The 268,991-nt window shown below is 49.5% G+C and overlaps 7 protein-coding genes and 1 long non-coding RNA gene across 29 annotated transcripts; 4 read left to right on the top strand and 4 right to left on the bottom strand.

Moving 5' to 3' along the window:
• The first annotated feature begins 652 nt into the window (after positions 1-652).
• Positions 653-67,004, top strand: LRRC56 (leucine rich repeat containing 56). Of its 10 annotated transcripts, XM_033003474.2 has the most exons (15): positions 653-740; positions 1,631-1,785; positions 12,397-12,468; positions 13,735-13,899; positions 23,772-23,859; positions 30,852-30,912; positions 50,822-50,918; positions 51,317-51,514; positions 55,679-55,856; positions 57,963-58,163; positions 59,689-59,753; positions 60,890-61,023; positions 61,783-61,976; positions 64,539-64,905; positions 65,675-67,004. In XM_033003474.2, the coding sequence occupies exons 4-15, from the start codon at positions 13,744-13,746 to the stop codon at positions 65,865-65,867; spliced, it is 1,932 nt and encodes a 643-aa protein (XP_032859365.1). In that variant the 5' UTR covers positions 653-740; positions 1,631-1,785; positions 12,397-12,468; positions 13,735-13,743; the 3' UTR covers positions 65,868-67,004. The 10 variants fall into 10 exon arrangements, 9 of the variants coding, with proteins under 9 accessions (XP_032859365.1, XP_032859362.1, XP_032859364.1 ...); XM_033003471.2 differs by lacking the exon at positions 12,397-12,468; XM_033003473.2 differs by lacking the exon at positions 12,397-12,468 and having other exon boundaries at positions 55,679-55,826.
• Positions 67,005-96,011: 29,007 nt separating this feature from the next.
• LOC116964298 (ras association domain-containing protein 8-like) lies at positions 96,012-131,176 on the top strand. Of its 3 annotated transcripts, none has more exons than XM_033003507.2 (6): positions 96,012-96,096; positions 127,415-127,568; positions 127,781-128,685; positions 129,728-129,896; positions 130,394-130,504; positions 131,092-131,176. In XM_033003507.2, exons 2-6 carry the CDS (start codon positions 127,466-127,468, stop codon positions 131,121-131,123), a joined length of 1,320 nt encoding a protein of 439 aa, XP_032859398.1. In that variant the 5' UTR covers positions 96,012-96,096; positions 127,415-127,465; the 3' UTR covers positions 131,124-131,176. The 3 variants fall into 3 exon arrangements, with proteins under 3 accessions (XP_032859398.1, XP_042640423.1, XP_042640422.1); XM_042784488.1 differs by lacking the exon at positions 96,012-96,096 and adding an exon at positions 114,193-114,304; XM_042784489.1 differs by lacking the exons at positions 96,012-96,096; positions 129,728-129,896 and adding an exon at positions 114,189-114,304.
• LOC116964299 lies at positions 129,775-138,370 on the bottom strand. 4 transcript variants are annotated; one of them, XR_006164589.1, is made up of 5 exons: positions 138,329-138,358; positions 133,196-135,242; positions 132,904-133,087; positions 130,945-131,162; positions 129,775-129,879 (listed from the first exon to the last, which is right to left on the bottom strand). It is a non-coding gene; the product is annotated as an uncharacterized LOC116964299 (long non-coding RNA). The 4 variants fall into 4 exon arrangements; XR_006164590.1 differs by having other exon boundaries at positions 132,904-135,112; positions 135,237-135,242; positions 138,329-138,357; XR_006164591.1 differs by having other exon boundaries at positions 132,904-135,112; positions 138,329-138,370.
• Positions 138,371-141,213: 2,843 nt separating this feature from the next.
• Positions 141,214-173,711, top strand: PHRF1 (PHD and ring finger domains 1). Of its 5 annotated transcripts, none has more exons than XM_033003506.2 (19): positions 141,233-141,302; positions 146,723-146,814; positions 146,900-147,014; positions 147,342-147,464; positions 149,000-149,232; positions 150,284-150,367; positions 151,356-151,477; positions 155,424-155,521; positions 156,088-156,260; positions 160,188-160,317; positions 160,679-160,818; positions 161,631-161,818; positions 162,614-162,733; positions 164,778-164,932; positions 165,791-168,583; positions 169,306-169,382; positions 170,018-170,278; positions 171,388-171,516; positions 172,695-173,711. In XM_033003506.2, the coding sequence occupies exons 2-19, from the start codon at positions 146,785-146,787 to the stop codon at positions 172,827-172,829; spliced, it is 5,106 nt and encodes a 1,701-aa protein (XP_032859397.2). In that variant the 5' UTR covers positions 141,233-141,302; positions 146,723-146,784; the 3' UTR covers positions 172,830-173,711. The 5 variants fall into 5 exon arrangements, with proteins under 5 accessions (XP_032859396.2, XP_032859397.2, XP_032859395.2 ...); XM_033003504.2 differs by having other exon boundaries at positions 147,345-147,464; positions 169,306-169,457; XM_033003503.2 differs by having other exon boundaries at positions 141,241-141,302; positions 169,306-169,457.
• Positions 173,712-175,515: 1,804 nt separating this feature from the next.
• Positions 175,516-183,581, top strand: LOC104361494 (malignant fibrous histiocytoma-amplified sequence 1 homolog). The gene is made up of 11 exons (XM_033003345.2): positions 175,516-175,765; positions 176,771-177,650; positions 178,286-178,577; positions 178,993-179,179; positions 180,215-180,405; positions 180,494-180,981; positions 181,594-181,751; positions 182,270-182,429; positions 182,888-182,958; positions 183,060-183,166; positions 183,427-183,581. Exons 1-11 carry the CDS (start codon positions 175,711-175,713, stop codon positions 183,442-183,444), a joined length of 2,607 nt encoding a protein of 868 aa, XP_032859236.2. The 5' UTR covers positions 175,516-175,710; the 3' UTR covers positions 183,445-183,581.
• Positions 183,582-183,800: 219 nt separating this feature from the next.
• IRF7 (interferon regulatory factor 7) lies at positions 183,801-188,172 on the bottom strand. The gene is made up of 11 exons (XM_042785093.1): positions 188,046-188,172; positions 187,785-187,947; positions 186,998-187,160; positions 186,811-186,893; positions 186,588-186,633; positions 186,332-186,445; positions 186,084-186,242; positions 185,795-185,914; positions 185,259-185,639; positions 185,005-185,123; positions 183,801-184,240 (listed from the first exon to the last, which is right to left on the bottom strand). Exons 1-11 carry the CDS (start codon positions 188,066-188,068, stop codon positions 184,094-184,096), a joined length of 1,518 nt encoding a protein of 505 aa, XP_042641027.1. The 5' UTR covers positions 188,069-188,172; the 3' UTR covers positions 183,801-184,093.
• Positions 188,173-190,995: 2,823 nt separating this feature from the next.
• SLC25A22 (solute carrier family 25 member 22) lies at positions 190,996-242,319 on the bottom strand. 4 transcript variants are annotated; one of them, XM_033003456.2, is made up of 12 exons: positions 242,236-242,319; positions 241,599-241,717; positions 219,763-219,878; positions 217,946-218,193; positions 215,525-215,650; positions 212,226-212,281; positions 206,609-206,699; positions 197,700-197,818; positions 195,878-196,049; positions 194,908-195,062; positions 193,978-194,053; positions 190,996-193,145 (listed from the first exon to the last, which is right to left on the bottom strand). In XM_033003456.2, exons 5-12 carry the CDS (start codon positions 215,536-215,538, stop codon positions 192,992-192,994), a joined length of 837 nt encoding a protein of 278 aa, XP_032859347.1. In that variant the 5' UTR covers positions 215,539-215,650; positions 217,946-218,193; positions 219,763-219,878; positions 241,599-241,717; positions 242,236-242,319; the 3' UTR covers positions 190,996-192,991. The 4 variants fall into 4 exon arrangements, with proteins under 4 accessions (XP_032859347.1, XP_032859344.1, XP_032859345.1 ...); XM_033003453.2 differs by lacking the exon at positions 217,946-218,193; XM_033003454.2 differs by lacking the exons at positions 217,946-218,193; positions 241,599-241,717 and having other exon boundaries at positions 242,236-242,314.
• Positions 242,320-250,437: 8,118 nt separating this feature from the next.
• Positions 250,438-268,063, bottom strand: PIDD1 (p53-induced death domain protein 1). The gene is made up of 16 exons (XM_042785510.1): positions 267,976-268,063; positions 265,918-266,298; positions 263,734-264,147; positions 262,791-262,994; positions 261,871-261,925; positions 261,465-261,666; positions 260,661-260,789; positions 260,174-260,353; positions 259,383-259,530; positions 258,248-258,383; positions 257,866-258,016; positions 256,196-256,319; positions 254,894-255,012; positions 254,356-254,463; positions 253,236-253,426; positions 250,438-252,503 (listed from the first exon to the last, which is right to left on the bottom strand). Exons 2-16 carry the CDS (start codon positions 266,180-266,182, stop codon positions 252,266-252,268), a joined length of 2,664 nt encoding a protein of 887 aa, XP_042641444.1. The 5' UTR covers positions 266,183-266,298; positions 267,976-268,063; the 3' UTR covers positions 250,438-252,265.
• Between the last annotated feature and the right edge of the window lie 928 nt (positions 268,064-268,991).

The raw sequence follows: 268,991 nt of genomic DNA on the forward strand, positions 1-268,991 counted from the left end.
GCTTAATCCCGTACGCCAGCCTGCCTGTGGCCTGGGTGTGCACTTGCACCCCCGGCACTGTGATTTTCTGATGTCCTGGAAAACCCCCGCCCAAAAATCAGTAAGCATTCTTTACTTGTATTGGGGCTGAATAGTGAAGCAGGAATATGAGGATGCCGTGGCGCTCTCCAACCAGGAGACGGTGAATGGCGGGAGAATAGCACATTGCTGCTCAGGGAGCTGCCCCAGCATTGCACTCTTGCACCAACAGAGATGTTTGCCCGTGTCACCAAGAAAAGCTGACAGCCTGCAAAGAAGGGTTCAGCTGCTGTTGGGCACAGAGATGCCCCGAACCCCCTCCTACTGTCGCCCCGACCCCTTCAGCCGTGTGCCACCCAAACCCCACCTGGGGCCCGTTCCTGTCCTTAACGCCGTGCCCACTCTTGCTCTCCCCACTTTGTTCCTTCTGTCCCGCTCTTCCCCCTGCCAGCGTCCTCCTCTGTTCTCTCCAGCCAGGAAGAATCCCCAAACTCTGTTCTTCCTCCTCCTCCTCGCCCAGGCGGCGGGAGGCCACGCCCCCCCGCGGCTGACAGGCAGGCCCTGTGGCGCTGGGCGGGGCTTGGCGATCGGGGGCGGAGCCTCGTGGACGGGGGCGGGGCACCGGGCGCAAGGGGGCGGGGCCGAGGGCGGGCGTGCGGCCGTTGCCAGGTGACGGGCCGTGTCCGCGGGGCCCAGCGCGCCCGGCCCGGCCCGGCCCGCAGGTAGGTGGGTGGGTAGGAAGGAAGGAGTAAATAACGCTGATGAATAAATAGCCCCAGGCACTTGGAAGTTGTAGAAGTATCCTTGGGTGTTTCACGCTGGGGGACGCGGCCGCGTTGCGGGGTGTCTCGAGTGGCCGAGGAGGCTCGGCCGCGCCGGCCCTGCGGGCTGCAAGCTTTGCTCAGCTTCTGGCAGAGGGGGCCCGGGTACGGCCGCTGCCCTGCTCACAGCCCCTCTGTGCAACGGGGAGTGCTTTGGGCATGAGCCCGCTGTCAGCAAGAGGCCGGCGCTCCTCGCCCCTGGGTTTTAGCAGGCAGAAATGAGTTACCAGAGAGCCCGGCTCCTCTGGCCTGGCCGCGGGGCCTGGGCTGTGGCTCTGCACCCCTTTTCTGTGGCCATTGGCCCCTCATATAAATATTCCTGCTCACCTGTTTCTATTCTGACTGCATTTACAAGTCCAAGTTTTCTGATGAGTGTTGTGGTGAAAATACGTTAAATGTTGCCTTCAGCCTTTTACCCTGTGCTAGCCTGATGGCAATGTTTTCTCTAACACAAACTCCTACAGCCTAGGAAATATCTGTTCTTTACGTAAATAGTTGTTCAGTAAATAACTTTTCCTGCAAATATGTAGATGCTTCGGTATCAAATCCTTCACCTTCCCATGATCTCCTTGGGAAACTGTTTTCAGTTACACTTACATTAAGCTGTTCTAGGCTGTACTGATTCATCTCCTGTTACACTTTTAAGACCCATTGAGCATGGACTGCTGCTACAGCGGATAAAGTACTCTTTCATTATTAATTGCAGAATGCACAGTGTCTCTGCATTTTTTTTTTTTGTTTGGTCTGCTTTTTTTTTCCTCTTGAAGATTGTGTTCTTACTGTTCTTTTAGCAGGATATGGAGTAATCAAGTCAGAAATTGCCCTATGAGCATCTGCGTCATTCAAGATAAATGGAGATGAATGGCTGTGACTAGTAAATGAAAATCTCTGTAGGAGAGAGATGGGAAACGAAAGACACAGAACAGCAGTGGCATTGAAAGAAAAGGTAAAATAATTTAAAATGTCCAAATGACTGAAAGTGTTTCAGAACTTTTTTTAAATTACCCTCCCATTTCATTTTATCTCTCTGCTTTGTGTTATTTTGTCTGATGTGAATTTACCTAAAAGAACTTGGATTTAAAATGCAATGTTCAGGCATGTCAGATCTCAGAGCTGCTGTCATTAACAGGTTTTGTTGGGGGTGTGGGGTTTTTTTTCCTGGCCTTTGTGTTCTCTCCCTTGACTTTAACACTGAAAATTACTACGCTCCTATAGGTCTGATGTCTCAGGAGGTTGATACGTGGATATATCCTCCTATGGGCAGTTCAATTTGTTAGTTTAATCATACGCTGCTGTCAGTGGAAGAGAGAATAGGCTCTGCCCATGGCCTGGGATGCCATCAGCCTGTTCTTACACAGCTCAAGGGACCTGATCCTGTATAAAAGCAGGATTCAGATTCAGTGTGAGACCAGATGTGAGTTTAGCATTCGACTGGAGTGATATTATTATTTTTTATGGTGATGATGCATGTGCTTATTGAAGTGAAGCTCCTTAGGGGACATAGTTAAAGAAACCACATTTACTCTTTAAGTTTGAAGTAGTATAAATTTTAGTTGTGCAAAATAATAACATTATATAATATACCATAAATTTGGAATTGCTACGTTTGTCACTAATGGGAATGGCTTAATAATTATTTGGGAGGAATTGTGAAGAGGTTAATTTTTTAAATTAGAAAATTCAAGAGCTTTTCACAGAAATTAGTTTAGTTACATCTGCATAACTTTAATTTGCTAGTAAAATGGTTAGTGTTTTTATACCTTCTGTAGATTTATGTGTTGGTTTGAAAAACAATTTGGAGCAACACCTATTTTATATCAGTAGGGCCATAAGTACTTGCTAAAATACAAATCAGAAAACCAGATTTGCCACAGCAGATGTAATAAAGGCTAATATATCTGTAGTAAAGCAAAAAGGTTGTGGACCCTGTCCACTTCAAAGAAACATTATCTGATATTTAAAAAAAAAAGTAAAATTCAGAAAGTACTTGTTCCTTTGATTGTACTGTCTTGCATCAGGAAGCAGTATTTGAAGTATAGCATAACACTGGCTGTTTATCTTACATTTTTTACATCTTGAGTTTTAATTTAATTTTTTTGGAGTGGAGTTCTAATATTACTTTGGTTTCTCTTTTTTAAAAAGCTTTACTAGCAGAAGTAGTGCTTGAGTATGTTTTTGTTTTATTTTAATAGAATATCCACCCAAGTTCAAAGTGATGAACATGGGAGAAAGAAGCATATATAGAATGAAGAGCTTGAAGTAAATTATTGTTACTTGGGAAAGAGCATTAAGCTACTGTGGTAGTTCTCTGAAGATACCATCTTGCAGCTAGTCAAAAAGACAAACAGTGCTAAAACTTCTAAGAAGAGGAATTGAAAACAAATTCATGTACTGTCTCTGTGGCCATATCTTGAATCTTATGTGCAGTTCTGATCATCCTGAAGGGTAAATGGCAGAACTGAAATTGTTTCCATGAAATACAACAGAGATGATAAATGGAAAACAGACAAAATAAATGAGACTCTTCAGCTAGAAGAGGAGATGAAAAAGGAGATGATGCAAAAGAAAGCTATAAGTTAATGAATGGTATAGACAGATGGATGAATCCTCCATAATTCTGTCTAACTGCTTTTGACCTCATAATTCTAGCCTCTACAACAACCTATGTCAGCGTCTTCCACAATTTAAACAAATACAATGCGAAAATGCACTTTCTCCTGTTTAAAAACTGCTTCCTGATAAAATTCCTGTGGTTTCTTTAGTTGTTGGATGACTATTTGTCATGTCTTGAGACATGACAAGTAATTGCTTCCCTACATATCTCCCCAGCTGTTGAACACAACACACCTTTTGGCTTGGGAAGCTACAGAGCAGCTGATTGCCAGAAATTAAAACAGTATGTCAGGGGAAGGATTGCTTTGGACTACCTCTGCTTCTGATACTGTTTTGTAAGCATCTGTTTCTGACTACAGTAGGAAGCTGGACATCTGCCTTGACCCAGCAGGACAGTTATAATGCAACCTCATTAGTAGCTTAAATTGATTTTGCAAAGGCCTTTTCACTGTTAGTTTTTCACCCTTGCTAGAATTTGGGAGTGTTTGTTACTAAATAAGCTCCTGTGCCATCTTTCACTGCTTAGTATTTTCTTATGAGTTCAGCTAGAATTCATCTCTTTTTACAGAATGTATCCCATGTGAGCAACACATTGGAAGTCAGAAACATCCCAGCATTGAAAATGACTCTTCAAATGTCTTTTCAGGCCATGGAATCTCTTGCTTCTATCAGTTTAATTACCTAATAAAACGGACTGAAAATTGTTTGGGGACAACAGAGCACTTTGAAACTCAGAAATGTCATATATGATGCATTTTCATCCTGCACAGAAGTTTGGATTTCAAAGGGCTCATAAGTGCAGTGCAACAGTAGCTGGAAAAAAAAGTTTGGTTTTATTGTGCTTTCCTTAGCTGGGATCTGGAAATACTTCTAATGGTAGATACTAAAAATGTTTTGAAGACCAAAACCAGAGTTTTTTTCCTCTGCAGCTTTGGACTGTCGCTTAGTCCTGAGTCCATGGGTTAGAATAGCCTGTGAATGAGCAGCACTGCTGTGAGACTGCACTCACCTGTGCAGGGAGACACTGCATCGTTTTGTGTCTCAGAAAACTGAGCCGTAGTGCAGTATTATTAGGTTAATGAGTGGAGAGAGCCTGCAAGGCCTTTGGGCGTGTGGGAGAAATTGGGGAAGGTGCTGGAGAGAGACCAGTATATTGGGTGGGTTACTCAGCTTCTTCATAACAAGGTGGGAGTGTTAACTGATGTGAAAGCCTCTTGCCTTACACCCCAGATAAAGACAGCAAGGCTAGGTTAAAAGCAGTAGTTGTGCAGTGTGAGAAGGTTTTACATGTGACAGGAAAAGATAATGTGTGCAACCTGAAAGCAAAACTAAGTTTGCAGTGAGAGAGGGAACTTTTTTTGTAAAGTCCTGTTGCGGTTTGAGCTCAGAGGGCAACTGAGCTCCACACAGCTGCTCACTGCCCTATCCCCCCCAGCGCTATGAAGGAAAAATAAGCAAAGGCTTGGGATTCGAGGTAGGACAGGGAGGGATAAATCACCCATTATGGTCATGGGCAAAACCAGACTTGTTAGGGGAAGAAAAAAAAAGAACGTAAATTCATTACAGACACTAACAACACTTAACAGAGTGTAGGACAGTGAGAAGCATTGCCACATCTTGAGAACACCTTCCCCCCACCCCTCCCTTCTTCCCGGGCTCAGCTCTGCTCCCGATATCTCTACCTCCTCCCCCAGCGGCGCAGGGGCAGGGAATGGGGGGTGCAGGCAGTGCTGCCGCTTCTGCCATCTTTGGGAGAGGGAAATTCTGGAACTTCTTACCTCTGCTCCAGTGTGGTGCCCCTCTCACAGCAGACAGTCCTCCACAGACTTTCTCTGATGCGAGTCCCTCCCACGGGCTGCAGCCCTTCCCAAGCTGCTTTGGCGTGGGACACCCCCGCACGCTGCAGTCCTCCCAGTGCTGAACTACAACAGCGGGGGCTGCTGCTTCCCACAGGGTCCCAGCCTCCTTTGGACACAGTGACCTGAGATGGCTTGAGGCCCCCCACAGACCGCATGTTGGCATCTGTTCCACCGTAGATCTCCATGGGTGGCAGGGGGGCGCTGCCCTGCCATCTCACCACAGCGTACAGGGGGGTCTCTGCTCCAGCACACCTCCCCTTCCCCTTTCCTCCTCCATTCTTCTACTGACCTCAGTGTTCACACAGATGCCACACAACTCTTCCTCACAAGTCCCACTCCTTCTCCCACATCCCTTCATAGACACGTTATCACAGAGGTGCAGCAGATTGGCTCGGCCTTGGTGCAGAGTTGGGGCTGGCTTGGAGCTGGGGGAGCTTTGAGAAGCTTCTCACAGGGGCCACTGCTGCAGCCCCCTCCTCTGCTACCAAAAACCCCACCACTCACTCAAAGCCAGAACACGTCCCACCTTTGCAACAATTGACACCACCTTTTATATAATATTTTTTTTAAGTGGGTGAAATTTTGAGTCTTCATGGGACATATTAACTTATTCTTTGGTTCTCATCACTTACAGAAGATTAATCTCAAACTTTTTGTGCAGCATGGCCATCCGTGGAATGTAGTGTATTCTATGCAAATCATCTGACAAGTTAGTTTATTCACTTACAAAAGCTTTATTCAGTAAGAAGGTACCTTTACATTGATAACAGAATATGTCCAAAGGCCTCACCCACCAGCACTAACTCATGGAGATTATTGGTTAGGTGATGAATTAGCTCTGAGCCACTTGAATCTTGATTTTTTTTTTTTTTTTTAATTCCTCCCCTAAAATATGATTTCATCATGCTGCTTCTTACTTTTTAAATAAATATATTGCAGGCTATGTGCTAAGACAGTATTGTTTATTTTTCCAGATGTTATATACATCATAAGTGCAGAGCTCCCTGAAGGTAACTTTTCTTTTAACACGCTCAGACTTGCACACAGACTGGTTGTAGGGTGTGAAGTGCCAGCCTTGGGCACTTGGGCTGTCGGGCTGCCTTTCTTCAGCCCAGCTCCAGCATCTCAGAAATAATATGCTGGGATTCATATTTTCAAGTCTTCTCAGTCAAATCAGAAGCTAAAAAGAAACAACTTGGGCAACTTTTACTTCAGTGTGAGCCTCGACCTATGGGACTTGATGTAACGTGGCTGATGAAGAGCAAAGAGATGCTCAACCACTTCCTGCCGAGGTGTTGCAAGGAAAGAATACATATTTGGGGGAGGCTGGTGGGAATGCTTTTGATAATACTGTAAATGATGCTGATGGATGCTTTTATCTTGGGTTAGCCAGGTGATGAACTTTGTACTTGGGTCATCCCCCCTACTCTGTGCGAAGTTGCTCACATGAATGAGTCATCTCAGGATTGGGACCTGGAACTATGGCGCTGAGTTAGATTCCCTCTTTGAGCTTGGAGAGTATTCATAAGTGTCCATGACATCAAGAGGGGCCTGCATGCCCTAAAACATGTCTTGTTTTTCTAGCTATATCTGTTGATCTCAAAAAGATACTGACTCTGCAAAACCTTGCTTTGTTTATGTCCTTCCTCAGTATGTCCAGTAACACACTTAGCATCTGCAACTTAAGTAATTGCTTAATTAGGCCTTCTGAATGCAAGGAGGGTTAATGAATGACCTGGCTGACGTTTTAGAAAAAATAATTGTTTGGGTTCTTGTCCTTTGAAGGTTAACAGAATATCCAATAGATATTAAGATAACCTGTGGAATATTAAACATGAGACCAAATCTTAATTCAGCCTGGCAGGATGCACTTACCTGTACATTCTGTCTTCTGAAATAAGAGTAAGATATCATAGATTAGGCCCCAAAAGTAGGATATTAAGCATTTCCTGACAAGACTTCATTAAGCTGTGTTTTAAATTAATATCTGTACCTTGGGAATAGTTAAAAAGAATAACATTATAGTCAAAGACTTTTTATTTTAACAAAGCTGAAACTGTAATGTTAGAATTGCCTAAAGTAATTATTTTCCCCAGACTTCTGCTCCAGTGACATCTACATTTAAGGCAGGATCTGTGTGTGTGTGACAAGCACAGATGTATTGGTTCCTGTGTACCTTGGCACTAGCTATCCATGACAGGACCACTACGTAAGGGCAGGAGGATTTTAAATAGGGCAGCCTTGTTTCTCCCTTACTTAATATCTGGACACTTGGGTAAAAACTTGTGGCCAAGAAGAGCCAAGTGCAGCTTCCTGAATCCTGGCTACCTTGTTAAAGTTAAAATGGTGAGGGACTTAACCTTATCTCCTTCACTAATTGAAGTGATCGTAAGATCACCTGGCAGCCTGCTGGCAGTGAAGGCGCAGGCACCTTAGAGCTCTGTTTTTCCATAACCCTTGTTGTTCACCAGCTACCACCACATCCTACGCCCTGCTTTGCTTTTCTTAGGCTGATTGTGGGGAGAAGTGGGGACAGCCAGCAGAAGAGCCTCTTGAGACATTTTCTTGCAGCAGGAAGTTCACCTATATAAGAAAATAAAAATCTTGATCTGTAGCATCTTGGAGTTCCAGCTAAGGATTTAGATAATCCATGCCTGTTCGTAGCTGCTGTCTGTAGGCTTGCACTGCAGAGAGTATCACTCAGTGTTTGTAGCCGGATAGAAATTGCTGCTGATCCCCTCCCACCACAGGACTCTAAAAACCAAAGCAATTGATTGGACTTTGGTTTATTGTTTCTTTCACATGTAATAGTACATATAATAGAGAGCGATCTGCTCTTTATCCTGTTATGAGGACAACATTTGACAAGCTAGCTCCAGAATGATTTCAGTTAGAGGCATTTCCAGGACACATGATAAAAAATTTCTCATCACCTTACAACCTCCTCAGCCGGATCTGGGAAAGTATTATGTATCCTGCTTTTTTAATACATGCAATTTATAGATATATAAAGGAGAATGGGTAACATCTAAATGAATTGCCTTTTCATTTATTACATTTTATTATTATCACGGTTTTTAAGAATATGAAACACCTCTTATCTCAAGGGTTTTGGCTCAAACCTAGTGTGGGCTTGTAGAATGTGTTTTTTTTTCCTCTGGGATCACTGCTGCCTTGGACAGTGGCACAGTCTGAGCTCAGCTCTGTGCATGGGGGTAATACAAAGTCCATGAAGCTCCCAAGAACTTTCCCTGAGGACTCTGTGGGACATAGATCCTGAGGTCATGGTCATGGCAACCGTAGAGCAGGGTTTACATGTAACACCAAAGGACTGTCAGGCACTCCTACAGCTTGTAAGACCATAAATAAAGAAGGTGAACAATGAGGAAAATTGGTACATGTGCTTTATGTGCAAATTTGAGTGCTTGAACCAAGACTTCAAACTGGCTGAACGGTTAAACAAAACCATCATTGTGAGCATTCAAGTCATTCAATGTCATTGAAGTCGGTGAATTTTTAATTATGTTAAAGGGGATATTGATACCCTGATATTTCAGCATCCTCATAAAAGCTTTTTTTCTTTAGTGGGACACACAAATGCAATATTTATGAATGCTCTTTATACTGTTTAATGATCCCTTGCTATTAAGGTAGCATTACTGAAGTAGTCGCTACCTCCTTCTGCTTAACAGAAACAGAAGATTAAAGCAAGATCGTTTAGCCATATATGGGAGAGAAACATTCACATTAATACAAAGTCAGATGTTTTATTTTTCATTTTTTTAGAAGTTGCACCTGCTAAAATAAACTGATGTGTTGCAGGATGCTTTATATTACATAAATGTAGCAGGAACTGTTTTTGCCATTAGGGATGGATTATTGTAACAGTAGTTTCCTGATGACATCATAGCAAATTCCAGCTGCCCAAACAGTTATTTTCCAGGAGAGGTTATTTGCAATGCACTTGCACAAAATTATGCTTAAAAGGGCACTCATAGTTCCCTTGAGACTTATAAACCAAACCTTTTGTCAAATCCTTAGTAAACACAGAATTCTTTGTTTTCATTCTGTGGCAGTGGTAACAGTATGGGCACTGCTGTAATTTATGATTCTGGATTAAACAAATAAAATTACATTATGCAGGGCAAGAGAAATGGAAGTCTGCAGTACAAGCTTCCTGTCATGAAGGGATATGGCACAATGGTCCTCCAGTGTTTTTTTCTAGAGAATTTTTAGGCTGGTGACATAGAGATAAGGACATACAGATTGCAGTACCCTACCTGAAATGGCACTCTGCCCTATCCAGTGGAGTTTTTTGAAGGCATGTGTAGCCACAGAGGTGGAGAGGATGCTGGTTGAGGAGCGAGTCCAAGAGAGTAGAGATTCATTTTTGTATGGGATGGTAATATATAGAAGTTTATCTCTTTCTAAATGGTAACCTAATTGCTTGGACAAGCTCTTTAGGTCCTGTCTTGAAGGCTGCATTAGAAATTTTCATGCCTGGTCACACAATTCAGAGGGTCTTTCCCAGACTTAAGAAGATACAATTAATATGGAGTCAAACATTTCTGGCAATTGCTGTATTTGACATGCATATTAATATGTGTTTAATGAAGAATACATCATCCTATCACTGACCCTTCGATAAATCTTATACCAAGAAAATAAAATCTTGGAGTTTTACCAGTTTGTTGGACCCTAGGAACATCAAATAACTATTCTCTGCCAATTTCTTTCTAGCAAATTACAGTATCCTGCAGGAATAGCATGTTGTTCCAAGGATCATTTAATTTTAATAATTATTAGCTGTATTACTCTATATATGTTAAAAATGTCCTGCAGTTGTTAAGGCACTCTCACAACACGCCTGTGAATTGAATAGCTCACTGTCATCACACTAGCTTTGGGAAGGAGAGTGGCAGCAGTGGGGAAAGTTGGCAGATTAACTGTCTGTCGAATTCAAGCTCTTCCATCTCACTGCTCTGGTCATTGATTTCTCCTCATTCACTGATTATCTGCTTCTAGCTATCTGCATGTGGAAGAGCCTGCCAAGTCAAGACCTATGATGCAAATCCTGCAAAAACTAATTCATTGATTTATTATATTCTTTTGTTCTCCTCGGTGTTCACATGCAGGACAAAACCCCATTGTTTTTTCAGCCATTTTCTCTTTCCCTGGCACTCTCATCTACTTACAGTTATTGCTTTGCTTTCCCATTGAATTATTTGAAGGTTTGTGTTAGGTGCAGTTAGCTTCCATCCTTGTTGGTCCCGCAAAGTCTTGCAGGAATGATCTGCATTGCCATTCAACATAAAGATCAAACATATATCCAACGCGAACACCGTCTCTGTGGAGTAAATCTTCAGGTGCATGACTTCTCGGACCTCTTTGATGGCAATGAAGTCTCTCCAGTCCCAATAAGCTGTCCCACCGAGGCTGACACTGGTTCGGGTCAGTGGTTGCTTGTCCCGTGCATTTCACAGAGCCGTGGATTTCTCATTTGCTTTTTAGCATTTTATATGTGCGGACAAGGTGGCTTTACTGGAATGATTTTACCTGTCTCAGGAAGTCAGATGGACCTGATGAAAACGAGCAATCGGACTCCTGTAGCTGTAGGGGGACAAGTGTTGTGCCAGGCCCTCTTCTCACTCCTACACAGTGCCGGAGACTTCTTAGGTTTATGGATTTTTCTGTGAGACTGGGACCTCACCGCTAGGATTCCTGCACCCTTAGCTTTTCTATATTCCTCACTTTGAGGATGTTATTTTGATCCTTGTTTAGAAGATTCTTCTCCGGAGAAAGTTTTGAAGTGATGGAAGCATGTAAACAAAATTTGTTTTGTTTGCTGATGATAACTCAATTTGATCCCAGACAATTTTGTGATGAAAATATTCTCCCTGCTAATCCAATGTTACAATAATTACAAGCAGCAGATCAATAGCGGGAAGTATAGAATTGGAAGTGTTACTTCAGATGTTAAGCCACAAATTGATCTCCCTGTCAAACCTTAAGTAAGTGCTCTATCAACACATATTTCAAAGATTGGAGTAATTTCTGAAATGTAGTAGTGGTGGACTGAAGAAAGGAGAACAATAATTTGTTTTATGCGAGCACGTTAACTCCTTACAACCCGAATCTACACAATCCTGCTATTATCTCATTATGTTTTGCACTCACACGTTACGTCAGTGATTTCTGCCTGTTGATCCACTTGGCTCCGATAACATATGGGATTATCTCTGGATAATAATGATCCTTGCTTGAATTAGAAAGAACGACCACACAATCCAACGCTAGTCGTGTGCGACTGTCAAAGTATTCCAACATTTATATGGCAGATAGTCTGATCTAAGTCAGTTATTGACCAAAATAATTATTTCTTAGGAAAATAAAGGCAACCCCAGAAGGCCTTCATATCATGTAAGATTCTTGAATTTCCTTGGATAATTGATGCTTGTTGCAACTCAGTCGACTGACTAAATCATACTGACCTGCTCTGAAGAAAGTAGTGGAACAAAAATCTGAGAAACTCTAGAATTCTTTGCAAAAAGAAACAGATAATAGAAATGTATGGGTTATAGTTATTCTTTCAAAAACTAAGACACATAGTGTTTTTGAGATCACTTTTGCCTCCTAATGGGCAGAATTATGAAAGTTTTACTGCTGTAGGCATGGTGAGGTTTAAGAAGCTGCAAATGTAACTGCTCAATTCACTTTATGGTATTTCTTTTATAAGCCGTTAAGAAAGATTGAAAGGAGTAATGTGTCTCTGAAGAATTTGTTCTTGAATATGTTTTTTAAGCATTGGACATTGCAGCGGCTCAGATCTAACACATTTGAGAAGTCAGCTTCTCCTCTAGGAATGCTTGCCGGGTATGTGCAGTGATCTGGGAAAAATAGTTTTTGCTTTCTTTGGGTTGCCTCTTCCCTGATGAGCGCATGGAAGGAGCACTTAGGGGGGTGAGGTTTTGGTTTCTCCCTTCCTAGTGGTAGGAAATCCTGCAGGGAGAGATTTGGTGGATCATTAATTTGTTGTTGTTGTTTTTTCTTCAGATAAGGGCTGCTATCTTTTTTTTTTTTGACAGTACTGAGCCTTTTGAATTTCTTCTGCTACTGCAGAGATGAAGACTTTTGACTGGACGTGAGCAGTCAGAGCAGTAAGTCTCTTTGGTGTAAACCTCTCTCACCTTCTAACTAGTCAGTCCTCTTGAGTAGAGATGACGAGCTGAGCAGTCAGAACTACCTCTGGTTTTCCTAACATACATTACTCCTCTGTTTACCTGTTTATTAGTATGAGGAGGAAGGAAGGTTGTAATTCTCAGGTCTTGGCCACCACTGAAGTCTTGTCAGCCAGTTATGATTAGCTTGATTATTTAATTACTTTTCCAGCACTAAGAATAAGTATTGCTTCACAGTGGAGAACAGAGGAAAACTGCAGGTGTCCCTTCAGCGGAGTGAGAAGGCTTTTCTCTAGTCTAGTCTTTTGTTGTTACAGCAATGTTTCCAGCTGTGATACTTCCTTGCTGCCAAGTAGTAGTAAATAGCTGTATAAATCATACTAATGCTTGTACCACTTGGGTACAGATGATTGCCTTTTGACTCTAACGGGTGCACATATGCTTATTCTCATATTTCGCAGCTAATTGTTAATATTAGGAATTGCTTTGGGAATTGAAGGATGAACACTTTTGAAGTGCTTCATCTTCAAACTTCAGATTTCATTCCTCACTTGAAGCATACACAGCTTTGTTTGAATTGTATTTTAATTTTGCTTTTTCCAAGACTCTATCCAGAACTAGAAGTCAGTAGCCATGGCCTGCCTGACCCAGAGGGCAATCAGTAACAGTGCAGGAACGTTTAATTTAAGACAGCAGATACAATTGCTGCTGTCTGTGCTACCTACAGGCAGAGCTCAGAAGGCTGGAGTTAGTGGTGCCATGTCTCGGTGCTGGCACTTGCAGCCTGGAGCCCAGCAGGGTTTTGCTGAGTGCTGTTCACATTTCTCAAGAGGGGATGCATAGGTAGGTGGCCCATGTGGACGGGAAGTTCATTGCCACTGGAGAAGGGTAAGTGCAGTAGTGAGAAGACCAGAAAGGACTAGTGTCCTGAGTTGTTTGTTCCTGACTACCTTCTTTGGACAGAGCCATAGATATGCCTGGCTTTTTGTGTAACTGCAGATGATAGTTTGCTGTAAAAGCTGACACTCAAAGCTGAATGGGGTGTGGACTAGGATAGCTCTTGAGAGTGAAAAAAAGGAGGAATATATGTTTTGTGATGCATTGCTTTGGGTTCTTTCTGATTAAAGAAACCTTTATCTCCATAGGCACTTGCTGACTTGCAATGGGAGTCAAAATAGATTTTGCTGAAAGGAAAATAATAAATATGGAGAAAAATGAGACCGCTTGTTATTCTTTTGTTCAAAGCATATTGAGATGGACCTGAAGTGGAATCCTGGCAGAGTTTCTCATCCAGCCTCAGCTGCAGTCGGGGTGACTGATTTGAGTTGGCGAGGCAACCTAAATCCCAGTCTGCTGATTAAAGATGACGGAGAGCTACTTATGGATGAATACCTTTCCCCCAGGAAGCTGGTGAGTGGATATCCAACTTTTTAATGAAGTAGAAGCAGCAAACTGGCATATACAGAGCTGTTTTAACTTAACTTTCCAGCTGCTCTTGTGATGGCTGCAGATTGTTGCATATCTGACAGTTAGACTTCTGCATAAAGTGGATTTTGTCTTACGGAAATGTATCAAATGTTTGTCCTCCTTTCACCTTGTTTCATGCAAAAAATATTCCCAGCATGAATGCTGCTGTCTTTATTGCTAGGTTTCTTGAAGCAGCATGAAGAAAAGTGTGGGTAGCATAATTATAACTTAAACAGATCTCGTTAATGCCATCTGAAATACCTTGAATCTTAGTATTAGAAAAAGCTTTTTACATTAACCTTGTTCTAGAGATTGGAAATGTAGCTCTAAAATGACAACCTGCTAAGAAGCCAATTAAAATATTCTGCAATTGCTAGAAGTACTTTCTAGATATATCAAAGCGTGTGAGATTTCAAAGCGCTTTTGCAAGCCATGTTCCTTTTTGACTGGGGGAAATGATTTTGGCACGCAGCCTGTTGAAAGAGAGTAGCATGCTGAAATCTTCGTGAAGGAATTCACTTCATGAAATGTTGGTGAAGGAATTCTTGGTTGCATATTATGCTGTATTTGCTCAGGACTAATTAAGGGTGAAATCCTCTGGGAGGTGTCAGAGCTGAGAAAATAACCTCACTGCTCCCCGCTAAAGGAAGGGAGAGCTGAGAGCTGACGTTGAGGGGCAAAGCCGCAGCTTTCTGTGTTGCAGAGCTGGGTAGAAGTTAGTGAGAGAGAGCTGGGGCCAAGGCTGTGGTTGGGATGCTCCCAGCGGGCCGGGTGGCGATGGCAGTGTCCATAATCCTCTCTGCATCCGCGGCACCCGTGCAGGCAGTCCCTTCGGGGGGGGGCACACGCCCGCTGCAGGCTTACACTGCTCCCCAGCTAGGCACCGGTCACAATTCTGAGCGTGTGCCGCAGATTAGACAGCAAATTGTTCTCAGAGCTACTCCTCCCTTAAGAGCTAAGACTCTTAGTGTTTATAAAATGTTCAGAGATGCAAAGATCGCTTTCGGCAGAGCGTGTATTTTAAGCTTTCTTGGGAAAAATCGATATATGGTCTTACGATCTATGCCATTCACTTTCCTTTGGCTCATGTGAGCCACTGACAACTTCTTGGTCTTTTTTTTTTTAAATCTGGCATAGAGTTTGACCAGCCTAGTGTGTTTGTGGCCTACAATACCCTGTATAAAGCCAGTAAGAAGCTCTCAGATTACCCTGTTTTCTTAGAGCATGAACCAAAGCCCATTAGAGTAACCAAAACAGCTGCCCTCTGACTTCAATAAACTGTGAATTAAACCCCTGGGAAGTTCTTTTGTTGGCATGAAATTCTTCTCTTTCTGAAGCTCTGCTGCTTTTGCTTCACATTAAATTGTAAGCAGAAAAGTGTATGTAAGACAATGTTACCTACATCCCATGAAGTTTCAGTTCATTATTTTGTAATACATTTTTAAAATCAGATCAAAAGTTAAATTCCTCCACAATTCTAGGCTATTTTTAAAAATGGGGGAAACCCACTTCATTATTCATATGTACCCTCTTGAACTTAATCGAGTCTTGCCTCTTTGAGACTGTGCGTATTAACAGCTGTAAGGAATTCCATTTCAAAGACCGTTTTAAATAGATGCATACTGTCTTGCTCATTTTTCTGGACACAGTTATTTCCTGACCCTGGAACCTGACATTTTTGCTGGCATAGCTGGGACACTTCCTGCTCAGAGGAAAAATTGTATGACATTGTCAAGGAAACGTTTACAATGTTTATAGCCTGTTTTAATAACATATCAAATCTATCTATTCTTTGACCTTTATGTTGATCAAATGGAAACCACTGCTTCCATAAATTTACTTCCTCTGGATTTTCAAATGTAGAAATAGAGACGCTGTCAGAACATTTAATCTGAAACAAGTTTTAACATGCATGTTTTTTTAAGGAACCACATGTCATTGATAACCACATGGTTTGAAAGATTATTTTGCTTAAATCAATACACTTGCAATATCTACCTGGTTGTCTTTTAGTTGTGAATATTTTAGGAGTTATTGACTGTATTCACTAAAGTGCTCTGAGAAGGAAACTAATAGATTTTTAAAATACATGCTCATTAAAGTAAAATTATTTTATATTCAAATAAGAACATAGGCTCCAGTCCTGCAGTGTTGCGTAGGCAAATTTTTAGACACCTGATGGAAGTTCCCGAGGAAGGTTTTTATTCTGAGATATATACGCAGCTTTATTCCTTGCCTTTGCAGTATTCTGTCTTGTATCAGTTCAGTTTGAGCGTGAGGAGGCTGGAAGGTCAAGTTGTGCAGAATCTGTGAAGATTGGGCACCTTGAATTGCAGCCTGTGGCCTCGTCTCTACCTGTGCATTTTACTCATTTTTCCTTTTTCCAGGGAAATGGCAATCTAGTTAGTAGTGAAAACATCAGCAGTCTCCATTAGCAGTCCTCATTATTAAGGACTCGCTAAGAGTTGATGGATTGTTTTCCTCCAAAGAGAGGAAAGTTGACTTAAACTGATTCTTCTTTTCTTTTTCCTTTTTTTTTTTTTTTTTTTCCTTTCTTTTTTTGCCTTCTTGCACCCCATAGCACCTAAGATAACTTCTACAAAGCCATTGGTTGCTTGCCTGTTCTCTTCCCCTCCGTAGCAGGTCCTCACCTCACTTAAATGTTATGCTCGCTCACTACAGGGTTTGTGGTCTTCTTTGGCCTCATTTCTGCATAATGTTCACTTTAAAATCCCATGTGATTCCATATCCTCGTTAGGTTAATAATGTCTTCTGTAGTTTCTGCTTGCTGCGATGTCACGTAACACCCTTTTATATTTGAATACTCTTCACCCAAGCTACAGGTCGAAAGCTTTTAATGCAAGGGTCTGTATCATTAGATGTTCTTTTTATTCTTTCTGCTAGTATCAATGTCAGTTTTCTGTTGTACTGTTTAATCTTCATCTATATGAATAAGTGTTCTTGCTTCTCCATTTGCTCCTGTCCTATTTCCGGCTCCCTGCTCTGCCTGTACTTCTGTTGTGCTTATGTGTTCTTTTCAGATGTTGTAGAATACCAGGGTGAGCAAATTCCCCATTCTCCCTTCGTTCCGAAAACTGGCTATTAATGGGCAATACATTGCAATTAATTTTTAACATTATTAGGGCTGTGGCACAGATTTCCCATTAAGTGTGGAGGAACTGAAATTAAGGGTTCCACCCATCTAGAATCAGATTTTTATTTTGTTCTCTTAACCCTCATTGCCTCCCTGCTGTTTGCAAAAGATCTTTTCCTGACTTCCACAAAAAGCATTCCACTTCTCAGAATAAACTCGTTTTACAAGGTCAAATGATCTTCCAGATATTGTCACATTATCAAAACTAATAATACTTGTGTGTGATCTTTAGAAAAGAAAGTAAGTATTCTTCTTATTTTGCTATTTATTGATCTTGCTCCAGTGAATCTTGTTTTCTAAACTTAGGAACACATGTTCGGAAGTGGTGTTTAGTTTTGTTGCTCGGGAGGTTAGGGTGTATTTCATATGGTATGCACTCATCCTCATGGGAAGAAGAAAATCCTGGAGGGTCCTGGAACAACAGATTGGATTCTTGCTGAAATGACTCAATCATTTCCTTTTTTCCTTCTCAGAAAGATTTTCCTCTTGCTTGTAAACTAAATGGATTTGAGAAAAAAACTGAAGATCACAGAAGCAAGTGCAAAATCTTGATAAATTAAGTGGAGTGAAGGAGGTGGAAGTAACTGGCCGAATTTGGATCTGCTGAATTCTTCATTAGAATTGTATAATAATTTAAAATATAACAATTTTTAAAAAGGTTTGAAAGGGACCTCTGGAGGTCTTCCAGTTTGATCTGCTCAAAGCACGGCTAGTTTCAAAGTTAGATCAGATTGTCCAAGGTAGCAGATAGTAGTAAACATAATGATGTGAACAGGAAAAAAATTACGGAGCCTCTTTTAGTTTCAGAGCTTTCCCTTCCTATGTTCTTATTCTAACACTAACGCCTTTACTACAGTGCAGGCTTGTAGTTGTTATGTTAGTGTTCATCCTGCTACTGAGGGTTCTGATGGTTTACATTCAGAGTGTCACATCAGGAATCTTTGTATTTATATTCATACACGCACATATGCATGCCTGTATATGAAAAAATCAGATTTTCATTTGCATACAGTCACAGCTGCTTAGCTAACATAAAATGCCAGATTACAGTCTTGAGTTTTGCATGTTCAGTGACACAACACTGAGCAATGATTGTAGCTACTTATTACGCACCTAATTGCTAGATAGGAAAAAGAATTAATAGTGGGGTATGACTTTTTTATATCCATGTGAGGGAAAGTAAATCCTTAAAACAAATTTAAAGCAAGAATCCTGACCTCCATGCTAATTCAGCGCATAGTTAAAACTGAGATTGTTTCCTCCAACAGAAATGAGACAGGCTATTTCTGGGAGATCAGCAAACCTCCCATGTAGTTTCTGGTGCCCCTCGTGCCCTTTGAAGTTTGCGATAGTTAGGAGATCTCCCAGCGCCTTGCTGCATCAGACCCTTAATGCTGATTTAAAAAAAGGTGGTGTCGGTACTGTGACTCCCAGCACGAGTCTGGGGAGCTGAACTGGAGATGGCAGGACTAGGCAGGGGCCTAGCCGTGTAGATCTGTTGGTGTGACCTGGAGACTTCAGCACAAGATTAAAGATGTCTTTACTAATGCATCCACCACCACTTACTTTTCATAATTATTGCCCTCATCTACACATATACAAGGCAAAAAGATCTCTCTTTGTCACAGATTGAACACCTAGCTAATCTCTTCTTCTGAGTTGAGAGAAGAATGTATTTGTATGCATATGCAGAAAGTAGCGAAATACAGCTAAATATTTTAATTATGGGCATCTGCAGCATTTAGCCATTTTGAAAGGCAGCTTGCATATGGGCCCACAGGGAAGTTCCCTCTCATTTAAAATCCCTTGATTTAGGATCACTTGAAACCTTGTTAACATGTTAGTAATTTTCTTAGAAGAAATATTTTGTCATACTTGTAGCAACAATATTTTTTTTTTTTTTTGCGCAGGGAGAGATTACACTTGAGTTGGGAATTTGAAATAAAATCCCTGCAAAAAGCAATGAACACATGAACGGACTTGAATCTAGTATTTGCATACAGGTGTAGTATTAAAAGAAAGTAGGCTCACCACTCAGGAATTCCTGTCTTAGCCAAATTAACCAGCATCAGCAAAATAAACACACAGCTGGAAATGCTTCTCTGACAGCTGCACGCAACATGCTCTTTAGCAACATACCTACTTTTCTTAGAGTAGATGAAAAATCTAGGGAAGAGAGAAGAAATCAGTTGTATACATCAGCTTTAATTGAACTGATATTATTTGGCAATTAAAGAATTTACAGAGAGTTGCAAGTGGGACTTGAACTGGATTTCCCAGCATCCCCAAGTGACTGTTCTGCCAGTTGGGAAGCTCTGCAAGCACAGAAGTGTTTTTCACTTGCAATTTTTTACAGAATACTTATTGGCTCTTCTCGTCAGTCAGGGGAAAAGCCTTCCAAACTAGTGCACTCTCTCCAGTTAGATATTGGCCAGACATTTGGCATGATGGGAATGGTTTGTGAGCCATCATGGAGTCGCTTCTTAAAATACTGTCTAAATTATTTACCAGTAGCTTCTTCATGATCTCATGGAAAATAGTTTTACTTCTATTTTAAAGGTGGTACAAAAATGTAAAGTGAACTTCATCTGTCTTTGTTTTACTTATCATGTATTCATCTTCAAAGAATTGTGCAGTGCTTCACCATGGAAATTTATCCTTTCAAACAAACAAACTTAGGGTGGAGTATAATGCTGGCTGCCCAGAATCAAGCTGTCAGGCCACCTTCTTGAACATCATGTACCAGAAAGATTTTGATGTTTGATTCTTAAGAAAACATCCTCCTCCTCTGTCTAACCAATACCTACCTTGCTGGGCAGTAGGTGGGGGGCAAGCAGAATTCTCTCTGAACACCAACAATCAGCCTGGAATTATAGTTAGTTTTTTCAATGTATCTTGATATAAAATAACTCTGAGTATATCCAACTCTTTGTCTAGAACAGGTCCTTGTTCCCTTTTTGTCTGCTCTACGTTGAGGCTGAGCAGCTGTAAACAGCCAAAGAAACACCTAGATGGCAGAGCACCTTCGTGTCTGTAAGTGTTCCTGGGGCACGAGCAGAGAGACCTTCTGTCCCTGGCTGTTAAAACAGCCCTTTGAGCTGCGGGTGGGCAGACATTACCCGAAGCCAGGCAGGGTCCTAGGCCGCATGACCCTAGAAGCAAAGAGCTGAAGAGCACCTTAGCATCACTTCTGCCCACATAGTGCCAGACATCTCTCTGTCCAAGCTGATGGGCCCTTCAGTGTGTTTGGTCATTTTACATCTCTCTATCCAAGCTTACGGTGCCTTCAGTGTGTTGGTCGTTGTTTTTTTTTTTCTTTTGCTACCCAATAGCGGCAAAATTCTTCCTAAATATCCCTCCTTTCAAATTTTGATGAAGATTCCTGTGCTTTGACATTATACAGCAACATAAAAGGCAGTTCTTAATAAGTATGTGTCATCTTTGTTTAAATGTTTTCATGTCCTTCCCTAAATCTCCCCCATTCCTGGTGCCAGAATTTTAGCTGTGACACACGAGACGTATCACACTTCCAGGCTGCACCAGTATGCCAAGAAAGGTGTCTGGGGAGTAGGGGTGTCCTATCTTCCACAGGAACCATTCACCATGTAACCTCTTGAACTGCCTCCCTGGCCTTTTGCTTGCTAACTAGCTTGCATTTAACACCTGGAGTCTTGGTGCTTCTACTGCCTTTAAATGAGCTCATCTCCCCAGCCTGAGCGCATTTCTCATTTCCTTTATGTAGTATGATAGCTTTTGCATCCCACAGCCTATCAGATCCAAACTCTCCAAGAGGGACCTCGGTATCAGCAGATGGAAGGACAGTGATTTTCACAGAGACACTTGGAAAAGCAGAACAGGGAAGTGGGGACTGAGAACACATGGAGTCTGTCTCATCTGGTTAGCACATGCTTCATGGCAGCTATCTATAGTTCAAAGAGCTGGTGTTGGCAGCCACTAACCCTTTCCAGCACTGAAGCCACAGCTCTGCTTGTTGCAGTGCAAAATATGGATGTGCTAAGCAGCTCACCTCTCAGAAAGAGGCAAAAAGTACAAATGGTGGATCTGGAAGAGGAAAAGGAGGGCAAAGAAACAAGTACACTGTTAAACCCTGGTATGAGGAAAAGGAATAGGGAACCATAGAAGAGGACACTTTATGCAGCTTTTATGCTTGGATTTTGAAAGAGGAGAACAAGGAGCAGAACTGTGAAAGGAGGCTGTCCAGAATGCAGCAGGGAGAAGGACAGCATGCAGGGAACTTGCAGAGAGCAAAGGAGAAAGGCAAAGGCTCCTTGTGATGCCAGGACCTTCTGCTACTCTGCTGGCAAAGTGTATTACCCTAAGCTTATCACTTGTTCTGAGACTTCTTCCTATTCTGTCTCCTAATGATGTCGGCTCTTAAGACTATTTTGATGGGGAGGGGGGTGGTATTTTTCAGAAGAAGCTCCCTTGAATGACAGTAAGCTTGTGTCCAAGTCCAGCAATCCAAGTGCACGGTTGTGTGCCAGGACATCAGCTAGTTCTTGTTTCTCACGTACTCTCATGCTATTTGACAGAGGGTGTCATCTGCTGAAAAGGGTTACTGCAAAATGTGTCTTGCAGTGAAGGATCTTGTGTTTACTTGGGGGAAGAAAGCAGTCTGTAGTTGGTAAGCTTGCTTTCTTTGCAGGAGCAAACCCATTTTTGTGGTGGCTGCATCTGGGGATAGAAAGTCAATTTCTGGGTGCCACTGGGGACTCCCAAGTTTTCACCTTAGACCTTTGTTTCTCATACTCTAGTAGGGAGGCAAGAAAGTCTAGAAGCTTTCTTAGACTCAGCCAGCTTAAAATCACAGTTAAAAAAATAAGATTAAAAATAATTTTAAACACAAGGTTTTAAAGATAATTCAAAAGCAGTTGAATATTTTGGATAATTCTGTTTCTTAGGAGTCCAGGTCAAGACCTTAAAAAGGGATCCAGTTTTTCAAGGAGAGATGCTCAGCCTTTTCAGGAACCCATGCCCTTTTAAACTGTCATCTCGATCACACTCAGACTGTGTTTGGTCCTTTGTTTGTAAGAGGATGTGGAACCATCAGAGGGAATGAAGTTGCAGTTGCCTGTGCACAATACAAATTTTTCATCATGGGCAGGAATGTTGCAACTGCCATTTTCCCTGCAAAAGGAACTGGATGTTCTTGTGGTTATTTTTACTTCCCAAAACTCATAAACAGAGGTGGTCCTACACCTTCCCCTCTAATGAATAATTTCCCCCTTATTAAACAAACTAAAGAATGTTGTAACTTGTTAATAGTAAGAAAACTTGTCTCCTGTACATGGAGGCTGTTGAATGGCTTCCTGCCTTCATCTTAAACAGAGGAGCAAAAGGCAGGTGACAGGACTTCTTTCAACCCATGATGTTGACTGCATCATTGAGGAGACACTGATGACAGTCAGCCATTTCTTTGAAGTGGACTTGTTTAGCCCCACATCCTAACTCTTTTGACACAGAAAGGTGAAAATTTAGCAGTTGTATCACTGTGTATAGCATCAACTCTTTCAGGCAGTTATTGTGACACAAAAGCCTTGTTTTCATCTCTCAGGGAGTGTTTCAGACCCCTCCACGAGCCACTAACCCATCAGGAAGAAAGGATACACAGTTCCATCCTGGTCCATTTTGTTGAATTCATGCATGGAAGGATGCACTAAGCACCCAAAGCTGATGCAAAGGAGGTGGAGGCTGCAAACATGTGGCCTGGATGAGGGAAGCTGTGGAGAGAGGAGCTGGGTGATGGCAGGAAGGAGCAGAGGGTGAGAGCAGTGGTAACATGAGGTTGCTTCAGCTGCTTGTGGAATTGCAGCCTGACGTCTTGGGACTTCACGGCCTTGCTGTAGTTTTCACCAGCTCTCCTGGAGCTTCCCTCTCCTCTGTGTATCGCTTCTGCTTGTTTCTGTCATCCTTCATATCTCTGCCAAAGCAACATCTACATGTATGTATTAGCACAGACTTTAGGATATTAGGAAAGATCCTGTGATAAGATAGGGAAGATCCTGCATTCACACACCCACCCTTGCTTAATGCAGTGGTTGATCCTATTACTAAGATATTTGCAAAAGTAATTAAAGGTTTTGTAGGCTTTTATTTGAAGCGCCTAGATCTTTTCAAAGATCTGTATTTCTTGTAATTAGTGTTATCTTCTTTCAGAAAAGTGAGCTGCTTGAGCTAAAATCATGCTTCCTTTTCATAGTTTTGGGTTAAAAGGCTAAACAGTGTGTTTGGTTGAGTTTTACTACCTAGTGCCTTTTTGATTATGGGTGACACTTAAGGGTAACGCTTCCTGTCTGCTGAGGATTAATACAAGACTTATGCAAATCTTAAAGCTTGGATATACTGTTTAAATGAAGTTAATTAGCATGTAGGTCTGTTGTTGATTCGCAGCTTGAATGTAACCCTCAGGCTTGACTCTTTAAGCAGTGTAGAAATTATGTGAGACTAGAATAATTCAGAGCTACAAGGAAGAAAAATCTGTAAATACTGAATTTATCTAAATGTGATTGCTCATCTAGCCATTTTGACCTGGAGTATATGTTGACAAAGCGCTGGTTGAAATCTTTTCTACACCTTTTTGCTCCTGTGTCATCTGATTTATTACATGAGAGTACACATATATCTCTGCTTATCTTTACAGAAATTTTTGACAGGGGTAGATGATCTGCACCAAGTGAAGGCCCTAGAGATGCGAGTAGATACACGAGAGAACAGCTTGGGGAACTTTGGTAAGAAAGCACTTTATCTTCTGCTCACTGCCTCAAATTTTCCTTTATCGTGTCTTGAAGCAGGACTGGGGACTCGGAAACCAACACCCGGTATAAAGTACTGTCCTGCTCAAGAGCTCTTGAAACATGATCTGCCTGGTACCTCTCACTCCTTGATCTCGGTTTTCTTCTGTGAGGCTCTAAATAGGACTGAAAATTAGTAATGGCACGAGTGACACCACTTCTGTCTAGAGCCAGTTAGTTTGAACAAATCCCTCCGGAATGACATACGCCTCTAGGCCCTCAATGAGCATTTACTGATTACCTTGCCCTCTAGAGTACTTGGTGCTAGTCTAGTGAAACAGTAGCCAAAGGTCCGTTTCTGTCCACTGTAAGATTTCCCAGTGGCTGAGAAATCACTAGTGTTATCAGGCTGTTCACGCTGCCAGCAGCTTGTCTCTGCATCCTGTCCTGCCTCATCGAGCTGTGCTGGATGATGTGCTGATGGAAGGTCCAATAGATAGGTCATTTTGATGAGCCCCAAACAGCCCTAATGCTTGTGATTCCTTTCTATGTCATCATCACTGCACTGGGGAATAGGGAATTACCAAAGGAATTCCCTCTGTAGCAGAGTTAACACTGAGAATATGAAACCTTCTTTTTTTTCCAGTACTGTTAGTCATTTTCTGTCATGTGGACTCCCATCACAACCAAGTCCATCTTCTGCTACGTTGAAGCTGAAGTAACTACTGCAGGGTAATAATTTCTGTGCCAAAATGAGTCACGTCCCCAAAAGTGGGTGCTGGTGTTTTCAGCCAAGCAGGTCATTTTCATGTGCAAGTGACTATAATGTAACTGCCGATTAGCCTTAGTGGGTCTTTTGATGTCCATTTGTCAAGAATGGTTAAGCAAGTACAGTGAAGGGGGATTGTGTTTTGAATTGTACAGCCACTTCCAATTGGTTATTCTGTTTATTTCATAAATAGGTCTCTTTCTGATAGGCACTTGATAGTTTAAGGTAAATTACATCCATTTCTTTCAGAGATCATAATCTATTCGGTCACATTTCCTCCATTTGATAAGAAAATCTCATTATGCCATTTCTACAATGCTCAAAAGTGGTTTTCCCATTCCTATGCCATTTTACATTAGCTGTGACACGCTAGCAAAATGTTTCACTTTTTTTTCACTCTGTACTTCCCTTTCCTTTCCATTACTGGAATAAATCCCTTTCTTTCTGCTCCCCATGTCATGCATTTGCAACTTTTACGGAATACAGAGCACTACTCCCATGTTGCAAACAATTTCCATTTTGTTTATGTCCCACCGTTTGCTCCAAGAGTTGGCCCTTGAGGGCTATAAAAACCAGCAGCTGCAGGTCCCCACTGCTTTTGAGAATGACAAACATCAAGACTGTCCTGAATTTCCTTCTGTCTTTTGCTTTAAAGTGCATTTTCCTCCCTGTGAAAATCTCTTTGCACATGTCAGCAGGTGGCTAGGGTAGAAAGTTTGCCACTTAATGCTTCCAGTGATCATCAGTTCCTCGCAGATTTTTTTCACATGACAACCGATTCTTAAGGCGCATGGAGTAAGACCTAAATTTTTAGGGGTATTTCAGGGCAGTTTGCACGCTCAGTGTGAATGATGTAAGCACGGCTCCTGTTGAAGGTGTCGGGCTCTTTTCATGCTCCTCACTGCCCCTGAAACTGTGCGCTGCCGACCTTGTCTCTGGCCACAGGGATCTGGATCAATAGCTTGAGGGAAGGCGTAGGGTAAGAACCAGACCAACTGGAATGACAGAAGTTCCATCGTGACAGAAGGAAGAGCTTTTCCACTCTTGGGACAGTTGAGCAATAGGGGTATCCAGAGAGGTTTGAAGTCTCCATCCTTGGAGGTTTTCAGGACCCAGCTGGGTGAAGACCTGATCACCCTGGTCTGATCTCACAGAAGACCTGACTCTGAGCAGGCAGCTGGGCTCGCGACCTCTGGCTGTCATGGCCAGGCTGGACTTCTCTGCAGTTTGGTGCTTCTGTTTGCATTCCAGACCCAGCAAATTATCTTCCTTTATAGCCATATTAAATTACTTACCCTTGCTCTCACTGTATTCCTCAGCTGCAGAGGGTAAGAGCATCTTTATCATCAAGGAATTATTTATTCGGATAATCAGTTGGCACTCAGTAAACAATGCTATTTTCACTGTTCTTATGTGTAAAGATAAAGTAGGCTGTGCAAGTTCTTCAATGGCCAGGTAAGAGTTGCAAGACTGCACATAACTCTGGGTCACCTAGAACCTTGCAGCACCCGAATCCCAAATTTACACCACAATTTCCACTTGAGAAACGTTTCAGTGTTCACAATCATACACAGACTAACACAAGTACTGAGGCCCTACATCTCCTTTAGCAAGATTTCCAGAGTGATTTAAAACATGTTGCTTGTGTTTTTCTTATGAGCATTCCACTTTGGGATGTGCTGAACTTTAAAGCACCACCCTGCTAACCTTTCCCAGTTTGTCAGGTCAGCCTCTACGCAATGGCCTGATATAGTGGGGAGGAACAGTTATGTTTCTTAGGGACAGAGTGTGGGATAAACCACAAAAAGACCAATATTAAAATATTTTCATGTGATCAGTTTTCAAATTAAGGAAAGGCTTCATGCCAGAGCTTGAATCTGAGTCTCAGCAGGGCTTGGGATAATTGCTGAAATCTCTAGCTGTTTGTTTTCAGCGCACCTTGCTGAGTGACAGGCGAAACACTGAATCGCCCTGGCAAGTCTCGTATCCAAATTTGCGGATCTTGGACTTGACTTCTGTGCTCTTCAGCCGTATGTAGGCTTCAGTTCACACTCAAACAGATGGACTATTTCCTTTTCATTAGTTTATCCCTTTGGTTTTGATTGCTGACAGATCTGGGACCGCATTCGTGACCGGCTCATAGAAATTCCTGTTGAAAGTAACGGTGGGATAGAGTCATTTAAGACACTACATAGTTCTCCTGTAAATAAGTGATTTTAATAGCTACAAATCAAGTTACCCACAGTGCTGTTCGCCAGTACTTATTGAATTGTTGCCTGCTGGTGGCCAGGCTAAGTTGATTACGTGTCTGGAGACTGCCGCTTCCCTTGCGCGTGTTTTTAGCGAGGAAAAGCTCTGCTCAAGGTTCAGAAGTAGGCATGTGGAGTTTTTTTTTTTCACGCAGGGCCATCATCTCCTTTTCCTCTTGCTCTATTTATTGGCATTCCTGATGCGAAGCAGGGAGACCTTTGTCGGCAGCCACCGTGGCAGCGGCGGGGGCTTGCGTGGCCAGGGAGCCAGTGCCGGGGGCTGGGCGTGGGAGTGCAGCACGTGCGGCCCTGCCCACGCCGGTCACGGTCACGGTCGAGCTGGTGCTGACAAGCCTCGCTGAGGAAGTGCCACAGGACCCGCTGCAGCAGGGCTTGGGCAGGCCCTCCAGGAGCCACGGGGGCACGCTGGGGCAGCGAGTTCGTGTTAAACCCTGCGCTGAAAGGGGATTTTGTGAGATCCTCATTTCCGGTAGCTAGACTGCCGCTAGCTTGGGTTTGCCCGCAAGTGCTGCAGTCTGATCTCCAGTTGGGTTGCCCAGTTCACCCAGAAACGTGCAAAAAATGCCCATTTAGAACATGCATGGGAATAACATCAAGGTGATGTATCTTACTTGATCAAACAGGGCTTAAGTGAATTAAATAGCCTGTTGAATTTGTATATCAGATTGCTCTTGCCAGAAGAGTGCAGCCTGTGTTCACCTGCCTGTTTTGTACTTTAGGATCAACAAAACAGGTAGGTTGCCTGATGCCAACACAAGTATGTCAGTAATTTATTTTGTGTATGTTTTTCACTAGTCTGTATTCCAGAAGGCATAAGAAGTCAAGCCACAGTGACTTTTTGTTAACAATAGAAAAACAAGATACCTGATGCTACCCAAAGAATGCATCATAATGTAAACAACCAGTGTTATGAATATAAGTGGTGTAGCTTGGAGGATATAATAAACTCAGCAGCTTGCCTGTTTTCTCCTTACTCCTAGTCAGTTATGTCACCTAAATGTCACCTGCTGTACCAAGGCAGCTCAGAGAGACATCTGCATCGCTACCCCGCTTGCAAAGTGCAGCACTTCAGGCAATGTTGCCGAGTGTGCACGTATCACTTTTATTCACCCAGCTTACACTTTGATTTCTTTCTGCTCTTCATTTAGTTTTGTTCCACTGGGATAATACAGTAGCAGAGTTTAACACTAACCAGTACATTGTTGGTGATTAGTAATTTCAGAGCCATATACCAATGAGAAGGTATTTAGTGAAAGGGAATCATAGGCAGATGAGATAACATTGCTTGCCATTCTGAATTCTCAGCCTTGTGTTGCAGTCGTCAGTATTTTTCTGGATCATTTTCATTTTTAAAAATAGCATTTATACAGTATGAAGGCAGTTTCAGGATGAGGAATATATTGTTTGTACTTTAAAAATTAATATTAGAAGTTAATGGGTTTGATATTTTAGAGTATTTTTTTGTTAGTTTAAGAATAAATTGCACCCTTGCTCTCAGGAAAGATGCCATGAGAGTTAAAACTAAGAAAATTAGAAGTATGTTTTTACATTCAGATAGAATTATTTTGCCATCTTCGTTTTACAATTTGCTCTTCTTAACTCGGTCTTCCAGTCTCTATATAGAAGGCATTGGGGCTGTAAGAAAGAGCAAAATCAAATGGACAGTGGATTCTTAGCACCAAAGAATACTTACATATTGAATATAAAACTTAAAGGAGGGAAGAACCAGCAGAATTAGAAAAATATATTGCAAAAGTCTTGTTGGCAGAATTTTGCATCACTGCACATAGTATACTTTTATTTCAGTCTAGTAAGCAGTGCATTAGAGCTTAACACTCTGCAAGTTCCCAGGGGTAGATTATGCCAAAATACAATAAAATGTCTGAGATGGAGGATCAGGTTACAATAATGAAATAACCAGATGTGAAAATTGTATCGTCAGCCTGTCACTCTGCCTCTTTGAATCCTTTAATAGTTGGGGTTTTTTACCTGAACCAACCCTAAACGCATTCCCTGGAAAGCTTTTTCCTGAGAAAGTCTCTCCATTTCTCTTGAGCTAGTCTTCTTGACTCCTCAATCAAATCTTCTGCTTAATAGTAGTTTTTAAAACCCATTGGCTTTGTAATGCTTTGCAGTAGCCTTTGCCTGGGAACCCTTTGGCCTCTCGGGTTGAATCCGTGGCAAGGCTATTACCCACCGCTGTGCTGGGACTGAAGAGACTACTGAATCCTTCTTCTTCTTTGTTTTAACACTTTGGGGGAAGTCATTTCATCTCTCTGTGCTTCAGGTTTCTTGTCAGAAGCACGTAAGCGATTTTTTTAAATCTAGTTTTTAATTTTTTTCTGTGGGGGTTTTCTTAGTGCATGGATTATATCTGAGTAAGTCTTTGCTCACCAGCTAGTATAACAGCTGTGAATAATTAACAGAGATCCTAGAATCTTCTCTGTCAGGACTCCAAATTATTTAGCTGCCATACTTTATAAAGCTTGTTTGATGTGAGAAAGTACTCCCTGCAGGATGAGGATGGTGTGTTATAATTTGTACTACAACTTTTATGGATTATGGTGATTATTAAAAAATAAGGCTAACAAATTGCATGATGTGTTTTGAATTTTTAATATTTTCTAAAGAGCTTTGCAAAGACATGAAGTTAAATATTGTCAGTACAGCATGAAGATCAATATGTGTATTATAATCACTCCCAAATAGCATTAGATGTATATAATACTTCTACTAAAGCATGATTTATTAAAAAATGTTTTTGCCATAAACACTCTTGTTCTGTTTGGGGAAATGGCAAGAGCAACATGATGTCCTTTGTTTGCTTTTGTGATCCCACTCCTTTTTTTTATTTTATTTTTTGTTTTTAATGTTGATCCTTTGTGAGGAGCTGGAATGATGTTCTTCTGGACGCTGTTAAATCACCCTTGCCAGAGAGAGATTACTCAGAGGACTCATAAAAATATTTGCTGAGAACAGATTTTAATGTTTTAGCAGTGATCCTGTTTGTCTGAAACTGGTATTACCTCTACATGGTTGCATGTTATACTGGAAGATGCTCGCCAGCCATGAGTAAACTCTGCTAGTGGGAATGGGTAAAAGTTTGCTGTTGTAGCAAATATTTCCTGGAACTTGAGCTTACATACAAATTATTCTGTAGAATAATAGGTTCTAGACATACTTGTAGAAATAACCAAAAAGACACATGTTTAGAAAAAAGCATTAATCAAAGTAATAAAAAGAGAATACTCAAGTTTTCATTAATATAAAACTTGTACAATTGAATAGTAAACAATGGATCACATCCAGAAAATTAAAAGGGGAAGACAATGCTTAGCAAAACGTCTGTAGCATTTCTGGGGACCTCTGAACTCTAAAAGACAATGTTGTGACATGGGAAATTATGCTTTTGTTGTTTGACTCAAAATTACATGTTGAAGAAGTGTTACTTAGTGTGTATCCAATAAATCCATCGCTACTTGCCATTAAATAGGTAGAAAAAGATTTTGGGGGAGAGAAGCAAGAGCATGATGCAGCAATCAAAGGTCATGAATTGCTATACTCAAAATCATCCCTTACCTCTTCTGAATGTCACTCAGTTAATAGTCAATAAAGGTTGGGAATCAGACCAAAGAAAACAGTCACCCATCAAGCCAGTTTCTGTTGTTGTCTGTTTGGAAAGGTGCTCTATCAGAATTGTCAGAGAGGGGTTCCAAAAATTATATTTGGACAGCCATGTAGACAATACATATTTGTTGCAAAAATGCACAGGGCGAAATATTTTTGAAGTGAAATAATCTCATTCATTTCCTTAGAAGAGGTCCAGCATAGAACTGGCAGAAACAGGTAAGAAAAGCATGTAAAATTAGATACTTCGACTGGTAATTGTCAGAAGTTTCCTTTATTCTACTCCCAGGTCTGCAAAGTGATTCTTTATTCTGTTCCCATAGGTGCCTATCTACCTAATCTGAGAGAACTGAAGTTGAACAATAGCTTGCTTGTGTCTGTGAGGTAAGAAATGAATGATAACTGAAACAAACATAAAGAATAACAGCCCTCAATTTTATTTAAGTGATAAAATCTTCATTTGGGCTGCTTTCATTTCTCCCATTTCCCCATGCTGTGATAACGGATTAGGTCATGAATATGTGCTCCGCAACCACGTAAGCTTAAAACAGGACCTGAGCTGGGATAAATCAGTGTACTTGCAGTGGTGCCAGTGAATTAGCCTCAGCCTGCCACCAAGGAAGCTCCTGCCATGCTGAAGTCCATGGAAATTTGTTGTGTATTTGAAAGAAGCTAGAAATTTGCCTTTTACCTGTGTCTGGGCGCTTGGATTTCGGAGTGTTTCAGTCTCTGGGCTTTTACTGTGCACAGTAGCCTGTTCTACACAGGTCAGACCAGTTCCTCAGCTGATGAAAAGCACTTTGGTTTTATTGAAGTCAATGAAGTTGGGTTTATGAGAGCTGCTATGAAGACTGCGTGTCCCCGGCTTGCTGAGCTCCGTGAAATCATCACACGTTTTCTCCCAGAGAACTGGGGAGTCGGCAGGTCGGGAAGGTAGAAGGGAAAACCGTCACAATGTGGAGGCAGAGCTGTCTTCTGTCTCCTGTGCTGATATCTGTGCTACCCTTGGTAATTCATACATCATGAAAAAGTACAGTTCATATCAGTAACGGGCTGTGTAAAAGGCCATCTTTATGTTAAACAGGACAGCTCTCTGGCTTTGTATGATCATCTGCTAAACTTGCGGGGGGGAAAAAAAAATTTTGCTAATTCTTGTTAAAGGGAACATGTTCGCTGCTGGGAAATAGCAATAAGTTTGTCTCGGTCTCCTGAGTCATCACTAAAGCAGCTAATGAACTTCAGTTGTCATGTTTTGGTCTTATTTTCCCCTGTTCTGGTGATGAGATTAAGTATTTGCAGTGTAAATGGCTTTTTTCCACCTTCTGGTCCATAATATGGAAAAGTGGTGATTCTACATTGCTGCAATTATATTAATGGCAATCAACCACTGTCATAAGCATGAAATTGCTTCCTTATTGCAAAGGAGGAGTAAGTAGTCGGTGAAAAAAAATATATTTTTGACAATATCAAAAGGCAATTATATTGAAAAGAAAAAAAATTACAAAGAGTTTTTTTGTTTGGTCAAAAATCCATATTCTCTTCAAATGTGCCAGTGGAAAATGTTTTGACTGTTCAGTTGGTACTGAACACAGGATGCAGTTCAGGAAAACTAAACTGTTTCATTTATTTGACTTATGGCTTTAGTGGGCTTTTGCACATCCCTGTGCATTCTGAGACTCTAACTTCTGTCATGAAGTGTCAGCAAACCATTTTCTGCGACCTGACATCCTCCTGGTCCTTGGTGCAGGTAACGTTTGGTCTCAAGTTTTGATTTGACCAACTATAACATAAATATGTTTTGGCTTGGATATCAAGTCTAACACTGTGACACTTCCCAAGCACATAAACCCCAGGAGAAGCTAGCTACTCCTCCTTTAAGTAAGTGTGCATTCAGTGTGCCAGTTAAATGCACTTGTCAGGGAACAGGTAAAGGAAGAAGACTCTGTTAGCTCTCCGAGACCAGAACTCAGTATAGTGCAGCAGTAGCTTTCCTTTATTAATTCCCATCTTTGACAATCTGCCGTTGATAAACACAGACCACTTAAGGCACAGCCCATGCAAGCACAGCCTGGGCACTTGAACTTTATTTTTGGATGTCTGCATCATGTCAATTTAATGCCCATTAAAGCAACATCGCTGTCACAGCAGTAAGCAATGTCTGCGATAGCTAATGTAACATAGCTGCTTCCATGCTAGCAGGCTACTGCCATTTACTCAAAAATATTTAGAAATCTTATTTCTGATTTAAACTTATTGAATTCTGTCCAAAAAGTGATTATTTTATTGTATGCAACCAAACCCTTGCAACTGCGGTTTTTGAGGATGATAGAAAAAATGTGCTTCCTTCTCACTGAAAGTAATTCCCAGAGACTTTCTGAGCCATAAGGTCAGAATCGTCGCATTTGTAATTTGAAAATGGGCAGCAGATAACAGAAAATGTCTCATAAGGACAGACTGGAAAATTGGTTTGTTTCCTGAAAAGAAGGTAAGGACAGAAAAGCAGGCAAAAGATAGACAGTGTCTCATACATACTTGGGATGTTAAAAGCAGACATTCTTTTCATGCTATATTATGTGAAAAAAATGTATTATGGTGAATCACTACGAACAAGACTGTCAGTGTGTATGCATGAGTGGGTAATAAGATGGGAAACCTGCTTTTTGCCACTTTGTTTTTGTTTCGTTATGTCTTGCAGGGTAGAATTTCCTAGTTATTTTAGGATGAAATTAAATTAAAAACATATTTCTTCAGTTTGAAAATGGGAGAAGAATTCTCTTGATCGTAAACTGCATATAGGGAGATGTCAAAATAAGGATTTATGATCCTGACTTCCATTACTGATTTTTCTGGAAACATTTACTCCTGTCAACCTCACATAGGAACTTAAGTTATGAGGATGCTGAGGTGTATGTTGTTCGCTGTTCAATAGAAATCAAAAGAGGGATGTTCTGGCAGTTGAGGAATCAGGGTACTCATGTATAACAATTTCCTATGGGAGAGCAAGGCTTGCTAGGTTGGTGAGTTTGGATATTGGCTTTTCCTGGTAGTTCCTGAAGGAGTTCTGATTCCTTTGATGGGGAATGTGGTTGAGCTACTTTAGTTGTAAATTCATGGTGCCTCCCCAGGTCTCCGAAAGCTTGCATTACCTTTGAATACTTGAAACTTTTAAAGGCTGTATGTAAGTGCAGGATTTCATTATCAACCAATTAATTTAACTCATAAGGAAATTATGTCCAAGTTTATTTGTAGACAATCCATCTCGGCAGTTGAAAGGGAATTTCTTTTTTGGCTATATCTGGGGTTTAGTTTTCTACTGGCCCTTTGCTAAAGGGGAACAGCTCTGGAAAATCCAGTGCATTGTGGAAAGAAGTTAGTTCAGATTGTTGTTATTTTTCTAAATCACACTAATTTTTATAAGGTCCTTGTTTGGTGACCTTCACCCATCTGCTAGCAGCTAAGGAATTCTAGATTTATGAACTGATAATTGAGGATGAAACGTGGAGCCTATTCTGAAGAGTGCCTGTTAAAAACTGCCTTTTTTTTGTCCTTTGTGATGACACACGGTTCTTGTCTTTGTAATGTTTCTAGTAAAAAAACTATTTCAAGGCCAATGAATTACTACTACTGCTTTGGCATGTACTGTATGTATTTTTTTTTATCAGATTGCTTTTATTCTCAATTCAGGGATGAATGAAAAGATCTGTTTAAAAATGTTACACAGATATCTTTATGAAAGGACTTTTAAATCAGATAGGGGAATCTCAGGAACTGGTTCCCATAAATTTATAGCAGAAGCTGTTTTACCAGCTGAAGTTCATTTCCTCCCATTCATCTCTACCCATTGTAGCCAGCAGAAGACTGGTCTGCTCCCAGGGCTACTTAAGCAACTGCTTGTAACAGAGAGAGGTTATTACATTTTAAGTGAGATGAAATGCCGAAACTGCAGAGTATGGGGGCAAAAGTAAGTATGAGGGATATAGGGAAAGGAAGGCAGATTTCCTTCATCCAGAGAGAGTTAACATTTCTTTGCTGCAGACTGCATTGCATGCAGTTCTCCAATTGCTCTTGCCCTACTGCAAAAGAATCCCCCAGAACAAGAGGACAGTAATCCTGGTCGATTTGGGTCAGTAAAGACATTGTGGGAGAGTGGAAATGAGACCTCTGTCCTGAAGGTTTAAATGGACAAGGTGCAGAGTACATTCAAATTCAACAACTCTCATGCTTTTATGAGTCTTAGGATGGGGCTGGTTGGTTGGTTTTTGTTTTATACACCAGCTCCCGGGGACAAGACTGGATACACGGGAATCCCTGTATTCACTTCTTGAAAAGTTTCAAGCCCTCTTGACTGTGAAATAATAACTGAAAATGTGAGCCAAGTGATTTGAGTAAGGATTTTACTGGTCATTTCATGACTTTAAGAAACCAGAGCCAAACTAATTCTTTCTTAATTGAGGGCGAAGGTTTTAAACCAATGTTTAAAAACATTTTTGAGACTTGATTCAGGATCTGTAGGAATTTGAACTTAGCAATATTACTTCTTGGTACTTTTACAACAAAGAGTTTAATCAAATGCTCACCTCTTAAAGTCACAAGTTTCACTTCAGTGGAATTGCTCGCAAGCTGAAAATTGAACATTAGTCCAAGTGCTTTGCTGGATCTGGGCCAAGTTACACCATCTTGTATAAGACTGAGCTGTGACACGGCTCAGCCCAAAATTTCATGTATTGCTGATAGTGTGTGTCAAGGCACCCACTGTTTTCTGGATAGTTTTCTCTCAAACAGAGGAAATTCAGAAGTTCCCCTAAATTTGTTTTTTCCCTTGTCATTTGTACTTACTCCGTTCCTTGCTCTTTTCTTTTTCTCCAGTCGGCTTTTCCTTTTCCCCGTTGTTTCTAATTTTTTGCAATTACTGCATTACTATGTCTGATGCAGGTAGCGTAGGTACTACATGCAAATACAGTGAGTTTTGTGCAACAAGGATTAGCATAGGTAAAATCCAAACATATTTTCTAAAACCAATTCAGTTACTTAGTTTGCATTAAAGGTGCAAATGTTTGTCAATAGATGAGTTATTTCCATTACAGTACATCAAATCACAGAATGGTTTGGGTTGGAAGGGACCTTAAAGCCCCCCCAGTGGTACCCCCTGCCCCGGGCAGGGCCCCCTTCCCCCAGCCCAGGGGGCTCCCAGCCCCGTCCAACCTGGCCTGGAACCCTTCCAGGGAGGGGGCAGCCACAGCTGCTCTGGGCACCCGGGGCCAGCGCCTCACCCCCTGCACAGGGAACAATTTCTTACAGTAGTTGCTTACAGTGTTTAATTGAGGGATCGGGGTGCTCTCGCTGCAGGTTGTACCTACACATGCAGTCAGGGAACCACTGCTCTGGTTTGGTCTGGGTGAATCTCTTCATGTCCATATTTCAGCACCCAGAGCATCACTGCTTAACATTTGCTTTTCTTGATGGGGAAAGCATTTAATTTCAAATGCAAACAAGTTTCTTTAAGAAGTGTTTCTGTTGTTTCTTTTGTGTAGCCAGCCTGAAAGTCCTTTGGCAGTTACGATTGCTATGAAATCTATCTTAAGAACATGTTCTTTGAGGACTTTGGGTGCTTGCCAGGATCTAGAAAAGCATTTGATTTGAATCTTAATCTCTGTATTAATGAGTCTTTTCTGTATTAATGCCTGCAGATCCCTGGGAATCTTACAAACCTTGGCAAAATTGCTGTGACTTCAGGTTTTATTTAGCATTGACAGCTCTGAGGACACTCATTGATAAAAAGTAATGATCTGGGACAGAAATACATCTACTTTTAGTTGAGTGCATTATTTTCAGTAAAGCACAATCAGCCTGTCTGCCTTAGGCCCTAGGGAAATCTGATTGCTTTGACCATTTATCTGTTCTGGGTGGACCCCTCTGAGATGCCTAGTGCTCCCTTGACTAGGGAGGTAATGTAATGCTTCTGCCTTTTCTTGGTCAGGTCAGGTGCCCAAGGTAGAGAGTGTGAATGTCTTTATGTCCTTAGATATCAGGGAGTCTGATGGGCTGACTCACCAGCAAGGGAAGCTGGATTTGTTTTCTCTACAAATGCACCATTGCAGTTCTGGAGCTCAGGCTCCATTCTGCAGCAAGCACAGAGGACATCAGAACAAGTGTCTTTCCATGGTTCTTGCCTTCAGCACTATTTCTGTGCAGCCTTCCCTAGCTGAAGCTCCCCTGCCACCTATTTCAGGCTGTCAGGTACAGAGCGTATCTGGAAGGAACAGGGTTATGAGACAGATCCTACTGTTGCAGCTCCAAGTTTGCAAGTCTCCTGGTCATGACAGGGTCAGTGGGGAGGGTCTAGAACCGAGAGAATCTGCTCTCGTTGTCACCTGAGCAGTTCCATGGAGGTAGGTTTCTTCCTGCAGGGGCACGGCTATCATGTTTCTATCTTGTGATCCAAGCTGCAGTACAGTGCAGGGCATGGAAGCTGTAAGAGGATCATCGGAGACCACAACACTTTTTGCAGTGTGAACGTGGCTAGTGAAATAGAAAAGTAGATAATGCATGCAGCAAGTCTGCCTGTAATCACCTGCAAGATAAGGTCAGCCCATCTTTTAATAAATAATTATGCCCCTTCTCTGCCCAACATCTGAATAGACACACCACTTTGAATATATTTGGTAAAAAATGGCCTTTCAGGATGTTTTCTCATGCCATGCACCTATCCAAGCTGAGAGTTCAGCTTCTCTTTACTGCTGCCTCAGCCACTACCTTGCTAACGTAGCTCTCTTGAATATTTAAGCAGTAAAAACTTCTGCTGGAGACTGGGCTTGTTGACATGAAGCCTTCAGACCTTTTCCATGTATAATTTTCCCTGGGGTCCAGCTTTTCTGGGCGTTGTTCAGCCAGGAGATGCGGCTCATCTCCAAGGGAGCACTCCCTGAGCTGCAGATGTTCAGACAGCGCAGTGTGTTTCAGGGGGTCAGGGGACTAGAGTGGAGGTGGTGGACGCTTCTCAGCTTTTCCCTTCTTGTGAGAAGGTCTGAGGATAGAGGCATCCTGCCTGCCTTCTCTGGCATCTGAGGGTAGACTGATCCCATGGGAAGAATCCAGCCCTTGCTCTTTTAAGATAAGCGAGCAAAAACAACTGTATGCATCCACACACGCAAAAGCCACATCTCTGTACACCGTTTCTCCTTTACTTCCCTTCATCAAGAAAACCTGTAGATAAAAGTTTTTGTCATTTCCAGAGGGAACCTCCGAAATTCTAAATTAATCAGTGTTTTGGTCTTACAAATCCTGTTCGCGTACAAGTAGTAATTACTTAAGATGCACCAATTGCTTTTAGTGAATGAGGAGCATTTTAGGGGTTCACGAGCTCACCTGATTCCAGTCGCTGGGATTAACGGGGCAGCTTTACTCTTTGAGCCAGCTGGAGATAGCAGTGGCAACGACTGGAGGCTTTGGGGCTGACTAGCTTTTGGCTAGCCTAGGCTGTGGCAAGACTAGGCTTTGTGGCTGAGCCACCGGACCAGGGCTTCAAAAATACAACTCAGTTCCTGGGTTAACTGTTGTTTCTACAGCATCCTGGGTTAGCTGTAGAAATTTGCTATATTTTCAGTCTCAGCTGTTTACTTTATATATTCCTCTGGGGCAGGCACAGTCTTATGAGTGAGTTATGTACAAGGGATATATTTGCCTAATGGGATCATGATCTCACTTATGTGCTCCGGATGGCTACTATAATATGATAAGTAAAAACATTGGTAATAACTAGCTGATTTCTGCCAGCAAATACGTACTTCCATGCCTGGCTATTAGGGTTTGCAGCTGCTCTGTTTCAGCTGTCAATGTCAGAGATCACTTAGGAAAATTTACACCTAAATGTTCATTTTAGTCAGTGATGAGAAAGAATGCTTATAATCATCATCTGAGAAAACCCAAAGAACTGGGTTGGGAAGCAGTAGTAATTAGCCCATTGCCAGTGGAGCTATCCGGCTGTGGAAGGGTTATCTTCATGGAAATAGGTAGGAAAATAATCTTAGCATTAGTTTAATGGGTTGTAGGTTGTTTTGATTCTCTCCTACAAGACACTTGCTTTTCTGCAGCCTGGGTTTTTTTGTTTTTTGTTTTTTTTTTTTTTTTGGTTGGTTGGTTGGGTGGGTTTTTTTATTGAAAATAATTATATTCAGTGGGAAATTATGTTCTTGGAATGCAAGGTAAGTGCTGATTTTAAAAAAGGGAGGGAGTCAAGTTGGAGGGGAAATTAAGCTGTGTGGTTGTATTCATCAGTTGGTAACTGCCAAGCAATGTGAATAAACAATGAAGAAATAAATAGAATTTCAGTGTACAATCAGGTTTTATAATCTAATTTCTATAAAATATTCTCCACGCTCCAACTCCCCAGTTGATTGAGTTGTTCATATTTTCTGCGCACACATGACTGCACACAAAGGATCTATTGCTACTTTTCCCCTAAAATAAATGCACACTTCTTTTTCTCTAGATTTCTTTCTGATTTGCTGTTTGGCAAAGTTTTATCCTTCTGTCCTGACATCTTCACAGGGCGCACCGGGTCTCCCAGGGGTGGATCAATACCTGCAAAAAGAAACACAGAAATGCTGTTGTGTATTAGGAGGTGAGGTCCATGATTCCATCAGCAGGTGTGATGTGTGCGCATTCTTCACCCTTTGCCTTAAGTCACACCGTACGCTCTTCTCCCGGAGGTGAGAACCTGAACACAAAGGTGTGATACCGCAACCTGCCACCCCCTTTTGGTAACAGAAGTTTTATGAAAGGTTGCGTGTTTGAAACACCATTGGTGGCATCTCCTGGTTTGAACTTCATCAGCCTCACAGTCCTACCACTCCACTTTCTACTGCTTCATGTCACCGTAGGCAAGAACTTACAGAGTTTTGGTTTACTCTGCTTATTGTTGTTCAGTTTATCTCGCTCTTGTTTATAATTATAATAATTACCCCTATTCAGTTCCCACAGGCTTTTTTTTTTAAGTTCTTGCTCTCAGCAGCCCAAGGTAAACCCAGTTGTAAAATGTGACATAAGAACATAAGAAAGAAAAAAGAAGTTTTATTGCCACATAATACATTTTGGCCCTATAAATAGTAGGAATAAGTAGCATACATTTTATCCTTTATAAAATAAACACATTAAAATACGGTTGGTAAATCATACTGGAGGATTTTGAAAATATTTGAAAATGTGCTTATTTGTATAATGAGCCTTATTTTCTCACTCTTATGTGTCTAAACAATACAGCCACCATTGTCAAAAGGACCTTCTGTAAGGTTCACCTATGTGAATAAACAAATTCTGTATGTTTTGAGTATTTGCTCTAATCTGCAATATGCAATGATTCTTCCGACTACTTTAAGGTAAAAGTGCAGTTTTTTTCTGAGTGGCTTGGGGTTTTTTGTTTTCAAGAATCTCATTATTTTTTCTTGAATAATTTAGGTTAACTGGTATTTACTTTTAAACTCACAAAGCATTATAATTAGAGAGAGCCATCTCTCTCAACCCTATACACTCATTAATATTACATATCACTCATACCCATCTTCTCTGAGATTTTTCTTTTCCATTCTCAAGCTAACTTAGTGGTGCAGAAGAAACATTAGTCTCAACGTAGTTTGAAAGAAAACTGTATATCTGTCTGTGTCTTGTGAAATAGTTATTTCATTTCCTACCATCTGTACTTAGCAGTAAAACCAGTTTGTCTGTACTATTTATTTAGGTAAGCTTATGTAAAAATTGATAGATATGTCAATTTGGAAACCTTTTTTTTTTTTCACTGGAGAGATACTGACAACCACTGGAATTCATGGTGTGGGCGTCCACTTTTGAATCATGTGGCAGGTCGAGGGTTACATGACTCTTCTGCACCTGTTTTGGGGAATATTTTGCCTTACTTCACAGCCAATAGCCAGCCAGCTCAGTTAATAGAATCACTTTTCTCAAGATCAACGTAGATCATAGCCAATGAAGGGTTTTATTCCAAATCATCAACTAGTTGGAAGTCTACATGGTGTGTGTTTCTCTTGCACAAAGGCTGTGTATCATTTTGGTGAGGCTGTTGGTAGTCTGTAAAGGAACTATTGCCATTCCTGCAATTCCAAAAAGTTATTCCTGCAAAGGAACCACTGCAGGTTAGTCTATGAAGGAACTGTTACTTTTGCATGGCAGCTACCATTGCCTTCAAAGCTAGGTCAAGATGGGTGGGAGAATTCTGTGTGAGCTCCTCTGAAATTGTTTGGGCAGGCCTTTTGAGATGTGTGTTGGCAGGAGGGTGCTGGGGAGCTACAACAATTAGTCTGCTCACATGTCATTAGGTCTCTCCATTGGCCAGTGGAGCTGATCGGTGATATCTCTGGCATCTGAGAGCCCTTGTGAGGGTTTGCACTTCTGCCGTAAAGCTCATCTCCATGACCGAGGACACATTGAAACACCTACTGCTAGATGCCCCTGGGGTGGAAATTTGAAAGAAATCAAGGATGTGGTGTAGAATTTACTAAACATCCAGTTAGCACACCTGCACCAGATTTGGGATGTCTATTGGTGTAATGTGAAATAAATGCTGAGATTCTGTCTTGTAGTAACACCCTGAGTATGAAAATCTATAAGGTCTCATCTGCCTCAGTAGTGAGGTCGATGGGCTCTGAGGTCCCCCAAGCTTCTCTTCTGCATTTTGTTTGCTTGTTGCAAAAGAACGTCTGGAGGCCAGTACAAGCAGAGAAAATCTCCCTTGAAGCTATCATTTAAGGAAAAAGTCTTCACTCGGGACATATGGAGACGAATCTGTCATGCCAAATCTAGGGTGAACATTAGAGGCTGAGAGAGAAAAGAAATTTGGAGAAAAACAACTGGCATTTGCCAGCCATTCACAGGCCCAAGTTGTACCTCTATCTGTTCCTTGCCAGCTTCTGTATTTCTTGTTTTCTTATTGAATATATGCTCAGATTAAAAAAAAAAAAAAAAAAAAAAAAAAAAAAAAGGCAAGGAAGGGAAAGGTACAAAGAAAAATGACCATCAGCCACAGGAGGAAAACATTAGTGTCATACGAATGTGCCAGATATAAAAAATCTCAAGAACCTGCACTCCTGCCACTGTACATTCAGGCTAAATCACTTTAAATTACATTTTCTCTCTAGGTTTTCATATCAACCCATTTCTGCAGTACCTCAAGGATTTTTTTTTTCCAGTGGAAACTCTATAGCCATTACCATGACAAAACTTGAATAGCAACTCACAGCTGATCCAATTGTTTAGTTCTGTGTGGTCAATTAATCTAGAATTCCAGTTTTTCTGGTATTCAGGAGAAGTGGTTTGGGGGCTTTACTTGTGGTGTGTGTCTTAACACCACTGAATCTGTCCGCTGATTTGGATCTTTTACAGAATATTCCTTCTGCTTACCCTGCAGCATTGAAAGTTTCAAGTGTTGATTTTGAAGGATGAGATCTATATTAAATCAAAGTTGCAATATATCTGTCTCACTCTGCCAAAGCTTGGACCCGGAACATACTGTGAAACAGGCACACGACATGTGGGAGACTGAAAAGTTATTCATGCAGGAAATTTTAAAGCACTGTGGGATTCATTCCTTCAATGTAAATAACTCATTCTGTAACCACAGTTTCATTATTCTTTATATTTTAATATGTAAACTTTCAACAATGAGAACAAATGATTGCCAAAGCTATAGGAACTGTCAGTAGCTGTGGGGCTAAATTAAGGGGCAATGGATATGTGGGTGTGAGAGCTTTATTTACTCTGTGTCTCCACTTTATCTTATTTGAAAATTCACTTGCTCTTGTGGAAGATGTAACGCACCCAGTGGGACGCAGCATGACGTGTTGGGTTTCTACAGCATCTCTGGGGCACAGCTTCATGCCGAGGGTGGGAGCTGGAGTGGGGTGGAAAAAAAAAAAAATCAAGGGCAGGGCTGGGCCCCCAGAACCGCACTTTGGCAACCCCTACTCCTTTCAAATTGTGGGAGCTGAGTGAAAGCAACTGATCTTTCATTGTTAAAACACTGCCAGTAACTAAGCTGACAAGCAGTTTTAATGATCGAAAGGCAATTAACACAACCTTACGTTATCCTTCCCACGCACACCGTATATTCATGTGTTAGGGAATTGCTGTTCCTGACTCTTGAGTACATCAGCACTGATCAAGCCTATTATTCTGCTCTAGGTTTTTTGACCGCAACTAAAAATGGGACGACTTGAAACTAAAGCTGCATTTTGTGTGTATTAACTTTAACAGAAATAAGCGTCTGGGTTAACTTAAGCACAATTATGATTAGTTACAGAAGCGTGTGCATCAGCACTCAATTTCATTTGCAAATACCTCTCACCTGTTGGTCTCAGCAAGCACTTTTGGTTTAAATGAGGTATAATCCAACATGGAAAATAAAATGCTTACCAAGTAGCATAGCACTTAGTCTAATATTGCAGTCACTACAGTGAGTTCAATGAGAAGCAACAATGACAAGTGAAAACGGTGTGAGTCAGGAATGGCCCAGGGATGTATCTCATTGGGGTTGGGTTCTTCTGCTGGTATCATCTCCTGTATCCAGACGCTGTCCTTGCCTGCAGGCACTGCAGGGGGAGATCCCGGCCCCCCTGAAGGCAGGGGGAGGTTTGGCACTGGTGTTAGTGAAACAAGGATCCTTATGCAGTGTCTTGGGTTGAAGCATTGGTCACAGACATGCCCGTGGCAGAGCCCAAGTACTCTACCAGGGCCACCAGCATGGTTTCTGGCCAGTCCTGGACGACAACCAAACCGCCTTGATGGTTCATGGTTTTGACTGCTGTAGCCAGGTAGTTTCCTGTCCTTGTTTTCAACCTTTTGCTTTAGAGAAAGTGCTGGCCAAAAGCACGTGGCTCCTTGTTAATTGCAATTTGCTTTAGCAAGCCCATGAAAGCTGTGGCGGCTGGCTCTCACTTTGGCATAATGAAGCTGAGAAGGCAGAGTCATGGGCTGGACAAAGTGTGAAACCCTGAATGCTCTCCCTGATGTCCCCTTGTGCAGAACCTGGGGAGTTGCATTTCCTCCCCAGTGATCTATTTTGCTGTCAGAGAAGTGTGTGGCACAGATCCATAGCTAAAAAAAAACAATATGCCAGACCTTTGCCCCTTTCCAAACTTGAAACATAACACAAAAGCACCCAAGCAACTAAAAAAAAAAAAAAAACCAACCAAAACCCACAAAAAACTAAAAAGGCCTGGAATAAAATAGTGAAATCCTTTTGTTGGGAGAAATATTGCCAGTGGCTGCAGCCCATTTGGAAAACAGCTTCTTATTCCTGCAAAGGTTGTCTCAAAAAAATGGGGCTACAGAGACACCCTACTGCAAAGACCTCTGGCAACAATAACTTTTTGTTCACAAAGAAATTCTTCATTTGCATGTAAAAGGGAGTTACGAAAACAGAATTTCATAGACACGGTTGTTATTTAAAAAGACCTTTGGTAGATGCATGCTTCCTGTTTAGCCTGAAACATGCTTGCCTTCCTCTCATGTGTTTAAACTTGCGAGTTGAGAATTGCCTAGCAAAGTCGCTTTTTGCTTAGTTTTTGAAGTCTCCAACAATGTGTCTCAACAGGGTTAGGAAGCCTTACTGTGAAAAAGCTGCTCAGTTCAGAAGGAAGAATGAGGTCAGGATATCAGGTGTTACATTTCAGCCTAAAAGTGGGCTTCTGGCAGCAACAGGTGGGACATGTTGCTTGTTACCTTGCACCTTGGGCAGTGGTTCACACTTGTGCAAGATGCTAAAGGCAGCCTGCGTGCCATGGGGCTGTGAGGTGCAAGGCAGAGAGAGACCCAAACCAACGGTTTGCAGCACAGTGCTGCTTGAATTTGGAAGAGTATGAACAAAACTAGCCAAGACTGCAATACTGCAAAGCAGGTCAGGTCTTCACATTCCTATGGCACGGGTTGGACTGTGAAGGGACATAAAGATGTGGCCTCAGCGCTGCTGGCAGAGTTGGGGACTGTGTCCTGGCTTTGCTCAAGTACAAGTAGCACATGCATGCAATCAGTTTTACAATTTTGAATACTTTACAGCTATTTGAGAGTACAATGAAACTTCTATGTAAGCCTCCTAATAGAACATATGTTACTGATTTAAATAGCATTCCGGCTTTAAAAGTTTTTGCTTCTGATGTCAGAATTATCTGTACTACCAAACCATTGTTCGCTGACATATGGACTGGATCATTGTTATCACAGCGCAGCTTGATAAATTCAACTTGATTTTTGTAGATCAGAGACGAGATTATTTTTTATTTCCTTTATTTTGTTAAGACTGTAGTTTGGTCACTCCTTCAAAATGTAAATTTCTCCTATTACCAGTGCACTAATTTTCAGAGAGACCTTTACAAATAAATAATATCCACATCAATGGCTATTTTAGATGTATTGCTACTGAAGATTTATTCAACAGATGCATGTATGCTTTGAGATACTGTCTGCAAGTTCAGTGGATTTAGTGCTTTTTTTCTAGGTGAATGATCCAAAACCAGTTTCCAAAAGAAATGATGGTTTTCATGCTGATTAATGTGTGCAGGGTTGTGCTGTTGTGTTTACTGGGTAGCTTGAGCTCAGTGGAGCTATTCAAGATTTATTGTGGTGAAACCAAGAGCAGGATTTGGCGCTCTGTCCAGTAAAATTTTGGCTGGAGTGAATCAATCCCTGTAGAACAAGGATGTTGGATTAATGGAAGAACGCTTTATTTCTCAAACTTGCTATTAGGTGTTGTAAGCCAAATTGTTCCTTGCCCCTGTGCTCTCCCCCGAGTCTGGGGGGGTGATGACAAGATGGGAGCATCGAATTTCATAGGAAAAAGTCCTAAATGGTTGTGTACAAGTGGGGAGGGTATCGCCAAGACCCTCACAGAAACACAGAGCGTTTTAATGGGTTCCCATCCCTGCAGCGGTATCTGGAGATAGCTGGGACCTAGGTTTCAAACCCTTCAGTTTATTAATGTTATTTTTCAGTAATACACTATAAGTGCAAGTTTGGGGATTCCAGGTGAAACTAGGGGAGTCTATGTTGGTTCCTCGTCACTTTTGGGTACTACAAACGTGATCTGGTATTCAGTGTGCGTTCTGCAGGCGAGTGTGTAGGGGGGGTGTGGAGTAATTACTCTGGAGGACACTGGTTTGGCAGCCTCGGAGGCTGTAATCCTCTGTTTATCACAGCCAGAGGTACGATGTGCTCATTCCCGCCCCGTGCTCTTGTCTCCCTGCTTCACACCTGACCTGCATGAACCGTAGCAGAAGTGAGCGGGATATATAATTGTTTTGCCTGTTAAATTCTTGCCCTTTCTGAAAAGTTCCCAGATTCCACATCACTCTGGACAGGACACTTGTCCACTGGAATTGAATTATCCGTTGTGTATATTAATGGGAGTTACGTCCTCTGGTTCCTTCTACGTGCTCTTTGTTTGCACGTCACCGGGGCACTCCTGTGCTCCCTCGTATGACCAGCTGCCACCAGTTTTGTACAATTTCTCATCTTTTTCCTATTCCAGCTGTCACACTCCTCAATCATGTTCTCCACCCTATTTTTGAAATAGGTGCTGTCGTTTTCTGTGCATTTATATCACGCCTAATACGTGGGAGGGTTCTGGTTTCTGACATCTGTCTCATTAATTTTAATCTCAGTCAATGATTATTTGGGGTGGGGGGGATTGTTTTGTATGCTATGTGTATAATTACAGTGGATTTTCTCTCTTACCACCCTGGTACATTGATACTAAGAGTCTATTACTGTATCAAAATAATTTATCCTGAGAAATTATTACTGGTGTGCAGATTCCCATTGACTCCATTTCTTGTTAAAAAGTCACAAGATGCATCTCCCTGGTTTGGGCTGAGCTGACCCTCCTCTGCACTTAACATAAGAGAACACGTAGCTGTGTGCACACTTGCACGCAGACGGCGCTCATGCGTGCTGACACAGCTCCTCTGACCCCCTCCAAGGTGGACACGCCAGATGCAGCAGAGCTGGTCCCAGAGGAGGCACTCCCACCTCTTGCAAGCTCTTAAGTTCTCTTCTCACCAGCCAGAGTCTTTCAGAAGTATTTTCAGAAAGGCAGGTGCATGCGGTTGTGGGGGACAGCTTGCTTTGAGTTACGCTGCCGTTTCACCTTACAGCAGCCATGCTCTCGAAGGGCAATTATCTGTGTCGTAATTAATGAGGGAGTTTTCTCTAAAACTGCAGTGTGGTTCACACAGCTTCCAGAAGATTAGTTTGTTAGTTACTGACTAAAATATTTGCAGATGTACTTTGCTGTGATAACATCTCTGACCGGAGGTGACTCATTACAGACTCAGTAGTGAAGATCTGCAGGGCCAAAATGGGACTGCCTGACCCAGAATTTTAGGCTCCTCCAGCGGCCAGCATGACCCCAGAGTCAGCCAGGGGAACTTTGCTGTTGGCTTTAACTTGCAGCGAAGGTCTGAGGTCAGGGCTGGGCCAAGGAAGAAGTCCTTTTGCCTCTTCTCCTCGCTGCTGCCTGTCTGCGGTGGCAGGGAAGGGGGGGCAGTGGTCACTGGCTCCCCGTACGAGCCGGGGTGCTCTTCTTGAGGGGCGCGGAGCGCAGATGCCTTGGCTTGTGAGCTCCCTTTGTGGAGTACAGAGAGCAAAAGTGGGCCAAGTGATACCAAGCAGTGCAACAAAGCTCATGCTTCCTTAGTACCACATTTCATGGATTAAAGGTGAGCTTTAGCCTCGGAAGAAACCAGGTCCCATTAGCTTTCATGCTTTTTTCCTTTTCTGCAATGTCTGTATAAGCATTTTTTTCATAACAAGACCTTGTTACCAAACACTGGGTTGCATTGCAAACATGCAGCAGTTCTGCCTTTTGCAAGTCCCCAAGACATGGGATATACAACCTAACTCCTTTGTCTGGAATACTCATACTAATCAGCTTTGATTAGTATCAACCTTGAACATGTTACTCCAAATTTAGCTGTAGGAGAGTCAGAGCTACAGCCCGTGAATAAAACTGGAATGGATTTGAGACTATACACTTGGCAGTGTAAATTGTGAAGCATAAGGTAAGTATTTTTTAGAAGGCATTTAAATTAATGTCTTCTGATGGTGTCTGCAGCAGGACAGCGCTTGAAGACTTGTTAGCTAATAATTCATAGTGAATACCTGCTGTGTGTGACTTAGCAGACGGCGTGAGTAGGGACTGAGCCTGTTCACATGCACTGGGTTTAGCCGTACAGCACTGGAACTGAAAACCATAACACACAGAGGGAAATCTGAATTAACTCTGGGACCCTTTGACCTCTGAGTAGGAGCAGGGCACTGCTTCTTCAAAATGCATGAAGTGATCAAGGTTTTAGCAGTAGAGGGTGTAGCTGTTTCTTCTCAGGGCCTTGTGTAAAAACTGCTTGGGAATTAATCCATTGCTTTGTTTTGGCATCCTTTATACTAACAGAGAAATGTTGAGAACAAACATATTACTGAAAGCTCCTTCTGTGGTACCAGACCTTCAGTTAGGAAGTACAAGACAAAGGAAAAATAAAAAGAAAATTCATTAATCATACCTTACCGTATGTAATCAGATTAGAATTGTCTTCAGTTTTACTGGCTTAATAAACAGTGTGTCTATCAGAAGTGCTTGTTTCAATGATGCAAAAATAAGAGTGACTGCTTTCCTTTACATGTGTTAAGTGGTTTACAGAAAAGACAATTCTGCACCAAAATTAGCATGAAATTTGAAAAGCTCATCAATGCTTGAAGTTGGTCATGAAATGAGCAATGTAATTCCTTCACATTGCTCCTAATGCCGTATTTGTGTTTATGGATATGTTGGCCTTGGTTGATGGTAGGTTCTGCTTTTGTAATTTAATTTTATTTCTTTCTTATTATAGGCACGTGGCTTGCAAATATAATAAAAAATTTCTGTGAATATTACTTTGGGAGGCAACTGTTCCTTAAGGAAGCCTTAAAACCCGTGTTTGTTTTGTTTATAAAATATGCACGATGTAAATAGTCCCTGGCAGATCTCCTGCAAGGCTGGGTTTGTGGTGACATACAGGGACATTATGATCCTTCAGGTCAGGCAGATCTGAGTGAGTACTTGGAAAGAAGCGTGACAAACTTCCACCTCTTTAGGGGCTTTTTAGGGACTTATCTGATCCCAGGTACAGTGACAGAACGACAGGCGTTCCCCGTTGCCTTCGTAGCTAAGGGACAAGGTAAAGTAAGTTTGCAACAAGTTTGCAGAAAGAACTATACTGTTTATACGTGAAGGGAGTTTCTGTGTGTGCGTGGCTCGCTTTATCCTTGTGTCTCTGTACTAGACTGTGCTGTCCTGCGGCAGTACAGGCAAGCTGCCTAGGTGCACAAAGTGCGGTGGAGGAGTTGTGGTTTATGTCAGTTGAGGGTTTTCTCCTGTAAGGAGGAGTAGCCTTAGATGGAGAGATGTGTTGTGTGACTGAGATTTTTCTTATTTGCTTTGTTCTGACCATTAGATCAGCTGCACTCTTTGTACTTCAAAGGCTATAAAATGACACATAAACACACTATATGGTGTATCCATCGTGAGCTTACTTAAGTCTGCAGCATCTGGGGAAGAGATGACCAGAGGCACCCAATCCCTGGGGCCCCTGCAATGGTAGAAGATGGATGAAGTGAGGTAGGTCTGAAAGACAGCCGTGGACAAGCCATACCCCAGAAGGCAGAAGGGTGAAAATCCCTGATTCCACCCTAGAAACTCCTATTCAACCCTGTATTGGGCAAATCGCAGGAGAGAGCCATCTGGGGATATTTCTCCATGCATCCATCCTTTATTCAGCCTTATGCAGTCTCCTTTCTCCTGACGTGGCCCTTCCCAAGCGTTCAGATGGTGGGGAAACAAGAAACAGAAGCACAGACAAGAATACATCTATATCCACTTGTAAAAGCACTCCTTCCTGACCTCTCGGCGTGGCTGGCTGTGCAGTACCCCTGAAGCAGGCAAACTGACTGTAGGTTTTGTTGCTGCAAAGCTGCATCAAAGCTGCAAGGGGTTCTTGGAGGGCAATGCAAAGCTGCTCTTTTTCCCCATGGTCCATAAAGAGAAGCCATGAGTAAGGGAACTGTTACCTTTATTCCAAGATCAAAAGGGACCCCATGACCATATTCTTTTATCTTCTGCAATTTTCCCTAGACAGTGCATTGAAGTATTTATTATTTACTATAATGTATATTATAAAAACTGATACTATAAAAGATAGCTAATCCACAGTTTTGAAGTCCAAGAATGTCTATTTAAGAACTACTTTATCTGTTTGGATGTGGTCCTGGGCAACTGGCCCTGCTTGAGCAGGGGGGTTGGTCAAGATGACCTCCAAGGATCCCTTCCAACCTCAACCACCGCTGTGATTCTGTGAGCCCCATGCTCCAGTCCCTACCTTCTCTGATAAACTGTCCTTGTATTTAATTCCTCACTGTTTGGTTATTATTCACATAGTCTGATCTCACAGCTACAGTAGAGAATTCTGAGCTTTTGGTTCATTTGGGTTTGATAAAGTGTTCTATTTTGTTTATGTTTGAGTAGTGACTTTATGCAACTTAATGTTACTAAAGATGGAAGGTGATTAAGCCCCCAATTTGATTTGCCACCATTTTTGCATTTTGCGTTATCTTTGTATTGTGCACTGCTGCAATGTCAGTGGGACATTACACATTCATGAAGTTAAGCAGGTCAGTATGTGCTTTTCTGGGTTAGGACCAGAAGGTTTGGAATTCATATAAATGATCCCTTAGTTATATTTTGCTAGACCTAAAGGATGGGAAAATAGGATAGAAAGGATTATAATTTTCTGCTGATTCAAAAAATGTTATTTGGCAAGAGTGCTATTGCTTTCAACTGCAAAATCAGAAGAAATGTATCTCCATAAGAGAACAGTGAGATGACTCTGCAGTCAGCTCAGATATGTTAATTTGGGTTATGTGTGTAGAGCAAATGATGCCAGCATAAGCAAACCTCACTTAATTCTTAACAATTACCTGCAATTTATGACAGAATTATCATGATGTAGCTCTTGGAAGAATCTTAATCAAACTGAACTGGGTTGACATATTGTCATACAAGAACAAAGATGTCCATGAGAGAGAGAGGTAGAGAGGGGTATAATTCTATTCTCCAACTTTGAAAGTGAACATTTTTAATGTAATTTCTTGTAAACAATGTGACATTTGAAAGAAGTAGAAGTGGCCTAGTCTTAGGAAAAAGAAAGCAAGTCTTGCGTTCCTTCATCCATTCAAATAGAGCTTGAATTGTTTCATTTATAAGGGATCTTGGAACGACATTGTCCCATCTCCATGTCCTGTGGATGGCTCACTGTGGGCTCTCAGATTTAGATGGGATCTCCTCCTGCAGCTCTCTAAAAGTAAGTGTGGATGTGTCCTGCCAAATGACAATCTCAAAACGGTCTTCACTTGATACTCTTTACTTGTAGTCTTTGTTCTCTTCTTACCCTTTGTTTTTTCTAAAGGACTTTGGTCGGATGCCTTGAATTGCATGTGTTAGTTTAAAAGACACTACAGTATTTATTTTTTTAAACGAGGTGTAACATTCAGGACTGATCCTGAAGATGCCTAATGCAGCATAGTGCTCGTTGCCGTATCAGCCCTAGTTATTTAAGGTGGCAACAACCACACTTGAAAAATGCCCACTTGCATGCTAATTCCATGCTGTTCCATGTAATATTTCAAACATTTTGCAAAGATTGGGTGTTACTTAGGCAACCCCATGGTTTACACCTTTATTCTCTTTACTTCTGCTGAGGAACTCTACGTAGCCTATAACAATATCTCTGACCTGAGCCAGCTGACCTGGTTGGATCACCTTGAGGTTTTGGACCTGGAAGGGAACAATATTGAGGACATCGACCAGATGCAATACCTGGGACTCTGTCGCAAGCTGAGCCGCCTGACAGTGGAGGGCAACCTTATATGTCTGAAGCCAAATGCAGAATCTGCAGAGGTGAGGACTTGGTTTGCACATACTGTGTAAATTTTTGGCAGTGCTTTTTTCAGTTTGAGTTGGAAATGAGAAACATTTCTGCACCTTCCTATTGTATCATTCTGAGTGATGACACGGGATGCATTTGCCATCTTTCAGTCCTGTTGATTTTGTCCTCTTGTGGGTATTGTCTCCAAGATGAGCACAAATGAAATACAAGGAGTGCTAGTAAAGACTCAGGCCTGTTTCCTAGCAATGTGTTCCTTCTTACCTGTGAGAATGGGATTGAATTAGAAATCAGCTGTTCTGATCCATAGAGCTGTTCTGTCTTCTCCCAGCTTGAAGTGCAAACAGGCATCTTAAAGGAAGACCAAGGAGAGCATGGACCCCAGCTGTATGGATCCTTCCAGCCTGTAGGGACCTGGCAGTGGGTTAGAAAATAGCCAATATCTTTCTTCCAAGATGTGCTAGCTGCAACATCTCCATTAGATATCTGTCTTTGGGCTTTTTCATTTCTTTTGGATGCTCTTTGGTTCAACAGCAAGTGCTCCAGGACCACCACACTCAAAAGTTGAACCCTTGGAAAAACGATGCTTGAGATAACCCGGAAAAGCTATATTGTAGGAAGTCCTTGTTGTCCTTTCCCCTAAAAGGTTAAAATCAAATGACAAAAAAGACCTTCAGCAAAATCTGAAGTTACAAAATACAGTGATTCACCTCTTATGTACTGAAATGATAAAATAATTTCTGCAGAGGTATTTTGTTGAGAGCACGAGATCTTCTGTCTCTCAAAGATAGAAACACAGTCATACATGCTCTGCTTTGGGTTTCATGGGACTCAACAAGAACCGTAAGGGAGATCTAATTCTACGTGAGCAGTCTCAGAGCTGTATTACTCTCTTTCACTTTTCCCTGCTTCAAAAAAAAAAAAAAAAAAAAGCATTGTTGGGATATAAAAACAAGCATCTTGTCGTGTTCTGAAGAGGTAGCTGGAGGACAATCAGAGTTGAAAAAACTTGGTCAAATAAGACTGTTCCTCATTTTGGTCACGTAGTATCTAAGGCATACCATCAGACGACAGTTTATGGCCAGTGCCCTATATATTGTCATCCAGGTCTTTTGGAAGGCGGCGGTCCTGTGCACGCACCCAGAGGTGTGTGCTGGGCAGGGCAGCACTCGCTGAGGGCGGCGCCGTCCCTGGTGGCGCCGTCAAGAGCTGATGACGCCGGGGTTGGAAAGCGGAGCAGGGCTTGGTGCTGTGGCTCCGCTGGGCCGTGTTCCATAGCTTCACTGGATCCTTCGGAGTGATCGTGACCGTGCCATTAATTTGTGCAACAAGTTGAGTAAAACGTAAAAATATTTGTCCTGGATTTAGACTGGAAAACTGAGGTGCTATCACTAAAACTCAATCGTGTAGTACACATATTTTAAATCCTCGCACTTTTTAGGTATATGAGTTATTAAGATTTTTCAGGTGTGATTGTTGGCTTGATCATATCCCTCAGTAAAAGGAGCCACAGGAGGCAGTGCTTTAGCTATCATACTTTTCCTCTCTAGAATCCAAAAGAAAATATTATACACTTGCCTTTCTGTTTTGAACTGGTAGAAGTATACTTCAGAAACCACACTTGTAACTATTTGTAACCAAAATGATTTCTCCATCAACAGTTCTCCCTTATGGAAGATGCAATCATGAGAGGAAAAAACATACTCCTGCTGTCAGGAAGCACTGCCTGCTTCTGATGGACAAAACATGCCTACTTACTCTTTTCACTCCCACGGAGACCAGTACAACTTCTGACAGTTCCTTATCATAGCTTCCTACCACGGCAATGGTGCAGTATATCCTAACAGCATAGAAAGTCTGTTTCTACTCCCTTGTCATTCCTGCTCAAGGAAAGTGGTGTTTTTGGAGGGCGTAGTTTTCACTTGACGTCTTCAGCCCTTAAATGTAACGGAGAAATACCCAGTAAACGAGCCCTTGCTTTGTTTAGCTGAGGCAATCAGTCCTTGGGATGCTGCTGCATGTTGTCACAGAACGGGAGGTCAGAGAGGAGCCGGGTGTGGTGGTGTGCCCTGCCGCTTCTTCTCCACACTGCCTGGCTGTCTCTGCTCCTGTGCAAGTAGTTGCGTTCGGATGCCAGGGAGAATTTGCCGACGGAGTCTGCGCGGCGGTATGTTTTACACGGAGCTGTAACAGAGGCAGCCTGCCAGTTCCCTGTAGTCTCCCATCCAGTCTCCCTGTTGGGAAGCTGCTCAGCCCTGGGCGGTCACAAAGCCAGCCCTGCCCCCCCCCGCCCTTCTCCGTGGACTTTGTCACTTTCTGGGTTTCAACCGTTGTTTGCATTCCTTCAGGGCATAGCCAAATCAGCTGCAGTATAGAAAAGAATAGATGTGGGCTTACTTTGACGTGCCCTAGATGGCCAGCTCTAATTCCTCAAACTCCTGCTTGTAGTCTGGCCCTTGCTACAGCTCTGTAAAAGCTCTCCTATTTATTTACTTTCAATCTACAGAATGGTGCAGCTAAATTTACCACTCTCTCTTCAGACAGCCTGTTTGCTCTCTGTAATTTGATTTTCAGATGAGCTCATCTCCCCCTTGTTATCTAAACCAAGAGCAGCAACCTGATGATAAATTCTGCAGCCTCTGTTGCAGTAATGTAACATGAGCGTAACACGATGCTTCTCTCCACCAGGACATGGCTGGAAATTGGCTGTAGCCCAGGCACTGTTCAGAGTACATGTAGCATGGCGATTGGTTGACTCATTTTCTAAATTAAGATTAAAGGCTTAGTTAGAGAAATTTAGTGTCTCTGCCTCTTAACAACAACAAACACACACTTTGGTGAGTTCCCTCTGCCAGGCTGGGTGCTGCATCACGCGGAGGGAGGGAGCATACAGGCTGCCAGGTCCCACAGAAAGTTTTCTGTCTGTGACAACTCCATGTTTAATGACAATGTGGCTTTTTGCGGTTTTTTAATATTGCACGCAATGTCTTGAAAAGTGTAACGTTTATCTGGATGAAGCAATTGATTTGTATCTAGCTGGCCATTCATATTTTGCCACCAGCAGTGCACTCTTCCTTTATACTTTAAGAGATTGACATCACCATTTGCTGTCTTTTATAATCTGAGACTACTTTAACCAAAAATATCCCCGTTGCAAATCAGCACAACCCAGTCAGCCCTGAGGTGTTGCTAAGATTTCCCAAAGAGGAAGGTGCCATGTGAAGGTGTCTTTCTACTGCTGGAATTCACCAAGACAGCCCAGTTCTCAGTGTGCTCCAGGCACGTTTGTAGCTGTTCTGGACTGGCCTTGCTGCTCAGAGGTCCCCAGGCATTGGCTTGTGCCCGTGAATCATTTTATACCATGTCAGCTCCACGCAGGCATGCAGAAGGGGGCTGCACCCACGCTTTCCCCCGTGGCTGTCACACGGAGCCCGCGTGCATTGGGAGCATTCGCGTGGGTTTTCCAGCACGCAGAAAAGAAACCAAAGTGCAGTCCAGCTGAGCCTTCTGAGCACCTGCTGTCGGCATGCGACCTCCTGCAGAAAAAAAAAAAAAAAAGTAGTTTGAAGGAAGCCATCGCTTCCAACACTGTAAAATCACACACCGAACCCCTGAAGACTGCCCCAGTTCATTCACTGTAGCTGGTTTATGGGTGTGCCCCAAAGCACGATCCATGGAAATGCTCTTTCTTCTTCCATCAGCAGGTGTAGCAACGCTCATAATGTTTTCAAGTCTTCCCATAACCTGAGTATTGATGCAGCAGTCAGAGGAACTGCAAAAGCAGGGAGAGAGGCTGGCTGAATGCTGAGGGTGCCCACGCTTTCCATGGGCATCAGTGGCTTTCTACGCTTTTGTACCTTATACGTAATATAACACAGACAAATGCCAAAGTCATCAGTGGATAAACAGCAAAGGAGCCTTTGGGCAGGGGGCATGTTTTTGCACGGCTCAGGACGTGTTCACAACCAATTTGAGTAGAAATTATGTGATGAGAAAGCACAGTTAAATGAAATTCTTGGCTGTATTTATTTCTATTGAATGAAGTGAATAGGTTTGCCTCAGAGAAGGCATTTCAAGTTATATAGCAGTCATACAAATTGAACACTGCTGTGCTGCTGGTGGAAGTCCGCAGTCTGTTAAATAAACCATTCAAGTGACCACTTTCTCAATTTCTCCAGGAACCAGATTATAATTATAGAGCTGAAGTAAAAAAACTCATTCCCCACTTGGAGTATTTGGACGAAATACCAACAAGCCAGACTGCTCTCCTTCCTTCCAAGAAGACACATGAGGACTGGCTGATCATCAAGGAATCCATCAAGGAAGGTAGTTTAGCTGGAGACGTTTCATGGTTAGGTATGTCAGGTTTCCTACTGGGGTTCATTTTTCAGGTTATGATGTGTGAAAAAGAAAGATGAAGCACAAGCTGACCTCTTCAAAGATGACATTTAATTATAGTGAAGGGACAAAGGACATTGTCCTCTTCGCTTGGGAAATGAGGAAGCTGGAATTCAGCACAGTGCAAATGAAAGGTGTCCTAAGCTGGGCATCAAGCTCAGAAAAATGCAAGTGACTTCCAGAGCATCAAGTAAATCCAACAGTAGCTGGGAATCTGTACTTATTCGTTCTGCGTGATGGGAGAAAGCAAAGCTCGGATAGGAATGTTCAGCAACAGCTGTTCACAGCCCTTTCCGTGGCAGCAGTCAGTCCCGTGTAGGGTGGATGGTGCGGGATTTCCTGCTCCAATTTAATAGTAGGAAAAGCAATTTGGTCACCGCCCCTCGATGATGGCAGCGTCCTAGCAACTGAGATTGCGTGGTCTCGTAAGAGATCTGCTCCATTTTCTTTACCTCTGTGATTAAGTCCATTACATTCATTCATAGAGAGTAAATGGCTTGAAAATAAATCCGTTGTCCCCTTGCCTGTAGCCTTGGTTATAGTTCAAATGTCCATGCTTTTATGTATCATGCTACATGCACTCTACCACATACCATTAAATATTACAAAGTATTTCCTATAACTGCTCCTGTTGCTTCCCATTAGTGTGGGCAATGCAGTTGGCTTCCCAGCCCCCCCAGTTGTGGTTTGCCTGCCAACTGCACTCCATTAAAAATTTAGTTTGTTTTGGAATAAGTACATACGTTTGTCATTTATTTAATCCCTGTGGGTCCAAATCATTAGTTGTAATAGTAGTTATGGTAGGGAAAAAATCCATTAAGATCTGATCCTTCAGTGATCCTGCTTTGGCAATACCAGCTATGGTTCAGAAAACTAGTTAACAAAGTGAGCTGAGAGAAACAGTAGGGATGGAGCACAAAAGCGGGAATTGGTGTTGTTTCCTAGTGTAACCAGACTTACATTCTTGCCTTCAGCTCTGAACTGATGAGCTCATATGGTCAGGTTCAGACAGAGCCATATTTTTTTTCTTTCCTATAGCAACGTTGACTCTGGTATTTTTCACACGCTATTTCATGGGTTTGTATTAACAACTACGGCCAAGATATTTTAAAGGTTCCTAACGGCTATATTATTACAGAGCTGATTGCTCCACTGTGGAGCTGGTAGGTACTCAACACTTTACAAAGCACACTATTCATCTAGGCACCGAAATGAAATTTGCTCTCCTCTGGTTTGTTGGCTGCACATGCTGCTCTCTCAGCTGTGCCGGGCTCCCAGGACAGCCAGCGGTTGGGCAGGTAAGAGGACAAGGCTCTGTCTGCCTTCGCTAGCTTTTGTATAATCCACCCTGCCCTGTAGCATTACAAAACCTCATTTTTTGCCTTTCTTTCTGTGGTAGAGAAGTAACTGCCTCTGAGGCAGTACTGGAACAATCTGTCACTGCCATTCCCTGATTGCCATAACTCCTGGGATGTGATTTGCCCTGATTGACTAACAGCTCTGGTAAGGTGGCCGTCACCACCTGTGTTGTGCCTGGGCATTTAAGCAATATATTTTGAGACTGGGGGCTTGGACTGTGTCCTGTGGCAAGCCCGCGGTGGTTCCCCCGCAAGCAGGAGGGCAGCAGGTGAAAGGCAGCTTCCTCTTACCCTAGGCATGCAGGCAGGGGAAGTAGCAGAGCCCTGGACACATCCAAGCTCACCCGTGGGGCAGTCAGAGGCGGGTGGTGAGCACAGGGTGGTTCCTGACCCTCTGCCCAGCCAGCAGCCTGGCTCTGGTGCCCAGGAGCAGGAAGAGGGCAGAAAGGGACATTGGTTTATTTGGGGGTCCCCACGTTCTGCCGTCTGCAGAGGACGTCTACGAGGGACTGTGTACAGCACCAGGAAGCCCTCTGTCTCCAGTCTCAACCCATTCCAGCATGTTTCTTGTAGCTGTAATGACATATTTTTTGGTCCCTTGCAGCTCCAAGTGTGCAGCAGCAGTCATCATATTGGCAGTGTATGGTGGTGGTGTGGTTTGGAGCATCGCACGACTGTGCTTACACCAGCAAAACCTCTCTCTTAGGTCCGTATCTTGGGGCAGTAGCAAGGCAGTCTGGATGCAGCCTGGGACCCCTGACAGCTTCCAGACCTGGAACTGCACAGTGGTCTGCTAACGCAGGGAGATCTCGCAGTGCCCACCTCTTGTGCAGTGGCTGTCCTCTTCCAGGTCACGCTGTTTCTGAGGAGCTGTTCACAGAAGATAGCTCCAGTGATTTGACACATGGTAATGTATGTTTTTTAATCCTGTTCTTTCCCACACCTCCACCTCCTTCCGAATGTTATTATTGCTGATGAGGGCCTGGGTGCTTTGAATACCACCCACCCGCGCCGCTGCTAGATCAGGTTCAGAATATGTTTCTTCTGTGGGACTGGCCTTCTTTAGAGTGGGCTTTCCTTTGTTTCCCCCTGCAGCAGAAGGCACGAGTCACCTGGGCTTCCCGCTCCTCTGCTCCTCACCCCCATGCATTATGTGCTGCTGTCCCTTCTTGCCAGCCCCACACTGCGATGGTGCTCCCTTGCTGAAGTTGCCTTTCACACCTCATCAGAAGCTGTCCCCAGTCCTTTCAGCCGCACGCTAGCCCAGCTGGGACTCACTCAGGTCACCTCTGGGCGCATCATTCAGTCACAGGCATGTGGTGTGAGGTGGTCCTCTGGAAAGGCATGGTGGTGCACCTTCACTCCCCGTTGGCTCGTGTGCTCCAACTATGCATACTGCGGGCCCGTACTGCAGCAACACTGCTGCTGTCAGTGAGCACGTTCTTTTGGGTTTCCAGAAGTGGGTCCCTCAGCAAGAGGAGTCAGTTCCTTGACTCCACATACCTGATCTACAGGCTAGCCCAAAACACGGGTGTACCACTGCCCTTCATGCCCTGGCCACCTGGAAGTACCTGCCAAGTTAGCAGCTCCTGGAGCCAGCTGCGTGGAAAAGGAGTTCAATTCTGATGCAATATTTGGCACTTCCCAAGACATCCTTCCCTGGCTCCTGGAAAGACCTTGACGGTGCAACTCCAGCAGCCTGTAGAGTGCAGATTAAATAGGAAGATGTTTGGTGTTTGTTTTCCCAGCACTGTGAGCTGCTTCCCTCAGGTGCCAGTCCCACCTCAGTTCCTTGCTGTAGGTAGGACTCAGGATCATAAGCTAGTTGAAGCAATGCAGTGTCAACAGCTGAGAGCGCATTCACAAAAGTATGTGGAAACAGAGCACAGCTTGCCAGGGAATGAGACCACAATTTCACGTGCACTTTTAGGTAGCTAGCGCTGCTGATAGAGACAGTTTCACCCGGTGGTCACCGCTTCTTCCTGCCCCTTTGCTGCCTTGTCTCTTGTTTTGGCAAGAGCACCTGCACAGCCACACAGGGAACCTGATTCTAGTCAAAATACAGCTGAAAAATAACCCAGCAAAACAAACAAACAAACAAACAGCATATTTAGTTTTAAGCTGGATCTGTTCCCTGATCTGACTTACCATGTGGCCATGCAAATGTTTGCACCAGCGCAGTGGCAGAGGCAGGACAGGAGGAGAAGGAAACAGATTCTGGTAGAAACAGAGAAGCTGCCTCCTCTGAGCAGCAGTGTCAGACCATGCCAGCTGACACTGTGAACTTCTGCCATGAAATATTACATCTTCCTGTCTGTGGGAAATGATGTTGACTGATGTCGTGGCTTGAGCTCAGAGGGCAACTGCTTTCAAAGACAGCACCATTTGTTAAACGCTGGAGTAAAAAGTTTTCTCTTTTCCTTTTTTCTTAGGACTCTGTCAAGTTATATGTGGGAACCCCACCAAAGCCCTTCGTGCAAGGAGGCAAAAGCTAGGTGTATGTTTTTCTTGTACAGTTCGTATTCCTGCCTGTCGACCCCCATAAATCCTGGGATAAACTGAACTGCCACTGTGTCATGAGGCAGCTCACTCTCTTCTGTAGCCCGAAAGCCCCCCAACATGCAATTGGCCTTGAGGAGGACAGAGAGTCTCTTGTCCTGATGCTACAGAGGTGCCCATGTGCTAGCAACAATTAACCATCAGCCGTACAGGAACACATGAATATCATGTATCAGTTGCTGGCGGCGCATTCCTGTCGTCCTGGCTGAGCGAAGCGCAAGGCAGGAATGCAAAATTTGATGGTATTTCTACAACAGCTATTAGGCAAAAGATTATTTCCAGCAGTGTTTCTTTGACGTTGGTGTAAACAGTCAGATTGCTAATGCTACGAGGTCATTCCTGTTGACTAAACAAACACAAAGCCAAAGTTTGTTCCTCTAGGCAGTGGGGTGGCACCCCAGCCCTGCGGCTCAGCCGGCTCATGTCAGCAGAAACGTGGTGAGAGGGTCTTCATATGTGTGAGGGAGCGCAGCCTGGCTCATCGTTGTTGGCTTTCACGGGCCGTGAGTTCAGCACAGCACAGGTGCACGTGTGTGCATTTAAACGGGCTGTGCTAAACCAGGGAGCAGCGTGCACAGGACACCCGTGACGCTGCGCTGCCGGCAGCCTCGTTTAATGCTGACAACGGTCCTTAAAGAACCGCTGGAAAAAATGTGGCCCCCCCCTTTGTCTCCCTGCTGACACTGCCCGAGCACTGGAAGCTTCTCTGAAACAAATTTGAACATCCGAGTGAATTACTGTGTATTATAAACTAGCATGTGGAAGGGGATTGCAGTCATACGCTGAATGATGCAGTTTCTGTGGTACTTGTCTTAATATGCTTATTGGTATAGATGCTACAGGCTTATATGCCAGTGAGACATAAATCAACATTTTTGTTACTGCCACCCTGGGTTTCTTGAGCTGTAACAGTGCACGCAACTGGGGCATGGGGCTTCTTAAAACTGAAGAGCAAGAAAATGGTGAGGGGTGATCTGAAAACTCAGGAGTAACAAGCGGACTTTGGTGCCTTCTAAAATCCATAATCTAGAAACGAATCTGAGGTTATCAAGATAACTTCTGTCATTTTTGCAGCCACCTGCAGTGAGCCCTTTGAAACTGTGCAGTCTGAGGACGGAAAACCTTTGCGGCTCTGGAGGAGGAGGAGGATGTCTGCACCAGGAGGATGTGTTCTCTGAACTGAGAGAGCGGAGAGAGCAGCACAAGCGGTAAGACCACCGGAGAATTCTTGTCATGCAATAAAACGGGCATTCCTTTTCAGCTGTAATAATAAAATAAACTCTCTGGCCACCTGGTGACAGTTTCAGGGAAGAGTCTTGGCCTCCTGCCTTCCCGTCCCTGCAGTGAAAATCCTTCCATCAGTCCTCCCCACTAGAGAACCTGCAGGGTGGGCAAAGGAGAATAAACCTGGGGAAACTCTGAGCTCTCTCTGGAGCAGGCTGAAGACCAGCATAGGCAGGGTGGGCTTGCTTGTTTAGCAAGAGCAAGGAAATGACTTCGTAACTGGGAAAGATGTTCTTGGCCCTGACAGTGTCTACCTTCAGACGGTAGAAGAAGTGAAAGTGGATGAGTTTTTCTTCAAGCATCACCTTGACCTAGCCAGATGAAAGGCTGAATGGAAAAGAACACCATGCCGAGACTCCCCTGTCTCATAGACAGATAATGGTTGTTTTGGGAGTAAAAAATGGCTTTATTTCTCTGAGCTTACTTCACTGTGTAGTATTTTAAATCTGCACCATTTCACTTGATTAACTTTAGGACACTTGCAGATAATCAGGCACGGGCATCTTGGACGGCTAATCCACGTAGAATGTTTTTCTGTATCTCCAGCAAAGTGGGAAATCACAGTGGGTGACTAAGTCCACTGCCTGGGTGCTTGCCTGTGCGGCCGTGCCGAGCTGCGCTTGGCTGGCTGCACAGTCACAGCTCAAAGGCTAATGAAAGGTGTGATACTTGATGCTGTGCAGGTGCCTGCAAACAGGTCAGCAAGAAAAAGCTGCCCGAACACTGAGGGTAACTCTTAGTGATGAGGAAGAGGGTGAGGTCTGCAGCCCGACTCACAGCTGTGAAGATGCATTGAGGGAGACCCGTGATGAGCACCTCATCGAAAGGATTTCACTTGATTCTTCTTGCCACTCCTGTCTCTCCCAGTCTTCCTCAGGTACTGGACCTAAACCTCTGGGAAAGGGTTAGCACTGGGTAGTGACACGTGCTACTAACTGTTTGTAGATAGGTGTATTAGTAACTGCAGTGTTTTATGAGATCTGGCTTCTGTGCTCTAGAGCAGCAATTTGGAAATATCATTGCAGAGCCAGACCCTAAATAATCCATTCCAATTTTTACACAGGACATGGCCAGCTGTGTTGACCATCAGTTGATATATTTCAGCATGGATCTGTAGAATTAAGAGGAATAAAGCTGATTTTACACCAGTTTAGAATCAAGTTTAGAGGAAGGGCATGCCTCTGTCTTTTGCCTTGTGTCATTAATTTATGGCAGTGCCATGTGTGTCTAAAATACTGTCGTTCCAGCTGAGCTATATTTTACCCCATTTGGCACTGATGGAAATAATGGCTGAGCTAATGATTTAACTGGGCAACTGGGAATTCTGGAAAGGTATGCAAGCAAAGGGATGCGTTCAGTAAGGAGTTTAAAAATGAAACATGCTCTTCTATTCAGGAACAAAGCCGAAGGCCTCTCTGGAATTGCATTTACATGAATGAAAACAAAATACACTAGTTGTTGAATATTGTATTTAAGAATATTAGAAATATTAGGTTATTCCAAATACATATTGAGTAGAGGAGCTTACAAAAGTACAACTTTAATCTATTTCTATTTTTTTTTTTCCTCAATAAATATCAGTGAGTTTTTGATTTACATTTCTTTCAAGGGCAAAAATGGACCTATTAAAATTTGGAAAAATACAATACATTTTGGAAAAAACAGAGGTACCATTAAACTATTCAAAGCTTCTGTGTATTAAGAGTAATATAAACAGTATCTCCTTAACAAGAACAGAAACCATTTGGAAAAATCTAAAGGAATGGGCTGTTGTCCAGTGACCACATAAGTCTTAGATTATGATCTCATGGTCTCTTTAGATTTAATCTGATTTTCTTTAGATTTAATCTGATCTTCTTTAGATTTAGCATTATTTCTTTAGATTGAGTATGATTTATTATGATCTCATCTTCTTTGTAGATTGAGTAGACAGTGCCCCAAACATCTCACAGCATCCCAGCGTCATGCCCTATAGGAATATGAAAGTGAATGGTCGGGCACAGCTCTGACCATTGTGTAACCAAATCTGCTGGGATTTGGTTACAAGATTGATGGAGTGGTTTGAAATTTGGTATTACCTAAGGGGGGGGGGGGGAGGGACACAGATGACACATCCCAAATCACAAGCAGATGGCCAACATAACCAAAATGCAAATAATCACAAACCCAGTAGCCTTTGCCCAGTCACTATCAGACAAATGTGTTTAACAACTGATAGGCTATATTCAGCAAAGCAGTTAAAAACACACTTGACCTCTGTGACTCAAGACTGTGTCGAGAGTTGGAGAGGTATTTAAATGCCTCAACACTTGACTTCAGAAGTGTGTCCTACCCAGTGTGGTTTTCTCACAGAAGAGCTTGTTACTGGAAACTATCCTTCTGAGCAAAACCACTCTTATGTAAAAGTGTTTGCAGCATCAAATCCATATAACCTGCACTCTTTGGAAGTTGGTGAGTGTTATTTCAGGCTCTTGAGTCAGGCATACCAGTCTTTCAGAGTGTCTTTACTTAAAAACAAATAAAAAGCCCTATGAAATTTAGATATGCTAAAAGCATATAGTATGACGGAAACTGTTCAGTGAAAAACTTTAATCGGCTTCATGTGGTTACCTAAGCAGTAAAATACATCCCCATCAGTTAGGAGCTATAAAGCTGAACTTTCTGGGCCTGGGTTTTGGTGGCACATTCTTTAGATTGTGTTCCTGCCCCCAACTCTGCACGTCAGGCGCTTAGGTACAGTTGGTTCTTTTAATAGACAAGAGCAATTGGACCCCTGCTACATATAGAATGGTTTTAAGCATATATGCACGCATGTTATATTCATAAGTCAGCAAGAAGATTTTTCTTGCAGAGTATGTTGCCACCTGAGGATCACATGGGCTAAAATATGAACAGCCAGGTAGTAGCCCTGCATGCATGCAGTGCAATATTTTCACTGGCAGTTGGGCACTTTCCGTAATTTTAAAGCTAATCTCAAGATTTTATTCTTACACCTCTGCCTCTGATTAAAAAAAAAAAAAAAGTGGATTCACTCATCTGTGATTATTCCTGTGCCTTGGATTTCAGATCGCTGGCTGCGGTCCTCGAGTATTTAAAAGAAGTCAGTGCAAACACTGGCCAGGAATGATGCAGATATGAACCTGCCTGAGAAGGTGGGGATGAGTGAGCTGATCTGTCCCTGTTGAGCTGTGCGTGGCTCGTGAGCAGTTCCTGTGCTTGGCACATCACCAGCAGTGCTGGCGGGGAGGCTGCCCGGTAACCCAAACCCCCGACGGCCAGGGGAACCGATTCAACGAGGCCGGAGCTGCTGTGTGCCCTGGGACACATCTGCCCACCCAGCTCCGTCACACAGCGGTCTCCGAAACCTTTTGCTCACTGGGTTGGTCATTTAGGAGTAAGATGAGCCGGTGAATCACTGTGCACCCCTGCCCTGTTTCAGGTTCATCACAGGCTCAGGAGGGCGCAGCGTGCTCCAAACCGAAACACTGTCTAATCCCATCCCCTCCAAAAAGCCCTCCACCTGCATCTGTAACGGGCGGTGCAGCAGGACCCTGGAAAATGAGGAACCGCAGGCTAAGATGCCTCAGAACACCCAGGCAAGAGGAGGACAGGCAATGGACACGGCAGTGCCAGCCAAGGGCTCATCGGGAAACTTCAGCCCAGGCTCTGGGCAAGGAAGGTGCTCTCGTGAGCCAGCACGGCGTGCCGGCTGCCTCGGGGTCCCCAGGGCAGAGCCGGCCCGCTGGGAGCACGGGCTGGCAACGGCCCCTGTCAGGACCAGCAGCTGTTGGATCCAGAAGCAGCAGGTATGCACGCTGCCGGCAGCACTGCCCGCAGCCTGGCCGCGGAAAGCAGAAGGGACTTGACGACAGGAAAATGCAGACTTCGGTGCTGTCTCTGGAGTCTCCTGCCTGTTCTGTAAGAAGAACTCCTTTTATTTGTGCTGGCGCTTACCTTTGTGCACCTAATGCTAAATGAAACATTTTCTCATGTTCCTTACAGCTTGAACATTGGAAACCTTGTCTTCTCTTGAATAATAGCCCAGAATTTTCCTGTGTTCTTACTGCTCCATTCTCATATTCCCCATGCAGGGCCGATGCCCATGTCTGTTGCAGGGCTCTTGTACTGGCACTTGTTTAAGACTTTCCCTGGGTAAACCCCAGGACAAGTTCCTGACATCCCACTTACTTTTTTTCTCCCTTGAATCTTACATTAATTAATATGAAAAAGAGCTCTGGAAAATAAAGTAGGCACTAGAGAAGTGTCACATGCACCAAAACATGGTTATTTCTGAACCCACTTACTGCAAGATTAGCACTGTGTTGATTGTTTGAAGAAATAAAACTGAGGAGTTGTGACGTGACATCTTGATTTTGAAGTTAACCTAGTCATTATAGAGCAGTACAGGCAGAGAGTGCGTGCCCCATTTGGGAAGCTGGTGTGCCTTGTGCTGCTCCTGGGCTTGGCACCTTTCAGCTGAGTTTTCAGAACAGGAGATGGCAGAGCTGGTGGGGAGAATGCAGATATCCAGCCCCAGAGTGCAATTTCACTGCAGCGTGTGTCTCTTTTCCTCAGGCCCATGGTGGATGAGAGCCCCCCTGGAGAGATCAACCACCACCAGCCAGCTGTCTGCTCGTCCACAAAAGCCTCGGAGAGGTTTGGGCTGATGCATGCTGCTTGGCCCCTGACTGCCAGGGCCATGCTGCAGTCATTGCCAGACAGACCCGCTGCCTCAGCAACGTCTCAGAACAGAAATCCCCGGTCCTAGAAGATACCCAGGTGGCAGCATGTGTTGGAGCCATGCACACAGCACCATCTTGGAGGACCGATGCTATCTTTCAGCTTCTTCTGCAAGCTAGACACAGAGCTGTACAAGTAGAGCAGTTCAAACAAACGACATGATTTGCCTCAATTAAGGCTACAGCTGCTCCAGAAATACTTGCTTTAAAGAGCACCCACTGATCAACAGAAGAGCTAATTAACCTCTTCTTACGGAAAAACAGGGTTATTTTTGCAGCCTTCATGCACTAAAAGAGAACGAGTCCTAACGTATTTCCTCTCATCCACACCATGTGCTGCTCCGCGGGTCAGGCAGGGACACTGAGCCAAGCCGAGCATGGAGCCTGCGCTTTGTGGAGTGGACTGGAGGAGGTGAGGGACACGGGGCATTCCCTGTCACGCCCAGCCACCTGACCCAGCAGCAGCCCCGTGGTGTATCTTTTGCAGCCCTGGATGTTTAACATGCAAGGGACAAAGCCAGGGGCTGGAGAGGAAGCGCTGACGGGAGCGGGCTGTAAGGGAGGGACGCGCTGCCCGAGGAAGAGCCCAGGAAGGCTGGGTGGCTTCAGACCTTATGTCCCCACAGGAGCTCACCCCATTCACAGGCCCCCGAGGGCCTTGTTCCCTGCATCACTGTGGGAGCGAGTGCTGACCAGGTGGCTCATCCCCATATTAACGTGTTTGTTTGCTTCGTAGCATTTCTGCTGCTTCCTATGGGGAGACGTTGCACGCCGGGACTGCGCTAGCAGGGCTGACCTCTGTGAGCAGGTGCCAGAGCATCCCCTGAGTGTGCCTTTAGAGCCAGGCATCCCACCTCTCGCTTTTTTAGATCAAATAGGCTTTCCAATTTCCTATATCCAAATAATTTTAAGTAGTGCTGCGTCAAAAACAAGGCAGGGAAGAGAGGGAATAATCTCTTGTTTTTCCAGTAGGGCATTTGCTTTATATTCGGGTGAGATTCAAAATATCTGTTTTAGTGACTGCAGACTGTGAGATGCTGATCCAAATGGCTGTGCCTTACAACATTATTGATGTTGCAGTCTGAAGCCAAGCGTCATCACATTTTTTTCCAGTTTAAATTACTATGTTAGCTATATATTTTTAAATCAGTTGATAAAACAGTAATTACGCGATGAGTTAATGAATTGGTTTATGTCTTCTTTCTACTGGTCAGCTTAACATAGAGAAGGAAAATAATAGAGAAAGCCCTAAAACTTCGTCTCATCATGGTGATACTTGCACCACTTTCTCCTACTGTCGTGGTTGGGGCCTGGCTGGCAGCCAACCACCACACAGCAGCTCTCTCTCCCTTCCCCTCCGGCAATGAGAAGGGACAGAGAGCCAGGCTTGGGGTTCGAGATAGGACTGGGGTGGGGAAAAATCCCCCTTTATGGTCACGAGCAAAAGGCAGACTCGTTAGGGGAAGAAAAAAAAGAACATACATTTATTACAGACACTAACAACAACATGTAACAGAGTAGGACAGTGAGAAGCATTGCCACATCTTGAGAACACCTTCCCCCCACCCCTCCCTTCTTCCCGGGCTCAGCTCTGCTCCCGATATCTCTACCTCCTCCCCCAGTGGCGCAGGGGCAGGGAATGGGGGGTGCAGTCAGTGCTGCCACTTCCCTTCTCTTCGGTGAGGGGAGTGTCTGGAACTTGTTCCCCCTGCTCCATCATGGTCCCCCTCTCACAGCAGACAGTCCTCCACAGACTTTCTCCGACATGAGTCCCTCCCACGGGCCGCAGCGTTCCCCACACTGCTCCGTCATGGGTCACTAACTTCCTCTGACTGGATTCCCTCCCACGGCTGCAGCCCTTCCCGAGCTGCTCCGGCGTGGGACACCCCCGCATGCTGCAATCCTCCCAGCACTGAATTACAGCAGCGGGGCTGCCTTTTCCCACGAGACCCCGGCCTTCTTTGGGCACAGAACCCTTGATCATACAAGCAGAAGCCACAGGCCATAAATCAATGTCTGCTCCACCGTAGATCTCCATGGGTGGCGGGGGGGGCCACCCTGCCATCTCCCCACAGGATGCAGGGGGGTCTCTGCCCCGTCACACCTCCCCCCTCCTTTCTTCCTCCGTTCCTCCACTGACCTTGGTGTTCACGCAGCTGCAGCAACTCTTCCTCACCAGCCTCACTGCTCCTCACCACGTCCCTTCTTAAGTATGTTATCGCAAAGGCGCAGCTGATGGGCTCAGTTTCCCAAACAGAAGTGGAGCTGACTTGGAGCTGGGGGAGCTTCGAGAAGCTTCTCACAGGGGGCCGCCCCGATAGCCCCCTCCCCTGCCACCAAAAAACTCCACCACTCACTCAACCCAGGACACTAGGGCAGCTAGGCGGGTCTGCACGTCCACATCCGTGGATGCAGAACACTGGGCACGGATCTGGGAAGTAGTCTCAAAGTGTCCGTGAGCTCGTCTCGCGGCAAACAACTTGGATTTGTATGTGCACGGGGCAAGGAGCTTCTCTGTGGTGGAGAGGACTTGGAGAAAGGGTCAGGAAAAAAGCTCTGCCCTCATGCGTGGGAAGTAAGAGTCACTGAGGGCTGCACGAAAACCACTGAACTCGGGGGTTTCCTGCTGTAACCTGCCCTCAGGTACCCCAGTGGTAACTCTCAGGGGTGCAGGCAGCCTGTGACCTTGAAAACGGCCCCCCCCCCCCCCCCCCCCCGACTAACCAGCTGTGCCCCGCCGATGGCCGCCGTGCCGTGTGGTGGCCTGGCCCGCGTGTGCGGGGACACAGGGGAAGGTGTCCGCTCTGCCCGCTGATCGCTGTGCCGGCCGGTGACCCAGCGCCTTTCCCGGGGGTGCATCGGTAGGGATGGGCGTGCAAGAGGGGCTTCCAGCCGCCCGGCGCCGTGCCCCGGCAGTGCCGCCACGGGGGGGCTCGCCCCCAGAGCCGACGCGAAGGCCCCGAGAGCGAAGCGGTTGGCGTGAGTGCTGGGGCTTCGGTGGCACTGTGCCGCGGCAGCGAGCGGCAGTGGCAGGAGCTGCAGCCCTGGGGGGGGGACACACGACGTTTGCACCGCGGCTTCTTGACATCTGAACCTCCGGGCTACGTGCAGGAGAGCAAAAACCTTTGCTCCCGGATGGACCCTGTGGGCGGGAGGCCCCACGCTTCCCCGGGAGGCGTGCTCGGTCTTGAGCTGCGCTGCTGAGCAGAGCCCGGGGCAGGAGGCCTGAGGAGGATGCTCCCGTGCTCAGCGAAGCCACGACACTTAGCTCTTGGGCGCTGCTTTCCGCAGGTGGATCCCCAGCCGTGTCACCCAGCAGGGCATTCAGAGACCGAAGGCGAAGTGACTTGGCAGCAGAGCAGTGGCACCAGACTTCCCTCTGTCGTGCACGCGTCTTGTAAAGGTGGTTTTGTCACAGGGAGTGGAGGAAGACGAATTAGTTCTCAGCACGTGGAAGCTTAGCACGTAGCAAAGCCAAGCGTCGGTGGACAGCTCTGTCAGAAGCACAAGTTTTTTGCACGCCACCTTCATTGCGTCCTTTCTGGGCGATCTGACCTGCTGAGTGGTATGTGCAAGAGTGTGTGCTCTGAAGCGAAACGCGTAACGAGCCCAAGCACCAGGCTGTCACACGTGGAGCAGCGGGGAGGCTTCTTCGGAGGGCAAGCTTGCGATCAGAGCCTGACCTAACGGGGAGGAAGGGCTGGCAGCCTCTCTACCAGTAGCGGGTGCACCTCAAGGTTTTCCACGCTGTTGTCTGTTGGGAGTTTCCAGGACAAGCAAAATAAATGGGGCTGTTGCAGATCAGATCTACACGGCTATAACAGATCCACAGAGGAAATTGTTGCTCTGGTTTTAACCTCTGCTAATCCACCTTCCACCTTTTTCGTCTAGAAAATGTAAAACCCAGCCAGGGCTTTAATAGGCTAATTAGGATGTCAGGCATGACGGGCTACACATGAATTCGATTCTCTTGGCCCAAAAGGGAAACATGCGGGGAGTTTCATCGTGGGTTTTCTTGTCACTATTTCCTCTGTTAAAATCCTGCATTAGTCCCTTGAATATGGACGAAGTCATTTAATGAACAAGCCATCCCTGCTTTTGCAGACTCTATTAATATTTATCTTGATAGGATCCTTGCTTCCAGTTGGATGCGGCCAGTTTCAGATATACGTTATCAGGGACAATATCCTCGTTCTTGTAATGGGTCGGGAGCTGCTGATGCCTTTAACGATCTCGCTGCCTTAATGGGCGTTGCTGCCAGCTGCTAAATTGATATCTAGTGTGTAAGCAGGAGAGAGGGGCGAGGACTGCTCCCCCCTCACCTATGAATAAATCAGCATCACTGGGAAGAGTTTTCTGCCCGGGGCTAAGACTCATCAGCTCATGCTGCTAAGGGAGGGGGTGCATAGCTGGGGGCAGCTCCCCTAGTCCAGGGAGCAGGGCTGGGAGCAAAGGGATTTGGCCCAAAGCGACGATGCCGCGGCGTTAGCATGAGCACGGTCCATCCAGGAGCCTTCTCAGTATCACTTAGCGAGCGTCCTGCGAGCAGTTCTGCTGGAGAGGCTGTGCTGCCCTGCACACTGAAAGGCTCTGCTCGGCCGGAGCTTTAAAAAAATGGTTGGAGAAAGAAGCAGGGAGCTGTGCCAGCCAGCCGGTTATTTCAGCGTCTAAAAATCCTTCCTCCTGAAGGGAGCGTGTCTGGCACGGCATCCCGCCCAAACGAACGGGCCCTGGCAAGAGAGGGCGGCTCCTGCTCGGGCTCGGATTGCGCTCTGCACTGCCCGGCCTGGTGCAGGGACCTCAGCCCCCCACCTGGGGACAGGCCAGCGGGGCTGCCAGCCCGTGCGGTGTCTCCATCGCACAGCTGTGTGCACCTCCTGCGCAGGGCTGCTGGCTCTCGGGCTTCTTCCCGAGGCCGTTACTCTCGTTGAAGGCTTGGGCTTGCTTTGCACCTGGAATGAATTCTTCTTCATCGCCAGATGAAGAGGAGAGGCTTTGGCTGCCGAGGAGGAGAAATCCTGGGAGACATTCAGGAGGGAAAGACTCATATGCACCTTCCTCTTCAAATACATACGAGTGATAAGTCAGCTCAGGCTCATTTCCTACACGGTTCCTTGGCTTGCCACCATGTTCAGAGCCCAACACGCTGGGGCTCACTGCCACAGGCAGTGTCTGCACCCGTGGACACTTCTGGGGTATGCTTAGTCAGATGGTTCATGCTCCAGCAGTGCCAGTCTCTCCACTGATAAAACAGGGCTTGAGACATCCTAAATGTCTGCTTGTTACCATCCGATGCCAGGTGGGATGCATCCTGCCCTGCAGTGGCTTTCTTGGCATGCCAGAGTATCCTGTCCATGTTCTTCTTGTTGGCAGCATCTTGCTCCTCTGAAGTTCCCTTGGGGGGCTACTGGAAATGTCCCGGCTGAGGCAGAGGGCCAGCCTTGAAGAGTGGAGGTGGCACAGGGGTGTGTGACCACTGGGGCAGGCCTACGAAGCTTTTGGACCTTCCAGGGAGGTGCGGGCAGGTAGGGCAGGGCAGCTGCAGGACGGCAAGGAGGGCTTGTCCTGGGCTGAACCGAAGGTGCCACCGCAGTCTGTGAGCTGGTGCTGCAGGCGGAGAGCTGGCCTGGTGCATCTGGGAGGGCAGATCTGCTGCCTGGTCCCCAAACGAGGGGGATGTCTGTCATCTCTGTCCCCAAAGCAGGAAACGCTGGCCAGACTTGTAGAAACCAGTCCAGCTAGCTGGGAGGTGACCCAGGTGGTGGAGATCCTGCCTGGGAGGTTTCTTGCTGCCACTGGAAGAAAGACAACCTTGTGGTGACAGCCTTGATCAAGCCTCGGGGGAAGTGGAGTCATCTTCCAGCTCTGCACTGGTTTCCTGCAGCCCAAAGACAAATGATGTGGTCTGAGAGGAGGTGTAGCATGGTCTTACACGGGCAACAAGAGCAGGGGCTTGCTCCGACCTTGTCTCTCAAACAAGGCATCTGCCACTGGCGTGTCCACTCCCTGTTGCCATCAGAAGCCTCATTGCACCTGCGCATCCCCAGCTGGAGCCCAGCGTGGTTGTGCTACAATGAAGGGAGCGAGTGAGATAATATTTAAAGCGTGCCAGGGGACGACGGCCCTGCGAGAGGATCCTCCCGCACGGCACGGCGTAAACCAGAAAAACAAAATGTTGGGATTCCTGGGTGGAGAGTTGCAGTATCATTTATAAACATAAAACCTGTGCCTGAGGAAGAGAGTGACTGCACACGCAACCAGGCAAGCCGCCGCTTTGGCTGACGAGCAAGAGGAACATCGTGAAATGGACGCTAGAGGGAAGAAGAGAGTCTCACAAGTGTAACTTTTAAAAGTAAAAAGGCTCAGAAAGCAAACCCAAGCAGCTCCAGAGCGTTTGGGAGGCGTTAAGCACACAGTGGGCTCAACGTTTTCTTTTTTACCTCCTCCAGGATCCAGTGTGCTGGCCTTGTGTGATGCCCCCAAATGCACTACGCTGGTAACGGCTTGCTGTATCACATATGACTTTGATTTATTTGGAAATATTTCCTTACGAAACCTGCAATGCCCACAAAAAGTTAATGGAGAATGTCCCAGACCCCTGCCTCAGCACTGGAAAGCCATGGTGCTATAGGGCATCAGTGGTGCTATAGGGCACCTGATGATGCTACGTGCAATCCCCGCACGTCACGAGGAGATGATCTTTGTCACAGGCCATAGCTGCAGGCTGCAGACTTGAGCTCCAGCTTCTCCCTTGCTGACCTCGTCTCTGGAGCCAGGCAGAGCTTCCCGGGGGCTGCGCTCCCCAGCACCGCTGGGCAAATCCTCGCTGCCAGGTCTACCAGTCTGAAACCAGCCCAAAACCAGTCCTCCCTCAGCCCAGCTGTGTTAAAGCTCTCTGCCACTTCTCTCTCCTTTATCACCACCCTTGTCTCTTCCGTCCCCCTTCCTCTGCCCTGCTCCTGGTTCTCGCCCAGCCCAGCCCACCACCCGCGAGCGGTTGCTGGTGTCCTGGTACCTCCTGGGCAGGACCTCGCTGGAAGAGCGGGGCCAGCTGGGCAGGGTTTGCATTTGTTGCTGCTCTTCTCTCTTCCATGGCTTTCCACCTGCAGGGACCTTGGCCCCCTCCTGATGGCAGGACAGCACCGGGAGGCCCTGCCGGGTTGCAAGCAGCCACGGGGGCTGGTGCCGAGGTCTCGGTGTCTGCCACCACCCAGCCCATGCCGCTTCTGTCCCAGCCCTTTCCCCACGTGGAGCCTGACAAAATCAACGACCAAGTTCTTACCGCTGCTCGGTGGGCAGGATTAGACCCTTCTTCCCCAACGGCGAGTCCCTTCGCCACCCCATGTCCACCGTGCTGCTGCAGGCTCCTGTCACCAGCGTCATCCACACCCCAGGGTACATCTAGAGCCCCCACAGGGGCCCAAGGGTGAGTACCACAGTACCTGCTCTCCCCCCACCAGCCAAAACACAGCAGCCCCGGCCCTGCAGCCTGTGGGGACAGTGCTGAGCGTGTGCTGTCCCCTGGTTGTGCCCGGGGCTGATCAAGCTCACGTAGACCAGGGCTGTGCCGGGGCATGCGCCGGCCAAGAGAACGGGCAACCGTGGTGCCGTGGTTTGGGCCTGGCCGGCAGCCAACCACCACGCAGCAGCTCTCTCTCCCTTCCCCTCCGGCAATGAGAAGGGACAGAGAGCCAGGCTCAGGGTTCGATATAGGACTGGGGTGGGGAAAAATCCCCCTTTATGATCACGAGCAAAAGGCAGACTCGTTAGGGGAAGAAAAAATGAACATACATTTATTACAGACACCAACAACACCTAACAGAGTAGGACAGTGAGAAGCATTGCCACATCTTGAGAACACCTTCCCCCCACCCCTCCCTTCTTCCCGGGCTCAGCTCTGCTCCCGGTATCTCTACCTCCTCCCCCAGTGGCGCAGGGGCAGGGAATGGGGGGTGCAGTCAGCGCTGCCACTTCCTTCATCTTCGGTGAGGGGAGTGTCCGGAACTTGTTACCCCTGCTCCATCGTGGTCCCCCTCTCACAGGAGACAGTCCTCCACAAACTTTCTCCAACTTGAATTCCTCCCATGGGCCGCAGCGTTCCCCACACTGCTCCGTCATGGGTCACCAACTTCCTCCGACTGGATTCCCTCCCACGGCTGCAGCCCTTCCCGAGCTGCTCCGGCGTGGGACTCCCCCGCATGCTGCAATCCTCCCAGCGCTGAATTACAGCAGCGGGGCTGCCTTTTCCCATGAGACCCCGGCCTTCTTCGGGCACAGCACCTTGATCATGCAAGCAGGAGCCACAGGCCATAAATCAATGTCTGCTCCACCGTAGATCTCCATGGGTGGCGGGGGGGGCCGCCCTGCCATCTCCCCACAGGATACAGGGGGGTCTCTGCTCCGGCACACCTCCCCCCTCCTTTCTTCCTCCGTTCCTCCACTGACCTTGGTGTTCACGCAGCTGCAGCAACTCCTCCTCACCAGTCCCCCTGCCCGTCACCACGTCCCTTCTTAAATACGTTATCGCAGAGGTGCAGCCGATTGGCTCAATTTCCCAAACAGAAGTGGAGCTGGCTTGGAGCTGGGGGAGCTTCGAGAAGCTTCTCACAGGGGGCCGCCCCGATAGCCCCCTCCCCTGCCACCAAAAAACTCCACCACTCACTCAACCCAGGACACGTGGCTGAGCCATCTGCCACGTAAAGGGGCCGCATCCTTGTCAGGCTCAGGGAGAGCGAAAGCAAAGGCAAAACAGCCGTGGGAGCAAGAGATGGAAAACTTTGGGTGGTGTTCCCCAGGGGGAATGTGAGAAGAGGGAGAAGCGTGCTGCGGTGGGCAGCACAGGGCGGAGGGACACGCCGGCAGCAGCAGTCGGGTTGGGAGCACCGTGCCATCCTGCCGCAGGAGGAGAAGTATGTTCTGCTGGAGCAGTCGTGGAGCTAGCAACAAGGCAGGGGTGATGGAGCCCCCCTCCAAAGCAACACCCCCTCCAGAGCGAAGGGGTTAGAGCACAGCATGGTGTTTCCAGACCAACCGAACGACTCTGCTAATGTTGCACAGTCTTGCCAAGGTGAGCATCTTCCAGGGGCTGCGTGTGGGGCTGTCAGCCCTTACCAGAAAAGTGCTGCACACCAGGAACAACAGCCAGGATCAGGACAGGGTCGTCTTCCCCAGGAGAAGGGGATTTCCTGGGTTCATCACCAAACCTTCCCCCTTTCAGGAGCTCAGTCCCAAGAGCTTCTGGGACCCTCCAGGGGATGTCTCCTGCTGCCTCTCCAGGTGGGGCTTAACAGGGATAGCAAGGAATTAATAATACTCATAGGTCTTGTAGGGTCAAAGAAATAAATAACTTATTCCCCTGAATGATCACTGACAAATTAACTTTTAAATTGGGAAAAAATGTATCTAAGCTAAAAAAATCTCTTTTCCCCTATTTGCTCTGTCCTTTTTATTTTATCTAGTGTCAGTTTTGGTGGTTTTGAAGAAGAAAAAGAAAGGTATTATGACTGCTATCCCCCAATCCCTATTTTTTGAATGATGAACAGTCCCGGGGAAGCAAGAACCCAAATGCAAACCTTTGGGTTAGATTAGTGGCATGAAAGAACAAATGAGAGGCCGCTGCTGCTGTGGAAAAAGGGATAATTTCACCTTAAGATTGAGTGACTTTGCGAGCGATTTACAGAGGAAGATGCGCAGGAGGAGGGCTCAGCTTTGGGATCAGCTGCAGCTAATTCGTGTTGGCTTTTACAACTGCCTCTTCAGAAGCCACCGCCATCGCTGTGCACCGCACCTCAAGCACCCGGCCGGTGGGCGAGGGCCCTGGATGTGTAGCCCAGCTGGGTGAAGGCCTGCCTGCACCCCCCTCGCCTCCAAGCTGGGGGCAGCCCCCAGAAAACCCCTGTCCTTGGGGGGGGGGGCGCTGAGGTCTAGGGTCAAGGCCTTCTCCCCTGTCTGTCCCCAGCAGAAGGCTTGGCCACTGGTGATGGTGCTGGGGAGGAGTGCGGGCGGGGGAGCAGGGCGGTTGAAAGAATGGGGGTCACTGACTGTCCTGCCCTGCCCCAGCCCCTCCCTCAGGGTCATCCTCGCCTCTTCTGCCTGGTGGAACGCAAGGGGGAAGGAGATAGGTTCAGAGCAGGGATGGGTGATGCTTGAGCTGAGCCCAACATATCTACTCCTTGGCAACTTTCCCCAACGTGATATGCTGGCCCACCCGACCGAGTGTGATGTGGAGGTTGATCACCTCATCTTGGGCCCTTGATACCCTTTCCTCCTCTCTGCCCTCAGCTTCTTGCTCCCCTTGTAGTCCTTCCCCTGCCCTTTTCTCTCAGGTCTCTGATGCTCCCGCTCCTACCTCGAAGCTCTCCCTCAAGCAGCATGACCCCTTCACAGCCTCACAGGCTGGTTGAGGTTGGCAGGGACCTCTGGAGGTCACCCTCCTGCTCAGACAGGGCCACCCAGAGCCAGTTGCTCAGGATCATGTCCCCATGGCTTTCAAATACCTCCAGGGATGGGGATTCCATAACCTTCCTGGGCAACTCACCTGGGTTCAAGGTGTGTTTGCAGGGTCACGCTCCTGGCAGCCGGTAACTCTCAGTGCCTGCCCCTTCAGCGGACGGTCTCATTGCACGGCAGAACGAGCTGTAGCCCCATCCTGCCTTTTGCCGTGCCCAGCTGCACTGAGGCGGTTTGGGGAGGGGAAGGCAGCCCCCTTCCACACAACACCCGGGTGCTCCTACGGTTGCAGCAGGAGCGGGTGTCTCTTGGACCCCCGGCTCAGCAGCCAGCCTGCCAACTTTCAACTCTGCGGCGCCGGCGGCCGATGCTCCAGGTGAGCTGCACGCCGTACCCGGCAGCGTCCCCTCCCGGGGCGATGCCTCCGTGTGTCCTGGGGCACGTGGGACGCCTGCGTGGGAACGCTGCCAGCCCTGGGTGGGACGGGGCTGCGCGGCCAGCTCGGATGGCCAGGGATGGAAAGGGGCTCTGGTGTCGCGCTGGCATGGAGGGAGGTGGCCGAAAGTGCAAGAGGGGGACTCTGCGTGTGTGTGCCTGGGCATGTGTGCCTCTGCCAGGTACTGAGCCCTGCTGGGGACAGCGCTGGCATTGCTGCCACCCTGCCCTGCGACGGGAGCAGAGGCACTGGAGGTTGAGCCAGGACCGCAGGGGTGGTTCAGGCTGCAGTAGGGCTTAGCCAGAAAGACCCTAATCGCTCTGACTCAGCCCCTCTCAATCCAGGGCCAACATGGAAATAGCAAAGAGCTGCAAACACAGTCCTCCACTTGCAGCTCTTGGCAGGATTTCTGTCTCCCGCTGGATGCTTGAGCCAGCACAGTTGTCCAGGGAAGCTCTGGCAGAAAGGCTGTGAGAATTCTTCAATTCGAGACACCCCAAGCTGGGTCGTACCCCAGGGCACAGTCCCCATCTGCCCTGCTGCAGCCCTCCCCTGCCCCTGGGTCACCGCAGACAGAGAAGACAAGGACCAAGCAAACCTCAGCCTCACTGCTTCCCCCTCTTCTGAGGCGTCACTTGAGTGGGGAGCACCTCCACGTTCAGTTGTGTAGTTGGGTCACCCCCACAACTGTCAAGCAGCATTTCAGCCGTGCAGGAGGGCAGCAGAAGTCCTTCTCTCCTGCCTGTGGAGGTGTTACCCAGTCGAGCCCTTGAGCAGCACCCCGGGGTGCAAGGGGCAGGGGGTCAGCCCTCCCGGCAGGGCCAGCGGTTTACAAAGCATCAGTCCAGATTCCCAGCTGGTGCCTCCCTGATTTTCACCCAGGCTAGCTTAGATATGCTGGCTGCAGAGCTGGTCCTTCGCTCTCCAAGCACCGCGCCTGTCTTGGCAAGGAGTCTGGGATGCTGGCAGGGTTTGACTGCTTTATTTAACGGGCGCTGGGGTTGTTGCCTGTCACATGGGATTTATTCCTGCTCTGGATCACAGAGCTTGAACAGTCTTTCCCATTTCCAGTGCTTCTGCTGCACCTTCATTTGCAGCATCATCGCCGTTCAGCAGCTGCCTGTGCTGCCTGTCCGAGTCGGGTACCGGAGCTGAAGGGCATCTCCCAGGCACCCACGGACCTGCAGGTGCTCAGCACCCATCTCCGTCCAGCTCCGGGAGGCATTGCTCAAAGCTCTCGCCTTCAGTCCAGGAGCAGCGTGCTTTGGTCCTGGCACGTCGACCCAGTCGGTCCAGGGTTCCCCGTCTTCTGCTCAGGAAGACGTCGGTGCTTTTCACTGGAGCCACTGGCTTTTTGTGAGGGGATCAGATTGGCTTGGGCTGAGAGCCCCAGGGACACGCTGGTGCTGAGCTGGGTGAGCAGGCAGGTGCCGATTCACCTGCTCGGAGGATATTCCTGGTGCTGTCAGGGAGGAGGCAGCATCAAACAGAAAATAAACACAGCTCCAAGCAGGAGAGAGGTGAATATAAGGGAGCATAAGAATGTCTCTGTGGAGTAAATCCTAACCCCCCTGACCTCCTAACCCCTCACCCCTGCTCCTGCATCCTCTCCAGTTGTAGCCAGTAGCAGATGCCCAGGGAAAAGCCAGCAGAGCACAGGAACAGGACAAGGAATGTCTCCTCCTTGTCTTGCCCCACCTCTGCAGCCATGCGCCTGTTGCACAGGACAAGCAAACACCAGAATGGGCCCAAAATACTCTCCCGGTCTCCAGCAATCTGTAGCTCAGTGGCTGCGAATTTAATCAGTGAATTTAAATGTTTGCATTTGACACACAGCAGCTACGGTTCGATTTTGCTCGATTAAGTCTCTCGGGCGTTTTTGGTGAGGGGAGCATTCCTTCCCTGCTCCCCGTCCCCACGCCACAGCCTGAAAGTGGGATGCCACTGACACGACTGCCAATGGCTCCATGTTTTGAAAGATTTGTCATCATATTTTTTATGGGTTTTCTGTTTGTTTTTTTTTTTTTTTGTTTTGTTTTGTTTTTTTTTAATAGTGAAAGCCCAGAGTAATAACAGCCACGAGGAGATACAATGTTTGTTTTCCCAGTGGTGCAGAAATTAAGAGAGGCTGTCGTTGCTCCTCATTCACAGACCCAGGAGGAGTCACTTCCGAATTTCCCCCCGCGCTGCCGCGCATCACCCTTCCCCTGCTCCGTGGCATCCCTGGAGCAGGCTGGACCATGCAGGGCCCGTCCCCGGGGCTTTTCCTTCAGCTCTGCTTTGGTTTGCTGGGTCTCACTGGCACAGCCCAAAGCCAAGGGTGGGTGCTTGCTCTGGCTCTGCAGGCTCCTGCCCCAGCTTGCGGGGGCCGGCGTGAGCCGCGACGCTTCGTGCTGCGGGTCCCGTCCCCCCATGCAGCACCGGACACGGGCTGCCAGCATCCCTAAACGAGAAACTTGGGTGCTCTCCCTCCAAACTGCGGCGTGCAGGCACTTTGTGCTCCAACGTTATCCCCCGCAGCCCATGGCCCCGCAGCTCACGCGCTGCAGCCGATGGCTCACGGGGGGGAGAAGGGACCGGGGGAGCGGGGGACACACACCGGGCTCCATCCCTCTGTAACACCCCGGCCAGCGGCACCCCCTCCCTGGCATACCCATGCCCCTGAGCAGGCAGCGGGCACCGGGTGAGACAGGTGAGCACCTGGTGCTGCGGGTGTAAATGCCTGCACCCAAATTCCTGCCGGAGCTGCAGAGGGGAAGAGCTGTCCCTGCTGTGTTCCCCGACGCCCTTCCCAGCCGGCGGGGTCCTGCCACCGGTGCTGAGTGCCGCTCTTCCCCGAGGCTCAGCCCTGCAGTAGCCCGCTTTTTCCTTATTTGTTTTTCTCCCCTTGAGAGCTATTCTTTCCCTCCCATATGCCGTAATAATTACAAGCGATAACTTAGCAGCTGCTCTGCTATTCCAGGCTCGGCAGAGCCACGCGCCTCCACCTTCCCTCCCTCCCACGGCTCCGGGTCAGCGCCTTGGCTCCAGCAACCAGGGATTCCTGCAATTTCTGCCACTCGGGAAGATCTGGACCCTTTCCCCTCCATTGCCATCTGTCTCCCGCCCGCCCACCCCAGCATCTCCGAGGGGGATGGGACTGCGACATCCATCTGTTACCATGGCGAAAGCTGAGCCAGCGAAGGGATGCACCCCGTGTCCCGGGTGAAGGCCAGCGGAGAGGAGGCAAAAGGGATTTTCTTGTATATTTGTTTTATTATCGCACATATCCAGTGTCACCTGTGGGGTCTGCTGCAGCTGACAACCACCCCCCCGGCTCAGAACGGACGGTACCTCCGAAGCCCTCTCGCTGGAAGAGGTGGGGGCCTTTGAGCTGCTGTGGCAGATGCCACCACCACAGCTGCTGGACCAGGGCCACATCCCGCAGCGCCGTCCCTCCTCCCACCCGAGCGCGGCACTGCAGGGGCGATTTACATCGAAAAAAGCCTTTTGGCTGCTTTAGTATCAGCCCAGCACCGCAGGCTGCAGTCAGCTGCACTGAAAATGGTGCAGAGATGGAGAGCAGAGCAGAGCCGAGGGCCAAATGCAGCTCGGTGGTGGTAACTGCAAAACCGGACTCGTGTAATTAAAGGTTGCATCTTGTGTTGGCCTGGGCTGACCCCGTACAGGCCTTGGCTAAAGAAATAAGGGAAGAGCAAGGAGGCTGCCCGTGGCCCGGAGGTCTCCTCGCTCTCCGTGCGGCACGCCGCTCCAGCACACCCAGCCCCAAGCCCCCCTGGACATGACGTGCCACCACAGCTCACCCTGCCCTGGCAGGCGCCCAGGGAGCTCACAGCCCCCCACGCAGCATCCCTGGCTTCCAGAGCAGCACCCAGCCCTCCTGCTTTGGGTGTAAAAGGGTGGGGTTTCTCCCTTTACAAGAGATTTCTGCCTACGGTTTCTCCAATTACTGAAAGCCCAGCATGAAAATACAGCAGGGCGAGGTGTTTCTGCCTGCTCCGTCCCGAAGGAAGCATCGTGTCTCTGAGCACCCCAGTCTCTCCCTGGTCAGCAAGGCTGCCAAGGCCCAAAGTGTGTCTCCAGCACAGATGAAGCTTCCCAGAAATGAGTAGTAGCAAGACGTGTGAGTGTCTGTTTTGCGCCGGTTCCTCCAGCCCGTGGAAGGCTGTGCCCCACTTCCCAAGTAGTGCAAATCCAATGCCTGCTCCCGTGCGGTCCCGTACCGGCCGCTTCCCATTTCCCAAAGGCAGCAGCAGGCTCAGGACAGCAACAAAGCCCCACAGCCACCCAAGACAAGTGTCTGCAGCGTGGCCAGCACCCGAATTCATTTTTGGCAAGCTGGGGTGCGGGCAGGCTGCCCTCTCTTCCTCTCTCATGTGTGCTTGGCTTTACTGAGATAGTAAAATGCTGGGGTTTAAAGACAGGATTTTGCTTAAGGATGGGATTTGCCAGAGCCACCAGCCCACAGCGGTCCTGGCTCTTCTCACCCTGCACAAACACGTCGTGTCCGCATGGAGATGTGTACCACAGCTGATGACATCTTCCCCTGCCACCAGCCAGCCTGTCCTCACAGGCAGCGGATCCACGGGGTGCCTGGGGCGGGTCTCTCTAAGGGACGGGGGCAGATGCTCTTTCTCATGGTCCTCCCAAAGCTGTAAGTGGGAATACAAAGCAGGAGCGTGCAAGGAGGAGGGTCTTCCCAGGAATTTCACTTCCCAGCCTGGGAATGCTGCTGCTGGCACTGCTTCAGCGCGGCGGTGGGCAAGGTCAGGGTCCGTGGCCGGGACTTTTGTGCGTGCAGAGGCTTTTCTGACAGCAGGGTGACCACAAAAATCACATCCCTCTGCTTTTAGGTCAGCAGTCAGGATGCTCTGCTTTGGCAGGGTGACCACAAAAACCACATCCCTCTGCTTTTGGGTCAGCAGTCAGGATGCTCTGCTTTGAATTCCTCTTCACCCCGAGGGCATTTGGAGGAGGTGACGGGTTGCGCTTACCTGGGCTGGCTTTGCTGCTTGGTATTTCTGCGGGACGGCCAAGCATGGGCTCCAGTGCCGGTGCTGGTGGCACTGGGACGTGCTGGAGGACCGCTCGCCGGGGGAAGCAACACGTGCCTTGCTCACACCTCCCACGCGGGAGTAGGCAGCCCTGGGAAGAGGCGGCTTGAAAAGCCTGTGCCATCTCGTACGGGCGAGCTGGCAGCTCCATCTGGCTCCGCTTCGGTGGAGCGCTCTGAGGAGCTGCCGAGGGGGCCGGCGGGGGTCTGTGGGTGGTGTGCCAGGAGCGGGCGAGGAGGAAGAGGAGGAGGAGGAGCAGGTTGGATACACGTGCCCCGCGCTGCCAGCTTTCTCTTGGAGGGGGCTAACCCTTCGTTGAAGCAACTGCTCTGTCCCGTGAGGGGGATGGTGGGTTTGGGGGCCCGTTTACAGCGTGCTGCCGGTGCTCAGCTGGAGGGAAAGGTGCTATCGGGGCTGCAGCTGGCCCGTGCACGGTGACCCGGAGACGTGCTGGGCTCTGTGCCCGGGAGCTTCAGCCCACAAGTGCTCTGAGTCGCCACGCACATTTACCATACCGTAAAGCGTCTTTGCGGCTCTGCTCATTTTCACGGGTCTCGCACTTTGCTTTTACTTTCCCGAAAGGTGGGGAAATTTTTTGCTTGAAGCTAGCGATGTGATAGCAGAGTCAGCGTTGAAACAGGGCAGCTGGAGTGTTTGTTAGGATAAAAACACATGGGGTTCGCACTGTATCCCTTGCCTCTACGACCCCAGGCTACTTTTCAGCAAAATTACAGTCCCGATCTCCACCCGAGTTTTGCAGCAGGGTAACTGCAGCCACTTGGTTATTGGTTTCTTCGTTTCAAACTCTTTGATCATGTGCCACGATTAATCTGATCTCTACGAGGCGGGATGAGTAGGAGTCAGAAGCGAAATTGTAATCGTCTGTGCCTTTGGCATACGGGAACGGAATAATTTTGCAGTCTCATCTCCACGCTGGTAGCTCTAGGAAAAGCCTCCATCACTTTAACAGCTAACAGCGCTGTGCAAGGCTAAGGGACGCTAATATAAATAGAAATACTTGGGCCCGGGTACCATCACTGTTCCTTGCTCACTCTTTTTTTGCAGGGTGCAGCACCTCCATGCTACAAACCACCACAGTCATGCCTGCAAACCAGCCGGCACCAGTGAGCGCCAGCATAAGACCAGTCCAGCATAAACTCTCTGCAACCTCATCGGTGTTCGGCCTCACCTGCCACGTCAGGATACCAGGCAGCGATACCCCAGTGTCGTTTTGTTGCCTGAGCCAGAGGAAACTCGAGTTTTTAGTGGGCTGGGAGGAGGAGGGTGAGTGGAAGGGGCGTGGGGAGGTGACACGGTGCTGCCCAGCCCTGCCCAGGCTCTCCGGGCACTTTTTCCTTGCCAGATCCCACCAGTGAAGCGCCAGCGCTGTTTTTTGCTATCCTGACACCTGGGATAGTGGCGTTTTCCCTGCCCCATGTAGCCCGGACTGCCCTAGCCCCCACCGCAGAGCACTGCTTTTTGTTCTGCCTGCACAAACCCTTATCTCCATCCCAGCCCTTTCTGTATTTGAAACATCTCTTCAGCCTTCCCATTCTTTCCTAGAAAAAACAATCCCAATTCCTTTACCAACCCCTCCCTGACCACTCTGCTCCCCATCTGACTGTGTAGCTCTCTTCGAGGGTTTCTTATCTCACTTGAAAACTGTTGCCAGCACAGAGCAGAGATAACCATGCAAGGGACCTGTTTTATACCATCCAACACAGCACGATTGACCCATACCATGGATTATGAGCAAAAGCACCTTGTCTATAGAAATTCTTCATCTCTATCCTCCATTTGTCCAACTCACCCTCACATCTGTTCAATTATGTTCTGGGTTTTTTTTTCCCAGATCCTTTCTCAGATTTTTCAAGACCATTTTGAATCATAATCCCTTTCTCAGGTGTGCTGGCAATTCCTCCCGTTTGCTGTTATCTCCAAACTGAATACCTGAATGGGTTAACAATGTTGGGCCCTCTCTGTTTTGACCTGAGCAACCAGTAAACACTCTCTGTGCACTCCCTGTGTAGTGTTTTTCATCTCTACAGTCATGCCCCAGACTTACCTGTGAGAATGTTTTATCCATAACAATGCCTAAAGCCTTACTGACATCAAAATATGTTGTCTCCTGCTTTTTCCCTCTCCACAAAGCCGGTGGCTCCACTGCAGAAGGTGGTTGGATGGGTGTGACACAGCTGACCCTTGACAAATCCCGGGTGGTGATGGCAGGGATTACACTTGCTCCGTTTGCTGGAGCTAAAGCAAGAACTGGGCCAAAGACATGAGCAGCAGGGGCTGCTCTCCATCCAATGGTCCACTGTATGGTCTTGGTTGCGTTGGAGAGAAGCCCAGTGTGTCATGGCCTTGCTAATGGTGCATGATAATAAGGAGATCTGCAGAGGATTGCATCTCCCTGCAGTCTCCCGTGCGCTTCACTGCAACACCAGCACCACCCTGCCCAGCAAAACTGGTGCGTGGTCTCAAAAATAAGCATATCCCAGGGGAAGAGTTAAGACAAAGGCTATCTTCTGTCTGGCTGTCCCTCTGGATTTGGTGCCCAGTGTAGCACCTCTTGCCAGATGCCAGCCATCACCACTGGTTATCAGTAACCTCTCCCTGCCCCGCCGCCCCCAGAGGCTGGCTCTTTCGGGGAAAAGCCATTACTTTTCATCTCAGTATGGTTTCCAGGTGCTCAACCATGGTTGACAGCCTCCTCAGAGCTTCCCACATGGAGCAGAACCGCTTTGCAATACAGCTTTAGAGGGAAGCCCAGTGAAAAGCAATTTAGGCTGAGAAGCCTAATTGAGCTCTCATTAAAATACCTTCAGAAGAGGGACTGGCAGAAGGACCCTGTCGCTCAGCTGGGACTCCTGTCTGGCACCAGAACTAAAGTGAGAGAAGAGGAAGAGGCTGTTAATGCAGGTTTATGGGCAGAAAGGTGGCTCACAAGTCCCTGCAGCCCCATGCGTGGCCCAGGCTGGGCTCAGCCCTTCTCCTGCCTACCCAAAGGCTCGTTCAAGGAGCTGGGGCTGGTGCTTACTGCTGTTGTGCCCATCTCTGCTGCGGGGCGATGGGCTGGGTCAAGAGCCATGCTCCCTCCTCTCTGGCACTGGGGGACACGGCTGTTGATTGTCCCATTCCTGCTCCTGGCTGGGCTGGGGTGTCCAAATACCCCACACTGACGTGGCTTCAGGGAAGAAGCTTTATTGTGACAATGATTTATGAGTGACAATGGGTGACTAGGTGGCACTTGGCAAGGCACAGTTTTGGGGTCCTGTCGTGGTTTAACCCCGACCGGCAACTCAGCCCCGCGCAGCCGCTCGCTCAGTCCCCTCACGGTGGGGTGGGGGAGAGAATGGGAAGGGTAACAGTGAGAGAAGCCGTGGGTTGGGATTAAGCCAGCTCGACAGGTAAAGCAAAAGCCGTGCACACAAGCAAAGCAGCAGAAGGGATCCCTTCCCCTCTCGCCGTGGCAGGCAGGCTCAGCCCTCCCCAGCCCAGCCGGGCTCCAGCACGCCTAACGGTGACTGGGGCAGACAAACGCCGTCGCTGCGAACGTCCCCCCCTTCCTCCTTCCTCCCCCAGCCCTGGACCCTGAGCACGGCACCGTACGGCCTGGGGTGTCCCCGCCGTGCCCCCCCAGCTCCTCGTGCCCCCCAAACACTCGCTGCTGGGGTGGGGTGAGGAGCAGGAAAGGCCTCGGCGCTGCGTGAGCCGGCTCGGCAGCAACGACACCATCCCGGTGTTCCGGCACAAATCCCAACCACAGCCCCAGTGCCAGCTACGGTGGAGAAAATTAACTCCATCCCGGTGTCATCACCAGTTTCCAGCACAAATCCCAACCACAGCCCCAGTGCTAGCTAGAAAATTAACTCCGTCCCAGCCGAAACCGGCACAGGTCCCTGTGTGCTGTGCGCAGGGCAGGCTACAGCACTGGGCACACGCAAAAACTTCTTACTGCCCACCTACGCCTTTCCGAACGAGCTTTGACAGCCGATCCCCCTGGGTCTGGGTCTCCGTGGGGAGGCAGGGTGGGCTCCCTCCCTCCCCACATGCCTTTGGGAAGTGAGTGGTTCCCCTCCTAAGCCCCACCAGAGGACGACAAGTGCCAGGGGGGTGGGGGGACATTGAGGCTGGACGGGCGAGAGCCCAAAAGGGCCCGTTTCTCTGCTCGAGCGGTTCTGCTTCTGCTTGCAGCAGCAGGGTGGAAGGAAAGGCTTGGCTGGGTAATCGCCGTCCCCAAGTCCCCCTCACAGCCCCTGAGGGCTTCTTGGCTGCCCAGGGAAACCCCCAGGTGTTTCTGTTCTGATGTAATTATGGCAGGGAATATAAAATCAGCTGAGAGCTGTATTGACGGTCTCATTTGGAACATAATGGGGCTAATGGTCCCTTCAGTTTAATTAAGGATTTTTTCGATGAATTATAAATTAACCTGAATTAAGAGTGTTTATTTCAAGTGAGATGCTACACAAAAAAAAGACTTAAAGTGGTTCCACTAATCTAAATTTGCAGTCTTAATTATTTTGGATTCATTTTCCAAAAGCACACACGACGTTTTTATTGGTATAAATACCAGTCAGACATGTGGCAGGTGTTTTGAAAGTGAAACATTTTTGTCTTTTAAGGGGTGCAACACTTGATATAAATACATCTTTTAAGTGTCTTATACCAGTACCTCCTTTCCAGGCAAGAATAAGCTACGCCACTGTAAAGGAGTCTGCTTTAATTTTACAGGAATATATATATATATATATATATATATTTGTGCCAAGAAATGACTGGGAAAGTTGTTCCACTTTAGTTACTCCAACAGCTTTACATCAATGCAACGTCTGAATGCTAACAAGGCTTGAAGCAGTGGCCAGAAGGTGACAGCAGAAGTATCTGTGGTAGTTTATGATCTGGTTTTCCTCCTGTTCCCTCCCCATTTCCTCCTCTCCAAGCTGCTCAGTACTCTCTGACTGCTCAGGATTGATGCACCCATTGGAGTGATGGTGGAAGGGTTGGGGAACCACTTCTCCTCCCCATAGCACACTCAACCGGGTTTAGCTGGGACAGCCTCAGTCCCTTCTGAAGTTCCCCCATTGCCAAGCTGGATCCTGCCAGGAAACAGCCCCCGCAAGTCACATTTCTGCGCAGGGGAATCCACCCCCAGAGCCCCCCATCCAGTGCAGCTGCTGGGTCACCGCTTCAAAAGGTGCGTAGTAATTGTATGCATCAAACTCTGACCTGCAAAAAAAGATCTTTGAGGTTTTGCTCTACTGTCCTTAATGCTGTTGATGAGACTGGGTGGTTTTGGGTGCAGGCCAGGGCAGCCCGCAGCCCTCTGCGCAGCGGGACCAAGGGAAACAACCCTCTTGTTGTGTTCGAGCTGTGGAACCACCCAGATGATCAAACAGAAACCACTGCTCCACCGGGGACGTCACCATCTCAGCACACAGCACGAGGGTGACAAGGGGAAGGGTGATGACCTTTGCTTTGGAGAAGAGACACCAGAGCCCAGACCTCGGTTATGCATCTGCAATACAAGGAAATCCGAGGGCAGCTGAGTCAGCCCGTGAACGACTCGCCTGGCATCACCCAAGAAATCAGCTGTGGAGCTGAAGCCTGCTTCGCTGAGCACTGTTCAGGTGCTTGCACACATTTGCAGGTGTGTAGGAGTGAGCTCGTCCTGGGAAAGAGGGACTGGTGGACTTCAGATGGGAGAAGAGCCATGGCTTGCCATTGCTCCCACGTCCTGCTGACTCCAGGCAAAACAACGTCCAAGCTGGCTTCCAAACCCAAGGCAGCTCCTCAGTAAGAAAGAGAAAGAGGCTGGGAAGAAAGGAGAACCTCCTTTTTAAAAATGTTTGGACTAGGTAACCCCCCGCCTCAGGGTCTCAGGGCAGAGAAAAAGGGCTTGTTGACCTGATGTTAACCTTCAGCTGTCAGCCCTTCAGCTCCCTGGTCCTCACATGCTGTTGCTTAATCCGGGAGGAAAAAAAAAGAACAAAGCCTGCCCAGACCTCGTGCCATCTCATTAACATTTGGCTTAAGTGAGATTTTTATCCCGCACTGCGAGAGCAGTGGCTCCAGTTTAAATAGCGCTTTCCTTCGCCGCTGCCTTCCCGGGATGTCCTGGGGGACGGAGGGGTTTACCACGGCTCTGCAGCACTGTGCTTTGGGGCTGGGGTCCCTGAGGCAATCTGAAATGTAAGTCAGGCAGAGGCATTGGCATTTTTTGCTTCATGAGAGCTTGAAAAGACCTCTCTGTGAGGTTGCATGGGCCTTCTTTTGGCCAAGGTGAGGTCATTCCCAACAGGCACGAGGCATAGACCAAACACTAGTTTCGCTGGTGCCTGGCACCTTTTGTTGGGGTTGGCGATCCCAGTGAGGCCATAAAAACCAGACAACAGTGCCTGGCTTGCCATGACGTCCCTTATTGTGTGTATCCAGAGGAAGGGAAGGTCAGAGGGACAGTCAAAGAAGACATCATACGGAAGGCACAACGAGGAGCACATGGGCATTTTGAGCTCCAGCCAGCCGTCTCCTGCCCCCACGCCTGTGTAGACTTCACTTCATTAAACATTAAAGCGCTGCAGTTGCCTGAGCTAGCAAATATTACATGTGGTTCAGCACACATGAAGTTGGCAGGGGACCCGCTGCCCCGGGGGTTGGCATGGGGCTGGCAAATGTTTCCTCTTCCCAGCTGGGAGCCAGCGCTGGCGAGAGCGCGTTCCCATCTGACAAGCGGGTCAGAGGAGGGAGATGGGTGTCTTTACGTTGTCTAACGTGAGCAGTGTGCCTTTGGTGGTGGAGAAACACAACCACAGGCTGAGTAGGGTTGCGTGAGCTCAGAGATGGAGCTCCAACCCGATAAGAGATGGAGGATCCTTTGTAGGCTTGGCGGGATTCTTCAGTGGAAGAACCTCTGTTTCTGCTGAGTATAACAAATCACCCTTCAGCAATAAGTCGGTTGAGGCTGTGGCTTGGTTTCTTTGATGTAAGGTAGTAGTTGAGGACACGCACTACAGGGAGAAATCACTCGCTGTCAGGCCTTCCTGGTGATAAACTGTAGGACAGCTCTGATCCTAATGGGAGAAGACTGGGATCCACATGGCTGCTTAGTCGTGAGTGAGGAGAAGCTCCTGTACCAGGTCAGACCAAGGGTCTGAATCGTTGAGCATCCTAGGGAGCCTTCGGGGAGCAGTAGGTGCTTCCCAGGGCACGGTGATCAGTACCCTCTCAATTCCCACCCCATGCCATCTCCTCCAGGAGCGGCGTCCACCTGGGCAGAGTGTGGCCCGTATGTCCCCTCACCTTTCTCTACTGCCACAGGTCAAGAGTACAGCCCCACATGCTTCCCAAACAGCATGTGGCTGTATTTACTAATCCAGATTTTTTTTTTTTTCCCAACCAACTTGTCCGGTCTTATCTTGGATCCATGTAAATGCTCACAGCCACCAGCATCCTTGGGCAAGGCTGTCCCCCACCACATGAGGAGGACCTGCGTGCTTGAAACTGGCCCAGTTTTTGCACTAGGAAGAGGCAGCAAGGCCAATCCCTACCCCCTTCTTTAGGCCATGCATGATTTCATAGCCCTCTACCATAACCTCTTCAGTCATGTCTTTTCCAGGCTGAGGAGCCCCAGCATCTACAAGTCCTTGCTTGAAGGGAAGCTCCTCCAGACTTTTGATCCTCTTTCATCCCCTTCTCCGTGTTGCCCTATTATATTTTGGGGTTTGAGGCTGCAAAGAGGTGCCTTTTGGGACGCAGGTCAGCATGGTGGCTTGGCAAGCATGCCTGCCCCGCAGCTCTCGCTCCCTCCAGATGCTGCTGCTTCTTGGCTGCAGGCTGTGCCAGCTCCTGTGATCCCATTTGCTTAAGTAATTGGCACCACATACCATGCATAACCAGCTTGGGGGTTTTTGTGGGTTTTTTTTGTCCATGACTCTTTCTGCTTGGAAGGGTAGAGGTGTTGTATGGGTGTTTTTGTGAGTGTTGGGCTGTCTCCTGACTGCAAAGCTGTCCTCCCAGTGTTATATCTGCTTGATTTTCCTGCAGAGAGCCCATGGTGTGTAAGGGATCATAGGCGAGAGCCTGGTGTTGCCTGAGAGCTGAAGGGAACACATTTAGTGCTGTATCAGCTCCTTCTCTTTGCTTTCATCCCAGGTTAAACATATTTACAAGACAACACAGAAAAGCAAAGCAAGCAAACAAACCTCACTGTGGTCAATTCTCTCCCGGTTTATTTAATGCTGATAAATCAGTGATGGACTCAGACTGGAACCTCAAACTTCTTTGAAGACATTCAGCCTATTATAAAAGCAAGAACCAGCTGCACAGTTTGAGTGCCAAGATGAACTTTGCTGCAGGTGAGGCTGTAACGTGAATCTGTCTTGAGGAAAAACAACTCCTGGTTTTTTATGCGTGCATGTTATTTTGCTACAATTTCTCCTTCCTCTTGGCCATACCACAAATCCGCTGTCACCACTCAGCTCTAATCTTTTCTTTGGCAGCTAAAACTATTATCTTTATTGTTTAAGGGCTTGGCTTCTTCCTGTTAGATCTCCTAATTGGATTTTTACTCTCTGATCCATTTAGTGTCTTCTGTGCATTCAGTAAGGCCCTTTAACCCTTCGGCACCCCTCCATCTCACTAACCAGTTACCCTTGAAGGTGCTCCTCTCCACACACCACTCTGATTTATCTCCTCTCCCTGATTTGTGCAGGTACAGCTTTCCTAAGCAACCGTTGTCATCTCCAGTCTCACTGTCTGTAGATAGCATGCTTCATCACCATCTCCTTTGGCCTTTGCAGACTGCAAAGACTTGTTGGGTTTTAAGCAAGAATAAGCAAAACAACTGACATCATCCTTTAAAAGTAGGTGTGAGGTCACTCTGGGGCCACCAGAAATTATGATATTTTAGCTGTGGCTACTAAAAGGCTGCTGCTTTGTCCAGATTCACCTCCCACTTCAGAGGAGAGAAAGACCAACCCAGCAAGACCAGGTGTCAGTCCCGTATTTCTGGCTGTGTCTTGAGAATATTAGCAGCCACCAGAGAGGTGATAGAGCAGTGAGGGCCGTCTCCACTTCTGGCTCTGCCATGGGCATCTTGGGCTGACCATGGGCAGATTGCTCAACCCTTGTGCTCCTCTACATCCTCTTTGCAAAATGCAAATCGTGAAATGTGCTTTCTTTGACCTCCCATCAATCTTGCCCCTTCTTCTTGCAGGCTCTGCAGGACAGGGTCTTGCCTATGCAGTATTTCATGCAATGGGATCGTGGTGTTCACTGGAGGCTTCAAGCATGCCAAGAATGACCCGATAGCATCGCAGGTGCTTTCTGTACAGCTGCGATGATCTCCATCCTCCAGACCAGCAATGATCTCTGTCCTCTCCATGAGTAAATCAGTGCAAGCCCAGGAAAAACGTGCTTTAGTTTATCCAGGCAGCGGGTATGCTCGAAGCTGTACTATGAGCACAGGTGAGATGGTGATGGGGTCTGGCATGGAGGGGACTTGGGTACCCCATATCCAAAGAAGGGGGTGTTGGGTTTCACAGCCTGAGCCGTGCACCTCATCTCACGGGAGGAGGATGGAGCCAAGCCCAGACAATGGCATCACACCACCGATCTGGTTTTTCCGTCAGACCATGCGGTGATACAGCACCGTGACTTTCAAGCAGCTGGGATCTTCGCTTGTAATGTATATTACATACCTGGGCACAGGGAAGCAAGCTCTACTCCAGGTCAGTCGAGCCCAGCAGAGGCAGAGATGGTGGAATAAGACCTCCGCTTAGCAAGATGCTTGCTGAGATGTAGGTACAAAGGGAAGAAAAAGGGGGAGAAGGGGTGCCAACATCCCTACCACCTGGCTGCTCAACCCAGGTCCAGGTGCCTGGCTCTTGACAGGCCCTAATGGACCCGGTCCTTCTCCTCCTTCTATGTTTTTTTTTCAGCCTTTTTACAACCTCGGTGCCTTTGTGTATGTAATGCTGGAACGTGTTGCCATGGGTAAAGCTGCTATTCACAGCAGGGTTTGCATCTTACCTGTGAGACGGATCGATATGGAGATGGGGATGTGCACGAATACGCATGTTTATCTTCATTCCAGTTCCCATTGGGCACATGGAAAAACAATTTAATGGGAAGGAAAACCCTTCAGGGGGAATGGGGAGGGAGGGAAAGTGCCACCTTGGAGGAGTTTGTCCAAGGAAGACAGGCTAAGCCAAAAGTGTGGGAAAGAAGAGATGATCACCTGAGAGCAGACGGTGTGGGGAGGGCAGAGCTGGACATAGGTTTGTTGGAAGCGTTATTGGACCAAGAAAATACACAACTTCAAGCCAAGTCAGTTCTAAGGGTGAGGTGTCCATGTGCAAAAGGGAGGGGAGTGTCACAGTTCCCTCCTTGTACACCATTCCCGCACCGGCAGTGCCAACACAACCTTCCTCCATACCCCTGGCATTTTGCTGGGCTCTGGCTGCTCCGAGTGTTAAAGGGGTTTGCAGGTTTTCTTTTCTCTTTTTTTAAGATGTGCTTATCAAATATATATATATATATTCTTAGTTTTACTTAATTCTCATCCTTCTTTGACAATATTATTTCTCTGAGGCAAGGGGGAAACAGGGAATTAGGTCTCTGGCATGTTCCCATAGGGTATTCTTGTCCAGAGAAAAGTGGTAGCAAAAACTTTGGCTTTTAGACTTTTAGGTTTTTTGGCCTCGGTGTATCAGGCCAAGCTCGTTTTATTGTTGTTACGTAGAGACTGATTCAGAATAATGGATCTGCTAGGAAAGATGGACCAAGTTCCTGAGTTCTGTGGCTAGTCTTATTACTCAGGTTTTAACTGATGGGACAGTTCTGAATTGCTTCGCTCAAACATGCATTGAATGAAGAATTGAATCAGCAACTGCTGGGCCCTCGTCCCAGTCCCTCCAGAAAGAGCTGATTTACTTTTCTCCTTCCAGGGGCCCACCAGCTCTGGTGGTGGCTGGCTGAGGGCTTGGGGCAGCTCATGGAGGAGTAACCACTTGCAGGGAAGTCACACCGTGCTGCTGCGCCCAGGTACAGTCCCACCCCATCGTGCCACTGCATCGGAGCGTGCGATGCGGTGTGGCTGTGGATGACACCTGCACCGATAACAGGCAGAGCAGATCTTGCTGGGAGAAGCAAGAAGGGGCAAAAACGAGCCACTAGACCCTGGAAAAGACGACCCGCTTGCTGCCCTGGGTGGTTAACTGGTTGAGTCCACCCTGCCCCTCCACTGAGTTATTTTAACACACGTCATTGCTGTCTTTTAGCCCTGTCACACCATGACACTCGTAGTGACATGGTGAAAGAGGGTTCTGCCGGGACCTTCTTCCATTATAATCCTTTCAAAGGGTCGATGGTCAGATGTCTGGTCTGTCTGGACAGACGTCCGTTGTCCGGTGACCGCAGCTTTGCTGACAGCTCAGCTGCAGGAGCGCTGTGCGAAAGGGCATTTTGTGCTCCCTCCCCGTGCCGGCAGCAACAGCATCTTCAGCTCTGGAAGGAGCTGGTGGGTCCTGGAGGAGGGAGCTGAGCTCACTCACCCAATCCACCAGTGCTGCCCAGGCCTGGACAAAGCGCCTGGGGCTGGTCAGCAAAGGCTCCTAGCTAAGGACTGAGGCCCAGGGCCTCTGGAATATTTTGGTATCTCACAGACCTTGATTTTGCCTGGAGACAGGACTCATCTTCCACCTAACATGAGGCATGTGACTATGCCTGGTTATACCTGGCTCCTGCCTACACGGAGGAGGGAGATGGCACCTCCAGGGGCTGAGTCAGCTGCCTAAGACAGAAGTTGCTCTCAAGTGTGTTTTTTTCCATTGACTGAAAATCTCCCCAGGAGACTGGGACCCAAGATTAGCTGCCTATGTTAAAACCTGAGATAAGAGATGGTGAGTCAGGGTGCTAGAAGCTCACTCCTGGCTCGAATGGGGACAGATGAGTAGAGTATAAAGGGGAAGGCTTCTCAATCATGTGCAAGAAGTGAAGAAATGGCTTTTTCTTCACCAGAGAAATCCCAGCTCAGTGTTTCTGACAGCCTCATCCCCAGGCTCCACGGCTGGCCAGGGCTGGCCCTTCGCCTTTTGCATGGGTGCAACGTTGCAGCTCGCTGCCGCGTGTCACCGCACCACCGCGATGCCCAGCCAGCCAACTCTTACTGCGTTGCAATTTTGTTCAGCCCTCACAACCCGCTAGTGAAAGCACTAACAGCACTGGTGGGGACGTCCTTTCATATCCACCTGGCTCCATGCGGATACACACCTGCTCTCTTGCCGTGTTGTCCGTCCCCCTTTTGGGAAGACTCCCAGAAACGTCTTTGTTTTCACCCCCCTGTGCTGTGTGTGCTGGTGGGGCTGCAGCCCTGCCTGACAGCTGCCACCCCCACCCCCCCCCCGATTTGTAATTGGGGTGATGGAGCTAACGAGGGGGTGAAATCCATCCCATCGCTTTCCGCGATCGCCATTCCCATTCCCCTCCTACAGTGAGTCAATGGAGAAATCTGGCCCCTGAGCCAAACGAGGGACGTCTGTAGCCACGGTCCTACCAGCACTGCTGGAGGCTGATGCCAAGGATGAGCACAGCAACCTCAGAGCCACGCAGACGTCTGTCTGTTCCATAAAACCACCACAAACTAACTGTGGCTATGTCCTGAAAATCAGCGAGTTAAAGTCCTTTACAGCCTTGCGTGGACCATCTTCTGCAGAAACAGTGTCCTTGATTCAATCGTACCTCGTTCACGAGGTGCCGTATTGAGCCCAAAGACAAGGCAGGTGCCTGCTACCGCAGAGACGACGCGGGGGTCCTCTGGGAACGGGCTGCTACAGCTCATCCGCGGAGCGGAGCGGGGTGAGCAGCCAGCCTGGGTTCGTCACTTGTTGCCGGCACCGGGTGGCAAGCAAACCAGCCCGAGTGCTGGCCGCGGGAGTGGATTGCACCTCAGCAGCATAGCTAATTAATGGAGTGAAATTAGTGTTTGGGAGGCGGTATAATGAAGAGGTGAGTCAGGCACAGCACCACACGTAGCTGATCCTACGGTTCCTCCCTCCAGCGCGCTCGGACCACGTTTCAGGTCTTCTCTTGGGAGCTGGCAAAACCTCAGGTGTCTTCTGCTGGGGAGAATAAGCCACAGGCAGCGGGGTTAGCAGAAACCAGGTATGCTTATCCCAGAGGCTCAACATCTGCTCTGGGCATGGGGGATGTTATCCTGTGACTTCATCCCACGAGCAGGAAGGAGTTCCACATAGATGCCTGGGCTGGAGGGTCTAAGGGGCTCGAGGAGGAGAGCTCTGCCAGGACACCCAGGTCCCTGTTGTCGTCCCTGTTGCCCATCCCCCTGCGACCACCACCACCAAGGTGACGTGGAGGTCTCTCTTCAGTATCTACCCAGGCTCCTAGACGTACCCCACCTTGGGAAGGAGCCTGGTGGGTCTAACCCTCCCCAGCTGTGGGCAGTCAAAATATACTGGTTCCCACTGCTGGCGCTGAAGGAACAAAGAGGATGGCCACTTCTTCCACTCAGGCGTGCACCTTGGCAGCCGCTGCACGTGTCTGCATGGTGCACCTGAGGCCCCTGGGCTCGCGAGGGGCTTAGGGCTCGGCTCCTGGGCTCTGCAGAAAACACGTTGCAAGTCCTGGCTGGGGGCAAAAAAAAAAAAAAAAATGCCCTTGCGACCGCCACCAAGCCAGAAAGCGTCCCTGAAGCTGTGAGTCGGTGGGTCCATGCCCACGCTGTGTGTGGGGGGCAGAGCCAGGCAGGTGGAAGCGGCTGCGCTGGGGACACGAGGAGCACCCTGCCAGCGGTCCAGCGCTCCCGCAGAGGTGACCCAGGCGCTGGCTCTCCCTGGTGACCACCGGGGTCTGAGCTGGAGCCGGGAGGTGGAGAGAGAGGACGTGCAGAAGAGCCCGGGCTTTCGGACTCAGTTTTAGCAGCTGGGGGAAAGAGCTCTTTTCCCTTCCCTTCTCCGCGGCTCTTTTGTTTTCTGCATCCCGACAGAAGAGGCTTCCAGTAAGCAGCAGGGGTGGGGGCAGAGCCCACCCGCACAAAAGCAGCTCCCCACGGGCTTGTGTGACCACTGTCACGCTTTTTTCGCTCAAATAACCACCAGCGGCGGATGACGTGGGGCTGGTGCTCCCCAGCCCCGGGGCTGATTGGTCCCAGCTCAGGTTTGAACGCCAAGGTGTCCTGGCAACGAGAAGCAGAGGAGCCAGACTTTGCCGTCCCCGCTCTGCTCTGGGAGAGCGGCGGGCGCTGGGGAAAGGCGGGAGGCACGGGACGAGGAGCAGCGTGCGGGGCCACCGGCCCTACTCCAGGTAACCCCCCCTGCGCGGTGCCGGCCCGTACCCCGGCCCCGGCCCTGCGGTTGGGACGAGTTTCGCCCGGTGCCGGTGCCAGGCGGCCGCCGTCCGCATTGACTTTGCGTGTGGCTGAGCCAGCACCCGCGTTCCCGCACGGACACGGCAGCAGAGGAGCTTGTTTCAACCGGGAGGAGGGCAGGGGAAATCACTGGGGGTTTTTTTTGGGGGGGGGGGATGTCTTGAAAGTGACTGTTCAGAGAGGCTTGCGGGAGGGATGCTGGGGGAGAAGCTGCGCGGGGAAAGGGGAGTCGAGGGGCCTTCGGAGAGTTGCGCGGTCAGCTCTCCTGCCCCGAGAGGTGATTTTGGGCAGGTTTGAGTTCGTCTGATTAATCAAACTCCCAAAAGCCCTGCCGTGCACCCAGGGCTGGGAGCCGTGCTAGAAGAAGTGGCTTTAGATGGAGATGAAAGAGCGTTTCCTTCTGTTAGAGAGCTGTTGCCTCAGCGTGACCCGCCTGCATGCCCGTCCCCCTGGAGCCAGGGGGGGGGTGAGGAGGGAAGAGCTCCCCAGGGCTCCGCTGTGTGCAGGGAAGCGGGGGGCATCTGGGGGGACGTGCAGTAAAAAAAAGGGCTTTTTCCTCCCCTTGGGAGAAGGGAGCAGAGATGCAAAGAGCTGGCGGGGGGGAGGATGCTTGCCTGCACGGGGAGGCAGCGCTCAGCGCAGCGCATTTTGCACCCGTCAAAACTGGCAGAGCCACATGTGAGAAACCATGTGCCAGCCGATGACGACGGGGGGGGGGGGGAGGTCCGAGCTCTCCAAGATGAGAAACCCTCTCCACAAGGTAACATCCACCCCGCAGGAGCCTCCTGGCTCAGTGGCAGGTCGCAAGCTTGCCAAAGGGCTGGCAGCCTGCGCAGGTTCAGCGGCACGTGTCGGAAAGCAGCGCCACGACTCAGAGAAGTCTCCGTGCCACAAGTGGGGGACCCAGCGGGCTGGCAATGCCTTTTGGCTCGTGGCTTGTGTTATTTCTCAGAAGGCACTAGGGCTGGGGGCTGCCTGAGCAAGCGTTTCCTATAGACCCGAAGGCACGAGGAGACTTGGAGATCCCTCCTAGCATCATGCTTGTATCTGAAGAGAAATTCCTCGGCGTCCTGGTGGCAGGGAAAGGCAGAGGGACACTGAGCAGAGAGGGGTTTGCCCCATCCCTAACCATGCGGGGCCTTTGTCCAGAGGTCCCGTGGAAGCACACCCGGCACAGAGCACATGCTTTGGCAAAGTGACTGAAGCCTTCCAGCCGTTTTCCTCCACCCCCCAACCAGATCACAGCTGGATCGGTCCCTGGAGCGGCGTGATGGCCATCTTCTGTACGGAGGCACAGGGACTTTGGGAGCAGGATGCGACAAGGGCTCCTCTGCCAGAGCAGTCCCCAGACCAACAGTGCAGTCACCAAGTAGCCTCGTGATGGGAAGCAAACGGCTGGTTAATGCTGGCCTGGGTTTGCACTGGTGGCCTGGGGGTGCGAGGTCAGCACAGACAGCCTGGCCGGGGGGCATTAGAGAGAGAGAAAAGGTCACGCCTGTTGCACAGACCATTTTTCACTGTTTAAATGGGAACACGTAGCACAAGTGGTCAGTTTAAAACAAAATAAACCCTGCAGCATGCAGTGTTGCTGAAGTTTACAGTTTTAGGGGGAGCCTTACAGCAGGACAGGCTTTGCCTAGACGACCCGGTTACCGGATCTGTGAGAGCCAGTGATGCTTTTTGTATCTAAATAAAAGTGAAGGAAAACATCTGTCACATGTAGTTAGAGAAGCTTTGACCTAGATGAATGTGGATATTCAGAATCCTAACGGGGAATTAAATGAATTAGGTATTATAATTATTTTTTTTCAACAATCGTGTTTTTAGAGTCCATTTTTAAAGTTCAACAACTTGGGACTGGGTAATGCTGTTCCTACTTGGACCAACAGCTCTCTTGTTCCAGTTAGTTCAAATGAGTCCTGTTTCTCTGAAGGGTTAAGCCAAGTACATTCTTCAGGCTTTGTTAAACTGATGAGCAGTAACCTGAAAGCCAAGAGAAGGGAAATCATACCCACACCTTGCAGGCCATAAACAGGAATAAATTCAGCTCTCTCTGTATCTCCCCAACAGTTCTGCTGAGGCAGTTTATGTACTGGGAGCGCCAGCCCCAGCAAAGCAGGACTTTCCCAGCTAGTCATTAAATAACTTGTCATTCCTGGTGTTTTATGGAACAGACACTGCCTGTTGCTCGCTAATAACATCTGTTTTTATTTGAGCGGGATCATATTTTATAACAATCCTTCTACTCAGTTTGCATGTTTGCAATGGCCCTAGCAAGTAATCACTCTGTGGCTGGTAGTAAATTCACTCCCAGAGGTTTGATGATGGTATTTACTCTTGACTGTTTGAGCTACCAGTCTCAAGGCTGTAGTGACGATGTAGTGATTAGGGTGGGTTGATGGGACACAAGGCAGTTGGGTAATTGCTAGCGATGAGCTAGTGAACTCCCAGGTAATTGCACCTTACCTGGAGAGGGGTGTTGTCCTGAGCAGTGTTTTAAAGGCAAAGCTTTGTGATATATAAAGGACAGTCATTGACTCCATATGACAGCACTGAATTATGACCAGGAAATTATCCCTTCTCCTTACCAAGAAAAAGAACACTTGATCTGTTTTCTTTCCTCTTGCTCTCTTAAAGAAGAAACACTCACAGTAAGAGTTGTGTGCCTGTCAGTCTGTGCCCCTTCCTTCTCTTCATACACTTTAAACACTGTTGAGAAGTAGAGATGCTGTGCTTCAGGACAACAACAAGTGTCCCAGAAATGGGTCCTGAGGGGAGGAAAGAGAAAGACAGACTCACTCAGTGCCTCTATGAAGACCCGGCATAGACCAACCTCTGTTAGACACCGGGGAGTCCTCGTAGCAGAGGAACCCTGGCAAGGCCCACTCACCAGAAGGCTTCAGCATAAGCTCAGATGTTTTGCACAGACGTGAGCCCCGAGCAATCCTGGTTCCTAGGAAAGCAGACATCATTAACAAGGTTATTAAAGGGAGACATTAATTTTACTTTTAATGAATGTGGGATCTGCAGGAGTTTGCGCGGTCACTTGCTAGAGCCCCGTTGGCCCTTGGGCAAGATTTCCCAAGCCCCGGCCATCTCCACGCGTGTTTGAGCTCCTCAGCCAGGGGAGTATTATATATTATATAGGAGTAATATATATAAGTATATATTACTGAGCCCGAGCGTACGCAGAGCTGGTAGTCCTCACCTAACCCTCGTGTCTGGGGCTGTCTCCAGCTCTGCCTCACCCCAGCGCCTCTGGTCTCCAGCCTTGGTACTTTGTGTTTGTTCTCCCTGCACAGCCATCAGTGGAGAAGCCAAAATTGCTTTGCCCTCCCTGCTCGTGGAGGAGAGGGCTGGAGACTTGAGTTCTGTAATTGCCACCCTCTCCTACCCCAGAAAGTAGTAATGCCCAAAGCAGTGGTGACACTAGAGCCCTCTAATGCTTTCTGGAGTCTTCAGCAGCAGATCCTGGAGGGCTTTGGGAAAGACACTGCGTGCATGACGTCTATTTTGCAGCTGGGAGGATGGAAGCAAAGCATGGGGGCAGGTTTGGGCAAGGGCCCTCCCAGCAGAGCCAAGGGGCTGACAGCATTGCTCCCACCTCACCCCGGGAGCAGCTCATCAGGTGGGTCTGGTACTGGGAATGCTCTGGTTGAGTGGTTCGTTATCTGCTAGAGCCTTTTCATTTCGCCTCGTGATTAAGAGACAAAGACAGCAAGTGTGTGGCTTCTCTACATTTTAATGAGCTTTCCTCTCCCTCTGTAGTAAGACAGAAAAATTGCAGCAAAACCAGCAAAACAATCTTCAGTACAAGATTGTTCCAGTGATGGCGAGAAAATAAGTAGTTTGTGGGCCCAGGACCACCCAGGAGAGGGGCTTCTCTTGGCCCAACAATGATTTAAGTGGTTTAGCAAGTCAGGAGTGCCAACAGTAGAGCTGTGGCAGAGTCATCAATATATTATGAATTTTGGGCGACTGGACCAGATATTTCCAGGTTCAGGCTGATAGAAACAACAGCATTGGTCCAGGTGTCTGTAGCTCCACTGACATGCCTGGAGCTGCTCTACTGCTACAGTTAGCGATGGGAAAAGTGGTTTACACTGTTCTCATCCCCCAGCCTGATCCAAGCACTTGCTCCTCCACCTTCTCCTTTGTTGGCACGAGCATTTCCCCGACTGTCTGATGCAGAGCACTGGTCTGGCAGAAAAAAAATAACCATGTTCTCCCCTGGGGTTTTTCTACAGCTGGATCAGTCCTTGATCCAGTTCTCTGCACCAAGAGTAGTGCTGGCACGGTGGAGCGGGCAGCACAGGCTGTCAGACACCATTGCCTGCTTTAACCAGCTTTTAACCTCTCTTTCCCAGCTGGGAAGTAGAAGTCATGGGTGGATTCTTTCCCTTCTCTTTCCTGTAGTGTTGTTAAGGAAAACGTGCATGGGTTTACTAACCGCTGCCAGATGTTTGAAATTATTTAGTCTAATCATTGGTCCAGGAACTAACTCTTGGTCCAGTGGCTGTGACTACGGGAGTGCTGAGTTGAAGCAATTCCCTTGCCAAGATGAGCACCAGGCCTCACGACACCATTTTTGAACCCGAAGGTAGTGAGGTACAGGCAAAGATCAGAGCACAAGATTCAAAGGCACGAACTGCTGAGTGTTAATCCTGGCTCTACTGATCATTCTTTTTGTCCTGGGGCAAATTATTTGGCTTTCCTTTGCTCCGCTCCCCTTCCATCCCCTTTCCAAAACCTTTGTCACATGAGGGTTATGGAGAAGCTTGCAAAATGCCTGCTGAAGTGCTTTGAAGATGGAAAGCGCTATGCACTAATGATAAGTTGTACAGGCAATATAAACAAACCTGGGTATACATCTCCCACGCTACAGGAGGAAGGAGGAGGGGTTACCCGGTGGGTGGCACCCACCGCCTAATTACAAGGCTTGTCGCCGGATCCCGTCAGTGTGAAGCATCCTCTTGGCTAAAAAACGGCTGACATGGTCACACCTGATCAGAGGTAGGGGAGGAAAAACTTGTCCCACGAGTGAACCGGAGTGGCTGGAAATTTCCTTTGGGAGGAAGGGGGTGAGGTGAGCGGTGGGTGCTGGCAGTGGGAGGGGGTTGGTCTCCTGGACCACCCCCAGACCTACTGGTTCTGCTGTATCTCCTCTTGCTTCTTGTCTGGTGAGATTTTCCAAGTGATTGCTGTATGGTCTTGAGGGTCTCATAGGATCTAGGGAAGTCCTTCGTGTAGCTGCTGTTAGACTCCATTTGTCCTCTCTGACAGCTGATTTGGGGGCGGGGGGAACCCCTGACATTTTAAGTACTCTGTTGGTCCCACATCAGTCTGTCAACTCAAAAAGCAGCACAGCCCCGAAGTGTAAGATTGAAGTAAACTCTGGGTATGCTTTGCTTTCTGAACCTTTGCAGCATTTCTGGGTCACATTTCTGGCATGTCTTTGCAACAGCGAGAGTTAAAACCTGAAGGTGCATGTGTATGTGCTAAGAAAAGTGAGATATCCACATCATCAGCTACTGTTGGGGTGACAAGAAACGTGGCAGGTGCCATGATGGTTGACAGATCTTCTGAGATCAGCCCCAGCCAGGTGTCTTGGTCCTCTTACACAATGCCTGTGGCTCTCTCCTCACTCCTGCTTCTTGCATTTCACATGCATTTATGACCTTGTCCTAAATCTAAGTTATTCTTGCAGATGTAGCACCCTCTAAAGAGCACCTGGGATAGGTTTGCAGGTCTGGCCCCCTGTTTTGGCCGAGTACAGCAGCAGTTTTCTGCATGGGCGTGAAAGTGCAGGTTGAAAAGCCCAGAACCAGGGAAAGCAGTTGTGATTCGTGCCTCTCTGCCTTTGATGCTTTGTAGCTTGGGAAAAAATCAGCTGGAGCCCATTGTGTGCAGACATATAAGCGCCTAAAAATGCAGGTTGATGTCTGCATGCTGTCTGTTTTGCTTTTAAGCTGGCTCTCAGAATTTTGTTCTCTGTTTGGGAAATTCTTTTCTTTCTCCATTTACCAGCCTTTTCCAGTCTGAAAGCTTCTGGGGTAGGAGATGTCCCCATATGTGTGCAAGCGCATGTTGCAGGCCCTCATCTCAGCTGGAGACTTGTACCGAATCACACAAAACCAGCTCTGGAGCTGAGCAGCCCCAGATGCTCTTTAAACCTTGCAGAGCTGCATGTAGGAGAGGGTATTTTTTCCCCAGTGAGCATCTGATTCCAGCAGTGCCGTGGGGAGAGGGGGGATACCTGCACCACCTGGGTGTTCCTCCATCGCTTGCCAGGGCTGTGCAGCACCCGTTCGCAAGCAGTGCTTCACCTTGGAATCCCCTGAGGGGTGCCAAATCTATCTGCTGCCTATTTGCTTTCCTAGTCTGCATGTAACAGCCTGGGAGATTATTGCCCCCACTCATCCCGCTTGCCAGACAGATGTTAGAGACAGTGATGGATATATCTGCTCTCAGATTAAAAAGCTGTTTACAACGCACCCCCAGCCAGCTGTGGCCCTCTGCCCTGACAGCTTTCAAGCGCTCTCTTGAAGAAATCCTCTTTTTTTAACTCAGACCTACCCTTTCCTACAGCCTCCTCCTGCTGTTTTCTGCCTGGCAAAGCCCCAGCAGCAGCCCCCAAGCAACGTGGCACGTGTAGGGGAAACGACTTTGGCTGACTGGGATGCTTTTGCAGGGAGCCCAGGTGCTGTGCACAGTACAGTGGGGAGGAGAAGCCGCCTCCGGATGGAAGTTAGAGATCTCCTCCTCCTCCCTTTTCTCTACTGGATCCAGCAGTTCAGCGGTTGTGTCAGCATAACTCAGCAGCGTGGGGACAGGGAGGAGCTGGAGCCTCCACAGCATCAAGCAAAAGCCTCACTTTGCTCTCAGTTGCCTGTTGCAGGCACTTACTTATGTCACCTGGTTGTAGGGGGAGAAAAGGAGCTGCATGGGACGGACACCACAGACCAGCTCCTTCAGGACGCTTTTTCCTCTGTACCGGACGATTGTGCACCAGCTTTCCCTGTCCCAATGTCTCTGCACAAGCAAGCTCCCCCTTGGCATGGATTTTCCTGCCTTTCTGCAGGGACCCCAAGATCTAGTCGTTCCCTGGGCTGCCTTCCCAGGGCTTTTCATCCTGCCGGAGACTGTAACAGCATGGGCTGCGGCGCAGGTCTCGTTCCTTCCCTGGGTTTGCCCTGCGACGGCAGCAGCAAGGACGTGCTGGTCCCTGCAGTTGGACAAGAGGCCGGTATGCTGCCCTTTGCCTAGGTAGATTTAAAATTCTAAGAGCAGCAGTGCTCAAAAAAGGACCTTCTCCCTTGGTAGGAGATCTGGGTGAGAAATTCTGGCTCAGGGCCGATGTTGTGTCAGGACAGGGATGCCGGGGTGGCAACGTTACTCATGGAGGTGGAGGGGAAATCCTTAACCTGGAAAAGGAACATACAAACTATATGTGTTCAATAGGTAGATAAAGCATTACTTCTACAAGCACTGTAAATTAAGCCATTTCTCCCCACCTCCTCCCAGATTTTATCAGCCTAAACTGGAATTTTCTGTGCTTTTTTTTTTTTTTTTTTTTTTTGCTACTAAGACTTGAAGGAACTATATTTTCAAGCAGCCAGTGACTTTTTTTTTCTAAAAATCTCAATTTTCCCCTGATGTCAGCTCAAAACCAGGCCCCTTTAAGATGTCTCAGGCTGCTTTGAATCACTAATTGCTTCTGAATAGGCAGGCCAAATGTTTTATCACTTCAAACTCCCATAGCAATGCAAATCTATACAGCTGAGAAGCCTCTTTCCATGCATGGGGGTGATGGGTATAGATAAGGATTAAAAATGGAAACAAATTCAGCCCGGGGGGTCCTCTTTGTTCCTCCCTGCCCTCGATGGGGTTGCCAGGGCTACATTTGTTTCCCTGCATCTTTTCTGGACGGGATCCAGCCTCCCCTGAATGCAAAGGCAAGAGGTACAGTGGCTGGAGAGGGCTGGATGAGTTCCTAGGTACGTACATATTTCATTGCCCATGCCAGGCTCTGCACTGTCTTCTCTCTCCAGTTTCACAAAGGTGCTGCTTTCTAAAACCCCCTCGTTGAGGGCGACGTGCCTCAGGCTTCATCCTGTCTAAAGTTTCTGGCTGTTCAGTTGTTTTCCACTTTCTCTGAAAGCCAGCCAGGCACGTTTCCAACGCCTGGTGGGAAAAGGAGGGATGCTTAGTAGGGAAAGCAGGACCTGCCACAGACCCCTTTGGGGAGGGCAGCGTCTGCCATGGCATGTCCTGCTTGGGGTGGTTGCATGTGTTTTGGGGCTATGCGGGTTCACACAAGGTGCAGCACTTTACAGAACCTCTTTGGTGCTGGGCTGCCCCTCGCTTCTTTAACTAACCCACAGCTCAAAGGCATATCTTGACTACGAAGAGGTGAAAAATCTCAGTGAGCAAGGGCAGTCTGAATCCTTCTTTTTGCTTAAATTGCCTGTTATTAGAGCTGCGTGCCATGTGCTGAGTGTGGCTGTGCTCAGAAATTGCCAAGAGCTTGGCAGTATGGAAGCGAAAGCCAAATTACTGACTTTCCAATAGAAACGAAGATGCATGCTGAATGTGCATCTGTTGGATGATACTTCTATTTCAGACGTGCTGCTAACATACAAATGGAAAAGCAACTTCGTTAGCACGATTTATGTAGTTGCTAGAAACCCTTGGGTTAAGAATACAGTGATATTTTGTAGGCATCAGGTACTATTTATTCTTAGCATAGTAGGCAATAAAAATTATTTTCTCTTAGGCTTTCCAAGTGAATTCCAGTTGTCTAAGATACATTACCTGACCTACTCAAAGAGTCTGTACATAGAGAGCAAACAAAGTATCCTGACAAATAATACCTTCATGTAAAAATCAATAGCTAGTAAGAAATGAGTCCCTTGAAGATAGTAACAATTTATCTTTAAACTTGAAAGAAAAACTGCAAAACTTTGTCAAAAAGAAAAAAAAAATATCTGCTCCTCTTTATTTAGGTATTATTCTTTCTGTGTTTCGTGTGCATATAGGACTCACTTAGGACTTGAAATAACTAAGGATAACTATTGTTATTGTCATTGTGCTTCTATCAGAGACAGCTGCCTGAGTGCTTTCTCACCAGACTGGGATTTCCAGGGAGGCACAGATAAACTAGGAGGATGTGCCAACACTCAGCTACCTGAAGGGATTTGGGGCCTCCATTCATCCCTGTTTACTAAAGAACTTTGACTCAACAGAACCAAAAGCCAGGCTTAAATCCTGCAGGGGTTTAAGTCTTCAGTGACGAGTTCCAGACCAGGTGTAACTATCTTGTTGAACTGGGGTCTTCATACATAACCCTGGTCTTCCTAGCTGGGGGGAAAAAAAAAAGAAAAAAAAAAAAAAAGAAAAAAAAAAAAGATGGATTTGAGTATAAAAATAATACAGGACGACTAGAAACTAAAGAACTTGCCTGTCCTTTGCAAGCTTGTCCCTGGAGGTGTCTTGGATGCCCAAGTCAGTACCCAAAGCAATTCAGGCTTGGGACCCTCCTTGTTTCTGCCCAAGGTCCCCATTTGGGGACACCCACCGCTGGCAGCCTCGGCAGGGCGAGGCTGTGGGAGAAGACCTCTGGTTTTGGTGGCGGTGAGGACTGCGAGGCTGGCTGGGTGTAACGTGGGGGGGTTCTGAGAGCGCAGGCTGGCGGGTGGCTTCGGAGGCACGGGGGTGGAAAAACAATTTGGGGCCAAGGGGAATGGCACGGGTAAAGAGCAGGAAAAGGTGTCCCGAAGGGTGGAAGCCATGCTCCTCCCCAGGCTGAGGTGCCTTCCCAGTGCGAAATTGGGAGCCCAGGCAGGGAAGGAGGGGGAAAGGCTGCAGCGAGAACTGGAAAAACCTGCTCACGCCAGCTGGGGATTCACATTACTCACAGTGGTTTAAAACAGGTCAGGTTCCCTTCGGTTTCAAGGCAGAGATGGCCAAACTGCCTAAAGACTGTTTTCAGCCCAGCTTCGAGCAAGCCCGAGCTCCCGCATGCCGGTTTGCTGCGTCACTGCCCCTGTGCTCCCCACTAACCCCCCGCCAGTGCAAGGTCTTACTGGAGTTTTAAGCCTTTCTAAGCAAAGGCTGGGCTAGGAGCCTGCCCGTGGTCACGCTCCCCAGCCCACCCGAGGCGGGGAACCACGGGCGGTGGGATCGCGCCCGGGCGCTCGCGCCCCCTGACCTGCAGCAGGCTTTGAAGGAGCTCGCCCAGCGAGTTGGTTGGTTGAAGCTGGAAGGGAGCGGGCTTTTGGGGGTGCTCCCCACTGCGGAGGAAGGGTGGTCTGCCTCCCCCAGATGCCCTTGCAGGTGGGGAGCTCGTGGCAGTGGTGCAAGTCGAAGCTGCCCTGCTGCAGGTCTCGTCTGCGCTGGCTGCACCACGCTTCTCCTTCCCACCAGAAGATGGGCCAGATGGGTCAGCCCCATACGATTTCTCAGGTTGTTACAGTCAACGGGGTGTGAGCAGGGGTGAAACCGCGCTCTTGTTGGGAAGAAGGAGGAAAAAAGAAGCTAACAGAGTTAGAAATCAGATTGTCCGAGACTAATGGCTGTACCTGCTTATTAAGTAGCAATAACAATAATTTACCTTTGAATTGCAATAATTCATCGTAACGCTTTGCACCTACCTCATGAATCCTTGCTGCTTATCTCACCCCTCTTGTTTGGGGATCTGAAAGCACTTCATAAACATTAATTAGTTATTCCTCCACACCCCTGCAAGCAAAGTAAACATTATCCCCATTTTGCATCTAGGGAAGCTGAGCTCACAAGAGATAATAACTGAGCAGGGCTGGAGGAGCCCAGGGAGCAGGGCCCTAGCACAGGCACCTTTCTGCAGAGGGCTCTGCAGCATGGTCACTGAGGACATAATCCAGGATAATTCAGACCCTCACCCCCCCATGGTTCTGTGTTTACCGCTGTTTTCAGGTGGCAGGAAAGGTGTAAAAAGGGTGAGGAGATGTCTGCAGCACTGAGCTCATCACTATCTCACCACCTTCAAGCCTCCACCACAGGGACCAGGCACCTGCCAGTGTGAAGCACCTGTCATTATTCACAGTAGGACTCTCCCTTTTTTTTTAATGACTAAATTAATGACCCTAATCTGTTGGTGTGAATGTGGTTAATCCCACAGCTCTAGGGACTGGCAGTTCAGAAACTTTTCCTCTCCCGCCTCCTCACGCCTCACTTTGCATCCTAACCTAATGTGCTGGCACCGGGATGAGCTGGTAGGACTGGTGCAAAGCAGAAGGCACCGACCCCTGTGCTAGCTTGGCAATCGGGCTGCTGTGAGTAAATATCCAGCTACAATAGTAACGGAACAGGCCATCCATCCCCAATCTCTCAGCTAGGGGCCGTGCCATGCACAGTGCCACCCTGAAACAAGATGCTTGAAGTTAGCCCTGTGCTCAAGTGCTTTGACGGGTCTTGGTCCTTAAGGAAGATGGAGTCTGGCACCATGGATGCAGCGTGTGACAAAGATGCCAATTAAGGGGAGGATGTCTTCTGAAAATAATGAGCTTCGGCAGTGGCCAGCGGTGGCCCATTGGGCGGGGGTTTATATTCTTTTTTTCAGAAACCAATGGTTGACTTTTGGAAGCCAGCATCAGAGCGGGAGGAGGATCATGTTTCATAGACAAATCACGGTGGATTAAATGTAAATGAATCCGCAGCTTGATGGACAAATGGGATCAGTGCCGGGAACCCCAGCTCCCGGTGGGGGATGGATTAGTAATGGGTACTGGTGCATTTGCATGCAGGGAGGGAATGAATGGCAAGGCAGGGAGGTTTCCAGCACTGCCCTGCCTGTAACATCACAAGAAAGAGACATCTCTGGGCTCAAAGAAGATAGGTCAAGCCTAGATAAACACCAGCTTGGTCCCCCATCAGAGAATTACTGAGGCATGAAGAAAAACTTTAACAGCTGCAATGCTGCTTTTGAACCTCCTAGTAAAAGGGAGGGTCAGGAGGTCAAAACTTTCAATGCTTCTGGGAAGGAGAGGACTTTTCCTGGCAAGCCTTTGAAAAACCCAAACTAAATTAGCACGACCAGACTGCTAAATGCTTGGGAAACCCGGACGGCTCAGGTCACAGGCTCCCCCAGCAGCAGAGCAGCAAAGAGATGTTGCATTCCCATACTCAACAGCCATAATTAATGGAGCAATTTCCTAGGCAAAAGGCAGATCTCGAGAATCCTACCCAGCACCTGGACAGGAAATAAAAGCTTGCAGGATGTGCCCTGGGCATCCCTTCTCCTCCTGACACTGTTGCCCTTTCTCCTTTCTATTTCTCCCGTCCATTTTCTCGCCCTTCACTTCCATCTGCCGTTGTTTTGGCTGTTTCTTCCTCCCCTGTTCCCGGAGTCGCACAGCTCGGCTGGCTGTTGAAGTGGGGAATGGCGATGAAGCTGTACTGACCCAGCCATACGCCCTCCTGGGGATGCCGGATGGGAACACAAGAGCTCAAACTTAATTACATCCCTTTTTTTTTTCTACTTTTTTTTTTTTTTTTTTTTTTTACAAAAAAAAAGATAAGCAAGAGCCCTGCTCCACATTTTGAGTTACTCACTTCCATTTTGAAGGTGGATTTTGCTGGTTTGGACCTTTTGCCAGAGCCATTCCAGCAAAGAGCGGGCAATGCATGTTCCTGGAGGACGTAGGGACCTGAGATTTCTGGCTCTGACCCCAGTGTGGGTTTTTACAGTGCTGCCTTTCCACTTGGCTCCCGTTTGTCTGCACAGTGACTTTCCTGGGCACCACGTTCCACAAGACCCTTTGCAGGTCATCTCCTGGCACAGCTCCCCCCCCCCCCCATCGGTGTGGAAAGCAGAGAGGCACACGCAGACGTTGCAGCTGCTGTTAGTGTTGTCAGAGAAGCGTTGTGTCCTTATTAGATGCAATCCAAATACATAAGCAGACCAAGGTATCAAAAAAGTTCACTGTCTAGGGCTGCAATCCTGCAAGCTGCTGTTGAGCATCCCCATTCCTGTCGCAGCCACACGACACGAGGGCTCAGCAACTTTTGCAGCCTTGCTGCAGAAGCAGAATGAAAACTTCATTGCATAAAGCAGGAGGACAGGAAATCCATCAAGCCTCAGAGGCCAGCAGGCCTGCCCTTGAAGGAGAACAGCTAGTCTTCCCACCGTACCAAGGTCCTGCTACCAGATCAGAGTCTCTCCTTCCCTGCAAGCCCTAACCCAAACGGGGCTGCGAGTGGGAACGGTGGGGTGCGGTCAGCTGCAGTGGCTCTGCGGTGCTGAGCCCAGATTTGGCTTTCCTGTGATGCTGCAGCATCTTTTCCTTCTCGTGTCTCTTGTTGTCCTAGAAACAGAGGAGAAAATTCTTCCAGACAAGCCCTTTTGTTACATTCAAGGCAGCATCTTCTGTCTCTTAGCAAAACAGTGTATGGTTACATAATAAAACCCTTGCCAGAAAAACAACAGTGGGTTCAAAACATTCCAAAGTAACCTGGAAAATCTTCACACCCTCCAAACTTTCCCAAAGTCCTAAGAGTGCTGAAAGGATTAATAGGCACTCCCCAAAACTGCTACAAGTATATGGTGAGTAACAGAAGGCAGTGCTCCTATATATATACACTATATATATGTATGTATTCTACTTACTTTATATATACTAATGTGCTGGCTTTGAGCTGTGGGGTTTTGGTACCAGGGAGGGGGCTACAACAGTGGCCCCCGTGAGAAGCTTCTCAAAGCTCCCCCAGCTCCAAGTCAGCCCCAACTCTGGCCAGGGCTGAGCCAACTAGTGATGGTGATTGTGGCTCTCTGGGAACGTATTTAAGCAGGAGAACCTGAGAGGGGGCTGGGGCTTGTGAGGAGGAGTTACGAGAAGGACACCTATGTGAACAGCGAGGTCAGTGGGGGGAAGGAGGAGGAAGTGGGGGAGGTGTGCTGGAGCAGAGACCCCCAGTATCCCGTGGTGAGACGGCAGGGCCACCCCCCCTGCCACCCATGGAGGTCACGGGTGGAGCAGAGGCCGGCCTGCAGCCTGTGGAGGAGCCCACACCAGGGCAGGTACCCGCGCTTAAAGGAGGCCGGGACTCTGAGGGGAGAAGCAGCCCCCGCTGTTGTGGTTCGGCACTGGGAGGGCTGGAACACGCGGGGGGAACCACAGCGGAGCAGCGTGGGAACGGCTGCAGCCCGTGGGGAGGACTCAGACTGGAGAAGGTTCGTGGAGGACTGTCTGCAGGGAGAGGGGAGCCCCGTGGAGCAGGGGAGGGGTGCACGGCGTTCCCCCCACCTCCCGAGAAGGAAGGAGCGGCGAGCTGGCTGTGACCCCCATCCCCTGCCCCCTGCACTGCTGGGGGAGGAGGGAGAGATGGGGAGCAGAGCTGAGCCCGGGGAGAAGGGAGGGGTGGGGGAGGTGGTTTTGGATGTCGCGGCGCTTCTCAATGTCCCGCCTTGTCTTTTAAGTGTTGTCTTTATTAGTGTCTGAATTAAAGTGATGTTCTTTTTTTTTCTTCCCCTGATGAGTCTGTCTTTTGCTCATGACTGTAATGGGTGAGCCATCCCTCCCTGTCCTTATCTGGATTCCTGAGCCATTTCTGATAGGGAAGGGGTGAGTGAATGGCTGCATGATGCTCAGTTGCCCTCTGTGCTCAAACCATGACAACTATTTATATATAAAAAATTAAAAATCTATATATATTTGTAAGTATATATATTATTTATATATACTCTCTCTATATATATATATATGTCTTCACTTCTGGCTTTGAATTACAGCTCTTAAGGTAGTGGGGGTTCTGCTGGAAGAGAAAGTCAGCCTGCCATATGGTACCAGCCACTTTCCGCTCCAGGTGCCAGAGCTCCCCTGAAAATGCCAGGATTTTGGGGGTGATTGTCTTTATTCGAGAAGGAAGCTCATCTTCTGGGGGGAAACGCACCCTTCTGTGTGCTGAGCCAGGCAAGGGATCTGCTGGGTAATTTCTCGGTGGCACATAAAATGTTGCGGTTGCGTCAGGAAAGGATGGCGGCTGACAAATTTCCTGAGGCTCGTGGGGCCCAGGGGCACATTCCCAAGGTCTCAGGGAGTCCCTGGCAAGGGGAGAAGGAGAGGAAAGCACCACGGGGACGGTGCAGGCCTTGTGCCCCAGGCAGACGGGGACTGCGGCTCCTGCCTCCGGCAGTGCCTGGTGGGAGGTGATGAAATAACAAATGACCTTCAGGGTGACAAGAAGGTTTGGGAGCGCGATGCCGGCCCCATGCATCTCCTGTGGAGACCAGTGGATGTGGGACACCTCTGAAAACCTGACTCCTCTTTCCTTTTGGAGATGGGCCTGAAAAAGAAACTTCCCTCTATTCCCCTCTCCCAACAGCAGCTCTGCAGATCCCGCTGCCCCAAGTACCTATTTTCCCCTCATCCCCCACGCTGACCGTGCGGTGCGGCGTTGCGGCACGGGCTAACACGGCCGGGTTTGAGCCGGCTTGGGTGGAGACCGGGTCTCAGCAGAGATGTGTTCAGCTAAGAGAGACTACAGCCCATCACCAAGTGACGACCTGCTGTTAGCGCACGGTACGTTTGTGCTCATGAGGGGGCTTTTGTGCAAACATATTCTGTATCTTAAGAAGCCTCGGAGCAAGGGGTTTTCTTGTTGCACTCCTGAGCATATCAGCAAGACAGCATCGTCTTCTTTGGGGAAGCTCAGGTAGGGTTACTATCTCATCTGCAGTAGGGAGGCTGCTGGAGAGACCAAAGGACCTACTTGGTTATAATTCAGCTGCTCAAGATGCTGAGATAGCTCCACTCCCCTCCCAAAAGCCGCTTGGCTGCTCAGTGTACATACAATGAGCACGCGACTTTTCAAAACGTTAAGACGCGTCTTTAGAAAACCCAGCCAGGAACCAGCGGGCTCAAACCCAGAAATCAGCTCGGCCGCGATTGCTGGGTCAGTCGCTGAAGATGGCTTCCAGCACCACCGGAACTTCTGAGCTTCCAGAATAAATCTGGAGGTGGGCTGAGACACGGCAAGGGGTGGAGGAGGTGGTCCATGAGTAGCCGGTCTGGAATTGCTCACCGGTATGAAACTATCCCTCGTACACTTTCATCTATCTCAGTGGAGAACTCTCTGTAGGATGAGGGATCAAGGGGTCATGCAGACATGCAGGTGCAGAGTTAGAAGTTCATTTTTCTCAGTAATAGCTTTACCTTTACAGGTGATAAGAGATTTCCAATCTTTTTACAAGGTGCTATAGGTAGAAATATTTAAAACTCAAAATCTTTTTATTAAAAGACAACTGTCCTCACTAGTGGCAAACGAACCTCTGCTCATTTTGTGTCTGATTAGGATCTCAGAAGAGTATCCAAGCTAATAAATAAGATATGTATCTCCTGAGAACAGCTTTTGTTGTTTTCTTATACAGATCTTTGTTCCTCTTGCGCTGTAAGGTCTCCAGGGCACGGCCGGTGTTACAGAGCGCCAGAGGTATTATCTGATTTTAGAAGATCCTAATTACGAGGAATATGTCAGGACAACAGAAAACTTCATTTAAAAACCCAATTAAAACTGCCGAGTGACAGCTACATACTCGTGTGTTGCATCACCTCCTAATCCCAGCAGCTCAGATGCGGAGAAGCGAGTAGTTAAAGGTGTCGTAAACCTGACGTGAGATGGGGATTTTTCTGGCCATAAGTAAAAATTAACGTACATTTCGTGAGGGAGCAGCAGCCCTGAGCTGCGCTGCGGAGGAGCAGCCCCTGGGGAGCCCGGGGGCCTGGGTTGTCCTTTCTCACGAGCAGTAGGCCGTTTCACTAGAGCTTCTAGATAAGGAAACGTGAAGGTGAGCGTGCGTCCGCCCCGCCGCAGGTGCTTGGCACGGGGCAGGGCTGGAGCACCCGCCACCGGGACGGGACGGGACGGGACGGGACGCGGAGGCCGATGCCACCGCAGCTGCCCTCGGTGCTGGGCAGGGCACTGGCGTGCAGGGGGGGGACAGCTTTTGGGGGGGTTTTGGGGGGAGCTAGGATGGGAAAAGCAGGCGGAGGGAGGAGGTGAGGAGTTTCCAAAGCCTCCGGCACGGCAGCGAGCACCTGCTTCTTCCCAAACCGGCTCAACCTGCCGCCCTCCCGTCTTCTCTCAGCGGTTTTGGGGAGTTGGAAGCCCCCGGCCGGCTGAGGGGCGTGGGGGCTGCACCCCCCGGGGCCAGGCCAAGCTCTTCCTTGGCCCAAAGGGGCCGTTTCCCGCCCCCCCCCCGCCGTGGGACCAGCCACCCCGCGTGGGGCTCCCAGGGACAGGCGAGCGCTTCCAGCCGGGGGGAGCCCGTCCCGCCGCACCAGCACCCAGGGGCACGGCATGGCGTGGGGTCCGCGGGGGATTTTTGAAAAAGGGGGAATTCAAGGCCTCTTTGAAAAAGCATGGTAATGATTTAAGACTTCTTTTTTTTAAAAAAAAAAAAAGGAAAGGAAACTTTAAGACCGCGTTTTAAAATAAAAGGAAAATGTAATATTTTTATTTTAAAGGGTTTTTTTAAGAGTGGGGTTTTTTTGAAAAAAGGGGGAATTTAAGAGTTCTTTTAAAAACATGATAATGATTTAAGACTTCTTTTTTAAAAAAAAAAATAATTTAAGACTGCTTTTTAAAATAAAAGGAAAATGTAATACTTTTGTTTTAAATGGGTTTTTTAGGAGTGGGGGTTTTTTAAAAGGAAAATTTAAGAATTTGTTTTTTTAAAAAAAAAAAACAAACAGGAGAATTGAAGACATTTTTAAAGGAAAATTTTAAACTTGTCTTTTTTAAACAGGAATATTTAAGACTTTTAATAAGAAGAATTTAAGGGTGGGGGTTTTAATAAAAATTTAAGACTTTTTTTTTTTTTTAAAAGGAGAATTTGAGACTTTTTTTTTTTTTAAAACCGAGGAGACCGTGAGGCGGGCGCGGGGGGAGGGGCGGGGCTCACCTGGCGGGGGCGGGGCCAGAGGGGGGCGGGGCCGGGGCAGGGGGCGTGGCCGGCGGCAGGTCGCAGCAGCTCCGCGCAGCGGAGCGGCCGTCGGGGAGAGGAGCTGGGGGCCTGATCCTGATCCTGATCCTGATCCTGATCCTGATCCTGATCCTGATCGGGGGCCGGGGCCGGGGCCGGGGCCGGGGCGGCCGGGCCGGCGGCAGGTGAGTGCGCACCGGTGCGTTGGGGCCGGGCCGGGCCGGTCTCGGCTCCCGGCGAGGGGCCGCCGCCGCTTTGCAGCTCCGGGGCGCGGCGCGGCCCTGCCCGCAGCGGGGCCGGCAGCCCCGGGGGGGGGGTGGGGGGGGGGGGGGGTCTGCTGTCCACGGGTGTCCCCGGGGCGAGCCCCCCCCCCCCGGCCAGCCGGCGGCGGGGGGGGAAACCCCGGTATTGTGGGGCCGGCCGCGCGTGGGGAGCGGGGCAGAGCTGGCAGGGAGGTGGCGTGGGGGGCACAGCGCCTGCAGACACCCCCAGTCCCTTGACGAGAGCCCGAGCCGGGGTGACTGGGAGCGGCTTCCTGCGCTGTTGAGACCACGAGCCGCTTCGCCACCTGCCCCACCGGCCGTGTCCCGGTGAGTCAAGCACTGGGGTGGCTTCGCCTCCCGCCTGCCCCGGAGCTGGCACCGCCGTCCCCAGCAGCTCCAGCCACCAGCACGGCCCACCCGAGCCCCGCTCGAAGGAGCAAGCGTCCCAGTCCCGCTTGGCACTGAGAATCCCGGCCAGAGCAGCCGAGGTGGCGTGGGGTCTCAGCCCCGCGTGCTTCCTCCAACCCCCTGCGTCCACAGGGCAAAGCTGTCCCGCCGTCCTTCCTCCCCCCAGAGATGTCTCCGGCTCCCCGAGGAGAGGGGTTAAATTCCTCGATAAGAGCCTGGCTCTCCCTGCATACTTCTGATGCCTTCTGTGAACTCTGCCGGCAGGTTGTTTCGTAACTCCACTTGTGGCCTGCTGTGGGTGGGGGAACAAACTCCTCTCCCCGGTTTTCCCCTGCCCTGCCGCAGCGCTTTGTGATTGCACGCTGAAAACGTGATTGCACGCTAAAAACTCGATTGCAGGTTAAAAACCCCAAGCGTGAGTTTGAGGGTGGTATTGCATGGGGGAAGGGGTCACGGCCACGTACCTCTCGCTCAAATAGAGCGGCTGCCTCCAGCACAACCCGCGGCACTCCCCTCGGGATGGCTGATTTCAGGAGAAACTAGGAAGAGGGCAGGTGAAAACAGCTGAGAAGCGATCTGAAAGAGGTGAGGCAGCAGCTTTGGCTGCTCCTTGCAGTAAGCCAGGGCCGGTTCCTGGGGTGCCGGTGCTAACGGCGCGCTTGCGGGCCCTGGCTCCGTGCTCTGCCGAGACTTGCCGGGCCGGCGCTGGGCCCCGGGAACGTGTGGCAGCACGAACACCGAACACCGGAGCTCTGCTGTCAAATGATGGGGCGCCGGGTCCGGCTGGGATGGGGCAGCGGGGCTACAGCCACCCCTCTGCCCACCTCCCAGGGCAGCTGTTGCGGGGTCGTGCTCCCCGTGCAGCAGGAATCCGCAGCTCATCTCGGGGAGAAGAGATTTGGTGTGCCCGCGCCGTGTCCGCGGTGGTTGTGAGCGGGAAGCGTGTCCGAACACCGCTCGCCGCTCAGGCAGTGCCGGCGGGGTCTGCTCAGCAAGGGGGGGGGGGGGGGGGGGGATGCTCTCCCCTTCTGCTGGTGCCACTGGAATGCCAGGAATCCTCCAGCATCCCGGTTATCTGCTGGGAGAGCCTGAGCGTGGCGCCTGGCCTCCCTCTCGGCAGAGCTCTGCTGGCCCTCTCCAAAAAAATAGCAGGGAAGTCGAGAAGCCCACCCCACACAAGTGCATAAATCTCCCTAAAGCCTTTCTTCCCCCGTGTTGTAGGAAGTTGCGAGCCCAGGAAGCGCGGCTTGCAGCACCTGCGGGTGCCCAGCAGCCCACAGCACAGAGCACTGCAGGTCGGGGGGTCCTGCGCTCTGAAATTCCCTAGCAAGGGCATGGCAGCGGCTCTAGAAAGTAAAACTCTTTGCAAATGAGTGCGAGAGGGAGATGTGGCAGTCAGCTCTACCCAGGGCTTGAAGAGGGGGGACCTGAGCAACAGCTTAAATCTGATGTACTTTAAATTCTTTTTTTTTTTTTTTTTTTTTTCCTTATGCTTAAGAAAAGTGAGTTACAGCTGTGCTCGGGCGCTTGGTATCTTTGGATACCCGCAGGCCCCAGCGAGCATGCTGGGGAGCTTGCCAGGCTTGACCAAACCTTTTGGCAGTGGGTAGTGGCCGGCCGAAGCGGCGTGGTGGTGGCCGCTCTGAATCATCCAAGGGTGCTCCCTTCCCCGCTCCTTGAAATGGGACTTGGCCAAAGCAGGTAGCATGCTGTAGGTGCTGCAGATACAGGGATTTACTGTACCTGGGCAAACAGAGGAGCTTCTGTGCCGAAGTATTTTGGGAACTGGATGTAAAATAGGGTTGGGTGGGAGCTGGCGTGCTCTGGCCATATGTGTGTTGGCTGCTTCCATAGTGGAGACGTGTGTTGCGGTTGCCTTCACCGTCACCATGTGCTGCAGGGACATACTGCTCGAGCTAGGGTCCCCACTGGTTCCCCTCATCCGTGTTTTTCAACATCTGTCTGCCCTGTCCCACTTGTGTCTCTGCTATGGGAAAAATCTCCAGTGGTGGCTTGGAAGTGACCCGCATCCTGCTGTCCCCCCTGTGTGCCAGGGGGGTGATGCTTTGGGACCAAATCCAGATAAGGGGTTGGTCCTCCCTGGCTGGGAGCCCACGAAGTGCATGCCAAGGCTTCAGAGCAGAGTAATTCCTCGAGTCGTGCAATGTCAGGCGCTGCTTGATGATGGGTTACTCTGTGCCCAGGTTTAAATAAAAGCGTGAGGGACATTTTAGGTATTAGCTCTGTGTGTATGTGTTGTTTTTAAGAGCATCTTTTTAAGGGATGTTCCTTGACCTGTCCCAACTTGTCTATGCCCTTGTAAACCTGTGTAGTGAAATTAAGGCATAAGCGTGTCTCCATGGAAGGTTTTTAACAAAATCCTATTATTGTAAATGATTGCTAACAATTTTATGTCCTTCCATTTTTCAGATGCCAAGTTCATGAGCTTCTAAAAGCAGCTGATTATCTGGCTTTTTGTGGACTGGAGTCAGCACTTTCTTGAGGGCTGGGGTGCTTCCAGCTGCCCCAGGCTAGTCATCTAGATTAACTCATTGCTTTAAAAAAATGGGGGGGGGGGGGCAGAAAACAAACCTGCAACACTTCTTACCTGAAGACATGGGCGGATCAGACCTGAGCCTGGAGACTTTAGGGCAGTTTGAGCAGTGCCTGAATTTGAGAAGGCTTCCTCTGCTGCTTCGCATCCCTGCTGCAGCTCAGGACCTGCCGGAGCTCTTGGTCTTGGGAGCCACGTGCTCAGACCTCCCCGTGTCCTCCCAGTGCCCCCCCTGCGCAACTGGGGGAACTGGCAATGGGATGCCACGGTGCTCTCGACAGCATTTTGGGGTCCAGTGTCCCCCCACGGACATCCCCCATGATGTTAGACCTAGCACTTTAGAGGCACCTATAGCGTCCTATAGGAGAGTAGCTGAGTCAGCAGAGAAGCCCGGCGGGCGGCAGCCCCCCCTTTGCTCCCTGCTTTCCCTGCCAGCCTGGGGAAGCTGATGGCAAGGGGTGGGAACACCCAGCTGGTGGTGTGAAGCTGCCCGACCGAGGGATCGCAGGAAGAGTGATTTTTAGGGTTCTTGCTGGTCTGATAATTCCTGCTTGGGAATATTGCTTTCCCAGGGAGGTACGAGTGTGCAGCAGGGAGCTGGCCTCTGCCTCGGGATGCTTATCCGCGGCAGCTGGTGGTATGCAGGGAGTTGGATGAACACCACAGACACCTCTAGATAAGAATAAAGATGGGTTGGGTTGGGTTTTTTGGAGGCTTTGTGGTTACTGTTTTCACTTGCTGATTTTTATTTATTTTCTTTTCCAATTTCTGGCAACGTTTGGAGGTGGCAGTGCCCCTTTCTGCAAAGAGCCAAACATACTCGCGGGAGGAAGGCTGGGTGGACCAGGCGATGGGCTTTTACTTCCTTTGCATGTTGTGGTTGACGCTGGCTGGTTCCTGCAACATGAGCCCCCGCCGCCTTGCTTCTCTGAGGGACAACTTGAGCTTAATTAATTGTCAGAAAGCAGCTCGTGGTTTTCCTGGGCTCTTGACCGGTATGTCCAAGTCTTTGCTTAATGGTTTGTGCCTGTAGAAAGTCAGGGGTTTCCCAGGCTTGCTCTGAGGACGTCTCTCCTGATTCCTCTGGGACAGGGCTTTCTCAGGGCAGCTCGTTGAGTCCTCAGGGTCCCATCCCTAAGGGGTGGCTCTGCGAGGCTTTCTCAGGGCTAACCCAGCCTGGGCACCACATCATACCTGGTCCGAGGTATTTCCACCAGCCCCACCATCGGTGGGGGGAAAAAAAAAGCTGTATCTGCACAGGGATTTGTACCACGGAAAGGATTCACGTAGGGTTCTTGTGGTTGGTTTGTTTGTTTGTTTTAAAAAAGTCCTTTTCTATTGCTCTTTTTAGTCTTTAAAAAAATCTTACCAACCCAGCATCTTATGTTAGAAAGGATGGTTGTTCTCCCACTCCAGCAGGGAAACATCCCAGGGATGGATGCACTAGAAACAACGCTGCTTTGCATCTTGGAGGTGCTGCACGCCGAGGGCTAATTGTGCTGCAAATCGTCTTTGCCTCCAGTAATTTCTTGTTTTAACGTGGTTTGAGGATTGCCTAAGCTGCAGCGTCGGACTTGATGCTGTCCTCTTTGAATTCATTTAGCTTTTTCACGACCTGCTCAGAGTATAAAGAAGTTGGGGTGGGAGGCTCAAAAGGCCAAGTTTCCCACAGGCGACCCCAAGTGAGCACGAGTCGCACGAGGATTAAGTTTCTAAATGCTTGTGAAAAAAAACAAGATATTTTTATTGCATCTCCCTCTCTGTGTGGGTGGGAGGGCTGGCGTGGCCCCCGGCACCGGTTCCCATCCCATCTCGGTCCTTTGGGTGTCACCGGGTGCCGGCGGAGCCCGTCACCCCGGTGTTTAGAAGGAAGAGACCTACGTGTGGAGCGGGAGGCAGAGCCCTTTGCTGCCACCGAAACCCCTTCAGCCAGAGGTTCACCACCTCCCAGCAAGGCAGGTTGGGGGGTTAAAGTTGGTCATGCAGCCACGATCTGCATCACTTGTTGAAGGACAGTGATGGAAGGACCCTTGATGGATGGCCCCTTGCGTTTTGGTGCCAGACAGGGGATTGAGTTGCCTCTCCAGAGATATGCCTCTGTTTTAGTGCTTTAAAGAGCTTATTATCTCTGGGTGGGTTCAGGCAGGGATTGATAGCACCTCTGCCTAATTAATCATACGCCAGGTAGCATGGAAGCAGAGACTTCTAAAATACCCAAGTGTCTTATCAAAGGTTTCAGCCTGGATTAATTCTGTGTCCCTTGTTTATTTGACTCTGTGTGAGAGAGAGAAAGAAAGGAACGATTTTAGCTCTTGGCAAATGGTCATTAAAGGCCTTTTTAGGCCTACAAAGTTATAAATAAATATCCGTGGCAACATGCAACTGCTTATATTCATCAGTGCATCCTCTCTTCCGGAGACCCAGCAGTGCGTCCTTGGTGTGTGGCCGCTTTCCGAAGCAGGGTAGGAAACTGCGAGCTGTTCTGGAAATGGAAAATAAAATCTGGAAGGTTTCTCCCTGGTTTTGCGTTTGCTATTTTGTTAATTACCCTCTCCCTTAGGATGACAACTGCAGTGGAAAGAGAATTACTGGTGGCTGATGCCAACTCCTCTTCTGAAGGAAGCTGGCAGGCAGGTTGAGGGGAGAATATTTGTAGGTCATTTGGCTTTTTCATGTCCGTGGTCCTACTTGGAGGAGAAGTGGAGAGTCGGAATTTTCCTTTAATCCTATGGAAATTAAATCCTTGATCGCTCTGAGATGAGAGAGGGAGAGTGGCAGGTCAGTGCCTGTCTCTGCTTGCCTTGTAGGTGGCCAAGGTGCATCTCGTCCTCTGGGCTGGACTAGGCGAGCATCACAAGGAAGCTGCGCTTTGAGGGTCATTTCTGGCTCTTCTGGAGGCATTGGGAGAAATAGTTTGTTGGTTGGGTTTTCCCCCATTTTGGTCTCACCCTTTGAGGGAGAAAAAAATGGAAATTTGGCGGAAATGGAAACATTTCCCCTCTTTGGCTGGGAAGGAGAAAGCAGCTACTTTGGGTAATTCAGAGTATTTCCAAGACTTGAACAGGCTCTTGCATCTCCAGATTTGCAGCATTCCTCCTTCATCCCGCGTGATGAGAAATTTAAGCTGTTTTCTGACTTGGGGGACGGGCTTCATGTAATAACAGGGGACTATTCACAAATTGTATCATGCTTCTGCCGGTGACTGTTGTGGAAGATGAACGCGGTGGAGATGCTTGACCCGCTGCCAGATGCATGCTGGGGTTGTGCTTGTGTGCAGATGGTCTGGCAAATACCCCTCCGAGCTTGGCTTTCAAGAGCTGGATTAAGGGTCATCCCCTGAAGACGATGGGCATTTGGGTGTCTGGGAGCAGCTGTGCTGGGGCTCACAGCTGCAGGTACAGCAGTGCCTTGACTGCCAAAGAGCAAGCAAATATTTTTGTATTAAAAGCAATAGTTTTAGGGGAAAAATTGGGGGTCAGGCTCAACCCTGAAAGGTTTTCAAGTCCAACCCCTAATCCTCAAGGCTGATCTAGGTCGGCCTAGAGCTCAAAGGTACCTAGACCCAGCCTTGCTGCTGTGCTGGGAGCTGGACACCTAAATACTTCCCCAGCCCCTCCCGGGCTCAGCGTCCAGGCAGTTTCAACTGCCCAAGAAAAAAAAAGGAGTATGGCAGTGCAAGACCCTGTGCTCTTTCCCCTCTGATCTACACGTTGTTGTGAATTTTGCTTCACCCACTTGAGAAGAAACTATGAATTTACTCTCAGCCTCTTTCCTCAAGTTGCTCTCCCCTCGCTCATCCAGGGTTGATGGTGGTGGTTACAGCAGCCAGAAAACTTTCAGTACAGAAAACTTTCATCTTTACAGGATACTTTACTAGCCAGCCTGGCCAGCTCTCCTCCGCCTGCGGATGGTAACCATTAGTGCGGCAAGGGAGAAATAGGATGCATTAAGGTGAGGAAGACGATCCTTCCCCTTCTAGGCTGAAACACTGTAACATGAGTGTGTGCGGTAGGTGGAGGGGTGGTTTTCTTGCTGCCTTTAATTTATAATGAGCTTTTAGTTGGTTGCTCATCTGCAGAGTGGACTGGCTAGTAAGCATCCCTGAAATGTCATCGCTGCCTGTGATCCTTGATGTTTCTCTTAACTCTGGCCTGCCATGGCCACAGTTCTTGGCTTGTTTAAGAGGCGGGGGAAAAAAGTTGCCCAGCTCCTTCCCAGTGCTCTTTCTGAAGCCTTCATGTGGGCCTGATGCTGTAGCAGACCCAAAATCTTGGGTGAAAGAAACTGTGAGAGAAATCCCTGCAGGTGGAGCTGGGATGGAGTGAGCTGCTTCTGCATCGGTGGGGGTGTGAGCCTCCCTCCTCTAAATCCCTGCCGAAGGCCGTCACCCCAAGGCCCATCCCCATCCTGCGTCACAGCCCTGGGCAGGATTTGCCCCTGGCTCTTCCCACCCTGCTTGGCATCGGCCAGCCTTGCCAGTCCCCCCCCCCGGGGCATGTTAGCATGGGTCTGTAATTTTGGGGAGGAAGTGGAGCAGAAAATTCCCAAGCCTCTATTTTGCTCTTAATGGGGGGGTTGCTGGCGTGGCGCTTATGGCTCTCCAGACTTTGGGCAGTTCCTGCAAGACTCTGATGTGTGGGGCACATTCCCCTTGGGGTGCTGGGGGACTTTGGCGGTGGTCAGCAGCTTCAGGCTCAAGTGATGCTCCAGCTCTTGAGCGACGCAAATGCCACGGGACTTAGTTTTCCTGGTCTTGGCCCTTCAGTCTCCTTTGGGTGCGAGAAGCCCTTGAAACACAGATTTAACGTCTGCGGGTGCCAAGTGTGCATTACGCATTGTAAGATGCTATCGAAGCACAACGGAGCCCGGGCATGCACGTGGGCTGGGATCCGCGTCCCCATCCCATGCAGGGTAAAGCTGCACCTTCAGGGTGCATTTGCAGTGGTCATCCCTGTCCCCAGCTAGGGTTTCTCCAGCGGAAGGAAGAGGGAAAAGCCGAGTCCACAAAGCTCTTGTACGGCTTTAGAAATTACTGATTTCAACAATTTGCCGATTTCCAGGGCTTGTTGTCAGGCACGCCGTGGCAGAGCAGGGGGCTGGACAGGGCACGATGGGTGGATGAAGGATGCAGGGGGACTATTATGGCCACCCCTAAATAAGCCACTCGGGTGTGAATTCGAGCCCTGTGCCTGCTGCTTCCTTGCTCCCGGGTGCTTGCAGCCGCCTTGCGTAAGAGCTGGTGACTTCGGTAGGCCTGTGGGGTGAGTAACACTTGCACGCCCTCGCCGTGATGGCAGAAGGGTGAAGAGCTGCCTCTCCGGGCTGCGACCGCTCTGGTAGGACTCGTTTGTCACCTCTTGAGCTTGTTTAACCCCTGTCAGCTCTTTGCGCCGGGATGAAATAACCCGTTTGCTGCCCGGGCTGGAGCCCTGTGCCTGTGTCCTTCCCGCACCCTGATGGCCCCCCCCACGCTTCAGGAGGGAACGGTGGCCTCGTTGGTAAGTGGCCCTCTTGGCTCCTCGGCAGTAGGCCAGGAGATGGTGTCCCTTCAGGACCCCGGGGCCAGCGTCCTCGGGACGAGCGGGGCCCAGTGGCAGGGTCCTGTACCCCGTGGCTGTGGGCAGGGCTTTGCCTGGTGCTCCCGGCAGCAACCAGCGGTGGGTCACCGGAGGCTGCCACACGGACAGCTTGCTTGGAGCCACGGGTGATCATCTCCTGCCAGCCCGGGAAGAGCCACAGCATCAAGCCTCGCCATGGCTGATCTCGGCCCAGCCTCGGACCTGCCCAGCGACATAAACCCTTGGCCAACAGCCTCAACCTTCTGGCCAGGGATGGGCATGGCATGGAAAGCGCAGCGGAGCTGCTCTACCCCCGCAACACCCCAGCTGAGGGCAGGTGATGCTGCTTCAAAAGAGGGACCCGAGGCAGGAGGATGCTGTTGGTGGGCTGGAGGGGAGCCTGGATACCCCCACCTGTCCCCTCCAACCTGCTGCAAGATGAGTGCCATCGGGAGGCTTTGGTCCCCCGTGAATCTTCTCCGTTCTGGGTCACCTCTCCGCACCGGAGCTCCGGGGAGGCTCCTGTCCCACCAGAAGGTTTCAGCACACATGCAAGTACCCTTCTCTTGCTTTCGGGTGCCCGGTGCTTCGGGCAGGGCGGGACCTCAGGAAGCATTAAATAGCTGCTGGATGCGTCACGGCAGCAGCAGCTGATCCGGGGCGGTGAGTCAGGGCCGGCCTCCAGTGCTCCGGCGGGCAGGATGGCAGCATGGGGCCTCTCCTCCCCTCCCCTCACCGCTTGCTGTTTACTCATGTATTGTGGTTTTTTTTACTTTTTTTTTTTTTTTTCTTTTTTACTTTTTACATACCCGGCGCCCAGCCAGGGCTGGGCAAAGCGAGGGAGGCGAATGAACCCCCCAAAAATGGGTAAAGCCTCAGTGCTTGGATGGATGCTTGGCTCAAAGCCTTCCTATTGCCCCAGATGGTGCCAGTTAGGAGCTCTAGTAGAGGTGTTTGGGATGCAGCTGAGAGGCTTTTGGGATGCAGCAAGATTTAGGTTGCAACAGGCCTTGCTGCTGGGTGCAAAATTGATGGGGTTTTTTCCTAATGGGATTTTTTTTTTTGTCCTTATGTGTGTCAAAACGTGGGAGAAAGGCACTTGTGAAGTGTTTGCAATCCTTGGCTGGAAGGTGCTGTCTCAGCTTCTGAGAGTCCCTGTGGGGGACACGGGGTAGGGTGGGGGTCCCCTTCCTTAAGGAGGGTGACTGGCCGGTTTTCTTGGCTGTCTGTGTATTATTTCAGGTCCAGGGAGATCACCAAACCCTTGCGAGTCCCGGCAGCCATCAGGATGGTGGTTTGCAGGAGCTATGCAAAACCTGCATCCTCCTGCACATGCAAAAATGCTCCTTCATCTCCTCTTCCTTTAGCCCAACAGCTTCAGGGAGGCTGGGAGATGGCAGCGCTGGGAAACAAAATAAAGCTACAAGATCTGAGATTGTTAATTTAAAAAAGAAAAAAAAAATTTATTATTTTTTTTTTTAATGTCAGCATTCAAAATTCCAGCTCCCAGTTAGGAAATTTGTCGAAGTTGTCGCATGACTCATCCCTACCCTCAACTTTAGGACCCATTGCATGGGGAAGGGAGCAGAAAATTAGGCACTTTGCTAATCTGCTTCAAATAAAAATGATTTAGAATTTAGAAATCCGCACCAGTGGGAAATACGAATAAAAGGAGAGCGGCTTTTGGGAGCAGCCGTGAGGTGTGATGGGGCCCGCAGCCACCTGCTCCCTTCTCTGGGCTGTTTTCGGGGCAGGTGGCGGGGCCTGGCAGCTACCGGCACTTCTGCTCCGTGATCAAAGTGACCTCCGAGCGAGAATACAAACAGAGGCAGCTGGAAACCAGCCTCCTGCCAAGACACGCATTTTCCCCAAGAAAAGTGGTTCGCACCCCAAAAAAAAAAAAAAAAAAAAAGCCTTTTTTGCTACCTGGTGGTGTAACGGAGGCACACCCTAATTAAAGCAGGGCTTCGGCAGCAAAGCTTGGGGAGAGCGGGGTCATATTTGCAAGTGGAGGGATGAGACCACCCCCGGGCTGCTGATTTTTTTTTTTTTTTTTTTTTTAAGAATGATGGTGAAGGGCTACAGCGGGGGGCGAGGTGGAGGTTTGGGGATTTGTTGCCTGCTGGCTTTCGGGGTGGGTGTTTCTGAGCCGGGGCGATGCCGGCGCGGTGGGATACGTGGGACGAGGCGCTGCGTGCACGTTGTGATGTCCCACCCAGCAGGGAGTGGGGGGTGCGAGGAGCACCCCTGTCCCACCCCCAGCTGAGGGTGAGCATCTTCATCCTCTCAGCTTTGGGGGAAGAGGGGCAGCCGGGCTGGTTTTGGGTGGGCGGGGGGAGCTCATCCTGCCCTGGGAAGGAGTGAGGAGGGCAGGCAGGGGAGGGAGCAGCCCCCAGCCCTATTTACCACCCCTTTGCAAGGGGACGTAACCTCCCGTATCCGGCAGCAAGCTGGGGATGTTGACCCCCCCCCAAAAGCCCCAGGGGTTACGGTGAGCGATGGGTCAGCGGGGACCTCCCTGCGCTTGGCAAGGATTTAAGGAAATCCTATTAAAAATGACTAGATTTTTGAACCCCGGGCGGGTGCCTGGGCCCAGCGTGCTGGCAGCCGCCGGCGTCTGGGGCAAGGTGAGGCTGCGCGACGCCACTCAACCGGCTGGGTGGTTTGGTTTTTTTTTTTGTTTTTTGTTTTTTGTTTTTTTTTTAATTCTGATTTATTTTTAAGCTCCCGGCCTCCCCGCGGGGTCGGGGCAGGGGAAGCCAGGTTCTGTGCGCGCCGGGCCCCTGGCCAGGGTTGGGGTGGTGTTCCCTGGGGTGCTTTGTCACCCCAGATTTGGCGTTGGGGTGCCACGGGGAGATGGGGGGGGGGACACACAGGACGCAGTGGCTTCGGGATGAGCTGGGTGGTGCCACGGCAGCGCCTGGACTTTGTTCCACGCAGGGGCCGGTCGCAGCCTTGAACGCACAAGGCGGGGGGGGGAGCGGTGCCAAAACCCAGCTTTGGAATTGAAATTGGGCTGAACCTTGTGAATTTTAGTGGGTTTGGGCACTCGGGGGTGGGTCGGCGGAGCCTGGGGTGCCCTTCGGCCCCACTGGTTTTCCCCGGCTGCCCAGCCAAGGCAAACATGAGCTCAGCGCTGAGGTATTTGCGGCGGCCGCTCCGTGCCCACGTTTTGGAGGTAGACGGGGGGGTGGCACCAGTGGGACCCAGGACCCACTGGGGAACGTGTCTTCCCCAGCTTCTCCTTGCCTTTCTCCCACCGTGGCTAAAATCCCTCGTCGCTGGAGGCAGGACCCCCTTGAGCCCTGCCTTTGATTACTCAAGCAGGCAACAAAAAATAAGCGAGAAGTGGTGCTGAGCCCGAGGTCAAGCTTTCTCGCAGCCCGGCTGCAAACTTGGAAGAGCTGGAGCTGAGGGATGGCGGGGCTGCGACCGGCCAGGGAAATGGTTTGGGACCCTCTGAACGGAGGGCCTGGGAGTTTTCTGTATACATTCCTCTGCCCGGGGTTTTCAGACAAGCCTAATTCTGGAAAAAGTGGTGTTATAGGGGGGGGGGAAAGATACACCTTTGTTTGCATGGTGTTTGAAAACGCTGTAAGCTCAAATATTTGAGTTCTTTATGGCTTGCGCTTAGTTTCTTTTTTTATTATTATTTTTTTCAAGACTGTCACAGTTGTTGAGCTACTGGAAGAGGCAGGAGTTGGGTGTGCCTGGGCTCATGAGTGTTATTTTAAGGCAGAAGAAGTAACTGATGGGTGGGAGTCAGGTTGGGCCTCGGTCTTAGGTAGAGCATCCCCAGGAGTCTGGGCTTTTCCATGGGCTTTTGTGCCTGGCTCCCCCACCTTTGGTCATGTTTTTGTGCAGGAAGAGGCTTTATTTTAATTTCTTAATCCATCTCTGGTAAATTGAAATGGAAGTAAATAGATTAAAATGTGCGTTATCTGCACCTTTTCTCAATATCCTGTCACGAGGGTGGGCAGCCAGTGGTTTTCTCTGCCTTTTCCAATATTTTTTTGGAAACTCCCCCAGTGCTGCGCCTCCAAATTGTCAGAGAAATCACAGTGAAAGTCCAGCAAGCCTATTAAAAGTCTGCACTCGCAGCAGAAAAAAAACGAGCATCATCTTCCAGGTACCGTGCAGGCACGCGAAGCCCATCATTTCCTACCACAGGAAGATTTGGGCCAGCTGACCAGACATGAGCAAGAAAAAAAAAAAAAAAACAAAAAACAAAAAAACAAACAAACAGTTTTGTGGGGTTTCTTGGGTTTTTTTGTTGGGTTGTTTTTTTTTTTTTGAGATGAACATCAGTGTTTTATTAATATCAACAAAAATGCAATCCGTGCACAAGGAGGAGAGCCACGGAGCTGGATGGAAGGTGGCGGTGAGCTTGGTCTAGGGTGCACCTTACGGGGTGCTGGTATTAAAGATGGTTTAACGACACTGTTCTTGAGGTGTCTCATATTCCTCGTTAGCGGCTCGGGATGGAAACCTGGTTTCTTTTCTCCCTGCAAGGCAGCCTGTGCTGCGATGACCTAGCGTGCCTGAGGCCCAGCAGCCGCGGGGATGGAGCTGAAGGTCTGGGTGGATGGGATCCAGAGGGTCGTCTGCGGCGTCTCGGAGCAAACCACCTGCCAAGAAGTGGTCATCGCCCTGGCACGGGCCATCGGTGAGCCATCCCCATCCCCTGGGGGGGTGCCCCTATTGCAGGCAGAGGCGTCTGCCAGATGGGGTGCCCCGTCTGCGGGGGCTGCTTGGGAAGAGGAGACCTTGTCTGGGTGGGGGTCCTGCTTTGGGGTGGGGGGGGTGGTGGGGGGGGGGGGTGTCAGCGCTGCTGGCCGCGGCTTCCCTCATCTGAGGCACTCGCCTCCCTCCCGGCAGGTCAGACGGGCCGCTACGTGCTGGTGCAGAAGCTGCGGGAGAAGGAGCGGCAGCTCCTGCCGCTGGAGCGTCCCTTGGAGTCGCTGGCCAAGTGCGGGCAGTACGCCAACGACGTGCAGTTCGTCCTGCGGCGGACGGGCCCCAGCGTGGCCGAGCGGCCCTCCTCCGAGGGCGCCCCCCAAGCCCCCGAGAGGACGTTCATCCGGGCCAGCTTGCCCATCAAGCCCAGGCACGCCAGCGCGGATGCACCCCGTTCCCAGGAGCCCAAAAAATCCATGACTTTCAACTTGGGTCCTACAGGCTCGGGTGACCTGTTCGCCGTGAGCCGCTGGAGGCACCAAGCGCGGGAAGGGGTGGACTTGGAGGGCGGCGGGGTGGTCCAGCCCTCCAAGGAGGAGCTGTTTCGGAGGGTGTTGAGGCAGCAGGAGCAGCTGCATTCCTTGGAGGCCCATGGGGACACCCTGGAGACGGACCTGCGGCTCTGGGAGCGCAGCCGGCTCGCCGGCCAGGAGGACGAGATCCTCTACCTGGAGCACCTGGTGCGGAGGAACGAGACGGAGCTGGGAGAGGAGGAGTTCTGGCAGAGCGAGCTCCGGTTGGAGAAGGAGTGCGAGCGGGAGCGGCAGGAGCGGGTTAGGAGCCTGCGGGCCAGCCTGGAGGAGTACACCCAGAGGATCTACGAGCTGAGCGCCCGGACCGAAGCCCTGCAGGAGGAGATCCAGTGGGAGATGGCCGAGAGGGCCAAGAGGGGGAAGGAGACCCCTGCACCCAGCCCCACAGAACTGGAGGACATGGCCACCAAGATGAAAAGGGACCTGGAGGCCAAGGTCAAGCAAGGCACCCAGCTGGAGAGCAACCTGGCCAGCGTGGAGAAGGCCCTGGAGGAAGCTGAAAGGAACCTGCAGGTAGGTAGGACTGGGTCGAGCAGCCCCACGGGTGCTGGAACCTTTGGGAGGGGTTGGGACCGGCTTCCCCCAGCAGCGTGGGGGCCACTGGGTTGAGTGGGGTTGGTCCTGCCCCACCTGACCGGGGGGGTGTGGGGCTGGGTGCACGGGGGTAGCTCGGCAGCAGTGACTGCTGTCGGGGGGACCCCGCGCTGCTCGTACCCGGCCAGCGCAGGGGCCCACACCCGTGGCTCCCTGCGAAGCTGCGTCTGGGCTGGGGCTCCTGCGGGCGATGGGAGCGCAGCGTGACCCTGCTTTGGGCCGGGACGACGGTGTTGGGGCACATTGGTCCGTGTGTGGAGAGGCAGTGGCATCAGCACAGATTGCTGTTGTCTTGGATAAAGGAGTCGTGGAGGGGGGGGGCGGGGGGGTGTAGCGTAGGTCCCCGTGCACGAAGCCTTTTGACCGTGCAAACTGTGCAGGGGCTCAGGCTGATGGCGGGGGACTGTGTGGTGATGGAGCTGGCAGCCGTGGGGCTGAGCCATGATGTCCCCCCCGTGCCCATCCCAGCGTCAGGGGGTCCAGGCAACACCCGCCCTCCCCACACCGGGTCCGAAAGGGAGAAGCTTTTTCCCAGCCGGGCAGCAGCAGCTGCCCTTCCCCAGGCTGGGGGTGGCCGTGCTTCCAGCAGCAGCTCGTCTTGAGCATCTCCTGCGAGCCGGGCATCTCCCAGCACCTCGGCAGCCACCGTTTGACGGGTGCTCGCACCCTCTTGTGGAGACGCAGCAAAGCAGGGCTGTTCCCAAAACCAACGCCCTCCTGGGCCCCGCAGCCCGGGGCACCCCGCTTCCCGCAAGCCTCTGGAGAGGGGTGGCTGAGCCACGGTACCCCCGAGGTGTCCCCCCCCCTCCCCCCGGCTCTGGCCGGGTGAGCCCCAGCTGGGGGAGCAGCCCTGGGGATGGGGGGGGGGGGGGAGATGGGGGGGGATGCCAGCTGGTTTTGGGGCACGGGGCGGGGGGACACGCAGCTCACCCTGTCCCCGCCCTCGGTGTGTGTTTTGCAGGCCCAGACCCAAGAGCTGGAGGAGTTAAATAAGGAGCTGAGGCAGTGTAATTTGCAGCAGTTTATTCAGCAGACGGGGGCCACGGTGACCGTCCTGCAGGCCAGGTCCGAGGAGGACGCCCAGCCGGAGCCGAGCCCCTGTGAGCTGCCAGCCTGCCGGAGAAACGGAGGTCAGCACGCCACCGCCGGCTCAGCCGCAGGGGGGGCTGCTCCGCGGGACCCCTGCCCGCTCCCTGCCTCCCCCTCCAAGGGGGTCGGCACCCCCTCCAAGGGGGTCTGCCCCAAAGCTGGCCGGTTCCACCCCAGGCGCTGAGGTTAGGCAGCAGGGATGGGGTTTCAGCGCTGGCACAGCAGTCGCTCACCACCCCAGCGGGGCGGGGGGGTCTCTGAGGTTTGCCAGCCCCCAGGGCTCCTTCCTCCTCCAGCTGCCCATAAGCTCTTTGTGTTTGGCGAGGGAAGGGCGAGCGTGGTGCCCAGGGCCACATCTGTGTCCTCACAGGGAGGAGAGGAGGTGAGGGGGGGGGGCTGCTTCTCATGGAATGGGACGGAGGAAAATGGGGACCAGGCCGTTTCTCCTCCGGAGCACCCGCAGAGCATTGACGTGGCTGCCCCATGGGAAGCGCGAGCCCCGCCTGAGCCAGGCGTTTTTTTTTTCCTCATCCCACAGGTTTTCCTCCCGCTGCCAGCACAGACTCGCCTCTCCGGGCCAGCACCAAGCAGCTCCTCGGCCATCCCAGGACCCTCCCGGAGCCCCTGGTGCCCAGCCTGAACCCCGAGGGTGCGTACGTCCCGCCGGCCCCCGAGCCGCGCTGGGGGGGAGCGGAAAAGAGGCTTTTGCTGCCCGAAGCGGGCTGCAGAGAGCGAGCGTGCGCGGGGAGCGGGAGGCTGGAGCTATTTATAGATGCCGTGAGGAAGAGCGAAGCTTCCAGCCCGGCAGCCCCTGCGCTGCTGCCAGGGGCTCGCGCGCTGGCGGTCCAGCTCTGCCCGCCCGTGAGCTGCGGAGGATGCTCCTCAGCCCCCCCCCGCCCTGCACCCCCCAGGGCTGAGACCTTGCCGGCGTTAAAACAAGGAGGATTGGGCTTCCACCTTTTACAGGAGTCCCTTTTGCTCCACCTTGGGGACCTGTACCCCCCAAAGCCCTTGCCACCTCCCGTGACCCTTTTTCCAGGGTCCCGTTCCCACTCGTGCCGCCCTCCCCTCAGCAAAACCCATCCCCACCTCGCCGGGTATCTGCGGCATCAGCACGTCCGTCTCCCAGCCCGGGCTTCGCGCTCGCCTGTGTCCTGTTTTCCGTTCCACTTTTCGCAAGCGCTCGCCCACCGGGATGGGGTTGGTTGCTCAGGTTGTTTTCATCTTGTTTTGCAGTCGTATCAGCCAGGCAGAGCATCTGGAGGTAGAAGGGCCTGGCCAGCGGAGGAGCAGCCTTGCAAGAGTAACTGTATAAATAAACCATATTATATATATATATATATATATATATATATATTTTTTTTTTTTTTTTTTTTTTTACTGCTTTATATCGTGAATGGATGTGGACAGCCAGAGTATTTTTACAGACTGTAAAATAAAACCAGAGACTGACAATACAAAGCAACCCTCGTCCCCTGTGGATGGAAGCGACCCCCTTCTATTTTTTTGAAGTGCTTTCCGTATTCAACAGAAAACCACGGCGCTCCTGTTCTGCATGGTCTCCTCAAAAGCCCCGCCGTGCGTTCGGAAGAGACCTCGCTCCTTTGGTTAGTGGAGCGAAGCTGCGGTGGGGACCTGCCTGGAGGCTCGCCGGGATGGAGCAAGTTAACGGCTTTTACAGCATCTCGCCGCAGCCGGCGGGGCCGTGACCAACAGCCTCTTCGCTGGCTGCGGGGGACACACGAGAGCAGCTTTAAGACAAATTCCAGCCCCCTGCTTTTTTTTATGATTATAAGAAACCTGTAGTAGAAACCCCCTTTCCACGGTGCCACAGACCAGGCTTCGAGGGAGCGGGGAACAGGCAGCGGGGGCTTGTTTTTTCTTAAATCCACTTACTTTTTCAACTTGTTTTTAAAATAAAAAAAAAAAATAAATCAGAGAATGAGCTCTTCCCAGGCGGCGGAGCGGGTGGGGAGCAGGACCAAAGCACTCTGGGTGACATTTCACTGATGTTTTACTTGATGGCCAGTAGTTACTCTTGGTTTTTGTTCATCTGTCCCGGTGGGTCGCCTTGTATTTTAACTGCGAAACCAAAGTGGTTTGGGGAGGGGATGGGTTTGTCCAGGAGGTCCCTGAGCCCGTTTTCAATGTGTCATATGCAAAAAATGTGACTCGGGCAAAGCGTTCGCCGTTAAACCCTGCTGTCCCTGTATGAATGTAATCCTGTGTGCCGCAGTTTCAGTTTTCAATAAATCTTTGGGAAAGGATTTGAGCAAAGCGAGCGTGAGCGTGCTGTTGTGGCCCAGGGCGAGCCGTGCCGGCCGGCTTCTGGGCCGGTGCCCGATGGGCACGTCCCAGCCCTTTGCGCACCCCACGGCCGCCTCTTTCATTTCCAAACCATCTCTTTTCACTTGCCAAATTAAAGCTCAAAGTATTTCTTGACTGAATGCATCTTACGCACACGCTGTTCTCTCTTTTTTTTTTTTTAATTTTTTTTTTTTTTTAAATCGCAAAGTGCTTTACAACCAGCCGATGAAGCTTGTCTCTGGTGAGAGGGTGGCTGTCTCTGGGATGAAACGTGGCAGCATTGTAATAATACACAGCAGCAGCTCAGAGCATTTTAGGAGAGAAGGGGATGGTGCTCAGCTGCAGATGGGAAGGAGCAGGTAAGGGGGAAACCTTCCATTTGCTTTCAAGCCCTTCCATCTGCACACGGAGAACCAGGAGCGAGAGGGCTGGCTTCTTGCTCTCCATCAGCATCTCCCCCCCCCCGAGACTTGGCTGTGCTCTGCTCCCCAGGGACGTGCCCCTCTCGGAGCCGATTCTCAAGGTGCCACCGCAGCTCAGCAGGTTGCTCAAGTGGGGCTGAAGGATTCAAATTTGCTTCGGTGGGAGAGTGCTGATGGAGCCGCCGCGCCAGTTACGACTGGAGAGTTGCCACAGTGGGGAGATGCAATTTCGGAGGGGTCTTTTTTTTGAATCAGGGTGGGCATTTTGGGGGCTTTGTTTGGTTGGTTCCCCCCCCCCCCGCCCCCTTAGATCGCATACCTTGGGGAAACTGAGTGAAAAATACATTTGCTCCACGCAGCTGCATGAAGGAGTTTCTCCCATGCTTGCTTTTTGCGCTTCTTGCACTCATGCTTTGGACACTCTTGCTTTTAAAATGAGACTCCACCTTGCTAAGAAGAGAAGCAGAGGGTGATGCAGGCTGTAAGGAGCATTTCACTGGTTCCTGGGAGGAAAAACAGTCAAAAAGCAGGCTCAGAAAACATGCTTGCCTTGGACACCGCCAGATTTTGGGATGTTACGTGAAGTCCCCCACGTGCCCTGAAAAACTGACCTCTGCAGGTTAAAAACTGGATCTTTCAGAAAACTGGATCTTTCAGTTTTGCGGCTGCATTTGTAGCTTTGCCTTCTGCGAAATAAATGGGAATAAAGAGAAGAGAGTCATCGCTTACGGCACCTCCGTCAGGAAAAAAAGGGGCAGAAAATTAATTCGAATCTCCGATTTTGTATGGGATTTTTGCCCTGTGCTTCTGCCTATATGTTATTTATTATTTTTGCAGGTTATTTCTGTTCAGCCGTGATCTGACAGGCCAAACCAGCACCAATCTTTCTGTGGGGTGGGGCAAGGGGGAAAATAAGGGTTTCAAAAACATCCGTCTGGGCAGATTTTGGCCCCGCAGCTGATGCGCCTCGGCTGGGAGGCAGGATTTGGAACCGCTGCGTAGGCTGGGGACAGTGTCCCCGGCGGGGGTCAGGCAATCGGGTGTGGGGCTGGGGAGAGCACCGTGGCCGGGGGCTAACGCTGCTGCTTCAGCTCAGGGCTGTGGCATTTTGCAGAATTTTTTTTTCTTTTTTTTTTTTTTTTTGGCGTTTTGTGTCCTATAAGCCATTAGCCATCACCCAGCTGCTGCCAAGGCAGCGGTGTTTTGTAAGGTAATAAATGACTTTGATTAACACCTCTCCCCCTGCCACGAGGCACACTGCAGCGGGGGAGAAGTGTTAATCAAACTCATTAATTACCTGAGGAAACTCCCCACCCGTGGGTGACCTATATTCCCCCTGGCACGAGGGGCGTGCAATGGCCCCGCAAGCAGGCAGGTCCCCACGCTTTATTTAACCGAGCGAGGCCCGAGACCCGCTCTGGCTCCCCCCCCCGCCTTCCCGCTTTTATCTGCTCTAAAGGCTGTGTCAATAATACATTTCTGCCATTGAATATTTTATTGATGGTTTGACTTTTTTTTGCTGCTCACAATTCCCATTTCAAGGCTGCGTGATTGTTCCTAATTAAAATTTTATGCCCTGGGAGAAGCCTTCTTGCTACAGTGGAGACGACGCTGTCCTTTTCTAGGCCACTACAGAGCAGTAGGAAGGAATTACTCATTGTTATGAGATTAAATCAAAGCAAATAAATTACTGTTTTTCCCTTAAAAAGCAAACCAAACGCCCAGCGTACGGCACCTACTGGAGAGGGCACAACTGCCCGGCGGGCACGGCAGGGATCCGAGCGTGCCGGGCAGCTCGAGGCCGCTGCGCCTGGGCGAGCGGGAGTGGGCTGGGGGGGCTTCTCCCTCCTCCGACGCTCCTCACCATCGGCCCCAGCGCCACCCAAAAACCACGAAGCAGAGGATACCTGTTTTGCACTGGCAAACAGTCCCAGCTTCCTTTTTTTTTTTTTTAAAAAAAAAAAAAAAAATCTGCAAGCTACCTGCGGGCTCTGTCAGCACAAGGCACCATTCAGGAGAGTAATTCAGCCACCTCCAGCCTCCCTGGGGCTTTTCTCCTCGCTGCACTACCTGATTATTTATTTATTTTTTAAATATTGCATAAGAAAAATGGCTCCCAGCTCCTCACCCATCCACCCGGGCCCGCGCTGGCTCGCCAGGCCAGGCATCCTCCGCAGATGGTGGTCAGGGTGCCGGCGCTGCCCCGAGGGCAGTGCAGCCACAGACACCTGGAACAGCCTCGATTCGCAGCTGTGGATTTGTACGGGTCGCTCAGTGTTTGGGTTTGGTTTCTTCCGCCCTCCCCTCCACCTTCCCCGAATTTCATCTAGAGTGCTAGAAGCAGTCGTGCCGCCTCCCAGCCCCTGGATTTGGCAAGCAGCTTTCAAAGCACACGCTTCGGCACCAGTTACATAAGGAAAGGTGTGAATGACTGGAGGAGAAAATGCCTGTTGGTTTTGCTCCCCGAGTGGTGTACAGATGCTCTGCTGCTTTGCTCCTGGGTGCCCAGCTCCTACGAGGGTAGTTCACTGCAGAGGGAGAAGAGAAACTATTTGAACTGGCACGCGCATCCGTGCAGGGAGCATTGTCTGTTCTCCCTCTGATGATTTTCCTTTCTCTGTCTCAGGGTGAAGACTGAGTGAGTGCATCTACCTTGCCCTGGAAAAAAAAAAAAAAAAAAAAAAGAAGAAATCATAAAGCACTAGAGGAGGCCGGGAAATTTTCTTGTTTATGGATGAGCAAGTTTCTCTCCCAACGGAACCTCCTGCCAGCAGAAATCTCTCCCATTTTTTTCCATTTTTTTTTTTTTTTTTTTTAGGATGCATTATGTAAGTCCCTACTCGCATTGGACTAACTGACTTCCTCTTAAACAATTTATGTACTCCTCCTATTCCTCACAGGCCGGCTCGCTCCTCCAGCGAGGCTCACCACGCAGGACCTGCCACTGGCACACAGTACAGACTGAACACGAGCACGGCGCTTGAAGCGTTAGGCCTGCTCGCTTCCCTCTGTGAAGCGCAGAAGCAAGAGAACAAAATCCTTGAGGAGCAGAGAGTCCCTTCAGCTCAACGGGCCTGACATTCAGCATCTTCCCCTCCTGCAAGGCACACTCCTGCCTCTCCCCAAAAACCTTACCACATCAGTCCTGAGTGAGAGCTTTTAGCATCCGACTACTCTTGTTACCAACCTAAGTATCTCCTTACAAATCTGTTTATTAGCTGGTGAAAAACATGAAATTAAGGGGCACCTTAGTCCTGGTTTGTTTTCTCATCGCTCGGGAGCACAGTGAGGCTCTTGGGCTAGGGCAGGGGTGAAGGCACCGATGCTGGGGTTTCTGCTTGAGGGACAACCAGGTAGCACCCTTCCACTCTCCTTTTCAAGCCACCTTCACCGGCTACAGAGGCAAACTAAGAGCTGGGAGGCAAGGGGCATGCAAGGCACACCACACATATCACTGAGAAGGCACAGCCACCTTCTTCAGCTGGTCTGGTGCCCTGGATCACAGCAATAAACACCCAAACACTGGTTTTGAGCTATTTATTGAAGACTTCAGGTGACAGCACAGCAGGTTAGTTTTTTGAATCATGCCACAAGAATGTTAAAAACAGGAATTGAGCTGTATGTTTCCCCCCCTGCCGCTTACTGGAGAGGGACACCAAAAAAAAAGGCAAAACCAAACAAACTTCACTTCAAGCCCTTGCCTTTGCTTACTGGAGCTGAACAGGATGGTGCCGTAGGTAACGGGAACTCAGAAGCGTTCGTACCGTGGTGCTGCTCAAGGCACAAATCTTGCCAGGCAAACCACGGAGCTGATTCTGCCAGTGGCATCTCCGGGGCTTAGTCCCAAACACAGGGCTAGTTCTTCAAAGAGAAACAGAGCACCTTCATTTTCAGCCACGGGTCTGTTAGATGCCCGGTCACCTCTGATATGGGGTGTAGGGAACTGCAGGGCTTCAGTTTCAACTCGCAGAGTCAGTCACACGCCGGTGTATTTTGCACCAGGTTTCCCTCTCCCTGCTCCCCACACGGCTACACCACGCTCCCGCCCGGCAGAGGAAGATGCAGTAGGGAGCAGTTAGGGAGGAGGAAAACATTCTGGGGCTGAGAAAGCTGCGAACTTGTCCGTGTGTGTCATCCCCCCCTCCCCAGCCATCAAATAAAAAAAGACCCATTTGGCTTCCGAACAAGCGTGAAAGCAGCTCTGGTAAATTCGGGCATTCTTCCTTTCTTTCCAGCGTGTCTGGGCACCCTGGACTCACCCAGTCTGTGCGGGGCACAGAGGGGGCTGGTTCTTCTCACGGAAGAGCAGATGCTCCTCCAGGACCCAGAGGGAGAAGTGACAAACGAGCACAGGCAGGAGAGACAGGGACAGGTAAAATTTCTCCGTGAGAGACTTTATCTGTTGCTCTGCCTTCCGTGCAATTAAACTACTTACTGGCCAGAGTGCTGCTGAGTCTTTCCGATCGAGCCTTTACAACGGTCCAGGGCCACGCAGGAGCAGCCCAAGCAGGAGGGAGAACACCTGAGCCCTTTCAGGGGACCTCGACAGGCTGCAGTGAATCCTAGATGGTTATTATGAGCTTAAGCTGCTGATAAAGCTGCGCTTCAAAAAAGACCCTTTCCAACTACCCAGCTTCTTCACCGGCCCCCAAAAAAATCGCAAGAAAGAAGTTTATAGAAGCAATCTGCTTCGTCACTTCCTCCATTTCTAGTGAGGGCCACCCTGGGTGGCCTTCCTGCTCCCTGGGACCACGAAGTCAGAGTCCCCCCGCGTGGCATCACAGCCCGGTCGTGCAAAGCGGCTCTGCCAGCGCCCAGCCGGGGCCAGGGCTCCGACAGAGCCCCGGCACGAGGAGTGGAAAGAGGCGAGCAAAGGTGAGGGGCAGGATGGGAAGCAAAACGACGACGAAGAAGGCAAACGGGGCTCGTTTCTGCTTTTTGTTTAACAGGCTGGAGTCTCTCTTTAAAGGTGACTCATGCAGGGCAATACGAGGCAGAGTTTCTTCTGTTAACACACCCTTGGCAATAGCAGTTCAGTTAGTCACTGACTGGGTATCAAGACGTCACCGGCTGGGATGAAGCGTCTCCTTAACTTGGTACGGAGTCCACCAGCACTTATTTACTTTGGAGAAGAGCGGGAGGAGGAGAGAGGGGGCCCCGCCATCCCCCCGCTGCAACTTCAGCGCCGGCTCTCCGCAGCCCGCTCCCCTCATCTCTGCTCCCGAGGGGCCGGCCGAGGAGCCTTAAATCCCGTGGGGCGCGGGCAATGGCAGGGTGCTCCCGGCTGCCGGGCCGGGGAGCCGTTGTGGGGGGGGTGGGGGGTGACTCCTTCGCGGGCCGGGGCCCCTCACCCGGGTGGCGAGGAGGGGCCGCAGGCGTCGTGGCGTCGAGGCGGCGGCACAGCGATGTCCGAGGAGCAGGTTAGCCGCTGTCACACGCACAGTGGAGTCGCCGAGAGCACAATGTGCGTTAGTCAGTGGCTCACCTGCTCCTGGAGGGTGAGGGGGGGGTACGTGTGTGTGTGGGGGGGGGGGGGGGGGGGGGTTGAGGGGGCGGCGGGGCCCCACCTGCAGCACAAGGAGACACCGGCCAGCGCGGGGAAGGGGTCGCGGCGCTCCCGGGCTCCGCGGCGCCCGGCGGGGGGGGGGGGGGGGGGACGACGGACATCCCGGCGCACCCACCCACCCGTGAGAAAGGCTCCCCCCAGGGCGCTCCGGTCCCGGCCCGGCCCGGCCGCCGCTCACCTGCGCTCCCGCTGCCGCCGCCGCCGCCAACTTCTGCCTCTGCCGCGGACCCGGCCCACGCCGCGCGCCGCGGCCCCCCGCCCCGCCCACCCCCGCCTCGCCCGCCAATAGCGGCGCGGCCCGGCCGCCCGCCGGCCCCGCCCCCGCGCGGAAGCGCCCAATGGCTGGCGGCCCTGGGCGGGGCGGGGCGGGCCGGGGCGCGGGGGGCGGCCCCCCCCGCCGGCCGTGACAGCGGCGGGCGCGGCGCGTTCGCTTCTGCACGTCGCTGCTGCGGGGAGGAACCATTTGTACCTGTTGAACCGCCGCCCGCCTCCCGCTCTGCCCGCCCCGCCGGCCCCGCGCTCCCTTCCCCGCCCTCGCCGCCTCGCCTCACGCCGGCGCCCGCTGCCGGCGCACCCCCTCGCCCTGCCGCCGCCCGCGGGGACCCCCGTCCCGCCGGCAGCCCCGCCGCACACCCCCCCACACTTCTCCCCTCTCCCCTACCCCTCCGCTCCCTGCCCTCCCCGCCGCAGCCCAGCCCGTGGTACGGTCCGCCGGGGCCGTGCCATCAGGGCAGTGTCGGGGCGCACGTAGGCGGGTGCGGCGGGGGGGGGGGGGGGGGGGGGGGCGGGATCCCGCCATTCCCCCCCCCCAGTGTTCTGTGAAATTTCACGTTCTTATATCAGAGTGGGATTCTTTTATATTTGTTTTTTTTTTTGTTGTTGTTGTTTTTTTTGTGGGTTTTTTTTTTGGCTGTTGTGAGTATGGCAAACCCCTGTGGCCCTGTCAGCGCTGGGCGGGTGGGGACGGTCCCAGGGGTCCCTCAGCGTGGAGCACCCCACTGCCCTCTGCCTTCTAGCAGTTTCTTTCTGCCCCCCCCCCCCCCCAAAAAAAAAAAACGGGGGTAGCCTGGATGTTCTCCACAAAACCTTCTCAGCCGGAGAGCTTGCTCTCACCCATCCGCCAAGCCGGCAATTTTAGGGTGCTTCAAGGAGGATTTGGCTAAGCAGCAAAGAGAGCGTGTCCCGGCTGGGCACAGCACCGTGCTGGGGGGCGAGGGGCCGTGTCTGGGGACACGCAGCCCAGCATGGAGCCGGCACGCTGGCGGCCGCCCGCCGCCCTCACGCACAACCAGAGCGGGCCCAGGGGAGCGAGCGCATTCGGTGGGACCCCCGCCTCATCCACGCTGCCGACACTCGGGGGGGAAAAAGAAATGTTTTCAGCGCAAACGTGGCCGCTGACCCAAGAGCGGCCTGACGCCACGCTGAACTGAAAACGCGCGCACGCCTAGCCGGGGCCACCAGCTCCGCATCCCTCCGGAAAACCTCCTTGGCATCAGCTCCCACGGGCGTTTTGCGGCCCGCTGCAAGCTGTGGCGCGAGATGTGGAAGCGGCGCCCAGCACGGGGTCCCAGATAGCTGGTGGCGATTCCCCACCGAAAGGATTTCCCTACGTCTTTTGCCGGAGTGGGTCATCCACGGCTCTGTTCTTCCCTCGCCGGCGGGGAGGGTGGGTGGACAGCCCGCACAATGACCGCCTCTGTGGTCGGTTTGGCGTGCGTGCGTGCTGTGTGGGGTTTTTTTTTTGTTGTTGTTGTTTTCACCCAGCAGCCGTCGAGGAAAAAGTCACGTATTTTACTTCTTCCCCAGCCCAGGGCTCGCGCCGGGGTTGGAGAGCAATCAGCCGTAGCACAGCGCTAGCCCCCGCACCCACCAGGGTGAGCCAACACAGAAATTGAGGCCCAGCTGTGGAAAATAACTCACTTTGTTTAAAAACAGGTGCTTGGTGTGGAGGGATGTGGCTGGGTGCTGCCCCAAACACCTCGCGGGCAGCATGGCTCGCTCCTGCTGGGCAAGTGCCATCAGCAGCTGCCCCTCGTCTCTTCTTCCAGGCGGGGCCTTGAATGTCTGGGTTTATTTAAAATAAATTAAAAATAAAGGTTTCACCGGACAGTAAGCACGCTGGGCAGGAGCGTATTCCAGAGCTGGCCGCTGCAGCGGCTGTTGCGGAGTGGGGCTCCCAGGGTGGGCTGCCATCGCCCTGACAAGACCCTGGGGTTCACGCCCCACGGGTGGGTGCTAGTCGCCCTCAGCCCCCGGGGTTCGCACCCCACGGGTGGGTGCCGCTCGCCCTCAGCCCCCGGGGTTCGCGCCCCACGGGTGGGTGCCGCTCGCCCTCAGCCCCCGGGGTTCGCGCCCCACGGGTGGGTGCCGCTGGCCCTCAGCCCCCTCTCCCGGCGAGCCCACGGCTCACCCCTTCATTTTCCAGCGTGAAATTTGCCGCGGCCCGCGCCGGCGCCGCTCCCCACGGCGTGCGTGGCGAGGGGGACCCGCGCCCCTGGGCGCTGCCAGGCACCCTAGCAATTAATACTCAATTAAAAACGGTGCCCTGAACAGGGCAGATCCTGCCTTTCCACACGCGAGGCGCCTTGTGTTCCCTGGCTTGGGGTTTCGCCCCCACTCTCCCCCTCTCTCCCAAGGTCTTGAGTGGGCAGGCAGCGGCGGGGCTGGTGCAGGTTTTGCTCCGCGTTTCCAGGAAAAAGACCTCGTTTTCTTCTCTCTCCCCCACCCCCCCCCCCCGCCCCTCCCCGATTCCTGACAATGACCCGAGTGTCTACGGGGACGCGCGCGTTAGCTGCGGGTGGCGAAGGGCGGGACACCCCCACCCCCCCCACGGAGGAACGGGCACATCTGGGTTGGGACCAGCCGCGCGTAGCCGCAAGGGTTAAAAAAGAAAAATAAACAAATAGCCACGAACAAATACCCTCCCCCGCCGAAGGTTCAGCCCCGCGGCCGCTCTCCCCCTCCCCCGAATGGTTCGCTCCTTCCCCCCCCCTCCCCCCCCCGCCGCAGGCGCGCGTAGTGGTTCATTCCCGCGGCGGCTCCCGTTGGCGCCGTCGTGACCCGGAAAACGTTCCTGCACCGCTTCCGGGGTCAGGGGCTCCCCGGTGCGGCGGCGGGGCCCGGGGATGTGAGCGCCGGGGCCTGCTCCTCGCGTGAGTGCCGGGGGCGGAGGGGGGGGGGGGGAAAGCCCGTTATCCTCCGCGGGGGCAGCGGGAGATGCGGCGGGGGCGGCTTCCGCCCGTCCGGGGCCGGGTTTCTCGGGGGAGTTGGGGAGGGCCGGGCCCGCCGCCGCCGCCGCCGCACGGGCACCGAATAAACTAAAACACTTCATCGGGGCCCGCTCCCCGCTGTTGGCGGCGCCCGCCCGAGCGCCACCGAGGAAGTTGGGAGCTCGCAGCGCAGCCAGCGCACTTCCCGGCTGGCCGCCGGCGACGGGGCTTCCCGCCGAGCGCTTTGGGTTCGTCGGTAACGCGCTTCAGCTTCTTGCAAAAAAGCGTCTTCGGGCTTCAAAACCTCGGCTTGAGGGCCCCGTGCGCACTGGCCGACCTTTAAGCTGGGTGGCTGGCACCCAGTGTCCGGTAGCAGTGGGGCGGCGGGTGCTTTTTGTAGTTTCAGTGGCCGGTTTTCCAGCTGGCGGTTGTGCGGCTGCATCGCTGGTGTGCTACAGAGGTATCGGCCGTGTGATTCCCTCTCTTGAAGCTCAGTAGGGCTTGCTACCTCTTGTTACGGCTGTGCACAAAATAATTTAAAAAATCATAATGCAGGAGGGTTTCTTTGTTTTTTTGAGGTTTGGTTTTGTTTTTTTCCCTAGCCGTCCCCAGCAGGGAAAGCTGTAGTTAGAGGTGGGACTGGTGTGGAAGCCTGATGGTGGCAGGGAGCTTGCTGGTAAGGGCTCCTCTTCCTGAGAAAAGAAGCCTATTAATACAGAGAACGATGTGCCGAGTTGGAAGGTGTTTGGTTCACAGCTGGAAGTGGAGCCAGTGGCTTTAGGGGATTGCGTAGAGCTCGGCTGCTGCTTGGAATCCAGAGGCACGAAACGCCCCGCTGCTCCCCTGGGGAAGACTCCACGCTTCAAAAGTGTGTTCAAGAAGCCTGGGCCTTGCTGCGTCTGCATTACAGTCTCCCCGAAGAGTGCGGGGTCAGCTCCTGGGGAAGCTTGGGTGGAGGGTTTTGGTCCTGGAATTTAGCGTGGTTCAATTCAGGGCAGGGCCAGGGTGGGGGAAAGATAAGCGCTTCCTTACCTACCCCGGGATTAATTTTCCATGCCTTATCTGTTAGGTTCTTAGGCACTTCCACTATTTAAATTGTTGCATGGGCAGTTCGCATAGCGGTATTTAAGAGTTAATCTTTTTGTAACTTAAACAGGGGAAAGTTGGATCTAAATTTAGATTTAGAGGGCTTTTTTAAAGCTCCCTGTACATGCTGGATTGGCACCGTGAGTCTCCAGGCTGTAGGAGTCTCTTGTTAATCTGAATACTTTCCTGCCTAGTTCCTCTTACTTTTACCTTTGGAATGTGCTGGTGGCAGATACTAGTCACACCATGTCCAGATGTTTTTCAACTGAGTACAACCATGATTTTTACAACTCTCTTTTTTTTTTTTTTCCTCTTTTCTTTCAATGTAGCGTATGAAATTGGAAACAAAGCCAAATGCTGTTGGATGGGTGACATTGGTTTTCCAGAGGGAATTGAATTGTTCGGTTGATTTGGGGGGGACAAAAAAAAAAAAAAAAAACCAAACCAACAAATAAAGCAGGTGTGCCAGCGAGAACTGAAAGCTCACAGATTTGAATACTTAGTAGACTTAAATTTGGTTATAAGTGCTCTTTGGAACGTGACTGCTCAATAATTGCCCATTAAATTAGATCAGCATTCAAAACCACCCTGTGAGAAAATCCAGCTGACTTGTTTTCTTTGCCTGTGTAGAATCCCGAATGTTACCCAAGCAGGTTAAAATAAATGCCCTGTATAGTAGCTCTTCTGTTTCTAAAAACTAGAAACTGCTGTAAGAAGTTGGTGCTGGAGGAAATCAGCTGGTGCTGGAAAGGGAGGTGTGTATGACTGGAAGAGTCGCTGGCTGTTGGCGGCTCCGTCAGCTTCATGTCAGAATGAGATGGAGCTCGAGGGTGTTTTGCAGGTGTCAGATGGTTAGAAACCTGCACTTGCCTTCTAGCTGGAACTTACTCAAACTACTTTAAAATACTGATTTGTGGTAATGTATGAGGATCTTAAAAAAACCTCTTTGTTTACTGAAGTGCTTGTTTGATAAACATTTGCTCTGGAGGAAACCCTTAAATCTTCTCTCTTCTCAAAGCTGACAAAAACCCCGTTACAAATACGGCTCGAAGAAAGTATTTGTAATTGCGATTTGATTGTGCAATTAAAATGACTTAAGGCAGCTCCATGTAAAAGTGTAATCTGTATTAATAACGAAGCCCTGGCTTATGATTTATACTGCAGCAGAGCCTGTGCTGCAGTAGGCACGCGGCACGTGTTGCAAACCTGACTTGGCCCTAGTGAGGTTGTGCCTTTGTGGAGGGAACCCAGGGCTGGGCAGAAAGGGAGTAAAGGGATCAAACACCTGCCATGCCCTCATCGGTTTGGCAGTTTAATGTTTTCTTAAAATGTTGTGAGGCTCTTCTAAATGAGAATTTAAAAACAGGGGGATGTTACGGAGGAGTATGGTGTCTGCCTTTAGCAGACCTAGTGTGCAACCTGTAATTCAAATACCGGGTGTGCCGGGAGTGCTGCGCGTGCCCAGGGAATTGAAATGGGGTTTGCTCTAAGCGGTGTCGAGTCCAAAGGCAAGGGATCTCTGGCCAGGTTACCCCACGTCTGTGTTCGGGAGCTGCCTGCTGGGGATGTGTCCTGAGTGACTGTGAACTGAGCCTTCAGGTGGGGCGCAGAGGAGAGGATCGGCGGCCGGGAGCCTCTGCGGCTGCAGGCAGCCTGCTGCACACCCTGGGGTCTGCTAAGCGAGCAAGGTTGGGTACAGCAGTGAGGGCTGGTCCTTGGCACCCCTAAAACTGCAAGCAGCTGTGGATGCCTCAGTCAAATGGTCTTCAGGGATAACCAGTTGCTTTTTAGCAGTTTGGGCTTTTACGTTACAGAAGCGCATAGTTAAGCTTTGGCTCAGAGGAATGACTACACTCTCCTCCTTAACCAAAATTCTTGGTTCACATAGTAATAATAAAAATGCTTCCTATCAATTTTGTATCTGCCGGTTCCAGCTTGGTGGGGTTAGAAAAATTCTGATGCAGTAAGTTTTGGAATGAAAGCTGGACTTTTGTGCAGGTGGGTGAGCTCTCTGAAGCATATCATGAACGCATTTGTGTTTCACAGTGGTGACTTGTTTGAAATGTCTGCCATAAGAAAAAAAACATGGAAATGACGCTTAGTGTTCTTTAAAAAATAGGTGAACAAGCTCTCACGTTAGGTGTGTTGTCAACTTTGGCTTCCTTCTTTTTTTTCTTAAGACCAGCTGCACAGTTTGGGAAAGGTAGTTTATAAAGTAAGATTTGTGTTGTGCCCAAAATCTCAAACTCAATTCATCTCACTTGTCTTCTCCTTGTCTATTCCCAACTATCCACTAAACAGATTTTTTACTGACAGGATTTGAAGACTTGTTTGTTTGCTGTGATACCAGATTTTCCTTAACTCCGAGTTTTGCCTCCGAGCAAAGTACAAGCTTGCATTTGCAGCATAAATATGTCAGTTTAGATTGTCAAGTCACAAGTGCTGATTTGTTTGCCTCTGTGCTTAAAGGATATCTTTCCATGGGGTAGCGGGCTGAAAATAACACGGGTGGTTGTTTTATTCCACAGCAGCGAAGAAGCGCGTGCCGTTTGGAAACGCAGCTAAGTGTATGTTGGTCAGAACTGCGGTTTCTGGGAATCGCTTTTTAAAATAAAAAGATCCTTTCCTCCCTGTGCTCATCGCTTTGCTGTAAGGGAGCAGGGGAACGAAGGTGGTTGCGGTAGCGAAGTGGAGGCTTCTCCCCGGTTTTGCCCCCGCAGAGGCTTTGGCTGGGCTCCGCTGCCCTCAGCGGCGCGGCCGTGCCGAAGCCGGCGGGATGGGACGGGTCGGGTCGGCAGGGACCGGCGCTGTTCCCACAGCCCGCCGCTGGAGAAGCCACACGGGCAGAGGTTCTGCATAAAATCTAAACACGCCGTGGAAATTCCTGCTCCGTATGTAAGAAAGCCGCCCGCCGCTGCCCTGCCGCGGGGCTGGTGCTGCCAGCTGCTGCCCTCGTGTATCCTGGCTGTAACGCCGCCAGGAATGCTGTGTTGCTGTAGCTAACTTAGCTTTTGAGAAGGTATTATATAATTGAGTTTCAGTTTGAATAATTCATACATATGCACTGCTGAAACTTGAAAAATTCCTAGTGTGTCTTCCTATTTTTTTGCAGTTACATCACAGACTGGCTTTTGATGAGTCTGCTTGTTTTCAGCCAACGTAAATTGTTTTTAAACACAGTCCTATTAACAGCTACGAATTTAGCTAAAAGTTTAAACTGCTATTTAGGTAAGATTCTTACTGAAGTTAGGAGAAATCTTTACCAAGAACTTGGTTGTGTTGAAGCTTGATCTTTTTTTTCCTTTTTTTTTTTGTTTTTTTGGTTTTTTTTGTTTTTGCCCCTCTGAGCATTGAAGACTCCATTTGCAGTTTAGTCTGGTTTGGCGAAGCCTGTAGTTTCAAGGCTCTTGAGTGCAGAGCTGTGCTACGTGGCTCAGAAAGGGAGTGTGCAGGTAAAGATAGGCATCAGGAGCACTTGAATAATACATAATGTTTTGTTCTAAAAATTTTCTTAATATGCAAGGTATGTAGTTCAGAACAGGGAGAGTGGGAGAAGAGCATCCGACTGAAACTTCTTTGCCACACTTGTAGAAGAATTAAATTTCCTTTTTTTTCTTGGGATACGACATCTAGCTTTATAAGTGTCAGTTAATTATATTTCTCCATGACTTGCTTATAGATGCTTGCAGGGATCTGTCTGTCTTAATGCTTTGTAGCATTATATATTAAAAGTTCGTGTTTGATTGCCATTATGAATTTGGTTCATGAGACATCTCAGTATCTGTCAGTTTTATTGCCAGTCTGTGCTAATGCACAGCACTTAATGTGATTGCATTAATATGCACCAAATCAAGTCTCCTTCTTTCTGTGGAATAATGGTTGTGAGGCCTGAGACTTCTCTATTTCTTGACAGAGCTGTGAAAAGGCCTTTTTTTAAAAAGACCTGAAATACGGAATCTTTCTTCTTGTTTCTTTTCGGCTGAGCAAGATAGAGTATTTTGATTTGTAACACACATCATCATCCTGCTAGGCGTTGTTCGAAGAGCCTCTGGCCCCTTTCAATGTTGCCTTTTAGTGCTAGTCCACAGGATGGTTTTGGTGTTTGTGGGTTTGCAATTCCCATTTTCAGTGGGGAGTTCTGCTTATACCTTTTTCTGTCATCCAGGAGCCCAAAATAAAGCTGACTCTTTCACCTAAGCCGAGTTTCACAAGCAGCTGGTCTCATCTACCTTAGTAGGGATGTGAAACTCCGTGTAACGCTAACTTCTTACCTGTAGCCACCTCTGACTTCAAACTGGGAAAACGAATCAGTGGCGTGAGGAGCCTTTGCTGTAGAGCGATGTCCTTTGTACCGCTGACGTCTCCGCAGGTGCGTTGGGTGCTCGCGGCTGGGCTGGCACCTGCTCTGCTCGCAGAGGTGGTGTGCTGCCTGGCTGAAGCCTGCCTTCTCGCAGGGAGCGGGTTCCCGATGTCCTGCCATGGATGATGACAGCCAGGACGAACTGCTGAACAAGAACCCTGCGCTGGGCAAGGGCAAAAGACGGAGTCTCGCGCTCCTCAGTGAAACAGGTAAAAATGCAGCCTCTCCCCACGTGCACATTTCTAGTTCTAGGTTGGAGAACCTGCTGGTTTAACCTCCAAAGAGCAGTAGAGATACATTTGTGACCATTTGTTTCTTTCTGCCTGAGAATTTTTTTGGTTTGCTTTTTCACTCCTGTCCTTCAAAGCGCTGGCATGCTTCCCTCGAGTTTCTCAGAACAGGCAGCTTTGATAGCACCGAGGAAATGCGAGGTTTCACATCATATATAATGTCCTGAGCTGGAATTCTGGTGTGTCCTTCACTGTTCCACCTGTCTGTCTGCATCAAATCGGTATCTCCTCTCTGCTCTTTTTAAGAAGGCAACGGTGGAAATAGCTGCGATTCAGAAGACGACACTGGAAGTGATGAGGAAGAAGATGACACTGAGGAAGAGGGAGGTGAGGAGGGCAAGGAAGAAAGTGAAGATGAAGAATTAGAAGGTAAGTCTCTTAATGTGTGTTAACAGGCATTTTTTTAATACTTGGAGGAAGAGTGGGATGAAAGCTTTTCCTCCAGAAATTAACCATGAAATGTAAAATGAGAGATGCTGCTCTCTCAGGCCGATGCCCAAATCCTACAGTAATAAACAAACAAGTAATATTCTCCAGTTTCTAAGACTTTAAAGCATATGTATGTTTGAAGATTATCCGCTAGCCAAAGTGGTGTAGTTAGAGTCAGTAGGAGCGAACTCTGCCCCAGCATGAGTAGAAAAAAAGTCAGAATTGCAGCAGTGCCTCATGCTATTATTTCAGTTAAGAAAAGCATGTTTGTTTCTTTTGGCGTGGTGCTCTAAAGTGGATGTTGTGATGGGGAGTTTTGGAAATAAGTTGCTGTTAAGGCTAGGGAAGAAGACTAATTTTTCCTTGAAAAAGGAGTGTGGATGTTACTTGGATTTGTTAATTTTACTGAAAACATACTCTGTAGATGTACTTCTGAAACTGCTTCACTCAAGTTATTATTTGGATAGACAAAAATAGAGTTTTTAATGACATCTTAAAGCTTGTTGGGAAGGCAAGAGCACAGTTTTCCAAGGTACTAGTTAGGCTGATTTCAAAACGGACTGAAAAGTTGATGCCAGGTGCCAAAAAGCTTTATTTAATCCATTGTTTAATCCAGGCAGGAGAGGTCAATAGAAAAGACAAAAGACAGGCGCCCCATTTTCATTATTTAAAAAAACAAACAAACAAAAAAATCAACAAAACAACAACAGCCACCCCACCCCCCAAAAAAAATCAACCAACCAGAATCAACCAAAATAAGTGAGAGTGGTTTTTAGACAAATTTTTGCTGCTTCTTGAAAACGTCAGCTTAATTCACAGGTTTTAGTGAAAGACTAATATATGTCTCTCTATTTTGCACTAAAAATAACACCACCATTCAACAATTTATGCTGAGTGTTTAAAAGTAATTTTACTCAAAACCAAGCTTCTTTAAGCAATTTTCAGCGAGGCACCCAGGTCCTTTGACTCTCAAAATCATGATTTACTGGTGATATCTTTAATCTGTTCTTCCGCAGGTGAGTATATCGCTGCTGCTTGTTTTCTGGAGTGTCTATTTGAAAAAAGAGGAAAAAAAAAAAAAAAAGTTGGATACATGATAACTTTATTATAACTCTGTTTTTTAACTTCAGTGATCAGTGGTAGCCTGCCATATCCTACTCTCTTCTTGTTTTGATAATCAGTTGGTTTTCTGCTGTGTCTCCTTTTAATCTCTTGCAAGACTAGTCACATTATCAGGCTTTATTTTTTTTTGCCAGAGTAATCCACTGCTTTTTAGTGAAGGGATTTAGGAGAAAAAGAAAATGACAGAAATTATTGCCTCCAACTGGGGAGGCTGTGCTTCGGCCTTGCAGCCCCTTAAAATAAACTTACTTGGAATTTTCTGTGAACTGGTACCGCATCCTGCCCACCCCCGCTGCCCTTGCTGCTGAAGCTCCGCATGTACAAGAGTTGTTCTTCATCTCTCACTTTTTAAGATTGCGAAGACGATGATGAAGAGGAGGAAGAGGAGGAAGAAGTGGAAGCTGCTGTGGGGGGAATGACTGATTCTCTGAAATTGGAGCCGCACATAAACAGAGCGAGCATTTCCTCTGATGAGGACGGCGAAAACTGTCCCATTTGCCTCAACACATTTAGGGATCAGGCTGTTGGGACTCCTGAGAACTGTTCCCATTACTTCTGCTTGGACTGCATCGTCGAGTGGTCTAAGGTGAGGTGTTTTGTCCCTGATGTCCTGTGGCCTTCTGGTGTGCTCTGCTTTCTCCCCTTCGATCATGCTGTTCTGCTGTAATGAGAACAAAACACTGTAATATTTATATTTGTTTCTTAAGCTTTTCTGCCCAGGCTTGGGTGACTGCTCTGTTTGTCAGGATTCATGTTTGTGAAGCGTGGATCTGTTTTTCTTGTACCCATCCTGATCTGTTCTGTTCTCTGAAAGCTATAATGTCATAAGCAAGTGTGTTTCTAGGCATCTAAAATTTTTTTTTTTCAAGTCAAGCCACCAGTAACACTGGTTTTCTCTGTGTGTGAGTGTATGTGTATATATTTCTCTGTATATGTATCTTTATAATATCTATCTATTTTATAGCTATCTTCATAATAATCTGTCTTGTTGAATTCTGTGTTGTGACCATTGGATGGGGGTCTGTTGCAACACTGAACATTTAAACGTAGAAAAGATGAAAAGGAATACTGACTAAATCAGCAGATTGTTCTGAATTCAGGTTTCAGAGTTCCTTGCCACCTAACTGTAGTTCCCATAATCATAATTCAGGGTGAGAATTACATCAAAACTTACTGTGCGTGCAGCAGTACCAGTGGTAATTTAAAAAAAAAAAAAAAAAAAAAAAAAAGAAACTACTCTTGCTGAATATCTTTGTAAGCTGTTTTCAGATGCTCATTTGTCCAAAAGAAAGAAAATGGCCTAAAACATAAGCGCTGTTTCAAGGCAATGTTTGGAAGAACTTTGATGTTGCTTTGGCAGTTGAATAATACTTAAATGACTTCAGTATAATAAATACTTTTCTAAAAATGCATGTTTTGTCTGATACAATATGTTTGTAAACCAGGTAAGTCAGATGTAAGTACTTAAAATGTCAAGACCAATAGCTGTTAAAATGATCGCTACATTAATGCTTATTCCATTAGTAATTGAAGATGGCCTTTTTAAAAATTGAATCAAGAGATGTGCTTATTAACTGTATGGGGAAAACTTTTTTTATTTCTTTTTTTTTCTTTTTTTTTTTTTTTGTTGTTCCTAGAATGCAAACTCCTGTCCAGTGGATCGAATCCTCTTTAAGTACATTAGCATTCGGGCACATTTTGGTGGCAAAATCTTAAAAAAGGTAAGCTTTCCACTGTAGCAAACAACTAGGCCAGTTGCCACAAAAGAGCTATTCTATTTAAAGGTTTACACTTCTAGCATGTTTATCTGGTATTTGGATTAATTATTTCTTTCCTATTTTGAGACTGCTTTTTAAGGAACTGTTACAATTTTTCTTCCTCCTTAACCCCATTTCCTGCAGTGTTGTGTATGGATGGAAGTGTGGCATCGATTCTGATGGCAAGAAGAGGGGGGCTTTCATAACTGCCTCTTTTGTATAATGGACATTTGACTCTAAGCTGTTCTGCATTGATAAGCTTGTCCACGTGGGGAAAATGCCTTGCATACTGCAAGTGCCATTATAATATGAATAGGAATAATCTAGCTTATACATGATCTCTTCCTTATGTCTTTCTACCAGCTAGACTGTGCAGCAGTTGGGTTTGTAAGGGGAGAGAGACACAAGGCAATAGTAGAGCTCTTAAAAGCAGAGGTTGAGTGTGCTAGTAGTGTCCCACAAAAGAATATTGAAGAGCTGTCACTGCTCTTTATTAATACCAGAACCATGTTGGTTTTCAGGGGACATTTAAGAGTTTGATGCCTTGTTTGCATAAACTGATGGTTTATTATTAAGCATTTGCATTTAACAGAAGTGTGAATTAACATTTAAATCATGGAGGGAGGGGGGAACTAAGCTTGCTTTTTTTGGTCATGTTTTAGGGGGTTTTTTATTTGTTTGACTACTTCTGATCTTTGGGAGTTTTGGTTTTACCCGTTCTTAAAACGCAGTTTTCTGTAGTTGTTGGTATCCAACAGTAGACAAGTTCAGTAGATGTTTTCAAGCATTTGATCGTGTCCTAGATGTGCTGAATGAACTAAATGAAGGTTCTGGTGTGTAACAGCCATTTTGGTTCATTGACTTTTAAATTTTGCTGCAGGTACTGTTAATAGGATAATGGATTTTTCAAGTGCCACGTTCTATATGAAATGTGAATCCCTCTTTTGTTTAGATTCCTGTTGAGAACACGAAAGCTCAGGGTAATGACGGAGAGGATGATCCAACCTTCTGCGAGGTGTGTGGCAGAAGTGACCGCGAGGATCGCCTGCTGCTGTGTGATGGCTGTGATGCAGGGTAAGGCAGGTTGAAGTGAATGCAGCACCCGCATGGCTGCTGCGTTTGGGCCACAGGCACTGTCTGGTCTGTAGGCTGCCCCTTGCTGCTCTCTTCACCGCGTGGCCAGGCCTGTATCCACATACTTATAGTGCAGACACCCCCCTCCCGTGATGGATCCTTTTCTGGTCATGTAGCAGGGTATGCGTGGCAGGTCCTGAGCACACCAGTGCTGCAGACCACCAAAGCAGGTGAACGTACCTTCAAGTGATAGAGGTGTTTGTGCTCATCCATGCAATATCTGGGTGCATGGAAGGTAAATGACATCCTTTATGTTGCCTTGAGAAGGATGCATGACTTGTCCCAACTGACTGAGTATTAGCACTGTGCAAGAGAAGTGCTTAAGAGTCACAGTTTTGTGAAATTTTGAGGTCTTTTCTTTATAGCCACAGCTATTAAATTATTCCCTTACTTCTGTCTCTGCCTAACATTTTCTTTTTTTTTTTCCCCCTCCTTGATTAATAAAATGTTTAAGTAGAGGCATCAAGATACTTGAACACAACTTTGGGCCTACAGCCTTCTGCTAGAATTTAAAGCTCTCATATTGTTTAATCAGTCTTGTAGCATTGTCAGTTTGGTGATGTCAGAAATTACCCATTGAACAAAGAGAGATGCTTGCTTGCTCTGAATATGTAAAATAATCTTTCAAAAATGATTTCTAGCAAGCTAACTAGACACCTGGTAAGTCTGGTTTTGTCTTTGTGTTCTGTAGTGTCCATGTACACTGATTCACCTTCTGGAGAAGAGAAAATCAGGGATGCTGAATATCGTTAAGCATGTCATCAGAACACTGAGTTTAAAATACTTAACCAAAATCAGTGTTTCATAGGCCTTAACTGAAGTCATGTCTTTCAGTTCTTCTGGGAACTTCATAAGCCTTATCCGAACTCAGGGTATTGCTTCAGGTTTTCCTTTGTGGTGTCCCAATAGTTTCACTGATTATTACCCCCCACACCCCCTCCCCAAGTCTGCTACATTTTTTGCTTTTTATCTTGTTTTCCTAAAAAGTTCTGTATAAATGCTTGACTTCTAGAGTTAACATTTCCAGAAACACTTCCTGAAGAAAGAATGTACCGTCTTCAGTGGCTCTTCATGGCTGAGATTAACTCTAGAAAAACGTAGAATAGCTTGCTTCAAATTCTGGTTTTATTCCTCTACATTCTTCCTGACCTGACACTAGACTGAAAATTTCATCAGCTATTTTTGCCAACACTTCTAAAGCCAATGGAGTCATCTTGCCTTTCCATCGCTTTTAGGTAGACGTGGCCTTCCACAATGTTTAAGCTGTGTGGTACAATGCTATTATCTTATGAATTTAAGTTATGGTTTAAGTAATCCAATCTTTTTCCTTTGAAACCATTTTCAGGTAAGACTTGTTGGAATGTGACAACGTAACTTTCTGAACTATGTAACAATAGCGTTAGGATTGATATGAATACAGAAGTGCACATGTTTAGGCACTTGACCAAACAGTCGAAAAAGGGTTAATTGCATTAGTGGTGTGACACATTCATGTGTGACCTCAGGTTACCAAGTAGCAAGAAGAGAGTAACCCTGTTAGAGGTGTCATGAAAATGAACAGCAGGGCTACCTTCATGACCAAAATTCCTTCATTTCTTAGATCTCATTTTTCTTATTTGTTGTGAGGACTGAGACAAAAGAATGGTGCAGAAGGTCCCCAAAAGCATCCACTCGTTCCTTAAAGGTACAAGAAAGAAATCCAAATTTAGTTCTTTGCTGCCAGTCACAGAGCCCAAGAGATGTGTTGAGGACTTGATGGCCAGTGTCTCTTGCAGTCTGCATTGCACACAGTTAATCCTGGCCAGACCACTTGGGCACACAGAGTATTTGTGTTTGTGAGTGGGTAGGTGCAAGAATGCAGGTAAATGAACCTGAGAGAATGAGCGTGAGGAAAATCAATTTACTTCTGAGTCCTTTTGTGAAACAAGTATCACCTTATTCTTCTGTAAGATCTGGCATTGAGTTTTGCTATGGTGATTTTCTCTGATGAGATTCTTTCCCTATCCAAGGAACTCTAGATAGCTGTTGCAATAGGTTCTCCAGTGTCCAACATTTTAGAGCTGAAAGTCTTTGCTTGTCAAGGGGGTCATAAGGTGACTTCGGAATTCCCAGAGATAATTTGAGAAGTATGTAATGAAGTTCTTGCTACGAGTACTGTTGTGACTTTGGCCTGAACCTAACAGTATTACTTGTCAGAATACTGCTTTGGGGAAATGATCTCATTCCTGGTACCTGGCAGTCGGAGAACAAACTCTCCTTTCCCAGAGAAGGAAAATACTTTGCTACTCTAATTTTAAAGCAGGCATTTATTGCAAACCTAAGTTTTCAACTTCATCTTCTTAAGTCTCTGAAAGAGTGTGAAATCTCATCTGCTAAGGTGTACTCTTTCATGCAAGGAGGATGTGATATTCCATTTTGTATTGCCAATTAATATATTTTAGTATAAACATAATACCGGTGTTTTTGACAGTTTAGCTGCAAATTGAGTTTATCACAGTGTGGTTGGGAACAGATTTGAAAGACCCGATCTGAAGTTGGGGTGATGGGTGGAAGGTACATTAACAGCTGTAGTCTCTTTCTAGTTTTTTTATATTGCTATAAAATGGGATTATAGCATCAGATGAATGTTCCTTCCCTTTCCTGCTCTGTGGCCAGGCACTGAGATATGCTATCAGGCAGTGAATTTTGGCATGGGAGGGTGAAACAGAGAAGAGTTTCACTCTTTCTTCTACTTATTTTGGAGTTAAACACTGTACTACATCTGAAATGACAGTGGGGTTTTCTCTTTTAGAAAAAGAACAAAGTTGGTCATAGTAACATTGCTAATTTGAAGCTGAAACTCTTAGGTGTAGGCTGTGGTGTCCCCATGTTCCTTGCCTAGGGAACTTGGTCTAAGCACTTGGTTTTCACGAGAAGCACCTAATTTACTTGGGAAATCTGTTTTAATTCTTTTTAGCAGTGTAACTCGAACACAAGTTGCTGCAAAAATTCTGTGCTACTAACACATGTCGCTTTGGCGGGATTTTAATTGCCAGAACCGGAGTTGAACAAATTACAGAACCCAGACTGGGTAATGTTGAAGAGCTTTCCTGGGTGGCTTCTCTGTAAGTGTCTGGTGAGACTGTCCAGCCTAGCTGCTCAGCCTGTTGGGTAGAGAACATTTCAAAAGACCTACTGAAGGGAGCATCACACTCTCTTCTTTTCCCCTGAGGTTGGATAAGGGTGAGCACGGTTCTCAGCTGGATGGTGTTTGGCGGTCAGTGTGGTTAGCCTCCAGTCCTGCAAGCAGCTGTATGAAGTCAGGGACAGACCCATGCTCTGCAACCAAGTTTGTGCAGTTACGCAGAAATCCTTGTCACCAGGTGTCTTAATCATGTCAGGTGTGTGTGGGAAGCAATGCATTTATTCAACGTAACAAGACACTGCAGTTGGCTTGCGTCTAGTCATGCAAAATAAAATGTTCATGCATACCAGTCACGTTAGTGCTATTTTGGTTTGCAGGAAAGCACTGTTGTTTCCTGATTGCCTGTCTGCCCAGCACCTCAATACTTCTTTCTCTTTGCCACCATCAGTTTTGGCTCTGCGCATTTCTTGCAGCTTGGGTTTGGATGGCAAGCGATACACCACACAGTGAGAGAAAAACGCTCGCTTTTCTGAGCTTTTTTTCAGCCTAAAGTGATCAAAATACCGTCTAGAATTGAAGATCCTTATGTAACTATCAGGTAGCATCGTTTCACTGGAGGATGGTAGAAGCAGATGCGTAGACCGTAGTTTCAAGCTTAAGAAAATGTGTCTGTCTTATGTAGCATCTGGATAGGCTCCCTTCCTGTGGTAAGGAGCACACTGTTGGATTTTTATTTCACTTTTTTTTGTTTGTTTTCTCAAGGTATCACATGGAATGCCTTAATCCACCTCTGAGTGAAGTCCCTGTAGATGAATGGTTCTGTCCAGCCTGTGCCCCCATGGGTATCAGTGCTGCTGCAGGTAAGGGTTACATGATATCCAGTCAAAGTAAATATTTTTTTCCTGACTTAAATGATGTGAAGCATGTGCAGTTTTGAAGAGATGTTTAATCCCTGGTTTTATCTGTTTTAAATAATTGGTTTGATAGGCATTCTCACTTGAACCTAAAGAGTTGACTTGAACTCTTGACTGATAAGAGGATCTTGTTTATTAAGATTTTCATCCTCAGTTACAACCTGTGAAGCTGCTTCTTATAAGCATCCTTTAACCTTCCTGGGGCAAGCCCAGCACCGTAGTGCAACTGCATTGTATTACATGGGAAAGAATTTATTAGTATCCTGACCTCAAATTGCCAAGGTAGCAGCAATCTCTGTTGCCTAGAAAATCATCTTTCCGTGTAACAGCCTGAAGCGGTGGTGTCTGTGCTCATTTCCTTTTGAGAGGGCAATGTCTGCCTTTGGAGGTGACTGGTTTAAGAAGGGGAATACTGATTTTTTTTTTGTGTGTGTGTATGTGTGCGTGTCCAAAAATCTTGAAATGATTTCGCCTGTTGAAAGACAAGTGACCTGTGCATCTTTTCTTTCAAGATACAGATCATGTCAGTGAAGAAGAGGTTGCTGCCCTCATGGCTGATGTTGTTCCTACCACCAGTAGGCTACGCCCTCATGTCCGAACCAGAGCTATAGCCAGAACCCGGCAGAGCGAACGAGTTAGGGCAACAGTGAACAGAAACCGGATAACGACAGCACAACAAATTCAGGTATTTAGGAGTGCTTGCTAATGAGCCTCTGGAAGAACCTTGTGGAAGAGTTGACATAAGTCCCCCCCTTAAGTAGCTCAGCTGTCAGTGTTGGCGGTCCATCGCACAATGGTTAGTAGTTGTGGAGTTCTTTCAAATTGAGATGTAGAACGTGCAAATTGAGTGGAGCATGTGACCAAGACTATTTTGAAATCTGTGGTAGCTTCCTCTCTTAATCTGCATTTTTATCACATTAGCTGTGAGCAAAATTATATTTCTGTTCCCAGTGGCTGTTAATGCACAGTTTGTCCACCACTTCTGGGTTTTTTAGCATGCTTTTTTGCAGAGACAGGGTGTGCTTATTTGATGTTTGTGTATTTGTTTGTTTATCCTTCTGCTCCCTTTCCCACAGCAGTAGAAACTGTTGGCCACCTTCAGCCAAACCAAAGAGAAAAATATAGTATTTTTAAGGTTTCTATGTGTGTGAAAATCAGCCTTTTATTGAGGAGAAAAAACCCAGATGCCATTGTCCTCAGTGATGTGGCAGTGTGAGTTCAACCATGTTAACGGGTACCAGAGAATCAATGCAAGAAAGTTTCCCAAATACCCAAGGTCCCTCAAATCCTTTATTCCTTGAACTATTTGCTGAAGATGACTGCAGCTGAGATGTTCCTGGATGTTTCTGTTGTCTGGGATAATTATGATCCTTTAGGTTATAATTAGTATGCTGCAAACTGAGAATGTTCAAACTTGGGAATCTCCTGCCTGCTTTGCTTTCTGGATTTAGCCAAAGCACTCTACCTGTCACTTGCATAAATATAAAAAGCCTTAAATTGCACAGGAGCATATGGTGACTTAGAGTGGAAGCAGAGCCTCCAAATAACTTCCATGGGACTGGTGATATGTTAATTGGTTCTTCATTAGTGTTGCTGTTGAATTTGGTAGAAACCTGTGACATTCTACAACATTGAAAGGAAGAGGAGGATCTGATTTGACATAAGAAAAATTGGTTTTCCCCTAGGGATGGCCAACTGTGGGAATAGTTTGCTTGGACAGTTTTTGAAATCTCTGTCTTTGGTGGCTTTCAGCACCTGCCTGAAGAAAGGCCTAACCGACCTGGTTTGAATTCAGTGTTGATCAGTGAACAGAAAGGTCGGTCCCTTCTGAGGGACACCCTGAGATCCTGGGCAGCCTGAATTACTCTGTGACTCAATGAATATAAACTTGGTTTCGTCTGACAATGACATGCAGTTTTGATTGTATTAAGTAATTTTTTTTCCAAAGATAGGACAATGTAGAAAAGAGGGAGAAGGGAAGAGTGAATAAAGCTTAAGTATTTCTTGAAGTCGGTCAGTTGGCTGTGGCTTTCAGGTTGTGTCTGCTATAAAGGCTCTCCTTGGAGTGTGAAGTGCAGACTGGGAAAAGGCTGACTTGGAGGTAGGAGGTCTGGCAGATTAAGCTTTCCCTCGTAATCCATTTGTAAAAATCGTGTGAGAAAGACAAAGGAAATGCACTTGAGATTGTGAAGTGCCTCAACTTTAAAAGCTATACTTCTATATTCTGTAACTTAAGGTAGAAGAAATAAAGGTAAATAAAGACAGGCTTAAGGGAAGCAAAACAAAATGCCAAAATCTGGGGGAAAAAGCAGAGGTTTTCCATTTCTTCCCAAGCAGCAGGAAGGTAAGATACAGTCTGCTGTTAATTAGCTCCCCAGAGTTTACCTGTTAAATCTCTCGTCAAAGTCATTGTACATGGGAGGAGAGAAATTTGTAGCAAATCCCAAATAATCTGAATTACAGCAGTAAGTGCGGTTTGAAATAGGTGCCATGAACAAAGATCTAGCTCACCTTAAGATTTTATCATGGTTTTTTTTCCTTGATTTAAGGACTTCACAGAGTACTTCAGCAGACCTTAAATTTATTATGTTCTCCACGGTGGAAGGTCATCTTATTTGGCTGCTAACCCACCTGTCTCCAAACCCAGGCCTCTTAATTTCAACTTCAGAAGAATTAATAAAAAAGAAAAACCTGATGAATGATTTGATGCATGGCTGTTAAGCAGTTACATCTGAGTTGTCAGGGCTATATACTGAAAAAAATAACTGTAGAAGAGTGTTGTTTGAGGTGAAAGGCTGTGCAAGGTAACTGCTGCTGCTTTTCTTTCTTTCCCTAGATGTTTTAGAAATAATGTGTGGCGGTCTCCTGCAGATGAGAGAGGTGGTGCCTGGGGACTTCACTGCTGCATAGTAGTGTAAGCCTGGGAGACCAGTCCTTCCCATTCAGGAAGCCATCCCTAGCTCCATTTCTCAGTCTGTGGAGATTATTGCAAACTATACCTAGAAAGACACTGTTATTCATTCCCTTTCTCTCTGAATAAAAGTGCATCTTATTCTGTCTCGTACCTTGAGTTGACTGAAGCTTAATTCCCCTAGTTAAGGAGTGTGTAAGCTGTTGCCCTCAAAGCATAGAGAGATGCTGATTTCAGATCCTTGGAAAGCTTTAGTATTCAGGGGGACAGTTTGTTTTGTAACTCCTCTGTTGTTCTGTAGGTGCCTAAACTAGTGCTGGTTAACTAGATGCACTATTTTGGGTCCTTCTAGAAAAATAAAGATGTTTAAGGTAATGTTCAGGGTTTTCCTTATTCCATCCCGTTCTCTAAATTCTAGAACCTTATCTAGTACTTACTGGCACCCACAATACTTAAAGATGGCCTTCTAATAAAAATAGCTCAGTAAAATAGTTTGGAGCATGCATTAGTGACACTAACAGAGAAGCCTGGCGAAATTGCTTCCATCGTAAGACGAACTGAAGCATATATTGATGTTGGCATACCCTATTTTTAAACATTTTGCAGTTTGAAGCTTCTTTGCCACTGCAAGGTACTCTAAAGCCATCCTCCTCTAGTGTTTGTGCCACATACACGTGTTGTAAATGTACAGGGATCTGGTGCATATGCTCTGGTAGAAAATCAGCACAGTGAATAATGTGTAACATCAGAGGCCTCTTTGCATTTATTACACTCATGTGAAACGTCATCAATTCTTGATGCATTGTAGCTGCTTGAAGAAACGAGAGAGGGTGGGGAAGATATCCCTGCCCATGACAGGGGCGAGTTGGACTAGATGATCTTTAACAGTCCCTTCCACTTGTGATTCTATGATTCCATGACGTTTTAGGAATATGGATGGTGTGGGCATGGCCAACTCAATATAGCAGTTGAGAGAAACCTGCTCTTAAGATCTTTCCAACCAAAGGAAGGAACAAACCCGTGCTATGTTTGCCCATCCAGGAGGCTCAGAGTTCACATTCTGAGGCTGGTGATTCAGAATCCGTACACTTCAAATGTGTTTGTTTAAATGTGATTGACCCCTTGGGTGTAGAGAGGAAGAGGATTTTGAACCTTGTAGGAGCAGCCCCTGCTTATTGCAATGAAGTGATGCTCAGGAGGGGGACTATCACCTGCTATTTCAGTGAGTTCCCTGAGGTGTCTATGTGAAATGCTGCTGCTGGACATGTTTCACAGCATTAGGTAAATCTGACCTAAAGAATGAGGAGTTTAAGACGGGGACCTCTACTGTGTTGGCTTCTCGGTCTTTGGTCATCACACATTGCTGCATGATGAGCCAGAGTTCAGTCAGGTGGATTTAGGAAAGTTCTTGAGTGATCTTTGATGTTTCCTCAATGAAAATCTCAGGGATTGTTCTCATTTAAAGAGTCAAGAGTTAGGCTAGCCATGACTTGTACTGAGGGAGGGTGAAGAGCAAGGTCACGTTCTCCTTATTGTGGCAGTCAGTAGGTGAGAAAGGTGACAAAATTGCTTAACTGGCATCTGGTGACACGAGTGCTTCTCATTGGAATCTTAAATCCATTTTTCATCAAACGCTTTTATACGTAACTTGTTGCTGACCTTTGGATACCTGTATCATGTAACTTCTAATCCCCTATGCAGCATGTGCCAGCGTACCTCATGTCCTCTCTTCTGGATGAAACAATTGAGGCAGTTGTAGCAGGCCTAAACACAGCCATCTACCCGCGTCCCGTTACACCGCTGAGTCCTATGAGGCAGAAAAGGAAAACAGGTAAGGGCATCGGACCCTTCCCCTGGTTCCCATCTGTGAGAATAAAAGCTTTGGGAAAATAAGCCTGAATCGTGCAAAATAGTCTAGATCAGCTGTAAGCTGCCACACCTGTGCAGCTACAGAAGTATACCATGTGCAGTTTTTTCTTCCCCCATACCGCCTCTGCCCAGAGGTGTCTTGAAGGTTGCTTTTAAATAAATCCTGATTATTCCACTTTTTCTGCTTTGCTGCTTTATACTGTTGCAACACACTGTAGGTCTCTGAGCTTCTTTGTGTGTCATGGGGGAACGAGAAGGGGAGTACAGGGTAAAATGCAGTGCCAGCACTTAGCCAGATACTTGATTGTCTTTTGTTCCATCAGGTAGGAGGAAGAAAGTAGGAGGCAAAAAAAGAACTCATACAAAATCTTCTGCTGGGAAGAAGAGTTCAGGGACGCAGCTGAAGAGACGGAAGCGTCAGATAAAGAAGAGAAGGGGGAAAAAGATGAGAGTAAGATCACATGTGAGTTTCTGCCAGTGTCAGTATCTGTCATTTTTCAGCCATCTGTAAAAGCACTGTAACATGGGAGTCAGTGGGAAAAATACTGTCATATAATGATAGCAGGTAACTTTTCTGGTGAGAGTATGTGCAGGATGTGTCCAGTATACTCCAGAAAGGTCCTGTATGTAGAAACAAATTGAGACTTCCAGGCAGGCCTGCTGCATTTGCTGGCAAATCCTATTACATCCCACTGTAGAGCGTGTCCTTCAGGCTTTGTGTTATGCCTTGCCATTCGGCTGTAGTGGTTACTTGGTAGGGATGCAAGCTCACTTAAAATTGCCACCACCTATTCTTTTTAATAGGCTATGGGTGTTTGTGTCTGTGGTATTGCACGCCCAGTTAATCAGCCGTAAGGGCTCTCAAAATCCTTTTCAGTTGTGGATAGTGTTCTCATGTGGACTGTACTGAATACTTTGCACCAGCTTGACTTTTGTCCTCGGCCACCTTAACTAGAGTTTGCATCCTACAGCCAGAACTGTCCCTCCAGCCTTTGACAAGGAATCAACAGTTCTGAATGGCATTTTTAAAGATTTTTAAAAACTCAGCCTGTCTGGTGACTTAAATCTGATACATGCAGTCTCTATATGAAGTGACATCTAGGCTGTAGTTAGAAGTTTAATAAACGCTTCAAAACAAATATGGACAATAAATGCACACCACTTCTGCTACCGATGGTAGTAACCTGATGACTGTAGCTTAGGTGAAAAATCTGGGGCTTTAAACCCAGGGTATGTGCCTAACATACAAATATCCCAATCTCTTTATCTGTGCAGGTGAAAAATGAGGTTACCTCTCGCTCCCGTATAGCAAGAACTCTTGGTCTCAGTAAACCTGTGCGTGGGGCCTCAATTCCTTCCGTGTACAAACCAGCGGAGCCCTCACTTGGTCTGATGAGAGCAGATATCGGTGCAGCTTCTCTCTCTGTGTTTGGAGATCCATATGAGTTGGATCCTTACGAAAGGTAAGAGTTCTGCGGATTATGATCAGGGACCTGATAATTTCACAAGTGTTTGTACGTGTGACTTTTTGCAGAGTGTAGATCTCGCATCTGCAGACGGCTTTGGATACACGGCTGACAGTAACACACTGGCCTGTTCTTTCTTTCCTTCATGGCAGACTTGCTGAGCTCTTCAAGAATCAGTCTTTTTTAACGAGGTTTGCTGAAGTAATAAGCCTCATGAAAACCTTTAAGGTCTATGGGGTTATTCTGAAGGAGTTGGATCCTAATCAGTTATTTTCTGTTTATTTCAAGTGAAGATAGCTAGCATTTTTGGTATATAAGAAACAGTGACTTCATGTAGAATTAAATGGACTTGCGGAATCTTCCATGTTTCTCTTTTTTCCATCTTGGCTTTTCCAGACACTTTAAATTCAGGAGGAATCTTGCTATGCCATAGTTTGTGTCACTCATAAGCTTTGTATTTTGGGGAGGGGGCATCTGAAATTATTGTTGGTGACATTTAATTTTCCACTGAATAAATCTTTTTTGATCCTTTCATAAAAGGAAATTACCCATTTAATAGTTTAAAAATAAAAATCTCCATTTGAATCTCTGCTGGCTGAGTTATGCTGTTCTATTTCTGTAGCCACAGGAAATAAGCATATTGCACAAATCTTTTTTAATGTATCATAATAAAACAGATGATGCTCTCTAACTGTATCTGTCCTAGTAGTAGTATCTACATCGTCTGTTTGACACGAAGAACATTCAGACAGTTTCAGGGTGTGTGTGTGTGTGTGTGTGTTTTACCCACAGTAACGAAGAGGTTCCAGCAAATCCAGATTCACCCGTGAGTGCCAAAAGGAGAGTTCTCTCCCAGTCAGCACTGAGGTCTCACCGTCCTGTAGCTAGACCCATTTCTGTGGGTCTTCCCAGGTAAGAATCCATCAAGTGATTTATTTTATTTTATTTTTCTTAATTGTCTAATGACCCTAACAAAAGAGTAAACTGGGTGATCATCCTGGTTTAACCCTTTTCTTACCCTGAGTATTTTGAAAGTGTGTGCATGTATGCATGTGCCTGCACGTATGTAGGTAAATAACTACAGCATTTTATGCAATAATTTTTTTATGTTGAAGGACACACACTTACTCTTTCATAACAGCTCTAACTATTGCACTGAAAATTCCCTTTGGTATTTCCACTCTATTCTGGCTTTTCTTCCTTTATGGTTTGGGATTATTTAGTTAACCCCATTAGTATGTTTTAAAGCTCAGTCTCATTAACATTTAAAAAATGGCTTGCTTATTTGAGAGGCCAGGGAATCTAATTGCGCATCCAGAGGAGGAGGTGAGGGATGTACCCACCTCACCCAATTCCTCTGCCATTTGCTGGAGCCCAGAAAACTGGGAGAAAACTCTGTTCAGTCCTGCAATTTAACAGCAGCTTTGCTGTCTGACAGACGTCTCTGTGTGTGCAAACTGTGTCCCTGTTCCTGCCCGGGGCCAGGGAGCTTTGCTGGGTGCCTCCCACTGGCAGCCACAGCGGGTGTTCAGGACTGGGGTGTAGGATGCAGTGCACAGGGAGCAGGATCATGACAAGAAGAAAAGGGATGGGGAAAATGACTGAGGCAGGTATCAACAGAGTCACAGAAAACTGCAAGGCTGAGGGAGCTGAAGACTGGGAGAAATGGAAGGACCTTAGCTGAAATGACTAAAGGTGTGAGAGGTTTACGTGGCTGTCCTCTAATGCGTCTGATTTATGGTGAAGGTTGGTTTCTCAGGATTTATATACTATATTTCTATGATAACTTGGAATATTTCTCTACTTTTCCCATCTCAGTCCTGAAGGAAGCCTTTCAGGAAGCTTTCTGCGTCCTCTTGAGTTGTTTGAGTAGCACATTCTTTAGAAGGTAGAACTGTTTAGCTGGAATTCAGGTTTTCTAAAGGCTTGATTTGCCTGGGCTATAGTGAGTTTCCTGGTCTGACCTGGGTGACCAATTCTTTTAGCCTTCCCATTTTGTCTTTCTGTTGTATGTTATTACAGGTTTTTGGTGTACATTATGTTTGGAAAGCTGGCTTTGTTGTCATACAGAAATTAAATGTAGCTCCCTCAAAGAGCTGTGTCTGTTGGTCCCTTTTGAAGTTGTTTGGGTTTTGTTGTTTGTTTTTTTGGTTTTGGTTTTGTTTTTTTAAAAAAAAAAAAAAAAAAAACAAAAAACTGAACAAAACAAACCCCAGAATCCCACCAACACAAAAGCAAAGAAAGAAAGCAAAAGCCACACCCCAACACCAAAAACATTCAAACGTCTTCAGTCCATATTTCAAGAACAGAGAACTTAGTTAAATTATTTTCGTAAGACTGAGTAATGCATAAATGGAAGTGTTTGTGTTGTCCCTGGTGTGGGAGCATTGCTGTTGTCTTTCAGTGAAATTCCTTCTATGCCACGCTTTTAGCTGTCCTACCAGTAGGCACCTATGTGTGTTCTGACTGGCGCTAAGCAGCGGTTGAAGCTGCATCAGGTTTTTTAGATAGCAGTGTAGGCCTGAGGAATACATTTATGACTGTGATTTCGTGGGGGGGAAGAGAGGCAAGTGGGATGGAATTATCTCTGAAGTACTGAACAATGGTTTACACTTGAAAAATGCATCTTAAATGCACTGGAAAGTTAATCTTGATACACAGCACAGTAAGCATCACTCTTAAATAAGATTAAAAACCTTTGCTTACCAAAGGTGTCTGGTATGATTACACACTTTCCTATCCTGTGGTGTTCCCATGGGAAGTCAGTAAAAGCTTTACCTTCTGTTTGTCAGAGGGAAAATGGGGGCTGAATGAGTAGTGAAGCCAAAACTACAGGTGAATTTGTCTGGCTGACCTCTGTTTATGCCCTTGATTTTGGTTTCTTTTTAATGTAATGTGTGTGTATAGAACAAGTGCTGTAAGAGTAAAGGAAATATAACCCCTCTGAAACATGCAGAAGCAGTGTACCTGTCTTGAGTCCTGATCAAGAAGCAGAAGCTGCCCCTGTGCCTGATCTGTTGGGAAGTATCCTGTCTGGACAGAGCTTTCTCATGATGAGTAGTTCAGATGTGGTCATCAACAGAGATGGATCACTGACGGCAAAGAAGGCAGGTAAGGGTTTGGCACTTCATAGTGCAACTAGCCTCTTTGTTTCATCCCACATCTGCCTTGGGTCCTCCAGGCTGCATGGCTTCAAACACAGGGATACCCTTATTGAGCATTTGACTATGTAGTAGGATAGATTCAGTGGTTGCCAGCAGTAACCCATCTAATAAGATTCTTACATATGCTTTGTTATTTGTCTCTGTTTTAGTTGCAGAGGTGAGATGTTACTGGAGGATTTGGGTTTTAATAAGTAGCTTTCTTATTTCAAAAGTACTGCACTGTAGTGTCATGCTTTGTTAAAAAATGGAGGACTGAATAGTGAAGAGATACCTTAGAACCCAATTCTTCTGGCATTTGGCATGCATTGCTGCCATCCCTGTGAACTGTAGTTTGGTTTGGAGAGCAGTGATGAGGACCTTGGCGAGAAGTTTCTTTGCAAAAGTAGAGCTCTAGAATACATGCCAGCGTTTTCAGCTGTGTCTTCCCTTGGCATGGTATTATTTGGAAAGACTCTCTTCAGACTGAAGCTTAGAACTTTATTCTTAAAATAAGTACCTATAACATCCTCTGTTTATAGTAATTTTTGTCAATTAGTGACTATAGGATAACAAACACAAATCTGGTGATACCTACAGAACAGAATAATTTATTTCCTAAACATTAGTGTTTACCTCAAAGATGCAGTTTTCTCACATTCAACCTTGAGCATCTGACCAAAAGAACTATTGGGCTGCCTTATTACTGCCTGGTATGTCCACAAACCAAAATGGAAGCTAAAATAATTAGCTCGGTATTTCTTCTGGTGTTGGGGGAAAAGGTCCAGATATGTACTGAAAAGCTTAATTGTTTGCTTGTATGCCATAGCTCCAATTCATAGAAAATCAGCAAATGACTCGAGAGTGGATGATGGTTCAGGACATAACACCCAACCGAGTACAGTGCACTCAGGGACCACAGCAAGCGGCTCCATTGCTGGACCTTCCTTTTCCTTGGGGCTGAGTACTCACACCAGACCTTCCTCCTCAAGCTTCTTTTCATCACCTTCACCCTCACTGAGCAGGATTGAGCCTGCAGCAAACCCCACACAGACTACATCAGAAAAGGCAACTGTCAAATCAGAATATTCAATGACCCCAAGGTCTGTTCAGACTCAGAATATAGCTACTCTGAGCAGGCATGGCTCCAGATTAGATGAAATGCCCAGATTTAATGGAAGCTCTAAAAACTTTGCACCCACTGACTCATCTTCAAAGCCCCCGAGCTGTACCTTGAATTCTGGCTCAAAAGCTGTAACCTTGAGGCAACCGTTAAAACCACCTCCCAAGAGAATTGACATCTTTGAACTTCCCAGGATACCAAAGATTAAAAAGGAAACCAGCAGCAAGCAGGTGGAGCCAGAACCCACAGGAGGCCAAAGCTGTGGCATCCCCAGCTCCTGTATAACCCAGCTGACGGGCAAAGAGAGCACTAATCAGCCAGGGAAGGGTAGCAAGGTGGAAAGTCAGAAGTCAAATGCTAAGGAATCTCAGCAACAAACGCGTACAAGCGGGGTGTCTTTTTCTACCAGTACAGGCATGTACAGCAGTTCATCGCTTCTGGGCACTTCAAGGAGCAAAGGGCCAAGCTCTTTTGAGAGTTTTAAAATCAATATTCCTGGAAACACAGGGCATCCCAGCAGACTGTCTAACCCAGGATTCTGTAACACCTTCCGCCCTGTGGACGACAAAGTGCAGCAGAAAGAGAGTCCTTCACCTCTTTTCTCAGTTAAGAAAAAGCAGGTCAAAAGTGAAATATATGATCCCTTTGAGCCAACAGGATCGGACTCGAGTTCAGCAAGCAGCAGTCCTGAAAGGCTTGGCTCAGGGTTCCCACTGACTAATATTACCAGGACTATTTCCATTGAGAATCCAAAAGTTCAAACGTTTCAAACTGTCCGTCGTTTCACCCCTTACATGGTAGAAAATATATTTGGATCTGAGGCCGACTCTGACATACCATCTAATAACACAGAGTCCCATGATGACGTGACAGTAGAAAGCAGGATTGTAGAGCAGATCTCTGATACAGAGGAACGAGACAATATGGATGAGGAAGACCTTCTAAGCAGTCCTTGCACTTCATCTGCTGTTAAGCAGGTTTCTAACGTGGAGTGTTTAAAAGAGGAAGGAAGAGAGGGCCCTAATGTGTTCTTTAATGCTGAAGAATTGATCAGACCTAATATTAATGTGAAACTAGAACCGGAGAGTCCCTCAAAGAATGATGGGCAGCAGAGGGTCCAAAAGGTAGAGCAAACAGAGAGGCGATCGCGTTCCAGATCCTGTTCGAACTCTAGCTCCCGAAGCAAGAAGAAAGTGAAAAGAAAAAAGGTATTTGTCAAAGAGCGTAAGAGATCCCGATCAGGGTCTAGGGATCGAGCACACTCAAGGGACCGAAGCTCCAGATCTACCTCTTGGTCAGGTGGAGAAGAGCACAGCAAAACACCCATGTTGAAACCCAAGAGCAGGAGGTCGTCTACTGACCGATCTAGCAGTCATGAGCGATCTAAAAAAAAGAAAGTGAAGGATAAAAGCAAGGATAAAAAGGCAAAAACTTCTTGGTCTAGGGAGAGAAGGAAATCTAGGTCACGTTCAGGTAGTCCTGGAAGTACTTCTGAGTTCTATGAAAACAGGAAAAAGAAAAGACGGTCTCGATCGAGATCAAGACGGAGAGAACGTTCCCGGTCAAATAGCATTGAGAGGACTAAAAGGCGGAAACACAGGAGAGACAAAAGCTATGAGAGACATGATAAAGATATCAGCTTGAGGTCAAGGGACAGAAAGAGATCGAGATCCAGGTCTCGGGAGAGGAGAAAGTGGAGGTCTCGGTCTCGGTCTGCGTCTCGATCTCGGGAGCACAAAAGCAGCAAATCAAAGGAAAAAAGACCACGATCGAGGTCGCGTTCCAAAGAAAGAAAACACAGGTCGAAAGAGACCTTGCTTCCTCCTCCACCAGAAAAGGATCAAAAGCCTCCAGTTGAAAATATGTCCAGGTGTCTGGAGCAGCCCCATTCCTTCAAGCAAGAGCCTAAGGAGGAGCTAGTACTAGAAGAGCTTTCCATAACCATCCAACCAAATGTCAGACTTGAGGAAACGCAAGCTGAGACCCCAGTCCCAGTGAGAGAGGCCCAAGAAGCTATAAAGGTAGAGCCCATCTGTCAGGAAGTGAGCAGTGAAACTGTGTTCCCTGTGCCAGAGATCACAAACATTTGTGTTCCAGTTGGCAGTGTGGATTCTTTTGCTGATACAGACTTAATGAGTAGTAGTGATCCAGCAGGGCTTGGTGGCTGTAGCAATACAAACCTTGAGATTACAGTTAAAATCGAAAATACTGCGTTATGTACATCTCTGATGGAATCACCCCCAAAGAAAGAAGTTATCATGCGCGCTCCAGCTGAGGCTGCACCAATTCAAAGCTCATCCAAAAGCAAAATAACAGATTGTGTGAAGGAGGTTAAAGATGAGTGCCTTGTGACAAATGAGAAAACTGGTAATTTCGGTAAGCCTGAACTGGAGGCGGTACCTCAGGGTCCTGCACTGAAATCAAAAGCACCAGTGAAAAGGGTTACCTGGAATCTTCAAGAGGAAGAAAGTGGCACGCTGTCTACTGGAAAAGCTCCAAGTAAGTCCCTTTTGGGGAAAAAAAAAAAACCCAGCAGTTGAAGCAGGCTGTAAAAGGCTTAGGGTTTCGGTGCCTGCCTAAACCTGGTAGTAGCGTAACAGCTCTGCCATCTGAGCTGGGGTGATCCTGTGGCTTTCGATCCTGAGAGCTGGCACTTTGCCCTTGTTGAAATCATGAGGCGAGTTGTGTTAATGAACCGGAGAGGACGTGCTGTCAGCACAGCTCAGCTAGCCAGCGGCAGCTTGTTTGGCCGTGAAGTGCCTACTGCAACCCAATCTCTGAACTGGCAGCCCCTGGCCCACCCTTTCCGCAGTTAACTAGACTGGTTGGTTTGCCTTCAGCCTTTGTAAGTATTTCTCAGAACTGAGGAGCATGACAAATCTCTGTAGGTCGCTCCTGTGAGCTCTGCTGAGCCAGAGCTGCTAGAAACAGTTTGGCTTGGGACCCCTGGGCTGTGTGTGTTGACAGAGTTGCTTGTGTGGTTCTCATTGGTTACTCTCGGGGGAAATCCAGTAAAAAGCAATTGCTCAAGGGGCTAAGTCCTCTATTATCATAAGCTTTAAAATGTTAATGACCGCTAAACAAAATCCTTTTACAGCTAGCATTACTGTTAGATCCTTTTTATTATTTTTTTTTTTTAATGTAATTGGCTTTGACTCTTTGACCCATTAGGTTTATTTTTTTTCTTAAATGTTTTCTTTGCCTTCTCTTGGGGAACCTAGGGATGCCGTTTTACAAACTTCAGCGAGCAAAAGAAGGGGCCTGGAAAGCAGAGGACTTGAACCAAACATTAAATCAGGTGCAGTTAAATGAGCCTCCTCCAACCAATTATATGATTCCTGAGCCTATGTTTCCTGACCTAGATTCCTCTCAGGTTGGTTCCTAATTCTGGCACCCAAGTGTCATGGAAGGCATCCCACCTCATCTGTGCCCTCGTTGTGCAACACCTTCTTCTCATGGCAGAGTTCCCCTTCCATGTGGTACATTTCATAAAGCCCATGCACCTCAGCAATCCTCTAATCATTTAATCTCTCAGGTGGTCCTTACAGTTGAAAAAGCAAATTTTCTTTTCGTTCTGCTCTCTCTCTCTCTAGCTTCTCTATGCACGCAGCTTCTGTTCTCAGAAGTACCTTGCAGAAACGGTGCTGTTTGAGAAGCTGTGAGTTTCTCCCTGATCATGATCGGGCTGTAAAAGTTGGCCTGGTGGCATTGGTCCGTGCCATCGGTCTGGGGTGTCCACCAGTTAAAAGTTGAGTGGAGCTGGTGCTGGCTCTTGGTGCACAGAGACCTAAGTTGAAGGCTGGGATGTTAGCCTCCCTGATTTAAGCTAGTAATCACTTGCCTCTTTGAGCGGATAAAAGGTGCTCCGAATGTCTCGATCTGGTGCTCTGTCTTGTAAGTACAAGCATTTACAAAATGATTTCTCTTTCACAGGTGTACTGTCAAAATATACCTTTGATGCCACCTCTGCCCTCAAGCCTTCCCCCCTACGCCCCCGTCAGCCAGCCCACGGTTCAGTTTATCATGCAGGGTAGTCTTCCAGCGCTTGGCTGCATGGCAGGACAGAGCCTGACTCCGGAGCCGGGCAGCCTGGCAACTGCGTCCGAACCAGGAATCCAGGCTGCTTCGGTTGGAAACACGGAAGAAAAGATCAAAGCACCCAAACCTCCAGTGGATAAAACGAAAAACGAGGAAGTGAGTGAATGCTGTCAACTAACAGATGCGTAACACTAGTGAACTGCTCATTTGACTTTTTAAAGTTTGGGGTTTTCTCTCTACTGTATTTTCTCAGCCTCTGCTGTCACGGTTGGTTTTGGTGACTGACTATGCTAACCCAGAAGCGGCGGGCAGTCCTTTCTTTGAATTCTTTTGGGATTTACTTCATTTGATGGTTCCACTTTCCACTGCTTCATCAGAACAAGACAGAGAGGGATTAAAGCATCTAAAATACATGCTTACAGTTCTGAAACTGTCTTGCATGAACGGAAGGGACTTTCCAGAAGCCAGAATGTCTGGATTTCTCTGAACACCTGGTTTTCTCCTTTCCCTTCCAGCTTTGAAATTAATGTCAATTCTTGTAACAGTCCTATAGTGAGGTAGGGCTGTATCTTGCTGCTTATTAGCATTGCAGATGCGGAGATAGTAACATACTTTGGTGATTTGGCGGTGCTGGTCCCTTGCTGCTGAGTTTTGGTTTTGCTGTACCAGCCATCTGCTCTAAGCATAGTGGATGTTAACACAAGAACAGAAACTTCTTAGTCAATTATTTTACTTTCTACCGCAAAACAAAACAGCAAGATATTTTTCCTGCCAAACCTCCGTTTATGAGAAGCAGTTTTTATTAACTTGTTTTGATAGAATATGTTCTGATGTCATCCTTAATTTGTGGGGAGCTCTGCAATTTTCAGAATGCCTTTAGAGCTACCTGCAGCTTTAAATTAGCAGCTATGACTTGCTGCTTTTAGAATCTGATGCCTTTGGACGGATGGATGGTTACTTCAGAGCTGTTGGAAGGGAAGGAGGAAACCAAAATTAATAAGTGGACATTGTAGTCACTTGCTTAAAACGCATTCTCTAAGGCACAGAGTAAGTGTTACATAAAACAAGGGTTCCTCATGGCACGGACTGGTATTTGTTTCAAGACTGCAATTTACAGTAAAGGAAATCACTTTGAGGCTAGCTCTTTCTCAGGTCGTGGAGATTGTGAAATGAGTGTTTTCATTGTTAGAGCAGTTCTAAGAAAAATAGATTCAGAAACTGTTCCCAAGCTAGCCTGAGGTAATGAACTTCTCTTTGTTGTGCAGTACATGAAGAAGCTTCACATGCAGGAAAGGGCTGTGGAAGAAGTGAAACTCGCTATTAAGCCTTTTTACCAGAAGAGGGAGATTACGAAGGAGGAGTACAAGAACATTCTTCGAAAAGCAGTGCAAAAGGTAAGGTGGCAGTGAAATGGAGAGGAGCTGTGCAGATCACCAAGTAAGTGGCATTACTTCGGGTTGTGCTGGCCTGCTCCAGCAGTTAGGTGCTGTGATGGAGTAGCAGATCTTTGGACTCTGGCTCCTACTCTGCAGTGTTGTGGTGAAGCAGTCGTTGCTTTAAGCAGGACTGAGTGGTGCCGTTGATGAGAGCTGTCAGACCCTTCCTATGAGAAGGTCGTGTTTTCAGTGGTGCAGAACACTGCTAAGCTTAAGCTGAAATGTTACCTAGTACGTGCCTTGGGTGAGAATGGTCAGAGCTCTCTCATTAAGAACTTCAGCCAGAACCCTCAAGCTGTTTCTGATCAAGTGAGAAAATAACTTTGTGGGTTAATTCCTTGAGCATCTGTGGTGTCCGTGAACTTTGGAAGAGGGCCTTGCGTGTTGACTTTTGTCTCAGATCTTTAGTGCTGACCAGATCATGGCTAAAAAAGACCTGATCAGCAGGTAAATGTTGTCTTGTGAGAGCAAGTAATGCTCCTGTGGTCAAGGCAGTTAAATTACACCCTGGAGAACTGTATTTTCTCCCTGCTCTGCATTCTTTCTATCACTGCGAAATTCCATCATAATTCCCGAGATAATGGCTGCAATTTCACATCTTCTGCATGACCCATGTGAACCTTAAGTGTGGTTTGTAGGAGAGCTGAGCAACACAATTGCTGCTGAAGCCACTGTGAACTCTTCTCTGAACACTGATAAAGTTCTTCGTAGGGTCCATTTTCTGCCTGCCGTATCTCAGAGTGGGCCCTCAAAACTGTCGTATTCTTTCAATCAGAGCATCGTTTCCTCAAAATCATCAGAAAAATGGGAAATCAACACGTCCTTGGTAACCATCTGTTGTGTAAAACCGGATGGATGGAAAAGCCTGTAGTGAAAATTAATACTTTTTGCTTTCAGAGATGCTTCTGCATTCAGTTGGCGCTCTGTAGACAAGCCCTGGGCCACTTCTGGAATGCTTGAAGTACAATACTACTCTTATCCTTGCTGAGTTTTTCCCTTTGTGTCCTGCTCCAAGAGAGCCTATGCAGGAATCTGTTCCCCTGGGAAGCTTCGGGCTTCCGTATCATTTGTCTTTTGCCTGCCTGAACTGCTCTAATACTGTTAATTGACCAAATGCCTTTTCTAATCCCTTGTAGATCTGCCACAGCAAAAGTGGAGAGATCAACCCTATGAAGGTAGCTAATCTGGTGAAGGCATATGTGGAAAAGTACAAACATATGAGGAAACATAAGAAATGTGATGGTGAAGATACACGTGAAGTGGAAAACTGAGAGCAAGCCTCAGCCAGCATGACTTGGACTGAATTTATTCTGGTTGCAAACACTAGGCCAGAGGGAATATAGATCTGCAGTTTCATCTCATTTGAAAATAAAGTGCAGAGAAACAAGATTATATTAGGACTTACCTGCAGAACCTTCTTTCGATTTGTTTCCATATGGGAATGAACTTCGTTTTTTTTGTTTTGTTTTGTTTTTTGGATTACCTACAGATGTAGAACTAAATAACAATCAGATGCCTCAGACCAGCAGAGTAATTCGAGGGGAAACACAGAAGAGATTAATGTTTGGGACTCCCGGATTGCTTCAGTTTTCAGGGTTACTTTGATCACATTTTTGGGCTGTGCACCTGTCTTGCTAGAAGTTTGAAACTGGACACCACTTTTCATATACAGTATATTGCAAGCTGTATACTGTTGCCCTTGTGTTTATTTATCAAAATATGATTGTCTTTAGAAACTTCTGATTTAATACTTGAAATGTTGTATTTTTAGCCTGTTTGATGGTGAGCGAAGCTTTACTCGCTCTCTCATTTGGGGATTGCAGAAATGAGCTAACCTTTATAAACCGACTTCAGAAACACTGCTCAAGCTGTGGTGTTTATTTACATTCTGTTGGAAGTATCTTGTTAGTGAGAAGTTCAGTTTTGGGGTGGGAGAGTGTGTTGCACTTCTGTAAATAATGCACTGATGGCTGGTTTTGTGTCTGCCTTTCAGGAAAAACAAACAGGAAAAAAAAAAAAAAAAACAAAAACAAAACAAAAAGCAAGCCTTGTGAATTTTCAGTAACAAGCTGGAGGGAGAAGGTTGAACTGATGTACAAAGCAGAAATGTGACAGAATTCTTTATAAAGTTATTTTGAATGGTTTTAGTCCTATAGCAGGTGTCATTTGTTTGTCTTACAGCTGCCTCTTGCCCTGGCTGTTCTGTGCAATCCTGCACCCATAGCTCTTGCGTAAGGGATGTTTTCCTATCAGGAAGCAAAGGAGTCCCGCACACGTACTGACATCACCTTGCTTTCTTTGAAAGCACTCCTGGTCCACACCTACTGCAGAGCGATTCACCTTTTAACTGATCATGAAATAATCACTTACAAACAAATTCAGCACCTTTGAACCTGACAAAAACCATTATTCCCCATCTAGCCGCGTTGGGGATAAGACATCTAACAGGGAAGCTGAAGAGAAACCCAGTAAGTCACAACTTAGAAACTGGCTTTCCCTTCAACGGGAACTGAATGTACGTGGCCTGTTGGCCCCGATGGCAGCGGCGTGTTACTGAGGGCTTTCCTGACCTCCTGGAGTGAGTCCACTTGGGAACTGCCCTCCTCAAGGATAGTCTTGCTGCTTCTCTTCAAAGAGAAAACAATAAGGCTCCCTAGGATGAGTTGTTTTGTTTTGTTATTTTTTATTTGTTTGGGCTTTTTTCCTGGCAAATGTAGGAAAACTCCCAAACAGCAAGGCCTTTGAGCCCTTGCTGGCATTCCTAACTTTCTGGTGAACTCTGATTTCGACTGTAAGATTTTTAGTCTGTATGCTGTAATTTTGGCTGTGGTTCCAAGTAGCTGTTTTGGGGGACTTTATTTTATTTAAACAAGACAAACCCATATACCAGTACTGTCGGGACTGGCAAAACATTTCGCTCCCATCGTTCACCATCCTACAGCTGTGTTTATGGATGAGCCTGGAGCGTTTTGAAGTTGATCTTCCTTGGCTCTGCTTCCTATGTGAAAGTGCAGCCTGAACAGAGTCTAGGGGTTTTTGATAACTTGGGGCTTGCTTTGAAGGTTTTGGAACAAAGGCTCACTGAGACCGCAAAAGGAGAGCGGGAAGAGGAGCTTTAGATTTAAAGCTACACTTGTAGCTAGAATATATACCTAGCAGATGGGTGTGGGGTTGTAAATACAGACACTGCTGATACGTTTCTTGACAAAGTTCAGAAATTTTTATGGCACTGCTGGCACAAGAACAGGAGAATGTGATCTAGTTGTGAATTGGACACCTTTGGATGTATCGGAGGAGCAATTCTAGAATAACGTGCCTGCGTGAGTGGAAAAAGGTAGGAGGTGTGAAAAACAAACCTTGGCCAAATAATAGAAGCAACTACACTTGACAGGAAGAAAACATCAGTCTGTTTTGTTCCTCAGACTGATTCGCTGCTTTAAATTCTTGGTTGGTGTTAGCCTTGAACTAGCAGTAAAGATAACAGCCTGTTGCCAGATATATTAGGAGTGCATATACTGTAAGGACTCTTAAATTTCAGTTACCTCCGCACCTGCCATTGCCTGGAGGAACAATGAAGCTAAGAACTGTACTTTCTGCATGAGCTTTCCCCTGGAGTTACACGAACAAGAGTAATACTGGTTCTTTCATTTGGTCTAACATTAACAATAAATCCAGCTCAGTGTCAGCTGCCCCTTGGGAGAGGCAATGAGCGACGTGCTTCAAAATGCCTCTTCTGGCATGTTCTAGAAAGCAGCTTTTCTTGTATACTGTTTGCATTCATTTTTTGCTCTTTTTTTCTCTATCTGGTTGACCCTCTTGGATCAGGTGCTGCCACCTGTTTAAGAGAAGAAATCTTATTTAACGTGTCCTTTCCCTCCTCCGCAACACCAGTGGTAACACCAGAAGCTCCTTTAGCAGAGGCAGGGAGGCCGCTGTTTGACTCGGGAGCTACTCTGCCACCACCTTTGTCTCGTAGGTGACCTCCAGAGCTGCTTTCGGGACACGGCCCTGCTGCCTGGCTGCTTGGGAGATGCTCTGGGGACAGATGGAGGAGGAGAGGGTGGGGTTCCCGGGCAGAGCACGGGGAGGCGGGGAGCGAGGGGAGAGGAGGAAACGAAAGGGGCAGGCGGAGCGACCGGGAGGACCCAGCCGATGCCACAGCCGCTGCCACGCCGCGGGGCCATGGCCATGGCCCAGCCCAGAGCCTGTGAGTAGCTGCCCCGGCTCCTCGCTGCTCTGCCCTGGAGCCGTGGCGGGAGCCCCTGGGGCTTGGCCAGTGGTGCTGGAGGAGAGACCGGGCGTTTGGGAGAGGGTGAAAGCTTGCTATCCTGCTGGGCTCGTCGCGTGCCCCAGGTTTAGGTGGTGATGCTGCGAACGGATGACGAGTCGGCCCTGAGCAGGATGCTTTGCGCAAGGGGATGCTATGCTCAGCGTCAGCTGGTGAGGAAGTGAAACGAGGGAGAGGAAAGCAAAGCTGGACCTGTTTTGTTCTAGTGCCGTCTGATCCCCATCCCACACCTTCCCGGCAGACCTCTCTGCTCTAAACACCCTCTTCTTGGGGATGTTGTCGACCATCACCAAGTCCCTTCTCGTGCGCCCTGTCCCACAGGGGAGCGCGCCGGCCCTGCGGTGCTCTCCCAGGGCTGGGAGCATCTCTGCGGGGAATTGCAGCGTGCGTCTGGAGCAGGGGAAGGATGTGAGAGAGGAAGTGTCTGAACTCCCCAGCCCCGGCCTCAACGCCTCTCCCTGGCCGCTCTCGAGTGCTGAGGGTGGGCTGGGTGAGTTATCTGGGGAGCAGCTCTCCTCCCGGCGCCGGCTCTGCCCTGCCAGCCCACTGCTGGGCTTAGAAACCTGATGGTTTCGGGGTAGATGCCTCTGTGGCTCGAGCTCTCGCAGTGCTTTAATGAGGGCAAATCTGTTCACGTGGCACGTGGGCTACAGGCCAACGTTTGGCGAGCACCGTTTCTTCCTGCGCCTCCAGGCCCAGCCGAGATCCTTTTGCCTCAGCTTTGGTTCCTCTCTTGAAAGGACACAGGCGCTGCTCAAGCAGCAGCTGTGGTCACACGGTTCCACAAGCTCCTGGGTTTTGCTTTTGCTTTGCCTTGCTGGCCAAAACGATCCCAGAGTCGCGCAGAGCTCAAGGGGAAAGAACAGCCTGCAAACCGGAGGGTGAAGGTTTCTCTTAACCGCCTTCCCTGTCCCATGTGTCCAGGTCGGGAGCGGGAGGAGGGTTTGTGTGAAGTGACTCTCTCTACCCAGCGGCTGCGTGTGCTGCCCCCGGCAGTCCTGAGCAACCCCGCGCTGGAGAGCCTTGACCTCGACAGGAACAAGCTCAGGAGCATCACTGGCATTTCTAAGCTTCGCAACCTGAAGAAGCTGATAGTGTCCAAGAACGAGATTGTGGACTTTCCCAATGAAATCCGGAGCCTGGTCTGTTTAGAGAAGCTTGAGCTGAATCAGAACCAAATCCGGGTGATCCCAGAGGGGGTTTTCTCCCATCTCCCCAGGCTTAAACACTTGCGGCTGAACAACAACCGTCTTGGTGCCCTCCCCAGGGACCTGGCAGCTTGTCAAGGCAGCCTCCAGTACCTCAACATCTCCAACAACCTGTTCCGGACCTTCCCCCAGCCTGTCCTGCAGCTGGCACGCTTACAGGAGCTCCATGTGCAGAATAATGCCCTTCGCCAGCTCCCCAAGGAGCTCTTCCAGAGCCAGTCCCTGAAAATGTTCAAAGCCAATGGAAACCCCCTCCGGGAGCCGCCCAGTGAAGTGTGTGCTGGTGGCATCCAGCAGATCCAGAATTACTTCAACCAGCTTCAACACAGTTCAGGGCAGGAGGATAAGAGGGTCAAGACCATGTTCCTGGGGGCCTCGCTGGCAGGGAAGTCCACCATCTGCAAAAGCCTGAAGCAAGGGCAAACCAAACTGGTGCCCAAGGAAGAGCGAACGGTTGGGATAGAGATCAGTGAGTTCCGGATCGAGGACTTCACGTTTCTCTTCTGGGATTTCGCTGGCCAGCTGGAGTACTACATGACTCACCATGTCTTCATCACCCCACAGGCGCTTGTCATCCTTGTCATCAATCTCCACATGTAAGTGCTGAGCTGGTTTGGATTCAAAGTGGAGTGGGAGAAGAAAAAAAAAAAAAAAAAAAAAAAGGGGGTTGAGGAAGCTTTCCTTGCACAGGTTCACACCATTTCCATTGGACCTCAATGCCTGGTCTTTTCACTTCACCTCACCGCTGGAGTAGCTAGTTCTCCCTCTCCTTTTTGCAGAGCACTTTTAATTAAGCCACTAGATCTGTCATCACCTTACTGAGGTTCTCTGTTATGAGGCGTTAGAGGAGCAGTAACTCCTCATTGATCCCCATCTAAACGTCTTTGCTTTCTGCCTAGGAAGTACCCCTACGAGTCTCCCTGTATCTTGTGGTGTTCCCCGAACGTGGAGGGAACATCGGGCTTGGGCTTTGTGGTACAGAGGGATGCTCCCATCCAACACCAGGGACACACTCCGCTACACCCAATAGCTTAAACTGGCTTAGCTTAAGGATGGGAAACTTAAGGACAAGCTTGGATACAGCCCATGAAGTCTTAGGAGAGCTGAGCTCCTCTCCAGTAAGCCCTTGGGACAGCACAGGGTGCATGGTCAGGCCTGTGCCGGTGGAATTTGACTGGAGATCTTTGAGGCTTAGACGTCAATTTGGGATTTCCTTTCTCTCCCTCCCCAGGTACCAAGCTAACGACAAGACTTTCAAGGAGCTCGTTGGTTTCTGGATCAACAACTTGTTCATGCGAGTCCCGAACTCGGTGGTGCTCCCCGTGGGAACCCATGTGGACTGCTGCCAGGAGGAGGAGGTGGAGGAGAAGAGGCATGACATCATGGCCAAGATCGAGGCCATGCTGGTGGAGAGAAAGAGCAACCTCACTCACTTCATCGAAAACCTGGAGGGCATCGAGGAGCCCGAGTTTTACGTGGACCAGTGGGAGAGGCTGAAGGAGATGGAGAGCTGCACATTAACCGTAGGGCTGAGATTTTCGTGGTTTCTTGCTGCCTGTGGTCACCCTGCTGTCTCTGGCAGCCCGGCAGGCTACTGGTGACAGTTAACGGGTGCTAATGGATCAGGCTGCTACTGCAGCCACTCCCCGGGGCTGGGGTGGACATGGTAACCCCTGGCTGCGACCTGCTGGGTCCTTGTCCCTGCTCGGTGATGGGCATCTCCTCCTGTGGCTTGTAGCAAGTGCCTGGGGAGGAGTGTGAGGGAGCATTTACCATCCCCAGGCGCTTTTCCAGGAACTGCTGCGGAACAAAAGTGTGAGGGAAGTGCCCTCCGAAGCTGAGCCAGCGGTGTGTCCCATCCTTGGCAATAGGTCCCTCCTTTACCTTGCACGGTTCTCTGGATGTCCTTTTGGCAGGTGTATGCTTTCTCTCTTCCAGATCTTAAACTTAGTTGCTGTCAACTGCACGGATGACCGCGACATCAAAAAACTCGAGGCCACGATTCTGGAGCACGTAAAGAATGAGGAGCTTTTCCCCGAGGTTGTTCGAGTGCTGCCGCCCGTCTACAGGCAGGTGGAAGCTGCCATCGTAGATATCGCACAGAGCGAGGAGATGGCAGACCACGGTGAGTAGTCCCCCCAGCCCTTGGACCCCCCCCCACACCACACCACCCCCCCCCTCCCGGGGGGGACCTGCCGTCCTCGCAGCTGGGACGGGCTCGCCGGTGCTTTCGGCACCTTCTGGCCCCGCTGAGGTGGTGGCAGGGTCGCTGCTGAAGGCCTTGCAGTGTTACTGCTGGAGCATTAATCGCCACCACTCAGCTCTGTCGGTGTGAGCGTCTGCCCCCAAGGCAAGCGCTGAGGGAAAAGCGCAGAAAGCCCGAGCGTGTCTTCGCCAGGAGGCTCTGCCAACACCTACCACCCGCTGGCTGGAGGCGCCCTGACCTGGCCGCTTTGTCCAGTTCGGTTCTTTCCAGCAAATGTTTTTCTTTCCCCCCCTTTGCCCTGTACAAGCAATCTTTGCGGGAAGGAGCTCCGCAGCTTTCATGCTTCTGCCTGGTTTCCAAACCCACGTCCTGCTAACTTTATTTAATGGCCCCTACCCCTCCCTAGCCCCGTCCCCGTGTCCCCTGTGACGAGCAGGCAGCCCCGGCTCCTCACTTACATACCTAAAGCAGGTATGAGCACCACCAGCGCCCGGTGTCACCTCTGGCTCCCCTGGCCACTGTAGGGTTAGAGGACGAGGAGCAAGTGCTTTTCTTTTGTGGCGATAAACCAGGTTTTGTTACCTGTCCTGCTGCGTGACTAAGCGACAATCGGGTTTAACTGTCAAGCTGAGGTTTTCTGGCTGGAAACAAAGGAGCTCTTTCAAACAACGAAAAAAAACCCCCAGTATTAGCCCCATTTTTCAGCTGCTCGGTTGAGGCGCTGACAGGCTGTTGGCACCGCTGAGGCAAGGTAAGACTGCGGGAGCTGCAGGGTGGCAGTGGGGCCACTGAGGATGGGCAAAGCATTTTGGGCCACAGCCACCTATCGTCGCTACCCCAGGGAGGGCAGTGGGTGACACTGGGTGCTGCTGGTGTTTGTGGGCTCTCTAAAGCACCCGCCTTGGAATGCTGGTGTCCGGGAGATACGTGCCGAGCTCCCACATCTCCCTCTAGGCATGATGGACCTCCAGTACCTGCTCTGCAAACTCTCCGAGTGCGAACACCTGGCCAACCTGGGCAAAGAGCTTCTCCAGGACATCTTGCGGTATCTCCACCGCATCGGGCTTGTCGTGTGGTATGAGGAAATCAAGCACCTGGAAAGCACTGTTTTTCTCCAGCCCACCTTCCTAATAACTATGTTCAAGGTGAGTGTGGGGGTCGGGACCGTCTCCTCTGCAGGGCCCACGCTCTGCAGCTTTGCTGGGCTCCTCTCACTGCCGCCTCTTCTCCCAGCTCCTTGTGAGGTACCGCTTGGCCCAGCAGCTCGAGAGCATCTCTGTGGAGACGCTGATCGGGGAACACGCCACCATCAGAGACAGGTCCAACTGGGTGCAGACCTTCAAGTCAAAGGCAATGCTGTGCCACCAGGCCGTGCGTGCCCTGGTGAAGCACCAGCTCTGTTCAGAAGGGATGCGGGACATCTTTGAGGAAATCATGGGACACAGGCCCCACCGAGGGAGAGGGAAGCTCTTCAGCCTCCTGGAGCACTTTGAGCTCTGTCTGGAGGTGAGACACACCGAAGCACTCAACCCCCAGGCCAGTGAGTTTGTGCCTGGGAAGCCGTGGGAGACAACGCGGGGCCAAGGCGAGACCTGGTACTTGTTCCCAACCTATCTGAACCAGACCGAAGAGGTCTCCGAGGTGTGGGGAGGGGATCACCCTGAGGACCTCCACATCCGTGCCTACTTCTCACCCGAAATACCTGAGGGTTTCTTCCAGAGGTAAGCGGTGGCTTCCAGCCCTCGATGAGGTTGCGCGGTTCAGGATTTGCTCGGCGTAGCACCAGTGTGACCGTCAGCAAGCTCTCAGCTGTTGAGTCTGCATCGGCTGAGGCATGAAGCCAGGACTTGGGAGAGCAGGGTGGCTTCTCTGCTCTGCCACCGACTCGGGGGCCCTGGGTGAACCACTTCAACGCTCGCCGCCTGGATGTGAGCAAGGACCACACGTGGTTCAGCTTTTATCCGGGGTGGGTTTTGGCTAGTCTGTGCCCATCCAGGCAGTCAGAGGTCTCCCAGTCCCCCCACCCCGAGGATGGTCCAGTTTCTCAGAGCGCTGGGACTGTTCCAGTTTCTAAAAGGTCTCCTGTCCTTGTGGGGTTACTGACTTGTGGCCAGAGTTTTATCCGATGGACAACTCTGGAAGCAGCTCTTGGCTTAAGAGGCTGCTCCTGCTGCTTGAGCTTTCGGTAGGGCAGGGTCCTCACCGGGTGTCTGTCCCTGTTTCTACTGAAATTAGGTTCATATTTTTCAAGTCCTCCTGGTGCCATGCCTTCTCCCGGTGCTAGAGATAAGCAGGGTGGAGGGTGGTGAAAGCTGTGGGCCATCTCCTTGCAGGTTCCTGGTGAAAGCTTGCTCCTTCTACTCCGCGCACTGGGTGGCCAAGGCAACCTGCCTGCTCATAAGCAATGGCAAACCTCTGCTGATAAAAGAGAATAACCAGAGGGCCTACAGCTACCTGGAGCTTCGGTGCAGAAAGCCGGCAGGAAGGACAGGTAAGGATCCCTGGTCCTTATTTCATGTCTCCCAACCACATGTCTTCTTCATAGCTCTCCCCTGCCACCTCCACCCCTCTGGGCAGAGTGTCCCAGGAGCCTCTGCCACATGTCCTAGTCTGGCCAGGGTCTACCAGCAGTTCAATCAAAGATTTCCCCTTTCTCCATGCAACCTGGTCAGGAGTCCTCTCAAGGTATTACATGAAAGTGGAAAGTCAAGTTTTCAGTCTTCTCATGGCGCAAATCCTTCCCCATAAGGTCCCAGCAGAGTCCAGTCTCAGACTGGGTCTCCAAGTGATAAGCAGAAGGGCCATCCGAGTTGGGGAGCTCTCCCAACATATCTTTAAATGCCCTTTGGAGGCTGATGGGCCTTGGTTAACTTGAGAAACGGAGCCGGTCCGACCGTTCTGGCTGTGGTCTGGCGGGCTGGCAGCGCCGCGTGCGCCACCACAGCCTCTCCTGGACCGCTGCCCTTGGGTGGCCGTGAGTAAGCCAGGCATTCTCCTTTTGCCTGGAAGGTTTCCAGTTCGCCTGGGACTTCCTCATGGCGGTTGTGTTCATCGTCCAGAAGCTCGCCGAGAAGTGGCCGGGGCTGCACGTGTGCGTGAAGACCCCCTGCCGAACAGCCGGCTGTCCCGCGGAGCTCATCTGGCCAGACATGGACGGCACAAACACGGCGTACGTACACCCTGCGCCCCTCCGAGCCAGTGGCTGCAGCCGGGGGGGCGCTCCCGAAAGGCTGGTGGAGCCGGTCGGCTTCTAAAAGCCAGGTGAAATTCGTTGGGAATCTCCCCAGGCGCTACATTGCCCATCTCCTGACCGCAGCAGCCCGGGTCCCGCGCAGTGTTAGCGTTCACCTGGGTGGGAAATTCGGGCACGGAAAGGTAGGTGAAAAAGTTGAGACTTGTGGGGCTCTGGCACATCGTGTCCACTCTGGCCAGGTGCCCACATGGCTCCTGTTTCGTGAAGAGCTGAAGGTGCTCGGGCACCTGGGAGAGCAGCAGCCGTCCCAGCGATGGCAGGAGCTCGGGTCAGGGTAGAAAGAAGGAGCCTTTTCCATCGCCTTGGCGTCGTCTTCCATGGGAAGTGCCAAGGGCAGCTCCCGCTCCTCCTTCTTAGGGCTTTTTCCTCCACAGGACGAAGGAGGACGTTAAAACCTGTGGGACGTGCGGGCACCGCTTTGGTGCAGAGCTGCTCCTGCCCAAAGGTGAGCCCGACAGTCTCGGGTTTGCGCCGCAACAGCACTCAGGAGGGAGGAGGGCCGAGGGTTTCGAGGTGCTGATGGTGTCCCCCCCCCACCCCCCCCAGTGCCCAGGCAGCTGGAGGAGCCCCCAGCACAGCCCCCTGCTCACTATTACGTGACAAGCTACGGGACCACCACCTTCGGGCACAGCACCATCCATGTCAACCGGCAGGTAAGGAGGCTGTCACCTCCCCCGGGCCAGGGTCCAGCGCCGGGGGCCAGGCTCTTCTCCCCTCACTCCTGAAATGGGGGGGGGGGGGGGGGGTGGGGTGGTGGTGGTGGTGGTGGTGCAGCTGCTCCCAGCCCAGGGAGGGGACACCCCACCTCCGGGCAGCACTCCGGTTACCACGCTGCTCTCCGAGAGGCCACCACTGCGCCGCAGAGCTCGGCTCCGCGCGCTCCGTGTTGTAGCTACTGCCTTATTTTTCCCAGAACATCTCAAGTGAGTAACTCTGGGCCAGCGGGGAGGCGCTCGCCACTTGAAGAAAGAAGAATTATTTTTGTTTAGCTAAAGCCCTGATGTCTTCGGCACGCTTTGCTTGCAAGTCATGTTTGCAGCCTTAGCGCCTAGAACTAAATGCATCAATAAATGCTGTCCCTTCGCTTGTGGGTGGTCACCTCATGTTCACAGCTGTAAGGGGGGGGGGGGGAAGGTGCTGATAAACGCGCCCGTATGAGCCTGCTGCCAGCGAGGGCTTCGCTGGGACAAGGCTGGCCAGGGCCCCCCATGGTTCTGGGAGTGGGGGGGGAAAGGTCTCGGACTGAGGGTGGGGGCAGACGTCCAGGCAACATCAGCAAGCAGGAAGCGCCTTTCTATATGCGTATATTTAAACTTAGAAAACTTAAGAAAATAAATCTGTAAATGACCAGGCTCCACGAAAACACGTTAGCAGCTGATGGAGGGGAAAAGCAACATGCCAGCTCCAGGACCGGCCAGTGAAACTTCTTGGGGTTGGGGGAGCAGAGGAGGAAAGGACCCCACCATAGGTATCCCCTCGTGGAGTTCCTGGGAGGATGCTGGTTTGCACAGCCCCCGATGCCCACTGGACCCCGCGGGCTGGTGCCTGTCCCCGGGGGCCACGGGGAGCTGGGGGGGGGCTCAGTCTATCTGCATGTTCCACTGCTCGATGAGCTCGAAGAGGCTGAAGGAGTCGGAGAGCTGCAGGCTGACGGTGCTGCTGTCGAGGGAGGAGGCTCCCTCCCGCAGCACCTGATTGTACCAGTACTCGCAGAACTTGGGCACCAGCTGTGGCAGCAAACCGGCAGGGTTAGGGGCAGGGGCAGGGTTAGGGGCAGGGGTAGCTCCCTGATGTGGCCACAACTCCCTGCACGGCCCCATCCTCCTGGAGCAGAGGAAAAAGGGGCACAGGGCCACCAGCCCCTAAGGGTCCCCAGCCCTGGGCAGCTGCCTCCCACCCCATCCTGCCCAGCCCCCAAGGGTCCCACGGCCCAGGCAGCTGCCCCTTGTTTAGGGGGTGGCCCTCCCTGGACTCCTGGCCCCCTCCATATTGTCCCTGCTCTCCAAGGGTTACCGTCCCTGGGCACCCAATTCCACCCCTCCCTGTCCCCAAGCCCCCAGATGTCCTGCTCCTTGGGCACCCAGCCCCCTCCATCGCCCCTGGTCTCCAAGTGTACCTCTTCCCCCCCGCCCCCAGTTTCCCCATCTCTCCCAGCCCCCAGGGTATCCCCTCCTTGGGCACTCAAAGCCCCATCTGCCCTGGACCCTGAGGGTCTCCCGTCTCAGGCATCCAGACACTCATCTTCCCTGACCCTTGAGGGTCCCCCCCTCCCTGGACCCTGAGGAACCACCATCTCCCCTGGACCCCAAGGATCTCCCTCCCTGGACCCTGAAACACCCCCCATCTCCTCGGGAGCCCAGGAGTCCCCCTCCCTGAGCATCCAGACGCCCACCTCCCTGAGACCCCAAGGGTCCCCTGCCTCGGCCACCCAGACCCCCATCTCCCCCTCCCTGGGCAGCAGTGGGGCAGGGGTGGGTGTTGGGCCCTGCACCTTGACCAGGATGAGCTTGGACTCCTTGGGCTTGGCCTTGGAGAAGGACTGCCCGAAGCAGAGGTAGATGGTGAAGTCAGGGGAGCGCTGCCTTTGGCGGTTGCGGAAGTCCCTCAGCTCTGCGAGAGGAGAGAGGGCTCAGTTTTGGGCTGAGCCTGGGGGGACACGGAGGGGCTGGGGGGGGGGTTCGGATGCTCGTGACATCCTGGCGCTGGTGCCCACAAGCCCCAACAACTAGGCCACCCCCTGCCCACCTGTGCAAAACTCGTTGAAGTCAAAGATGGGGGTTTCCTGGTCCCGGCAGAGCAGGTTGGGGGGGGGGTCCCCAGCGTCCTCGAGCTGCTGGGACAGGGCCCAGAAGACCCTGCACTTCTTCAGGCGGGTGGCGAAGAGCTTGCGGGCGCGCTGCTCCAGCTGCAGCCCCGCGCCACACAGCAGCTCCTCGGTGAAGCGCCGCTGCTTGCTGTCGGCCACCTCGGCGGGGCTGGGGAAGCGCACCAGGCGCCCGGGGCGCAGGGCCACCGCCGGGTCGGAGGGCTGGTACGCCAGCAGGCACTGGCTGCCCCCCACCTCCTCCTGGTGGAAGAGCTTCCCCCGGTAGTAGATGCTGACATCCAGGATGGGGATGATGCCATCTGCACCGGGCAGCGATCAGCGTCCCGCAAGCCCCAGTGCTCCCGCTCCCCAAAACACACCCCACACACCCCCCTCCCCAAGCATTATTAATAATTCTACCTACGCCTGCGTTATTACTAGCTGTTTGTACCTAGTGGTAAATAATAACCCTCACCTGTGCTCTCCTCTGGCAGCGGTGGCACAGGGCTGGCGGCGGGGGCGAAGAGCATCGCATCCCCCGGGGGGGCCAGGGGGCCCGTGACCCCCGGCGCGGGGCACGGCGGCGGCACGGCCCCTGCAGCGGGGAGCGGGCAGCGTCGGCACGGCGAGGCGGGGCGCAGCGGCACGGGGAGGGGGGGATTTGGCGTGGGGTGCGGGCAGCAGCGTCCCGGCCTCTTCCCCACCCCGTTCGGGGTGTTCCCACGCCCCGGGGGGGGGGGCGGGTCCTGCCCCACAGCACCCACCTCGCTCCTCCAGCAGCATGGGGGCCAGGGGGCTGTAGGCACCCAAGGGGGGCTGCTCCACAGCAGGCACCCATCGCTGAAACGCCGGCGCGGGGAGGCAGTCGTTTTGGCTGGGGTCTGGGTGAGGCTGGAGCAAGGTGTCCTGGTGGGGGGCGTCCCCTGCGGAGAAATCGCCGGTGGGGAGGGGCTGGGGGTCACCTACCCGTGGTGTCACCCACCCCGCACCCCGTGAGTGGGGCCGGTCTCACCTGCAGGTGCCCAGGATGGGTCCGAGGGGCCAAGGTCGCGGGCGGAGATGTCGCAGTGCTGCAGCACCCACTGCAGCTCCTCCAGCAGCGGGGGGTCGGGGGGGCTGGTGCTGCCTGGGGGCGGGGGGGTGGGGTGGGCACACTGGCTGGGAGGTCTCACAACCCCAAAACCAGCCCCAGCTCAGCCTATCAGGGTGGCGTTTGTTGTCACCACCACCCCCCCGCCTCCTAAAAAAATTGGGGGACCAGCCCCTACCTGGGGGAGCGATTTCTGAGGCCACATCTTGGGGGTTGAGCGCCAGCTGCAAAGAGAAGAGGGATGGGGTGTTACCGCTGTGGATGGGGGACACCCAGCCTCCCCCTGCCCCACGTTTCAGCCAGGTGCAGGGTTAGGGTTAGGGGTACCCCAAGGATGTGGGGGTGCAGTGCCTGAGCAGTGGCAGTGGGGGGACCCCACCCCGCCCAGCCCACCCCATTACCTGGGGCTGCTGGTGCAGCGGCTGCTGGTCTACCAGAGGGTCAGGGCTGCTGAAATCTCCCTCCTCGCCGTGCCAGAGGGCGGCTGGAAGGAGCGGGGTGAGTGGGGCACCCTGAGATCACCTGCGCCCCCCTCCCCGTGCCCCAACACAGACCCCCCCCACCCCCCATGGATGGGGCCAGGCTCACCTGGAGCGATGGCGAAGACCTTGTGGGGGTCGTCCCCACACTTGGAGCGGTCTTCCAGCAGCACGAACATGCGGGTGCTCCTCAAGGCACAGCGAAAGTTGGTCTTCCACTTGGCCGGGTCCTCGGGACATGCCTCGTACCGCCCGCTCGCCTTCGCCCAGGCCTGGGAGGGGCGGGGGGGTGAGGGTGGGGACCCTGGCTCCACCAGCACGGAGGTTGCAGGGATTCCGGGTCATCGTCCATTGTCCTGTCCCATCCTGCTTTGTCTGTGTCCGTCGTGTCTCCCTCCCCACCTCGCCCAGTTCCCGCATCCCACCCAGCTTGAAGACCTTGAGGTCGCTGCTGGTCAACCCTATCCCACCCACCTTGATGACCTCAACTTGCTGCCGGTGACACCCCATCCCACCCACCTCGAAGACCTCCAGGTCGCTGCTGGTGACCTCCCCCTCCATCCCACCCACCCTGAAGACCTCCAGGTCGCCGCTGGTGACCTCCCCCTCCATCCCACCCACCCTGAAGACCTCCAGGTCGCTGCTGGTGACCTCCCCCTCCATCCCACCCACCCTGAAGACCTCCAGGTCGCCGCTGGTGACCTCCCCCTCCATCCCACCCACCCTGAAGACCTCCAGGTCGCTGCTGGTGACCTCCCCCTCCATCCCACCCACCCTGAAGACCTCCAGGTCGCCGCTGGTGACCTCCCCCTCCATCCCCCTCCATCCCACCCACCTTGAAGACCTCCAGGTCGCTGCTGGTGACCTCCCCCTCCATCCCCCTCCATCCCACCCACCTTGAAGACCTCCAGGTCGCTGCTGGTGACATCCTTCCTAGCGTTGTGCTTCCAGGGGACGCGGAAGGCGCTGCGGGCCGGGTCGGTCCAGCACAGCCCCCGGTAGCTCCCGCTGCTGACGGCGCTCACCAGCCAGGGCCCGAACCGCAGCTTCTGCGCGTCCCTGCGGGCGTGGGGCGGTCACGGAGGTGGGGGGAGAACGGGACGGGACACCGGGGGCCACCCGCGGAGGGCGGCGCGGGGTGCTGGGGGGCCGCTTACCCTTCGTTCTGCAGCTCTGCCATGATGCCGCGGGGTGCCCGGTGCTGGGGCCGGGGGGGGGGAGCTCGGCCATCCCCCGCCCGGCCCTTTTATCCGCCCCCCGCCGGGTTCCTGGAAACCACGTGACCCTGCCGAAAGTGAAAGTGTCGCCAGTGGCCACCCCCCCCCACATACACACACCCCGTGCGGGGACACCCACACCCCCCACCCACACCCCCCCCAGCGATGCGCCCCGGGGGATCAGCGCGATCCGGCCCCCGGGGGCTGGGCTGGTGCCTGCGGAGCCCTACGCACCCCCCCCCCCCCCCCCCCCCCAATAACACTAATTAAAAAAATAAAAAATAAATCCAAATTTAAACCTTGCCTCACACCAGCGCGGGACAGACCTTGGTGGGCAAGGGGCAGGATCAGTTTGGGGGGGGGGGGGGATGTGGAAGGCTTGTGACCCCCCGCTGGAGCTGCTCCCCGGGGGCTGTTGTGGCCCCCAGCGCTGGTGTGGGAGAGCTGCACCCCGAAACCGACCCCTGCAGGGGGGGGGAGGGCGGCGGGGACACCCCGAAACTCTCAGGCCTGGCCCGAAAGCAGCTGCACCAGGAAACACCGGCAACCCAGGCCAGGCCTTCAGGGCTGGAAACTCCCATAACCCTTTTCTATTTGTCATATTTATTTTAATCCTTCTTCTTTCAGGCTGCCTTGGTTTCCCTGCACTAAAGGCACGCTATAAAAAAAAAAAAAAAAAAAAAATAAAAGCAGACCCAGAAGGGCAGGGGGTGCTGGCCACGCTCCCGGCCTCCGGGAGCTGGTTTTCCTGGTGCTCCCTTTTCCCATAAATCCGGGGCGCTCCCCGGGCCCTGCTCCCAGCTTTGGGGGTTGAATGAAAAAAAAGAAAAGAAAAAAAAAGGAGGAAAAAAAAGGAGGAAAAATCAAGGCTAGGGTCATGCACCAGCCCCAGGTGTGGGTTTCGGGGCCGGCTCCGGCCTGGCCAAGGGCTGAAGCCTGGGGCGGGCCCTGCCAGGCCCCAAAGCACCGGGGGGGGGGGGGGGAGCGGGGTCCCCACGGCCACGCGTCCCCCCACCACCCCAGAAAGGGGAAGGGGGGGCCCAGCTGGGGCTACAGCTGGTTTCTGGCAACGCAGGTCCTGGGTGCAGCTGGCCGCGGCAGAAAATAGCGGGGGGGGTGTGGGGTGTGGGGGGGGTGGGTGCACGCCGCGCGGCTCAGCGCAGGGCGGTGCAGGTTACGGAGGGTTTTGCGTGAAATTTGAGGAAAAAGCAGCGGATAACCAGAGCAGGAAGCGGGGCACGTGCGGCCCAAGCACTTGCCCTCGGTGCTCTTCCCTCCGAGCTCGGGGGGCAGTGGTAAAACAAACCCAAAAGCCCCCAGATCCGCAGGAGTTTTACAAATTTCTTACCTAGAGTGGTGCTCAGGGGGGCTGAAGCAGGGGCTGGTGGCCTCTTTCCCCCACGCTTCCTGCTTTCAAGGAAATTTCCCCTTCTTTCCAGGAACTTCTCCCTACTGCTTACCAGGAACTCCTGCATGGTTTCCCAGGACCTTGCCCCTTGCTCTCCAGGAAATTTCCCCCTTCCCTCCTTTCCATCCAGGAAAGGCACTTTGCAGGATATTTCCTTCCCATTGCTTTCCAGGAAATTCCCCCCTTGCTTCTTGGGAATGTTTATTGTTGCTTTCTGGAGTCCTCCATTGCTTTCTAGGAATGTTCTCTCTGCTTAGAGGACTTCTATTGCTTTCCAGGAAATTTCTCCATGACTGTTGCACCCCAGGAAGCAAGAAATTATTTCCCAAGAAATCTCATTCTTCCTGCCCAGGAAATTTCCCTTTTGATTTCCAGCAATTCCTCCATTGCTTTCTGGGAAATTTCCCATTTAGGAAGTATCACTGCTACTTAAGAAAGGTCACTTTTGCTTTTCAGGAATTTCCCTGGTTCTTGAAGAAATTTCCTCCCTGCTTTCTAGCATTTTTCTTCCTTTGATTTCTAGACTATAGCCCTATGGCCTTCTAGAAAGTTCCACCCTTGCCTTCTACAAGTTTCCAGAACGTTTCCTCCTTTGCTTTTGAGGAATTCCACCCAGTGCTCTCAAGGCAACTCCTGTATTGTCTTGCAGGAAAAATTCCCCATTTTTTACTGTAGCTTTCCACGGACTCCTCTATTGGTTTCCAGAAGATTTCCTTTTTGCTTTGTAGGAATTTTCCACCAGGGCTTTAGGAAATTTCCTCTTTTCGTTCCAGGAAATTTCACCAGCCAAAACCTCCCCACTCCCCTGAACCCATGACGTGCTGGACGCTCTGTCCAGCACCTCCACCGCCGGAGGGACCAGGGAGGACAAGGACAAGGAGTTGATCCCACGGTGGCTGTTGTCCCCTGCCCTGGGGACACGTGGCATCTGCAGGGAGGGAAGCAAAGGTTTCTCCGAGTGTTTGTTTACTTTTGCTCCTCAATACTGCAATCAACGCTTAGAGGTTTCGGTTAACCGGTGATTAATTAAGTGGACAGGAGTTCTCCCATTTTAAACTCTTACTTCTTCGGCCAGCGGCTCCCTGTTTGCCCGGGGGGCCACGGTCACTATGCCCTGCCACCTCCCTGCGTCCTCCTCACTCGGGGACATCTCCAAGCCCTGTTCAGCTCGCCAGCTCCAACGCGGTGGCAGAAGAGCTGGAGATTTCAGGGAGAAGAGTCAGTTTTACAAAGAGGTTTTTAAAAGCATCCCAAAGGACAAGGAGAGCTCTCCCTGAAGCTTCGCTGCACCAAATTTTCCTCCAAACATGACCCCACGATACAAACCTTCACCCCACAGCCCTCCTGCCAGCCACATGTCACCCAGCTTCGGGAGACAACCCCTGCAGGCAGAAGAGCAAGCAGAAATGCCACTACTTTTATCAGCAAGGTTTCTTTTGGAGACCCCCACTGTAAATCACAAAGCAGCAAGGAATGGGGCACTTTAAAAAAAAAAAAAAAAAAGAATCTTTCTCTTTTAATCCACCCAAGGGAAATCCAGAGCAAGAGCAGCATCACAGCACTACACACAGCACAGACATCTATCATCACCTTTGCACAGATTCCTTCCCAGATACACAAAGAAGTCATTAAGAAAAAAAAAGAGAAAAAAAAAATATTCACATATCCAAAGTGACAAGTAACAAATCAGCCATAGAATTACTTTTCCAAAGAGAAAAAGGACGCATGAAGGAAGGCCTTCACCACACAGGTTTTGCAAAAACCTAACCCAGGAACATTGAAACAGAGGTGGTTTTCTTTTAAACATTAAAAATAGGGATTTTTTTTTTTTTTAAATTAATTTAAATATACACTTGAAACACAAACACCAAGCAAGTGCCTGGAGAAAAAAGCAAAAAGAAGGAATGAAAAGTGAATTCGACCAGTTTAATTTAAACACGAAAGCCGGGTGGATTGCACGGAATGGAATAAATAATGACGATCATGCTGGGTTGGTAGATCTCACGATCATTTAAACTAGAATTAATTACACAGCCCAAGAGAGTACTGAACGAGGAAGTCCTCTGACAAGTGACGGTAGGTGGGGCGGTGTCCCTTTGCCAGAGCAGGCTGTAGGTGTGGATTTGCCTCCTGACACCCAGCAGCGATCACCACCCCAAGAGCAAGCAGGATGACAAGTTTTTGGGATCAAGAGGACTCGACCCTGTAACCATGTCCACGCCAACAGCTCCTCGCTCAGGGTGTGGGGACCCTCTGCCTCCGAGCACGCCCAAGTTAAACACCAAAACACCCCCAGACCTTGTGTTCCCTCTCGGCAAGGTGAGCACACAGGCGTGGCGTTTCCAGCGCGGCTGGCCGAGGTCGGGCAGCGCGGAAGCAGAACAGGCACCTCCCCTCATGCACCAGGGGCCAGGCTGGAAAAAAAAAACCAACCAGCTCATCTGCACCTGCAGCCACCACTTTATCACCCCAGGGGTGGGGAGGCTGAAGGAATGTAAGTGGTTTCTTGTTGCTTGGTTTTCCCTCCCCACAACCCCTGCATTAAAAAACAAACAAACAAAAAAACCCGAACAAAAATAACTTGATCCCAAGTTTCTCTCCCTCCCCTGCCTGTAGCCAAGCAGTGAAGCACCTTCGGACATTTGTGTGATCCCACAGACATGTTCCCTACAGAGCAGACATCTCATCTCTTCACCTCACCCAGATGCGCCTGTGACCCCTAGTTAGGAGGGATATCCCTTTGCTTTAAAAGAAAAATAATTAAAAAAAAAAAAAAAATCGATAGCAACGATCTCCTTTCCCTTCCTCTGATCTCCAAGAAGTTCATCTAAGTCCTCCCTTTCTCAAAAACGAGTTGGAGGGAGGGGTGAAGGTTTCCAGGCCAAGGAACTTGCCAGATCCAGCATCCCCCCCGCCACGCCTCTGGTAGCGATGCAATGAGCCCCCTTTGCGCGGTGCCCGCTCTTGACCTGGGGCCAGCAGAGCCAAGGAGGGGCTGAGGGGGACACAGCTGCCCCTCCAGCTCCTCCTCAGGTAGCTGGCAACTCCAGGAAGAAAGAGGGGGACTGGGGTGGACGAGGGTCCAGGTTATTTCTTTCCCATCCCTCTTCCTTCCCAAGGCTAGGAAGAGACTCCTGGGTCTGCAAGCCCAGTCTGTGCTTACCAGTGTCCTTAAGAATGGCAATTAAAAAAAAAAAAAAAAAAAAAAAAAAGAAAAAAAAGAAGAAAGGGGAGGGGAAGGGGAAAGAATGAGAGAGATGAATAATTAGGTACTGTCCGTGGAAAGAGCGGGAAGGGGTGGCAGGTTCCAGAGTGAGACAGAAAAGGGACGCTCCCTCCCTCCAGTTTGCTCGTCTGGAGACCACGTCCCCTCAGCGTCCCTGCGCGAACCCTTTTGTGCTGTTGCTCTGACATCAATCGACACCGACGACAAACATGGGGATGAATTCGGCGCTGCAGAGGGCAGGAGGGCACATGGCTAGGCCCGGTGCTTGGGGAGCATGTCCAGCAGGAACTCCGCGATGCCGATGAAGTAGACGACTTGTGCGATGCCGAAGAGAGGAGCAATGACCAGGGCTCGGCAGTATGCCCCTTTCAGGAAGGCCATGGGCCCTTCCTTCTGCCAGATCTTCCTGGGAAGAGACGGCACAGACAGGTAAGTGTCCATCCCACCCCTCCACCACGCCGGGAGAGCCCCTGGCCATGCCCTGGATTTCTGCCTCCCTCTAGAGACTAAGCCCAGGCAAGCGCTGTCGCCTGGCGCTGCCTCCACAGTCCCCCACGGGCTCTGCCAACGGCTGTGCAGGAACATGCCCCGTCCCTACGTCTGGCCAGAGGCAGGGCTGTCTGCCCCGTGTTTGCATCAAGAGGTCCCCCTGTTCAAAATCTGGGGCCAACTCCACCCTCGGGACGGGGGACGGCCTGCCGGCAAGAGACTCTGGATACAACAGCAGTCCAGAAGCAGAGCGCTTGTTTTTTGTTTTTTGTTTTTTTTTTTTTTTTTTTGAAACAGCCAGACCACAGTTTAGCAAAGGGTCAGGAGGAGAGCGTGGCTGGTGTGACAGCCCACTCAGTGTTCCTGCAACTGCTGTTCACAGAGGTCCTGTGAGGGATACAAGACTTCATGCTGTAGGGTTGTCAGACAACAGGGCCTTGGGAGGGACAACCACAGCACTTACCTCCCTCTGCAGAAATAAAAACTCAGTGTTACGACTGTTGGGCTTTGGACACAAGCATTTAAATATAAATGCTGTATTTACCTTGCTCAAAATAGGACAAAGTTCTCTTTTATATACCTATATATATGAACAGTATATATCTGGTCATATATCTATCCATATATAGATAAAAGCTCAGGGTCAGAGGGAACCCGAAACAGAGAAGCTGCTGGTTGGCCTGAAAGCTGCACTGCCTGCCTGGCACTGCTGGACACCTGATGTGGTGGTCTGCTTCGAGGGGTCTTACTTGGCACAGTCCAGGATTCCTGAGTAGGTGTCCTCGTTCACTCCTCTCTGCAAGGACTGCAGCCGCGTTTTGATCACTGGGGAGAAAAACGAAGAGAGAGGGTGGTGAGGACTGGGAGTCCAGCACGCTCCTCAGCAGGTGAGACCCACACCGAGAATAAGGTCTTTGAAACAAGAACGGAGATCACTGTCGTATATTTATCAGCAAAACAGGGGAAAACAAACCCATTCCTTTACAAGTGGATAAAAGAAAAACACAGCCACCCAAAACCCAGCCCCGTCCCCTCACTGTGACCAAGGTTTCTGAGGCCAACTCAAGCTTTAAACTCTTCCAAATTCAGGTATCTTTCTGCAAAGTGGGAAGAGATTTTCAAATACTCAGCGCCTTCTGGAAGAAGTATCTAAAATACACGATGCTGCTCATACATTCCTTCACACCTTGGAGAGCGTGCAATGTTAGGCAGAGAGGAGACACTTTCCGGTGTTTTTCACAGCAGAGGAACCAAGGTGGTATTTAAGGCAGATACTGCGGAGCAGGAAAAAAGGCCACAGATCTGCGGCTCCCCCTGGCTGTCCATGACCATGTGCATGTAATGAACTACCACTCCACGTGGAAACGTGCCTTTGCAGGGGCACGTTCGCAGGCCTTCCTGTAGAGAGTGAAATGAATGACATCCTCTTCCTGCCTTACCTAGCGAGTACTGCAAACCTCTGTGTAAGCTGTGGCCAAAGGTACAGCCTCAGCTGTAGGAAGCACCAACTGAGTTGGAGGCAACTCAGACAGCAGAGCTCCCCTCCTCCACCTTCCTGTGCGCTCATGCTGCGAAGAGGCCGGCACAGTCACGCTCCTCCTCCTCACCCAGCCCACTGGTGGGCCTCTGACTCCTGTCACAGGGCACCAGGCCACCAGCACAGGTTACTCGGGACTCACCATCGCAAGGGTTGACAGCCACCGCGGCCGTACTGCCAGCCACACACCCGGAGAGGAAGGACACGTAGAACGGAGCCTTGACATTGGGGTCCTTCTGGCCCAGCTTGTTCAGGTTTGCAAACAGCGGGAAGTAAACGATGGAGAAGGGGACATCCCTGCGGTGGGGAGGGAGGAAGGGGAAGAAAGAACAAGGATGAGCGAAGCCTGAGCGGGACACCGACAAACTGAGCAGCAAAGGAAGGCCTGCGGGCATCCCGTGTCGGCGGCGCTGCTGGGAGCGCAACGCAGGACGTCCCAACTCCGCAACGGCACCGCAGGCAGAGGCCGACACGGCAGGGGCAAAACTGACCCCACAAAGGCCAACAGGCCCACGGGAGACATGCAGCCCTGCGGAGACAGTGGCCTCCCCCTGATTTTTCAACACTCAAACCGAAGACCCCACCACACTCAGAGATCAATCCATTTTATCCGCTTTTGTTAACGAGGAGAGGTTGGCATCCTGCTCCCCACCCTCCTGGGCGTTGCTTTAGCTCCACCGTTGTTAGAGCTAGAGGAGAGTCACTCTGTGGAAGCCCCAGTGAAGGGTGTCAGAGCAGGCAGCAGTCCGTACATCCAGCGTGCTCCACGGGCCAGGACCCGTTTCACACTTTGGAGACTCAGGCTTGACAGTTTTGCTTTGCTAGCTCGCAAGGACTTCTCTACGGTATTAAAACCTGGACCACGGGGGAGGCAAAAACCTTCCGCAGAAAGCAGCAAAATTAAATCTGCCCGGAACAAAAAGGCAGCCTCCCTCACTTCCATGACCTTACGTTCTTTAATGTGCAAAACCTGTGCATGAAAATCAACACAAATCAAACCCGCCCCCCCTGAGGCCAACACCCGCTTCGCAGGCTCGTCCCCTGGATGGCTGCTGCTTTAGGTTCGAGACTGGGAACACTGGGGCCCTGCTCTCAAACTCACGCCATCCTACCTTAGCAGTGTGGCTCCCAGGCCCTTGTAGAGCCCCGCGATGCCTTTGCTCCGCAGCAGTTCCCTTGTTATCTGTGTTGCTGTGGTGCGCCTCTCCACCGCCGGCTCTGCTGCCCCCGCCGCCGAGGAAGAGGAGAGCTGGGCCTGCGCTGCCATCAGCTTCTTCTGCGCCGCTGGTGAGGAGCGGAGAGAGCACTGGTCTGCAAGATGCTCAACAGCAGTCTCTTGCTGTCCAGGGCCACAGGACAAGGAGGAAGAGGCAGAACTCCAGGTGCACCAAAACATGCAGCCTGAGGCCAGCCAGCTGCCCCGCAAGGTTTTGCTCCCAGTGTGACGTCTCCCACAGCCTGAGACAACCCAGCTTGTCCCAGTCTCGGAGCTGGCTGCTGCCACACCACCACGCTGGGTTTTTACCTAAGCAGGAGCAGCCTGTCACATAAAACCTCCACGGTGCGGAGGAAAGGAGCTGCCGTGAGCAGAGAGCTGACAGTAGCTGCTTCCAGCTACATCCCCGAGCCCCTGTTAGGATAAACTAAAAATACTCATAAACGAGAGAGGTTCAGCAGTTCTGGTTTTTGCTTCCTTCCCTTGAAAGCAATCATTAACCTGCTGAGCTCCTCAGCCACATCTGTAAACACAACCGGGCTTCTCCCAGCCTCTCCAAGCTGACGCATTTCTGCTCTTTGGCCAGAAGATGGAGAGCACATCAACCCACAGGCAATCCTCTGGCTGCCACCGGCACACCAGAAGTCTCTTGCCACACAGAGAACAGGCTGCTCACAACAGCAAAAACCTCTTCTGAACTCTCAAACTATGGCTTAATTCCTTCAAGCATTTTAAAATAATACACACAAAGAGGATAAGGTCTGCATTAAAAACAGCGAATACAGGAAAAAAAAAGTAAATACGTGATTATTCAGGAATGCCATATCAAATGACACATTAAAGGACAAATTGGCCCATTTTCCAGGAAGGACCACAAACCATGCCATGCAGGGCTCCTGGGGAATGAGGCCATACCCCACGCTGACCTCTGGAAGAGATTGAGGCGATAGCAAACAGCTCTTTGCCCCAGAGTCTCCACACCAGACTCTGGTCTCCCTTCTCACCAGGAACGCCTCACAGTGTTTCAGCCAAAATGCTCACACTCCCTCCTGCCTCTGCCCGCCAGCTCCTGCCCACAGCCCTCAGAGCCTGATCCCAAACTCCTTCCAAATCCAGTGTGCTGGGAAAATTTTATTTACTGTCTCAGCGGAGACAACTGCTGCTTTTGGCAGGAGAAAAAAGTAGAGAAAGTCAGAGGGGAGACAAGTCATTTGGAAAGGACACATCCCAATGGGAAGCTGTTAGGGAGGTGCTACAGGGGTGTAGAAGAGAGAGAACAGACATCAGAAAATGTGGAAATGGAGGAAGCACCACAGGAAGAGCACTGGGGGATGCTAATCCTTTCCTGGGTGCACTGTAACTAGTGAGGTTTAATCACTCACAAGCTGACCACTCAGTCATCTGTCTCTCTCCACCCATCAGCAGCATCTGCTGTTTTGCTTGCTATTGCTTTGAGCAAAAAAAAAAAAAAAAAAAAAAATCATTACCTTTAGTAACTGCAAGGGCCTCTGCAAAGCCAGGTAAGCAAAGTGTGGGGGGAAACGAGCTGAGAAGGGGAGGAGAAACTTATGCTACAGGCTGAGATACCTCTGACTTGGGAGAGCAGGGGGAAGGAAAAGGGTTTTCTCTGCTCATTCCCTCCCTCTCTGCCTTGACAGCCTGGCCCCAGCCCTCTTCCCCCCGGCTGCTTAGTCCACGAGGAATGGAAGCCCACGTACCAATTCGCCCCGCGTCCTGCAGCTGGATTTTGAGCATCTCCATGGGAGTGGTGACAATCACCTGGCAGGTACCCGCACCGCAGCCTGCCAGCATCTCCCTCAGCAGCGTCAGCTTTTTCCTGCCCGAAGAAAAGAGAGAAAGAGTCAGGAGGAGGAGGAGGTGGCCTGTAGTAATGCTGGGGCAGCGGGGTCCAGGGGCTCGGGGCACACCTCTGACCCTGGGGGTTACGGGAGAGGCAGCCTGGGGGATGGGGGAACCTGCTAGGCTCGACAGCTCAGCCACAGCCCAGGCTTGGCGTCTCTTCTGGCATCACCCGATCTGGAAGAGGAGACCCATTTTGGCCCCAGGAACAGAACATTCAGAAAAAGCCACAAGCCCAGCCAGAACAGCCTCAGACGGGAGCACACAACCCTCTCCATCCCCAGACAGAGAGCTGCAGCTCTCTTCCAGCCCAGTGTTGCCCCCAAGTCAGGGCACAGCCTTCCGAAAGGGTATTGCATCAGAGGGCAGCAGAGGACCTGAGCGCTGAGGGAAATAAGCAGCTTTCCTTCTGCCAGCCTAGTCCTTTAAACACTGTCAGCATCCCCACAAACAAACAGATAGAGACCACAGGGCAAGAAGCAAAGGAGGAAAATACTCCAGTCGCTGCCTTGAAGTTCTCAGACAAAAGCAAAATAAACAGTGAACATGAGAGTCAAGGAAGCAAGTTCCCCTGTGGTTAGGGAGCATCTTCACCCTACCAGCCTTCCCAAACCTGAAAAAGTAGCCTTTGCACTCAACTGGCCCTGCCTGAGGGACAAGGGACAGGATGGATGCCCAGCACTGCAGCTTCGTGCATCCTCCACATCAGAGAGCAGAGATTATCAGCGACACGTCCCTGGCTAACAAAATGCAGCATTTCATAACTCCCTCCACCCCAAAACAGACACAAAACAGCCCATCTAAGACTAAAAAGAGGAACTCGGGATGCAAACGCTCAGAAAGCCTCCATTTTCAGCAACTGATAAGTTTTCACCCTGTAAAAAAATCTCACCCCTTGGCACCACTGACTTGATTAAAAAAAGAAGTGCCTCTGATCTGCTCTCTTCTAAAAGGGAAAAAAAAAGGCATATATAAATCACACAGCCAGAAGGAAACATATTCCTCTTTTTCCCGTTTTAAATGAATGCAAGTACTATTTTTATTCCCTCCCCCCCAGCCCTGCTCCTGCAGCAAGATCTCATCTTAATCTATTCAAGGCGAGTCCCCACGTTGTGGCAAAAGCAGTCACACAGCGATATGCCCTGTTCCCTTGCAAAACCAAGCCACACGCCCTTACCAGGCGTTTCATATGCACACACACACGGCACAGGTGGGGCACTGCAGGCCCGCAAAGAAATTTCAGTGCTAGCCCTATAGGAAAGGGAGGGGAGATGGACCATAACCCTGCTGGCCTACCACATCAGCTGGGCTGATCTCTCCACCTCTCATCTTCTCTAGGGAGGATATCAGAGCAGGGGATTAGAGGCACAGAGCCACAATGGAGATTAAGAGCGACTAAATATAGAGCTCTCCTGTGAGGCTGAAGGGAGGAACATTTCGTGGTCTCCCCTTTCCAAATTCCCCCCCACAGATGAGAAGCTGCAAAGAACAATCCCTCCCACGGAGCTACCCCCGCGGGCGCGGCGGTGCGCGCCTCCAGCCTCCAGCAGAATCAAACCACTCAAAGTTGCTGGTGTCAGTCCCCCTCTACGGCACAGCAGAGCATCTCCCACTTCAGCAAGAGCCTTGGAGCAACCCCAGAGTACATGCCTCCTGGCTTTCATCCAGGGTGAGCGCCTTGATACCTGGTTCAAAAACTCAGGAAAGTTGTGCCCTACGTGTTCATCTACGGACCATTATCCCAGCCAACAAAAGTCAGCCTGGCTTAATTCAACTCTACAGACCTCTGCCAGTGTGACCCAGCGAAGGATTTATGTGGATGGGTATATTTGATATCAAACAGGTACACCAAAAACATCTAGAACAAGGGCTTTCAGCTTTTAGTTTATATATCCTGGGAACTGGGGGGAGTCCAAGAAAAAAAATAGCCTAAGATAAGCAAATCTTTTGTCAGGAGGCTTAAAATTTGCCACGCAGGGGTCAAACTTCCTTTGCAAAAGCCTCACCAGTCTGCACATAAAAGGAGTTTGAAAATGGTTCATCTCCAGATGACAAAGGGGTTTAGATATTTAAGGCACCACAGGCCTTACCCCCAGTGGTTTAAGAACTGGCACATCTCAACTAGCTTCAAAAGCTGCAACATCAGCAAGGCTCTGGTCCTACAAATGTAAAAACCATCTTATATTTAACACCCTCTTGCTGTGATAAAACATATACACAATAGCCCCAAATTCTGCACTGGCAGAAATCAGTTGTTCCACTTTTTAAACTGACATGCAATTAATTAGTGACAAATCAACCATGTCAAATGGGAAGGGGATTCATGCTTGATCTAAACTGGAGTTTTAAACTAGAGCTGAAAAATTAAAAAGCCAAAAAGCAGGAACTAGAAGTTTGTGGAGGGCTTTACAAGAGCAATGCGTTAGTCCAAAGTTAGGATCTCAGAAAGCATTGGTATGTTGATGTCACATGGGAGCAGAGCAGGATTTTTTTTTCAAGTTTCTGAAAAATCCTGATCGTGCAGGAGTTGACTGTGCTTGGGCAGGGACCAAAATCAGCCATTCTGGAATAAGGATTTCCCAAGACAGGAATTCTTTGACCTAAGGAAACATCCGTACAAAGCCATATGTTCCCATTAACTACCTGAGAGGCTACTGTCCCCAGCTTGGGCATCACCTTCCTCACTCATAAAATAACCTCTGCCTCTGTTCTGCCAACCCAAAAGGTTGTAGAAAACGCCCCAAGAGTTTCAAACCAAAGAGTCAGCTGCTTTCAAACAATTTAAATAGTGGGCCATTGATATGGATAAGGGGACCAACACACAGGAGTTGTCCTTCAGAGGGAGGGCAACCTGTCTGCCACAGCCACACGGGGACATGCACACAACCTGCCAGTCAGTCCTTTTAATCCAAGCCTGATCTTCCAAGGGGGAACAAGCTATTAACAACCGCACTTCAGGAAAGTTGGAGCTATGATGCTGGGAAACGTAAAAGCAAGGCAATTTCCATCACAAGCTCACACTCACTTCTAGTGCCAGCTCAAAAATGCCTCAGACAAGCAAAACAAAGCACTAACATGGGACAGACCCACCTGAAAGTAACACCACCAGATTAAATGCTGCTCTAGCAGACATTAGTCCAGGTACGGTACAACCTACCTCTGACTGCAGGAGCTCTGGGTTGTGTGTTTAAATTAAGTCAAGAGGAAGGTGACTCTGTGCCCGCACCCATTACATCACGTTTGCCCTGGTAGGAGATCCCTACAGTTTTGTTCCAATACGAATGTCTGTGGAAGTAAACAATGAACAGGGCAACATATCTGGGCATGTCGCACACGGGCACAACCCGTGTTTTGTACCAACACATCTGCCTGGAACAGAGACAAGGGCAATGCTCCTCTCATGGGTGTATTCTGTGATTAAACAGCCCACCTCTAGCCCCCTCTAGATTAACAGCTGAAAGTGCATTTACTCTCTGGTTGACCTTTGATGTCTACAGCTTCATCCCACTCTAATGCTCTGAGCCTCTGTGTGCTAAATAAAAGGCACCCCCCCACACAAATAGCTATCCCTGAATAGGCACAGTGAGATTATCAACTCTTAACTGGCTCTTTCTCTAGGAGAAGCGCTGGATTTCCCCACCTACAAGCCCCAGTGGGTTGGATGAGGGTTATCTGCATTAAAGAAGTGTCTGGACATCCAGTGGATAACTACAGGAGAGGCTGCTTCGGCCCACAAGGGTTCCTGCCCAGAAAAGACCAAAGCTGTGTGCAAGGTAACACAGCAGCTCAGCACCAGGACTAGCAGCAGCATCCCTCCTTCGTCGCTCAGGAGCCTAACCTGACAGCTTGTCTCTGAGCATTCTGCAGCTCAAGGATCAGCCAGGCCGTGCAATGGCTACTTAAACAGATGCCACAGAAGAGATGGCCGGAGTGCTTTAGGAGAGCCTGAAAGAGGAGCAGATGAAGGAAGGTGCCCTGGGGAGACGTATCAGCTGGGAAGGAAAAGTGCCTTGCCGGTCTCAGGATTACAGTTGGCTATTTCTCTTATCTGAGCAAAGCTACAAGGCAGGGGGGAAGCAGAAAGGAAGCGCAACTGCCGGCATCCGCAAAGACACAATTAACGCAATCACGCTGGTCTTCCTAGGAATTCAAGCTGCTAAGTCAGCAGATTGCCAGCCTTTGCTCCAGAACAGCAAACAAAATGAAGGTCAAGATTAAAGAGGACAGGAGATGTAAGAGAATAACACACCTTGGAAAAGAGCAGCAGGAAACTCATCCAGGGACACTGAAGAGTTTTTATGAGCAAGAAATTGCTTTTGTAAGAAGCCATGAGACATTTTTTACCACAGCCAAGGCAGGGTATTTAAAACCAAGAACCTGAAAAATGAACAACAAAACCTGGCAAGCACATGCCAAACACAACAGCTGCCTGGCACTCAACACTTTGGAGATAAACATGAAACCTTGTGGGACATTTTAAAGGGACTGGGTTTTATGAAGTGTTTAACACCCAAATTCAAAGAGGACATAAAAAGTAGGCAATACTTACATCTATCAGAGGCCTCACACACTGAGCACCCAGAAATCAACAATCTACTTTAAATGCATGTTGGTGTACTACTGATTGAAATCACTTTCTCAGCTTCATGCCCAAGTGCTTCACACTCAAGTGCTTCACTTAGCCCTAGTGACTCCTCACATCCTCTTCTCTGGACAACGAAGCTGCTGCTATTTTAACAGCAGCTGTGAGATTATGGGTCTCTCAACACATTCAGCTTCAGAAACCCCGGGGAATTTAAAAAAAAAAAAAAAATCCCATCTGCTTCCAGCAGCCTGAGGGTTGGAAATTTCCCCTCTCTCTGGTGCGCTGCCTTCCCCAGCCGTGCGGTCCAGCCAGCACAGAGTGCCACAGGAACAAGGACCTGCCTGAAGACTCTTCTGTGGGTCACCTCTTCTACTTCTTCTCCTGGGAGCTGCAGGCCAAAATCAGCACAGGACAATGTTTGACCCTTATTGCTTTTGTCAACCAGGGTCACGGGGTGCCCTTCAGGTGTTTCAGTATCTTTCCCCCTTTTCTCCATGGCATAGCAAGTGGGTTTCTAGCGCTCACACAACTCACCCAGGCCTTCCTTGTGCCTAAATGACCAGGACAGCTTGGGAGGACCAACACAGTTTTGTTTTCTCATGAAACAAGAAGCAGTAGGCTGTTCACAGTGGCCACGACATCAAAACAGAAACAGGCGAAAAAGCAGAAATCAAGTCCCCTAGCCTGTGAGCACTCATCCTTCCTCATCAAAAGGAAGGGGAAAGCATTGTACAGGCAGCAGTGCCCCCAGGGTGGACTCAGGGAGATCCGTGGTCCCATATGAGGTCCTGCTGCCCCAATACTCTACCTCCAGCAGCATCCAAGAGCACTGCCAGGGGAAAGGGAGTCTAGCACAAACCTGCAGTGATACATCCCCAAAATACTCTTCCAGCAATTTGCAGCCAGGAGCTTCCTACACCGCAGGTGTTGTTTTCAGTCGAGCTGCTCAAAAGCAGGCTTTATGCCATTTTTTCATTACTAGCAGTTTAAAAGCAAGTTCATTTCAACACCAAGTTTTTCAAAGGATAAAAAAAAAATGCACACTAAAAGTTGTTGTGTAACTTGAGGCTACTTTGGGTCATGCTGGATTTGCCACACTCTCTCTGGTCCACATGTGCTTCTTCCACTTGCACGTGGAGGACACGCTCATCATATTTTAAATCAGCAAATACTGATAGAACATGAACATTTTATCAGACAAGGATCTCCAAGTCATACAACACATTTCAAGCAAGACAAGTGCTAGAAGCTTAGCAACAAAGGCATTCAATGTCAAAGAGGTCTAGGAGACTTTTGCTGAGTCAGAAAAGCACCAGAGCATCCTTTGGGATGCTGGCCTAAGAGCGCAGCGTACTATGAATGTATAGCAACTCAGTCTGGCTTGTGCAAAAAGGACTTTGGTGGAGCTGAACGAAGATCCTGGTGGCTCACCGTGAAGAAGCAGCCCCCAACCTTACACTGAGCCTAACTCCCTCAGTGGCACTTCACACCATAAAACACCTTGACTGCTCCAATTACATACCCAGAAATGAAACCACATTGACGTGCCAGGCAGCTTGAATCTTCACCTTTCTAACTTGAGCTGTTTTGTTGTTCATACCTAGGTTTTGACTGGGGTTGTGACATAGGTGGCCCAGCCTCGTGATGCGCTAACAGGTATGTACCCTGTTTTGCCCTGGGTAGGAGAGGCCCTTGGACTCCAGCACTGCTAACACTGCCCCGTCTTACAAAGACAGCTGGAGAGGAGGGGATGGACATATCTCAAGGGAGAAACCTGCAAACAGCTTGAAAAGAGGGAGCAAGGTGGACACACAGCTTGGACAAACCCTTGGTGGACACACAGCTTTGCGACTCAGTGAAACGGCCCCTCACCATCACTCCTATTCGCCACGCATGCTACACATGGGAAAAGATCCTGGGAACTGCTAAAGGCAAGGCGGCATGCAACCACTGCAGCACAGCCAGCCACAACCCCCGCAGCAGGTTACCGACTCCATCCCCAGGCCTGGGATTTCCCCAGCATGGAGGAAGAGGATCCCACCATGAGCAGCTGCTTTGCCGTTCCTAGGGGCCCTTATCCTCCCTGGTAACGTCGTGGCCTCCTCCATCTCCCCCTGCTCCCTTGCACTAAGCAAGGTCACAGCACGCACCAGATCTTCCAGCTAGATCCCAGGTTCATAGCCTATGCCAGTCACAGACAATCTGCGAGGCATATTCCTTCCCATCACATCTAGGAGTGACAGTTCTAGTTAGAAACACCTTAAACCATCTACCACAGCACTATCAAGGCTCTGCCTCTCTGACCAGCTCACGCTGGCTATCGTCACAAGCAGAGCTGACCAGATTTCATTCATCCAAGCTCCCCCTGGTGTTTCAATGACATGAGTGACCCCGACTCTACAGGCTGCCTAGCTCCTCACCCAACCATGGCCCAACCTTTCTTTTCTCTAAAGGAGTTAAAAATGCTTTGTGTCAAGACACAAAGGCTCCCCACTACCTGGGTGGTATCATGTTCCTGCTCCAGGTCACTGTAGTGCCAGTCCCACCAGTGCATATGTTTTAAGAAAACAGGGTGTCTTACTCCTGGCAAAACTCTAGCTCATTTAGTCTGAATCAGGCACAGCACATCATGTGTGGATCAGCCAGGAACCCAGAAATCAAACTGGAAGAGGCTTGGCTGAAGACCTCAGCTGCATTCCACTCACCCAAACACCTGCTCAAAGCCTGCCTCAACACTGAGAGGCAGACACACATTTGTCCCGTGAGGAAGTCTTTACCTGCTGGACATCTACTGACAGGCATGTCATGTTCTAATGGCCGAAACATCACAGCAATGATTGCTCTCACAAAACATCAAATCTGTTGCAGCGCTGGTCTGATTTTTTTCCAGGGGCCACTCTCTCATTGGTGGTACAAGGTGTGGCAGCTTGGCACCCCTCGTCTTCCCGGTACAACCTACTAAGCCCCCACTTGGTAGGTGGTGGCAAAGAGCTACTGCAGTGCGCCACGGACTGCTGCAGGGATCAGACCCACCGCCCAGCAGAAGCGAGGAGCAATGAGGAATCATTACCTCCCACTGTCTGAGCAGAGCAGAGAGGAGACACTATTTGGAGAGACATAAAATCACAAACAGCTGCAAGCTGATGAGTCACACAGACGTATGTTAGCTGCTACCTTAAAAGACTCCAGAACAAAAAAATTAGCTACATGAAAAAAAAATAGATCCTCAACCTGCGTCGGTTCACAATCTCCACTGAAGTTGCTGAGCCACTGATCTGCAGCAGCCAAGACTGACATGGTATGCTATGGGAAGTTGTTAAACCAAGTAATCACGGCAGAGCTTTGCATTTTCAGTGAGGCACCTCCCCATCACTGCTGATGGGAAGAGTCAGGATCATATCCCCAGGCAGGCTGTTTTCTAACTACTGTTACTGGGGACTGGAGACAGTGACCTTCACTGACTGTCTCTGCAGAAAGGTCTCGGTCTGAAGGGAGACACAAGTGTTCTCCAAATTGCAAGGGAAATATCTTGGTGAAAATGGCATTAAATATTCAGGGTCCAGCCCCTCTCAACGGCTCAGCTAGCATCTGACTCACATTATATTCATACTTAATTCACACGAACCAATGCCCACTTGCAAACTGAACAGATAATTTTATTCCTTCAGCATTTATTTGCAGGTCAGCTGCCGGGCAACACTGCAAGTACCCCCGTCAATTCCGATTCACCACCCCTCTAAAACCGTCTTCAAGCTACAAAAGGACAAGAGGGATGCTAAGTTTGGGCAAGAACTTGACTTGCCATCTGTTCAAGCCAGAAAGTGTATCCAATAGGATGCTGAGGACAAGCGTCCTCCCAGCAGCTGTTTGAGCAGTGATCGGTGCCATTGGTTCCTCTCAAGTATTTTGCCTACAAATTCTGGATCTGCTAACCTTGGCTTAGATCTGGGACTATTCTTAGAAGCTTGAATAAAAAGCAGTCATCCAGTGGAGTGCTTTTCACTTCCCATTATAGACATTACATCCTTAGCCCAAATGTAATCACCGGCTGAGCTGTTCAAGGTCAACTCAGATTCCAGTCATCATATCACGCCATTCTACCTTTGCCCTGATGTCTCACCAGACTAGTCCCAAGAGCTGGTGACTTCAGTTGAATACAAAAGGTCTGCGCCTCCTACTCACCCGTCTTTGGAGAGGTGATGCCGGAAGAAGTCATTGGCTGCCAGTTTGATAGCCTTTTCTGGTGTCACTAGAGTCAGGTTTACTGCAGCCCCTGGGCAAGCAAAAGAGGAAAAGGCCATCAGAGAATGAGAATAAAGGGACCGTTAACTGGATCTTTCAGGAATGTGTTGTAACTCCTGCTCAAAACCGAGGAGTGATGAAGGAGAGCTCCCCAAGCACCAAAGGGGTTTAGAAACATGAAACACCACTGAAAATGAATGATTCCTGCCTCCTGACAGCTTGGGTTTTTGAATACATCCCCTGATGTCTTTCTACTCCATTTGCATTATGTTTTTTGTAACTTCTTTAGCTTCACTACTATCTCCCACCATGCATACATGCATCCTCTTCTCTCATCCAAGGATGCATTACTATGAATCCAGAAGGATGCAGATCAGACCTTCAAGAAAGGAGTACTAGTTGGATTAATAACCAGTTCCAACTCCTTTGCAAATGTTTTGTGATGCTGAGAAGCAGAAGTCCCCCGCCCCACCTTCTTGCTAGTGTTCCTGCCCGACCGCCACCAAAAGCAGAGCAGCTTGCTTACACCAGGCAGCCCAGAAAAGGCAGAGCCACTGAAAGACCTGGAGGCTGGTTGAAGTCCACTGGCTCATCTGCACCCAAGTCGGCCAGCTCTGGACCAACCCTTGGAGTTAAGTGGTTTCCCCATGTATATCACCACTGGGTGTCACTCTCAAAACAGCCACCGCTGAAGTGCTTTTTTGTCCACCACAAGCTGCAGTGTGCAGAAATTCCCCTCCGAGCACCACCACCGTGACAAGGCTTGCTGGGAATCCTGGGGTGTAAACAAGCCTTGGCTCCCCCCACACCCACTGGAGTGCCCTTTTGTCAGGAGCAAATAGCAAATCCCTGTATTGTGCCTGCCACAATGAAAGGTCTGCAGGGCCTGGCCGCCTGCTGTGGGCCATGGACACCGGCATTAGTGCAACACAGCGGCTGGGAGGCAGCTTTCAAGCTGCCCCAGGGGAAACGGGGTGAGGGGAGGGCCTGTCCCTTCTGAGCATACTGGGTTTTGCACCGTTAGATTAACGCTCCAGAATATTCTCCTCCCTTTGAATCTTATGGCTCAAAAAGTCCTCCAGCAGACAACGGCAAGCTCTCCCTACCTGCACTGAAGCCTACTGAGCTCCAAGTCCTCCAGAGGAGCTTCACTTGAGACATGCCATTGGCCTATGCACACCTTTGCAAGAACAAACACAAATACTAGGGTATGCCTTTTGCATTTATGCTGGCTGTAGAGATTTAAAGAACTTGTCCCAAAGCTCCATTTTCCAAAAAGCAGACAGAGGAGCCTGCACCCCCACTAGGCTCCAAAGACCTGGCTGGGTTTTCAGTAGGTTTGAACACAAGTTGACAGGAGCCATAAGGGCTCAACACATCCAAAGAAAGGCAACTCAATCCTCTGTTCCTCAGGATGGACTCCTCTCCCTCCAAAAATTATTGAACTCCTAAACTAGACATGGAAACACACAAGTTTAAGGGGACTTTCCTCTGATTAGGAACCAGACACAGCTGGGACTTCTGGGACCAGGACACAGGAATCCTTGGCTCCACATCCTCTGCTCAGAAGACACATCTCCATTATGTGGGAAATGGCAGCAAGAAAATAGCCTTTGCTGGACAGGGATGGGCAGCCCGACACATCTTCCCCCCCCTTCGGTCTGCCACGTTCAGATTCTGCAGAAAATAGAAAGTAATGCTGCCCCGTAGCAAGCTAAGCCAATGCATTCATTTCACAGTGGCCAAGACATCCAACAAATGCCAGGATCTCCTGCAGGAGCCAAATTAACTGGCCAGGTAACAGGGCAGCCCTCTCAGACTCCCGGGTTTTTGCAAACTTTCAAGTGTATCAGTGATCGTGCTACTCCAGCTTGGTGTGCTCCCTATAAATCATGTCCCCCCACCTTGGCTCTTGCACGTGATGAGAAGCCACAGAGACACGACCCTCATGCTCTACCTCCACTTTTTAATGCCAGTCATATCAGGATCTACAATGCAAATCCACACAGCCTGATTTTTAAGTGGAAGTTGTTACCCATGAAGCCTTTCCTTGAATGCCAAGTTGAGGACTTCAACCCCACTCCTAACAGCTAGAAAGGAAAATACCTGTATATTACTACATGCAGCATGAATAATCACTTCCTTGGAAAAACAAGGAGAGAAAGAAAAAAAGAATAAACCGACTACTCTACCACCAGTGCAAAGGGTTCACTGAAAGAACTAAAACTAACTTTAAACCATCAAGCAAGAAAGGTAAGCGAGAAGTACGCTTCCACGTGCTGACCTCCTCCAGGAATCAAGAGGCTTCCACAGCAATTTCTCCTTCAATTGCAAATAGAAGTAGAGGGTTAAAAAAAAAAAAACCACAATAGAGATGAATCTGGGTTTTCTCCTACATCTTTGGTATTTTCAGTAAAGCTGCTTAGCAGAGAATGGGTAATCCCTGTCCTCAATAATCCATAGCAGTTTCAATTCACTGGAGGAGGACAAATTAGATACTTCAGCTGCCGGCTGTATGCTTTCCACAGCATTTTCTACCTTTTTACAAAATTTCATAGCTTTTCAATTCTAGCTACGCTAATGACTATTTCACTAATTAACGCTAACCTTGCCCTATAGGCAATGCTACATGTACCAGAAGCAATGACAGACATACAGATTGAAATAAATTTCAATCATTAAAAAATAAAAAATATTTTGACAGTAAGTATGGAAGCACTACAAAGAACAAAATTAAGTAGCAGCAAAACCAGCTGTTTGCCAACTGAACTTGTAAGCACCCTCTTCTCCCCGAGCCTTGGGTTTTGTTATTAAAACACATTTCTCAGAAACCCTTATATACCACCAGCAACCTACATAACAGGGGAGTGAGTCATCCCCAGTGTGGCACTGGTGCATGTGGGAGGTATTACTAGCAGAGGCCAAGGAAGGCTGCCACACTACTCCGGCTAAACTGCCGCTTCCCTCCAAGCATCAACAGCAAAGGGCATTTCCCCAGCCTGATTTAGGCCCTTGGCTCCCACCAGCTCGGCTAAATGCAAGAAAAAACCACAAGGAAAAAAACCTCCTCCACTTCCTCCCTCAAATAAACTCAAGAATCCATGTAAGTTTTAGGGAAGAACTCAAGAGAAATGTTGCCATTGCCTTATACATCACACAATTCACTATGGGCTACTCATCCAGAGCAAGGATTGTCTGCCCACACGCACCCCTTAGGAGATGATTTACAGAAAAGCATCCTACAAGCTCAGGCACTGAGGAGCCTTGATTCACAGGTGAAGGAGACCCGAGGTCACACAGGGGGAATGGTTGCACCCAAGCAGACCCTTCCTTGTCCTCCGACAGAGGCCACGGGCCCTGCAGGGATGACTGATGCACTTGGGACTCCTCCATGGGGCACAGCAGCTGCCACTTTAGTATATTAACATATAATCCTCCCAACTTCAGCTTAAAGGCTGAAAATAAGAGCTTGTGAGTCATACAGCAACTTCTGCTGGGGAACTGGGACAGATGGAGGGAGCAGGAACCAATCCCACCATCTGATTTCCATCTTCCCCTGTCTGCAAGGCTGAGCCGTCTCTTTACCTTCTTCCCAGCAAAGTACTGACATTCTTCACAAATCTTGGATGCATTTTACCCGCTCACCCTCTCCCCAAGAGGGAGGGAAGGGCTGCTAATGTCAGCTCACAGAACCGAGGCGCTGAGATGAGGACTGCTGTACATGGAGGACTCACGTTTGCGTCCTGGCCATGCTGAAACATCTATGCATTTCTGGAAGAAGCTGGAGCTATTCCCAAAATCCCTCTTCAAACCCAGCTCCTCATTTAATAGTCAGAGGTGACAAGTAAATGCAAGCCACTATCAGCTGCCTGAAGAGAGAGGGTACAGAGCTAGTGGGACATGGACCAAGCTGACTAGACTCATTAGGGCTAGGAAAAGCGAGAGCTACGCCAAACCCTCTGCACCCTTTGAGATTTCTGCTTGGGAGTGAAAGGTGGCCTGGAGATGCACACCTCGCCCACCACCCTACATCTTACAGGACTGAGCTGTCTCTCCCAAAAGCCCTGATGGGTCCTAGTCTCCTCCAAGTTTACAGGAACGGCGTCTCCCTTCTGCTCCCCAGCAAGCAGCCTGCCGCTGCGTATTTACAGCCAAAGTTGATGCAGGCTCCGTTCCTGGCTTGGAACACAGAAGCAGCTGGCTTCTGGGAAAAATCAAGGGGGATCGCGTCACTGCTAGCACTGAAGATGGAGCTTGCCAGGGTTCCTCGGGGTTATTTGTCTTGTCGCCTGCTCCCAGGAAAGCTGGTGCAGAACAGCCAATCCATCCCCGGCGTCCACCCCACTCCCCTGCAACGCCCACCGGCGAGTTGGGCAAGAGACACTGCCTCAACAGCCAGTGCCTGCCCCCAGGCCGGCCGGCTGCGGCGCCTGCGCTTCCTTGGGAGCGATGGAAGGAAGCAGGAGACGCCGCTGCTGCTAACAGTGAGGTGCCAGCATCTCCGGACTCCTGCTTGAAAAAAAAAAAAAAACAAAAAAAACCAAAAAAAACCCAACAAGGACTCACTTAATCAGAGCAGTACTTTAATTGGGCTTTATCAGTGATTGAGCACCACAAAGAATGTTATCTGAATCCCTCAGAGATAAAACTGCATATTCAGGCAGTTGCATACCAGTATATAAAATGAACCAGGGTTCAGTGTCAACTAAGCCAGCTGTACTGTGCTGAAAGCAAAGAAGGTATTCCACATTTTCCTCTGCTATGAGTAAAGTCAGAATTTGGCCTGCTGTTCCTCTCTCCTCAAAGTCTTTAAAATCCCTCAAGGATTTTGTGTTTAAACTAGAAAAGGTATAATGTTAATTGAGAAACTCACTGCTGTAACAGACAGCCTAAGGCAAGGAGCCAGGAGATTTCTAGCAGGTTAGCACACAACCACCGAAGAGCTGAAGCTCTACCATGAGCCAACCTCTGATTTTCTTACCACCCCAAGGGAGTTTTTTCTGGGGGCTGGCTACTTTTTAATTATTTTTTTTTTTAATTGCAGCTTGTCTTAATACTTGAACAAAGCACTCAAGCATGCTTGAGAGACAGCTAGTTTTGGAGACGAGCTACCAACTAAATGGGACAGGAGGCCTGACCACGTTGGTGGTGGGCTTTGACATAAATTCAATCATCAACAACAAAGTAAGACACCTCAAGAGGTTTGCTACTGCCCCTCTGATAAAAGTTAGCATGCCCAAGCTGGGAAACACATACATATGGTCCCGAAACAAAGTCCAGCAACTTTACTTAAACTGCTAGTAAAGATGGAACATCAGTAAATGGTAAGGTGTAACACCAAAACAGCCATGGGGAGGACTCAAGCCTTCAGTGATGGAGAGCTGAGCAGACACCTGGTGTGGAAGAGTTTATTTTCCAAAACAGCTGCACCTTTCAACATCTTAGGACATTGCTAGGTTGTTCCTTTGTAAGGCAGAGAATATGGGCTTTTCCTCCCACTTACACACCAGTGCTCCCAGCACAAAAGTTGCACCGTGCCTGAGTCAGCTTTACTTACCTCTGTACATGCCAAAGTAGCCTTCCGACCGAATTGTTTTAATGAGGCAGTCAGACCTGCAAACAAAACGGAGAGAGATAAACCGTGACAGCTCAAAGGTGGGCGAGAGCAGAGAAAAACAAAACAAATCTCTTGGAGTGGTTTTCATTTACAATCCGTCAACAAAACTCTGAGCCGAGAAGGGGACCGCGCGTCAGGCGCTGAACGTGCCATTGTCCAGGCCTGCGTCCAATTTCAGCCCCTAATTCACAGGGGCTTTGAAACCCCCGGGCTCACCCCGCCCGCGCCGTCCGCTTTCTAGAAACACAAAAGGGAAAAGTGTCACTGCAAGGGCTGTTTATCCAGGGTCTCCCGTGGCAAACATACATGAGATGCTCTAACAAGCAGATCCCCATGCGCATGCTTTTAAATCCAGCTCTGGAAGGGAAATAAGGGGGGGGGCCAAAATCCCCAATGCTGACTTGCTCCGTGAAATTCGACACAAGCCACACAAACGCTAGATGACCTGAGCGCTCAGTCAACTGTGACCTCCCACGCAGATTAAAGCACTTATTTTTAACACACTGGGCCCCACAGCAGGCAGCGAGCGCTCGGGCTCTTCCCCTGGGGAGAGCATGGCAGGGTGTCGCAGAGGTCCGCTCCAACGGGAAAACCGTTGCCTTCTTTGTTTCAGCTACATCAACTGCAAATGAGAGAACTGTGCAGAGCGGTGAAATGGCTCAAAGCCTTTTGAAGGCACAGACACCCATCTAACAAATCCAGAGGTGCAGTTCAGGAAGGCAGCGCAGATCCCCTGGCGGAGCTTCTCTCTCTGACTCACAGCTGTAGGAAGCCCGGGCACTAGCTGAAGGCTGCTTTGGGGTCTTTGGGAAGGGAGAGGTGCACATGTATGCATGTGCATATAATTAAGGAACAAAAGACTCTTAAGTAGTAATAAGGGAAGCGTAGCTGATGAAAACAATAATAGATTTCTAAGAGATTTGGCAACACGAGGAGTAAACTTCATCTCCGCTCTGCAGTAGTGCTGAGGTGGGAGAGAAGCAAACACAGAGTCCTCTCGAGGGCTTTATGGCCCTACTCAGGTCAAGGCTGCCCTAGGGTACCCCACGTTATCTATGCAGAGCCCATCCTGCATTGTTGCCTGTTCTGACAATGAGTTTCGCCCTCTCTGCTGAGACTCCCCACATCCTTTGGGACCTTATCTTTCACACACCCCACCCCAGCTTGCACGCACTCGTCTCATACTTAGGAGCAGCTCCCCCAACACATTTAGAAGCCCCAGAAATCTTGGGGCACCTTTTTCCTATCGCCTCCCATCAAGCTCTTCTACCCTGATGTTGGAGGCAGGGTATTTTCCTCAAGCCAGTGGTGCTGCTCTGAACTGGCCGCAGCAGAAGGGGAGCAGGAAGAGCTGCTCCCACAACACTCACGCAGCCCTGCTGCTCCTCAGAAGGCTCTGCATGTCACTCCCAGCCCCTCAAGCTGCAGCACAGCGAGATGGAGCCAAGGCCATGCCCATCTCCTTTCTCTCCCTAGAAAAGGAGAGCCAAAAGCCAGCTAAAATTATATATAATATACTTGGGGCAGTGCGGCCCAAAAGCTCAGCTCTCTCCAGCCCTCAGGGCGGCTCCAAAGTGTCTTTGGCTCTTTCAAGAGAAAGACTCTCCTGATGCCAAAGGTCTCTTGAGCTGAAAAGAAGCGAGGCATGCTGTCTTAAAGCAAGACAGCCAAAATTTTAAATGAACTTGCTGCCTTCCTGGGTGTTCATCAGACACCTTTGAGATCCGGTATTGATGGGTATACAGTATTTCCTGAAATATAAGCCCCTGTAACTGGGGAGCTCAGACAGGCCCTCACAAATCCATAGCTAAAGTAAGGGTGTCTCTGAAGACATGCTCCATGCAGGGCAACGGCATCCTCTTAGCGCCTTTCGCTTGCTTGGGTAGGACACAAGACCTAGAGGATGTGTTATCCCCATTACCTCCTTGTCCTTGCTGGCCCTTCAGCCCCCAAAAGACCCTTTCACTTATCCTCACCAGCCCAAGCTCACTCTCCCTACAGCTGCTGCCAATGCCAGAGGAATACCTCCAGCATTACTCATTCATGTCCAGGCTTTGTCACAGGCTCTTAGGAGAAGCCAGCTCAAATATACAGGGTAAATCCTGTGTATTCCTTAACTGCGTCTCACCCCACAACCCCTGGCTACAGAACAGATCTGTGCTTGACTGCCGGGAGGTTAAAAGCCTCTCTCCTGCTGAGACCCCCTCCAGAGATGAGGCATCTTGGCATGCACTCCCAAGGGGAGCCTATGAATCCTCCATCCTGCCCAAGCTCCTGTCGCTGTCGCCTATCAGGTCAGGGGCAGAAGCGAACCTCAGGGAGGGGAAGCGATCTGCAGCAGCAGCAAAAGCAGGACACAACAAAAAGCAGAGGCAAGGCAAGATGGGAAGCCACATCCCGCCAGCATCCCTGGGGACACAAAACACAGGGAGTAGAGAGCACTGTAACTGTCAGGGGAAGTGCCAGTCTGCCGTGGCATGCCAGAGCTCACAGCTTAAGCTCATGCATATTTACAGGCTGTCAGCTAGAGCAAGGAGGCCCCAAGACTAACACCATCAATGTACAGAGCATTTCCTTACTGTTCCCACTCTGCCTCAAATGCCCCTGGGCAGGGAAGAGGAAAATAAGGCCTGACCCTGGTTCCTAGGATAAAGCATCTTGTGCTAACTGTGGTGCACACTCCCACAGCAGATACGCAGCCCTAAGCATCCCACACAAATCCCAGGTGAATTCACGCCTTTTTTTCCTACAGCAGTTAATTTTTTTTGACCGTAGGACTGCTAGGGTGACAACAGCATGTGTCAACCTATGATTATCCAGATGCAGTGCTCTAGACTGAAAATGGGTGACTGCTTCCTCTTTTTAAAACTGACACAGCAAAAGAAGGCCCTCCAATATGAGAGTCATGGAAATAGGAGAGACAGAAATTCCCTCATGCACTTGATTCCGGTCCTTGTGTTTTGGTCCTGAGCCCTAACAGCAGGGAACACACTGCTCCCAAGCAAGGGATGCAAACAGATGTACCCTCTGCAGAGATCCTGCCCGCTGGGCTCAGCAGCCTGAACAGCTGCTTTATTTGCTTTATCTGCTCTAGCACAGCTTAGTTCAAGATTGTCCCCTGGCTTTCCTGGGGACAGCCCAGTTCCTAGAAATGCTGAACTCACCTGAAAGAGGTAACGAAGTGGAAGGATGCCCTGCCCAAATCCCTGGGGGATGCTGCCCGTGCAGGCGGTACTCACATGCTGGTGTACATCCGCTGGCCATTCTGCTGGTTCTGCAGGCGAGTTTTTGCCAGGTCAATGGGAAATACACAGGTGACCCCGATCAGCCCAGCTATCCCTCCATTGATCAGCTTGGCAGGTAAACTGTAAGGGGACAAGATGCAGAGAAACAGATGTCTTAGCACTGGGGAGGGAAAGAGGAAAGAATGGAGCACTTTTGCATGACAAGAGTTAATACATCCCTGTGTGAGAAGGCTGTCTGCCCCCAGCATGAAGGGAGCTCTGCCTCAAGGCAAAGCTTGGCCCTTGCTGTACGTACAGGGGAGGAGGGGAAAGCAGCACACAGGATCAGGACAAACCACTAATGAGTGAAATGGAGCCAAACAGCCAAGCCACACATCGCTAAGAGCAAGGGCAAACCCCGTTCCCCAGGATGCAAGGGTTTCTGTTGTCCCTAGAGGAGAAAAGACAGAATGCTGGACCATCTCCCACGTGGAAAGACTTCAGTCAGGGCCTGATGGCATCCAAGCCAGCAGGTTTACTGGCAAATGCTTTTCAGCACCGCAATCAGATATGCATCTAATGAGAGGTGCGTGACACGTCAGCTACCATCATGTGGGAAGGAGCCCAGCAGAAGCACCCAGCTGGCAGCCGAGGAGCAGACGGCTGCCGCTCCAGGAAACTGTTTCCAGTCCCACTGCCTGGGGCGAGGGGAACACACACAAACCAACAGCCCGGTGAAACCACCGGACTGGCAGCCTGCACAGCCGCAGATTCAGAGACGTGAGCTCATACCTCTCAGGGAAATCAAAACCTGGCTGGCTGCACGTGCTTCTAAAACACGGGGCTTTTTCTGTTTGCCTTTGTGTTCCCACAGAGAATTCTTGCAAGTGGCTCTGAGTGAAAGCCAGATCAGCTAAACATGGGTTCCCAGTGAATCCAATTATGAAAAATGTCCAGCACTTATATGCTCGGTAAACCACTGCACACAGAGACAAAGGAAGCTTGTTTGAGTCAGCTCCCTCCAACAAAGTGCAGGATATGGCTCCCTGAACACAGGATGTGTCGGACATTAAACTGATGGCTGACAGCAGCCCTAGATTGCAGCTGGCTGAGCCCTCCCACAGGGGGAATGGGCACGCTACCTTTCGTGACAGTGACGTGACCCTCTGGGCAGGGGAACAAGAGTGCATCACCCACTGGAAGCAGCAGTGGTGAGGCTGGCCACGGCATGGTGGGGTTAAGCTCTGCAAACACGTTTCCCCCCCCCACCCCCCCAACAGCACTGCACAGCATTCTGCAACAAGGGGCAATGGCAGAGAGGATCAATGAGCAGCCGTGCTGAAAGAGCTGCCTTCTCAGCTCCAGGCTCGAGGGAAAGGCAGCATATGGAGCCTCAGGGTTTCAACATGAGCTCTCCCTAGGGGAAGTAGACAAAAGAGGGGTGGGAAAAAAAATAAGTCTTTGCCCACAAATGCTAAGCATGACCTTGACACGTCAGGAAACTCCTTTCCGCCTCTGCTCTCCTGCAGCCAGAGCTCCTTCCTCTTCAACACACACACGCAGCCCCAGGGCTGGCACAGCTGGAAGAGGTGCCAAGGACAGGCAGAAAGACCCGAGCTCAGCCCACATCCCCAAACAAGACAGCGCTGACCAAGATTAAATCAAGCACAGCACATCGGGAAGGCGGGCCCAAATCAGTGCATGAGCTCAGGGCAGGGCCAGAATGCAAGATCTCACCAGCTCCAGACTGTTGCCTCAGGGATCTTTGCACCACAGTCTGAGAAGGGAATAGATTTGCCTCCAAACTCCTACGCTCAACTTGTTCTCAGGACATGGGAAAATTTCAAACAGTAGGCTTCACATCATGGTGCTCTCTTTATTTAACCCATAGTCACACTGAAAGAGGAGGTTAGAGACCAGATAAAAGTGTGTTAAGATGGAAGCACCACTGGGAAGGAGAGTGTTTCAAGACAGGATCACAACAGCCTCCCCAGATTCAGCTCCAAAGTCACTGCTGGCAGGTCACAGACTGCAAGGCACAACCAGTGCCCCTTTCCAGTCTCATCACTTCTCTAAGTGTCCCTGAGCCACCCAGGGCAGGCAGACACTTGCCTCTCAACCTGTTCCAACAGTGAAATCACAGGGTTTATATCGGGTGGGGTTGAGACACAGACACATGGCAAACATCTTGCCTGCGGGCACCATAAGTGCAAAAGATTCCCCAATTTTAGCACAGACCCCAACAATAAAGGGGGATAGTGTGATGTGCCTGGGCAAGCCAAAAATCTGGGGAACGTGGGCTACAGAGAGCCACTCACTCTGTCTGTGGGTGAGAAACCCTTGCTCAACACCCCCACTGCACCTGAATCCAACCATCCAGGTTCCCCCGTGCGCTGTGAAGAGGGAGACTAGCACAGATGGACTATGCAGCTGTACCTGGTGAGATGCTGAGGTCAAGCCCCATGCGCACTGCTGCAGAAATGCAATGCCCCTGATCTCCCCTTGCAGCAAACCACAAGTGTGGATTTTAGTCTTTTGGTATCAATCTCGTTTTGCTGAGGGATGACAGATGCACGCTGCGAAGGAAGAAGGGTGCAGTAGCTCCTCCAAGCTTAAACAGATCTCCTTGGCTTGGCTGCCGGTGACTGCTGCAGGCTTGTGGTCACATAGATGGGAGAGATGCCCTAAGGGGGAGAGGTGAAGGATTTGGGGCATAGAGAAGAACCTGAGACAGCAGGCACTGCACCTGAATCAAAAGCTTTTTCTCTTGTAACTACACCAAGCCACTTTTCACCTCTGTGCTCTCCACTCTCTCATGGGATGAGAATCCCCAGTGCCTGGTGTCTCTGTCCTATTTAGCTCCTGCACACCTGCTGCCCCTCACTACATAGGTGCACAGGGCTTAGTGAAACAGGGACAACACAAGCTAGCATACAAATAAAGTCATTTGCTCAGCTTAACATGAGAAGGGATAGAAAGGCATCCCAGCTCTCTTAGTGCTCCTCCTCAGGCCTTTTAACTGGTCCCTGTATCCAGCAAGCTCCTGTTCACAATGCCAAGAGCACATTGGAGGGGCTGGGGGAAATCTTGGAGGACACATCTTCCCTTCTTTCAAAATACCCAGCTTCAAATGGCCACTGACATCTGGTCCTTTTGCTCTGCTGAGGCCGCCAGGGACATACACCCGTCAGGCTCCATGGAGGTGAATCTCAGCATGCATGGGTGCAAGACAAGAGTGCCAAGCACTCTCCAAACTGGATAACTGATGACAGGCAAATCTAGGCACATAAACACTCCACAGTGTTGTCTTGTTATCAGCACAGCTCAGGACTGTGTTCATTTGCAGAAGACAGGCAGGCAGGAAGATATCCTAATCATGGCAAATGCTAAAAAGGGGCAGCCCTCTTGCTGTAGCATTCAGGCATTGCCAAGACCTGGCCCTCTGCCACCAGGTTTCATTCACCCACTGACATCTCCTGTCCTGAGCTGGCAACTGGAAAAGTAGATGTTAGAAGACGACCACAAAAACCCCACAGGAATCCCACAATAAGTAGGAGTCATTTATCTAGGGCAACTTCACAAGCAGCAGAAAGTTAAACCCATGTGCAGGACTGTGCAGACCTATCAGACACAGCTCTGGGGAAGCTGAGGGTACAACTGTATCTCTCCAGAAAATGTATCCCAATTAATTTCCAGGAAGGATGCAAATCCAGCCTTTTCAAATGCCAGGACCAATGCTCTTAAGTTCCTGCTGTGCACTTAAGTGTCATTAATTATTGTTGGTACTTCATGTTCCTGCAATCATTCAAGCATTGACTGGCCTTAGAAGAAGAGCACAAGACTGCATCTATGGGGACTTTGTAATTACAAGCACTGCATCCTCAGCTGGTCAAGGAGCAACCTTGATGTCAGCAAGCTGAAGTCAGCAGGTCAAGCTGACCTTTGAAAGAGGAAGCTAAAAGGAACCGATTCGTGCAGACTAAAAAGCAGAGGGCAGAAAGAAAAAGGCAGTGAGAAAAAAAGAACTGAAGAAAGCAGAGATATGGCAATACGGCAAAGACAGAAAATATGGTAAGATTGAAAAAAAGCAGGTGAGAAAGGAGCAGAGAGGGAATCAGAACTGTTTAAAGCCAGAAGAGATGATCAGGTGATTTTCTCCAACCTCCTGTATCACAAAAAGGTTAAGATTTAAAGTCTTTAACAGAAAGATCTAAAGCACAACCAGCAACTCAAAAAATTTTTTAAAAAGTTACCTGATCTGTTTATCAGCCATTTAATTCAAACTTGATCTTGTTAAGAAATGAATCTATTCCTTCAAATAGTTCCTTAATTTCTTTTTCAGTCACTTCTTTTTCACTTCAGTTTCTTCCTGGGAAAGGAGAGAAAGGCACCAAGGAGACAAAGTTGAGACACTTATACTCTTCCTGAAGCTCAGGTCCTTCCAGGCGGGCTGCAGGATGAGACCAGCTGAGGAACAAGTGACTTAAGAAAGCACCTGGTCTTCTCAGAGAGGAGACGGAGCTCCAGAGGGAGCCTTATAAACACGTGTGTGTATATAAATATACATGCACATTCGGAGGGAAGAGCTGCCGGCGTGTTCAGGCTCTAGCAGCACGTGAGGAAGGGCAGCAGTCAGGTAGCGCACGAGCTCTGCCCAGCACCCAGGGCAGCAGTACCCATCCCAGCTCTCTTGAGCTCCAGGGAGCATTTCACACAGCGCCACGTGGACCTCCAACCCTCTGCAGGTCCACCCAGCCACCCCAAGACAATCACGTGCCATTGCAAGACCCATTCAGCACTTCCCCCCCCACACACACATACTTGCTGTTCTAAAGGACAGTCTTCAAAAACCTGCTCCTCCCGTGGCTACAACCCTTCCTCTATTCCCCAGCCCAAACAGACAGCCCGTGCTCAGTTTTGTGCCAACAGTGACTTCAGTGCCTCTCCCTCCCCAGGCTACTGATGCGACTTTGCCCTTTGGACCACTCCTTTCAGCTCAGTGCCCACTGGCACAGCACTGAAGCTCCAAGTCTGCAGGAAACTCTTCTCCCAAGGCTCCTAATTGCTACTGTTTAACAAGATCTGGTAGAAGTCGCCACACAAAGAAATCTGGACACTGGAGAAGATTTCAGAAGCAGCCACAACCTTCAGCTTTCTGGAGGCATCCTTGTCGTCTCCTCACCTCCAACCTGGGAATCAGGTGCCCCATGCTTCCATCAGGGACCTCAGCAGCACTCAGCCACTCTCCTCCCTCTCCCCTTCCAGCTGCCAGTAGCTGCTGGGTAGTGAGCCAGAAGCAGAGGAGATACCTTTGCCCTTTGCCTCTGGAATGAAATTTGCCCCTTAATTGCTGATTTCCTAAGCCACACAGAATTCAACAAGGTGGCTTTTAGGCTGACAGCTCTGCTCTGGAGATACAACTTGAGGGCCAGAGGCATTCCTGAGAATATAACGGACCTGGAATTGTAAAGAGCTGGAGATGGTGCAAACAGCTACGGGAAGGAGAGGGGGTGAGGTTACACACAGTTCAGCACTTACCTGCTCCCCTCCCTGTTACATCAAGTGCCAAGGACAGGGCAGCATGAAGGCATGTGCATAGTCCCACACTTGGACAACACAAGACTAAAACTGCCTTTTCTGGAGTCCCACATTCAGCCAAAGCCGTAAGAGACCTGCACAAGGAGCTCGCTAAGGAAAAGGCTCCTCTCCAAAAACTGCACAGGAACCTCACTCACTACATTACACTATTACACCTTCCATCCCTTTTGTGACCCCTCTTCAGACAGTTTACATGATCTTGACTAATCTATGGAAGCAGACCTTAAAAATCTCCAGGTCAGCTCAGTCTGTACTTTGAGTGAAAATCACTTATAGCTTTTTCTGCGTGTGCTTTCATATGCATATCCACAAGAGTAGTTTGTTTCAGGTTAATCTAATTCTATATCAGTTTAACCAGAATAAGACCAAAATATAAAAATACAGAGAGACCAGTTGCTGAAAGCCTGTAACGCTGGCATAAACAAGCCCTGAACCATGAAAACTCACTTGATAACATCTATACCCTCAATAGGATACTTGTATTTACTGAAGCAGCAGCTCTGACAAAATACATTCACTGAGTGGTCCTGACACCCCGCTCCAAACTCTGGCAAACTCTCCCCTTGCTGCACCCTTCCGTGCGGAGGGGCATCCAGGAGGCCAGGCATCCTTCGTAAAGGGCAACGCAAGAGAAGACAGCAAGACTGCTAATATTCCCCACTGACAGGTAGCCAAAAGAGATGGACACACAAATGCACCACAGGGCTGTTTCTTACCTGCTGACACAGGGTGATGGGTGTGGGAGAAGATGCTACCACACCAAGAGGAACTCAGGACAGCTGGGTTTAGCTCTCTCCTCCCTTTTTTTCTTTTGATTTTTGGCTTCAGCTCTCCACCTGCCCAGTAAGCACAGAGCCCTCCCCAGCTGCCTGACCCAGCTGGAAAATTGCTGCTGCTTCCTACCAGGGAACAGATGCTCCTGCTGCAGCTGCACAGCAGGAAGGGGTAAAAACAATCTTCCTGGGTTTAAAACCGGGCAAAGTTACAGGTTTCCTTGGTGCTGGCTGTATGGCCAGCAAATGCCAGGACTAGTACCATCTCCCCTAACAAAAGCTACTCAACTCGCGGACGAGCGAGGGGAAGCGAACGATGTGATCATTTTACAGCAGACACCAGCACTTGATAACTGTTTATACAGCACCTGGCACAGCAGAGGCCTGAATGTCCACGGCTAGGGGATTTTAATGCATTAAGGGATTTTAATGCACTGAAGTGGAAAGCTTATTTGAGCTTTGTTTGTTTAAATAGAGCTCCAGCGAATGACCATTTGCAAAACAAACCCAAAGTCACTGCAAACTCTGAGCGCATTGCTGTAATCTACAGAACTCCCCAAGCCCCTTAAAAGATGCTGAACGATGAAGCCTCCAGCACTCTGGGCAGGGAACTCCTGGGGGGAGCTGGACCACAGTCCCTTCCAGGGCAGGAAAACAGCTGCTGTAGTCCTGCAGTCTGAGAGGAGGAAAAACACAGGCTGGGAAGAGAATGCAGGTAATTTTATAGGATATTCAAAACAAATCCAGGAGAACATTATACATTTAACCTAGAAAGGAAAGAGATTAAGACCTACGTATATCTACCCAAGAACACAGTGCTCTCGGGAGCCAAAAAATTTCAAACAAAAGCAGGCAAGCAAAGCTTCTGAAGCCAAGCAGGGGCGTAGCTCCAGGGCTTCCTACGGAAGCAAGGTCAGGGAGCACGGCTTGCATCTTCCCAGGAAACCTCCCCTCAGCAGCTGCGCTGGGGCAGCAGACAAACCAGCAGCACCAACAAGGTGCTGATGCTGCAGAAAGTCTTTGTAGGGCTAAACTTCACAGCCAGGCGGTCAGCGGCACTGCTGGAACTGGGAACCTGCATGGCACAAGGAGCAGAGGGGCAGGGAGGAAACTGGTAGCAGGTGGACAGGGGAAACTAGAGCCACCAGAGACCCACCTCAAAGCTGAAGAGGCTGAGCAACCCTCGCAGAAGGGGGGTCCTAAATCGAGCATGCTCTAATTAAGAGAGCAAGAGCTGCATGGGCGATGAATTATGTGGCGTTAATTCCTTCCTAGAGTGCTCTTAGCACAGCTAGGCATGGATTAGTGCCCCATTACTCGCACACTGTGATGTCTCTTCTACATTTATTAAAGTGATCAAGTAAATTAGTGTCAGAGCAGCGCACACACCACAGCACGGGAAATCGCCTCTGTGCTAGGTGGAGGAGCGGTACAAACAGCCCGAAGCTCACGCTGCCACACGTAGATAGCCCAGGAGCCTCCTCAAACCAGCCTCTCCCTTTTCCCAGCTCCAAAAATCCATCTCCGTGGAGTGACAGAGCAGCTAGACTGGGGGTACCACAATGCAAACCTTGCCAGCTCTGGATGTACCCCGTCCTCACAGCCTCAGCCACTGGCAAAACGGTGCTGTTTTGCTCTCCTGCCTTGCCACACACCACACACACCCATCCACCTACGCTACCCAGACAGTAAGGTTTTTCTCCAGGAGCGCCAATCTTCACACGGGGCAGACCTGCTGCACCCCTGGTCAGCCTGGGGCACCAGGCTGGACTCTTAACCTTCAGTTCTCATCTTATCACCCGAAGGAAAAGTGCTTACCAGAGAATCACAGCCCAGCCTGGGGCATGGAGGGGAGCACAGTCTCCTCACATGCCATGTCTGCTGCCAGCAAGCTTGGACAGAGATACAGGGACCCAACATCTCCGCAAGTCACGACATCACAGGGGGAAGGACAGGTTGAGCTTACGCCCACCTCTGACCACGCTCGTCGTGTTTATTGCCACCGCACTGCCCTGTGGCTCTGGGTTGCCACCTCTACCCCCAGACGCCACTGCTCTGCCCACAGTCTGACCCTGGGGGTCCCCACAGCTCAGCACCCTCCTACTTGTCCTGCTCTCTCTCTGCCAGGCTGTCAGCTACCACTGGAATCTCCAAGCCAGCCGCAGGTTCCCAGTCCACCAGCTTTCCCCCAGTCCTGCCAGCAGCGCCCTCCCAGAGGCCAGCTCTTTGCTTTTGCCCTCCACCAGCCCTCCCATTTCCAGGCTTTCCCCTCCCCAGTAGCCCCACTCTGCGGCAGTGTGCAGCCTCTCAGGTGCAGACTGTTGCACATGCTGATTTATCTGAATGCATGCAGGCTGCTGTTGTGACAGCAGACCTTTAGCCAACATCAGCTGGTGCTGTGGCCGAAGAAAGCAATCCTGTCCTCTCCCTGCACCCGAACATGTGCTCCCATTCCCGCTCTCATGTCAGCACAAACATTTGTGCAGAGTGGTCAGGCAGGGATGAGACAGGACTGGAGGCCAGCACATGCTGGAGCTGTCACTGAAAGCAAACATTCAAACTAAACCATTCAAACCTTGCCTTGAAAATAAACAGCAGAAGGGGAAGACAGGATTCCCTTCCACATATTTCCATTTGTCTTGAGAGCAGACAAACTCAGTGCCGCAGCCAGAGAAGCCAACATGAAGAAGCAGGGCTCAGAGGGTGACAGGAGGGAGCAAAGCCATGCCAGCACCCACTGTGTCGAGAGGACACAGCCATGCAACCAGTCACAGTCAAGGGGAAAGCAATCAGCAACCAGTACCTGCTGGGAGAGGAGAAACCCTCTGGCATCAGCACACCGCTTTCCTTCACAGCACAAATGCATTTGAAGGTGTGGACACACTGCCACGTTTTGCCAATGACTGAAGCAAAGCTACCATCGCAAGGATAAGGCTTAAGGAGTGCAAACTGAATTGCAAGCATTTCCTGAGAGAAGCTGCTTTCCAGATGTGCGCCTGGCTCAAAGCACACAAGGGAGTCGGCACCAGGAAATCTCACATGGGGAGAAGCTGTCGGTTTGGCTCTTGCCTGCTCAGGACGTTTCAGGATAGAGGGGGTGGAGGGCATCAGTGGCAGTTTCGTATCTATTGCTTGCTTGCCCTCAGGCTCTCAAAAGCAGGGGCTGCCATGAATTTCCTCGTAGCACCAGGCAGGACATTAGTCCTCAACAAAACAAAGCAGCTCTCGAACATGCTGGTGGATTCTCCCCCCCATCACAGACTGTCCCCTCTCTGGCTGCGCAGCGGGACACCGCCGCACCTTTGTATGGTTCTGCCACCAAGCAGAAGCCCCAGGGTTCAGATGCAAACTCACCTGCCTCGTGGTCAGTGGCCGACTGTTCCTGTAGGACGCTGGGCTTTGAAAGTGCCAAGCCCAGGGCAGGGGCAGCTCCCCCCCTTACCTCAGGTGGAAAAAGGCCAAAGTCCCAGCGGGGAGGTGCCACACCACCTGCCTGCACCATTGGCTGCTTGCACCCCAGTGGGGACAGGCTCAGTGGCACAATGCCCATTCAGCTTGCAAGATGGCAAGGATGCTGAGCCCCAGCACACAGGGTCCTTGCTTCTCCTTCCCAACAGCCCCCCCACAAGAGCCCTCAGCTCCCGCAGCCCCTTCCGTTCTCTACAACTTACCCTGTGCTGCTTCCCTCCCACTGGCTGCTCAGGGTGGGTGTCCCCCAGCACCCTCCTATCTACAGCCAAAAATGCCAGAGCACGTTCACAGTGAAAACAACCAGGCTGGCACCCTTGCAAAACAGCAGGCAAACTTTGCCCCCATATCTGGCCTCCACGCTCCTTGCAAACTGGGCTCAGCCTGGCGAGCCTTAACTTCTCCATGCTGCAAGATCTTGTGATGGTAGAACTCCTCAGAACATCCCTCATGCCACAAAGGAACAGGCAAGTTCCCTGGCAGTGCAGGATGGTCTCCAGGCTGAGGGCATGTCAGAGCTGTGCTTGACTTTGCAAACGCAGGTCGTGGCAGTATAGATTTACCTCGATGCCCACAGAGGGGAACAAGAGGACCAACTCTCCTGATGAACAGCAAAGGCTCCTGAGCTCTCATTCCAGCTCCATCGCTGACTTGTCCTTTACCTTCAGAAAGGATTTCCAACAACAGTTGGCAGTCCAAGGAACACCCTGCTCTCATGACAACGTTTCAGCTTAGGAAAAAACAAGCCACAAACAAAAACAGTCCAACATTTTAGCAGAGGAATTTTCCCACCATGTCCTTTACCCATCTGGACTAGTGTAGTTACCCATAACATTGTGACAGAAGAAGAGCCAGAACAGGGCCATGGTGGAAGTGTCACAGGGGACAATCCTTCACGCCCCTGGGACTAGTGCAATGTCCTATATTCTGTTACTGCATGCACACTGCTGCAACTATCCTCTCCCCCAGGATTTATTTGAGATTACAGGAATTTCAAAGACCGCATTTACATTCACACAACAACAGTCAAAAAGACAAAACAGAGACAGTAGAGACTGGCCTTGGAAACACAGCCACCTCCACCACTCTCCAAGGAGGGAGAGGGCTGAGCACACGAGAGCTTCTTTTGAGCTGGTCTAACCAACTTTCCCATCTCAGGGACAAAAGTGCCACTGTGTGCTGCAGGCAGCTCACTCTCTCTCCAGATTTGCCTGCTGGCCTCAGTCACCAGGGCCACCTCGATGCAAAGAAAAAGGGTTACTGAAGACATCAGACACTTCATTATATCTAGCAACAGTCCCTCTGTCTGCTTGGCCTTGGCCACACTGGGAAAAGCCAACCTAGCTGCTGACTCCAAAGCAAGGAGTGAGTGGAGCAGCAGGTATTACTGGAAAGGAGGGGGACAAAAGGATAGGGAAGGAGTTGGGGATCCTCCTGCCTCCAGGCAGGAGGAACACACCCAGTTTTCCCATGCTCTCCCCTCTGGGCTCTCCATCCTATTGGAAGCAACAGGCTAGCCCACCACTCCCAGTACAGTATCATGCAACTTTGCCTGGTTTGCTGAGAAACCTTAAGCAAAAAATCAAGACAACAAGCATCTTCTATTACCTCTGTCATAAATAAGGCTTGGTGAAATGCCTCCAAAAGCCATGGTGAGCCACAAGAGAAACGTGCCTTCCTGACCTGGAGAGCTTCTCCAGGCCAAACAACTTGCTTAGATTAGTGCAGAAGCTGTTTGCTCTACTGCTTAATAGGCAGAGTCCCACGGAGGCCTCTCTTTGCATCAACATGATGTCTCTCCCAGACAAGTCTCCTACCCCTCACCTCTACTCCAGGACAGCTCAGGAAACGGAGTCCAGTTCATAGGTCCTAACACCAGATCATGCTCCAATTACCAGAGCACATCCCACTTTGGCTGGGCAGGTCTGCAAAGCACAGCTGCTCAATGCCAAGCCATCTGCATTCAAGTCAGATGGAAGGACTTGAAGAGCAGGCCTCTGCCAATCTGGAACAAACACCAGATACACCCTTCAACTTTGCATGTCTCGGGGAAACTGATGGAAAGCTAACGCTTGCCATGAAGCTGTGCTTGGGTATCAGCACTGCAGCACACCAAGAGGCCCCAGTGCAGATCTGGGAGCTGTTATTTTAGGAGCTGCAGAGACCTCCGCTCAAGGACAGTCCCTGTCCTGGAGGTTTTGCAGCTGAACTGCAAGACAGGATGAGTGAGGACAGCCATTAGAAGGAGCAGTGACTCAACCAGGGCTCACACCTCAAGTCTTGCTGTTCAAGACATCAGGGCTGCCAAGCTGAAGGAACCAGAGGGGAGGTTTCAGCAGGACAAATGAGCTTGCAGTCATCTCACCGAGAACACATAGCAGAGGCATGCCCTCATATGGAGCAACACACTAAAACGCTCTCTTAAGGCAGTAACTGCAGTGCCTTCCCCCACGGGAGAGAGAGACAACAGGTCTAAAAGTGCTCACAGCACCCCTGGCAAGACTGAGAGGAGCAAAGGAAACCCATGAGAGCTGTTGGCGCTCTTCCCATCTCAACCTGTCTCCTCTCTGCATTCTCAAAAAGGCAATCGGGTCTAGTGGATGAGTCTCAAGAGACCTGGCTCCTCTGCTCCGCACAAATGCCACGTCAGGCTTGCTACAGCCCTGCTCCCCTCTCATGCCTCTGAACACTTAAAAGTAACAAAACTCTAAATTACAGACAACTACTCATGCTCAAAGGCAAACTCAGTCTTCACTTTCCATGGCTTCTACAGAAACATGGACCAAGAGGCGTAGGAGGCTGAAGGCCAAAAACCGTTTCCGTGCATTTAAAAATCTTCAGTGATGTGGTGATACAAGGTCAGGGCATGGCCATAGCAGAAATTCAGGCCCAGCATTTTGCTTGAAAATAGTGGTGGGCTCCAGCCTTTGGTCTGTAGAGACCTGGAAGTCCCTGCACCAATTCAAAGGGATCTGTAAAGCGTAGCTACAGAACAACTAATGCATACACAAACACAATGAACTATACATATGTCGCAACTTCTAGACAAAATTATTATTTACATTAAGTTTATAATGGCCTACATTTTGCAGCTGGAGCCAACAGTGGAAGCACAAGCTAACTGACAGTAAAATTGCCCACACATGATCATGCTGGTGTAGAAGCAAGTCTGCATCTTGGACATCTCTGGATGACATAAGGGGGTGCTTATTGCCAGTGATGCCCCTTTCCAAGTGTCACTTGAGAAATCATGTTGTCACACATTGAACTGGTGTGATTCTAACTATTTTTAAAACCACCTTCCCCTGCATCGGTTCTCCAAACCAGTTTTTATGAAATTACAGCTTCAGAGACATGCAGTGTTAGCTGGAGAAAGACGTCAGCCTCACTGAGAAGTTAGTCTGGCAGATGGGAGACAAAGCTGGGAAAACAAACAAGAACTTATATACAGCATTTCCTCTTTGATATTCCATAGTGGTCAAGAAAAGGCAGAGCCAACCAATGGTGCCAGACAGACAAACCTTTTGATCTGGAAGGACTTACCACTGAGAAACTAAATGGTGCAAATCCCTCACTCGTGTGCTCTGCTAAGAGACCAGCAGAGTAGAAAAAAAGGTTAGCCTCTCCCAATTTAAAATAATCACCACGTACGAAGCCGTAATTAAAAACAACAAACCAATAAGCCCAAGGGAAAGCAAGGGTTGGATACTAGCTCACTCGGTAGGAATGAGGCAGAGTGCTGAGCTGAGTTCCTGGGGCACGAAAGGGACCATTCATTCCCCACCAGGAGCAAAACCAGGGCTCCTGGCTCTCAGCAGACTGATCTCCTCTGAAACAAAGGGGCACCAGTGGCCCTGCTGGGAGGAATAAGCATCTTTTCAGGCCAAATAGCTGCAGTACCTCATCAGAGCAAACACCCAAACACCCACAGAGCTGTTCCTGTGGAACGCCTTGAAGTGCATCCTCCTGGGACAGCGCCGGCTCGCTGCAGCCAAACCCGAGGCTGCAGAGGGGATGGACCGACAGCGCCCGGTCATGGAGAGCTTGGCATCAACTGTGTCAAGGACCACCTGTTGTGGATGACCACCACCATCAAGTTGCAAGATGAGTAGGAGATGGGTATGTTTTTTTTTTCCTCAGAACGCTGCATGCAGCCCTAGAAAAAGCTTTTTCTCCTTGAAAAGAGAGGGGGAATACAAACCCTTCTTTCGAGAAGAAGGAAAAACAACTCACAAATCCAAGTCTGTTTCCCCTACATTGTGTTCCTTCAGGCAGATGTTGAACAAGACTCAAGCCAAAGATAGCCCCAACTTCAGCCATGCCAGGGCTATAAATTAAGCTCCAACCCTTTCAGCCCAGCAGCCAGCCGGGGGCCTGCCGAGCCAGCTCTGACACACGCTGCTCCCACAGCACAGTACGAGGGAAGAACAATGAAGCCATCAGGTTAAACTCCACCAAGTCAAGGCTGCTCCTTCCTGCTCCAGATTCATCCAAGCCAGCAAACAGACAGAGAGAAGAGAGAAGGAAACAAAAACACTCGGTTAGCTAAAAAAGCTGGCCTGGAAAATTCCCTGTCTTGGTGTGTGCCAAGTGGCCCACAGCTCTGAGTCAGTGGGCTGCTCTGATCCTGCACGGAAAGCCTCCTACTCACCAAGCCAGTGTCCCTTCCTGCCCCTGAAGCAATGAGGAAAAAAAAAAAAAAAAAGGGGGGGGGGGAATAAATAAAATTAAAAAACAAAACCAAAAATCACCACTTCTAGCCAGCATCCGAGGTATCCCAGCAACTATTCCTCTTCCTGCAGACTTCTTCATTTTTTATTATTTTTTTCCCTGCAATGCAGCCGTTAGGAGCTGCACATGGGTACCTCTGTACTACCAGGACAATGTATACCATCACACCTCCTCGCCCCACTAACCACTCGCAGTACCTCCACCCAAGCATTGTCCTGGGAACAGGCCCTAAGGAAGGAGAAATAAATTGTTCTGCTCTAGCCTGCTGCAGACAGACTCATGTGCATCCCCTGTCACTCCACAGAGACCTCAGAGACCTTTATTTTCCTACCACCCCTCCCAGGAGGGCCAGGTCCTCAACAGATGCAAGCCAGAAGAGCTCATCATCTCTGCTGCAGCCTGGGGACTTGGTTCCCCAGCAGCTGCAGTGAGAGGACACATTATTAGAGCACATACACATTTCTGTACAATTTCATAGGGTTTCCTCGCTCATCTGTCTGTAACAGCCTCACTGTCTCAGTGATGCTCCAGCACAAGCTCACGATGACCGGGAACAGTTCAGGCCTTGACAGCCCAAGCTTATTTGGCAAGGGGGTGCAACAGCAAATAAGAAAAGTAAGAAGAGGGAAGGGAAGCAGGCAGGATACCTGCATCCCACCCCAACAGCTACTTGCAGAAAACCCGACCAAAACTGTGCAAGCACATCAGCTGCTTTCCAGCACCACTCTCGCTGCTTCTCCTTCTAGCACATGCTCACTACAAAGAGCATGACCTGTTATTAATGCAGGAGGAAGAAGAAAAGAAATGCAGGAAGCCTCCTTCGTGTGCCTAGTGATCTTGGCTGAGAAGAGCCCCAAAAACTCTTAAATTGCTAGTTTTAGGAGCAGTGCAGGACTTTACTCTCCCATGTGCAAGACTACAACACAGAGATACATGCCCTCGTCCCAGATTCACAGGCTGCATCATTTCAGGGTGGTGGAGCACAAACTGGCATTCACTCCCATAACCCCCATAATCTGAAGGGGAGAAAAAAAAAAAAAAAAAGCCAACAACAAAAACCCCACAAAACTGGTGGCAAGCATCCTGGCAGCTTCTCACGGGACCTAGCTAATCTCCGTTGAACAGCAAGACCCAGACCAGCAAAAGGGGACTGAGGACCACAGCACTTCAGAAAATGAAACTGCTTGCAACTATTTTTTGTTCTTTTGCAGCACCAGAACACACCAGCCACTTCCTCTGCCCCAGGATTCACCGAGGGGAAACAGAGTAGATAAATCAAAATTACAGTGAGGCACTAGTTCGTAACCTGATTGGAGCAGAGTTCAAGCACAGATTGCTAAAGTTCATTTCTGTGTATTTCTGCCTCCTAGTCTGTGTCATACCACGCTGATTCATTCTATAGATCCTTTTCTGCAGACAGCATAAAGCATAGGAAATATTCAGGGCTGGCTGTTTAGCAAACCTGCACTGAAAGCTTCCTTCCGTCTACCGCGCTTGCTGCTAATTCCCTTCACAGCTCTGCTCATTAATAAAAATACAACACAATAAAAGAGAACCGCACACATATACACCTTGTCCAAATTCCCTCCACACTGGCTGATCCTGAGTCACCACCAGCGATTAACTGTTGCCATGCACTGAAGAGGACACGGTTATTAAATTAATAGGGGCTGCTTAACCTGGCTACAAATATACATGAGTTCTTTGTGCCTTAGTGAGCTAATAAGGCATGTGCTAATTACATTAATTCAAACAAGCCCAGCGTGCCCCGAGGGCAAAGGGAGAGAAGGGCGCAGCAAACCCAGGCTCTTTCATAATAGCTGTGCGAGTGGAAAGTACTTGCCTTGACACAGCATTCAGAGGAGAAGCGTAGGAGCACTGACTGTGGCTTGCACCCGACAGCTCGCTCAGCCTCCTAAACGTGCAAAAAGCCTTGCTTGTTCACTCAGCCCACGGAGCAACGATAGACATGGGATCCCTCTCCAAAGGGCCAGCCAGCTCGTCCCTTCCTACCGCCGGGGCCCAGAGCAGCCGTGGCCCACTCGGGATGACACCCTGCTCTGTGGGACCGTGAGCCTGGGCCCCTGCGGCAGCCCCTTTCCCGCAGGCAGCCTCCAGCCGCGGAGCAGCAAGTCACCCAGCATCCTGCCAAACACTGCTCCTGTCTCGTCCACGTCCACGCAGACGCTGCAGTGTGAGCTCGACCACGTTCGGCAATCCCGGCCAGCTCCCTAAACCTCTCCGGCAATGGGGGCGAGCAGGCGGGACCGTGCGCACCTCCCGTGTCAAAACAGGCACGGAGCCTTCTGAAATAGGAAGGGGAAGGGACAGGCTGTGGCAGGGAGAAGCAAAGGGGCAGGAGGAAAGAGATGCGCAATCCCAGCAAGGTTCGGATGTGCTCAGAGAGGAGCCTCCCATCTCACCAGCCCAAGGGTAACCAGATCCCTCACCTCTGCCGCCCCCGGCCAGGAGCCTTCCTCAGCACCAGCTGCACTGACCCTAAGGGTGTCTGGCAGGCAAAGCCACCACCTCTTGGCAGGCAAGGGAGGGAGAGGAAGAGGAAGAGGAGAGGAAGTCGGTAGTATGTCTTTACATCTCCAAGGACACGTGCTCACCGAGCAGTTTCGGAAGCATGCGCTTGTTCCTGTGAACACTAGGGGACCGTGCCAGAGCGAAGCAAAGGCGGGGAGTTTTCTCCCCTCTCTGCTCCCCCTTCTTCCTGGATCGCAGGCATCTGGCAGTACACAGGGCCATCCTCAGGAGGCCTCAAAAGCAACCACCTTTCCCTGGCAGCAAGGACTACACCGTGTGAATTGCAGGGTGTTTTAAAGACGTGATGCCGACGCTCCCCGTCAAAGAGAGACTTTACAATCAGGCACCAAGTGAAACCTAGGGCTGCGGAAGGGTTGTACGATACAGTTTGTCCTGCACAAAGAGGCACTGGTACGGACTCAATGTAGTCTTGACAGTGGGTTGGCAGAGAAGATGCAAATATTTTTGTGAAGGACACTATACTAGGGATTTTTAGTCCCTGGAAAGTGCCTCTCAAGCCACACGTGATTCTCTTCCCGGCAGAGGCTGAGGTTACTCAACCACTAGTCCAGTATAACTTCAGGCTACTGCTTAAAAGGAGGGAGCTCTTCCTTCCCCCAACAGCTAGAGGAACTCATTTCAGACCAGGCCTATTCCCAGGACAATGCATAGCTGTGAACACACAAATGCTTGTGCCAGCAAAAAGAGAGAGGCAGGAGTGAGAAGCAGGGCTGCCCCTTTCAGCAACAACCTGACTGCTGTGAGCACTAGAAAAAAAAAAAAAAACGAAACAATAAACAACAATAAAATAGAACAAGAATCCCTCCAGGGAAGCCTGGGAGATAAGGGCTTCTGGGCCCTGAACAAAATTATTTAAAAGACCTAGAAATCCAGAGCCTTGTGGGGGTATACGTCAACTGATAGCTGTCACTCGGAGTCCCAGCAAGGGACTGCACAAGCCTGGCTGGAACTGCAATGCGTCCTGCAAATCCCACACCCTGCCCCTGTAGCAAAGCCACAGTGCCCTAAGAGAGCCAGCTGCCAACACTGTAATATAGGTTAATGAGACAGGACCCCAGGGTCTGGGAGGACATAAATCCTCCTGTGTCACCCTCTGGAGTTACCCTCCACCTAAGGGAAGGTGAGAGAGAAGCATCAAGCAGGAGTCACCGTGTAAGCGTGCAAACACCGATGTACAGGCTGCAAGCTCAGCTGCTTGCTAGAGACAAGACGGTATTTCAGGTGCCTTTTGTACAAGACACCAGGCATGGAGAGTAGACAGGCTAACAAGGGAACATCTCCCAGCCTCCCAAACACTTTGCAACAGCAGGTAGAGACCTTTCTGAGGAAGGAAGCTTATCTCATTACTTCCCACCGCTGGAGGTAGAATTTGACTGATGCTCCCAGTACACTAGAAGAAATGCTACTTAAATGTCACGTTAATCAATATTCCTTGCCTCTCAGCAACAAGAATGGTGATATGGGACACTGCTGCTGCCAGTCCCTTTGCTGGGGAGGTACGTGAACATACCTGCTCCACTCCTGCACCACAAACAGCATTTCTCTCCTCCCACCTCAGCCATTTGCTTAGGCCAAAGCTGTTCAGATCACAGGAAAACGGCTCCTTGCTAAACACACATCAACAGCCTCACACAGGCCACGCTGCTCCTAGAGAGGTCAGCGGCTCTTCCAGGGAAACTCGTAGGCGCTCTGCGACAAGTGGAGGAATTGTCAAGGGGACTGCAACCACCGCCTGACAGCTCAGGATTCTGCGGCATAACCCATCCACCAGCTCCCTGCTCACCCAGAGTACCGTGAATCAGCAGGCTGCAAGGCAGGCACGGCATTCCCAGCAGGACGAGAATATATTTAGGAGGCTGCAGGAAAATGAAAATACGTTCGGTCCTGCTCACCTAAATGGAGCAGAAGGAGATGTGTAAAAAGCAAAAAAGTGAAATAAATCAAACTTGGAAAGTCATTCTCTGGATATTAAATGTCTCATCTGGCGATTCTGCATGCACAGTACAATGCTGCTACCTGCCAGATGTATCCACAAGGATTTACCTGACATATTAAGCAACCTCAGTAAAGCAATTCATCTTGTATTGCTTAAGACCTGTTTTCAGAAAATTTAGGAAAAAAAAAAAAAAAATCACCGCAAAGCACACTTCACAGCCCTGCTCTACCTACCAACCAACACTGCCTTGCCAAAGAGTGTGTGGCAGGAACATGAAACAGCACTAGACGCAGTGAATTGTCATGCCAGCGAGCAGTGGAACAGGCGCTTGGGAGACTAACAACGGTTTGGCGAGGCAGGAACCAGACACACCGCTCTGCTCCAGAGGTGCTCAGACAAGGACTTGTGGGCTCCAATCCACGATCCCCCAGGGAGCCAGTTATGGCAACTGGCATGGGAATCTGCCTGCCCCATGGCAGAGCTCACACAAGAGGCAGCACAGCACAGTTGGTGCTACCCGTGTCAGGTACCAGCTGGGGAAACCACGTTCTCCTTCCCCTGCAAGAGCAGTAACCTCATCAGGGGCGAGGGAGAGGGGAGGTTGGCCACAGCAGCCAGCTCTGGCAGAGTTCATCAGGGTCCCTGATCGTGGCATGTAAGCCAGAAAGGACGCGGGACAGGTTATCAGCAGGTTTGTCAACTCATGTACATGCAAGGTATGTCCAAACAGCACATGCGCGTTGCCACAGCTGATCTGTTTGCTTCCAGCTCCAGCCCACCTCAATTTGCACTGCCACGGGTCCAGGTAAGAGCACCAGCGTGAGAGACAACTCAGTATCAGATCACACCGTGGCTTTCCTGCAATCTCACCTGTGTGTCAAGCAGCCTCACAAGCTGCACGGCAGCTCCCTCCCGCGAGCTGACCCCCCCCCCCCCCGCCTCTGCAAACTGACCACGGCTCAGCTCCACCAGAACAGCCCAGCAAGCGGGCCCAGCTGAACCTCACCGCAGGGGAAGTGGGAGCTTGCTCCACACCAGGGACCTGTCAGAGCCGCAGAGACTGAGTCAGCGGCGCGCAGATGCCTCCCGAGCACGTAGAGGCTGAGGGAGCAGCCTGCTCAGCCTCCCCGGGAGCGTGCTGGCAGGCGGCACACCATACAGCACGCTCGGCCACGCACCCACACACAGCTCAGCAGCGGCCTGGCATTTCTTCCCCCCTTTTCAAAGCCAAATTCAGACCATCTGTTGAAGTATTTCTGCAAATCATCCCTCTTTTAGGAAGGGCCGGGGGCTGAGTTTAGTTGTTTATATAGTGTCTGGCATTTCTGTAGCGCTTATCACTTCAGTATCCAAGCTATTTGCCTTCAAGCTCCCCATTAGTTTTGAAGAACCAAAAGTGGAGCACCAGTGAATCTTCATTCTAAATTTCTGGGGAAAAAAAAAAAGAAAAAAAAAGGAATAAAAAAAAGACAACAACTGCTCAGGTCAGGTGCACATTTAGCTGCTAACAAAGTGAGCAGGACAGTTCACAGGAAGGGAGTCAGACCAACACAATGTGGTTTATGTCCTTTAAAAGAACTACTACCCTTAGAAAATAGACTTCATAAATAACAGCTGCTCCCAAGGGAAGAGATGGACCAACAAGTGCTCCTGTTGCCTTACAGAGAAGAGCTCAGCTTACCCAGGTCATGGAAAAGGAAGCTACCTCCATCCTGGAGAAAGACAACACAACATGAAAAAGAAAAACGAAGCACCCAGAAGGAGAAACCCCTTATTACATCAGATCATACCTTCTGCAACAGCTGCCATTGCTACTGCATACAAGTGGCAAAACTCTGGAAGTGCTGCTGTCCCTATTTGATTGTACGGGACAGGGTCAGAGACAGACATTTTACTGGTTATCCAAGGCTGTGCTCTGAATCTGCAGCAAAGAAGGAAACAGCAGCCAAATTCACAGTTAGCCCCCAACATATCCTTCTCCTAAAACATGCTTCCTTCTTTTTTTTTTTTTTTTTTTTTTTTTTTTTTTTAAATAAATCCCTAACAGAGCAAAGAACACAGCACTGAACAGGGCACCAAACAAGTTCCCAGTCTGCATGTGGCCTTGCAGAAGGTGTTTCCATCCCAGCCTACCCAGCAGGCAACCGGGAACTGCCCTTGTCTCCTCTGCCAAGGCGCACGGGCAGCAGGCCCATTAAAGGCAGCAAGGGGTCAGACACCACAGTGACAAGGACACAGTACTGAGCAGCAACAGAAATGACAGCCACCACCTCCTTCCACACGTTTATCCACACAAAGCCAGTGCTTGCCCTGGCTAGAAGCTTTCACATCAGACAGCACAGCCCCTTGCTGAAGCAAAAGGGATTCACCAGAAGCTGCAGCTGAATTCAGAAATGACGGATAACAGCTACTGGACTGGCTTCTGGCTTGATCCAAACTAAGAGCTCACCCGCACAGCACCTCTCTCTTACTAAAATGACTTGCTGAACGTCCCATATCTTTGTTCTCTAATTAAAAAAGAAAAGCACACAGATTCTCTCTTCCCAAAGGCCCCCTCCAAGACAGTTAGTCACACAGTGTAGCAGCACCACTGTCCTGTGTAAGAGGGGAAGTTTTCCTTCTCCCCACTCTGTCCACGAAGCTCCTCACAGCTGGGACAGCATTTAAATTGAGCCCCAACCACGGAGCCCAACTCGAGGTGGGGCAGGCACAGCCCTGTGATGGGACTTCAGTCATCTCCAGCTACTCAAATTCATGCTATTCTGCGCAACTCAGCTGGATCAAAACATCTCTCTCCCCTCCTGGCCTCTGGATAAATGCCGCAGATCCAGGAAAGAAAACAAATCCAGACAGCTCTCCTGATAAGCCACACACCAGCATCAACACCAAAGGAAGGAGCAGGGCACAGGGAGGTTTGACAAGGCATAGCCACCCACCTACAACAGCACCACCAAAACAGGAACAAGAACCAGTTATGAAAAGGTTTAACAAAACAAACATAAAACTGCATTCCTGTGAGCAGCTCACCACAGGCTGTATTACGTCAAGATCAACAGAGACCAAACAAATGAAATAAACAGTATCCCATCACATTTCTTCTGACACAGAACATTGCTGTCCAGGTGCCTTTCCCTTCCCCAATAAAACAGTCTCCATGTGGGCAGCCCTCCTAAGGCAGCAAGTATTCAAAGTTTTTATATTTGCAGATGTGTAAGAGGAAACTGCCAGACAGAAATCCAAACCACTCAGAGTGACAAGGACTTTTAATTGGGCTTGTCTGGAGTCTTGCCTTGTTTTCTAAAGCTTTTGTACCCCCTGTTAATTTATTTTCACAACTGGAACTACCCAGCAGTCAATACTGTAAGGTTAAAGCAACACCCAGTTTTGCACTGGACAGCTCAATCCATCTCCTCCCTTCCACCGTCTACGCGCTGGAAGGCAAACAGAGGAGGACGGGAAGGAATTATTTGTCTGCTGTTCGGACTGGCTGGAGCAACACAGCGCTAGCTCTAGCAACTCGCTGTGCTCTTAGCTGGAGATGGCCAAATGACAGTCCCCACTCCACTCAGGCACAGGCCAGAGGACTCAGCTTTGCAGGACAGCTTCATAAAGTCACGTCGGCAGGGAAACTGAAACACACTGTCCTGTCAGACCTCAGGCACCGGCTCAGCAGGGGAGAAGAAGAGGGACTTGCAGTCACATCCCGCTGTCTCACAGCGGGCAGGCAAGGCAACTAGCTCCAGCAAGGCTAGAGTCCATGCAGCCATTTATGAGAAATACACAATGAAATAATCGCAACGTGTATGATATGTTCAAGAGTAAAAAAATAAAAACGGAGGCACTGGCTCACACAGGCAGCATCCGTAGCTCGTTTGCCATGATAAGTAGTTGATTCCAACTCCCTTTACTTTCTGGCAGCGCAGATGTTTGGGTATTTCTAAGAAAGCTCAAATGTGCAAACATGGGCATCAAAGAAGGCTTTTGCATTTCCTGAAGACATGGTTAAGGATTTAGGTGAACACGTACACAGATGTAAAAGGAGTAATAACCAGTGCTTATGTACCTGCAGTAGCAGAAGGCAGGATGCTATGACTGGGCAGATCCTTCCCCATCCTGCACCACTGCTGTTGAAGGAGCAGCGCAGGCACTTGTGCTTACGCAGTATTGCAGATTTAAACAGAGGAGCAGAGGCAGCTGGAAGATAAGCGTGACCAACTGGAAGCCTAGCAGGACATTAATAAACTTCTAAGTGACAGGTTGAAGAGGCTGGGTGTCCAGGCTCTCCCTGTTGTTTGAGGGCTCCCACATGATGGCCCAACCTCAGCTGGTGCAAACTAAATCTGCTCCGCCGCCTCTGCCAGAGCTACATCAACTTACTGCAGTCAAGGTGCACAGCTCTGGGACACCACTGACCTGCCAGCAGCTGTGTAGAAACTTCATTTTGGGGAAAAACAAAGCAAAAAAAACCCAACTAAACAAAAAAACAATGGGGGGGGGGGGAGGGGAAAAAAGACAAACACAACACTGAAAAAAGTCAGCCAGGAAAAGGACAGGCTTAGGATAAATGTCTCTGTTCTGAAACACCCTAGAGAAGGGTAAACTCTAGAAACACCCTCCATAGGACATTAGCATCCTACCAGAATACACCTGAACAGCAACACTCAGGATCACAAGGAAACTCATTTGCCCCAGCCATTCCAAACCCAGTTTGGTGACACATCATCCCCCCAGCGCAGGATCTCCTAACAACAGAACAAAAATATTTTGTATTTTCCCACCCTTTTCCTTCTCCCTCAGGGCCTATTTCAAAGCTCTTTTATGTCATTCTGGCAGCACAATAGGAATTTAGGCAGATAGAAACAGCCCATTAAGAGATACTCCCTACGCAGGGCATCTTGCTGGCATGAGAAAGTTGGCAGTGCAAGACCTTTGCAGTTCCCTGCCCCCAAGTGAGCCCAGGGATCAAGTGACAAAAGAAAGCATTGCGCTGGAACAAGGCAGGCATGCTGCAGGACCGCACCAAGGGACACAAGTCCCTCCACGGCTACGTTCAATGCTGCTAAACTTTTCTTCTCACCAAACAAGCCTTTCACCTCCCAAATTTCACAAGGACATACCACTTTCCAGCAGCTACTGTGACTTTGGCAATTGCCCTCCAGGAGTGTTTTATTTCCAAAGTGAGGCGAAAGAATCCAGAGCTTCACCAACATCTGTAAAACAAGTAATCCCAGGCCCAGCAGCAAACCCAAAGCCCAGCCCTTTGGGGGACCGGAGATGGAAACCACACAACCCTACACCACACCTTGGTGCTCCTTGCTGAGGGAAAAAGAACAACTCATCAGTCACTCCTCTTACAGCCTCCTGGCTGCAGATTATTCAGATAAAACCCAGAGTACCAGGGACAATAAACTGTTTTCACAGCACTGCACAGTCATCTCCTGCAACAAGAGTGTTCCCTAGGTAGGGCTTTACCCCTCACAGAAAAGCCCTTCTTAAGGGAATCTGCAAAACTGGGCCACCAGTCAAGGATGCTGGATCTAGATACATTTTACTCTAGCTAAACACAGCACAACATTTTCCCACCTAAAAACACTGCTACCCTACTCCAGAAAATCTCTCCCTCCTATTATTTCACAATTCCCAGCATGACAACAGTTACAAAAGAACAACTGTATGGGCACATGAAATGCTTACAGCTCCTAAGTGAGACTTTCCCCATTGTAACAGCTCCAAATCCTTAGGGCTCTCGGGCTTCCAGGCACACCAAACCTCAGGCACTGCATCTCAGGTCCCTTCTCTCCATCACACCTTTGCCCTGCTAGAGACTTACAATACAAAACGCGATGTACAAGTGAGCAGAGAGGCTGTTTCCACATGTATGCGCTGCTGTCACCTCGGCCAGCCAGGTAGATATTCCCCCGTCTTGCCCACTAATCTAAATCTTGGCACAAAAAGGGGAGCAAACGGCCCTGACAGGCTGTCAGTGATTTCTACCTCCTAGTAACTTAATACAACACACTACCCCTTCTTAAAACAGCAGCAGGAGGATCTTCGGGGGCCCTGGCATCTTAGTAATGCATTAACAAGATTGCTGGACATCAAACAAGACTGCAGACTTTCTTTCAGAGCAGTGCCGGGCTCCAATTTACAACACGGATTTGCTCCCTGTTCCAACTTGGTCATCCATCTCTGCCACTGCTCACCATCACACTCAAAACGTAATGCCTCCTACTACGATGAGCGCTCAGTGAACAAATGAGCCCAAGGGCACAGCACCAGGAGAAAAACTGTATCCGTGTGAACGACAAGAAGTAGTAGCACACAGTTAAAAATCTGACAGGCAAGACATTCAAAGGAGTAAGTCCTCATTAAATACTCGTGTTTATTTTCTGGTGAAGGGGTTAGAGTAACTCCTCCTATTAGACCTCATCTATACCTTTATTTGTAACAGCTTGGAAAGTAAAACACAAGCTGAGGACAGGAAGACAACGACCATGAGTCCCACACGATATATCGTTATCAGCCGAGCACCACTCTAGTTTGATTGCCTTTTGCTTGCCCTTGCCAAGAAGCGAGTTCTTGGGAGGCAAAGCCACAGTGACTTGCAGTGATCAAAAATCATGCTGATACAATCCCAGCAGCAGCAGCCATGCCACAAGAGGTCAGATCCTAACGGCAGTGAGGCTCTTGGAAATGAATGCACTACGCTAAAAACACCCAGTCTTTAACTGTGAAAACCCAGTATCTGAAAGATATCAGGCCAGATAAATATACCTGGGATCCTGCTCTGACATTACTCTGACATCCTGGCAAGGTATAGAAACTAAAAGCCAAAAAGCTGTGTAAGAGAGAGGCCTAGGGCACTGGAAAATCTGATTTCCATGACTATGCCCTCACCCAGCAGAAGGCCAGCAGAGAGAGAGGATGCTCGGGGTTCAATGCCCAGCGTGACCTTGAGGAAACCCCACAGCCTATCCACACTTCCATGTTCCCCATCCACAGGAAGAAGAGCACAATAACCTTGACCTACCTCAAAAAGGTGCAGATCTGGCTTAGGAGAGCCTGGAAGGTGCTTGGGAAGGCTTGGAAGCAGGACCCCGCTCTGCAACCAGGGGCTAGTCCTACAAATTACCCCAGAAATCAGAAGCCCTGCAGAAACGTGCAAATCGCTTTCGCTATAAAAAGCGGCGGCTCCGGGGCACTGAAGGGCACGGCTGACACCGCACGTGTGTCACCCGCAATCTCCCAGGGGCGGGCAGGGAGAGGAAGGGTTGAGGCCGCTACAACCCCCAAATCCCGGCACGGGAACCCCCAGCACCACGGGACCATCTCCCCCGGGGCTCGGCTTTGATGCACGGGCGCCTGCACCCCCCGGGCCCAAATCTGAGGGACCCCCAGGGATGAAGGGTGAGGGGAGCAGGTGGGAGGGCTGAGAGGGCTTTACAGCCCCCGGGGCGAAGGGGGTGCGCGGGAGGCCGGGGCGCGGGGCCGCCCACCCCCTCAGGGGCCAGGGGTGAGGGAAGGGGACCCGGCACACCGCTGAGGTAAGGGGCCGGTGCGGCAAGGGCCCGGCCGCGGGAGGAGACCCGCCGCCCGGCACAGGAGACGTGCCGGCACCCCCCGCCGCCGCCTCCCGAGGCGCGGGGAGCGGCCGCGCCCGCACTCACCGTTCCGGAGAGGCGGCGGGTCCCGCCGGGGCCGGAGGCCGGTGGGGCGCGGAGCTGCTCGGCGCGGCGCGGCGCGGCGGGGCCCGGCTCGGCTCGGCTCGGCTCAGCTCTGCCTCCTCCGGCCGCGCCCGCCGCAGGAAAACCCGCCGCCGCCGGGCCCTCCCCGCCGGGGCGGCCGCCGCGTCGCCATGGCAACGCGGGCCGGGGCGGCCGGGCCTGGCCGCGGCCGCTCCCGGGGCGCGGCGTCCCCGGTCGGGGGGGGCCCCGGGGGGGGGGGGGTGTCCCGCTCCGCCCGGAGCCCTGCCCGCGGCACTGCCCTCCGCTCCCACCGCGCGCGCCCTCCCTCACCCCGCCCGGCACGTCAGCCATCTTGCAGCCACCTGAGGGGGGGCGGCACGCGGGTGGAACAACGGGACAAGTGGAAAATGGGGGCGGGAAAAAAAAAAAAAAAAAATCTGTTATTCCCTGCCAAATAAAGACCCTTCAAGATAAAGACCAAGCCGTGCTGCCCCGCTGCAAAGCCTCCAGGCTGCAGGCGGGCATCTTTTTTGGGGGGTTCAATAGGCCCTGTCGTGGTTTCAGGAGCATAACGAGACCTGAGTCCCCGCACAAAAATCATCCACGGAGACCATTTCAGTGGGCTGTGGAAACTTGAGCAAGAAAGTGAGGATAGCAGTAGCCAGCCGGATCTCTGTGCGCCTTGGGATGAGGCCCACCAAGGAGAGAGGGAAAGGTCTGCGGGGGGGGGAGGCGTCTGTCAGGGCGTCCCTCACCGGGCGCTGCGTGAGAACAGGCGCAGCGAGCGGGGGGTACCCGCTCTGCACCAGAGCACAAATACACAGCCCCTGCAACGGGTCGGAGACGGTAAGGGAAGAGCAGCTACAAGGATGGGAGAGTGCATCGGGCTAACGAGGGCACCGCGCGCACGGGGGAAGTAATAATTGTGTGGGGTCGTGGTGAACAGCCCAGAAACACCGGAGTTGTGCACGCCGCTGAAAACGAGAGTTGCTGCTTGTCACAGCCGCGGACCTGTAGCCCAAGGTGAGAAGATGACATAAACCAGAGGTCGGTGAAGCATCCGAAGCCAATGCTGGTGAGTCGGGAGTGGGTGAAAACGGGAGCAGCTTGTGCACTTTACAACCTGGGCTCAACACATGAGACGATACAGCATGGGAGGTGGTGAAGCTCACTCCACAACAGGGGATTTTTGCACCACGGCCATTTTTGGGGTGTGCATTGGACGGACATCCATCACAGGAGCAAAATGCAAGTGCTGTGGGCAGGGAGCCACTGGCATAGTCTGTCCAACCCTACAGCCTTGTCTCTACCGCGTCCTTGGAAAAGCACTGGTGGGCACTGGCACAGGGCTCCTCCAGTTTGGGGAACAGGGAAACAGAGTGCGGGGGAGCTGCTGTCACCCCTTCAGCTGCAAAGCTCTTTCCTACCCCCTTCCTCGGTGGTGGTGGATCCCCGCTCTGCCCTGTTTTGCAAAGGCTTTGGTGGGTTTCACTGTGCTGTACCAACTCAGACAAAAGCTGAAATGAACTTGGTGTGGATTGAGTGGGGTAGATTTTACCATTTATCATAATGTGCCATCCCATAGATGTTCTGGTAAGACAGTACCGTCCCCTGGCAAAGAAAAAGTTAATGCTGTCCAGCTTTGCGCTGAGTTTTAAGAGGACTGCAATCACCCGTTTTTATTTTTGGCTCTGCTGCATAAAAACAACTGCTCTTTGTAACGTGCATGGTGCAAAGGACCTGTTTCTTCCGGCAGTCTTTAAGAGAGGGGAGAAAAAAAAGGAAAGGAAGAAAGTTCACATTCAGCAAGTGCCAGGTTGTCAAGGTTTCCTCTGCTCTCAGACATAATTTTTCTCTTGTGACAGACACAAGAGATTTAAAATCATTTGGTACAAAGTGGAGCTTCAAAAGCAGCAATGTTTGCATCTGATTCAAGGTGAAGGGCAGAGCTCAGGACCTCCTGTATGAAGCAACATCGTCATCATCACAGCACACGTGGGAGCATTGTACTAGGTTTGTTCTGGGCTTGTCACAAAGCTCCCCCTGCATGAGTCTCAAAATCCTGCGCTGCTTTCAGCCTGGCTGCCACAGAGGCTGTGGGCTGGTTTAGCCCTGCCAAGGACACAGGTCACGCTCAGTCTGCTGGCAAAGAAAGGCTTTCACGAGGTCATGTTTTTCAGCTTCCTTCCCCATTTGCATTGCTTTCTGTTTTAATAAATTGTGGAGTGCTGGTGAAATCCCCAAGCGCTTAAAAAAGCCAAACTGGGTGAGCTTGGTCACAGCTCAGTTGGCCCAGTGGCCATCCTGGATGTGATTATCAGAGCGCTGGTAGACTGTTTAACTGATAAAGACTGAAGAGGCAGTAACATGATTAGAACTGGTCAACATTGTTCTCTAGAAAAATCAATCTCAAGCAAGCCTGATCTTGTTCTCCACTGGGACCAGGGGTTGGGTTGTCAAAGGTAACAGGTAACGGCACAGAGGTGATAGGGGAGCTAGGGAGTGAAGGGGGGGTGCGAAGGGGACAGCTCTACCCCGAGCCTTGCTCTGCATCCCCAAGAGCTCAAGGGTGCAAGACCACGCAGGTGAACCAGCATACATGGTCTGTCTGTCCCCTCTGGCCATTGCTCCTCGGAAGGAGGCTGCAAACATCTTCTTAGTACCTGTTTGATTCAAACACCTAGCAAGTAGCGGGAGGAAAGTCTCTGATGCTCAAGGCACACAAGCGTTCCTCAGTTCCCACCAGCAAACTGTCCAGCCACTTTTCTCTAGCAAAAGCAGGGAAATCAAGACTTGGCAATGTTGGTCTCTGAAAAAAAAAAAAAAAAACAAGCATAAAGCTTTCAGGCTTCCATCATTGATGGTCAAAAAGGCATAAAAGTAGAATTTTCTTCCCTTTGTAAGTGACCCCGTTCCTGCGTGCCTGCCTGCGGCGTGTCCCGCAGCAGCAGGGCCCGGGCTCCTTTGGCAGCCACTGCAGGCTCCCACGCTCAGCGTAGAGAGCGCGGGGGAAAGCAGTCTCATGCCCTGCGCCCTTATCTCCTGAATAAAACAGCAAGGCACTTTTGTTTATTGAGTGCCGATGAATGGCGCTGTCTTGGCTGCGAGATTGGCCTCCAGGTCCTGCTCTGGGCGCAGCTGCTGGCAGGGAGCCCGCAGCTGCAGCCGCCTATTGCCACAGGAGCCTTTTGGCAGGGCTTACCCCCTCGTCCCGGGGAGAAATTGCCCACAGTGTCCCACCGTCCGCATCTGCCCCCGTGCAGAGGTGGCGTCAGATTTATGGGGCGTTGCAGGATAAGGAACATCACTCTCTTTCCCTGGGGTGTGCGGCCGAGCAATGCCAAATGGTGCCGTTTGCTCCGGGATTTTACAGTGTTCCCCACTCTCCACAGCTCGTTTGTTCAATTGCCCTTCCAGCACCAGCAAACAACTAAGGGAAATCTGTGGCTGCATTAACCCACTTTGCTGTTTCTCACAGCCAGAAAGGTGAGGTGGGCTCCATGCTGCCAGGCTGGAGGGTGAAGTGGACACCGAGGACGCTGCCATCCTGCCGTGGGTGAAAATGAAACAGCCCGACCTACAGGGAGAGTCACGGCTTCCTGGGCTCGCTGCCTCGCCAAGGGCTGCCCCCAGCTCCATGTTATTTGGGGACCCCCAAAAGCTCATGGATCCGTTCGTGACTGCCTCTGCCCCCCAGCCATCGCTGATGCACAGCAGTTGTCATAAAACAGCCTGTTTAAGCAGGAGGATCTTATTTTCCCTGCCCGGGCTGTGACCAAATCATCTATTGTAAGGCATTTTTGAGGGGGAGACGCTGTGTTTTATTGCTCCTCTCAGTGCACTGCGATGAGAGGCTTGCTGGGATTGTCACTTGGCCTGATGCTCCTGCAGCGCGTTGAAGGATGTGCCAGGCCCTAGGAGACAGTCGCCTGCAGCCCTGGGAGGGAGCTGCTACGAGCAGCATCACAACCTGTGCTTGTTTGCAGCTCCGGCCTTGGGGAGAATCTAAGTCACAAGGATTTTGTCCTTTTGTCCAAGCTGAAAGGAAGAAAACTGAAAACATTTGTCGCAAGCCATCGCTGGTTCCAGAGGGAGTGAAATCCTCCAAGGACTGGGCTGAAGAAGCAGCGATTTCATACCTAAACTCATGTCCCTCCCCCAAGCTCTCCTGTTACCACCTCTCTCAGGCAGCTCTCCTGTCCTACTTCTCACCGTAATCTAAAGCTTCTCTTCATCAGCCCAACAAAGCATAATTAGAAGCCTAACCACCCAGGTTCATCACCCAGGTCCCTTCACATGGTGGGGAGAGATGGGGCGTCTCCATAGGGGCTGCAGCCACCCCCTGCAAGAGCCCCACTCTCTCCTGGACACGCAGATTCGCTGTCTCTAAACCAGGTGATGCTAAACACCTCCAAAAGACCAGGTCTAGCAGCAGAGACCTGGCAGAGCCAGCGTGGCTGGCACACATCTGAGGTTATTCAGATCACGGTGCATTTCCACCTCCTCTTCAATCCCAAAGCTTGGAGCTCTTGGTGCTGCCTTGGAGCTGTCCCACAGGTGGACCTGCAGCACCCTGGTACCTTTTTTATCAGGAGAAAAGGTTTTCTGCATTAGGATGGAAGAAAGCTCAAAAATTTCTCGAGCTATTTGGGTTTTTATTAGAAATACCAAGGTTTACCCTTGCTGGTTCAAGCAGAAGGCTGGCAGGGTGATGAAAGCCTGGAAACGTACAGCAGGTTGAGCAACTAAAGAAATATTGGCGTGTCACTCACTAAATATCTGGAGACAGCATCCCTCAAGCTCTCTTGTCCCGTTAGCTAAATCAGACCTGCCCAGCTTCTCCATGACATGTGAGGCTGTCTCAATACCCCCAATATTCCCTGGAGGCTTCCTGCCACCCAGCATCTGATGTCCCAAGATGTGGATGCCCCAAGATGTGGCTCCACCCGGCCACCCAGCGCAGGGGAGCAGCGTGCCCAGCCAGGAGGTGCCTGGAGGTACCTCCAGCTGCAGCTCTCTGCTGGGATGCGGTGAAAACAAGGCAGATGTTTTCAAGCTTAACGTGCCCAGGGTAGAACTCCTGTCTCTCCCTTTAGGCACTGCTGCCTGGTTTGTTATGGGTCACCACCGAAATCCTCAATCCGGGAGTGAAGCTGGGCCTCGTGGCTCCACGGAGGGATCCGGGCAGCAGCTGCCTCCAATGCAAGCCTCGGTCCCCTGGTCCTCTGTCCCCCCACCTCCAACCCAAGGTCTCCCCTTACCCACAGGGCAGCTTCAGCAGAAGCAAGATTTGCAATTGCCTTGCTTTTCTAGAGAAAGCAAGTAGAGATGTCTGATCCGCCTCCTCTGCCTGCTTTGTTTCTCCACATACTCTCTTGCTGCTATTTTATTAATCTGCCTGAGAAAGGCAGCCCCAACCTCTCACTCTTTCCATGTGGGAATGCATTTAGTTTACTGTATTTGTTTTCTTTTTAGAGGTTCTTTTTCCCACCAATGTAACCAATTACTTTCTGAACACAACATTTCTATTTTGACCTCAAACATCTCACAGCAATGAGTCAGCCTTAGAACTATGCACAGTGGGGGAAAAAGCACCTCCTTTTGCTTATTTGCAGATGATGTTGGGTTATTTCATTTGGTGCCACCTAGTTGAGAAACAGTGGATGGCAACCGCCTATTCAGCGCCTCTGTCCTTTCCCAGGAGATGTAATACTCTGCTCTCCAAAGAATTAAAAATACTCTGTAGTACTTGTCTCTGAGCATCCTTCCTGCCCCTGGCACATTTTCCAGTTCCACTATCTCCTTTCTGGAAAAGACAAGAACTGCACTGGTGCTCAGTGAGCAAACCAGGCAGAGGGGTCTTAGTGCCAGCCTCCCAAAGCAACCTTCCGTGTGGGTTCAACCGACAGACCCACTGCGAGGCAGGAAACGTAGAGGCTAATTTTTCCATTGTCATGGTGCCTACCTGGTTTCTACATTTCCCAGTCACTGAGTTCCTTCAGGGTAGCTGAGAGCTGGAACAAACATCAGACTCTCCCCGTGGATATTCAAGCCACAGACATTTACATAAAAACAGGGCTTTAAGAGCATACAGTTTATTTCTGTGGAGTTTGGGAAATGGACACACGCTTAATTGTAGCAAAGGCTATTTTCTTCATTTTAACACGTGATAAGCATGGTGGGCTCACTTTGAGACCACCCTGGACTGGGGATCTGATGAACCACTATCTGAAAACCAGCCCCACACCTTTCCCAGTGAAAGCTACTCTTGGCTTTAAAGGCTGAAAACATGCTGTGATCCTCCTTTTGAGGGAAAACTGTGAATTTAAGGACCATCATCTGCTTTAAAAGCAACAGCAGCACAACACTGTCGAGTATGGACACTATAGGGTACCAAACAGCAGGAAACCTTATCAGTTGGCAGGGCATCTTCTAATGCTCCCTCAGCTTTGCATCAAACTGAGTAGGCTCATGACTGAACCATTGAGTCCTCAGTGCACCACAGGTATCTCCTTTCCCTTATCAGAGCAAGCCTATGGATGTGCTGAATTTTACAGTATTGTTGTCTGTCCACAGTAAACAAAGAGAACACAAGCCCCTGTGGGCTCCCTCCCACCTTCATATTTCCTTCAGGTCTTTTACTGAGAATTATACAGTGTTTTATTGCCAGGACCGTGTAAACAGTTTAACCCACTGCAGGATATAGCCGGGCTTTGCTTTGTGTTTTTTATAGAATCAATAAACTGATTTGAGCTTTGCCTGGGCTTTCATTTCTCAGCAATTTCTTTTACTAATCTTTGCAGGGTCTGGAAGCATTTTACCTGAATCTGTCTTTTGGAAGCTAGAGGACTGTCATGGTTAGCAGAACCTGGAAATGGAGGGTGGTATGTGGGAAACACGCTGTTCACCTCCCAGGGCCACTTGGTCATTCTGCTGGAGATCTGCAAGTTTATGAAGTAGAAAAGGGTTTAATTATGAGAGATAAAGAGGTATAGATGTTGCAGTCAAAAAAAAAGAGGCGAAAAAAATGTTCCCATTCCCAAACAATTTCTTCCTTTATTTTTACATTTGTTTGTAAGGAGGCTTTGCCTGGCTGAAATTTATTTGGGGGAATTTTGGATGCATCAGGATTATGCACAGTGAAAACCACAAAATCTGTCACCAGGAGGACACTGTAAGGTGTCTAATAGGCACCAGGAAAAACCTGATAGCTGGAAAGGGAAAGAGACTACTCCAGTATGTGATGAATTCATTAAAGAAGCCAGAAAGGAAAACAATCTTTTGATTCAAAAGATAAATGTGATGTTGTTTTGGTTTTGCTGCTCCAACCATCTACTGCAACTGCAATCAGCATTTCCTGGCCATAGCAACTACGGGCTTGTGAAGGAGTTACTGTGCCTCAAAGAGATTATTGATAAAGATAATACACCTGAAAATAACATGCCTTCTGTTGACTCTTTTCCAGCTCAAATATTTGCTGCCAAGTCAGCTGAAGGAAAGAGCAGTCGGGGGGTTGCTCTGATTTCCTGCCAGCGCCTCCGTGTCCTCAGCTGGGTGCTTGCCTCTGTGTCACTGCGAGGAGAAAACCAGATGCCAGTGAGGCAGCCCAGCCCAGCGGCTGCCGCTCGGCGGTGAAAGACGGGAGGTAACGGTACAAATCTGGGGTAGCTGTAGCTCTGCCGACGCCCGGTTGAGCCCTCCACGGAGTCCAGCTTATTCGGCGCTGCCTAACGCGGCTGTCGCCTGCCCACCACAAACTGAACGCCAAGCCTAGCTTCATCCCACTGCAGCTGTGGCTGCTGCCTTATGCTGCTTCCAGACCTCCTTAGCCTGGCTTTGCCTAGTCCTGCGCCTCCACCAGAAGCCAAGCTAAGCCTGTGCACTGTCCCCTCTAGACCAGCCTCGTTGCTCCCTAGCCCTGCTCCCCCAGCCCTGGTCATACCCATGCCCAGAATGTTGTTTCCTGGCTTAGCCCCTGCTGCAGCAAAGCCAGGCTACAGGGACACTGTGAACTCAGCCGCAGCCTGTCCCGCACTTCCAGCCAGCAGTACCCAAATAAGAGCTCTTCTCCCATTTCTGGGCAGCACAGCCAAGCTCACCTGTGTCTTTCTGCCAGCAGGTCGAAAGGGACCTGGCTCTGTCTGACACCTCGAGGCATTTATGGATTAGCAGACCATGCTGTGAAACAGTTAAGTGCTTATTTTATTCCCAGTGAGAGCAATATGCCCAAATGCATCTCTCCACAACTGGAGCAAAGAACAAATACCTCGTTGGTATACATCAGAATTACAGACGAGAACATGTGACACAGACTACCAGAGAAAACGTACATTCAAAAGAGAACTGCTGACTTGAACCCAACATGAGACTTGAGGGGCAGCATGGCCTAGGAAGTCAGATCTGAGGAAGTCCCTAGGCCCAAGGCGACCACTCAAGTCTGCAAGCCCTTGTCCAGTGCTCTGGGTTGGACACTAAGCACTCTATGAACTGAGATATTAGAATGGCCTCCAAAAACATTTTAAAAAAGCAGAACGATTTTACGCCTCTCTTTCAATAGTGCTGGTGGCAGGTCTGAAACACAGCATCAGGGAAACCACTAGTGATTCTTCACAGGGGGAAGAAAACACCAGGATTTCTCAGACCTGCAGCTGCAGCTTGACTTGGGGTGTTGCAACCTGGCATTTTTATACAGACTTCTGGTTTCCAGACTGAGAACAGCCCTTTAAATACTGCTTAGAGAGTTATTCTGAATCCAAACCAGTCTTGAAAGAGTTGAGCTTACGTAGATGACAGCAGCCTTTCAGAAAGCCTGCGTGAAATTTCTCACTGACACTAGTGGGTCATTAGTTGAGGCCCATTATGAGGTGGAGAACAGGAAGAGAAGGGCGCCTTAGTAGTCAATGACTGAGCAGTTAAAAAGCAATAAATACTTTCAGGCTTATACAAGATGTTCAGACTGCAAAACTGGGAGGTTAGCTCAGCACAGGGCATGCCAACCCCACAACAGTGCCTATTCCATAGCTGGTCAGACCAGTTTTTAAAATGCAAATTGAAGTCATGCTTTTCACCAAACTTCCCAAGGGGTCACACCTTCACTGCCAGACTGGCATGTTTCACTGGGAGAATGTGAGGAATATCCCTTTGAAACTGAAAGGGAAATTTTACTTTCACTTAAATTAGAGTCTCTCCCAGAACAGCAGGGTTATGGATTTTCACTTATTCGTAAAATAAAACTGCAACTCTGTCGAAGACCAGCAGCGTGTAGGTCTCATCTAAAAAGCCTGGCAGGTGCAGCAGCCTAGGGACAACGTGAAATTTTATTTGTTCCAAAATAGCCTTTGGAGCAAAACCAAAAAAACGAGAGCAATTTTGCTAGAAATTAGTTTCTCCTTTTTTCTCCACAAATCGTTATGTTTTGTTTGGGGCTTGAGGGAACTGGAAGAGATTTGGCAGAAGATATAAAACATCTTCATGGGGAATACAGTTCACATTTTCACGTGAGTAAAACACCTCATGAACAGAAATAGCTGAACAGTCCCCACTGCACCACAGGCCTTCATAACACGATCGCACCTTCACTTTCCCATCAAGCACTGGAGCACAGACAGACCCAAGCGCTCACACCCAGTGCTTCCAGCAGAACACAGTTTCAGGACTAAGTTATAAATAAATATATATAACATGAGTACTAATTCATTAAAGGCTACTTTAGCCACTACTCATCCGACAGACACTTCAGTCTTTGAATTTCTCCATGTTTCTGAAGGCTAAAGCTCAAGGTCAAGAAGTGGAAGTATAAAAAAGGCTTATAAATATACTCTAAATTGCCTGGGATTGGCAGAAGTGGCATGTGAGTAGAGACCCAAGAGAGCTCAGCAGTCTGCTCACAAGCAAATCAACGTCCAGCTCCTCAGGTTGACACTGAGACCTTGGGGTCGGAGCAGCCCCAAGACATTGTCACTCCAGGTACGCAGAGGGACCCCACACAAAACGCGGTTCTCTCTGCTAGGTGCTACATCATAGCTATTGCAGAGTCCTCAGTGCTGCTCTCCTGCTCCAAGCCCACCCGGCGGATGGACTCCCTGTATTTCTGCCGCCCCAACTCGATGATGGTTTCGACCTCATCAGCGATGTCCTGGCGACCACTCTCTTTCATGGCTGTAATCAACTTGCTCACGCAGTCAGGATCCTCCGAGTTTTGCTGAGCCCATGAGAAAAGCATGTCCAGGATCTGCTTATCAAGGTCCTCTCTGAGGAAAGGGGGAAGCACAGAAGTAACCAACACACTCTTCTGACTGGCAACCCAAAGAGAAATTACCTGAGTCCCAGCCCATGACTGAGGCCCTGGAGAAGCCATCCGTCCAGACAGAGCGCTCAGTGGGACTGCCCTTTCCCCACCCATCATGCAGGAGTTGCAGCTCCTGCACTAAAATCTCTCGAGAACATTTTTTTTCCAAATGGAAAAATCAAATCTAAGCACTCTGCTTTTGAATGTAAAATCCCCACAGCAAAAGCAGTTTGGTCATAACGAGTCGCATTCCTTCCTACTGCTCTGGCTTTTTCGTCAGACCTCATGTCCCATGACGTACCACAGGCTCTTTCTTTCTGAATAAAGATGATATTCACAATTAATGCCACAGACCACTGCCCGTTGTCAGAGATGGAGTCTGCCCAGGAATCCAGATCACAGAACAAAACAGGAATGCGACTCATCTGAACTACAAAGATCATCATGTTTGTTATATCCCTTTTTTTTTTTTTTTTTTCAAACATAAAGCTTTATTTTATAACGGCGAGAGAAAATAATCAGTTTACCATAAAAAAAAGGTAATGTTTTGAGATGAACCGTTAGTGAACCCATCGTTTATCCAGTGAAACAATATCAGGAGGGAAACTTTCAACCACTGTAGCATTAATTTATACTGTTACCTTGCAGACGGATGGATACAACGCATCACTGCTGATGCTGTGTCCTGTCCTACCTGTTATTGTATCCTATGCGCTCGATCTGCCGGTAGGTCAAGCCCAGGTTCAGGCCGATGCTCTGCCAGTCAGCTCCCACACGCCTGGCAATGCTCAGCAGGTTTGCCTGCGTCAGGTAGCCAGTCTCAGCATTGCCCAGGTTCAAGGGAGGGAAGGAGCAGCCGTTCTCACCCCAGCGGGGTTTCAGTCGCTGTGTCACAGAGAACAGAGAGAGAACATGCTAAACAAATCGGGTTTCTAGAGGACATTGTCTGGCCTCCAAACAAATTTCCTCCCTCCGACTGGGGAGAAATGACAATCGTGGTGCTGAAGTCAGGCTGCAAGAAGCAAGGAGCACTCAGGCTGGCAAAGACCAGCAATGCTCACTGCCTCTGAAAAATACCAAACCATAGCGTTCACGCTGGAAATTTACTTTCTTGCCTTTACAGAGCATTTTTCAGTGAACCATCTGCCCAAAGCTATCTGCCTCAGTGGTAAGAGAGCACTTAGTCTAGATGCGTAGTTGAGGTTGCATATGTCAGAAAAGGATGTGAGATCACAGCACGTGATCTGAAGGGAAGCATTCAGCCCACATAAGTATTTTTTGCTTTAAGCTTCTCAAAAATCAGTTAAATTCCATAAGCAAAAGTTTCATTTCTCACTGTAACATACAGCCCAGCCTTTAAAGGCCAGTGGCTCACACCAGAATACTCAGCACCTGTATTCAGATACAGCCTAACCAGCTCAACATAGACCTTTCTTTTTTCCTGCTGCATGAGCTGCCCGACTAAGAAATTTGTAAACAAAACAGACACTTCCCGTAATTACAGTGAGCTCCCTCCTGTTCTACATGCCTCATTCACTCAGAGAATCCACCCTCTCTGACCACTCATCCAACAAGCCTGTGCTCGACAGGCAAGATGAGCAGGAGAGATGGAGCCCACTCCCAGCTATTCAAGTTTCTCTTTTCAGAAGAGCTCGCGGGGAATGGGAAAGCTCCACCATGACATGGCTGGGCAGCCACTTCTTGCAGTCATTCATTGCATCTCTTCTCATGGAGGAAGACAAAATTAGCTGAGCAGGAAGGCTGTGCCCTTACCCCATCTAGATTTTTTTTCTGTAGAAAACAAAACAACTCACAGGCAGCTTGATGGGCAGAGTAGCAAGCCAGAGGGAGTCTGGTCCTTTCCTCCTCCTGCTGGCATCTTCAGGGATGCTCTCAGGAACTGCCCCTCGGTAGAAAGAGACCTTTGCAAACAGAAAGCAAGCAATGAGGCTCAGATGGAAGCACAGCAGCCAAGCCTGCTTGCACTGTGTCTTTTCTGTCAGGGAAAGAATTAATTCAGCATTTCTCCCAATCCTCAGTCCATAAATATGGCCTCCCAATTAAAGTGCAACAGGGAAGAGCACTGAGGTTCTGACACAGAGGCTGGACTCATTGCCAACACCCCAAGAGTTAATGGCAGGAATGTAAGTCGGCGAGCTAAGTGATGAGTGATCCTTCCAGACTATTCTTCTTGCTTATTCAGGGGTTAGTCAGTGAAATGCAAAGCCAAGGAAAAGAGAAGAGGAAAAGAGTCATGCCCAGTGCTCAGAGATTATTATGAGGAGCATTGTAAAAGCAAAAATGATGACGATGAAGGGGGGAAACAAAAAGTCAGTCTGACTGGTTGCTCACCTGGCCTTTTACAGCTTGGCCTTTCCTGTCTACCGGGGAGGTCACATAGATTTCCTTCATGTTCTTCAAGTGGGAGTAAAAAATAAACGAGAGACGTCCATCCACACAGTCGGGGCGATCTGTGCAGAGAAGCAGCAAACACTCGACTCGTGCAGCAAAGTGTGCAGCTCTTCAAGCCTGGCCAACAGCCCATCACCCATGAGCAGCGTCCCTGATACTACCTACTCCTCCTACTCATGCCTGAAAGAACTGTAACCCCCGCTTCCTTGCTGGGTGACAGGGGAAAGAAGAAAACACCGGCTGTGGAGAAAGCAGGTCCTGCAGGTGAAAAAGGAGAATGGCCACAAGGTGGAGAGCAAGTTCAAGAATGGAAGGCAAGGCAGGGCAAGACATTCAGATAGAGTCAAGTCCATCCTTGGCACTTCCCTCCTATCCTTGGTCCATTCTACCCCTTGGAGCATAGAATCAGCTGCAATAGCATCCTGCAAGGAACAAAAATAGGTCCCCTATCTCTTCACCATTTCTGCAGTGGGTGCAGAAATAGGAATAGAGCTAAAGGCAAAAAAAATATAATCAGGCACGACATTAATATATGTAATTATCTAGCAATTAAATTAGAGTCCAGCCTATATCAGGACAGAGGAATAGACTCTGGCCTCATGAACTCCACTGAAAGACCAGCGTACTTTATTATTCTTCATAGAGACGTGCTTTATTTACACCAATGAAAATGAGCTGTACAGTTGTTTTTTGCAGAAAATGGCTCAGTTTGCGGCCGTAACGGTTCCAGACACATTGGGGCATAAAACATCATCTTGAGTTTTTGTCCTGCTCCCTCTTTTCTTCTCTTCTAATAGCTCCATTAGGGAAAATTCTTTCCTCTAGATTATTTCAGAAACACCTTCTCAAAAAAAGTATTTTTATATGCGTTCTCTCAGAAATGGACAACACTGATTAGATCACCATGGGCATTCCAGTGTGGTGCCTAAGATGCCAGGAAAAGGGCTGCAGAAGCAGATCAGTCATAAAATAAACACACTTGGCTATTGCCCCCTGCAGGCTACAAGAGCATGAGAGGAAATAAACACCTGCAAACAGAACTTTCGTAGAGAAAAGCAGACACAAAAGTTGGGTGACCAGAGAATGTGACAAGTTCAGTGTCCATGGGCTGGCTGCTGTGAGTAGTGGGCGAGCTGGAGACAGAGGGGAATGCCACGGAGGAGTACAGCCCCCAGCAGAAACACGCCAGGGGCTGGAGAAGCACATGAGGCAGGAGCAGAAAGGAGCCCAGTGCTACCATACCCATATCGATGTTGATGCCTCGCTCAAAAGCTGCAAAAAATTGCTCTCCCTCAAACATCTCCACCATGTCGGATGGCTCAGGTCCTCGATAGCGGTCCTGCAGCTTCTTCAGCACTGGGTCAACCTGACAAGGGTGACAACACAGGATCCCGTGTTTGGGCTGAAGCACGTCTGTCCCCTGACCCACGTCCCTACACCTGTGATGTTCCTCTCACTCATCTTCAACAGGGAAAGTCCATTTTACGTGGAAAGGATGTAAACAAAGGAACAAACACCCACCCCCTCCTATCCCAGGCACATTCACTACAGACAAGGAAGTGGTGCTCTGAGTTTTGTGGCTTCCCTATTTCTCAAGGAAAAAGCAGAAAAGCCTGTGTGGACTAACACAGATAGGCCATCCCAAAGCTGCCACTAAAAAAGCATATCCAGCAACGTCTCTATCTTTTTAACAGGTTAGTAACCTCCAAAGACAGGGAGGGATTTACTCGCTACTTTATCCCCCTCCTCACAGTATGCCATTAAAAGACATTTTCTCTGCAAAAAGCCCCGTGCTACAACAGCACACAGCTGAGGACACCAGAAAGCTCCTTTGGGTGTTGCAGGCTGTGATCACGCTGTCAGACCTGAGGCAGAGCAAGTGTCAGCCTAGAGCCGAGGTGTCTATTCTTTCCGTTTGTAACAGTAAACCTTCTCTCTCACCCCATGACCATGCCTGGCAGGAATACAGACACCCCCAAACCCTGGTCTGACTGCGAGTGCCATTGCTGCCTCCCCTGGAAACAATTTTAGCCCAGAACCCAAGATAGAAAGAATACTTACAGATGTTTATGCCCACCAGTCATTTCAATACAGGAGAAGAAAGAAATTTTAAAAGGAGCAACGAGACCAAAGGATTACACAGAGAGTTAGATACGCAGCCCAGTTCTGGCAGTCTGATAAAATATCCCTCACCTCACTGAGCTGCCCTGTCTGTCCAAGTATGTGCTCTACAAACACAGATGCATGCTTACTGTGCTGACATCTGAAGTAACACTGCTGAGGGCTGATACCCCGGGGGCAGAGGCGGCAGAAGAGAATGCGTGAGCACTTCCCATCTCCTTCTGTACAGAGCCAGCCAGATTAACTCAAACTAATAGCATAAACCAACTTGATGGTGCACCGAAGCAGATTAAGGAGGGCTCACATGTTCTATTCCACCGCTTGAACTGTAAACAGCAAGGAACATCAGGAAGAGTACCATTTCTAACCACGCCAGCTGAAACCAAAGCAGTGCTTCTGCCCATGCTACTAGCCCACCTCAGACAAGCGACGTGTTAACTTTAGTATCTTTGACTGAAGTTTAAGCCAACATATTTTGCCTCATGTTTGCTGGATGCTAACAGCATGCACACGGCTAGTTACTGCGGCTCAGCTGATTTTAGCAGCCCAGTCCTCAAGATTCGCGGGGGAGGAAATCACTGCATGGCATCCACCGCTGCCTAGAATGAGTTTTCCTTCTTCCCCCAGCTCCCAGTGAACTGGTATCAGGCTACAAACACCGTGTGGTGACAGCACACCCCAGCTGTGACCCCGGGGCAGTCAGCAGGACCGTTCGGTGCACTGCTGCCCTTACATCCTGCAAAGGGAGGCCCAGGGAGCTCAGAAGCAAGGCAACACAACGCAGATCAGACCTTGTGCTTGGGGACACACTGTAGCAGGACTTGCTCGGGGTCCTTCTTCCTCTGCAGAGCAATGAAGTTCACCTGGTACATACGCAGGCGCTCATAGACTTTCTTGGCAATGCCTCCAATGTAGGTCTTGGTGGTGTACCACAGCCAGTACCTGGCAGAGAGGGAATTAAGAAAAAGGAGGGATCCTACCTAGGAAGAGAAGCCAGTGTCACACCCATAAGGCCGTAGAAAATGATGGGTAGAGACAAAGTGCTAAGCTGGGCATGACTTGCAAAGGGAAAAGGGAACAAGTAGTGTTAATGGCACGACCCCTGGTCAGAACGTGGGAAAATCAGGGCAATGGAACATCTCATCTTTTTGTCAGGACTAATCCCGCACTTACCAGGAGAAGTGAGTGACTTCAAACACTGCATAAAGATGGGTGAATTCCAGCACCACCTGACTGGTAATGTCATCCCAGGTTTGGCCCTCCAGGTCGCCGTGGAGAAGATGCAGCCTTGACGGATCCAAATTTAGCCCTGAAGGCAATAACAGTCAAGAGATGCTATATGCAACAGAACTCTTTATTCACAGCTTTATAAACCCAGCCACAGTTTTGGGTGATTCCCTTTTTAAAAGCACCACATTAAGGCTTATGGACTTCTCTTCAGCATCCAGGACTGACCTTTGGTCAAAGAAGAGCAGCAATAAAAGGATAAGGCTACCCCAGGGTTTCCAGGATATCCTGGCAGAGTATGCAGACTTAAACTGATAGCGTGCTGATTTCCACCAACAGATTCATTAGACAATTCCCATCACCAATATCTAGGGTTATAAATTAAGTTCTATCTCTTTCTAAATGTACATCCCACATACTTTTCAATCCTGATGCACTTCAGATATACAAATAACACCGAAAAGATTTTACTTCTTCACCAGAAAGCCAGGAAATGTCAAAGAAAATAGGAATTTTGAGCCACAGGGTACTTAGCACGCAAATGAAGGAATCCCTGGCAAGGCTGAGGCTGTTTGTAGCAGTATTCAGAGTGGGAGATGGCTTAGTGTATGATCGTACTCTTTTAACTGCAGTGGCTCAGCACTTGATTCATGATCAAGGAAGTAAGAGAGAAAGCAGACCCCTGGAGGCAGCATCTTCATCACCTGCTTCAAGCTATTCCCAGTCACTAATCAAAGCCCTTTTACAATGCATCTCCTCAGCTGGCAGGAGTGCCTCTCCAACCCATCATAGCAAACCCAGCAGTCTAAATCCACGTGCAGTTCAGCAGAGAAATCCATTTGCCAAGGCCATTCTCTCAGCTTGTGCTGCTGGTCTGTGAAGACCAGCGCTGGTTCTGCTAGACCTGAACTACCTTCAGCCACCCTGCACCACCACTCACTCAGCAGACACACCTTGCTGTTCCTGCAGGAAAAGCAGCAAGCTTTATTATTAACAGGAAAGGCAAACAAAATTCCCAGCTTGCCGTTCGTGGGTTTCCACATATGGCGTTTCTCTTTGACAATTTTGGGAAAAAACTGACCTGTGACCCCGGGTGGGAGGGGCAGCTGAATTCTCACTGGCCTGAGAAAATCCATCAGGGAGTCCTGGGAGAGGCAGAGCAGGGGACTGGCTCTGCACCCTGCATCGGCCATGATTTCTTCTATCTCTTCTGCAGAGACTGGCAGCACCTGGATGTGTAAGACAGCACGGTGAGTGGAGAAGTCAGGCATCCAAATTCCCAAATCCCCCAGCACCCAGCAGGAAAATGCTGCTCTCGGCTCAGGGACCGGTGACAGACAGAAGCACAGTGAGCTTTGGCTGAAGTCTGCTCTAATACTGGTGTCAATCTGGCAAGCTGGAACAGACCAAGGTATTACAATAGCGTTTAGCCCTATCTAGCAACTCTACAGAACAACTAATTTTAGTGGGGTGGCTTTAGAATCAGATCCACATAAATAATGCCGCCCCCCCCCCCCCCCCCCATCCCAGTCAGTGAGGTCACTGAGCTGTTCTGCCAGGCTCTTTGTGTTGAAGGGAACAAGAGGCAAAACCTCCTTGTGTTCCCTTCACAACAGCTAGCTGCTGATCTGCCAGAGGGAGCCCTGGCAGAGCTGCGAGGAGATCCCTCTCCCACCCAGGGCAGCTTGAAGCAGAGCCCATTTTGCAGACAGGGAAGCTAAGAGAGGTGATCTGGGATGGGTCAGCCCATGAAGCAAACACATCAGACACAAAGTGCCCTAGGGTGGACATCTCAGCTTCAGCTCCCCAGGTTGGCATGGGACAACAGTTGCACTAGGGCTTACCAAAGCTTGCTTTTTAAAGCGTGCATACCTGCAGCTTGACACTGCGAGTCTCTTCAGTGACTCCAGGAGGAAAGGTCACTTTGATGCTTGGATCCACGCTGGAAAAGAGCAACGTCCCCTCTGCTGGCACTTTGCATTCATTTTGCACAAGTCGAGACACAACGAGGAACCAAGAGAAATGAAGGACACTACAGTGAGCCATATGCTTCTGTAACAGAAGACAGGGAAGCAGAGAAAATATATAGGCGTATAACATAATACAATAAAAGCAGGAAAATAAGTGCTGGTAACAGCTGAGCAAGTGAAAGCACTAGAAGAGGGATGAAGCACGGCAGGCTGCAACTCATCACCTTCAGGAGACGTGAGAGAGGAAACCTGGAGCTGAAATTCACATTTTGTAGCAGCTGGTCAAAACACAGCTCCCGAGATGTTTCAAATGGGCTCATTCTTGGCTGGGCAAAACCAACGAGGGGAACAGGAACGACATGTGTCACTGGTCATTCCAATCTGCTTACCTTTGATTTTCTCTTCTGCTCCACTCCCGTTCTCAGATCACTCCAGTTCTGCCCACTGAAGGTCCGAACTACCACCTCACGCTGCTGAAGGGTTTGAGGGGAGGCATATGGCATCCAGATCTGCACCTCCTGGCAAAAAAAAGCATTCCTGTGATACACCAAAGGATAAAACCAAGCCTAGCTCTGCTCTGAGGCTCTCTGCGCAGACAAGAAGGGGGCGGGCGAAGCCCGGCCTGTATGCAGGGAGTGGAGGGGGAGATAGGAACCTGCACTGTCCTGCAGCCTCCGGGGAGGTGACAGGAGATGTCAGGTCCACTGTGTAATGTGACAGCAGGAAAAGCTCGGCTGCTTGCGGGCAGAAACGGCAAAGCAACTTTTGCAGTGAGTTGCTGTCAGCCATGACGGGGCTGGTGGTGTGAGTACTCACCAGCTTGAATGAAAACCACGCTCTCAGACTCACAGGGAAGGATGTGAACCATTCTCCTTGCAGGCTAAGGCCAAATTCTGGAACAGCCCCTATCCTCTGGCACAGGAGGATGGGTGTGAGTGAGGAATGTTATAGCTCAGCTCAAGCAGGTGCAGTGGGGAAGGCAAAGGAGCCAGACCAGCACAATGCCAGAGAAGCTGGCTGTGTCCCTTCTGAGTCTTTGCAGCGGGGCTTCTTTGAAAGGCAGTTCTGCAACTACCTAAATGCAGCAGTGATGGGGGTAGCTGCCTCAAAAGTCACCACAAACTCTCACAGCAGACTCTGACGAGCTACTGCGGAGGCAGATTGGTCAGGAGGTGGCCTGGATGTGTCCTCACCTGCTGGAATTTGACCCCATGAGGCTGCAGCTCCAGGATTCTACTTAGCAGGACATCGTGGTGTCTCAGCTTCACCCACCGAGGGTCCGGTGCGAGGGTTCGGAAGTAGATCCGCAGAGGGTCAGAGGCAGCCCCCGGTGGAAAGTAGAAATGGATGCCACAGGCCAGGACCACTTTGCAGCCTTCAGAGGTGACAGTAAAGCTTCCAGAAGAAATGCATGGATGTATGACACCGGGCAATGACTTCAGCCCTCCAACAATCAACAGAAGAATCTCCTACCTTGTGTTTGACCGGCCCGCTGAGGCCATAAGCTCCTACACACATGTGCAATACCCACTATTCACCAATCTTGTCTGGGAGCTTGTTACACCACTCTAACACAAGCTCTTCGTAACAGAGGCTTACCTGTCCTCTCCTGATGCAAGGAAGAGTCTTCGTAGCCCTCTGGCACTGGATTCATCTGCAGCAATAAGGAAGTTTGGGTAGGAGGAGGCAACAGAGGTTACTTAAGTCAGGGTAGACAAGAAACGGCTGGGCTTGCATTTCAGTTTTGGCTTAATCCTAATCTGACAGCAGTCGCTAATGGAACCCTGCTCAAGTGCAGTGGACTTCAGATCAAGCAGCAGTAGGAGGGTGGGAAGAGGCCTAGGGATCCCAAGACATACTGGAAATGCTGACTCTCCCACAGGAAGACTCAGAATCAGGGGGAATTAGAAAATATTTCTATCTACCACCCCTGCAGCTCTCAGGGCCATGTCTGATTGCCTGGGGCCACCCCTGAGAATCAGCGCTTGCTCTCGTGAACATAAGCACCACTGGGAAACCCTGCTCAGATTCCTGCTCATTCATCACCTTCCTCTTGGACAAAGAGCTGCTCCTCTGCAGCCTGGGAACCACGGGCAAGCAGGAGGTAACTGCACAGCAGAATGACCTCTGTGCTCTCTGTGCTTCTAGCATGAGCCACCACAGCCTTAGGGCCACACAGTCAGTCCAAGAACTGGTGCTCACCTCTGCCAGAAAGGCTGGGCCACTTCATGGGCCTCTCCTGATGCCTTTCCTGTGAATGCCATTTCCACTTCCACTGTAAAACCTTTCTCAGCAAGCCCAAATCCAGAGACCACTGAGCCCTTTGGACCACGCTTGGGCTTAGGAAAACAGAACTCGTACTGCCTGTATCCTTGCAACCTAGTAATCATTCCAGACAAATAAATACTGATCTGATTCCCCCCTGCTTGTCTCCTCTAATCCAAACGCATCCACACCATGCTGGGTTGAGGGAGGGAACAGCTGGGCAGGTCCCACAGCAGCAGAAGCCTTGCAATTACCAGTCTGTGGGGATGGCTCATTTTCTCCTAAGGGATTGCCTCGGAGGCGCACGAATGGTGAGGTCTGGATCTCGGGGGGGACAGCACGGAGGCAATTGTTCTGCAGATCAAGTCTGGACAAGTTGGGCAGGCTGGCAAGCGAGGCAGGGACTGTCACCAGGAGATTGCTATGGAGATGCAGCCGCCGCAGAGACTTCAAATTGGCTGCAGGTTAGAACAAGAAATGACCCCCCATCCATGCTGTTAATTGCATTGAACGTCAGCTCTCGCCCCCCCGCTGCTCTCCTCATCACATGTACACACATACACACACACACACACACACACACACACACACACACACAAAATCAGGGAAAAGCACAAGAGCCCAACATCTCTCTAGCTCACAAAATAAAGGGGTCCAGGGAACTAGCCAAGAGGCGACGCAGCCTCCTCTGTTCTCTGCTTTTCAGCACCCAGCTACGAGTATGGACCTAAGATGCTTCCGTAACAGCATCAGTGACAGCCCCGGGCCCAAAGTTACACAGCACCCAAGAGCCAGGAAGCTGGGCAGCAGAAGTCAGAGCCTGGTTCCATGGACCGGCACACTCTGGACTGAGCGATTTCAAGCCCAGATTTGCATCCCATTAAATCCCAGCTCTTCTGCTTCCAGACCCGGGTACTACCCAAAACCAGCCAGGCCAGACCCCCGGCTATTGTAAATTGTACTGAAATCTTAGCAGTCTTGCTGATCCACAGAAGCAGAAAGCACGGTCTAGGGAATCGTCAATGCTCAAAGGCACTGATTGAACCAAGCATGTTTCTTCTGGATATCCCTCCTATTTGCCACGTAACAGATGGTTTATGCTAACAGCTCTGGGGACAGAGACAAAGGGCCTTCAGGGGTCTTTGTACCAAAAGCTCAGCAAGCCCGTGTCCTTTTTTTCCCCTAGAAAATACTTACCTAAGGAGTCTGGGATGCTCGATAAGCGATTCCCAGAGAGATCCAGCTCTGTGCAGTTGTGCAGATTCCCAACTTCTTCGGGGAGGAATTCCAAAGCATTTTCTGAGAGATCCAGGTCCTGCAGCACTGCCAGCTTCCCAATGCTTGGAGGTAAGTCTTTCAGCTGATTTTTCATAGCTGAGAAGAAAGTCAGCTTGCTCAGAGAGCCAATGTCCTGAGGGAGTGCCACCAGGCTGTTGTGGCTCACCAGGAGCACACGGAGGCTGGGGAGGTGGAGGATGCAGCTAGGCAAGGTGGAGAGGCTGTTGAAGCTGAGATCCAGGTGGGTGAGACATCTGAGGTTCCCAATGTCTGGTGGCAGGCTTGTCAGGGAGCCATGCTGACACGAACCAAACTCATCCCTGGCGTGGCCGCCTGGGTGTGGAGGGAAGCGGAGGAAGAGGTCAGTAAGCTACAGGAATACCTCAGCAGCCTCACATGAGACTCCGTAGCACAGAGACCCAGAAGATGGGGAGTTACTGATCACAACGAGCCGCGCTGATGACAAAGTACTCATAGGCAAGTGGGTTTTCTGCTCCTTGCCTCAGTTTCCTGATCAGTGAAAGGGGAATAATGGGGAAGACCTGTTATGAAATCAAGAGATGCCCCAGTCAACCACTAGAACTCTGCTAAACACGCCTGGAGTTGAAGCTCAGAAAGAGCCAGGCTGCTCCTCACATCTACCACCCTTCAGCAGGGTGGCCCATAGCCCTCCGAGTCTCCCACTCTCCTTCCCCACCAGCACCAGAGGCCAACACACAACACTTTATGGACTGAAGAGACATTCCTCGCCCTCCAGACTTTGCCCATCCTGTCGGGGGATGAACAGCCCCGAGGACTAAGATCTGCCCTTGCAAGACTGGAGAGCAGATGTGAGGAAAGCAGTGAAAACGTGGGATAAAAGGCAGGTAACTCAGTATTGTGCAGGCCAGAGAACGCCAAGAGGGAAGGGTACAAGTTCCCCATCCCAGCTGGTAACACTCAAACTGGAGAAGGGCTGCACCCATGGAAAATAAGTCAAGCAACCAAAAGGAAATTTCAAAAAATCTCCATTTCTTCATCGTTTCCGACTCTCCCTCCCCTGTTGTCTATTTGTATACACATACAGCAGAGGGCACCAAACATTTTTTATGCTGCATAATGGTAAAAAATGAGAACAATCAAACTAATAGACAGACTGCGTTTTGTACCTAAGAAAATCTTAGAGTTATTTTATTGCCTTCCAGGATGCTCAGTGTGTACATACATCTCACAACACAAGCCTGATAAAAGGTGTTGCCGTTATCCTCACCTTACTAAAGGGGAAAAGACAAATGAAATTATTCACATGAGATATCTGTGGCAGATATAGAAACGGACCTCAATCTTTTCAGTTTTCAACTAGAACTCTGAATTCTGGCTGCAAACTCCCCCTTTTTTCTCTCATTTCCTTTAAAAATTCCACCTCCCAAAGAGCAAATGATTCAGTCTAATTCAGAAATTATATCATTCGTATCGAGATCTTCCTACAATAAAGAGATGAGGAAGTCAAAGAATGATCTAATGTTTATAGGTCTAACAGTTATTACAGATTGCCAAATTATATGCACGCCCTGAGTCATACTTTTGATAAAATGTTGAGCAGCCTCTTCAGGTCTGTCTGGAACTCTGATAAACCTATGCTCACTGACACCAAGCAAGGATTAAGCTAGGATTGATTCAGGTAGAAATGCAGCAAAGACAACTCCTTATACTCCCAAAAATGAAAGAGGAGCTGAGCATTTACCAAAAAATCCAACACCTTTCAATCCCCCTCTCCTTGTGTTTACAGTCACAGTCTCCTTGTATATACAGTTTTGCAACTGTGCAAAAAACGTTCTTCTTCTAGAGATGACTAAAGAAAATGTTGCAGCATCAATCCAACCAGATTCCAAAAACTGGTCCCCAGGCAGCTGTAGAAACAAAGGAAGGAACTAAGAGTCTAGAAGCCCTATCTTGTTGAAATCTGCATGCAGCTCTGAGGAAAGCTAAGAGCCAAAGCTGTAGTAAGGGACAGTAGAACAAAACAATCCCAAGGGCAGTTTGTCCTGCGGATGTGGAGAGAAGGATAAAAAGAAAAAAGCTGAGCCTAGGAAAAGTTGGATGGCGACAGGCCCAGGAATTTACCTTTGAGCACCAGGGACTTCAGGTGCGTCAGATGAGGAAGGATGCCCAGTGTGGTGCCGAGGAGGCAATCGTTGCTGCTGAGCCGGAGGAACTCCACCTGGACCACCTCTCCCTGCCGCCCCTCGAACAGCCGGAGGAACCGGTGGCAGCCGTCAGGATAAACATCCAGGTTCAGCCTGTTGTCTGCAAGGCAGGAGCCAGCGAGAGCAGCAGCCCCTGAAGCCCCCTCCCTGCACTCGTCCCCCAGCCCCAGCAGCTCTGCCATCTTCTGCGTCTCCTCCGCGGGGTCCGGACATGCTCTGACTTGCTGGGTAGGCAGGCACTGGCAGCACCACGAGGCAGCCGGGACGAGGAGGAGGAGGAGGAGGAGGAAAGATGGCACTGAAAGAGAACACAAGTGCACGATGAAGGCTTCCTGCCCCGGCCCGGAGTGACGGGAAACAGTTTATAATCACAGCAAGAGGGCAGAAGGGATTACACGTGTGTTACTGAAAGCTTTGTTGGCAGAGAGCACAGAAATGCAGGGTGACGGATGCCACGGAGGCTTCTCCTAGGGAAAACCTGAGTTCTCCTAGCCGACATCTTGGCAGGGAATGGAGCAATTACCCATCAGAATAAACAGCAATATTAACTTTAAAAGATACACATGTAAATGACTATGCCTGAGACAGATTTCAAAGTGCCTTAGCGGGAAGCTTTACAAGTGGAGGGGGAACCCAGGGCAGGGAGGGCCAAGCCAGGAGCAGAGCCCAGAGTCTGCAAAGGGTCCTCATCGAACCCGGCTGTGAAACTGGGTGCCAACGAGATAAAAGTGAACATAGATGAAAACAGGCAAAGGGCAGCAGGGCAAACGTGGCAAGGCAAGGGAAGGGGTTAGAAAAGGCACATCCGCAGCACAGGAGCACTCGACTGAGCAGTGGGACTGGGGCTCTTGGCAGATTTTGCCTCCACAGGGATACTCTGACACAACAAAGCAGGCACGAAGCCATGGCCGGCTAGTTACCAGCCAGTCCTTGTTTCCTCCCCTCACAGCACCCTCCACGGATAAAGAGAAAGGGGAAAAGTAGATATTACACAGTGCATGCTAAGAAGGGTTTAAACCTCAAGGAGCAGAGGTTTGAAATTTGAACAAATTAATTATTCCTCTGCCCTCTTAGTGTGAAGAAGCCTTCACCCACCTAGGACTTTTAAAATCAGCCACTACCATCGTAGCACACTGGTAGTGCAAAGATGAGCAGAGGCACCACACTTGCTTTTATACCGGTAGTCACATCCTTCTAAGTTCCCCGCTTCCTGCTCTTTCCACTTCCTTTATCTTTTGCGACTCCTCCTGAGCTTGGCAATTAAACTAGCTTATGGTGTGAATACCAGGAGTTCTTTTTAAACCCTGCCATGGATCGAACAGAAGTTTCTTTTTGATTGAGTGGTGCAGAACTACAAAAAACTTGTAACGGCTTTAACGCCCAAGGCCAGCAGAAGCCAGCTAACGCCCCTGCAGCACGCTGAGGAGCAGTGCTTTTTACTGTGAACCTGTGGGACACGGCAGCACTGATGTTCCCAAAGCACAGTCTAGGGGCAGGCATCACACCCGACTGACTCCCTGAAAGAGCAGAAACCTTATAAGGACAGGAAGAGCAGGTAAATGGAAATGACCGCTTTAGTGAAAAGGTGTTTCTTACAAGAAAGCTTTACACGACATATACACAGCTCTCTTGTAGATAGGCATAAGCAAAAAGACCGTCTGCTCTAGCTTTGTAAAGCTATCGAGGGTGAAGGAACCAGAGGGCAGGTCTGAACTGGCCAGGCTGGAGAGGCTGGGAGACCACAGGCGCAGCCTCAGGCGTGCGTGCAGGACACGGGCAGGCACCCTCGTTCACACACAAACACACACACACACACACACTCGCCCCGGCCCGTCCTCACTGGCCCTGTGGCCAGCTCCGGCGGCCCCAGGCCCCCATTTCCTCACACCCCGAGCCGAGGCGCAGCCCGCGGGCCCCCCCCCCCCCCCCCCCCGGCAGGCCCTACAGCCCAGCAGCCCGGCCACGCGTGGCTCACCCCCTGCGCGCCCAGTCCCGGGCACACAAACCCCGGCTCCCGACAGCCCGGCCGGGGCTCAGCTCAGGCGCTTCCTGCCGAGTTTGCGGGCGAGCTGCGCCGCCGGGGCGGGACAAACCAGAGGAGGTACCAGATGCAGCGGGACGAAGGGCAGGCGGCTTTGTGGAGCCAGGCCCAGGCGTCCCGCCGTCACCAAAGTGTCACGGAAAGGCGATTTTTCCTGTCTCCACGGCCCCGTCCCGTCCCGCTGCAGCTCCCCTGGGCTCGCGCGTGAGCTCAGCCCGCAGGGAACGGGAAGCAGGGGCATCTCCTGGTGCTGGGCTCAATCCGCTGCGAATTTGGGAAGAGACGCGCAGCGGGAGCGGGGGCTTTCGGGTCTGGCAGGGCAGAGGCTGGGGGCTGCGGAGCCAGCGCCCGCGTCCACGCGCGCCGTCCCCGCCAGCCGCTCCCACGCCAAGCCCCGCGGTGTTGCGCCGCTCTGCGTTTCGCTCAGAGGGGCGAAGCTGGGGTTTTTTACTGTCACGGCGAGTTTCCGGAGAAGTGCCCCTTGCTCAAAGCTGCAGTGCCCCGAAGGAGATTTCCCTCCCCACAGGGAGCAACCGCTAACCCCTGGCTGCTCCTCTGAAGCGCTTCCACAGTTATAAACGGGATGTTTTCTGGGGGCACTGGTGACGGGAGAGCGCGCTCACCCGCGCAGGGGCGGAGGGGGGTGATACCTGCCAACTAAGATTATTAGAAAATAGATATTCATGGAATAGAATTATCAAGATCAATTTATGATGTTTTAGCCATTTAACAATTGTGCTGCAGAACAAATGCGGATCTTTTGAGGAATAGTTGGAATAACTGTAGGATAAAGCACTCATAAATAATCTTACTGGAGGTGGTTCAGCCTTGTAGTGGCAGGTGCAAAGAAACATAAAGAAGCTGCAAATTAGCAACAAAACCAGAGCAGGCCAGCCTGGAAGGACGAGATGTGTATGACCACAGGACTGAGCTTGCGCAGAAGTAAGGGT

Source organism: Tyto alba, unplaced genomic scaffold, assembly GCF_018691265.1.
Source record: "Tyto alba isolate M040663 unplaced genomic scaffold, T.alba_DEE_v4.0 Super-Scaffold_8, whole genome shotgun sequence".
Classification (NCBI taxonomy): Eukaryota; Metazoa; Chordata; class Aves; order Strigiformes; family Tytonidae; genus Tyto; species Tyto alba.

Excerpts from the sequence above, each read along its gene's own strand:
- LRRC56 (XM_033003471.2), top strand. The coding sequence starts at position 1,741 with ATGGGAAACGAAAGACACAGAACAGCAGTGGCATTGAAAGAAAAG. Across the intron at positions 50,919-51,316 it reads CCTCCTGCAGCTCTCTAAAA|GAACTCTACGTAGCCTATAA; the intron begins GTAAGTGTGGAT and ends ACTTCTGCTGAG. Across the intron at positions 59,754-60,889 it reads CAAGGAGGCAAAAGCTAGGT|CCACCTGCAGTGAGCCCTTT; the intron begins GTATGTTTTTCT and ends TCATTTTTGCAG.
- LOC116964298 (XM_033003507.2), top strand. The coding sequence starts at position 127,466 with ATGGAGCTGAAGGTCTGGGTGGATGGGATCCAGAGGGTCGTCTGCGGC. Across the intron at positions 127,569-127,780 it reads CGCCCTGGCACGGGCCATCG|GTCAGACGGGCCGCTACGTG; the intron begins GTGAGCCATCCC and ends CCCTCCCGGCAG. Across the intron at positions 129,897-130,393 it reads AGCCTGCCGGAGAAACGGAG|GTTTTCCTCCCGCTGCCAGC; the intron begins GTCAGCACGCCA and ends CTCATCCCACAG.
- PHRF1 (XM_033003503.2), top strand. The coding sequence starts at position 146,785 with ATGTCCTTTGTACCGCTGACGTCTCCGCAG. Across the intron at positions 149,233-150,283 it reads GCATCGTCGAGTGGTCTAAG|AATGCAAACTCCTGTCCAGT; the intron begins GTGAGGTGTTTT and ends TGTTGTTCCTAG. Across the intron at positions 169,458-170,017 it reads CTGACCTAGATTCCTCTCAG|GTGTACTGTCAAAATATACC; the intron begins GTTGGTTCCTAA and ends TCTCTTTCACAG.
- LOC104361494 (XM_033003345.2), top strand. The coding sequence starts at position 175,711 with ATGCCACAGCCGCTGCCACGCCGCGGGGCCATGGCCATGGCCCAGCCC. Across the intron at positions 175,766-176,770 it reads CATGGCCCAGCCCAGAGCCT|GTCGGGAGCGGGAGGAGGGT; the intron begins GTGAGTAGCTGC and ends CCATGTGTCCAG. Across the intron at positions 180,406-180,493 it reads TCCTAATAACTATGTTCAAG|CTCCTTGTGAGGTACCGCTT; the intron begins GTGAGTGTGGGG and ends CTCTTCTCCCAG.
- IRF7 (XM_042785093.1), bottom strand. The coding sequence starts at position 188,068 with ATGGCAGAGCTGCAGAACGAAGG. Across the intron at positions 186,634-186,810 it reads CGCTGCACCAGCAGCCCCAG|CTGGCGCTCAACCCCCAAGA; the intron begins GTAATGGGGTGG and ends TTCTCTTTGCAG. Across the intron at positions 185,915-186,083 it reads CATGCTGCTGGAGGAGCGAG|GGGCCGTGCCGCCGCCGTGC; the intron begins GTGGGTGCTGTG and ends TCCCCGCTGCAG.
- SLC25A22 (XM_033003453.2), bottom strand. The coding sequence starts at position 219,782 with ATGGCTGATAAACAGATCAG. Across the intron at positions 212,282-215,524 it reads CAGCGGATGTACACCAGCAT|GTCTGACTGCCTCATTAAAA; the intron begins GTGAGTACCGCC and ends TTTTGTTTGCAG. Across the intron at positions 196,050-197,699 it reads GCAGGACGCGGGGCGAATTG|CGGCGCAGAAGAAGCTGATG; the intron begins GTACGTGGGCTT and ends GCTCCTCACCAG.
- PIDD1 (XM_042785510.1), bottom strand. The coding sequence starts at position 266,182 with ATGGCAGAGCTGCTGGGGCTGGGGGACGAGTGCAGGGAGGGGGCTTCA. Across the intron at positions 261,926-262,790 it reads TGAGCCATCCCCACAGACTG|ATGAATCCAGTGCCAGAGGG; the intron begins GTAATTGCAAGG and ends TTATTGCTGCAG. Across the intron at positions 253,427-254,355 it reads CTCTGCCCATCAAGCTGCCT|CGACTGAAACCCCGCTGGGG; the intron begins GTGAGTTGTTTT and ends TCTGTGACACAG.